Source organism: Prionailurus viverrinus, chromosome B2 (assembly GCF_022837055.1).
Source record: "Prionailurus viverrinus isolate Anna chromosome B2, UM_Priviv_1.0, whole genome shotgun sequence".
In the NCBI taxonomy this organism is placed as follows: domain Eukaryota; kingdom Metazoa; phylum Chordata; class Mammalia; order Carnivora; family Felidae; genus Prionailurus; species Prionailurus viverrinus.
The window spans coordinates 44,601,915-44,824,217 of NC_062565.1; the positions used below are offsets into that span (position 1 = coordinate 44,601,915).

The window sequence follows — 222,303 nt, forward strand, 5'->3', positions numbered from 1 at the left end:
AAAGTCTGTGACAGGGGGAGATGGTAAGAGATGCATTAAAACACAGTGGCTGTGTGAATTAATCAAATCACATAATGTCAACGGATCGCAACATTCTCATCTCTAAATGAATTTTTGAATCACGATTTCTGAAGTCCCTTCCTGATCTAAAAATGGCTTCTATGGAGAAGATACTCAGCGGCAGTCACTTCAGCCAGAAATGCTAGTCCCAGTGCTTGAGCCAGTGTGACCAAAGGTCAATGTCTGGCCCATAGATGTTGCCGGGTGGCCTCTGTGTCCTATCACAATATAAGCAAGTGACCCTTGAGGGTAGATTATTGACATTCACCCCAGATGAAGGCATTCATTCAGTCATAATTTAAAAAAAAATTAAAATTTTGACAGAAATAGCACACAAAGCTTTATAAACATAAGATGAAGATAAATTCTGATCTTGCAACAATATCAATTCTTTGTACACTGCAAGAAGTAGACCCTGCTAATGGAATACTGAATTTGTGTAGTAAATGCTTTCAACATGGTCTGTCTTTTACTTTGGACTCTCAGCTCGAAGAAGAAAGGAACATGAGTCTTGTTTTCCACAGAGGCTAGGACAGTATATAAGGCATTCAGTAAACACATGTGGGAAGAAAGGTAGCAGAGAAATGATAGGAGAAAGAAAAAAAAAAGAATGAAAGAGGGGGGAAGAGAAAGAGAGGGAGGGGGAGAGAGATAAAGGGGGGGAGGAAGAAGAAAGGAAGGAAGGAAAGGAGGGAGGGAGAGAGAGAGAAAAGGGAGACAGGAAGACCAGCATCACCATAAAGATAGGAGATAGAGTAAGGGATCAAAAACGAGGAGGCCATGAGAAATTGACCGAAGGCTTTCTCCTTCCTCCACCCTGTTAGCAGGTGCTTTATCAATTATTTCAGCTATGCATCTTTTGTTGCCGTATGAGAAAAGCATCTTTTGTTGCCGTATGAGAAAAGTGTTAAAACTTCCTTTTATTGGTGAGAATTGAGTTTCAGCAAATTTAAGGGTCTTGTGCAAGATCCCAAGCTGGTTCTGAGAGTGCGGGGTGCACGTCATCTACGCCACCCCGCGGTGGTCACCGGGCAGCGTGTTTCCTTCACAGTGCCCTGTGGACTGGCAATCTGTTTTTCCATTTTCATGCATTTGGATGAAATGCTACTTGAAGAGAAGCTGTCAAGGACCACACTCAGACTACAGAAGCAGGCCAGGACCGCTGACCAGCTTCAGTGGAAGCAAAGGGGCAGTCCCCTTTCCTCCAGCAAGCACCTCCTCCCGGAGGCCTACCTTGATTGACAGGCTTTACTGAGGAAGGAGGGGCCAGTTTCCATGGTGTGAACAAAACAAACCTCTGGCCCCTAAGACGCCTGCCCGTGCTGGGTGCCTCAGATCTCAAGCAAGAGAGTAAGTGTTTTTATATTACTCCTGCCTTCAGCTTTTTACACCTATTATGGATCATTCATATTATTAGAACTTATATTTACTGGCTACTTCTTTACATTTGGGCGCCTGTACCAGAAAGACAGAAATTCAGGTGCACTTCATGAAATTTATGAAGATTCATGTAATGGAAAGTTTGCTAAATTTCAGTAGTCAGTTGCAGGCTAGTGAATTGGACGTTTTCTACAATCTTTTTTTTAAAGAAAGCCTCTAGCAGTATCATTTATTTTTTAATTTATTTTTTAAAAATTTTAATGCTTATTTATTTTGGGGGGGGAGGGGCAGAGAGAGGGCGACACAGAATCGGAAGCAGACTCCAGGCTCTGCGTTGTCAACACAGAGCCGGAGGCGTGGCTCAAACCCACGAACCATGAGATCTTGACCTGAACTGAAGTCGGAGGCTTAACCAACTGAGCCACCCAGGCACCCCTCATTTATTGTTTTTAAACGGCTTTATTGAGCTATAATTCACATGCCATAAAATTCATTTATTTATAGTACATAATTCAGTGGTTTTTAATATATTCAAAGTTATGAAAGCGTCACTTGCCCCTGCCTAATTTTAGAACGTTTCATCACCCCCCCCCCCAAAGAAATCCTATCCCCATTAGTAGTCACTTCCTACCCCCGCCTCCTCCCAGTTCAGGCAATCAATAATCTACACTCTATCTCTGTGGATTTGCCTATCCTGGACACTTCACATAATTGGAATCTTACAATGTGTGGTCTCTTGCGCCTGGCTTCTTTCATTTAGCATGTTTTCAAGGTCCATTCGTGTCGTATCAGGTGTCTGTACTTTATTCCTTTCCTTTGTCAAATAATGTTACATCGTATGAACTCCCACATTTTATTCATGCATTCACCTACTAAGGGACATTTGAGTTGTTTCCACTCTTGGCTATTATGAATAATGCTGCTGGAAACATGCGTGTAACAAGTTTTTGGGTGGATATATATTTTCATTTCTGTAGGTAAATAGCTAAGTGTGGAGTTACAGGTCATATGATAAGTCTATGTTTAACTTTTTGAAGCATTGCCAAACTGTCTTCCAAAGCAGCTGCCCCATTTTATATCCCTACCACATCTGTGAGGGGTTCAATTTCCCCACATCCTCAGTGACACTTGACATTGTCTGTCTTTTTGATTACAGTTATTCTAGAGGGTGTGAGAGGTGCTTCAGTATGGTTTTCATTTGCATTTCCTTCATGACTAATGATGTTGAGCTAATGATGTTGAGCATTTTTTTCAGGTGCTTATTATTTTGTGCGTATCTTCATGTGCCTATTCTTTTGGAGAAACTTCTGTTTATATTCCTTGACGATTGTTAATGGAGCTTTTTTTTAATTATTATTGTTGAGTTATAAGAGTTCTGTATGTATTCTGGATACAAATCTCTTATCAGATATATAATTTTCAAATATTTTCTCCCATATTTGCTTTTATACTTTTCCTAAGGTATTGTTTGTAGAAAAAAAAGTTTCTAATTTTGGTAAAATTCAATTTATCTGTTTGTTCTCTTTTGTTTCCTGTGCTTTTGCTGTCCTGTCTATGAACCGTTCCATTGTCTAACCCAAAGTAATGAAGATTTGCTCCCATGTTTTCTTCTAAATGTTTTAGTTTTAGGTCTTCTATAAGTCTGCAATTCATTTTAAGTTCAGTTTTGTGTGTGGCATGAGGGGAAGGATTAACTTAATTCTTGAGTATGTGAATACTCAAGCATTCGCTGTGTCAGTGTCTCTGTGTCACCGTGACTCAGCTGTGTCAGCACCATTTGGAAAGACTACGATTTTCCTGGCACCTTTGCTGAAAACCAAATGACCATAATGTAAGCGTTTATTTCTGGACTCCCAATTCTGTCCCTTTTCTCTCTCTGTATCTATTTCTATGCCACACAGTGTACTTTGTATCACACTTTTTTGGCTACTGTATCTTTACAGTAAGTTTAGAAATCGGGAAGTTTGAGTCCTCCGACTGTGGCCTTTTGCAAGATTGTTTGGCCTATTCTGAGCCCTTTGTATTTCCACATGAAGTTTTAGGATCACTTCATCAATTTCTCTGCAAATAAATGTAGCTACTCATTGGAAACTTCTACTTGAATTGCAGCTTCTCTGTGGGAAGTTGTGGAATCTCCTTGGTGTGAACACAAACGTGACACCAATGGAGTTGATTTAAGCCCAAACCTGGTTAAAGGTTGGCGTGAAATGTAAGCAGAGGCTTCCAGACAACTGATTCTAAAAATGGTTTGGTTTTTGTGACACCTGCAGGTCGGAAAGCCTCCAGCACTTGTTCACTATTTGATTTATCATCGATCAAATCCTCCGGTGTAAGGGTTTTCTTACTAAAACAAGCCAAAAAGAGGAAACACATCCCATGCCATCTTCTCTTACCTAACATATACTGAGCGCTCACTTCATGCAAAAAGGCACGTCCTTGTCTGACACATCTAGTGACTCTGAAGCACTTCAGGCCGAGGCCCAGGCATCTATTTTTTAAAAGTCACCAGTAATTTTCACGCAGTCCTTCAGTGAGGAACAACAGCCGCATCCTTACTGCTTCTCCCTTACTTCAGGTCTCTCCCCTGCCTTGTAGCCAGAGACATTGCTACTCAGTGCGGTCTATGAACTGGTAGTTGTCGTGTTGACTTGTTACAAATGCAGGCTCTCAGGTCTCCTCCTAGACCTACTGAATCAGAATCTGCATTTTAACAAGATCCCAGATGCTTTATATGGACCAGAGGTTGGTAAACTACCAACCAAGTGTGGCTCGCTCCATTTTTTTAGGCGTGCGGTCACCACTTATGATGGTGGCTCTCGGGGGGCAAGCACGGTGAGCTTTGGAGAGCTAACTGCTCTCTAGTCTGCTCTTAGCACTTGTCCGCTGAGCTCATGTCTGTGCCTTATCCCTGCCCAGGGCCCTGCTGGTCAGCGCCTACACTTTGGGGACTCTGCTGTCGGCAGTGGGCGATAGGAATGGTCCAGCCAAGTTACCTTGCCTCCCACCAGCTGTCAACTTGAACTGATTGGGCTGTTGGAGAGGAGAGAGGGCATCCTGGGATCTGGGCATCACTGGAGTAAAGGGCAAGTGACCATCCTTTCAGCCAGACCCCTCCTCCCTGGACTGGTTGCTCTTGGCCCTGAGAATGTCTCCAGCTGAGCGTGACTGGGCACAAAGGACGCTCACCCACCACCACCGATCCTTCCCCTCCCAGGATGGCCCGCCTCTGGCAAGAGGTTTTCTGTTGTTGCATAATAGTTAGTTACGTTAAATAATAGCCTTGAGGGGCGCCTGGGTGGCGCAGTCGGTTAAGCGTCCGACTTCAGCCAGGTCACGATCTCGCGGTCCGTGAGTTCGAGCCCCGCGTCAGGCTCTGGGCTGATGGCTCAGAGCCTGGAGCCTGTTTCCAATTCTGTGTCTCCCTCTCTCTCTGCCCCTCCCCCGTTCATGCTCTGTGTCTCTCTGTCCCAAAAATAAATAAACGTTGAAAAAAAAAATTAAAAAAAAAAATAATAGCCTTGAGTTTTGCCTCTTGGCCTATAAAGGCTAAGAAGTTTCATATCCAGCCCTTTATAGGAAACATTTGTGGATCCTTTGTCTGTACGTCAAAGTTAGAGCCACTTGCTTTTTGCAGAATGTGCCGCCCTCCCCACTCCCGATGCGCTGTTGCCTGGGCTGGATCTTCCACTATGGCCATGCCCGAGAAGACTCTTACTCATCCTTTTGGGACTCGGCTTAGGTCACTTTTGGAAAAAAGTCCCTTTCACTTCCTAGTCCTGGGGAAATGTCCTTTCCTTCTGTCCCCAGAAAAATCACTGCCATTATAACACTTAGGACATTGCATGTTAATTATGTTACGCACTTCTCTCCCCCTCTAGGGCTGTCCTCATATTTCCGTCTACATCAGGAGATCTGATATGAGGCTCAATAATTCACATTTCTAATAAATTCCTAGGCGCTGCTGCTGCTGCTGGGCCACAATGTGTCTGGCTGACTCCAAATTCTTCTTGAGATCTCAACTGAAATGTTGAGATCAAAGAGACATTCTCACTGGCCCCACCGCAAGTGGCTCTCTCCTCATTCTTTAATTCTATTCCAACCCCTGGGGTGCCTGGGTGGCCCAGTTGGCTAAGCGTCCGACTTCGGTTCAGGTTGTGATCTCACAGTTCGTGGGTTCGAGCCCCGTGTCAGGCTCTGTGCTGACAGCTCAGAGCCTGGAGCCTGCTTCGGATTCTGTGTCTCCCTCTCTCTCCGCCCCTTCCCCACTTGCAGTCTGCCTCTCTCTCTCTCTCAAAAATAAGTAAACATTTAAAAAATTTCTATCCCAATCCCTTATTTTGTTTATATCTGTAGTTCCCAAACTTGTTGGTCTCAGGACTCCTTTACCTTATTGTTTACCTTATTAGAAATTAAAACTGAGAAAAAATTTAAATGTTTATTAAGTCACTTACAAAACTCATAACAAGCCTAATATACAATAACATAAAAATATTTTTATGAAAAATAATTACATTTTCTAAGGCAAAAGAAATGAGAAGAGTAACATTGTTTATGTATGTATGTATGTATGTATGTATGTGTTTATGTAGTTGAATCCCTATAATATGTGGCTTAATAGAAGATAGGTGGGTTCTTAGATCTTCTGTATTCAGTTTGTTGTTTTGGCTGAAATATTGAAAGAAAATCTGGTTCCACATATATTGGAAAAGGGAAGAGTATTTTGTAGCCTTTTCAGATAACTGCGGATATTCTCTGATACTATGCCCAAACTGACACATGGCTGTGCTTTTTAGTGACTTGGAATCTGAAACAACCTCAGTGTATTTTTTGTCCTCTGTCTCACTAAAATCCACAGGTCTATCTTGAATGGGTCTCTTTACCCATGCATGATTTTGTAGCATCATCCACTTGTCATTTGGAAGACATCAGTTCAGGGAGTTATGCAGACTTCCCAAATGTTGACACATTTCGTTACAGAATCTTTTAAAATAACTTTTGTGAAGGCATGCAATTAAGGGTCAACATGCATAGTTCTTATTACTTTAGTTTCTTGGTTGAAACTACCTTTTCGTTTTTTTTGTTTGTTTGTTTGTTTTTAATATTTATTTATTTTTGAGACAGAGACAGAGCATGAACAGGGGAAGGGCAGAGAAAGAGGGAGACACAGAATCTGAAGCAGCTCCAGGCTCCGAGCTGTCAGCACAGTGCCGACGCGGGGCTCGAACTCACGAACTGTGAGATCATGACCTGAGCTGAAGTCGGACGCTTAACCGACTGAGCCACTCAGGTGATCCCCTTTTCGTTTGTTTTTGACTCTACATGTGTGATGCCACTGCCTTGCTTCATGCTGAGGCAACAGCAGCTTTGTACCTCATTGCTTTTCAACCCTCAGGGCAAATGTCGGCACAGTGAACAAGGCCAATGGCATTTTCATATTATAATGAAAATAGTTTTGGGGCGCCTGGGTGGCACAGTCGGTTGGGCGTCCGACTTCAGCCAGGTCACGATCTCGCGCTCCGTGAGTTCGAGCCCCGCATCGGGCTCTGGGCTGATGGCTCGGAGCCTGGAGCCTGTTTCCGATTCTGTGTCTCCCTCTCTCTCTGCCCCTCCCCCGTTCATGCTCTGTCTCTCTCTGTCCCAAAAATAAAAAACGTTGAAAAAAAAAAAATTAAAAAAAAAAAAAAAAAAGAAAATAGTTTTGACTTCATGCATCCCCTGAAAGAGTCCTAGAGATTCCTAAGCATCTGTAGACTATAGCTTGAGAACTGTCGGTTTCTGCATTAATGTTGTAGATAACTTGTAGCTGTGTTGTTTGCATGTTTACATCTACTCCATCTGAATTGGTGTGCCAATAGTATTAACTTTCTCTGGAGTCCCTTCTCTGCATTCAGTCAGTAAACTTTTCACATAGATTGTCATTGTACCCTCACAACAACTCCGGCAAGTTGTCTCCAGGTTATAGATGAGAAAGCCAAGGCGCAGAATCACACAACTAATTCAGAATCGCACTACCAGCCCTTTGGAACGGGAACTGGAGATAGCACTGGAAAGTGGTTTGAGGCCAAATAGAAAATGCCAGCCCATGAGTTCAGCCTGTATGCCTGGAGGCAGAGGGGAGCGTGGATAGATTTTAGGTAAGGGACTGGCATGTACTAACCATGGTGGCTGAGATCCAAATACACCCTCAGCAGTGCACACACATGCAAATTTGTGAGCTGAGAAAGAAAGTAAATGGTAAAGAATCCCGTGGAATCACTTACTGAGAAGAAAGAGCTGTAGAGCACTTCCTAAGGGGCATGTTTCCCTCCCCCCCCCCCCATTATTTCAGTCATGGAATCGACCAAAATGTCAGACATGACAAAGCTCCACCAAGCTGTGGCTGTTGGGGATTACAGTTTAGTGAAAAAGATTTTGAAGAAAGGTCTCTGTGACCCAAACTACAAGGATGTGGACTGGAATGACCGAACTCCACTTCACTGGGCTGCAATCAAAGGTGAGTGGGCAGTGCCTGGGTAGAATCCATCTTTTTGTGAGGTGACCAGTCTGTGTGGGGTAGTAGAAAGAACATTTCTTGAGAGCCAAATGGAACATTTCAACCCTGGCACCACCACTTACTGGTTGTAGCACCTTCAGCAAATTATTTAATGTCTCTGGGCCTTAAGTGAGTTATCTACATAATGGAAACTGATGCTACTTTGGAATCTTGTGGTGAGGGTTCACTAAGATAATGGATGTACAGTGCCCAGCCCATAATTTGCTCTCAATTGATATTAGTCTTCTGCCCTCTTGACCTCCAACAAGAAAGGGAACATCATTGCCGAGGTCGGACGGGGACTCTGCCTTGTTCATTGCTATAACCCCCATGCCTCACATGGCTCGGTTACAGAATTCAAGGAGGATAGTAGCAAAAGCAGCCAATGGGCCTATCAAGGCCTTCAGCAATGGAACACCATGGAAGGATGCCAAGTAAGAGAGTGTTCCTTTTGCTTTTTAAAATTTTGTTTTGACTTCTATATGGAGAATGGATTGGCGGGAAGCAAGACTGGATGCAGAGAAATCAGTTGGTAGAATTTTGCAGAAACTTAAGTACAAGGTGATGGTAGCTATAATGAAGCACCTTTTAGTGAACATTTGCTTTATGCTGGGCACTGTGCTGTATACATTATGTCTGTGATTTCATTTGTACTTCACAAGAACTCGCTGAGGGAGGTGATAATATTTTTAATTTCCAAACGAGGAAACTGAGCCTCACACCTTCGTTTCTCGTCTGGGATGCCGTAGTTAGCAGCTGTTATTTACTGGCAGGTATGAGCCCGCATCCGTCGTCCCCCAAAAGCCTGGGCTCTTAACTGGTGCTAACTATAAAGTCGGTGGGACTTAAAATATTTTTTATTGAGGTGTAATTAATATACAGCATTATATCAGTTTCAGATGTTCAACAACACAATGACTAAATATTTTTTATGTGTTGCTAAATGAGCACCACAGTAACTGAAGTTAAAATCTGTCACCATTCGTAGTTACCAAAAAGCTTTCTTCGGGTAAGTTTTAGGATCTGCTCTCTTGGCAGCTTTCAAATCTGCAACACAGCCTCATTAACTATAGTCACCCTGTGGTACGTTGCATCGTCGGGACTTACTTATTTGATAACTGATGTTTGTGCCTTTTGCCGGTCTTTACTCGTTTCTCTGACCCCTTACCCCCCACCTCTGGCAACCACCAGTTTGTTCACTGAACCAGGGATATTGGTGTGTTTGTGTGTGTGTGTGAGGTGTCTGTTGTTGTTGCTGTTGTTGTAGATCCCAGGTACAAGTGAGATCCTAAGGTATTTCTTTTTCTCTGGCTTATTTCCACTCGGCGTAATGCCCTCAAGGCCCATCCCTGTTGTTGCAAAATGTTTGTTTTTCAATCACCCTTGACACTGCCAAAAGCTGAGTGAGCCTGACCAGTGCCCTACAGGCATGAATACAGCCCCTTAGGAGGGAAAGCAAGATTCCTAGGAAGGGATTGGGGGGAAGGGAATGCCCTGGAGGGAGGGAGTAGAGGGAATAGTTGGAGGGCCCGGGCCTCTGGTAGGAGCAAGGTTCATGGGGTGAACGTGGGGCACTGAGTCCCTGGTAAGAAGGGGCGGGCGGAAGGAGAGGGAGGGTGAGAAGGGGCTTCCCAGCAAATGTCTTCCCTTCTTTTGGACAACCTAGGCTAGTTCTGGCCTCCGCGGGGGCAGAGACATTTTAATCTTAACCTCCTCCCGTTTCTTCCCGTTACATCTAAGGGCATGTGGAGGTGATGCAGCTCCTTATAGAATACGGAGCCAGGCCCTGCCTGGTGACTGATGTGGGCTGGACCCCAGCTCACTTTGCAGCTGAGTCAGGCCATGTGAGTGTGCTCAAAGTTCTCCATGCATTGCATGCAGCCATCGACGCCCCCGACTTCTTTGGAGACACGCCGAAGAGGATCGCACAGATCTATGGGCAGACCGCCTGTGTGGCGTTTCTGGAGAAGTAAGTTTCCTTTATTTCCAGCTAGAGAAGTGGCAGAGAAACAGGAGCCTGTGATCAGGATATTTGCCAACTCAGTGGTCTCGGCTCCGTCCAAGGGAATGAGCAAATTCAGCTAACAGTTGTCTGAGTTGTTTTTATTAACTTTTCACAGAAATGACTAGTTTGGGGGGAAGCGACATTGCTGCAGATTATGTGAAATCTATTGTTTTTGTATTATACCAAAATTATAGTTATTTTAATGACACATATTTATAATAATGTTAACAACATCTCATTGTTATAATTACTATTTTAGATTGTACAAAAATTATCTCAGATAAGAGAGGTGAGACACCAAGTTTGCCAATGGGACGTGGGACAAGATTCATGCAGCCCCTGCAGATTCCTGAAAGGTATTCATACTAGCTCTGTGACCTTGGGCAAGTTAAGCCACCTTGCTGGCTCAGTTTTCGTATTAAAAATGAACCCGGTGAATGAGGCTATCAGCTGTAAGGTCCCCTCTACCTTTTAAAATTGCTGTTCGCCTATGAATCTTCTATTCTCACACTCACCAAACATAAGGACTCTTCTAGCACTTGTTAATCTTTTCTCTCACCCACACATTCAAATGGAATTAAGTGTCAGTTATGCACGTGACAGTTACAGCTTCGGGAGGCATGGAAATAACATTTAGGAATTTATGATCCGGTTGGGTTAATCAGTAGTTCCGTACACGAGGCAGTCAAGTAACAGAATGAGGGTGGTGTTGCCTGAAAACCAAAATGAGATGCGTAGCAAATCTGACTCCAGGGCAGGGCAGTTCATGGTGGGGAGGGGGGATGACCGTGAAATCACCTTCTAAGAACTTGAAGATAAAGTTATCTTCTGTAAAGTAAAATAGTAGCTTACAATGAGGTTAGATATCTGTAGACGGAACCAAAGAGACCTTCCCTTAAGAAGGTGTTCCACAGTAAAAAATACTCAAGCAGTGCCTGGGCGGTTCAGTCTGTGAAACCCCTGGCTCTTGATTTTGGCTCAGGTCATGATCCCAGGGTGGTGGGGTCAAGCCCCGTGTTGGGCTCCGTGCTGAGCACAGAGCCTGCTTGGGATGCTCTCTCTCCTTTTCTCTCTGCCCTCTGCCACGTGTACACATGCACGTGCTCTGTCTCTCTTTCTCTATCTCAAAAATACATAAATAAATATCACGATTGAGGTGATTTGGAGGTTAAAGAGACAGAACCTTGAGTCCTGACTCGAAGACTCTTCTCCCCAATCCTGCATCATCCCCTACATTCAGTGAGCGTCATCCATTGTGGACCTCAGCATCTGCAGCATTGTTCTCTGAACTTTTAAAAACTCTTAACATATCACTATGTGAGCGTGGTGCCCTCTCTTCGTTTTGCCAGTTCCTGGATCACCACACGGGGATTTGAATGCATCAAGACCTCTCCTCATTCAGCTTCTCCTTTCCCTCCCGATCCGTCGTCTGCCGGAAGGTTCCACGATCTTCCGTCTGTCTGCCATCTGGACGCCATGATACACTGCTTCTTCCACTCTGTTCCCATGATTCTTAAGTTTCCGACCGTTTGTCCTTCTGTACCATATGACCCAGCATTCCCACCCTTGAGTCAGCGTCTGTCTTCTCCACTCCTGTGCCTGTTCTGGTGGAGAAAAGCCCACAACGACGTACACAGGCACCATCAGACATTCCGGGATTCCTGTCTTCAGCTGAGCCCTCAGAGCAGTTGGACAATTCCTTCTTGTCCTGCTCCTTCACTGACGACTCACGTCCCCATCGTACCTCCACCTGTTCCTCAGACAGTAGGCTTTCCCCTTCATAGAGAAGATTGAAGCCAAGAGCATATGTATTTCAACCTCCTACACCTACATGTGGTATATACACCACATCTGTTGCTTCTTACCTTCCTGTCTGTCCTTCTGGGAGGAGTGTTATCTCTCCATATAGGCCATGACCCAAATCTTTGTACCTCCTACAAGGCCATCGTTCCCAGACTCTCTGTTGCATCTTTTATCCTCTCTTCTGTGTTGTTGGCTTTTTTCCTACTCCTTCCCTTCAGTCCTCATTGGCCTTTGAACCTGTTCAAATAGATCTTACGGAACAAACACACAGACGATTAGAGGTCCTTCCACTGTCTGCTGTTTCTTTTCTCTTCCTGCATTTCTGTGCTACTTGAATGTTAATCTGTGTAATCGTCTCTCCTTCCTCACCCACCTTTGCGCTTCTTCCCCACTGTTGTATGAATCAGTGCTCATCCGGGGAGGTCCTTGTTGCTAAATGAGTGACCTCTTATCACTTCTCATCTCCCTTAATTTGGCATTTGACTGCCCTTCTCTTTTGGCATGTCTCCTTGGATAACTTTTTATCCTCTCTGATGCTACTCTCTTCTATTTCTCCTTGTACCTATCTGATCATTTCTTCTCATGATTCTCTTGGGCTCTGATTCTCGCTTGCCTTTTAGATGCTGAAATTCCTCAGCATCTTATCCTTGGCTGTCCTCTGCTGAAGCTCTCTGCATAATCTCATCCCCTTCCTAGTGACCCGCGGGTGGATAAGCATGATACATGAGCCCAGCATAACTGAAGTGGAAGATGGGTGGTTCCTCCAAATAGCGGGGGTGGGGGTGGGGTGCTATTACCAGGAAAAGTGGGCCTGCAGGGCTGAGCCGACAAAAACAACAACGATCAGCCACATCACGTGTCGGTCATGTTTAGGTATCATCATCTTCCATGTGGAACTTCCCTTTTGACAGTTGAAAGGGGTTAGAGAGAAGGAATCCTGGGGAAGAGGAAATCAATCTGGACCTTGAAGGATAGCTAAGGCCTGACTAATGCAGGAGGGAGAAAGATTCTTGATTTGGAGAGAAGGGCACCAAGTCAGAAGTGTGCAGAGGTTGTGCAAACGTGGGAGGGAGTGGAGGGGGAGTGAAAGGATGAGTGGCCTGGCTAAGTACACCACTCATGCTAGAGAGAAGTGGAGAATAAGGTTGGGTGGGTGGGTGACCATTATGGGATGGGCGAGCAGATAGATGAGTGTGAACTCATGCAGGCATTGAGGAGAGGAAACAGATGCTCTAGCAAAGTCCCTTCTGTAGGGGAAGAGACAGCAGGGGTGGTATGCAGCTAGGATTGGAGGTGCTCAGACCATAAGTAGGGAGGTCACTGAGGAATTTCTTAACGCCTCATGTTGCAAGTAGGTGCTCTCCTGGGCTACGATGACGAAAAGAAAGGATATAAGAGAATTTCAGAAAAAGCCTGGACAGTATTTGACAACTTGCTGAATATCCCAGGGGTCCTAGTGAAATAATTCAACTTTTGATTCGGCTTCCTCTAAGCCGTGCATTCAACAAATATTTTGGAGCCCTACCTACCATGCCCATTGCTTTGAACTCGATACCACAAAGGATTTAAAGATAAATCAGATACAGTGTTGGATGTCAAGTTCCCTGTGTGAGAGGAGAGATACTTGTTTACATAAATAGTGCTACTATGGGATAGAAGGTGGCAAAGCCCAAAAAGAGCAGGGCAGAGGAAGGATGTTATGGGGTCTAAATACGGAGCGGTCACTTCTTGCTGTTAAGGGGACAAGCAGGTTTGCTATCTCCTTATTGAACTGTGCTTTTTATAAAACTTTGTACTTGAACTACTTCAAATGATACTGTTGTCTGCTTTCCTTTGTCCATGTGTGTATGATGATCTATTTACCCATTCCTCTCTTACCTCTTCTATTGTTCCATATCTATCACCTGTCTGTATCTCGTGTAAGTATTCTTTTCACAAATCTTTCTATATACAAATAATGCATATGTGATTATGAGTACTTTTCTTTCTTTTTTAAGTGTTTCCATAATTTCAATTCTTATACAACAAGGGTGCCTGAGCGGCTCAGATGGTTAAGCACCAGCTTTGGCTCAGGTCATGATCTCTCAGTTCGTGGGTTCAAGCCCTGCGTGGGGCTCTGTGCTGACAGCTGAGCCCGGAGCCTGCTGCGGATTCTGCGTTTCCCTCTCCATCTGTCCCTCTCCCATTTGCACTCTCACTCTTTCAAAAATAAGTAAACATTAAAACATTTTTTTAATAAAAAAATAAAATCTTATGCAACAAATGTACATGGTTTTATAATTAAGGAAAAAATACAAGGGAAAAAGAAACGAAGGAAAACAGCATCCTAGTAATATGCTGGTGGCTCTGTGAATGTGAGTCCTTCAGCATTAGCAGTGTCGTCTTCGCGCTAAGCGCCCATCCTTCTATGAACTTCCCACTCTGGGCATGCCATTTTTCTCCACCTCAGTAGCTTCTTTAGTGTCTGAGGTCCCGAAGCGTACACTCGGAGATGCTGGAGCTTGGCCCCCTTCTTTCCCTCCCGGACTCCTGAGGTGGCCAGGCTGTGTGCAGAGGGCTGGAAGAGACGCCCACGTCGATGCCAGCCCAGGGTCTCCTATCCGGGTACTGAGAGCCGCCATCTTGCCCACACAGGCTGTCCCATCCGGGTACTGAGAGCCGCCATCTTGCCCACACAGGCTCTCCCATCCGGGTACTGAGAGCCGCCATCTTGCCCCTCTCCAGGGCCGAGCCCGAGTGCCAGGACCATCGCCGCACTGCCAGGCAGAAGGGGCTGCCTCTGGACCAGAGGGACGAAGACTGGGATGCCAAGAAAAGGGAGCTGGAGCTGTCTCTTCCCTCCTCGAATCAAAAAACTAATAAGAAAAAGATTAAAAAAATCCGAGGCCCAACCAGGCTGAGCCATCCCAAGGAGAGGAGAATGTGAGGACAGTGTTGGTGGCTCTGGCACCCATGTTTTCTGCGGAAATAGCTTTCCCTGGCACCAGACTAGGAGTGGTTAGATCTGTGCTGTCTTTACATGATTCTAGAGACCATTCTGTAAGACCATTCTGTAGACCGGCCTTCCACCGGCAGCTCATGACCTGTCATTCAACCCAAAGCCTTGCTGGGTGTTCCCTACAGGAGCTGCTGCCTCCTTGCTGATCCAAGCTGTCCACAAGTATTGCCAGAAAGGGACAAGTGTTAGCTGCTTGTGTTTGGCCACGAGTCCTTTGCACTGTCAGCACCCCATGACCCACTATATGCAATTATTGAATTACAGGGGGCAAAGAAAGAGCTCTCCCTAAGGAAACTGGATTGTTTCAATGAAAAAAAAAGTAACAATACAATTCCAATAATTTCCAGCCTACTCAGTTCAGTTAATCTATGAAAAAAAAAAAAAAAAAAAAAGGTATTTGTTATCACGTAAACCAAGCAAGGAGGTGAACAAATGTAGCTCCCAGTTTCCAGCTTTTTTTTTTTTCTTTGCAGAGTAGGGGCTCACAATCTCAGCATGGTCATTTGATCCATGATCACTTTCACATAAGAAAAACGGTGTGGGTGATGGACCAACTCAGTGAGCGATAACCGGAAACCCCGACAAAAATTCATTTCATCCCACATAAGAAATGAGAGGTAGCAAGCATAGCGGACCATGTGAATACAGCTCTACTTGTGCAATGTGTATTTCAGGGAATCTGAACACAGATCAGGTATTTCTAATGAAAATATTGCATCCAAACTGAGATCTGCTCTAACTGCAAAATATATACCAGTATTTGAATACTTAGAAAAAATGTAAAACAGCTCATTAATGTTATTGATTACATGTTGAAATGATAATATGTTAGATATTGAGTTAAATAAAACGTCTTACTAACATGAATTTTATCTTTTTCTATCCGCTTTTTGAAACACGTGGCTGCCAGTGGGGTGCCTGGGTGATTCAGTCCGTTAAGCGTCTGATTCTTGATTTTGTATCGGGCCTCAGGTCACGATCTCATGGCATGTGAGTTCAGTTGGAGCCCTGCATCCGGCTCCGTGCTGACAGCACACAGCCTGCTTGGGATCCTCTGCCATCCCCCCCCCCCCCCCTTCCTTCTCTCCCCACCCCGTGCGTGTTCTCTTTCTCTCTCAAAAATAAATAAAAGCTGAAAAGAAAAAAAGAAAATATGCGACTGCTAGAATGTTTAAAATTCTGTAGGTGGCTTGCCCTTTTTTTTTTTTTTTCCTCCTGACAGCACTGCAGGAGAAACCAGAAAATATTTACAGCCTCCACCGGGCAGATGGCCTGAGGCGCTCCAATTGGCTACTCTACGTTCTAGATTTACTAGCTTCTCTACCTAACTCAGTGTCTTTAAGCATCTAACGTCTTCATTACGCCTTCCTCAATTCATGTTTGTGTTAATACAGGCCGTGCTCGGTTTGAATTACCTGAAATGAACAAATGCTTGAACGTCTTATAGGAAAGTAGCATAGCTGTGGAGGGTACGCTTTCCAGTGTCTATATCCGTCCTGAGCATCAGTCCCCTTTCTCCTTGCTCAGCAATGCACCAGGGTGGCTCCCGCTCCCCTTGATCCTCTTGGTCCTCAACCTGTATGAACTTCGGAAGGCACCTGACTCAAGCTGGTCCAATAGGATTCTTCTCCCGGGAGCGTCAAAATGGAGGCTCTGAGGCAGCTGGTTCTGGGGTATGAGACTAAGCTCTGGGTGGAGCAGTGTCTCTGACTCTGTCCTGACACCACCCCACCCGCCCCCCCTCCCCCCCCCCACTGCCCTTGATGTCTGCACAGAGCCCATCTTCTCTCTCTCTCTCTCTCTCTCTCTCTCATTCACACTTCCCTCCACTTCAAGACACAACACACACAGAGGATTGTAGGTGGAGGTCGTGGGGGTAGGATGGAAAAAGGCCCAGGCTGCAGCACAGAGCCCCCTCCCCCACCCCCACTCCCCCAAGTTGGGGGGGAAAATGCCTGTAGTTTTCTGTCATCGCTCATCCCGAGACCCAGTCTTCTCACCAGTCAGCCCCATCCCACCACTGATGGACCCTTCACGAATGAACCCCCTCCCTCATTGAACCCTCATTCCTCTCACTAAACCCCCTCCATCTCAAAGCCCTCACCCCCCTCAAAGAACCCCCTGTCCACAATTTCCCCTCCACCCACAGCACTGGCTAGGCCCTCAGAAAGACCGCCATCAGAGCCTGTGACTGAGCTGGGCCATGGTCGGGGTCGGGCTCTGTGCCTCCCCTCTTGACTGGGCCTTTCTGGGGTCCCTGCTTCCCTGTGAATCCTCAGGAGCAGAGGAGTCCCCATTACCACCCCATGCCTCAACATTGCCTCTGCCCCTGAGCAACCCACAATGGGTCTTCCTCTGGAGCAATATGTCCCCCTCAGCACCAGCCACCGTGTGCTGGGCTGAAAACCAGTAGGGAAATCTTGCCCAGAGGTTGGAGCTGGAGGGTGGTAGTCTCACCTGTTTCAGAGGAACACTGATGACCGGAGCTTGTGGCCCAGGGGCTGGGGTGGGACGAACCATGGGGCTGAGGCCCCCTCCCAGGCCTGCCCCTCAGCCTTGGTAGGCCCCATGAAGGAGACTTAATAGAGGTAAGAACAGTGTAAAGGAGGATATTTTAACAGCCAGGACGCCCACAATTAAACTGGCTGTCCTGGAGGTGTCCACACTGAGACAGGTGAGCACACTGTGGGGGTATACAAGACTCCCATATACGAGTGGGCTGGACTCAAGAATTTCTGTGGCCCAGCTCAGATTTCACACCCCTCAGATTTCACACCTGGGTCATACATACATACATACATACATAAATATGTAAATAAATAAAAGATTCTTCTCCTGCTAACTGGAAAAGAAATCTTCATGAGAGGATGGGCCAATAGCTTATAACCTCAGAACTGTGGAGTGGCTAATTCTACACAGGGCTGAGGAAGTGTTGGGAGGTGCTCCACGGAGAAAAAGAAAAGACTGAGGGAAAAGATGGCGGGTGAGGGGTGTGGGGGGGATGAGGGTGGGGACGGGGTTCAGTGAGAACACGCAAGCACATGCACAGCTTTCTAGTTTCCAGTTCTGGTTCCTTACTCAGGAAATGTGTGAAAAACTACTTACATAATAATATTTCCTCTTTTGCTTACAGCATATTGAATTGATCCCTCCCCCTCTTTTTTTTTTTTTTTCTAAAAAATCTTTTCTAAAAAGGACACTATTTTAAGATCATAGGCTTAGGAGTCAAGTTGATTTAGGTTTATGTCCTCCTCTATGAAATAGGCAAAATAATCCTTACTTCTTGGGGTTGTGCAGTGAGGATGAGATGAGATGTGCAGCCTAATGCTGGCATTGGCACTCTAACAGGTCGGTGTGATGGCTATTATGTTTCTATAGGAGTGAGCTCAGTTGTCTCCTGAGAATCCCAAAGGGGTCCAGGAACAATGCTCTGTAGGGGTCAATTGAGGGTCTCCCATTGTTCAGTCCATAAACACGCCCGGTCTAGTTTCCGTCTTCCATCAGCTTCACAGACCCGGACCAAACTGATAAGTGTTCTCAGGGTCCTTTACTGCAGCTACAGCCTCCCAGTGTCCTTGCCAAGTCCCTCGTTCATGGTTAGTCTCATTGAGACACTAGAAAGAAGAGATTGTGTATAGTAAATGAAAGCAATAGGAAGAAGACACTGAGGGCTCTGTTGGAATGTGGATTCTGTACTAAGCATGTATTATATCTAATCTCCATGACCCACCTGCAGAGTAGGTCTTACTGTCCCCCTGTGACACCACAAACTGAAATTCTGAGAGGTTGTGTGACTTGCCCTAAGCCCCTGGCTAACACTCCTATAGCCTTGAAATTCTGCCCGCATTGGAAGGCGTTCTAACCCTTCAAGCTCTGGGATCTCAGTCAGATTGCTTAACTTCTCTAGAGTCCTCACCTGTTAACTGAATTTTAGCTGAGTTCGCAACAATTCTGAGAATTTGAGACAGAAGACACGCACTTCCTCAACCCCCTCCATTTTAAATGATGCTCTCAGCAATGCTCTCAGCGATGTTTACCCTCATTTCTCCTCTGTATTCCAAGAATCGAGACCAGCTGAGGAAATACACACTGGGGAGTGCAAGTGGTTAGTAATAAACACCAGCTATGACCATGTGATCAATTTCAGAGATAAGGACTGTGATTCTCATAAGTATCCCTCCTCATTTTGTTATGAACATGTTTGGTGTGTGTGTGCATGTGTGTGTGTGTATGCGTGTGTGTGAATGCAAAATGGTACAGCCACTTTGGAAAGCAATTTGGCAGTTTCTTATGTGGTTAAATATACACTTACCATATGACCCAGCACCCCCAATCCTGGATTTCACTCAGGTGAAACAAAACTTACATTCATATACAATCTGTAAGTATTTATAGCAGCTTTACTCATAATTGCCAGAAACTATGGGGACTGTCCAAACGTCCTTAACTGGTGAATGGATAAACAAACTTGGTGCATCAATATCAGAAATAAGTATTACTTAGAAATAGAAGGGAATGAACTACTTTTGCACAAACACCATGCATGAACCCCAAGTCCATTATGATAAATATAAGAAGGGCAGATCAAAGCCTGTATGAATCATTTGTAGGACAATCTGGAAAGGACACAACTAGGACAGAAAGCACATCAGTTGTTGGCAGGGACTGTCTACCAGAGGGAAGAGAGAGGGAAGGACTATCTACGAATTTTAGGGTGATATAACTGTTCCATATCTTGATAGCTGTTGTGGATGTATGATTATCCGACACACAAAAAAGTATGAATGTTACTGTATGCAAATTATATCTTAAATACTTTTTTTTATAGGAGGAAGGAATTAATGACTACTTAACTCATACACTGAGATAAATCTTTCAAACTACCGGGTCCACGAAAGTTGAGAGTGGAAAAGGGAATATATATCAGAAATTCTTGGAGAAATTCCTTGGAAATACTAAGAGTTCAATGAATTCCTTGATTGCCTGTGCAACAGAATCACCTTTGGGATTTATAGAAAATGTACGTGGCTTTGGCTTCAGAGATTCTAATTCAACAAGTCACGGCTAGGTCCCAGGAATTTCTATTTCTTCAATATTCACTAAATTGTTGTGAAACCCATCTTGGTTTAGAACCCCTGAGACATAATTGCTAACGTCCTTTCCAAACTAAGCATTCCCATGACTGCATAGAAATTAGAATTTATGTCAACTTCTCTGGTGGAAAAAAAAAAACAACAACAAAACAATCTTTACTTTTACTAATACTGATATTTAGCATTTCTTTCAATTACGAGTTGGGTAATGAAACTCAAATATTAGGAGTGCTTGGGTGGCTCAGTCGGTTGGGCGTCTGACTTCGGCTCAGGTCATGATCTTGCTGTCCGTGAGACTGAGCCCTGCATCGGGCTCTGGGCTGACATCTCAGAGCCTGGAGCCTGTTTCAGATTCTGTGTCTCCCTCTCTCTCTGCTCCTCCCCTGCTCATGCTCTGTCTCTCTCTGTCTCAAAAATAAATAAATGTTAAAAAAAAAATTAAAAACAAAACAAAACTCAAATATTAGCAGTTTCTATGACTTTGCTGCACACAGACACCTCATGTATTTTCATTACATATTGACATAATATAAATCATGGTATTTCAGATTATTAAATATCTGGATATGTTAGATCTCTTGAAATAACATTAACACTCATCATTAGTTGGAAATTATGATAACTATTAGAATTATCTTTGTGTCTAGTTAAACAATACATTAATAAACATACATATTATATCACAAGCTATTATTTCAACATTTTGATAATTGCATTTTAATAAAATTAGTTTCCTTTATACTCTTTTACATTTTATTTTATTAAAAACATTTTTTTTAATGTTTTTATTTATTTTTGAGACACAGAGCAACAGAGCATGAGCAGGGGAGGGGCAGAGAGAGAGGGAGACACAGAATCGGAAGCAGGCTCCAGGCTCTGAGCTGTCTGTCAGCACAGAGCCCGATGCGGGGCTCAAACTCATGGACCTGAGCTGAAGTCAGACGCTCAACCGACTGAGCCACCCAGGCGCCCCTACATTTTATTTTATTCATTTATAAACATTTATTCTAGGGTTGGCTCAGTTGGTTGAACTTCTGACTTCAGCTCAGGTCATGATCTCACAGTTAGTGAGTTCCAACCCTTCTTCGGGCTCGAGGCTTTCAGCACAGAGCCCACTTTGGACCTTCCGTCCCCCTCTCTTTGCCCCTGCCCCACTAGTGCTCTCTCTCTGTTACAAAGAAATTAAAAAACATAAAAAAATAATTTAAAAACACTTTCTCTAGAAGACGTCCAGTGCTTTCCCAGATGACCAAAGGGGCTCACAGCACAACAGACTTAAGCACTTTCATGGTAAGTCTTCTGGATTTGAAGTGTGATAACTTCCATAAATGAGACACACCCATATTTAAATAAAAGCAGAGGGGAAGACTGGTCTAAAATACAAATAGCCACCGGGTTTTGGGTCACCTAAAGTATTTCCGGTGAACAACGCCCTTCTGCTCAATCAGGTTGGCAAGGGAATTTGTTTACGTGTTTGACCCAAGTTGACAGGTTGAGGGTAACAAGCCTGGGGCTTGAGAGCCATGCTGAGCTAAATCTGAGCAATCCCCTATCACACACGCCGATACTTCCACATATGCACCTGATGAGACCTCTTCTTCACCTACGCTTTCAAGAGCATGACAAAACAAAGCAAAGCAATCAAGCCCAGCCAAGGTTCTGAACTGGGCGCAAAGGCGTAGATTTGTAAAAGCAACAGATATCATGGAATACACACAAGTACACAAACACACACAAACGCATGCATAGAATCAAACAGTAAATGTTAAGCTCTATTGAAGAAGGGCCACCTAATTTATATATCCTCTTTTAAGATACTATACTTAATTATTTATTTTTATTATTTCAGTGTTCGGTTTTGAGAGGAGGGGGAGCATGAGTGGGCATGGGGGGCGGGGGTGCCAGAGAGAGAGAGAGGGAGACAGAATCTGAAGCAGGCTTCAGGCTCCGAGCTCTCAGCATAGAGTCTGACGCAGTGCTCGAACCCATGAGCCACGAGATCATGACCTGGGCTGAAGTCGGTCGCTTCACTGACTGAGCCGCCCACGTGCCCCTAAGGTACTATATTTAAAGCTCTGATCATAGCACAGTGAATAAACCATGAGGTGTTTTGATCGTTGCTATTGTTTCATTTGTCTGTAAAAGATATTAATTGCCTATGGAAAAAAATCCCTAGTGGAAATGAGCAAATATTATCAAAGTGAAGGCATAATGACTACTTTTGGAAAAGTACCGTGTCAGAGGGCATAAGAACATGAGGGTACGAGTCTAGCCTTTAGCCCAAGAGACATATAGACTCTATTGCTTCCTAGCTAAGCGATACTGAGTGAGCTGCTTACCTTCATGACCTCATCCTTTATCCATAAGGCGGGATTGTACCTGCTACCTTGGCTCTTGTGATGATTGAATGGTATGTGGACAGGGAGAAAAGATTGAGAAAATGTGATGGGAGAAGCCTTTCTCCAAAGATCAAAATCAAGGGATTCCGTAAAAAATAAGATGGATGGAGGAAGAGAGGGACGCATAGGTAGTTGGCTTGATGTGTGGCGAAGTGAGCAGTGAGAACTAGTAGGAAATCAGTGTAAGGGTGTTTACTGTAAAATTCTTTCAATGGTTCTGTAGGCTTAAAAGTTCTCTAAATACAATGTTGGGGAAAATAATCAAGAGGCTTTTCTGTAGCAGTGAGTGGCCTTTGGAAATGTCGATGGTGCCAGGAAATGAGGAACGACTCCCTCACGTTCCACTGTGTGGTTGGGTTTAGGGCCCAGTGTAGAGTAGACAGATTTGGGCAGGTCCAAGTAATTTTGTTTCCAAGCACTTTGAACTTGAGCAATTTTTGTAGCCTGACTTGTCCTCATTTTCATCCATGACAAACAATGAGGACCATGCCTGCCTCTTAGGACGGAATGCAAATGTTCCCGGCACTTATGATTAGGAAAATGGTTAGGGAATGAAAATTATTATTATTATTTTTATCAGAGTCAAGAACACCTTAAAATTCATCTAATCCCAAACCCTCATTTTCCAGATGGACAAGCAGATGCTCAGAGGGGAAAAGTGATTTCTCCTAAGTCACACAGCTGATTAGTTGTAGAACCAGAATTTGAATTCACATCTTCTGTGTTCCAGTCCTGTAATCTGTCTCTTGAATCGCTCTTTCTCCCAAGACCGGTTTCTTAAATCTTATAGAATTACATGAACCAACTCCATGGCAATCAAGTATCGTCAATCAATCCCAATGCAAAAGAGCAAATGCCTAGTAAGAGACAGCCCAAGGCTGGAATGGTGGAGTTCTCTCCCCTGCTGGTTTTGCTGATCTACCCTCAGGCAGTCCCAGATTCACAGGCATCAAGAGATTTTGGAGCTGCCCGCTTGGAGCCCTCCAGGGATCTTGGGCCTGAGAAGCACCGTGGTTCTCCCACTGGGGCACAGGGCATGTGGTAACTTCACAGGTGTAGCTGCAGCCCCTTACCAAAACATTCCTTGTCCGGTCTCATTTGACAAGATCAGGGCAAAGAAGCAGTCCTACTGGAATATGACTGGGGTCCCAAGGCCTGCCTGTTCCCACATATGCTCCCCACGTTGGGCCAGACAGCTCCAAATTCTTGCTGAACTTGCAGAAGGGAAATCAGAGAACTTCTACCCCTTGGGAACCACATGACTATTTAGCAACATTCCACCGAGAATTCAGCAATTGGAGAAAACAGCTTCTACTGTCTGAGTCATTCTCCAATCTCTGGCCGGCTCACACGGGGACATTTCTTCAGCCTTATCTAACCGGGACACACGCCGTGCTAGTCTTAGAGAAAATTAATCTACAAACATTTCTTCTTTAATGTTCGGTACAGGAATTCTCATGGCAATATGATTCTGGGCTTCCTTATCAGTTGCCATGAAACTTGATGATTGTAGACCCTGAAGAATCTAAAGTAGCAAAATACTTTCCACAGAGAAGTTCAAGTTGTGTATGAAACAATGAAATGCGAGGTCTGGATATCATTGTTTTTATAAAAATGTTAAGCTACATCAGATTTTCGGATCGCTTTCCTGCCGTCAGAAAAAACATCTCTGGAACTGGCTGGCAATGAGCGAGCAGACACTGGATGCGTTCTTTTTTTTTTTTTTAAGTTTATTTATTTTGAGGGGGGTAGGGGCAGAGATAGGAAAAGAGAGCATCCTAATCACACTCTGCACTGTCAGCACAGAGCCCTACATGGGGCTCAAACTCAAGAACTGTAGGATCATGACCTGAGTCGAAACCAAGAGCCTGATGCTTAACCGACTGAGCCACCCAAGTGCCCCTAGATGCATTCTTTAAATTTGTTTTTTATTGCGGTGTAACTTACATGCCATTGTCATGGCTCTCATTTTAAGGGTACCTACTGTTCAATGATTTTTAGTTAATCGAAAGAGTTGCACAACTATCACCCCAGTCCAGTTTGAGAACATATCCATCACACCAAGGAGATGCCTCCTGCTAGTTAGGCAGGCACTCTCCATTTCCACTCCCAGCCCTTGGCAACTGCCAATCGATTTTCTTTCTCTATAGATTTACCTTTTCTAGAAATCATACAAATGGGTAGATGGCTTCTTAAGAGCTGAGAATCATAAATATATTACTCACAGATTCAATCAACCACTTACCAATGTATATTATGCATACCAGTTGCTTGCGAGTGAAACAGACTAGTTCCTGTCCAGCGAAGAAGGCAAGAAGTTAAAACAACTAAAACCAAGAAAAGCTGATGGTCTATGAAAGGGGAGGTCCAGGGCTCTCTGGGAATGCTTATCTGGAGTTCATAAAGTAGCCTGGAAAAGTCAGAGGAGTCCTCTTGGAGGAAGTGGCATATGAGTGAAAGACTCAAGAGTAGGCTGGAGGTAAGCAGGAGAATTGGGAGATAACTCTGCAGCCCAGACATAGAGGATGTGTGTTGAATCTGAGGGACCCAAGCAGGTTTGGCAAGGCTGAAAATATAATCTGTGTGAAGGAGCAGGGAAGGCCAGGGGACATGGTGACCACGGTGGTTGGCCTTGGAGGGTACATAAAGCCAGGTCACAGTCGGCCATGGTGTGATGCTCGGATGGTGTCCTGAAGGCAAGAAGAAGCCTCGAGGAGGTTCAGGCAAGGTTGCATGTGACATCACAAACAGACTGGAGCAGGCAAGAATGCAGACAGGAAGACCAGCTAGGAAAATGCTGGAATAATCTAGGCGAGAGATGCCACTGGGAGGCAGCATAGCCATGTGGTTAAAAGCTTTGGATTTTTCCAGAGAAGACATACAGATGGGGATGTGGAGAAAAAAGGAATAAGGAGCTGGCTTACACAATGACAGAGGCTGGCAAATCCAAATCCTGCAGAGCTGATGTTCAAATTCAAGTTCAGTAGTTGGCAGTTGTCGTAGTACCAGGAAGAGTGGATATCTCAGTTAAAAGGCTGTCAGTTAAAAAGAGTGGATATCTCAGTTAAAAGGATATCTCAGTTAAAAGGCTCAGTTAAAAGGATATCTCAGTTAAAAGGTAGCTCAGGTAGGAGAATTCTCTCTTACTTGGGGGGAGTGTCAGCCACTTCTTCTATTCAGGCCTTCAACTGATTGGAGGAGGCCCACCCACATTAAAGAAGGCTATCTATCAATTGCTTAATCTATCAATTTAAATGTTAATTCCGTTCAAGAAGACCCTCACAGAAAGACCCAGAATAATGTTGAACCAAATACCTGGACACCCTATGGCCCAGTCAAAATTAACTATCATCTAGGTTAAGAGTAAAGGTAGTAGCTAGGGGTACTGTTTTATAAAGAGGAGTCAGGGAAGGTATCTCCAAGGAGAAGCCATTTGAACAGTGACCTAAGTGAAGTAAAAGCAAGATGCTATGGAGGAGGGTCACTCTGGGTGGAGGGAACAATAAGTACCTAGGGCAAATCCAGAACATCTGAGCTACAGTAAGAAGCCACCATGGCTGGAGCAGGAAGCTGGTGGGGGACGCCTCAGGGAAGGAGCTGAGGTTGAAGAGGCGGTCAGCAGCAGGCTCATGTCAACCTTGTGAGCCACGGCGAAAATCGGGCATCTCGTTTTAAGGGCCGTGGAAAACTACTGCAGAATTTTAACCACATTTCTGACTCCTGTGCTGAGACTAGGTTGCAGAGGGGCAAGAGAGGGAGCAGGGACACCAGTAATGGAATTTATTGTGATCAGGCTAGAGATGATGGTGGCTTGGGCTGTAGTGAAGGCTGTAAGAAGCAGCCGGATTACAGGCATACTTTGGAGGGAGAGCAGAGGACCTGATGGTAGGGTAAACAGACACATTAATAGACAAGAGACAAATCCTCAGGATGTGCCCCATCAACCCTTTTCACAGACCTCAATTATGCTCAATGACAATTCAGCTTTCACACGGGGAAACCCTTTGCTGGGGTGGCCTCTGTCAGCTGATGCTTTTTCTGAATGGCTGTGGATGTGCTCACTCTTCTGGAAAGTTGCTCTTGCTCTATTCATCACTATATGCTTCTGTCTGTTTGCCAGGAAAGCTATCTGTGCACGTGCTGCCTTCACTAGATCTTGGTAGCTCAGCTTTGCTTTGTGAGAGCTTCTTGGCTAAATATCAGGGACTTGTTTGTTTGCTTTTGTCTTATTTTTCTGAAGAACTACACTGTTATTGAGGTCTAATATACATATGTCAAAGGCACAAAGCTTACGTGAACTGTTTAATGTGTATATTTGTGAAATCTACACTCTAAACAGGATTAGAACATTCTCATTGCCCAAGAAAGTTTTCGCATGCACACTTCCCGTCCAACTGCACCACCCTTGTCTCTGTTCCCCAATCCTCTGTTCTGATATCTGTCACCATAAATTAGTTTGGCATATTCAACGTGATATAAGGAACTCATTAGTATGCCTTATCTGCGTCTGGCTTTTTGCATTCAACATGATGTATTTGGACCATTCATCTATGGTATCGATTGTGTCAGTGGTTCATTCCCTAGATGAAGAGAGCATAATTTACTTATTAATTTACTACTTGGCGGACATATGAGTCGTTTAAAGTTTGAGGTCATTATGCTTAAACTTCAGTGAAGCATTGTTCACAACAGCCAAGAGGCGGACATAACCTGGATGTCCACTGATAGACGTATGGATAAAAAAGATGTGGGGTATACACATAATGGAATAGTATTAAGCCTTAAAAAGGAAGGAAATCCTGCAATATGTGACAGCATGGGTGAACCTCGTGGACACTATGATAAATGCAATAAGCCATCACGAAAGGACAAATACTGTATGATTCCACTTCTACGAGGTCTCTAAACTGGCCAGAGTCATAGAAGCAGAGCGTAGAATGGTGATTGCCAGGGGCTGGGGAGAGGGAGAAATTGGGAGTTGCTATTCAACGGGGAAAAAGTTTCAGTTACGTAGGATGAATAAGTTCCAGATATCTGCTCTACAACATGGTGCCTACGTTAACAGTATTTTACACTTAAAATTTTGCGAAATGCATAGATCTAATGTTGAATGCTTTTACTACAATAAAAAATTGCAATGAACACTGGGTACATGACTTTTTATTTCCACATATTTTCATTTCTCTTTGGTAAATACCTGGGAGGGGAACCGCTTGGTCACAGGGAAGGTGTATGTTAAGTTTTAACAGAGTTTTGTTTTCAATTTAGTTTTCACGCGTGGGAAGGCACATAGGACACCCCCTTAAAGGCTTTCGTCAATAGGCCTTAGAAGGGAAACAATACGTGGGGATAATGATAAACGTAAAAATTATGGGGTGCCTGGGTGGCTCAGTGAGTTGAGTGCCCAACTCTTGATTTGAGCTCAGGTAATCATCCCATGGTCATGGGATGGAGCTCAGCATGGAGCCTGCTTGAGATTCTCTCTCTCTCTCCCCCTCTGTCCCTCCCCCACTCCCTCTCTTTCTGTCTCTGTGTCTCTCTCTCTTATTAAAAAAAAAAAAACAACACGATAATGGGGCTCCTGGGTGGCTCAGTTGGTTGGGCGTCCGACTTTGACTCAGGTCATGATCTCACAGTTTGTGAGTTCAAGCCCCGCGTCGGGCGCTGCGCTGACAGCTCGGAGCCTGGAGCCTGCTTCGGATTCTGTGTCTCCCTCTCTCTCTGCCCCTCCCACACTTACACTCTGTCTCTCTCAAAAATAAACACTAAAAAAAATTTTTTTTAAAAGATAAAAATGATGATAAAGAGAAAGAGAGGATCATGATGGTGGTGATGTTTTTGTAGTACCTACCATGTATAGCTTCATATTTGTTAATTTATTACATCCTTACAACAACACTGAGAGGTAGGTATTAACTCTAGTCGTTTTACAGTTGAAGAGACTGAGGCTTGGAGATGTGAACCAATGTTCTCCAGGTCATTCAAACCCATATTGAAGAAGCCCATATTTTTCAACGAATTGTACCACGTCCTATAACACGTCCTATGGCCATCATCTCTCGCATCTTCTCCCAATGCCCTGACCATCTTTCTGGGTGGCTGCTTTGCTTTTTGGTGGACCTTTTGGAACCCTGTTGTGTCCAGTTTGCTGGCGGCTGCTCTCTCGTGTCTGAAGTGCTAACAACGTTTGCCGGCCTAGAGGGTCCCTTTGACCAGTTTGTTTGCCTTCCTCCGACCCCCTCCCGTTGGTCTCCACACCCCTCTCTCTTCCCCTTCCTTATCCCTACCCGCTTCGCCCAATCCTCCGTCTTTACTGCACCCCCACCGCCAGACCCCATTATCATTTACCTAAAGCCCATAAACATGCATCCTGGAATCAACTTCTCTCAATGGTCAGAAGAATCTTCCCTCCAAACGGCTTATTTGCTCTCCAAAGTATTTTGTTGTTTTTGTGAAGAATTGTGTCCAGAATCGTTTTTATAATGAAAGTATTTGACTCAATGTCCTTATTTTGGTTAAACCACCTTGTAGCATCAAAACTATGATGCTGCTGAACACAGACGTGCTGTTTATGTGGGTACCTTTCTTCTATCTGATGGGGATTTCAAATGAATGGATTTCAAGGGAAAAAAAAACCCACTGGATTTGTTATGATTTCATTTCACTTTTTTCTTCTAGATATGTCTAATTATAGTTAAAACAATTAACACACATCCCAAGTCTTGGTTTTTCAGCAATAAACTCCTGCCTAATAACAACATACTTGAGTAGCCATTTTCATATCCTTTAAATTAATCTCCATGAAACCCTCCAAGGTAGATCCAGCAGAAGTAAGTGGGAAACACAGACATTAAGTAGGAACGTGGCTAAAGAATGGAGATTGTCTTGAGTTTGGAATAGAACCTCCAGTTCAACTTCATGCAAATTTCATATATTTCGTAACTCCAATATCAGGGGGAAAATAACAAATTCGACCCGTTGTGGAGACGCTCTTTTTAAAACATTGAAATCAGTTTGTACTAACAATTATCTTAAGTTGTTTATAATGCTGTGCTCGCTGAAATGTCCCTGAAATGTAGGAGATGATTTCTGTGAAGCCAAGGCGCTGATGTCCGATTTGCTAGAAAGTCGGCGCCCCCTGGTGGACTGTAGAAGAACAAAGGGATTTCTGTCAGGAAGTTCCAGGCTAAACAGGACAGATAGCCTTCACCCAAGTACACACTGAATCCCTAGCATTGGATTATAACAGTAAATAAAATTTTGAAAGCGGGCGGTTAAGTTTATTCAAGACATCATAGAACCTTTGAATTTGAGGTGCTAGATCATCAAGGTATAACATCATTTTACAGATAAGGAAACCAAAGCTCAAAGAAGTCAAACCATAAAGCATCAAGCCCTAATGTCCTGACAAGATATGAAGACCTTTCATGAAAACAGAGTTAACATGCTCAGTAACCACACAGGCATACATATCAAGAGAAATACCTATAGAAGGTATGGCAAATGTGAAAATGTTTATTAATACCCTACTGTTCTGCATTCCTTAAACATTCTTGATGTTTCCCACCCCACATAGAGTGAATTGGTGGAGAGGCAGGTTAGGAGGCTGATGCGGTCATGCAAGGGAGTGGTTATACTCATCTGAGACGGGGTGGAGGCTCTCCAGAAGGGTGGCAAGCAGATGGTTTTGAGAGTTGGTTATGAAGGCGAATCCACACCCCTACTGCCATTAATTTCTGGGAGAAGGAAAAGGCAAGGATTGTTCCTAACGTTCTTGTTTGGGGCCATTGGGTGGATGGTAACAGACGGGGAATAGAAGATCAAGACCAAAGGAGAAGACTTTGGAACATTGGACCAAGATTGTTTAATAGTGGATTTTCAGGAACTGAGACATCTGATAAAGAACATGTCTTGGGGCCCAGAAGGGCTGAATATAGTGTCTCAAATCACACTTGAACTAGTCCCCATTTCCCCCTCCTAGGGTGAAGGGGATAAAGCAGATAGAACATGGACTGTGGCATCAGACACAGGTGAATTTAAAAGCTGGATTGGGGTACCTGGGTGGCTCAGTCAGTTGAGCGCCCGACTTTGGCTCAGATCATGATCTCATGGTTCATGGGTTCAAGCCCCGCATTGGGATCTGTGCTGGCAGCTTGGAGCCTGGAGCCTGCTTCACATTCTGTGTCTCCCTCTCTCTCTGTTCCTCCCCTGCTCCGCTCTGTCTCTCTCTCTCTCTCTCTCTCTCTCTCTCTCAAAAATAAATAAATATTTTTTTAAAATTTAAAGTAATTATTGATAGGTATGTACTTACTGCTATTTTGTTAATTGTTTCTTGGCTGTTCTTTTTCTCTTGTTATTTTCCCTTGTGATTTGATGATTTCTTTAGTGTTAGGCTTAGATCCTTTCTCAACGTTTGTGTATCTCCTATAGGTTTTTGTTTTCTGGTTACCATGAGGCTCACCCCCTATAATATATGCAGTCTATTCTAAGTTGATAGTGATATAAGTTTTTTTTTTTAATATATTTTTTTCAATGTTTATTTATTTTTGGGACAGAGAGAGACAGAGCATGAACGGGGGAGGGGCAGAGAGAGAGGGAGACACAGAATCGGAAACAGGCTCCAGGCTCTGAGCCATCAGCCCAGAGCCTGACACGGGGCTCGAACTCACGGACCTCGAGATCGTGACCTGGCTGAAGTCGGACGCTTAACCGACTGTGCCACCCAGGCGCCCCGATAGTGATAGAAGTTTAAATGCACTCTAAAACTCTTCATTTTTACCCCCCACCATTTTATGTTTCTGAAGTCACATTTTACATCTTTATATTTTTTTGTATCCCTTAGCTGTTTATTGTGGTTATAGTTATTTTTACTACTTTTGTCTTTTAACCTTCATTCTAGCTTTATAAGTGATTAATCCACTACCTTTACTGTATATTTACTTTTGCTGATGGGATTTATACTTTCACATGTTTTTGTCTTATTAATTAATGCCCTTTCTTTTCAGCTTAAAGAAGTCCCTTTAACATTTCTTGTAAGGCTAGTTTAATGGTAATAAACTCCGTTAGCTTTTTTTTTTTTTTTTTTTTTTTTTAAACCTGGAAAGCTCTATCTCTCCTTCAATTCTGAATGATAACCTTGCCGGGTAAAGTATTCTCAGCTGGAAGTTTTTCCCTTCCAGCACTTTGAGGACACCGTGCCACTCTCTCTAGCTTGCAAAGTTTCTGCAAAAACACACTACTGACAGTCCCATGGGCTGCTTTGTACGTAGCAAGCTTTTTTCTCTTGCTGCTTTTATGATTTTCTCTTTAACTTTTAAGTTTAATTTTAGTGTGTTCTGGTGTGAATTATTTGGGGTTCATCTTTGGAACTTTCTGACATTCTTGCATCTGATGTCTGTTTCCTTCCCCACCTGGGTGAGGCACGTTTTCAGGCATTATTTCTTCAAATAAGCTTTCTATCCCTTTCTTTCTCTTCTCCTTCTCCTTCTCCTTCTCCTTCTCCTTCTCCTTCTCTGTCTCCTCCTCCTCCTCCTCCTTCTCTTCCTCCTTCTTCTTCGAACCCTATAATGCAAATGTTATTCCTCTTGATGTTTTCCTATCAGTCTCTTAAGCTATCTTCACTGTTTTAAATTCTTTTTTTCTTTCTGGGGCTCTGTTTGGGTGAGTTCCACTGCCTTGTATTCTAGGTAACTGATCCTTTCTTCTGCTTCATCAGTCTGCTATTGAATATTTCTAGTGTAGTTTTTGGTTTAGTTATTGTCTTCTTCAGCTTTGTGACTTGTTCGGTATTTTCTTACGTTTTGTGTCTCTGTTGAAGTTCTCACTGTGTTCATCCATTCTGTCAAGTTCGGTAAACATTTTTATGACTATTACTTTAACTCTTTTTTTTTTTTTAACATTTTATTTATTTTTGAGACAGAGAGAGAGAGAGAGCATGAACAGGGGAGGGTCAGAGAGAGGGAGACACAGAATCTGAAACAGGCTCCAGGCTCTGAGCTGTCAGCACAGAGCCCGACACGGGGCTCGAACCCACGGACCGCGAGATCATGACCTGAGCCGAAGTCAGACGCTTAACTGACTGAACCACCCAGGCGCCCCTACTTTAAACTCTTTATCAGGTAACTTACTTCTCTCTGCTTCATTATTATTATTTTTTCCTGAGGTTTCATCTTATTCTTTCATTTGGAACATATCCCTCTGTTTCCTCATTTTGTTTTTCTCTCCGTGTTTATTTCTATGTATTAGGCGAAACAGCTACCTCTTTCAGTCTTCAAGGAACGGCCTTGTATAGGAGATGAGCTTTATCTTTCAACTTTGCCCTAGCTCTTGGTTGTCTTTTAAGCCTTTGTGATTGCCTATGCAGGTTGATTTATTCTTAATAGGTCCCAGTTGTTGAGGGTGTGCCAAGACCTATCAAGTTTTCAAAGGGACGGGCAAGATATATCTCAGTCAGCACCTCGTTTCAGGTTGATTGGAAGCCAGACCTTAGCAGAAGCTTTTAAAGTATGCAAATATAGACAATTCTGCAAATATATACAGTGCATACAATTGCAAATGCAGATATTTACTGTAGGATTGACCATGATAAGACCCACAGTCACCCCTGGTGGCCTCCAGATCAGGAGAGCTGGAGATGTTCCTTGGGTAAAAAGCTCCTTTCTGGAAGATAGCAGGAGATGTAGCACGGCCAAGAGAGATCACAAACCTGGCACTTCCCAGCCTATATTCCCCGAGATCTCCTCCATAGCCTCTAGATACCTGGAAAACCTGAATCTGCCTTTTAGACTGAAGCTCCAAGAAAAGAAAGTAGGTCTTTTTCGCAGAAAAGGGGGCATAGTTTTTGTCTGCTGCTTATGTAGCACCGTGGGGATGTTAGCCTGACAAAAACTATCTCTCCATTTATAGTTACAGTCTTCTGGGGCCCAGGAATACAAGCCCCTTGACCCAGAGCCAGTCAATCAAGGAGCATCCCCTGTGTGGGCTGCACATGCCCACCACCTTTAGCAGGGCAGGGTTGTGGGAGAGCACAGGGCTGGGGCACGCCCACTGACACTATCAAGATAGAGAGAGAGCACAAAAATTATTCCTGCCATTGCCTCCATCCCTGGAGAGAGCCTCAACAGGCCTCTGCTCCTCTGGCAGATGCTTTAAGATCAACAAATGAATTTCCTTCATGTATAATCTGGGTACTTTTTAAAGTGCTGCTTTTGCACTGGTCTCTGGGGTGAGTGAGTCTGTGCACAAGCGCTTTAAGAAATGTATCTCCTGGACAGGAGCCCCATTGGTTTTCAAAGCCAGACATTTTGGGGGTTCCTCCTTTCACTGCAGGTTCCAAGGGCTGGAGTGCCTGATGTGGGACACAAACCCCTCAGATCTCAGGGAGAAGTTCCGGATTCATGAGACACTTCCTGATTGTGCATTGCCACACCGTGGGTGGCGTGTGGGGCGAGACTATGTCTCTGTCACTCCTATGCATCTGGATGTAGACTTCTTATTCTTTGTTGTGAAAGAGTTGTTCAGCTAGTTTTTATGTCTTTTCCAGAGGGAATTGATCCATATGTAGTTGTAGATTCAGTGTGTCTGTGGGAGAAGGTGAGTTCAGAATCTTTCTATGATGCCTTGAAAAGTCCTGTCCTGTTTCCCTCCTAAAGGGTTAATTCTGCATTCTTTGGGTCTTTGGCTAACGGACTTTGAATGACCTTCACCTTTCTGGGACATGGTTTCAGAGGGTGAGGAAATTAGAGATTCTCTTAAAATTACCTTCCTCAAAAATAAATAAATAAATAAATAAATAAATAAATAAATAAAACAACTCAATACATCAACTCAGCAATTCCACTTATTGGAATTTGTTCTAAGGCAATAACATGAAGTACATACAATTGCAAACGCAGATATGTACTGTAGTATTGACCATGATAAGCAAAATCAACTGAAAATAACCACTCTATCCACAACACAGGCTTCATTAGTTAAAGCCAGTATATATATTCAATGGAACTATATGTAGCCCCGGAAAGGCATTTTGTTAAAGAATATCTATTGACATGGGGAAACATTTATAAGCCAAGCTACGAATGTAATATAACTAGCATTTGTACAAAAAAAAAAAAAAAAAAAAAGCATGGAGAAAATTCTAGGACATATACTAAGATGCTAACTGATTATTTTGGGTAGTGGGATTACAGTTAGCATTTTCCTACAGTGTTTTCCAGTCTTTCACACTGAATAACTACTAATTAAGTTTATAAAAGAAACTAGTAAGTTTGTAACTATAAATTAATTTTATAACAAAACTGAATAAATACTATTTTTCAAAAGCTGAGGTATCTGAAGATGCCACAGTTTTTTGTTGTTGTTATTGTTGTTGTTTTGGGTGGGGCTGTTCATTGGTGAGAGCCAGTTGAGGGAAAACTGAGCGCTGATATATGCTCTCAAGAAGGATAATTTAGCAAAAATAGATGAAATTCTAACTCAATATTTCCTTTAAAGACTTGATGACCAAAAACTAAGTGAATAAAAATTTGTATCACTATTATATATATATATTTATATACATATATACATATATACTATATATACATATATAATATGTATATACACTATATATACATATATAATATATATACAAAATTTTTTAATTTTTTTATTTTATTTATCATTTAAAAAAATTTTTTTTTTTTTTTTCAACATTTTTAATTTATTTTTGGGACAGAGAGAGACAGAGCATGAACGGGGGAGGGGCAGAGAGAGAGGGAGACACAGAATCGGAAACAGGCTCCAGGCTCTGAGCCATCAGCCCAGAGCCTGACGCGGGGCTCGAACTCACAGACCGTGAGATCGTGACCTGGCTGAAGTCGGACGCTTAACCGACTGCGCCACCCAGGCGCCCCTAAAAAAATTTTTTTTAACGTTTGTTTATTTTTTTGAGACAGAGAGAGACAGAGCATGAACGGGGGAGGGTCAGAGAGAGGGAGACACAGAATCTGAAACGGGCTCTAGGCTCTGAGCTGTCAGCACAGAGCCCGACACGGGGCTCAAACTCACGGACCACGAGATCATGACCTGAGCCGAAGTTGGCCGCTTAACCGACTGAGCCACCCAGGCGCCCCTATACAAAATTTTTTTAAATGAAAGATAACTGACTATGTCAAAAGTGAGACTTATGGTGACTTTTCTCTTCTTTTTAATATATTTTTAAACTTTAAATATTATATACTTCATAATGTATGCGTTACCACGCTATAAATATATATTTTTTCCTGATCCAGTAAATGAAAAGGCTGAACTCTCAGGAAAAGCTAAGTTTAAGGGCCTTGGGGACAAAAATGTGCAAGGTTCTTCTTGGTTTCTCCTTAGCATCCACCATGGACCTAAGTGCATTTTGGTAACTGGATCAAATACCAGCTGGATGGTTACTGTGTCAGGGTGGATTCATGTTCCTTCTGTGTGAGCAACTGCAAACTCAGTGACATGTTAAACTAAATAAATACATTAAATAAAGATGAATAGCATAAGAATTGCTTTCAGAATTGAGAATAGAGCAGTTCTGTTTCTTCGGGAAAATAGTTGGCGGTAAAGCGATAGATCCCGGGATGAGAATCAAGAGCTTTTCTAAACATACAGCCAACCATCAATTGCTCTTTTGGTTTTGTGGCCAGAATCTGGGGATCCACCCTCAGCATTTGTCTCTTATCCAGACAGACTTGTCTGGATACGGACTTGTTAACTACGTAGGGATGTGTGGTGATTGGGAAAAAGCATCAGAACAACGTTGTTTCCATTCGCTCAGTAACTTGATGGTCCAAATCCAAAGCAGATGGTTGAGTCTTCTCTAAAACATGTGGACTCAGGACTATGAAACCCTGCCTGAGGCTCAGAGGCTGTTAAGAAACCTATCAAATTAAATTCATTCTAGGCCTCTGGGAATGGAGATGGCATTCCTCCATGGAGATAGTCCTCAGTGCGGAAACAATAACAGTTAAATTACGTATTGATAAAGCATTTGATACATGGTAAAACATTTCTCCACATTTAAAATTCCCTTGACCTAGTAGTAAAAGAGGGAGAACACGTCTCATTAGCCCCATATTTTTGAAGAATAAATCCAAACATAGACTATTCTGCCCAATATCATCTGGTGCATTAGTGGAGGAGATAGGATGTGAACACCAGGGTTCCTGATTTTTTTTTTTATTAAAATTTTTTTTTTTCAACGTTTATTTATTTTTGGGACAGAGAGAGACAGAGCATGAACGGGGGAGGGGCAGAGAGAGAGGGAGACACAGAATCGGAAACAGGCTCCAGGCCCTGAGCCATCAGCCCAGAGCCTGATGCGGGGCTCGAACTCACGGACCGCGAGATCGTGACCTGGCTGAAGTCGGACGCTTAACCGACTGCGCCACCCAGGCCCCCCCCTGATTTTTTTTTTAAAGTCAGTCTTATTGACATATAATTTACATACAACAAAATCTGCCAATTTTAAGTGTACACGCCTTGATTTTTGACAAACTCATACGGTTACATAACCACCAACATAGTCAGGATATAGAATATTTTCATTATTCCCACAAATTTCTTTCTGTCCTTGGTAGTCCGTCTCCTTCTACTGCCATCCTTTGGTCCCTGGCAACTGCTGATTTGGATTCTACTACTATAGTTTTGCTTTTTCTGGTGTTTTATATAAGTGGAGTCACACAACATATGGTCTTGTATCTGACTTTGAAAGCTCAGCATCACGCTTTTGAGGTTTATCCATGTTCTTGTGTGTGCCAATAGTCCAATTGTTTTTTTATTGTTTAGGAGTACTCAATGGTGACAGTGTTTTATTGTGCATTCTATTTTATTTTAGTAGAAGTCTGCTGTGATCTATGTAATCAGTGAATACATCATGATTTTTTCATCTATTTCCCTTTGGCCCATCTTTACCTTGGGACCTACTAGTAACGCTGAGAGATGCTTGCCTCCCCATGATGTTCACCTCTATCTAAGCTCCGTGAGGGCAAGGACAGTGTCTGTCTGGTTCACGGGTGTTTTCCTAATGCCTAAGACAATGCCTGGCACAGAGGACGTGCTCAATAAAGGAATTGTGGACAAATGCATGGATGAACAAAGGAATGAATGAACCCAATATGATGGTCTAGCTAATCAGCTAAGAAGGAAACTGCCCTGGAAAGAGAATCACATTACTAAGCTCATTTCTCTGTTTTGATATTTTTCAGGTTCTGGGTACTATATACAACCTCTCTGAGCTCAGGCTTATAAAATGAGGACAATAGTTTTTACCTTATGGGATTGCTATGAGAATTGAATGAATTGGCTTATGTAAAGCATCTTACACAGTGCCAGGTCATAAGTGCCTAATAAGTCATCTGGTTAGTATCATCATAATTGCTCTTATTTGGATAAGAAGAAATGGCGCTCAAGGTAAGAAATTTTGTAGGCAGTTAGCAAAGTGCTCTTCCCAGAAATTCTATTAAAAAACCTAAGGGACGGCTAGTTGTCTTCCTTTCCTGTTATGTAGCATCACTCAGCCAATCCATTCACAGGACGTCAGTGACTGGCATCCTTGCTTGCATGTTTGTGCAGAGCTGTCCTCATGTGTGTTTTGCAAAGTGGCTGCCACAGTAGTCTTCCTGCTCTCGCCATTGGTAATTAGAAGATGAATTTATGTTTAAAAATTTGATTCGGGGGCGCCTGGATGGCGCAGTCGGTTGAGCGTCCGACTTCAGCCAGGTCACGATCTCGCGGTCCGTGAGTTCGAGCCCCGCGTCGGGCTCTGGGCTGATGGCTCAGAGCCTGGAGCCTGTTTCCGATCCTGTGTCTCCCTCTCTCTCTGCCCCTCCCCCGTTCATGCTCTGTCTCTCTCTGTCCCAAAAATAAATAAACGTTGAAAAAAAAATTTAAAAAAAAAAAAAATAAAAATTTGATTCGGCATACAAATGTGAGCAGACCGGACAGATGAATGTCAGGAAGACCTCTTAGCTCATCTATTTACTGTGACTAATTACTCTCAGAATTTCCAGTAATGCCCCCACATAGGTCCTCCTGATACCTTCCCCCTGTGCTAACTCAGATTCCTATTAAGGTGTCAGATATTGCAACTGGCCCTGAAAATAGGGGATGGCCACTTGCATAAGAGAATCTGCTGTCCCCAAAAAAATTTTGTGGTTTTCAAGGGGAAATGGGATTGTAATTCCCATTTGTCTTCTAAAACGATTGACCTTCTTGTTCTCTGGATTGAGTTACATGTGTGACTTACCATCATCTTGCTTCCATTAAATACCTCTGAAACTGAATGACCTCTCCCAGGACAAAGAAAAATCCTCAAGCCAAGCCTCACCCATTCTTTCTCCGACAGCATCTCTTTCTGAAGAATTTCATCTGTCCACGCGTGACTCACCCTACCCTGTAGCTTTGGTGTTATTCTCAATGACTAACACTGTCTCCCTCCTTAAAACACTTTAGAGCCCCAAAATCCTCAGATGGCCAGGAAGGTCTTTGTATCTAATAATTAAGCATCCCTTTTGCAATTTAAGCTTGTTTCTTTGTACCCTAACTTCAAGGACAGCAGTGTCGAAATAAATTTCCAAGCCCAGATGGAGCCACTCTTGCCCAGTAAACGGAACTTCTGTGATCCTGTAAATGCTCTGTGTGACCAGAAATGCAATGTATCCAGTCAACCAGTCCCCAGCCACCAAGCCGACCTCAGGCTTTATGGTTATTTCTTGTTCCTCCATCTAAATAAGGTCAGATATGCGACCCCTGTCGATCACGCCCTGTTTCTGTGTTGCCACTTCCAATGCTTTGTGGAACATGCTCTTGCCCAAAATCCCTCGAGAGGAGCATGCCACTGTTCGTGAGCCACAGTGCCCCATCCCCATCTGTGGATTATTTCCCTTGGATAAGGGACATCAAACTTATTGCTCAGTTGTTTTACGTTTGTCATTTGACACTAGAAACCCGAACTCTTCCACTTTAGAACCACGTTTCCTTTTAAAGGAAAGCCCATCCCAATGGTGTTCCCTTTACTCAGTAATTCCCATGTGTTTGGTCTTCCTCCTAGATGCCATGGTCTAACCTGGCCTCTTGGGCAGTAATGATCTTTGTAATTAGCAGAGGTTATAGATTTTTCCTAAAATCAGGGGCAATGTTGTATCTTTCCGCTGAGTCTGTTTCAACTTCAATACGTAGGAAGGGAATCGGCAAACAGAAAAGTAAGTCTCTTGTCTGATTCTTCCCCACAGCATGAAAGATGGGTGACTGTATGCTCTTTCGATCCTACAAAGAAAGAAAAGCTGAAACCAAACCCACTGAATGCCGACCTGGATACGGAGAGTAGCTTATCAGGGGTCTCAGTGCCCAGGATAGTAGGATGTCTCTACTTGGCTCTCCAATGGAGGCCACTGGGATTGGTCTTGGTTACAGGGCAACGTGGAATTGCCTGCACAGATCAGTGGGTCTCATATTTTCCATATAGGATTCACTGTCATGCTTGTTAAAAATGCAAAATGTCAAGCTGCACCCCAGAGAGGCTGTTCCTGGACGTGTTCTGAAGTGGATTTCTGCACCAAAGATCTTTCTAATTCTTTTTTTAATTTTTTTTTCAATGTTTATTTATTTTTGGGACAGAGAGACACAGAGCATGAATGGGGGAGGGGCAGAGAGAGAGGGAGACACAGAATCGGAAACAGGCTCCAGGTTCTGAGCCATCAGCCCAGAGCCTGACGCGGGGCTCGAACTCCGGGACCGCGAGATCGTGACCTGGCTGAAGTCGGACGCTCAACCGACTGCGCCACCCAGGCGCCCCCTAATTCTTAATATTGTATATGTCCCTGCTAGGAAAAACTGGAGGCTGCTATGATCTTTTGATTTATTTTTTATTTTTATTTTTTTATAAAAAAGGAACCGAGTGTAAGCTAACTACTAACCACAATCAGAATGGAAGCATCTGGTTATTGTCAATTCCCCAGGGTCCTGTTTATCAAAGTGTCTTCCATAGACTACCTGGCTGTCACCCTCAGGTAGATTCCTGGCTCTTACCCCTGACCTGAATTAGAATTTCCAAGTCCCAGGCCCAGCTATGTTTATTTATTTATTTTGAGAGAGACAGCGCAAGTGGGGGAGGGGCAGAGGGAGAGAGAGAGAGGGGAGAGAGAGAGAATCCCAAGCAGGCTCCACACCTGTCAGCACAGAGCCCGATGCGGGGCTTGAACTCACGAACCTCGAGATCATGACCTGAGCCGAAAACCAAGAGCCGGAGGCTTGCCTGCCTGAGCCATCCAGGTGCCCCAGGAATCTGTACTTTAAACGACTTTCCAGGGTGCTTTTGAAAGATACTATAGCTGTTTTCCTAGCGGCTAAGTCTTCTTAGTAAAAGGTTGGAGACGGACGCTATTGGAATGGGGGCCCTACATGCTGCGGCCTGATGGCCGAGCCTCTCGCCTGGGCTGTAGCTGTAGGTAGAAACAGCTGACTCACAGGTGGTATTTTAGGAACATTGCCAGGAGCCCTGTGGGTTTGGTCAGGTCTCTTCATCTTTCTGTGTCAGTGTTTTAGTCTTTACCATGGGCATGAGAGGAGTGCCTGGTTCACGGAATTGTTGTGGGGATTCAAGGAATAGCTATACTTTAGATCCGCGGAACAGCGTCTGGCCCACAGTAAAAGCCGTGGACACGACAGTTGCTGCTGCCGCTCACTTCGACAGTTTGCCAGTTCTGGCTCTGAGCACCTTTGAGCCCCGGTTACACGTCGATCGCCTGGAGCAGCAGCAAAGGCAGTTGTGTCAGAGGTTAACCGATGGACTGATAGTCTGTTGAGGGCAAGCTCGGTGAGTGAAGCAGAAAGGGGCATGTGGAGGAGGCAGAGGGCAGGGAGCATCCCTGAGAAGGGCCTGGGGGGATAGGACTTTGCTGGTCTGGAGGGGGGTCCTGGCCTCCGCTTGGACGAGGCGAGAAGGTGTGTGACAACAGGGGAGGGCTTCCCTGGCCCCACATGCCACTGGCTTTTCTCTTCCAATCGTCACAGCACTTTCTCAATCAGTCAGTTTATGAAACGTCCTCCCTGAGATCAAAGCAAACCGCTGCACCCAATAGCTTCAGAGAAAATTCCATCTTACTGTATTTCATCCCACATGATTACAAAGTGCCTACTGTGCGCTAGACACCGGAGCAGGTACGGAAAGTAAAATGTGACCCTTGCCCCGTGGAGCGCCTGATCTAGCTTTGAACTGCAAAGCCATAAACTCTTTAAACCTGGGACTTAAGACTCCAGCCTTGCTCACTTGACACTCCGGGACATGAAGTGCCTAGGACTGCAAACAGCTGGTAACTGATTAACGTCGGCAGTCAAGATCATGAAAAGAAAGTCGTTAGAGACAGGTTGTGTCTGCCGAAGACCTATGATCCCATCGGTGGATGTTCGGCTGAGCAAGGAGTGTGCTGGGCTTTCGTGTTCTTATGGCCTGTCTTTTGCCAGAAGGCAGTGTGTACGGTGGGAAAGAGCTATAGCTTACTGAGCGCTTCCTAGGTTTCTGGTGCCTGTGGTTTCCGTAGGTTATCTTTCAATCCTTACAGTAGCTTCATTAACTAGGCACTGCTGTCCATGTCACACACGGAAAGCAGGTGCTCAAAATGACACAGCTAGTCAACGGCAGAAGTGGGATTTGAGTTCCTGTCCATCCGATTCCCAGAGCCGTTGTTAGAGTATATCGTTTAGATAAGGATAAGAAGGAAGGGAACGATAAATGCACATCGGGAGGCAGGGAAAGGTGGGGAGAATTCAACAGCCCCGCAAGTGCCTGTTTGAAAAGCTAACAGGAGAGATTTTAGCAGGAGGGGGACCAAGGCAAGAGTGTTGCCCTTTTCTTTAGAAAACAAATAGCAAAGTCCTAAACCCCTGCTTCCTGGCTTCGGAACGAACAAATATTCATTCTTTTAATTGCTTCAAAATTTGAGAAAAATTAAACCATACATTTAAGAAATTAAAGCCTCCTGTGTTTTCCTCTCTTATACTCAGAGCCAATTATTCTCACAAAGTTTATGTTTCTCATGAAGTCTCCTGTTTATCTAGTCCCTCCCCACCCCCCTTTTTTAATCATCAAGATTGTATTTGTTGACCTAAGCCATCTTTAGCCGTTGGGCAAGTTCGGGTCCTTTTTGAGAACACTGGTGGCTTCCCGTGGTTCGAGAGTGTGGGCAATGGCTCTCTACCCGCCCTTACGACCTCACACTCGATGGCTGCAGTGACAAGGAAGTCCGTCGCAGATCTCTGCCCATCCAAGGCTGACTCCGGGCTGTCATGCCTCCTGTTTTATTGTTCCGGAAGCCCACTCTCTGCCTGAGGAAATGCTTTTCTGACAGGAAGTGCTCTTCTGACCACAGGACTGGCCCACCTGCCCACAAAGTAGGTCTGAGATGGAGACAGGCAGGCCCTGGACCTTGAAGATTGCTGATATCAGAGACTGTCATACGTCCTGCATGCAAGAGTCGGAGGGCATGTAAATATACACAGTCCTGTGCTGGGGCAGGTACAGCCCATACTGAACATCTCTTCCCCACACTGCATTCGGTGGCATAGTGTTGGTAGCTTGAAATTAACCATGGTAGGGATATTTACAGCCAGGAAATCAACAAACACTACACGTAAAAGCTTGTTCCCTCTGAGATCTGGTTGTTGAACATTTATCCGTGCATGACTGATACTTTCTTTCTCCCAGTATAAATACATTTTTCCAGTTCTTTACTATTACAAAAAAAAAAAAACAACAAAAACAACCCACAATGATATGGTACTTCGTTATATGGTACTTTGTATACACGTCTGTGAATCTCTATTTAGAGTATATAACTGGAAGTGGAGTTTTTAGCTTGTAAACTATGCACATTTCAACTTACTAGATAGCATCGATTGCTGGTCTGCCAGCAATGTGTAAGATTTCCTATTTTCTCACTTTCTTATTGGCATTTGGTATGGCCAGCCTTCTTCATTTATGCCAATCTGAGCTTGAGGTAGCATTCATTGTTATTTAAACTGGTATTTTTTGGGGCGCCTGGGTGGCTCAGTCGGTCAAGCGTCCGACTTCAGCTCAGGTCACGATCTCGCGGTCTGTGAGTTCGAGTCCTGCGTCGGGCTCTGTGCTGATGGCTCAGAGCCTGGAGCCTGCTTCCGATTCTGTGTCTCCCTCTCTCTCTGCCCCTCCCCCGTTCATGCTCTGTCTCTCTCTGTTTCAAAAATAAATAAACATTAAAAAAAACTGATATTTTTCTGATTACTTGGGAGGTTGAAAATCTTTTTACATGTTTATTGGACATTTGGGAGGTTTGTGGTGAATTTTGTGTTCACACTTTGCCCATTTTTCTCTCGGATCATCTCTCTCTCTATTTCATATTTATTTGTAGGTATTCCTTTATATACCCTGGATAACTTACTCTCACTCAATTATAGGCAGTATCAATGTCTTCTTCCATCTGTGGCTGATCTTTTAACTATACTGTTGTGTCTTTTGTCACAAAAATTTTAAATCCTGATATAGTCAAACTTACTATGCTTTATATGGTTTTTTTTTATTGTTTAAGCAATATTTTCTGACCTCAAGGTTAAAAGCATTTTTTCCTATATTTTTTCAAAGTTTAGATTTTTGTATATACATCTTTAATCTACTCAGTTTGTGTGTGTGTGTGTGTGTGTGTGTGTGTGTGTGTGTATGAATGGTGTATGAATTTAATTTTTTCCTCATATGGAAATGCTGTTGTCCCCACATTACTGTTGAAAGACTAAAGTTTCCCTATGGACTTTTTGGCTCCTGTCATGTGAAATTCCCATATAGTCTTGCATCTGTTTTGATAGTCTATTCCATTCTGTAGACTGATTTTTTTGTCTTTTTTGGCAATAACACACTCTCTACTATAACTTCAAAAAATTCTTGATATTCCATTAGGGCAGTTCTTTCTCCTTGTTCTTTCTTTTCAGTTTTCTGATCTACTTTTGGAAGTTTACTTTTTCATGTAAATTTCAGAAAGGGTTTGTCAGTTCATCAAGTTTCACAAGAAACTTGGCAAGATTTTTATTGGAAAATCACTTAATTTATAGACAAATATCAAAATAATGACCATCTTTATTACATGAAGTCTTTCCATTCATGAATATTTTATAGATATAAATGTGTGTGTGTGTGTATGAATAGATCTATGTCCTCTGATAATTGCTCAAAACATTTCCATAAAATTTTAATATTTTTACTGGATTTAAGTACTTTATAGATATTTTATAGATTGTTTTGATTTATACTGTGGAATGGGTTTTTTTTATCTGTTATATTACATGAACAGGTTTTGCTGCTATATAGGAATGTTATTGCTGGTGTATAGAAATGTTACAGGTTTTTATATATTCATCTCAATATTATCCTTTTCAAACCTTTCCCTGGTCTGGGGAGCTGGAGATTTTATGTTAAACTTGGTATCTGTTCTTAAAAGGATCAATGACATTTCCTTTGGCTATTTTTTTTTTTAATGCCACAGTACATATGTGAGGGTCAAAGTTTCTAAAATGACGGCCAGGGCAAGGTCCGAAAAGTATTTATCACAAGGTGTATTTGCTAAATGTGTTCACTTGCAACAATGATTTGGATTAGATCCACTTGTGTTCTGTCTTTCATCTTGTTTTGTGCCCACATAGCAGCTGTATCTGTAAGTAGACTTCTTCTGTTATGAGTGTTCAGAAATATTAATTCTGGTATATGTTATCCATTTTCTGTACATTTATTTCTTTCAGATTAAACATCTCTCTAAAGGAAATGGTAAGAATCCATTGAAATGCATAGAGAGTGTTTCTGAACTTTCTTTTGTTCAGCAAGATTAATAAGAATTTTCCCCTACTTTTAACAGTGCATGATGAAGATTTTGATGAACAGAGGGATATTTCAGAAATCAATTTTGGTGGGTATAATTTCTGCATTATTAATGCCTTGAAATAATTTTAAATCTTATGATACAATTGCTGAACAGCTCTTATCTCCATGATAGAGTATTGGGTAACTTTAGGGGAGAGATGTCTATTGGTGTTTCATTGGAATATGCTAAGTTTCTGAAAAATGGAAATGATAGACCACATTTTCTAGAGAAACTAGTGAGTGCTCCAAGGATTTAGAAACATATAACATGATTTTTGTTTACAAAAATTTCAGTGTTCCTGTCTTTATTTTGAAAAAAGGAAAGAAAAGTAGATGATTATTCTGTTTGATATATATATATATATATATATATATATATATATGTATGTACATGTAATCTATGCCTAGGGCTATATTTAGTGGGGGAGGGGGGAACCCAGCCCCTCTACTGGTGTGTCATATTCATTAATACCTGTTTGCTTAGGATTTAGAGAGTGTAAAGGTATTCCATTTCAACATCTTGGCTGCAAACATTTTTATTGAAGAACTCCAGCAATCTGGTCCATTACCAAGAGGAGAGAGAAGCTTTTCTCTCTCTTGTTCTGTTTCTAAAATGAAGGAGAAGCCTTTACATTCTGGGTATGTTTGGTTAGGATCGGTGGGAAACAGATATTCACGATCCTAAATACCTTATCAAGAGCTTTCCTATCCAATTGCCAAATCCTGTAATAGAGTAAGTGCTAATTTTCATTTTGCAAGAAGGGACAGGAAGCTCCTTGTGGTGGAGGTGATCTGCCCAGATCACAGATGGCAATGATGGGGCTCACTTCAGTTCTTCTAACTCAACCCAGTGCTATTTGCAGACTACAAAACTGGAAAAACCCAGAGCTAAAGGTCAAATTTCCGTGGCTTTGTCCCATTTACAGGAAAGGGAGGCTAGTTGACATATAATTGGAAAAGCTTGAAATAGTTTTAAAGAAATAGTTTGGTAAGGTAAATGGGTGAACAGGTCCCAAGACTTCAGAGCTAGGCGTGAAATAATCTCTCTTTAGTCAGACGATCAAGGTGTAAGTACCTGAGAGGATCGGCTGTATTTTAAAACAGGGCTGGCACTAGAGTTAGAGTTTTTTCCTTATCACATCCTTATTTTTCTAGACAAGATCATTCTTTTATATTAGAGCCATTGTTTTCATCTCCACCACCCGCTCTGAGCTGTGTGACTCCAATGAAGAACTTTTACCATGTGGGTTTTTTCTCTCTTTAGGTCATAAGCTGCTAGGATTGTTAGGGTTAGCTACCTAACAATGTAGCCGGATTCTACATCACAAAAACTGTTCGGGAGAAACCACACACCGGAAATTGTTACCTTTTTACCTATCTTGTCTCCATGCCTCACAATTTAACCTTTCTAGCCCAAGATTTGCTTTTTTTCAGACTTTTCATTTCACTTAAAGAAATTCCCCCCGTCTGGATCCGTAGGCTCAGATCCTCAGAGCTGCCCCAACTCTTATCTGTCTCCCAACATGCACACCATCTATCAGCAAATGCTATTAGATCTACCATCAAATTATATCACGAGTTGTGACTTTTGAGCACTTTCCCTTTTCCTGTCTTGGTCTAAGACATCTGGGTCTGGCCAGGTTCTTGCGGTGGCCTCATAACTGTTCTTGCCTTCCTGCCCTCACCCTGCACAAGGCTCTTCCTCCCAAAGTAGACAGAGCTCTCCTTCTGATATGATTCGGGCCATATCACTTCTCTTATCCAATCTTCCAATCTTCCAACACTGACCAGTGCTGGTTGACATCTTGTCCAACACAGAATAAAGCCCCTGGAACCTTGATTCCCCAAATGTGTCTTGCAGGTCAGTATCACTTGAACCACCAAGAGCTTTCCTAGAAATGCGGCATCTTGGGTCTCACCCCCACCTCCCTTTTTACAGACCCCAGCTGATTCCCTGCACATTAGAGTCTGAGATGAGCTGAACTTAGCCAGCCGTCTGATCTCTCTTTTTTTTTTTTTTTTTCTACTTTTTCCCTTAATTACTTGGATTTTCCAGCCACCCTGACCTCATAGCTATTCCTCTGCAAAGGTGGTTCTCAGTGTGTGGTCCCCCAGCCAGAAGCATTAACATCGCCAGAGAACTTATTAGAAAATTCTCGGGCCAGAAGCATTAGCATCTCCAGAGAACTTATTAGAAATGAAAATTCTCAAAATTCTCGGGCCCTGCCCCAGACTTGCCCACTGAGAAGCCCTGAGGGTAGGCTCCACCATCTGTGTTTAAGAAGCCCTCAGGGGATTCTCAGGCTAAAGTTTGGAAAGCTGCTCTGAGACATCAAGGCTTTCCTCATTTCTATTTGCTGTTGCCTTTGCCCTCAATACTCTTCCTTTATTCCCCATTCCATCAGATTTCTGCTTAAATGCCACCTTCTCAGGGAAGCCTCCCCTGACCACCCTTTATAAAATGTCAACCCTCCCCTGCCTCAACACTTTCCCCCTGTTGTTCTTTTTTTCTTTTATTGCTCTTTTCCCCATCTGCTACTCAAGTTCATTTATTTGTGTGTCTCTCCTCCCTCCCCAGTCAAGAATATCACCTCCTTGAGGGCTTTGTTTTATTCCGTTACATCCCCAGCAGGTAGAACAAAGTCTGGGACACATTAGGCGCTTAATAAATATATGCTGCACGAGCAACTTGGGTAGTGAATCTCCTGAGGCTTCTTTTTAAGGGATATGTGCTTCTTTGAGAATTCCTCCCCCCAGCTGCTCTACTCTCTCACACCTCCATGACCTCATCTATGCTGACCAGCCTGGGCGCCAAGGTCTGAATGGGCTTGTTCATATCACTCTGGAAGAGTCCAGCTCTCACCTGCATCCCTAATCCAAACCAGGTGTCAGGAAATGTATGCTTTTGTTCATGACATGCCTAAGGCAGAGAGGGGATAGACCAGCACATACTACCCCTATCAAAAAGGCAATTCTACGCCGATGAGGCAGTCGTGTCATTGCTATTTGTTTTTGTTTAATTGTGCTGTGATTGTATACATAGGTTAGGCTTATGCAGGTTAGGAAATGTGTGCATGGAGAGGCACCTGGGTGGCTCAGTTGGTTGAGTGTCTGACTCTTGACTTCAGCTCAGGTCGCGATCGTGCAGGTCATGGGTTCAAGCCCTGCACTGGTCTCTGTGCTGATGGTGTGGTCCTGCTTGGAATTTTCTCTCTCCCTCTCTTTCTGTCCCTCACACACTCTCTCTCTCAAGATAAATAAATAAACTAAAAAAAAAAAAAGAGATGTGTGCATGGGGAAAGGGATGATACAAGGGTAGCCTTAGTCATTAGGAAGTGAAACCACAGCTTCTCCTAATACCTACAACCCCAAGGGTGTCCTTTATCATGAATGAGCCATCAGCTTTGCCAAATGGGACCTCTGTTACCATGTGAGGCTGTGGTGATAATTCTCTAGCTTGGTTTCCCAGCTGTAAATCAGGAACTGTTCTCACAATGATATAATCTACCGACCCTGTTTGAAGTCCTTTGTGTTTTACAGGGGAGGCTGCTTATCAAATAGGGTTATGATAAGAAGAGACATTCTTTTACATGCCCATAATTTTCCCCACAAGGGTCTTCCCTTTTAAGAATCCTATTTTCAGAAACACAATGAGGCCAGACTCAAAGAATACCATCAGAGAGAAATTTTATCGTGCTAAGTTCCTGATAGATATTTGGAGATACGGTTTGAGTGGATTTATCCATATTTGCCTGGTCTTTATTGCAAGGGCATTATCTTGAGTTTGGCTTTGGAGAGTATCATTGTTTATTCATGGGGCAGAGAAAAATCAACCCATTTACCTACAGTCATGAAGAAGGATGGAACAATAGCAGAGAGTGCCCTGAAAAGGAAGTCAGGAGTTCTCAAGCTCCCTCAACTGTTGACCACCTAGTGCCTTACTTCCTGTCTCAAGATTCCCTTGTGCCCTCCTCAAGTATGAGAGATTTGGAGTCAATGATCAAAAAGATGCCTTCTAATTCATTGCTTACTTTTAAGATTCTTGGACCAGGTTTCTTGTTGCAAAATGAGACCAACGATGTGATAAGACATGATATTTATGGGTTGTTTACATTTACTCAATTAGAGGAAATTTTGCCTATTTCAAAGTGACTTTTATCACATGAAGATGAACACTAAAGATTTACAATGGAAAAGATTAATTTTATTATGAGAAATGCCTTTTAGTAATGCTCACTCAAATATATATATTTTTTAAATCTGCATCTAGCTGAAGGCTTGGATCTCTTTCAAGGGGACATCCTCCTAAGGGTGAGTACCTGTTAATGACATAATGACGATCCTCAGTACTGGCTGTTTGTTTGTTTTTTTTTTTAATTTTTATTTCAACGTTTATTTATTTTTGGGACAGAGAGAGACAGAGCATGAACGGGGGAGGGGCAGAGAGAGAGGGAGACACAGAATCGGAAACAGGCTCCAGGCTCTGAGCCATCAGCCCAGAGCCCGACGCGGGGCTTGAACTCCCGGGCCACGAGATCCTGACCTGGCTGAAGTCGGACGCTCAACCGACTGCGCCACCCAGGCGCCCCAGTACTGGCTGTTTTTTATGACTGGGAGCCTCTGCTGTGTCCAGCCCTGGCATGGGCACTGTGGAGGACATGAAAGAATCTAATATATCATCTGTACCCACAGGGGCTTCAACTGTGGTCGATGATGACAAAAACAGATGAAAAATAAGTAAACAGTACAAAGAGTCTATAATTACCATATTACATGTTCACTTATTTTTCCCAGTAAGTGAATGAGAGAAGGAAATGCACCAATATATGTATCTATTTTTGAGAGACAGAGACATAACACAAGCAGGGGAGGGGCAGAGAGAGAGAAAGAGACACAGAATCCGAAGCAGGCTCAGGCTCTGAGCTGTCAGTACAGAGCCCAACACGGGGCTTGAACTCACAAGCCGTGAGATCATGACCTGAGCCAAAGTTGTATGCTTAACCGACTGAGCCACCCAGGTGCCCCAATGCACCAATATGCTTAAAGTGACTATCTCAACTTTTAGAAATTGTAGGTATTTTAAATTTTGTCCTTAATAATTTCTCTGAAGTTTCCAAATTGTCTGTAATGAACTTCAATCACTTTGGTCATCAGAAGACAAATGTGATTGAGTTGTTTGAATTGTATGACAGGTTGTTTGTGGTGTGAAAATTTAGTGAAAGAGGAGGCCAGGGGGGCCTCAAGGATTGCCTTCCTGGTTATCTTTGCCTTGTTTCCACAGAACTCCAGAAATGGCCTGAGAGACCCTAACACCAGATGGAAGTTCCCCATCCCTTACATTCTGGCTGACAATTTGGGTAATATTAATTGGTTTAATTAGACACTTTGGGTTTTACTCTTCTCCCTCCCCACTCCTCCTGTTCATCAGCTTCAGATTGGGAGTAACACCATTGCATATGAGGGGTTCCAAGTCCTGATGGTTCTTTATCCCATGGAATTGAATGTATGACATTACACTGACACCAGGGCAGCTTAACTGGTTGGAGATACAAGAGGTAATTTTAAAAATTACAGAATATCAAATAACAATTTAAAAATGCATAACACATTACATGTTAATAAAACCAAGGGCACCGTAAAGAACAAAAATACAATGAAATATAATTTGGCTTCACCACGGTGAAAAACTTACACTTTATTTTTTTTAATTAATTTACTTTTTTTATGTTCATGTCAGTATTTTCTTTTTCTTTCTTTTTTTTGTTTAAATATGAAATTTATTGTCAAATTGGTTTCCATACAACACCCAGTGCTCATCCCAACAGGTGCCCTCCTCAATAGCCATCACCTACCCTCCCCTCCCTCCCACCTCCCATCAACCCTCAGTTTGTTCTCAGTTTTTAAGAGTCTCTTATGGTTTGCCTCCCTCTCTCTCTAACCTCTTTTTTTTTTCTCCTTCCCCTCCCCCATGGTCTTCTGTTAAGTTTCTCAGGATCCACATAAGAGTGAAAACATATGGTGTCTTTCTCTGTATGACTTATTTCACTTAGCATAACACTGTCCAGTTCCATCCACGTTGCTACAAAAGGCCAGATTTCATTCTTTCTCATTGTCAAGTAGTACTCCATTGTGTATATAAACCACAACTTCTTTATCCATTCATCAGTTGATGGACATTTAGGCTCTTTCCATAATTTGGTTATTGTTGAAAGTGCTGCTGTAAACATTGGGGTACAATTGTCCCTATGCATCAGTACTCCTGTATCCCTTGGGTAAATTCCTAGCAGTGCTACTGCTGGGTCATAGGGTAGGTCTATTTTTAATTTTTTGAGGAACCTGCACACTGTTTTCCAGAGTGGCTGCACCAGTTTGCATTCCCACCAACAGTGCAAGAGGGTTCCCGTTTCTCCACATCCTCGCCAGCGTCTATAGTCTCCTGATTTGTTCATTTTAGCCACTCCGACTGGTGTGAGGTGGTATCTGAGTGTGGTTTTGATTTGTATTTCTCTGATGAGGAGCAACGTTGAGCATCTTTTCGTGTGCCTCTTGGCCATCTGGATGTCTTCTTTAGAGAAGTGTCTATTCATGTTTTCTGCCCATTTCTTCACTGGGTTATTTGTTTTTCGGGTGTGGAGTTTGGTGAGCTCTTTATAGATTTTGGATACTAGCCCTTTGTCCGATAGGTCATTTGCAAATATCTTTTCCCATTCTGTCGGTTGCCTTTTAGTTTTGTTGATTGTTTCCTTTGCAGAAGCTTTTTATCTTCATGAGGTTTGCCTTTGGGGATGTGTCAAGTAAGAAATTGCTTCAGCTGAGGTCAGAGAGGTTTTTTCCTGCTTTCTCCTCTAGGGTTTTGATGGTTCCCTGTGTCACATTCAGGTCCTTCATCCATTTTGAGTTTATTTTTGTGAATGGTGTAAGAAAATGGTCTAATTTCATTTTTCTGCATGTTGCTGTCCAGTTCTCCCAGCACCATTTGTTAAAGAGACTGTCTTTTTTCCATTGGATATTCTTTCCTGCTTTGTGAAAGATGAGTTGGCCATACATTTGTGGGTCCAATTCTGGAGTCTCTATTCTATTCCATTGGTCTATGTGTCTGTTTTTGTGCCAATACCATGCTGTCTTGATGATGACAGCTTTGTAGTAGAGGCTAAAGTCTGGGATTGTGATGCTTCCCGCTTTGGTCTTCTTCTTCAATATTACTTTGGCTATTCACGGTCTTTTGTGGTTCCACACAAATTTTAGGATTGCTTGTTCTAGCTTGAGAAGAATGCTGGTGCAATTTTGATTGGGATTGCATTGAATGTATAGATTGCTTTGGGTAGTATTGACATTTTAACAATATTTATTCTTGCAATCCATGAGCATGGAATGTTTTTCCATTTCTTTGTATCTTCTTCAATTTCCTTCATAAGGTTTCTATAGTTTTCAGCAAACAGATCTTTTACATCTTTGGTTAGGTTTATTCCTAGGTATTTTATGCTTCTTGGTGCAATTGTGAATGGGATCAGTTTTTTTATTTGTCTTTCTGTTGCTTCATTATTAGTGTATAAGAATGCAACTGATTTCTGTACATTGATTTTGTATCCTGCGACTTTGCTGAATTCATGTATCAGTTCTAGCAGACTTTTGGTGGAGTCTATCGGGTTTTCCATGTGTAGTATCATGTCATTTGCAAAAAGTGAAAGCTTGACTTCATCTTTGCCAATTTCGATGCCTTTGATTTCATTTTGTTTTCTGATTGCTGATGCTAGAACTTCCAACACTATGTTAAACAACAGCGGTGAGAGTGGACATCCCTCTCGTGTTCCTCATCTCAGGGGGAAAGCTCTCAGTTTTTCCCCATTGAGGATGATATCAGCTGTGGGCTTTTCATAAATGGCTTTTATGATATTTAAGTATGTTCCTTCTATCCCGACTTTCTCAAGGGTTTTTATTAAGAAAGAATGCTGAATTTTGTCAAATGCTTTTTCTGCATCGATTGACAGGATCATATGGTTCTTATCTTTTCTTTTATTAATGTGATGTATCACATTGATTGATTTGCGATGTTGAACCAGCCCTACAGCCCAGGAATGAATCCCACTTGATCATGGTGAATAATTCTTTTTATATGCTGTTGAATTCGATTTGCTAGTATCTCATTGAGAATTTTTGCATCCGTATTCATCAGGGATATTGGCCTGTAGTTCTCTTTTTTTTTTGATACAAGAGGTAATTTTAAAAATTACAGAATATCAAATAACAATTTTAAAAATGCCCGACACATTATCATGTTAATAAAACCAAGAGCACCATAAAGAACAAAAATACAATAAAATATAATTTGGCTTCACCACAGCGAATAATTTACACTTTAAATAATAATAGAGGTAAATCTAAATATATTGTCAGCATACTGATGTCTTCCCCTGTTGTTGCAAAACAAACACTCCATCCTTTTGAGAAATAGAAAAGTCTATATTTCACATTCTCAGAGCCCTTCCTCCTCAGAAGTAATAATTTCAATTCTTTTCTCTCTTAAGATAAAGGACTGGATAAGTTATAGTTGGCTCATTGTTAGAAATAACACTTGGGGGAAATAAATAAATATTTGAAGCCACGTGTGGACACTGCCTGACCTCAAGCAGGTAACTGACAGCTGAACAGCCACGATGATGCAATGCCTGTGAGGCCCATCTCATGGATGCGGGAAGGTCAGAGGAGAGGGGAGGCTGGGACAGGCTTGCGCTATCTTAATGGGCTGCCAGGCTACTCCCACTCTCAGGAGACATAGCTTATGTTTCAATATTTTCCACCGCTGTTATTAGTGCTGATCCCTTTTCTGGAGAAGAGCTAGATATAAACAAATGCTGTTGTCCTCAGTTATTTATTTATTTATTTATTTATTTATGGAAATTTGAGTTCTTATTCCCCCAGTGTTTGCCAGCACGTTTGCAAATTCATGGAGCACCCATATTTATTGACATGTGATTGAAGAAACATCAACTTTTGAGAGGGGTATTTTCCCCATTACACTTTTTCTTCCTGTCTGTCGCACCTGCTCTGTCCCCCTTCCATCAAGACATGGACATGATTTTTGAATCACTATTATGTGCTGGCCACTGTGCCTTCACCTAATATTGTATTTAAGCTTCGCCATGCCTCGGTGAGGCAAAAGTCAGTGCCTCACAGACTTTAATGTGCGTAAGGCCCCCCTGAGGATCTTGTGAAATTGCAGAGTGGGTCAGGGGTGAGGTCTGAGATGCTGCGCAGTCCCCCAGCTGATGCTAATGTTTTTGGTCTGCCGGCCACGGCTTGAGTAGCAAGGTCTCTTTAGCAGTAATGTAGGTCACAGATTAAAAGAGCAAGCTGGAAGACAGGTGGCCTGAAATAAGGTAGCAGCAGTAAAGATACAACAGTGGTTCTTAAGTAGCATCACAGGAGAATCACCTTTAGGGTTAAAAAAAGTTCAGATGCCTGGGGCCAAACCATTGGAAAGAGCCAACTTACTAGTTTCATTTTCGTTTATAATTCTTTTATCAAAGTTAAATTTACATGGATTGAAATTCACAAATCAGTGTAAAAGTCAGTGGCTTTTGATAAACACGTAAACTTATGTAACCCATGCTCCCATCACTCCAGAAATTTCCTGTGTGCATTGCCAGCCAATCTCTACCCCACGCTCCAAAAGACACGACCATTCTTTTACCTTATACATTAGTTTTACTAATGTATACCGATTTACCGATTTACTAATGTATACTGGTTTACCGATAAATGGAATCACACAGTATGTACTGTTTTGTATCCAGCTTCTTTTGCTCAACATGTTTTTGAAGATTTTCCATATTGTTGTGGACCAGTACTTAATTCTTGTTTTACTACTCAGAAATATTCCTCAGTATTATGGCAGCTGTTTATCCCTTTTTCAGTTGATGGACATTGGGTTGTTTCACATTTGTGAAAGTCTTGTGTACAAGACTCTGATCATTGTGTACAAGTCTTTGTGGAAATGTATTTTTTAATTTATCTTGGGCCAATGTCTAGAAACAGAGTTGCTTGATCATATGGCAAATATATGTTTAACTTCAATAAAAATGCCAAGCAGGTTTCCGAAGTGGCTGTACCATTTTTCATTCTCACTAACAATGTAGCAGTGTTCCATTTGTTCCACATTTTCAGTAACATTGGCAATGTTTACCTTTTTAATTGTAGCCATTCTGGTGGTTGTAAAATGGACTCTCATTGTGATTTTAATTTGCACTTTCCTAATGACCAATGATATTTCCCACATTGTCATGTGCTATTGGTCATTTGTGTATCTTTTTTTATGAAATGTCTGTTCAACTCTTACCATGATTTTTTAAAAAGTTTTATTATAGTGAATATTTTCTCCCAGTCTATGACTTGCTTTTTTTTGTTTGTTTTTTAAGCAGTGTATTGATTTATTAATCTTTTCAAAGAAGCAACTTTTGACTTGTTAATTTTCTCTTGTTTGTCTGCTTTCTATTTTGTTGCTTTTTGCTTGTCTTTATTATTTCCTTTCTTCTACTTCCTTCCAGTTTAATTTGCTCTTCTTTTTTTATTTTTATTTTTTATTATTTATTTATTTTTTTAATGTTTTATTTATTTTTGAGACAGGGAGAGACAGAGCATGAACAGGGGAGGGTCAGAGAGAGGGAGACACAGAATATGAAACAGGCTCCAGGCTCTGAGCTGTCAGCACAGAGCCCGACGCGGGGCTGGAACCCACGGACCGCGAGATCATGACCTGAGCTGAAGTCGGCGGCTTAACCGACTGAGCCACCCAGGCGCCCCTGCTCTTCTTTTTTTTAAAGTGAAGGTGGAAATTTATATCATTGATTTTAAAACTTCATTTTTAGAATATAATATCTAAATCTGTACATTTTATTTGAAACTATGCTTTTACTGTTTTTCACAAATTTTGCTATGGTTGTGTCTTTATTAAAATTTAGTTTAGATATGCTCTAATTTCCTTTGCAATTTTTTTAAATCAATGGGTCAATTAGAAGTGTGCTTTTCAATTTACAAATGTCTGTAGCTCTTCTAGATATTCTATTATTAATTTCTAGTTTAATTTTGTTGAGGTCAGAGAACATATTGTATAAGATTTCAATCTTTTGAAATTTACTGAGACATGTTTCATGGTCTACCTTTGTAACTATTCCATGTGCACTGGAAAAGAACTTGTATTTGGCTGGTTTGGAGCATGTTATTTTATCAACGTCAAATAAGTCAAGGTGACTGTGTTGTTCAAATACTTATATCTGCATAGAGTTTTGGACTTATTGTTTTATCTGTTACTGAGAGAGAGGTGTTAAACTCTTTGACTATAATTGCGCGTTTGTTTATTTCTTCTTTTTGCACTTGCGTGAAACTGCTCTTCTGTGCAAGCACATTGTCATATCATCTTGCTAAATTGACTCTTCTCATTTAGAGAAGTATCTCTTTATGTCTGGCAATCTTCTCTGTTTTGAAGTCTACTTTGTCTAATTTAAATCTAGCTACACCAACTTTATAAAACTTACTGTTTGCACTGTGCATCTTGTGCAACTTTTTACTTCCAACCTATCAATTTTTTTATATTTGAAGTGTCTCTTTTTCAGACAGTATATATTTGGGTCTTACTTTTTTATACTAGTCTATCAACCTCTGAATTTTAACTACAGTATTTGGTGTATTTATATTTAATGTAATTATTGATATAGTTTGATTTAGAACTAACAGTTATTATTTGTCTTTTATTTTTGCTTTTATTTCTTCTTGCCTTCTTTTGGTTAAATCCAAGAATTTAAAATTTCACTTGGGGCCTGTAGTGGCTTTTCAGCTCAATCCCTTCGTATTGTTTTGTGAGACTTTGCAATAGGGATTACAATTTGTAGACCTAATATGTGACAGTATCCTTAGACTTAATATTGTGCTGTTTTGCATAAAATGTAAGCATTTTAGAACAGTATAGTTTCATTTATAACCCTTTCTTTTGTGCTATTGTGGCTTATACTTTTCAACTGTATACTTTATAAACCTCATAATACAGTGTTATCATTTTTGCTTTAATCAGTTGTCTCTTAAAGTAATGAATGAAAAAAATTATCTATATTTACTTTTATACTTGATATTTCTGGTTCTGTTCATTCCCCCTGGAGATCTGGGTTCTTAGCTGGTGTCATCTCTCTTTAGCCTAATGAACTTTCTTTAGCATTTTTTGTAGAGCAAAACTGTTGGTGACAAATTCTCTTCTTTCTTCAAAATCACCTCTTTTTTGTCTTCATTTTGAAGGACTTTTTTTTTTTTACTGGAAATAGAATGTAAGCTGATAGGATTTTTCTTTCTTTCTTTAAAGTTGTAATTATTATCCTTTTCCACATTTTATTATGAAAAAACTTAAACATACAAAAAGCTAAAGCCATTGTACAGTGAACACTCATATACTTATCACCTACATTATACAAACAACATTCTGCTATATTTGCTTTATCTCATCTATCCATCCTGTCCACCTTTCTAAACTTCCGTCAATACATTCTATTTTTGATACATTTCAGAGTAATTTGCAGGGACCAGTATGCTTTACCCCAAACACCTGAGCATGCATATCTTTAACTGAAATTTAATATTTATTTATAGTTCTTTTTAATGTAAGATGTACAGAGAGTAAAATGCATGAGTCTTAACTGAACAGTTCAGTGGGTTTTATATATTACACTTCTACAATGTAAACATATTCATACAACTCCTATTAAGAGCACTTTTATCGGGTGCCTGGGTGGCTCAGTGGGTTAAGCCTCTGACTATTGGCTTTGGCTCAGGTCATGACCTCCTGGTTCATAGGATTGAACCCTGTGTCAGGCTCTGCACTGGCAGCATGAAGTCTACTTGGGATTCTCTCTGTCCCTCTCTCTCTGCTCCTCCCTCCCTCTCTTTCTCTTTCTCTCTCTCAAAACAAATAAATAAACTTAAAAAAAAAAAGAGCATTTTTATTATCCCAGAAAGTTCTCTCATGCTTTTTATAGTTCTTCTCACCCTCCAGAAACAACTCCTTTTTTGTTGTTGTTGTTTTTGCCTGTTCTAGAATTTCATAGGAATGGAATCGTATTTTATGGGGTTTTTTTTTGATTACCCAGTAAAATGTCTTTGAGATTCACCAATGTTGTTGTGTTTATCAATAGTTTGTTCCTTTTTATTACTGAGTGGCATTCCATTGCGTGAATACAGTATATCACAGCTTATTTAACTAATCTCCTGTTTATAGACAACGGGCATTGATTCTATGTTTGAGCTATGATGACTAAAGCTACTCTGAACATTCTTGTACATGCCTGTTTGGAATATATGCGTTCATATTCATGTCTCTGGTGTAAGTATCAAAAGTGAGGGATGCCTGGGTGACTCAGTCGGTTAAGCATCCGACTTGGCCCAGGTCATGATCTCATGGTTTGTGGGTTCGAGCCCTGCGATGCGCTCTGTGCTGAGACCTCGGAGCCTGGAGCTTGCTTTGGATTCTGTGTCCCCCTCTCTCTCTCTGTCCCTCTCTGCTCGCACTCTGTCTCTCTCTCAAAACTAAATAAACCTTAAAAAAATTTTTTTAAGTGAAATTGTTGGGTTATAATACAGACATAGGTTTAGTGTTGGATCTCTTTCAAAGTGCTCGTACATTTTTACAAATTTCTACAAATGAGGAATGAAAGTTCATTTACACCACTTTCCAACATTCGTTGCTGTTATTTTTTTAAATTTTAGCCATACTGGTGGACATGTAGTGGTATGTAATTGTGGTTTTAGTTTACTTACTGTCATTTTACGTTCCTTTTTATTTACTTCTTGTTCATTTGTATGTCTTCCTGTGTAAAATACCTGTTTAAATAGTTTGCCCATTTAAAAGATTAGTTATTTGTCTTTCTTCTTTGAGTTGTAGGAGAGTTTTACATATTCTGGATGCAAGTCTTTTGTCAGATATGTATTTTGCAAACATTGTGTCCCAGTTTGTGACAACTTTCGTGACAACTAAGCTGTCTTGAGTACAAATATTCATATTACAGATGTCACAGAGGATAGGTAAAACTTCATGAAAATCTGTCATGTTGTCGTTGTTACCTGTGTTGCTTCCACAAGTAATTTACTGATTATTCCATTGATTATTTATTTAATGACCTTGATCTAATCTTACGACATCTGAACTGTGAATCTCTAATTTGGTAGTTTATTAAATGACATAGGGTCAGGAAACCATAAAGTAAGTACGGAGTAAACTGCCAAGAACTATAAACTCTTTGAGAGAATGCACAAAAGCAAATGTACAATAAATATAATGTAACTTTATATAACATAGCTTAATTTTTAACTTAGAGCCCTACCTTCAATGAGTTGATGGGAGAAAAAAGGACACACACTAAGTAAAACATAATCTCTGTTCCTCCAGAGTATCTTTCCTCCCCACCCCATGCTTATCTTTTGCAATGTCAGCATGTGTGCTTGTTAGGGGACAGGAAAGACATTTGATCTTTGGTCATTGGTCCTAACCTACAGTTTACCAGTAAGCATCTATTGTGCTGGCCTCTTCAGGTCCATTAGGCTTCTGCTGCTTTGACTCCAAGTTTGGGTTATAGAAATCTTTTCCAGGGGCACCTGCGTGGCTCAGTTGGTTAAACGTCCGACTTCGGCTCAGGTCATGATCCCGCGGTTCGAGTCCGGCATCAGGCTCTGTGCTGACAGCTTGGAGCCTGGAACCTGCTTCGGATTCTGTGTCTCCCTCTCTCTCTTCTCCTCCCCCACTTGCACTCTGTCTTTCTCTCTCTCTCTCTCCCAAAAATAAATATTAAAAATTTTTTTCTTAAAAAAAAGAAAAAAGGAAATCTTTCCCAAGGTTGTTTCCAGCGCTGTTTAGTCTTGTCATCTCTCCAGAAGCCTTGCCGGGAAGCAAAGTAAAATACCAGATGCGCTTCTCATGCTCTTAGAGCCCATAAACTTCTCAAAACTCTGCTGTCTTCCTCCAGCAAGAAGGTTATTTTTTTAGACTGCAGTGAGCACCATTCTCACTGCTTCTCTACAAGGTACTTTATTCACACAGAAGACAAATGGCTTGCAGTCTTCTGCTCTGCAGTGGGACTCTCCTGAGGCAATTGCACTCAGGATCTCTGCTTGAATGGGGAAAGGGGAAGGGAGGAAATAAGGAAGTCAGTTTATAATTTTGTTCAGCTACACATAGGAGTGTATTCTTATTTAGTAGTTATATTTACATTATATATTTAAAGTTTGCACTTAATGTTTTTAAAATAATTTTTTTAATGCTTATTTATTTTTGAGACAGAGAGACAGAGCGCAAGTGGGGGAGGGTCAGAGAGGGAGACATAGAATCCTTAGCAGGCTCTAGGCTCTGAACTATCAGCACAGAGCTGGATGCGGGGCTCGAACCCACAAACCGCGAAACCATGACCTGAGCTGAAGTTGGATGCTTAACTGACTGAGCCACCCATGCGCCCCAACACTTAATGTTTATATACAGGACTAGTTTTATAGTTGTAGTTTCCAAAGAATCTACTAACTACCAAAAAATATACCCATAAACCTCTGTGGATTTCATGTGGTGGCAAGATTTTCTCTGAACCATGTTATATATATTATCTAAGGTTTAAGTAACGCTCATGGATACTTTTACTGATTTCTGCAGGGCTGAACGCCAAAGGAGCCATTCTTTACGCCTTTGAAATGTTCCGCCTCAGGTCCTGTGTGGATTTCAAGCCCTATGAAGGAGAGAGCTCATACATCATATTTCAGAAGTTTTCTGGGTAAGTATGAAATTTTACAAAGTGTGAAGCGACACATGTCTTTCAAAAGAAGAAACCGGAAAGAAACGGAAAGCAGAATCAAGTCTTGCTCTGTGAATTTTGAAACTATCGTATTTTTAATGTTCTAGATGAAGAATGAGTCGTTTGGCTATGTCTGGGCAACAGAGAGATTTATCTCAATTCTTTTCCTGGGTTTAGGTCATGTTTTAACTTGCGGAGTGTTTTGTTTTTTTTTTTAGGTCAGGTGTATTAAAGTATAAATTACACTCTTTTTATGGTACTGTTTAAAATTTTTTTTAACGTTTATTTATTTTTGAGACAGGGAGAGACAGAGCATGAACGGGGGAGGGTCAGAGAGAGAGGGAGACACAGAATCTGAAACAGGCTCCAGGCTCTGAGCAGTCAGCACAGAGCCCGACGCAGGGCTCGAACTCACAGACCGTGAAATCATGACCTGAGCCGAAGTCGGACGCTTAACCGACCAAGCCACCCAGGCACCCCTTTATGGTACTGTTTTAAATTATAGTACTCTATTGGGTGGACCTATACATAGAAAAGTTCTATGTACAGTTTTTACTTTGTATTTCTCCTAGGAAATAAATGATATATCAAGAAAGAAGCTCTTCTTTCCCAGTGGTATTTATGTCAACCAACCTGGGCTAGATGCAGTGGGGAAGCCAAGCTGTCATCTGCTGTGACGGCCCCTCTGTGTCTTTCAGCACACATTTCCTCATGCTGCAGTTCCCCAAACTGCCTCTAGGTGTTGCCTGGATTTGGTTGTCTCCTTCTGATGGTGGTTTTGTTAATCATGGATGGATAGGAGATGGGGAAGGAAGTTAGCATATGATTTAGCCTCTCAAGAAAAAAAAATATGCAAAAAAAAAGCAGTGAAAAAAGTAAAAGTTGTGGCAACCACTTAGACACAAGTTCCTTACTTACCTGAATGGTTTTTCCTTAGCTCGGACTTTTATTAAAACTGCAATGTATGCACACCTACTCTGTGCCAGGAAGTGTGTTAGTCTCTAGACACAAAGAAGCATGCTGCAGGGTCTTAGATCCCACAAGGTTTACAGCTGGCAGCTGGGGGTGGTGGAGAAAAACAACAGTTATATATGCTAAGGGGAGTGCCGTGGGCCATAAGAGGGCAGAAGCAGGAACTCTCATTTAGCATGTAGTGAAGCATCAGGGAAAGCCACACTGCTTGTTAAATGAAGACGGGAGAAGGACATAGAGGCAGAAGAGAGGGAGGTACAAAATGGGGGATGGGAAGAGTTGGGGGGAGAAGAAAGAAGAGGAAGAGGAAGAGAAGAGAGACAAAAAAAAAGCAAACATAAACACGAATGTGTCTTACTAGGAGAACTCATATAAGGAGCATGTAAGGGGCAGTGAGATGAGCCGTGGAGCCAAGCGATAAAACGGAAGCCTGGTAATAGACAAACCACGCGCGCAGGAGTGCCCTCTTCTGTGCATGATTCATTATATATTCAGTTTTCCATTTTGGAAAGATTACTCTAGCAACCGTGGATAAAGAATCGAAGTAGGGGCAAGACTGGTGGCGGGAGACCAATGAAAGAATGTCCCAATCGTCCAGGACAGAAATGAAATGGACACATACTAAAGAAGAGGCAGTTGGAATAGAAAAAAGGGAATGAATTTCAAAACAATGAACACAGGGGGACTTCTCGAAAGCTGGTGGCTAGTTGATGGGAAGGGTTAAGAAGAACGAGGAATGTAAGATTTTTGATTCAGTGACTGCCGGGTGGTTACTTCATTCACTGAGCTTGGGAATATTGCCAGAAGAACCGCTTTCAGGGTAAGAGACTGAATGTGTCCCTGGACATGCACTGAGGTTCTTGTGGGTCATGTAAGTGGAGATAACCAATAGTGTTCCCACAGTTCCTCTTTTTGTGAAGGAAAAACATGTAAAGTACACCTCGGACCTCGCCAAGAACACGGATTTTAGAGTTTCTCTGCTTTTGACATGTTCATTTTGTCCCTTGGTGACCTTTGCACTTCAAGAAAGTACGGAAGCCGGGGTGCTGGGTGGCTCAGTTGGTTAAGTATCTGACTTCGGCTCAGGTCATGATCTCATGGGTTCGTGAGGTTGGGCTCTTGTGCTGACAGCTCAGAGCCTGGAGCTTGCTTCAGATTCTGTGTCTCCCTCTCTCTCTGTCCCTCCCCCACTCACACTCTGTCTCTTTCTTTCTCTCAAAAATAAATAAACATTAAAAAAAAAATTTTTTTTTAAAGTACCAAAACCTTTAATTATTTATTGAAGGTTTCAGGGAAAAAAGTTCATTTTCTTAACACTTTTATTTCCATTTGTAGCTACCACGGTTTCTCTTTTTTTTTTCTCTTAAAAATAAAATGAAGCTAATGCAATCACTTTCCAAAAGTTCTCTTTCCCCTAGTAAAATTCTCTGGACTTCTTCTCAGTTTGTAACTCAATCCCCAAGTACTTGATGAAGGGGAAGTTCAGTTTTAAGGGATGTTCTTTCTTGTGAAATCTGAGTCTAGGAGATTCTTACTGCCTGTGGCTTAAGTTAGGGGAACGGAAAAAGGAGGAAGAATGGTGAAAAAACTGGACCAAAGGGCCCAAAAACCTTCAAGGCCCTGGTCCCCTGAAGGGGGTGGGGGAGTTAACTGGGCTCTTTCTAGAAAGACAAGGTAAAAGAGTCAGACAGGCAGAGTTGTGGCATTTTTGCAACTTACACATTACTGTTGGGAGAGGGATGTTTAAAAACAAGATAAATAAGTACTTCCTCTGGATTGTGGGTATTTTGCAGAGTCAACTCTAGTTTGGAATAAAATGCCACCGTCAGAGATGCAAAATGATCATGGTGATGCTTGCATAACTCAATACATTTACAAAACAGCATTGATTGTATTCTTAAAATTGGTGGATTTCATGGTATGTAAATTATACCTTAAAAAGTTGTTGGAAGATAATTAAGATCTATCTTTGAGTAGAAACCAAAGTCATTAGCATTTAAAGGTATATGATGTTAGCAATCTTGGTGACAACAATGGTGGGTAAGACATTGTGATTGTCATCAAAGAACTTCTAATCCATTGGTCACACTTAAAAGATGGGCGGGGCACCTGGGTGGCTCAGTTGGTTGAACTTCAGACTTCAGCTCAGCTCTTGATCTCACAGGTTCGTGAGTTCAAGCCCCCATGTAGGGCTCTGCGCTGACAGCTCAGAGCCTGGAGCCTGCTTCAGATTCTGTGTTTTCCTCCCTCTGCCCCTCCCCTGCTCACACTCTGTCTCTCTCTCAGAAATGGATGAACATTAAGAAAAAATTTAAAGTATGAGCAGATCTCTTATTCTGTTGAGCACTGGTTAGAGTATAGATCCTGTTCCACAACTTAAAGCAGAGGAGACAATTCGTGGAAAGCTTCAGATTTGCTACTAGAGGCGGAAAGTTGGATTTATGAGAAAAGACAAAAAATAATTGGGAAAAAAAGGGGCAAGAGACTGTACCGTGATGAATTTAGAGAATCGGCCAGCAGTTGCTGAGTCTATTGCTTTCTGTGAGAAGTTATGGGTCCTTCTTGCCCTGAGTCTGTAGAACTAGAAGGCAGCCAGCCCTGTGCTTTCGTAGTGCTGCAGATTGGCCGACAGCCAAAGAAGTAGACTCGTCTGATACCTGCTCATTATAGGAAATTTGGAAATTTCATTAAAGTACAAAGGAGAAAAATTTAAATCAACCACAGCCACTACCCAGAGACAACTTAATACTGTGGTACAAAGGCAATAGTGTTATACTGTGGAATGTCCTTTGAGTTTGTGGAGGTGAGAAAGAATGCCAACTTTTACTTTTTTCTACCTGGTGCATTATTAGGATTGATTTGCCTCTCAGTAGGTATCACACTGATCATCGACCATCACTTTTATTTTATTTTTTTAATTTTATTGATTTATTTTGAGAGAGAGAGAGAGAGAGAGAGAGAGAACAAGCATGACCATTGTGGAGGGGCAGTTGGGGGTGGGGGTAAGCAGAGAGAGAACCTCAAGCAGGCTCTGCATTGTCAACATGGAGCCCAATGCAGGGCTCGAACTCAGAAACCATGAGATCATGACCTGAGCTGAAATCAGGAGTTGGAAGCTTAACTGACTGAGCCACCCAGGGGCCACTGGACCACCACTTTCAAAGACTGTATGTTATTCCCTGTAGGGAATGTTGCTCAGTTAACTAGTCCCCTATTTTGAACTATTAGCTTATGAGAATGCCGGTAACAGTTCCTTTTTTAAAATCAAACCTAACTTCCTTCAAATTTGTGTTCTGGAACCCCATGAATTACAGCCACTTGAGAGTTCTTTAGGAGAAAATCTCCCTCTCCTCTTCTTTAAAGGTGCTGGTCTGAGGTTGGCGATCAACACGTGGGACAGAACCTTTCCATTGGCCAGGGGTGTGACTATAAGGCCATCATTGAACATGAGATTCTCCACGCTTTGGGATTTTACCATGAGCAGTCAAGAACTGACCGGGATGACTATGTGAACATCTGGTGGGATGAAATTCTTCCAGGTGTGTACAGACCCAAGGGAGTTGGGTGGGATTTACCTTTATCGCTTGTTGGGACCAACCTTGGGACGTCTAAGCCACACCGGTGTTCAGACAGAAGCTTCAGCTAGAGCACAGCGGAGGAAAAGTGTATTATTTGTTGGCCTATTCTGTGGGTGTTGCTCATCTGATCCTAACTGACCCCAGAGAAGGGCCTTAGGGAGTGATGTGTGTTGGCTAGCTCAATGCCAACTGAAAGTTCATCAGAAGCTTTTGCTTTGTTTCGGTGTTTTTATTGAAAATCCATCTAGAATGCTATTGTCCTGTCATTGTAAATTGAATTAGGCTTCTGAGGATGTCATGGCCATTTTTCTGGGTATGAAATCTCATGTAGGTCTAGGAGTCTGCATGAAGTTTAGCTGAACAAAAGACGACTCTTATATACACTCAAGAACTTCGCTGGTGCTTTGCCAAATCAATGATAGGTGTTTAAAAACAGACCAAAACAGGGGCGCCTGGGTGGCTCAGTCGGTTAAGCGGCCGACTTTGGCACAGGTCATGATCTCGCGGTCCGTGAGTTCGAGCCCCACGTCGGGCTCTGTGCTGACAGCTCGGAGCCTGGAGCCTGTTTCAGATTCTGTGTCTCCCTCTCTCTCTGACCCTCCCCTGTTCATGCTCTGTCTCTCCCTGTCTCAAAAATAAGTAAAACATTTAAAAAAATTAAAAAAAAAAACCAAAACAACAACAAAAATGAATTCTTTCATCTGAAATTGTCTCCCCAATTGTGTTAACTCTGGCTGATGATCTGAGTTCTAGTTAGTCAAAATTTACTGGCCTTTCTTCCTCCTGTACCCCTCCTCCCCTTCCTTCTCCTCCTTCTTTCTTCCTAAATACCTCTCTCCTCCTGCCCCCAGCCACATTGTACAAGGGATAACACAGTCTTATTTCACTTATTGTTATGCAGGTATGTTATTCTAACAATTTCTGTGTTCTGTAGTTTCTTTAGACTTCCTCAGCATTACCTTTCCTGGTTGTTTGAGACAACTAAATGGTGCTCTTAGGTATATGAAAAACACTCTTTTATTGAACAGCTTCCCGATGTGCTGGGAAGAAAGCCAATACTGTGTTTCTGAAAACATCTAGTTTTTAATTAGGACTTAGTTCAGGAAGTGGGAAAACATCTTTTTTGGCAGCAATAGATTAATAAAACTTTCATGTATTAAAATGCCTTTACCATTACCAGTCGTGGTTTTCACAAAGCAAGTAATTGTCTTATAATTATCTGTTTTATTTAGATACCAGTTTCACATATGGGTTCATATACGGCAGTGCGTCTATAATGATTCGACTCTGAGGGACTTGTCAGAACCACGATTAACCCCCCACACACACTTCCACCGATCCTACCACCCAACCACTGAGCTAAAGTAATATTTTTCTTCACCCTTCAGTCCAATCTGGAGATATATTAGCAAGTATTCACCCGGACATGAAATAACATCAAATTTAATGCATTTGTCTCCTAGATGCAAGTGTGTTAGAACTGGGTCTGTGTAGGAAGGAAAGGAGAGTGGGGGTCATTGGTCCAGGGCACTGGTAGACTGCCTGTATTTGCCTCTAGGCTTGACTTTCTTACCTCCCAGTACATATACTTGGTTCTGCTGAACATTCAATAAGGATGCAGAGAACGTTCACATTTTTTCAGTCTTGGAGAACACAACGGTTAGTGTTTTAATACCATTTTAGGCCAAATGATTTCTCTTTCTCAGAGGGAGCCAATGCATTTGACAGGGTAATTTTCAGACTGGCTCAGCTCTTGGCTGAACATGAATTACTCAACACATGTTGTTTATCTCCTCCTCCCTATATTTTCATATTCCATATATCTAAATTGCTCACCGTCTCTGGAGAACTGTTCTCAAATGAGACATCGAATTAATAAGACAGTAAGGGAGGGCACTATTATTGCTCAGGGTAATTTATAACTTTCGTTGCGTCTCATCTTTCGTAGATGACAATCTAATTGTTCAACCTAAGAAGATAGTATACTGGCAACATAGTTCTCTCCCCAAATCCGTCTCTGTCTCCGTCTCCGTCTCTTAAGCCAGGAGTGTGTTTTCTGGATCATTTCTCTCCCACCAAGGAAAGACCTCAATTTCTGAGGTCAAGCAGGATTCCGCAAACCACAGCTTGTAGGTCATATCCACTTGCTCTTGTAAATAAAGTTTTATGGCAACACAGCCATGCCCATTTATTCACCTATTTCCTATGGCTGCTTTTGTGCTACAATGACAGAGTTGAGTAGCTGTGACAGAGACCATATGGCTCCCAAAGTCAAAAATATTTTCAGCCCGACCCTTTACACAAGAGATTTGCTGACTGGCCTCTCTGGGGTACAAGATGGCTCCCTCTTCGAGGCTGTCAGCTGCGAGTTCCCTGAAGGCAGGACCTGGCCCATCCTACTCACTGCCAGGGGCCACCACCACTTAGCATAGCTCCTCAGATATAGATAGTAGGTACAGCAAAAATGTGTTGAATAAAATTTAAAAAATTACTCAAAACATTTATGTCGTGAAGCATTGTGAAAAGAATCCTTGAGTAGTAAAGAATGAAATGATCTATTCTAACCCGGTGATTTTAGTTAAAGTTAAGGAAAACCTATCCGGTGAATTTGAGAGTGCTTTTCTTAAGGTTTCATCACAAGTCACCAGGAGATCCCAGACCAAGCCTCAGTCCTCACACTGGCTGGATGTTCTTTCTAGTTCTATCCCTTAGGGTAGGACAACCTAGGGCCAAGTGCTCTGGAAGGAGTTACTTTCCCCTTCTGTTTGGCTCATTTGTTTCTTACGGTCCTGTGTCACCTTCGAAAATGCTTTGGGGCGCCTGGGTGGCGCAGTCGGTTATGCGTCCGACTTCAGCCAGGTCACGATCTCGCGGTCCGTGAGTTCAAGCCCCGCGTCAGGCTCTGGGCTGATGGCTCAGAGCCTGGAGCCTGTTTCCGATTCTGTGTCTCCCTCTCTCTCTGCCCCTCCCCCGTTCATGCTCTGTCTCTTTCTGTCCCAAAAATAAATAAACGTTGAAAAAAAAAATTTTTTTTAAATAAAAACAGAAAATGCTTTGATCCCTTTCAGGTTAAGTCTCCATGAAATCCCATGAATTGGGAGGATGAAGCGTTGGTATTCTCATTTACAGTTAAAATCAAGTTTTGATCAGCAGGGTTCATGGCTTTTCCAAAAGCATTTAGAGACTCCCTCCAGCACTCGCTAGACCACTTCACGTTGTGCCACTCTTCTTCAATCCTAAATGCACCCACGTTGATGTCTTCGTAAGGTAGTTAAAAACAACTGGATGGGAAACTAGAAAAGGAGAAATACATGAAGACGGGAAGTCACGATTGGGGGAGTTATGAGTCTTCTCATTCAGTTTTCCTGCCACTCCCTAAGAAGGAAATTAAAAATCTGTGAACTTCTCATGATTGCTGCTGAAACAGTAAATTCCTGATGGCTAGATGGTCCAAAGATGGTCCAAAGGAACATCTGATTGGTTTTCTGATTCCAGCATTTCACTCTGCAATATATATTATCTTACTTGTGTTAATCTCATAAAAATATTTTCCTTTTCTATTTTGGACGGAAAGTCAATTTTGTGCTTCCTATTTTATTTTTCTGTCCATGAGGCCATTTCTGGAAAAGGATGTGAGCCTTGATTGACAGGATGCCCCTTTCTTGGCATCTACTGGCCTTTCCTTCTGCCCCTTGAATTGACTTTCTAACCTATGGAATTGCTGACCAGGTACAGCTTTTGGTGGATGAGGTACTTGCTTATTAGCAAGATGTATCAATCCTGAATATTTTTCTGAATTCACAAATTTCCTTTTCCTGCCGTTTGGAACACCTGCCTCTACTTTAATGTTTTATCTTCTCTTTCTTAAAAGCTTATACGTATACACATACACACACACACACACACACACATTTATTTATTCATTTATTTGTGAAATGAATCTTTGATGTAAATGTATACAAATATTTAATAAATTGTATGCAAATTTATAAATTAATTATAACATGTGTTTTTATATTTATTTTTAAATACACTTTTAATTTTTATAAGTGGACATACTATTATATCATATATTAATGTAATTAAAATATGATTTGTTAGGGGCACCTGGGTGGCTCAGTCAGTTAAGTGTCTGACTTTTTTTTTTTAACATTTATTTATTTTTGAGAGACAGAGTGAGACAGAGCACGAGTGGGGGGGGCGCAGAGAAAGAAGAAGAGAGAAGCAAGATCTCAACTCAGGTCTTGATCCTAGGGTCGTGATATTCAGGGCTGTGTTGGGCTCCACTCTGGGCATGAAGCCTACTTAAAAAAAATTATTTGTTGCTATTAATTAATAATATGTATTGCGGGGCGCCTGGGTGGCGCCGTCGGTTAAGCGTCCGACTTCAGCCAGGTCACGATCTCGCGGTCCGGGAGTTCGAGCCCCGCGTCGGGCTCTGGGCTGATGGCTCAGAGCCTGGAGCCTGTTTCCGATTCTGTGTCTCCCTCTCTCTCTGCCCCTCCCCCGTTCATGCTCTGTCTCTCTCTGTCCCAAAAATAGATAAACGTTGAAAAAAAAATTAAAAAAAAAATAATATGTATTGATATTGTGTACATTATGCTAGTATAAAATATGTTAAGTATGTATATATATTTAAATCAAATGTTCATTTTTTCTTTGTGGTCTCTGCTTAAGTATCTAGTCAAAGGGGGCACAACAGGGGAAACCATATAACTAAAAAGGACCCATCGATGCTCTCTCTGATAGGTTTTGAGCACAACTTTAACACCTATGATGACAGCTTCATCACAGACCTCAACACGCCCTATGACTACGAGTCTTTGATGCACTACGAGCCTTTCTCATTTAACAAGAATGAAAGCGCTCCTACCATCACGGCCAAGATCCCTGAGTTTAACACCATCATTGGGCAGCGCCTGGACTTCAGTGCCACTGATTTGGAGAGGCTGAACCGAATGTATAATTGCAGTGAGTACTGCTCGGTCTGAGAAGTAGGTAATCGAACCTCAACAGGGTTTCCTCTGCTCCCCCAGTTTCCCCTATATTTCCCTTCACTATTCTTTCCTGTTCTAGTGAAGGACAGTGGACAAGCCACATAACCTTAACTTATCGCTAGATTAGAAAAAATGGTAACACCTGCCTCACAGGATGGTTATGAACATCAATTACGTGGTTGTGTTTTGCAAAGTAAAAGTATTGGACCAATGATGTAAGAAGCTGTAATTGTCCAGCTTCTTTAGCATCCTTTTGAATGGTGCATCATTCTGTAAATCTCAAGATAGGGGACAAGCTTGGAAGTATTTTTTATCCTGCAAAATTCTTTACCCAGAGTAGTTGTTCTAGAGCAATCTACTGCTCAGAGATGGGATGTTTTTTAAAATGACTCTACTAGTCTTGAGAGACACATTCTTTAATTCTGTCCAATATGTATGTACAGAAGACTTACTACATACAAAGATCTACTAGGTACCTCCTTCTTGATCTAAAGGAGTTCTTGGTTGGCATTTATAGCAAAGCATGATGACAGGTCTTTTTATCATTTGACTCTGTGAGGTGGGTAGGGCTGCATCTATGTTGGATGTCCTAAGATGTAATAGAGGACAGCAGAATTTGCATTTGAGAAAAGTCAAGAAAGTGTGCTGTATCTGAACAATGAGGTCTTTTTAGCACAAGACATCAGGTATTTGAAATAAGAGGACTTTAAACCAGGTGACAAAAATATCATTTGCAGCCACAACTCACACCCTTTTGGACCACTGTGCTTTTGAGAAGGCAAACATCTGTGGGATGATTCAGGGGACCAGAGATGATGCTGACTGGGTCCATGAGGACAGTTCGCAGCCTGGACAAGTGGACCACACCTTGGTGGGACAATGCACGGGTGAGTGAGGGCAGAAAGTAGGAACTCTGCAGTGGTTCACCAGGTTCAGTCAGGGAATGGCAGCTTACATGTTTTGTCTCAATTGCAATGTTAGTTATCCAACATGGAAATCTGAACAAGCACAAAGAACATTTCTCGTATCTTATTAGCTCAACAAAAAGCATGCAGGTTCTGGGTATGCAACAGAAAGATGCATTTAGGTCATGACAAAACTAATACAGACATGTGGTTGCTAATACATGATTTTGTAAATAAAGGTCATGTCTCTAGAACAGTGCCCTCCAATTGAACTATAATACAAGTCACATACATAATGTGAAATTTTCTAGTAGCTACATAAAAAATAAACAAGAGAAATTGTCTCTAGCTACACATTTTATTGAACCCGATATATTCAAAATATTGGCATTTTGACATGCTATCAATATTAAAGTTATTAATAAGCTACTCCACACTTTTGTACTAGGTATTTAAAATCTGGTGTGTATTTTACCCTTGTAGCACATCTCAGTCCGGATTGGTCACAATTCAAGTGCTCAATTTACCACGTTTGGTAGCCGCCATATTGGATGGCACAGCTTCAGATCGTTCTTAGGTGTGTTTTGTACAGTGAAAAATTCATAAAGTCAGATGGGCCCGGACAGGAAATCTGGCCCCACCACTTGCTAATTGTAACCACAGAAAGTTGTTTTTGTGGGTGCCTTTTTTTTTTTAAGTCTTCGCTTTTGTCATACTCTCCGAGCATTCCAGGATTTTGACACTTAAACATGAAGATGGAAGGAAATAATGCATACAAATCCTCTGGCTGCAGACCAGCAGCTGCCCTCTCTATTTTTTTTCTATCTTCCCTTTCTGTCCAGAGGTTCCATTCATTTTTTTTATTTCTACTTTAGCAGCTTTTTATTTAGTGCCTGTCTTAGAAAAACATCTCAACCCTATAGATTATAGTCAGTTTCTAAAGACTAGACTGTTACTGCCTGTGGGAGTTGGTTATATTTCCTTCACAGAAGGGACCCGACTTGTCACCCAGTTGCCAGGCCACTGGGCTCAGAGGTTGTAAACAATTGTCACTCTCCCTCCAGCCTCGGCAAAGGGTGAAAGTCTCTGTCACACATCATATTACTAAACACATAATCTCAAGTGTCCAAAGGGTGATCTAAGTCTGAAGTTCCCTCTAAATTCCCATCAGAGCTTCCCACCCACTCTCTCCCGTGGGCTGGCTGACAGGCCAATGTACAGTTTCAGGCTAAACAGAAGGGTGACCTTCATGTGAGAGGTCCCAGTACCCTAACAGGAACAACGTCCCAGCACCTTAATAGGAAAGGAAAGAAGAAATATCTAAAAAGTTTTATCAGGTTAGCTTGACAAGCCATTATGCAACTTCCACGGGGGACATTTAATGGGTGTGTATTCCCTCTGCTAGAGGGCAATGGTGGTGGTAAGGTAGATGTATAGACTCAAAGAGCACAAAGGATCCCTTGGGATAGAAGCCACCTCCCATCTGAAACCAGGAGAGATGAATGGGCACCTTCTAGTTAGTGGCAGAGCATGGGCAAGAATTCAGGTGCCCCGATTCTCAAGTCTGAGTTATTGGACTTTCATTTCCTACCCCTCAGTGCACCTGGGTGAAATTCCTCAGCAAGGACCACCTGGAGACCCTCTTAGCCATGTGACCTCTTGTATTTGACCCAAGCACTCAGTAATTCACAACGCAGACAATTCAGGCTAGTAAGTTCAGGTACTCAGAAGAACATGCAAGAAAATATCATGTTTCCCGATATAACATTAAAGCCATTATGATATCGTTAAGCTTTGTATATTTAACCACTGATGCTTGCTGCCATTGGGGAAGGTACAGTGCCCCATGTATGACGCTGGATGAAGCGGAGAGTCATATTGCCAAAGTACCTAGAACTGTACTAGAAGCTCACTTCGTTTGTACTTTGTGAGATATTTTGAGTGGGATGTTTGGTAAGAAGTTGAACGCTGTGGTACAGCTTGAAGGACTTCTTTATATGCAAGAATTGTTCTTTGTGGTTGACTTTGATGTGCTGATTTTCCATATGACATATTCCTTGAGCTGCCTGCTTCTTTTGGGGGAGAGAGTTCTGAGGTTTAGGAGTTGGACAAATCCCAGCCTGGTTACAAATACAGACATTTTGCACCCTCCTTTTCAGTGTTCTTTCGAAGCTTTCCTTACAGGCAGGAGAAATCTTCAACTAGTCCCCTTAATATGCCTCGAATGCCCCTTCTTAAGGCACAGTAAGTGTGATTCTTTACCATCAATAATACATCCAATTGCAGGCTAGAAACAGGTGAGACTGAATCTTTATTATCATAAATATTTAAATTCCAGTTTCCAAATATGGGGAGCGCACAGTTTGTTATACAACCAGGAAGTCAGCTTTTTTCCTTGGAATGAATCTCTAATTCAAACAAGAAAGCCAATGGGGAGGATAGAATTCATCTCAGAGATGAATTTGCTTGAAGCCCATGTCTCCTTAAGTCAGAAGTATACATTTCACAAGCCTGGGGACAAAGGCATCAGAAGAGGCACTGGGGCGCTGGGGCTTTAGCTGGGGAGTCAGTTCATGGAGACACAAAGGAGACTTACTGACAAGCCATCTTTGTTCATTTTCCCCAGTAGAGTTCTCGCTTGTGTTGCCTGGATAATGGCCGTTGTTCACTATTTCACTTGGCTGGCATCCATGGCCCCCTGGGCTGTGGGCAGCTGGAGATGGGTCATTGGGGTGCTCTCGCCACAGGTGCCGGCTACTTCATGCACTTCAGCACCAGACTGGGGGTGGCAGAAGAGGCAGCCCTGCTGGAGTCACGGATTCTTTACCCAAAGAGGAAGCAGCAGTGCCTGCAATTTTTCTATAAAATGACAGGAAGCCCTTCAGATCGGCTGGTCATCTGGGTCAAGAGGGATGACAGCACGGGCAATGTTCGCAAGCTGGTCAAGGTGCAGACCTTCCAAGGTACCTAGAGACATTCATGCAGGGGCTGATTTGGCTTAAATCTGGGATCCTGCTCCTTCTTCCCCTTTCCCTTCCCCTTCTGTTGCTCCCTCCCCCCCCCCTTTGTTCCTTCTCCTCTTCTTTCTCCTCTCCTTCTTCCTCCCTTTTCCTGCATCCCCCCCCACCCCCACTCCTGCTCTTCTAAGAGCCCAGCATAATGTCTGGTATGTTTTAACCCCTCGGTGAATATTTTAACCACTCAGAAGTCAGAAATAGCATCAAAAATTTAAGTGAGGCTGAAATACACTTTTGCAAGAGGTCCTAGACCCTCAAGATCCTTTCTGGTTTCTTACGCTGTCCAGCCCAGGACCCCATGTTCTAGAATGACCTCACTTCTTACTCAGTTCTTTATTCAGAATTATTACTTCCCATTCAGTCTCAGGAAAAAAGCAAATAGACCTAGTTTTCACTAGAATGTGAATATCTGGATAGTAGCAACCCTGATTGTATTATTTGCTTCCTGAAAGAGGATGGATCCCCTAGTTGGTGGAATTTCAGATAATATGGAAAACAGAAACAATTAGGTGTTAGTGGGTGAGTCGGTTCTGCATAGGGGAGATCCAGCTTGTCCTGTATGTGAACATTTAATGTAGAGTCTGTCATATATCTCTCTAGCATCAAGTCATAGGTTGGACCATATGAAGTTGCCATTATTTGACTTTGAGTTTACAAAATGATTGTTTTATATGGTTCAGACTAATATTTAGGTATTCAGTGCAAACATTAGGGGCTGGGGTGCATTTATGCCATGAAACCCATGGGGGAACACAGAACCTATGGAATTTAATAATAATGGAAAACAAATTCTGGTTAAGATTTGAATATGAGGGGTGTCTGGGTGGCTCAGTTGGTTAAGCATCTGACTTTGGCTCAGGTCATGATCTCGCCATTTGTGGGTTCAAGCCCTGCGTCGGGCTCTGTGCTGACAGTGTGGAGCCTGCCTGGAATTCTCTCTCTCTCCCTCTCTCTCTGCCTTTGCACTCTCTCTCTCTCTTTCTCTCAAAAATAAATAAACTTAAAAAAAGATTTGAATATGCATGTGAAAATAAATTATAGTGTATCTTTTTACAGTTATTTTCCTTCAGTAGGTATGTGACTTTGGAGAAGTTCCTTAACCAGTTTATAACAGTATCTACCTCATAGGGATACTATGAGGATTACATTAGATAATTCATATAAATCTCTTGGCCTGGTACCAGATTCATAGTCCGTGCTCAATAAATGTTGGCCACAGTTGTCACCAACCTTATTCTCTGTCCTTAGGAGATTTGGACCAAAATTGGAAAATTGCCCATGTGACACTTAGAGAAGAAACGAAGTTTCGCTACCTTTTCCAGGGCTCCAAAGGTGACCCCCAGAACTCAAATGGGGGAATTTACCTAGATGATATCACCCTGACGGAAACCCCATGCCCCACAGGCGTTTGGACAGTACGGAATTTCTCGCAGGTCCTTCAGAGCACAGTTAAAGGGGACAAGCTCCTGAGTCCTCGATTCTACAATTCAGAGGGATATGGTTTTGGGTTGACTTTGTACCCTCATGGCAGAGCAAGCTACAGTCCATCTGGCTACTTAGGAGTTGCTTTTCACCTGTGCAGTGGGGAGAATGATGCTATCCTGGAGTGGCCAGTGGAAAACAGACAGGTGATAATGACAATACTCGACCAGGAACCCGATGCCAGGAATAGAATGTCCTCAAGCATGGTGTTCACTACCTCTAAGTCCCATACATCTTCAGGTAGGTGCTCTAAGATCTGCCACTCGACCCAAAAGGGCCAACAGATGTGGTTCCCATCTGTGTACAAGAGATTAACACCTCCTCTCACATTTCCTCTTCGGGTGTATCAACAGCATAGTCAGGTGGGAATAGTCAGCTGAAAATTTTCAATGTCGTTGCATCTCCCTTCTCTTTTCAGAATTTACTCTTCAAGCATTTATTAAGGACTTGCACTGGGCCAAACTCAGTGCCCTGTACCCAGCATAGAAGCAAATCAGGCAGTTCCTGCTTCGTCTAACTCAGTCTAAATGAGAGGACAGAAACTGCTAATCATTTATCAAATACTCAGAATTTCCTAGCCTCTGTGCCGAACTAATGCACTGACTCCTAAAATATTAGTGATCGTCAACATGTCAATGAAACAAGCTTGTATCAATAAAGAAATGCACAGACTTTTTAATTTTCAAATGAAGAACCTTAAGCCTTAAAAGGAAGAGGCTATCGCCATCCTGTCTTTCCCTCTTCACTGAGGAAGTGACCTAGTAATAGACAAATGACCATTCAGAGCTCTGGTTCTCTACCCCTCCCCCTTCCCAATTCTGAGTTTTGATTCTCCTGGAAAGCATAAATAATCTGGTTTTTTCCAACTTGTTTTTTTTTTCCTAAGAAAGCTCTATATACTCATTAAAGACAAGTTGGAGAGTGAAGTATAAAGAGGTAATGTGATGTTATGTTACCTATAACTTTGCAGCCATAAATGACTCCGTCATCTGGGACAGGCCGTCGATTGTGGGATCCTATCATAAGGACTGTGATTGTTTTAGAAGCATCGACTGGGGCTGGAGTAATTTTCTCTCCCACGAAATGCTAAAAAGGAAGAGTTTCCTTAAAAATGACGACCTTATACTTTTTGTGGACTTTGAAGGTACTTTTCCTGATTTTCCTGAATAACTAAACCTATGTTCTGGGGCTTCTACTGATTTTACAGCGATTTTTAAGCATCTCATGGGCGATAGGGATTGTTTTGAGGACCAGGTTAAGAAAAAAAAAAAAGATGTGCTCTAGGAGAGCTATTGCTCAAGGACTCTCATCTTTATTTTGACAGTCCTTGGGAGAAACTAAAACTTCAGTGTCATCTTTTTTTGATAATTTATCAAATATGACAGCTTGTTGACTTCAATTTAGTTTGGGTCGGTGTATCTATGCTAGCTTGGTGCTTCTTTTTCAAGCTGGATAAATAAAAATGTGATTGCATTAGTTTGAAAAGAAAAACAGCTAGCATGCGAATCAGCCGGATTCAAAGCCACCTCTCCATGGCACTGAAGGTGATGTCCACGAGGGATAGGGGTGGCCCAGGGAACTTTCTCCAGAAGTGGAAGTTAATTGTAGTCAGATATTAAGTATAGATGTTCCTCACCACCCTTTGTCTAATTCCTCAAGATATAACACACCTTCTCCAGACTGAAGTTCAAATTGAAGACACAAGGCTGATTCCCCAAGGCCTCGTTCTCCAGGGCCGGGAGCAGCAGACCTCAGAAGAAGGCACAGGAAGGGGCTTGTTAGAGAAAGCCCTACCCAGCAACCTGGACCAGGGGCAGCCCAGCCGACCGAAGCGGTCAGTGGAGAACACAGGCCCCTTGGAAGACCACAATTGGCCCCAGTACTTCAGAGACCCATGTGACCCAAACCCTTGCCAAAATGAAGGCATCTGTGTGAACGTGAAGGGGATGGCGAGCTGCAGGTAGGCTCCCTGGCCATGTTGGGGGGGGGGGGGAGGCAGGCAGGCAGTGGGTCAGCAGAGGTGAGCCCAACATTTGCTTCCCCCTGGTAAAACGTTAGGACAATGACTACATCAGATGGTCAACTGGACGTGTCAGTCCCTGACTCCACAAAGCTGTGCTCTGAATCAGTGGGCCTGTGCTGTTGGGGCACAGAAGGGGTCCTGCCAGGGCAAAGGGGTCCCACATCTCCTATCTCTTGACGTTTATCCCTTCCCCTGCTCTGGGATGTGATCAACAGGGTCTTGAATGTTGTGATTTTGAACTCCACTGCAGCGCTCACAAAAGTTCCAGGGACTTTCTACTCCATGACCTGCCTCAGTGGGACTTAGGGCCAAGCTTATGTTTACTGACTGCCAATGTTGTTAATTATGATTTCTGTTGTCTGTTCTGTTGTACTATTTTTATAGCTATGTTTTTAATAATAGTAATAAGGACATCTGATATTTTTTGACTGCTTGCTCTGGGTCTTGGGGTCTCCTGAGTAGTGAACATGCCTGCTCTAAATTATTTGTCACATCCACCCTGGGACATAAGGACCCCCCTTATCCCCATTTGGTGCTTAAGGGAGCTGAAGTTTAGAGAGGTTAAATAATTTGTCTAAAATTACCCAGACATCAAATACTGAAGCTGAGACTTGCATCCAGGTCTGTCTCTAGGCACAGTTCGCTGTATTTAATTGTTCTTTTTATAATGTTTGTTGTTTGCATAAAATACTTCATGAGAGGATATACGTGAGGACAGAAGCATCGATTTCATCTGGCGGGATAGTAGCAGAGGTAGCGACCAGTCTGCTCGGCTCAAAATACCTACGTTTCTTCGGAGTTCTTTTCAATCTCCACTTTGTTTCTTCTTCTGTAAACTCTTAGTTTGAAATAATTTTAGATTTACAGGTACATTGCGAAAATACCGCAGAGCTCCCCATTCCCTAATGTTCACATCTTACCTAACCACAGTACAATCAACAAAGCCAAGAAATGAACATTAATGCAACAAAATAGTGTTAACAATAGCATTACACCAAACTACAGACCTTATTCAGATCTCTCCAGTCTTTTCACCAATGTCCTTTTTTGTTCCAGGATCCGGCGTAGGGCCCCACGACATATTTCGTTTCCCGTGTCCTTAAGCCTCCTTCAATCTAGGACAATCCCCCAGTCTTTCCTTCCCTTTCACTACTTTGACAACTTGGAAGAGTACTGGTCAACTATTTTGTAAATTGTTCCTCAATTTGCATGTATCTAATGTTTTGTCATGAGTAGGTTGAGGTTGTACATTTTTGGCAAGAGTCGGGACACCTGATGCCAATGGGCGTTATGACTGGTGCTTCTAACCTTGATCATGTGGCCAAGGGGTGTCCGTTCCTTACTCTGTTGCTAATATATGTCTTGGGAGAGACATTCAGAGATCATGCAGCATCCTGCTTTCCTAAATTCCTCATCCACTGATGTCAGTGCCCATCGGTGAAACCGCAGCAACAATACCTCTGCAATATTCCAACGGTGATTTCCCATTCCCCCCAATCCCTCCGCATGCATTAAGTGACATTCTTCTGTAAAGAATAACTGTCCACTCCTCACCATTCATTTATTCGTGCCATTACTTATTTCTATCGCTAGGGACACACAAATGTTGATTTTATCCTATGGGCTATAGTTCCATAATGCCAGTATTTCTTATATTGCTCACATTGTCCCAGCCTTGGCCTTTGGGAGTCCTTCCAGACTGGCTCCTGTGTCCTTTTTGCACACACTCATTTTTCCATGAACACAATTTTACCTTCTGGCACCACAGGATACTCCAGGCTTATCTTTTATTTTCCCTGTCCCAGCCCTGGAACGAACCGCTTTTCCAAAGAGCCCTGGTTCCTTTTATTGGAGAATGTCCTCCTTGTAGAGTGCTCCACAGCCATGGGTCTGCACTGCTTAGCTGATAGGTCCTTGGATGCCAGATTTCCATATTTCCCAACTGGCTTCCTCCTCAGAGCAAGGACAGCCAGTGGTTTCCACTTGTGTGTCACCCTCTGCTAAACCCAATGATTCCTTTTCCACAAACTTACAGCTTGCGATATAAGCTCCTCTAAGGTAATGCGAGGGAATTAATTAAACTGTATTTGGAGGGGACTGGGCCAGAAAAAAGATTGAATGAACTTGCTGTTATGCACTGATTTGTAAGAAGCCAACGTCTAGTTTGGAGGAAGATAAAATAGTTCCGGCGTTAGTAAGAGCAGTCTGTGACTTCTGATTGTCACATTCCACTCTGTGATTAGACTTTGTGGTGAGGAGATTGTTTGAAACAAAGGCTAGAATGGCTGCCATGGAAAGGATGAAACATCCCCCTCAATGCCCTGCTTCTGAGGTTAGTTGATCTCTGTACCAAATGACATTAAAAAACAAACCAGCAAACCCACGGGGTGGCCATTGTGTGCCTACTGCGTACCAAACATGACAATAAGCACAGCGTGCTCACAATCTGGCATATTTCAGGGCAGCCTGGGATACAGGTGACAGGATGCTCATGTTACAGCAAAATTCAAATTGACATTGTTGGAAGATCTTGGGCTCCCACCAAAGCACTGAGCCAGACTCTTTCTGGAGAATTTCCCCTGTAGCTTATAGTCCGAGCCAGCGTGGACAGCGTATTCTTCAAGTACCCCAAACCTTCCTCCTAAGCCTTGCACGTGGTGGCCAAGAGTCCCAGGTCTGGAGACGGACCTCCGGAAATTAGGCTTTTAAGTGTGAAACACTAACCGTGTGACCTTGAGCAAGTGACTTAACCTTTCCTGCAAGGACAGGATAATAAGAATAAGGATAATAAGATAATAAGGATAATAATAAGGATAATAAGAAGGACCTGGGAATAACTACCACCTCCTAGGGCTGTTACAAGGTTGTATCGACTCATGCAAAGCCTGGAACGGGGCCAGGCACGCGGAGCCGCTCCGCCGGAGGCTCGGGTGGCTCCCACACTCCTCCTGTGTCCTGTTCCCCTAGGTGCGTCTCCAGCCAAGCCTTCTTCTACACGGGGGACCGCTGTCAGGCCATGCAGGTGCACGGCAGCCTCCTGGGCCTGATGATTGGAGGCACAGCCGGCGTACTCTTCTTGACCTTCACCATCATCAACATCCTGTCTCAGAAGCCAAGGCAGTGACACGCCTGCTGACAGCAGCCAGATCACAGAAGCACCTTTGCTACTTCAGACCTTCCTTTCTGGGCCTCAGCACAGTTTGGGGCAATTTTTAGCAGACTTGCTTTGAATAGGCCTCCAGCCTCCGGTGTGGCCATAATGGTTCTTCTGCCCCTGATTCCCACATGGTTCTGTGACCCTACTGTGTGCTCCAAAAGGATCTAGCGTGTCCTGGGACAGCATCCACGACACTTCAGTGCGAATCACTTATTTAACTGGCTGTCTTTCCCATAGACTGTAAGCTCCATGTGGGCAGGCCCTCATTTATCACGTTAGCTCCAATGCCTGGGGGCACACCTGGCTGGCACATCATGAGGACTCAATAAATACGAATGAATGAAATACTAATGAATGAAGAGCTAAGTTATAGAAACTCTCACTCCTACTGCAGATAAAATAGATACAGTGATACTTGTATGTCATTTATATTAAAATCAAATACTTATTTTTCATCAGACACCATAGTACTCAATACACAATAGTACATCAGACACAATAGTGTCGTGGGTGAGAGGAGCATTCCTCCTTGCAGCAGACTTAATGGCATTTGCTTTCTTCCTCCTCTGATTCTAAAAAGAGGCCTTTAATAAATTCAATAAATATTGAGTCGGTACCTTCTGTGTGTCCAACATTGCATGTAAATTTGTGTGTGTGTGTGTGCACGTGTGTGTGTGGGGGGGGGTGGGTGTGTGTGTGGAGAGGGAGGGTTGTCCAAAGCTCCCTCAGATCTGTCTAAGTTTAAAGTATATTTTATCTACTGTTCATGTATAAAATTACTATATTAATAAACAGAAAGCATCTGGTAGAAGAAAGTTAAAATTTTTTTAATGTTGATTTATTTTAGAGACCGAGAGGGAGAGAGAGAGGCTGAGTGAACAGGGAGGGGCAGAGAGAGAGAGGGAGACACAGAATCCAAAGCAGGCTCCAGGCTCCAAGCTGTCAGCACAGAGCCTGACGTGGGGCTCGAACTCACAAACCACAAGATCATAACTTGAGCCGATCTTGGACGCTTAACTGAGTGGGCCACCTAGGCACCCCAAGAAAGTTTTAAAGAAGTATTTTTTGACGCCCTTTCTTTCTGCAGTTCCTAAGGAGATAAAACTGTCTGGTGCAAGAAAGTTCCAAGATAGGTCAAGCTGAGATTCCCATCCCCAGTTGGCACAGACACCACAGAGGCTGGCTCTGGATGTTTAATAAAGGAAAATACATCAAGGAGCCTGAGTGGTCCAGGAGTTAGGGTACCAACTTCCTAAGTACACACTTTATCCATTCTGTAAACAAACATGATGGGTTAAGAAGAATCCCTTGAATAGAAAGGTGTGGGGAGAGTACGTAGCAGGTGCAAACATCACCTCTTGGGAACTGACTCTCCAGTCTGAGTGCGTCGGTGTCCCCCGGGACCTGGTCAAAGCACAGATCGAGGGCACCACCCAGAGTTTCTGACTCAGTAAGTCAAAGGTGGGTCTAAGAATCTGCACTTCTAGCACATTCCCAGGTGACATTACTGTTACTGGTCCCTGGACGGCACTCGGAACCGCGGCTCTGATGGAAAACGGGTCTGGACGTCAGATACCTTAGACACATCTAACCAGCCGTGCAATTTTAGTAAAGTCACGTAAGCTCTGGGTCTTAGTTTCCTCATTTGTCAAACGGAAGTAATAGTGGACCACCTCCTCTCACCCCACTTTAACACATCCCGGGGTGCAGAGTAATAAAGTGGGATCATGGGTCAGAACGTATTTTAGAGTTGAATGTGTGCAGATGTTACCTTTTAGTTTTCAGACCAGATGGGACCCTATCCAGCCACCAGCCTAGACTTCTATCTCCAAAAACCAAATTGAAAATAAACAGCTTCCCTATGGGCTTTGCAGCCTACGAACCCACACTGCCTTTCCAGCTAGGCCTGGAGGTCGTTCCCTCCACAACCTTCCAGTGTCTTACCTCAGAAGGGAGCTCCGCGGGGCACCTGGGTGGCGCAGGAGGTTAAGCGTCCTACTCTTTATTTTATTTTAGCTCAGGTCACGATCTCACCTTTGGTGGGTTTGAGCCCTACACTGGGCTCTGTGTTGACAGAGGGGAGCCTGCTTGGGATCCTGCCTCCCTCTCTCTCTCCCCTTACCCACTCACACTCTCTCTATGGCTGTCTCTCAAAAATAAATAAATAAACATTTAAAAATAACCTCGTCAAAATGACGGTAAGAAGATACCAGGGTGAGGGTCAAATATTTTGATATTTCTCTGTGGGTTCTCACAACCAGTAGCACACCTACTATATAGGTACATCTCCGTTGATGATTGATGGTCATTTCTATCGGTTAAGAATTGAGTACCTCATGGACTGGACACGGCATTTAGTTTTTCTTTGAGCCTGAAGTTTTCAATCATTCCAGGAGGGTTGGAAGATATCTTATTCTTCTGAGGTGTTGGGGTGGTGATGGAAAAAATAGGCATTCGTGACAGGCGAGAGAAATGCACATTTCATCACCTCTGGGCAGGATGGGATTTAGACGGGCAAGGTGAGAAGGCAGGAAATTCTCTGTATCTGGGTGCTTGGTTCCTTGGTCTTAGTGGGAAGGAGGCAGAGTAGTTTCAACATCTGAAAATGTCTCGTGCTTCCCCCCCACTTCTCCCATCCCTGGTCCTTTCCCCTTCCCCCAACCGGCTCATTTCCTTCTGTGAAGTGGCCTGGGCCGATCTGGCCATCCACCAATGTCAAGTTCTTCGGTTATATCTGGAGCATGTGGGTGGGAGAAGTGCTCGGGACCTACATGCCTTGACTTCAAATGTTACAATGAAACAAGATTCTAAATTCTGTCACACATTAGCATATTTGTCATCCATCAAGCCCCACAAAGGTCATCTAACTTGTTTTGTAAATGTAGTGAAGTGTCTGCTCTGTGAAGTTGCTCTCCAACGAGCATCTTAGATTAAAGGTTCATTCTAGGAACGTGCAAGCAAATAATTTGAAGGCCAGGAACAGAATCGTCCAGCTCACGATCTCTCACCTGGGCACTACTGACATTTTAAACTAGATATTCTTTGCTGGGGGCTGTTCCGTGCATTGTAGGATGTCAGCCGTGTCCTAGCCTCTGCTCACTAGACATCGATGCACCACCTTCCCGGTTACAAAGACTGAAAATGTGTCTAGATGTTGCCCAATGTCCCATGGGGGCTAAAATCATCCTGGTGGAGAACCACGGATCTAACTGGATCAGCCAATGGAATATTCCCTCAAGTGAGGAAAATCAGAACCAAATATAGTTGTAATCCGAGATTCTACTCCACATTTAGTTCACTGGGCCTGCCAGAGTTTTGCACCTATAAGTGTTTGATAATTCCATTTTACTGATGCAAAGACAAGTTCATCCTTTATACTAAGGAAAACCTTCTGGTGTGGTTTGAGATAGCAATATTCAAGTTTTTGACATAGAGGGGCGCCTGGGTGGCTCAGTCGGTTGAGCATCCGACTTTGGCTCAGGTCATGATCTCGCAGTTTTTGTGTTTGAGCCCCACGTCGGGCTCTGTGCTGATGGCTCAGAGCCTGGAGTCTGCTTCCGATTCTGTGTCTCCCTCTCTCTGTGCCCCTCCCCTGCTCGTGCTCTCTCTCTCTCTCTCTCTCAAAACTAAATAAACATTCAAAAATTTAAAAGGAGAAAAGGTTTTACCATATGTATTTCTGCAGTACAGTCTTTTGGTTAGGGCCCTTCAAGGCTAACTACCATGGTAACGTTGCAAAGTACTTTGACAAGCGTCTCACCCCCTCCAGCTGGGGATCACAGGTGACCTGAATACTGTATCCTGTGTAATATGATATCGATGCAGCCCTGCATGCAGGCAAATTACAATCTAACACCTCTTCTCCAGGTCCTCCTTTCTGATGAATTATGTCATCCACTTTACGGCTTGGGGGAAACCTAGGGATCCTGAGGTTCCATTCAGATATGTGAGTAAAGTGGGCCGATTCTAGAGAGAATGAGTGCTTTCGTCGGGTCAAAGATCCCTTTAATCTATTGTCCCCTTTGGGCTACCAGGGAAACTTAATAAGACCAGTAGTTTGGGGAGGGGTGATGTGTGTGTGTGTGTGTGTGTGTGTGTGTGTACATGCATATTAGAATCTATAAGAGATACAGCTAAAAGTCAGATGGGAGAAGACAGTGAAGACAAAACCCATCTTTCTCCACCTTTCACAATTTGGCCAAGGGCTGGTTCTGCAGTCCCAGAATGGATTGAGACACGGCCTTGTGTTGGGCACAGATTCCCCTGGGCCTAGACAAATTTAGGACAGTTATAACCAAGTGTGACTCAACAGCTCAGTGGAAATCATCAGGAACATTTAAAGATTTCTGCCTGGTCAAGAGAGTAAAATGTCCCTAAACTGGCTGTCAATCAGCGCTGAAGACAGCCCAGGGCTCTCACAAATGAATCGGAGAATCCAAATAATTCACTTAGCAAATCAGCAGCTGCTTCAGTCTGCATATCACAGGGGAAATCACGATGTAGCCAAGTTTATTCGGACAAATGTCTCAATTCTTCACTTGTGTTTAAACGCCACCTTGAAGTACCTGGGTGGCTCAGTCGGTTAGGCGTCAGACTTCAGCTCAGGTCAAGATCGCGCGGTTCGTGAGTTCAAGCCCCGCGTCAGGCTCTGTGCTGACAGCTCAGAGCCTGGAGCCTGCTTCAGATTCTGTGTCTCCCTCTCCCTGTGCCCCCCTCTCAAAAATAAATAAACATTAAAAAAATTTAAACACCACCTTAGAAACATACTTCATTTCTGAGAAATCCTTTTCTTCTATGTGTTTAAATGGCACCCAACACTCCGAAAGTACTCGATGGATCTCTGGCAAGAGTAAAACAGCATCGCTGGTGACAGAAACCTCATGGAAGTTCGTCTGAATGAAGCCCAAGATTGAAATGGCTGCTCCATTTGGGAAGTCAACTAGGTGGCTAATGTGAGATCTGCTTTCAAGAAAGCAACACGGTGGGAATCCTTTTATGCTCCATCAGAGACCAAAGAAGGAAGTGGACCAACTCCCAAGTTTGCCAGAACACTGGTCATTGTGTCCTGGGCTGGCTCTGTGTGAAATCATAAGGGAAGATTAAGGTTGGAGACGCCTTCCCTTCTCCAAGCTTTCCATCACTACTGCTCTCTCTCTCTCTCCCATCTTGTGTACCCGGAACTCTCCCTGCTATTGGACTGTACATGCATCGGGTTACATGAAGAAGCAACAGAGAGAGGTGGCGATGTGCACATATTCCAGGTCAGACCCTCTGCATTTGGTACCTGGCTCCACCATTCTTGAGCTGTGTGACCTTGGGCGTTATTAACTTCCCTGTACTTAGTTCATTCATCTGCAGAATAAAAAGAACGTCTACTCAACCCAGGGTTGCTGTAAGGCTTAAATGAGATTATATGCATTAAAAGCTCAGGACGGGCACCAAACATGTGCTGAGAACTCAATAAATATTGGCATAGATACTTATCAGCCATCTGCATTGGAGGGTAAATTTTATTTCATTTGCTGTGTACTTCTCTCCCAGAGGTTTTTGCACGGTAAGCCTCATCTCTCCTTGAGATTTGGTTTTCGGTTAGAAGGATATCCCATAAGGGAGAAGGTGGCAGAGTTATTCTGGAAGGGGGGTGGGGTGGGGGCTGTGTAAGCAACATCCCAAAGCATATGACATTGTCCCATGTTCAGAAGTTGTCTGCTCCCTTACACAAGGCCGGGTCAGCATGTTCCTTTGTGCCAAGGATTAGACTTCGTAGCAATTGGTACTGTTTACTTCTTCTGGGTTTTCTTGGATCACACTCTGGTTGGCCAAGCCAGCAGCCTCCTCTTGAATGAATGTCCAGAAACTAGACCAAAACTCACCAGCTGGCCTCAGCAGTGGGCTGCGTGTCAGAGAGCCCTGGGACAGCTGTGGGTCCAGCGTGGGTGGAAAATGAAAACCCAGCTTGGCAGTAATTTCCCATGGGTGGAGTAGAACAGGGAATCAGGTCTACCCTAGTTCATCCTTTTGAAGGTGTATTTGTGGGAACAGCGTGAAGGCCCTGTAAAAAACGGAAGGCATCCGTCTGGCTTCCTCAAACTACCTTCCAGACAGACTGCTGTCTGAAAGGGGAAACCAGGTGATTTCTGGGCTTGCCTTTTGGCTTTGGCTTTGCCTTTGCTTGGGTGCAGAAGATTCGGTCAGTAAGGCGGCGCCCCCTCCGAGGACCACAAGGTGGCGATCGAGCCTCAGCAGAAGCCTGTGGGCCCCGCGAGGAAACCCCCGAGCAGGAGGCCAGCTGTCTGTCAACTGCGGAGCCCAGCTGGAGATTCCTGTCGGTTCCGCTTTGACTCGGACAGACAGCTGCGGGAGAGCGCCTCCGGGCCTGGGCCTGGGAACCGCTCACTGTTCCAGAAAAACATTCCTCCTCGGGAAAGCAAAATCGAACACCTCCTTCCACCGCAACCGGGGGGTGTGGAGGCTGGTTGGCAGGATGGAGGAGGAGGACACGGGATGGCACAAAATGGAAATTGCTTCCCAGAAGGCGGGGCCCGCGACACTCTTGGAGGTGCTGTTCAACGGAGGAAGTGAGCTGCGAGGACCGTCTTCCCGTGACTTGCCCCTTCAGTTCCTGTTGCTTTTCGTGCTGAGAAAAAGCCTCTTTTTTTTTTTTTTTTTTTTTTTTTTCCTGGGCTCCTGGGTGTGTTATGTGTGGTTTGTAATAGTCTGCGGCCTGCCTTCCTGGGACTTGGCTCTGCATTAAAGAATGAAACCCTGGGGCATGATCCGTCTCACCTCTCCCCTACCCCACCGCCCATTTGTGCAGAGGGGGCCCTGGTGACCTTGCAACTCTCTCTCTCTCTCTCTCTCTTTTTTTTTTTTAATTTTTTTTATTTTGGGGACAGAGAGAGACAGAACATGAACGGGTGAGGGGCAGCGAGAGAGGGAGACACAGAATCGGAAACAGGCTTCAGGCTCTGAGCCGTCAGCCCAGAGCCCGACGCGGGGCTCGAACTCACGGACCACGAGATCGTGACCTGGCTGAAGTCGGACGCTTAACCGACTGCGCCACCCAGGCGCCCCGCTCTCTCTTTTTTTTAATATAAAGTTTATTTACTTATTTTAATTTTTTTAAATGTTTGTTCATTTTGAGAGAGAGAGAGAGAGGGAGAAAGAGGGGCAGAGAGAGAGGGAGACACAGAATCCCAAGCAGGCTCCAGGCTCTGAGCTGAGCACAGAGCCTGAAGTCAGGCTCCAGCCCACCAACTGTAAGATCGTGACCCGAGCTGGGGTCGGATGCTTTAACCCACTGAGCCACCCAGGTGCCCCATAAAATTTATTTATTTATTTTTGAGAGACAGAAAGAGAGCGAACGGCGAAGGAGCAGGGAGACAGAGAGAGAGAGAACCCCAGGCGGGTTCCACACTGGCAGCGCTCCACGTGCGGGGCTGGAATTCACAAACCGGGACATCATGACCTGAGCGGAAATCAACGGTCGGTCGGACCCTTAACCCCCACAACCGACTGAGACAGCCAGGAGCCCCGCCCTTGCAAGTCTTCATCCCAGAGTTTAAAGGTCAAAGGTTAAGAACGGGTAGCTAGAAAATCACTTAGAAAGCAGCAAAGATGATGGTAGCTACGTTGTGGGGGACCCCCCCCCCCCACCACGGGAAATTGGTGTCTGGAGATAAATGACAGGGGCCTGCCGCGGGGTAGGCTTCAGGGATTGTGCCTTCTCGTTCTGTGTGCTCCACAGTCACTGAGCATAGAAAACTTGTGAAGATGGTTTCCTCTCTAGAAGGTGCTAGAAGATAAACTTAGGTATCTGTCTGTACCGGACATAAGGAGAGATGGGTGGGGCTGCGGGGGAGGCGGCGGGTGAGTGGATAGAACCCTAACCCTTGAGGTTGGTAAATGGGAAGCAATCAGGTGCTTTCTCGCTGCCCCACTCCTTCAGAATCGCTGAGGGGGACCAGAGAGAAGGGGCGGATACATCACAGGCGTGGCCCAGGGGGCCAGTTCCACTCTCTCAAAGTCCACACTGCTGGGCATCTGCAGCCCCGAGGGGTCATTTGATAGGAGCCTCCCCCCGGGGGTCAGGCTGTATTTGGATTTTGCTGCTGCTGCTGGCTGGCCTGGAGGAAAGAGGCACCTGGAGGTCTGCCGCGTGGACCCATTTGATGCTGGAAAGCGTTACTCAAAGCAGGCCTTCCCTGGGAACCCACTAATCACACTTAAAAAGCTTTCCTGCTTCCCCAAACTTTCATCCTCCTGGACCATCCGGTCTCCAGGCCCCGGCTTAAGGGCCCAGAAGGAGTTGCAGGGGAAAGTTGATCCACAGGGGAGCCCGGTCCTCAGAGTTCTGAAGGCCCCTGGGGTGGTGGGACAGGCCTGGGCCTCCGGCGATCTTCCCTGTACCCTGGGCGACTTCTGGGCTGTGTGTGCTGGGGACTGAGTCCTGACCTGTGACCCAGATTCTGAGGCAAGGAAGAAGGCCGGACTCTTCCGGGAAGTGTGGACGGTCTATGTGGAGGTACGTCCGCATATGTGCTTTGGGGCCTCGTAGGAAAAGTCATCTTGTTACGTACAGGATTAGCTTGCAGGAGATCTTTGGAGCCAGTAATTTGTTCAGGACTCATTTCCTCATAGGTACCTCACGAACTGTGACCTAACCTTCCTGATCCAGGGTCCTCCTGATAACCCCCTAGATGCCCAGGGCTTAGAATGCCCCTGGAACCCCATTGGAATCACCAGAACTTAATGCCCCTCCTTACAGCTGTCTGTGGGCAGCCTCTATCTGCCTTTCAAAGAGATATTGGGAGTAATCTTTTGTTTGAATGCTTGACAGGCTTACGAAATCTGTTTTTATGTAAACGGTGCTTTGTAAGCCTGACCACAGCCTTGGGAGGTAATTAGAATGATCTCCAGGTTTTAGGTGAGCGAACCAAAGACCAGAGAGGTTTAGGGGAGGCTCGGGTGAGCGAGGAATCGTGTGTTTCTGTTCTAGGAGCTGTGTTCTTTCTGCTACACCATACTGACGAGACGGCAAGCTCCTTCCCCAAGAAAGAAGGCTGATGGAGGTTCCAGACACTTCCTCCTTCCTAAGGAAGAGGTGTAACTGTGATTTGTTTTTTTTTTGTTTGTTTATTTATTTATTTATTTATTTGGAGAGACAGGAGTGGAGAAGGGCAGAGAGAGAGAGGGAGAGAGAGAGAGAATCCCAAGCAGCCTCCAAGCTGTCAGTGTGGAGCCTGATCCAGGGCTTGAACTCATGAACCATGAGATCATGACCGGAGCGGAAATCAGGAGTCGGGCACTTAACCGCCTGAGCCGCCCAGGCACCCCAGAGCTGTGATTTTCGGAGGCAAATGCCCCATGCTTGTCACAAGTCTCGGAGGAGAGTTTTGAATGGTGTGGCTTTCAGGACAACTTGGAGGGGCAGGGGTGATAGGGAAGAGAGGTGTTTGGGGACTTATGGAGCTCTGCCCCCTCCCCTCTGCCCCAATGTGTGCAGGGTCTCTGCACAGACCAGCACGGGTGGTGTGGTACAGGTTTTCTTTAAATTCATTCTGCTGCCTTCCTGTCGGCATACACAAGGCAGAATAGCAGAAAGCCTTTGTCTCTGGTTTATGCTCTAAAGCTGCGTTGTCCAATGCAGTAGCCTCTAGAGACGGGTGGCTGTTGAACACTTGAAATATGGTTGAGCCATTTGGTTAGTGTGAGATGCACACTGGCATTTCAACACTTAGTACAAAAAAGAGAGAAAGGAATGTAAAATGTCTCATTAACACATTTACATCAATGGCATCTGGAAACGACAGCGTTTGGAATATACTCAGCAACATAAAAGCATTATCGCAGTTAATTTTACCTACTCCCCTTTTTGTAACTGGGCCGCTAAAAGTTCAAAATTCTCACTTTCTAGTTCCTCGAGACAACACAGCTTACAAGGTGTTACCGAATAGTTCAAAGGAAGCTGCGTTCATGTTCACATAAAGTGTTCATAGGAAGCCTGCTTTTCTTCCTGTTTATATGAAGAAAGTATAAACGTTGTAAAGCTGGGGTGGGGGGAATCTTCAAAACACAAAAATAAACAATCTTCCTTCTGAAAGATGTATACGTTTTCGTACAAAGGAAAAAACTCGGTGCAAAAGAGCAGGAAACTCCAGACAAGTTGCTGTGACCCGTAAGAGCATATGAGAGATCTGTGGGTTTATGGAGGATGAGATGTTCCCAGTCCTGGGTGTGAACGACAGGCTCCCAGTGTCATCACTGCACGGGGAGCCTTGAAGGACAAGAAAGTGCCCAGCACAGGAGGAGCACTTCGGCTTTATTTTAATTTTTAAAAAATTTTTATGTTGATTTTTGAGAGAGAGAGAATGAGTAGGGGAGGGGCAGAGAGAGAGGGAGACACAGAATCTGAAGCAGGCTCCAGGCTCTGAGCTGGCAGCACAGAGTCCGACGCGGGGCTCGAACCCACGAACTGTGAGACCGTGACCTGAGCCGAAGTCAGATGCTCAATTGACTGAGCCACCCAGGTGCCCCGGCATTGAAATACTTGAGTCACAAGAGCCTTATTACTGACACTGCCTGAGAGACCCTTTAAAGTGTGATTACTGGTATGGATAAAGAAACATTTTCAGGTCACATATCCACAGCTAATGCGTCAGAGAGAATCTACAGAGTAGTGTTGGGTCCTTAATGTTGTTTGCTTGTTTAAACAATCTGATGAAACATCTTGTGTGATACTCCCCCATTAACTGTGAGCAGGACCTGTAAATATGATATAACTCCCACGAGTAGATTCCATTATGTGGCAAAGGTGAAGGGATTTTGCAGAGGTAATCAAGGCCCCTAATCACCCGACTTTGAATTAATCACAAGGGTGATTATTGCGGGTGGGCCTGACCTAATCAGGTGAGTCCTTTAAAAGAGGGTCTAGGATCAGAAACTGAAGGAGGCAGGGAGATTCGAAGCAGTACAGAAGTCCTCCTGCTGACTTTACAGAAGCAAACGACCATGTTGTGGAGAAGGCCATATGGCAGGGAATGGCAGGACACCTCTAGATGCCGAAGGCCTCAAGCCTATAACTGTAAAGAACGAATTTCACCGAACAACCGATGAGCTTGGAGGAGAAGCCCAACGTTCCGATGAATCCACAGCCCCGGCTGACAGCTTGAGGTCAGCCTGGGAAGACCCTGAACAGAGGACCTGGTTAAGCCGTGCGCAGACTTCTGACCCACAGAAACCATGCGATAACAAGGCGAGTGATGTTTTAAAGCCTCTAAGTTTACGGTAACATGTTACACCCCAATAGAATATTAATACAGGGCATATGGGCCCATGTTGCAGAAATACCTGTTGTTAACAGAACTCATGGGACGCTGTTTTCAGCTGTCGGTGAAAATTCCAACCAAGCCACACACAACTGTTAGAATAGATATTTGTTTAGTTGGGTGCTGAGAGCTTTACCTCAAGGTCCCGTGTTTAAGCCCTCCATAAGCCTCCAGGATTCACACGCTGCATCGGGGTATGGCTGGTGTGATGGGAGACGTCAGTGCTGTCAGCCAATGGAGCTCTGCTGGGAGCTTCTGGGAGCCCCCCACCCCAAGCCTGGAGAATGGAGTTAAATTCTGGTTGGATTTCCGGTGGGGGAGCCTGAGACCACAGCACTGACCTACTGCGAAAGAGCAGACAATCTGTATAAAGAGAGTTCCAGGAGACCTCGCTGGGTATTTTCCTGTTACAAGCATGGAAAGCCCACATAGAGTTTGCCGACACACTATTGTGACCCGATTTAATACCCCCAGTCATAATATTAGAAACCTATAGCATCTCGTTTCAGAGCTAACGGTTTTCAAATGATGAGACACGATTTCCATGGCCTTTTAAACAATAACACAAGGAAGATAAATCTCCAACCGTAAGCCCCTCCTTTATTTTGGACACTCAGGGAATCAGCCTTCCCCTGGCCTATGTCACCGATGCTCTTTGGGATGCAGAGTGCCCTTTGACATCAACTTCCCACGCCAAAAATAAAATGCATTTCGCCTACACGGGATTTCTGTGACTAGACTTGTTTCCTTTTGGTCTCCTCAAAATCGGTTGTGACTTTCCTTTCCTCTCACCTCAGAATAACTCCCTCCCCTGCATCTGCACTTACTGGTCACTGTCGGCTTCCTCCTCTCCACGTCACTTTTTTTTTTTTTTAGCCTTCCAACCCTGATCTCTCTGCCGTTCTCTACACAAACCACAAAACGCTATCACTTGCCAGTGTTTCTTTTTTTAAAATTCATTCACTCATTATTTATTTAGAAAGAGAAAGCAGGCATGCACAGGGGAGAGGGAGGGAGAGAATCCCAAGCAGACTCCGCACTGTCAGCACAGAGCCCGACATGGGGCTCGATCTCACAAACTGTGAGATCACGACCTGAGCCCAAAATCAAGAGTCAGGCACTTAACCGACCGGGCCACCCAGGTGTCCCACTTCGCAGCGTTTCTCAGTTTCTTAGCAACTTCTATCCTGAAAACCCCATGGATGTTTATTTACCTCTTTCTCCATATATAAGAGATGGGCGGGGAGGGGGAGAGGAGAGTAGCCACATGGGTCATTCAAGACATGATGTGTTACCAATATTCCCAGAGAATATTTCCATAGTTTATTTTAATTTCTCATTTGCCTTTTTTTTTAAGTTTATTTATTTATTTTGAGAGGGAGGAAGAGAGAGAGAGGCAAAGAGAGAAGGGGAGAGAGAATCCCAAGCAGGCTTTGCACTGTCAGCAGGGCTCGATCTCACACATTGTGAGATCATGACCTGCGTTAGACGCTTAACCAACTGAGCCACCCAGGTGCCCGAATTATTCACAAATAATTGCTATTTGTGACTGCTCTGACCTCACGACCTCTGAAGTATTAGCACAGATCCCTTTGCAAGAAACTGACTTACCAGAAGGCCCTTAATGCAAGCAAGTCCTGGCCCATGGAACTTTACCCACTGAGGGAGGTCAGGAACACACACACATCCCACTTTGCCCCATCAGAGCCAACATTCCTTCTCCCTCGTCCTCAGAAATCTGCTGCCAAACCCTTGCAATCCTTGCTGACTGAAAACTAGTGAACGCAGGGCCTGGCGGGGCTCCCGCTTCCATAGGCCTTCCAGATTCATGGGCTGCTCTCTCTCACAATTTTGAATTCTATTGTTTATTTTAGGATAATCTTGGCAAACCGCAGCGGTTGAACTATGTATCTTGCAGTTGGGCAGAAAACCAGCAAGTATCGCTCTAATTTTTTTTTTTTTTTCATAGGCTTTCTGGAATTTGGATCTGGTATTGTGGCTTGAAAGGTGGAAAGTGCACGCACACACACGTGTGTGTGTTGGGGGTAAGGGAACGTGCTCCAGTGAATGCACGTGGGCAAAGGGCCAAAGCCACATCCTATGGAACTCTGCAAAGGTTCCTGCCATTATGGAGGATCCCCCCCATGAACACAATGATTCCCAAGGTTATATCTGCTGACGTGGGGGGAAGTTCTATGTTTCTTGTCCCGTTGTGTTTTTGAACGCCCCCTGAGTGCTACGCTTTCCTTGGCTGATCATGTCACGATGGTCATGCTCACATGTTGTGCTATATAACCAAGCCTCCATCATCCCTGCCATTACTACAGGAACCAGCCCCGGCAAAGCCATTACGATCTCTAATTCTCCTTCCGTCCATCCTGGAGCCTAGCCTCCGGCTCTGTCTCCTCAGGACTGAGCTCTGCCCAAAGGTGACCATTCCTGGAGAATTGTATAGCTGAATCATTTCCTTTGTGACCATTTCCAGGCAAGCATGGGAGTAGAGGTCTACACCATTTGGGAACACGTAGAAATGAAGAGCTCATTTACTTGAAACGTGATTGGGACTTCTATCTGTCCCACCTCCTTCTCCCCATGAAGAACAGAGAGGCAGAAGTAAGAGTTTTAAACTACAAATAAAAAGAAGGGATGTCAAAGAGTTAGAATATTAAAAAGAAACCCTGGCAACCCTTGAGTTCCTTTCAGAACTCAATAAATAAACGGTTTCTGTGTCACAGCCTCTTGGTTCCTACCTTCCTGATGGTGAGGCCTGTTTTGGTTCTCAGCCCTTACGAAGACCACGCAGCCCACATTTCCCTAGGAGCCTCACGTTTTTATCGTGTTTTGCTCTGTCTCTGTGATCAGACTTCACTTTGGAACGTATGGTTGCTGTGGCTACAGCCGACTTTAATATGGAGGCGATTTTAATAATAGTTGTATTTTTATGAAATGCACACAGCACGAGAAACACACACACCTGCACCTAATTCATAAACAGTCACCTCCTTGGGAAAAGCTCCACCATCTGCTCATTGAGGTAAAGGGTCCTTAGGAGCGTAGACTGAGCCAGCTGTAAAATTTCTTTCCAGAAGATTGCCAAGTGGTCGGAATAAACACAAGTTAGACAATGCAAAACTCTTAACGTATATTGGTCTCGGAACTCAAGCACTTAGAGAGCTAATGCATAGGGAGCTACACAACACACCAAGGGCCACGAAATCCACGGTAGCAACAACAGGAACAATAAACCGTGCCATACGATTATTAAAATCTACTCTATTGTGCCCAGAGAAGTACCTGGTTAAAGCTGTTAAATACAGTATATGACAGGTGGGATCTGTTTTCAGTGCAATATATCACACTTATATCACATTATATCACATTTGGCAAGTGATGGATATAAAAAAATATATTTGTGGCCTTCAAAAAAGTGGAATAAACCAACACGTAAGGCTTTTCCCGATAAACTTTAGAAGATGCAATTAGCCGTTGGGTCTGCTGGGATCTAATAAAGAGCCTCAATCACGCTTCCTCTGCCTACTCGGTCCACTGAGCTCAAACCTTAGCACGAACTAATAGCATCTGTGTGTGTGTTTAGCATCAGGAGAATTACATCTCCTTCCATGAATTTCTTATAAATATTATTATCCACTTGAAAGCATCTTCATGTTACAATTTCCTCCCTGTCTTTTCCCACTGTCCTTTTTTTTTTCTCTCTCTCTTTCTGTCCCTCTCTCGTAGCTAAGAAAATACAAGGAAGATACCAGACTTTCCCCCTGGCTTATTTCAGTTTCCGTTTTGAGCCATTTTTGTATTCTCCATGTGGCAGTGTCTGAATAATTACATTAACATGGAAGTAATGTAGTTTTTAATGTTTTTCTCTATCTTTTTTCTTTTTTCCTGTTTCCTTCCTTCCTTCCTTCCTTCCTTCCTTCCTTCCTTCCTTCCTTCCCTCCTTCCTTCCTTCTTAGAATTCACTGAAGTAGTTCCTAGGTATTAGCCTTGTACCTAGGAAAGCTTATTTTTGTGTCCAACGTGTGAAAAGGAACAATGCCTCTTTGAAATTCTATTTTACAATACAGATAGGGAAATTGGGCCTCTGGGGACTTGAGTTTCACTTAAATACTATACACATTTAGTATCACACAAGAGGTGGGGGTGGGGCAGCAAATAAACTTAACAATGACTTTGAGTCCGTCCTGATGAAAGAAAGCTTCTTCCCCTAATGAAACAGTCTCTTCAGCATCCGCTCCAGGAAGCCTGTGGAGAAAACAGTTCACCCGTGGCTTTGGAAGGACTTTTTTCAGAGTGCATCCACTGTCCTTTAAGAAGTCGTATGGGTGGATTTTCCTGTTGTTAGTTGAGCAACGAGTAAGCACTGGATGTATTTTCCAGGGATGAGCTGGTTGTTTCTGGGGTGGAGACATTGTACGTGCCTGAAAAACAGAGCAGCAGCTCGGCCTTAAGGACAAGACTTCCTGATCACTGCTGTGTGAGCCTCTCCTAATGGCCCAAGGGGAGCTCTAGCCCGAGAGCCAGGGAAGCTCGGCCATGCTTGGAAACACACCCATGCCTGCCCTCCTCCCAGGACCCAGAAGTGCCAGAGAACAAAGCTGTTGTTCTCAAGCATGCGCGGCAGCCCACGAGACAAGCGCTAACTGCTTCACATCAAACCAGCAGCCAGGTTTCTACAAAGGCCAGGGACATACGAACTCTGGGCAGCCCTCCACATGCCACCACATGCACGGGCCTGGGGACATCTGTGTGAGGGAACCTCCCTGGCCCCCTGGGGTTGGAGTGACTTGGGAAGGTCTTGGGGGGGGGAGCCAGAGGCTGAGCTGAAAGGTGAGGGCGGCGGTTGGGGGAGGAGGGAAGGGGAACAAGAAGCGAAAGGAGAAAATTACAAGGGAAGGAAAGACAGGACTGGGAAAGAAGCAGAAGTCAGGGGATGCTAATGAAAGTGCAGCTGAGGGGGCAGCCACGGAGCAACCACAGGGGCTGGTGTCAGCGGGAGGCGGGGACTGAGCACAGGGCGAGTGAGGGTGGGGTTGGGCAAGGAGGGGACACGGTGCCCACCCTACCATCAGACTGGTGAGCTGCCACTGCTAACAAGGTTTCCATCACTGCCTGGGGGGCCCTGCGGGGCTGCCGACAACATAAACCAAAGTTACAGTGATTACGGGACCCTCAGGTAGGCCAGTAGGGCGCTGCGTTAATGACCTTCAAGGGGTCATTGAATGGCAGTGACTGGAAATCTCAGGCCCTGGGACCTCAGGAGCAGAGCCCCAACTCCACCTTTGAGCGGACTGGTTCAAAATCAAAGAGCACATTTTATCGGCCTTGCATATTGTGTCATTCTGATTCGGTAGAATCATTTTGCAGAGTTTTAACCCGAGCGCGAATGGTCAACACATTCCAGCGACAGTGACGGCCAAGTGCAGTGGTTGTACTACACCCTGAAGATTTGATAATTTCACACCAGCTGCCATCGGTGACTTGCCAAATCGCAAGTGAAGGTCCTCCGGTTTCATGAGTAACGCATCAGGTCGAAGCAAAAAAACACCAAGTCCTCCGGAGTTTTAACAAACGGTAGGCATTCTCAATTGATTTTATAGGAAGAGCCTTAGTCTGGAATAATGACGCTTTTCTAGATTCGGCATTTGTGAGATCTGTTCAGTTTCAAGAAGCTGGAGGGAGTTTTGGTGCTTATTTTCCTGGGGGTGGGGGCATAGCGGGCAGAGGTTTCAACTTGCCCGACTAGCTGAGACCCATTGCTTAAAGTCATTCACATTATTGATTTTATACCTCCAAGGTAGCAATTTAACTGTGCATGTTCCTAACAGAACAGCTAACTTGGGTGATTCTTCCTCTATGCATGCACGGTTTTATACATGCCCATATATAAAACAAGCACGCTCCCCTCCACCCAAAAGAAAGAAAAAAAGAAAGGGAAAAGAAATCCACTGCATGTGATCCTGTAGTAGTTTTCTAAATATATTTTTTTGCCGTACCTTAACCCATAAACATGACCTGCCTATTCTTATTTAACGCGAATAGCAATGAACTCCGCATTTGACAAGGCTAGCAATTTACAGTTCCCACTTTTGTGGTGGATACGGTTTTGACAGCTCTCCACAGGCTTGTCTAGATTCTCCAAATCTTATCCTTTTTAAGTTATTATCAGTTGCCCGCTGCAGGCAGTTGCTCTCTCTACAACCTGCTTGTGGTTTGGGACATGGAAGCGAGTTCCTGTATTTAACCTCTGGCCCAAATGAGGCTGTTCATGGTAAACGCCACAAAGTGGGAAGGTAGGGGTGTGAGAGTCTGCATCAGGGCAAGTTTGCTCAAGTCGACCCAAACTAAGTACCCCAGGGAGTGAGCTAGAGGTCACCACGTACCTGTTTTACCAAACAAATTGTTAAATCTTCTTGATATCGGAGAACTCATAGAAAATACTGGTGTAGATGAACCGAGGGATGTTGACTGAAAAAGAAAAAAAAGACAATTAGCAAGCCAATGTTAAACCAAAGCCCTGTTTTGATTCCTCTTTTTAAAATTTTTTTTTTTAACGTTTATTTATTCCTGAGAGAGAAAGAGGCAGAGCATGAGTTGGGGAGAGTGAGGGAGGCACAGACTTGGAAGCAGGCTCCAGGCTCCGCGCTGTCAGCACGGAGCCGGACGCGGGGCTCGAACTCACAAACTGTGAGATCATGACCTGAGCCAAAGCCGGCCGCTCAACTGACTGGGCCACCCAGGTGCTCCACCAAAGCCCTCTTTTGATCTCTCTGATGGTTTGTTTGCTGCCCTCTAGTGGTCACTGCCTGCATCTCTCATTCCGCTTGAAAGTGAGCCTGAAAGAGCATGAATTTCAAGTTCAAACAAATCAAGCAGGAGGGCCACCTTGAAACATCGGACTCTCACCAGAATTAGGAAAATAACTTTCGAATATGTGTTTTACTGTTCTATAGGGTTTAGTGTCTTCTGATGTGTGAAAACAGTCAACTCTGTTTGAGCGCAATCGTTATTTTCCAAAAAGAACTACCAACAATCTCTGCGTTATTCCTCACATTCTGTTCTCTATTGTCTTCAATGTCCCCAGAAAACTTCTTGTTTCTCACTGAACTTGGATTTTTGACCTCCAGCTGGTATTGTCTGTGCTACCTGATCCCTACTTAAAGATGTGGGACAGCATCTTAGTGAAAGCTCCGTGGCTGACTTTAATAGGCAGAATCAGGTGAGACGCACAAGCAGTGGAATAATCTATGGTGAATCAGGCTGTGGAGAGGGAAGGGTTTGCCAAAGTCCCTGCAAAGGAAGGACTTGCCTTTGAGTGCTGTGAAGACCATCTTGACAGTGAAAACTTCTTCAGCAAGGCTTCCTGCACCTGCAGTTGTTTAAAGGAAGCCCTCGTAAGTTCAACATGCCACAAACACTGGACTTTTCTGGGAGCACGAAACTGTGATTGTTCTTACCTTCTGATCCCAGAGGCACCCAAAGAGTAAAATGAATAGCCCCTGAAAAAAGAATTGGCAGGAAGTACATTTTAATCTTATGATTTTATGGTTTAAAATTATGATCATAATTCAATACGATTTTAATCATGTTCTATTGTCCGGCAACATAGGAAGTATTGTTACCCCGGCAATGAATTCGTACTATGTCTTCCCACTTCTGTGTTTATGGAATGGGTCTGGTAGATAATAATGTTCAAAGGGATTCAGTAGGTCCACACCAAGAGACCTTAAATGTTATAATGTTATAAGGATATCATTCTATTTCCTTATCCCCGCCCCTTTGTGAACTGGAGGTCCTATTGGCTATGCTGTTAAGTACATCTCTTACGTCTCCGTAGGGTTCACATAATTGTGATGAGGACCTGGGGCATGGGGTGACGTTACCAGTCCCTTGTAGTCAAGCCATACTATAAACTTCATTAGATATGAGCCATATAGTTTGAGGCCACGGGCCTAGCAGAAGTTAGGATCTGGCATGAGCATCGGGGCAGTGTCTCAACTTCACCTCCAGACCCACTGCCCCCTCACCAGCTCGTGAGGACCTGTGCTTACCACCCACCTACTGGTTGAATCAGAATTAAGCATTCCCTTCCCTGTGCTCCAAACGCTTGTTGTCTGTACCTCTGCTAAAGTTCTTCTAACAATTGGACTTATTTTATAGTTATTTATGTGCTATGTGCTATGTGCTATGGGAGAGCAAAGAGTGTGTCTTTTTTTTTTTTAAAGTGTATTTATTTTGGGAGAGACAGAGACAGCACGAGTGGGGGGAGGGGCAGAGAGAGAGGGAGACAGAGAATCCCAAGCGGGCTCTGCTCTCAATGTGGGGCTCAAACTTACGAAACTGTGAGATCGTGACCTGAGCTGAAACCAAGAGTTGGACGTCTAACCGACTGAGCCACCCAGGCACCCCAAGAGTGTGTCTTTTTCATTTTAGTATAATACAGCAGAATGTCTACCTTACATATGACATTCATTCTTCCTTCTTCAGCAAATGTTTCTAGGGAACTTACTATGTGGTACATAGCACTCATTTTATTTAGCAGATGGTTATCGAGTACCTAGTCTGGGTCAAGTTCTTTTTTAGGTACTACTAGGGATACAGCGATAAGTGAGATAGATGTTATCCCTGACCCCACAAAGATAGAGTTCATTTAATGCTTGTAGAAATTTAACTGGAGAGATTACTTGGTTTTATAGTGGTATTTTCAATTAGGAGATAATAGGTGGCATCCTGATAATGTTGGATAAATAGCAAAATCCTGTGTAGGGAAGGGACTTTCCTCTTACGTGTAGTATCAGGGCTTTTCAAAGAGAGTCATGCATGCAACTAAGTTATAATACCAGTGATAAGAGGTATGAGGTTCCATGGGAGCTGAGGAATGTGTCCATTCTATATCACCGAGTGCTTGTAATTACTTCTCTTTAGGGCTCTGAACTAAAATCCTTCCCCATTCCTACCCTTGTTTGTGTTGCTATCATTAATTTGTCCCACCAGTACAGATACTTCCTGAGAGCCCTGTAGAGTGGAACTTACCTGAAAGGCATTGAGGAGAGTGAATATGATATGGAACACAGCATTGCTTCCTTGGAACACAGTGGCAAGACCAAATCCCCAGGTGAGCCCCAAGAGCGGCGTGAGGACCCCAATGCTCTTGCTGATCTGAAACAGACTACTCTTCTCCTGCTTGCTTGGCTTGTCCCCGATGGAAGGTCTCAGGATCTTGGAGATGACCACAATCATGATGGTCATGTTCACCACCACGATGATCAGTGCTGGGATGACGAAGGCCAGCAGGGCCTTGGTATCCTCCCAGTTGAGCCAGCAGGCATTCTTCCTCGTGTAGACTTCTTGGGGCTGGGTGGCCCCCACTGTGATGACTGAGATGACCAGGGGGCAGCCATAGCCAAGAGAAAAGGCAATAGTCTTCTGAATGGACTTGCTTGCGTCATGCAGGATGAAAACCAGGCGGTAAAAGAGCATGAGGCCCAGAGTCAGCATCCAGAAAAAGACACTGAGGTAGAAGAAATGGATAAAGAAGGTGGCGGCCACACAGGCTGTCTTGTTGAGTGGGTGATAATGGTTATGAATGGCAGCGGCTACAATGAACCAGCTGTCAGCCACCAGAAGGGAGGCGGCGATGTTCACTATGCAGATGTGGCGCATATAGGAAGTCCGGTTCTTGGTCACTGATTTCCACACCACGGCTTCCACGACTAGACAGGCTGCCAAGCTCAAGATGGAAAAGCACAACCCAATGTAGGAAATGATGTCCAGCAGTATTTCCAGGAGAGAACCAGGGTACGGAGAGTCAGGGGACATGAGGATGGAGAACGACGTTAGGTGGTCACAGATGCAGGAGACGCTGTCCTCATCGACTTTGTTCACGTAACACCCACTGCTGTCCCACCCCCCTGTGTGGTTGGCGAGGTCGAAATTCCAGAAGACACATCGAGGTACCGCACCTGAAGGGTTGATGTTCTTAAAAGTCATTGAGACACTGAATGGCAAGGTTATATTGTGGCTGACGGTGGTTGTCATCACTAAGCTGTTGGCAAAATTCTTTCCTGGGACATCTTGGGCGAGGATGGTTTTGAGAGTTGGAAAAGCCACGGTGACAATAGATGAATCTCGCTGCAGGTTTCCCAGCTGGCAGTTTTCAATGGCCACATTACCCCACAGGTCTGAGTCTGAGAAAACAAAGCTCTGTTTGTAGGCTTTTGGATGGCCAGGTTTTATCACCATGCTCCTCATCTGCACATTAGTTTGGTTGATGGACAGAACAGTGCTATCTTCTGGCCGTAATGCTCGGGAAAATCTTTCCACTGAATCCAGTAGCTGTGAGCTCTGGTTGGTCTGTTGCTGTTGTACCACCTTCCATGTACTCAAGACGGGCTTGCTGAGAATGGTGTTAACCGTAGACAGAACGTGCTGTAATTGACATGGCATGGGGTCAGACCAATCAAATTCTTTCAATCATAAAAGGGAGAAAAAAGAACATCTCCCTGGAAACTGGTTGCATGGGTACAGGTAAGAGGAAAAGAGAAGAGAAAAATGAGGCCTCGCAGGCTGTAGGGACCTGTGTCCCGCCTTCTTACGGCAGGGAGTTAGCAGAGGATGTGTCCCCAAGGCTATGAGACTTTGTTAAATTTTTACCAAGAGTCACCCCCGACACACACCCACTGAGACCAATTTAGCAGGCTGGGGGAGATTTATTAGTGGTTTTATTTTCCTTTAAATCCCAAGCCTGTAAAGGGTGATAGTTTACCGGCAAGGGCAAAGTAGTTTCAAAAAACCCTCTCCAATGCTGAGCACCAAATTGTTGGCAAAGGCATCATTCTTTTTTTTTTTTTTTTTTTTTCCTGAACATTTTGATGTTCTCTCCTATGAACTCGGGCTTGTCATTTTCCATTTGTGCTTTCTCTCAATATAATTTCTTTGCCCTTCTTTGCCTCATTCCGTTCAGTCTGAAACTATGAGCCTTGTAGTTCGTCGAATGGTGGCCCCCCGAATAATCTGTCCCAATACCCAGACCCTGTGAATGTGACTTTCTTTGGGGGAAGGGTCTTTGCAGATGTAATTAAAGATCTCGAGAGGAAATCATCCCAGAGTAGCTAGGTGGGCCCTAACTCCAATGTCAAGTATCCTTTTGAGAGACAGAAGAGGAGAAGACAAATGGGGAAGAGGAGAAGGCCATGTGAAGACAAACTCGGAGGGTGTAATGAGGCAGCTGGCAGCTGCAAGCCAAAGAATGCTGGAACTACTCGGAGCTGGAGGAGGAAGGAACCCCCCCCACCCCCCCCCCCCACCCCCCCACCCCCCCCCGGAGACTTCAGAAAGAACGTGGTCTGGCAGACAACTTGATTTCGGACTGCTAGCTTTGAGATCTGTGAGAGAATAAGTTCCTGTCATGGTGAGCCACCCAGTTTGTGTCAACTCCTGGGGCTCCTTGTAGCCCCAGGAGGTCCACATAACCTCCTTGGACCCTTGTTACCCAAGCTGCTTTCCAGATGCCTCCGGCTGGGTTGCACATCACGGAGCACTGGCAGGAGATGGGATGGTGGGAGAAGAAAGAGGCGGAAATATATTTTCCCACTACCCACCGCAGCCACGCCCTCGCCCCTACACACATGCTGTCCTCAACGCATCTGTGGTGCCCCAAATGAATACTAGAAACACTCCCTGTGACCCTAACAGCCACGGCTGGCAGAGCATGCTACCTGACCCTAATATCCAGTGTATTTCTCTGCACATTAGTGTGCAGAGAAATCCTAATATCCAGTGTATTTCTCCGGAGAAGACAAAGAAGAGGCTGCAGTGGGGGAGGGGTAGTTATGTTTCTTGACTACACGTCCCAAGGGGTGAAAAGATGAGACCCAAAGCTCCTGTAAGGCCCCAGACAAACTCACCGTCATCATTTCTGAATTCACTTGGGTTGGAACCGTTGAGAGCAAATCAAGGATGTTAATGATGGCTCCCAGGCTCCCAGGAAACGAGCTGACTTCGTGTTTCACCTTGCCTGTGCTAACAGAAAGATCCTTTAGGTACGTCGGGAGTTTCGCATCCTGATAGGGGCTCTTGATCAAAGCCTAGTAAAACAAAAGCCAACACAGACAAAGGGAAAACTTGCCGGTTGGTCTGGTCATCAAATCCTGCTGATCCATCATCCATGATGAAAATCTCTTACATCCGTGGTTTCCTTTTCTCCATTCCTAGAAGTACATCCTATAAGGTAATTTACTTATCTCTTAATTTAATCTGTGTGCCATTCAGACTAGAATATTATGTAAGTCCTCACACATAGAAAGGGAACAGTAAAACGCATGTTAACCTGATGACTAGTTTTGTGTTTTTTTTTTTTAAAGGAGAGTAGATGTGATTGCTAGACAACTAGATTAAAATTGAGTAAATCGTCACTTGGTGGTCTGTATGGAAGCCACGTTGCCACTCTGCTTTTTCTCATCGCTTACCTTGCTGGCCATTGGAGGGGTGACTGTCCATCCCAATTTTCCTGGGACAGTTCTGTTTTATATCTGCTGTCCCGGTGTAATGATTACTAGTGCCCTCTTTTGTTTTCAAAATGCATCCTGGTTTGGATGATAAATTATATGGTCACCCTATCTATAATGATCACACTTCTGTTTTCTAATTAGCTAACTACCTATATTATAATGACACAATTAATTAAACTACTTATAATTAAAGATTTCAAATTCTATCTCCTCCATAAAGAACTTTGATGAGTATTCCAACGTAAGGGAGTTTCTTCCTCTGAATGCAAAGTGTTTGTTATTTTATATACTTTACATTTGTGACATTTCTGTTTGTGACAACATCATCTTGTGTTTTAATTTCAATATCTCTCCAATTAAATTATAAGCTCCTTAATATTATGAAATGTGTTATATTCCTTCTGATATCCTATAATGCCTCACAGAGCATAAGCCATATAGGTTGGCGCATAGTAGGTATTCCATAAATATATATGGAATGGATAAATCAAATAAAGCATGATAGACCAACATGCCCCTTTTCCATTGAAAATGTATCTAGGTATCTAGAATTGGGACCAGGGCCCAACAGGGAGTTCAAGTTATAACATTTCTATCTTTCTTGATTAGGAAAATTTATATCACTGATGTATCCTTCATCAAGGCCCAAATCAGATGCCAAGTTTTTCAAGCAGACCTTTCCCGATTATCCTAAGCAAAATTAGTGTGTATATAACTACTCAACTGGATTATGTTCTCTAGAAAATCAGAGACCAAGTTCTGATTTGGTCTCTTTACCCTGATAGCACCTACAATAATGCTTTGCGCCTAGTAGGTATTTTAATGAATTTAGTGTCAGGCAAGAAAAGAGACAGAAGATGATCAGAGGAGACACAAATCAATATTACCCCTTTTCCTTAATTCTTCTTCCAATGGTGAGAGCATTTGGAACCACTTGGCTAATGATATCATTAATTATAACCACTAAGTATAACTACTAGTTGCCTCATCAATGTTGACTTATTGTAATTCATTAGGATTTGCATTTTAGGAGTCTCTACTCTAAGCAACTTCAGTATGAGGTCACATTTATTTTGATGAAAAGAAATTTTTCCCTACCATATGGCAGTAACCTCTCTTCTAGGTAAGAGAGGCAGGCTAGTTACATCTCCCATTACTATAGGGTTACCTCTAAGATTGAGGAAATCTCAGACCTGTAAAAGCATAAAGCCCAAGTATATATATTTTTTGCACCAATGAACCTTATTTTGTAAGTTTCTCCTTTTTCTGAAAAGATTAGAGCTACTTGCTTGATATCAAGATTATTCAAAGGGGATCGATAAGAGAGGATAATTCTACCTGCACCTTCAAGGTAATAGAAACAAGGCACTGAGAAGTCAAGGTAAAAAGGTATACAGCTGGTCCTAGGGCAGAATGCATATTTTGTTGTCTCCATATTTGTATGTAAGAAAAATGTAAAGCATTTCTAGGTTTGCATCTTCTTTGGAAATAAACAAGTAAAAGTCGCTTTGGGAGCAACACAAACCAGCCCAAGGCCCATTTGCTGAGAAATAAGATAAGCTAGAGATATCTCCCCAACAAGAGCTCGGAGTCAAATATTTAAGGATCACCTTGGCCAGCTGGAGAAGACTATTTATTGGGGCAGAGATGCAGTCATTCTTCTTCACCTTCCACTGGGAGCCTACACATTTGTACGTTATGATCCCACCAGTGGGACTTCCAGGGCTGCTGGGAACACTTGAGAACTGGCACAGTTTCTGGATGACTTTCCCAGGCTCCCCAACACCTATTATGGGATCTTGGCACATGATGTTCTCTCCTGCATTAGGAACATGGAAATAAAAGGGACTGTTTGAAAAGGAGGAGAAAAGATAGTCGAAGTAGGGTCAGGCCTAGGTAGAATATTGATGTTTGAATTCATTTTTTTCTTTGCTTTCAATGACCTTTCCAGAGTTACCCACTTTTTTTATTTTGCACCTGACTTTTCAAAACCCCTCTTTGTGCTTTCAACACAAATCTGACTTTCATCTGCACTTGCTTTTCCTAACAGAACTTATTTCCTCTATGCCTCATCACCATCTCCAGTCCACAGGAATCTTCTCTCCGCTGCCTGTAAAATCTAAAGCATGGAAAAATGAGAGCTTAATGTGTGCTCATCTAGATAAGAGATAATCAAGGTACTAGGAATCTTCAGGAACATAATGCCTAATCCAAGGGATTCTCAACTTTGGCATATTAGAATCACCTGGGGATCTTGGAAAATACCAATGTCCAGTCTCACTCCTGCTCAAATATAGGAACCTCTTGGGCTGGGATTTAGACATTGGCAGTTTTTTAACTTTCCCCGGTGATTCCAGTGTGCAGTCAAGGTTGAGAGGCACTGCCTTCATTCAAATATGTAATTAATGGTCGGAATTCCAGGCACCCATGACCTGAATATTCTAATCAATATTTGTAAACATTTGTTCCTTCTGGCTTCCCTTAGTGGTGACTCCATTTCACGTCTACTCAAGACCAGACTTGCATGGGAAAATGACATTTGTTGAAGAACCTCTAATCTCGAGGGGACCTTGATTCTCTGATGAGCAGATCCCTTTCTCACCAACTTACAAATTTAGCATTAAGTTCTCAGTCATTGTATAAAGTCTTGAAATACTAAGTAGTTTCTACTAGGAAAAGGAAGTGGAATCACACCTGGGATGAGGAAAGAGGAGAAGAACAAGGATAAGTCAATAAAACATGTCAATGCCTGGGTGAAGATACGGCATGGGGGACAGTGAAGAAGTGGCCTTGGTTACCCCCCCAAGAAGAGGTGTGCTTAGTAGGGTCAAGGGACAGTGACTCAGAGAGATGGGGAATTCTAAATTCCTACTTTGATGTCCAGGGCTCAGTCGCCAATACACGTGAAAATGACCACAAATCACTAAGTAAACCCAAACATGATTCGTGATAGAGCTATGAGTCCCTTGGATATCAGAGGTGCTATTACAGAGAAGGGTTCTGGGGGAGGGGATTGCTTCTTGCAGAAGCCCAGGACCATCCTTTATTCACTTGCCTCTCTGCTGCTCCTGAGGAGAGCTCTTGGTCATGGGCCATTACAGAAATGGCCACAAACCATGACCTTCAACCTTGAAAATACGTGGGGTGATATTGGCCCAGTGATGACAAAGGATGACAAAGATGGTTGCCTATTTTTTAGATTGATTCTTTTCATGTAGCCCTGTCTAGTAGGGACACTTTTCCTTTGCTGAAAGTTCAAAGATACTGTGCACTTCCCAGTACAGTGCTTAGCCTCCCAGACTCCACTGAAATAGGGCTTCGTCCACAAGGTTTTCTTGATTGTTTGCTCCCTACCTCACTAGGAGAGTTAAACCTGGAAGCCTCTTTGGACTGCCCACAGCATCTCGAGTTCAGCCCTTACTGCGTTAGATGTAATAACATTTTTTATCACATCCATCTTTTCCTTATGCCTGAGACCAGTCAACATGGCTTAGTTCTTTTCAAATCCCCCACCCTTAGCCCAAGGCCTGCCCCATGAAGGTGCTTAATACATATTTATTGAATGGATGAATGAAGGAATGAATGACTAAATGAATACCTTGCTCATGACTATAATATTTTAAAATAATTTAAAATGCTCTTACCAGGAACCAGGTTAAGCTTCATAGAGGGGCTCTGGACTGAATTATTAGCAGCATTGGTAAAGTGACAAAATATGTTGAGCTTTTTTGGACACCAGGAAACTGAGCTTGCCATGAAATTATATTTGTAGCACACTTGCTTTCCTTTAACTTCTTTTTCTGAGATAGAATTATAGAAAGAATTAAGTCACAAGATGAGTCTCCAAAGCACACATTTTTTTTTTCAGATAATCCAATATGGATATGTGTGTCCAGACTTTTCCAAGGAATGTGCCACATTGATTTTTTGATATGGGTTTAAAAATGGCCCTAGTGTAGAAGTAAGTCAGCCCACATTTACACTGTACTCACCTCACCGTTACCTCTACCATTCATGACTCCAAATCTGTGCCCGTACAGTTTGGACAATCAGAATGCCTTTCAGCTTCTCTCTCCTCCTTCTGCCTGTCGAAATCCCAGCATGTCCTGTGCATTTATTCTGTCTTGCCTTCACCACATTGGTTTAGAGTCACCTCTTTATGGACCTGTCTCCTCCATTAGACCATAAAGTCTTGGAGAGAAGGTGTCTGGTCTTACTTATTGCATCTCCCAATGTCTAGCTGAGTATTTGGCACACAGAGAGCCTTGAATGCACGCATGTTAAACATAGAATGTTGAAATGTTTAAATACTTCAGTATCCAGATTGATTCTAGACCCTCCTACCATACAACCTTCTCTAAATTCTCATCTTAATTGGGTCCTGCTTTTCTGAACTTCCAGTGTTCTTTTGATCTGAGTTGCTCATTTTAGAAATGCATTGCTATACCCATTGTCTTTTTTGACATGAACACTTTCAGCTAGATATTAATATATGTGCCCCACCTTCTTTTGTCTTCTTTTAATTGACTACTATAGTGTTTTGCATTGGGCATGTCTCTATGAATAGTTGTTCAATGAATGAATGAATGAGCTTGTAAATCCTTCAAGAAGGTGTCTGTGTTTTGAGATTTGGGGTTGTGAGCTCATATTTGGTTGACCTTAATCTGTAGGAATCCTGAGGTCCATGGATTGAGGGTGCATCCTACCTTAGAGGATTTGCATTTTTTTGGCAGGTACCATTGGGTGCTACCAGTAGGCCACTTTGAATTAGTCACTCTTCAGTGTGGAGTTCCGGGACCCCATAGGTAGTATAAATTCAAACCCCAAACCTGAGTGGGGGCAAGACAGTTATAATTCTTAGGGGAAATTTTTGCCCACCCAGAAATGAGGCTAAGCTCTTAACTCTGGCAGACAAATTTTGTTTTTCTGCTTATCCTCTTACTGAGTGAGCATCTCACCCTTTGAGGGTTCTGACTTTGTGCTGGTGATGTAGGGTGCCTTAAGTTACTGCCTAGAGAGGCCTCTTCCGGAATGTCCTTCAGAGCCTTAAAACCCAAGGTGCTGCATTTCTGACACTGGCAGATGCCTTCAGAGAAGGCCCAGCAGTACTAAAACATTTCTATTTTTTTTTTCTTTATGCTCTTGGCCTCTTACTTTCTTGAATGCTCAACTGTGCGTAGTTAAAAGGATTTTTGAGGTACTTTTGAAGCATGCTGATTCATAGCGTGGGGGGAGGGACTACCAGAATTTCTAGTCTGATGTACTGAGGAAGTAGAAGGCCTGTGAAAGTATTCTAGCACTGTCCTCGACAGCTCCCAGTAAAACCAATGGGCTTCCTTCACCCTCACAGACCCTCCAGATTTTGCCACAAACCAACAAGCCATGGGTCACACAACAAAACAGAAGGTATTAAAGTTTTGCGGGGTTCTCTCTGTTACGTTCTGTCTCTGATGCAGTCTTCATATCTCTTTACCTCTCTTTTAAGATGAGATGTTTAGACTCCACATGAAGGAGGTATGCCTCACAATGCAGCAATTACTGTCTTACCTGCAAGAAAGGATAGGGAGTCCATTTGGAAAGTGACTTTGTAGTCTTCATTCTCCTCAATGCAACACTTGAAGTGATGGGAACCATTACACGGAATTGTAGCTTCCAAGGGATCAACCATGATGTTTGGCTCCAGAGGCAGCGGGTAAACAGTCACATCTTTTGTAGCGACACTGTATGAATTCTTATATCTAAATATGCAATGATAGGTTCCTGAGTAGAAGGAAACAAAAATGAGATGGAGTGTAGTCACTGCTCCAAAATAGCGTTTGCTGGGAAGGTTAAGAAGAGGATTAAATTTCCCTGTCAAGCACGGGCAAGGGCACATCATACCTTCCTCTGGATATTGGACAAGGGAATGTTTGATCACCTCTCCTCCTGGGTTCTCTATGTATTTGAAGGACCAACCAATAGCTTACATAAAACTCCAAATAAAATTAAGTGGCTTATCCAAAGTTATACAGCCTGTTGGCTGTGGAATTGCATTTGAAGCCAGGTTCTTTCCCAATACCTACTCCCAAAGTTCTTTTATTAACCCAGGGGGAAAGATGGGAGTTTTGGTGTGTGCTGAGATGGGGTGTTCTTTGAGGGGAGTCGTCAGCCAGATGGAGCACTGAGGTGTTGTGATGTCTCCTCTCCCCATCTCTGAGTGAGTGGTTTCCTCAGGTTCCAGGGCACCATGACGCCACTAAAGAGTGTGGGAGGGGCAGGGGTAGGCTAAAATTCTTGAGAGAGCTTCATCTGTAGGCTCTGGAGTTAGATGTATGATGCCTGACTCCTATCTAGAAAAGTCTAACGATGAGAGGCTGGCTGGCTTTGCCAGAGTACAGAAGGAAGGCTACAGCAGGAGTAGCCTGTGACCCTGTGCTTGGTGAGGCAGAATAGACTGTGCACAGTACTTGGGTTGAGCTTCTGGAGAGGATCTTTTCCCAGTGGACTTTATGGCAGAGCCCATCAGAGGATGAACCACCACCTGAACAGGTGCCATGAGGACAGTGCAGGAAGATTATAACAGCACCTATAGTTCAGTAAGACCCTTTGATTTTCTTTACTTTCTTTAAGAAAGACCCTTAAAGAAAGGGTCTTTCTTTAAGACCCTTTGATTCTCTTTTCCCCAACTCTGGGGTGGCCAGAGCAGCAACTAGCCAGAGGAAAAACAGCTAGAACAAAGACCGAGAACAAACCCCTTTCAATTTCTGTTGGGAGGAAGGGAAGCTTAAATTCAACATAAAATAAAAGTGTAGTCAGTTCAGAGGACAATAGATTTTTTTTTTTTTTTAGTACCTGAGTATAGGACTGCTAAATAGTTTATGTGACTGGAAAAGCTATAGCTTCTTCTCAGTTACGGCTTCTCAGTAAGAACGAGCATTTGGACAGAGTAGATGTAAGTCCAGCGTGAGAGAAAAATACTCCCATTTCCTGACTGCATTCTACCAAGGCCAGCCAAACAATGACTAGCTCTTTCTACGATGTTGCCCAGGCCTTATATGGACAAATAGAGATGACCTGGGACTTGGAGGACCTGGACTGATTAACTTTATGGTTAAGGAAAGGCTTCAGAGTAGAGCGGTCAATCAAGAGTTGGCCACTGGAGCCAGTCAGTCTCAGTTTCACCCTGGATCTGCCATTTATCAAAGGTATAACCTTGGGTATTTTACTTATACTCACTGGGCCTCAGTTCCTTCATCTTTAAAGTGGGGACACTAATACCACTATCCTCTAGGTTTATTGTTTTAATTGAACTAACCCACTTAAATACTTAGCACTGTGCCTATCACATACTAAGGACTCATTAAATGTCAGCTATTATTACAACCATTCTATCAAATTCTCTTTTTTCCCCTCCAAATATTTGCATTTCTTTCCAACATGAATAATGTGTAGCAATAAATAGGAAATAAAAACGCTCCCTTCTTTGGAACCAGGCATATAAATCCTTTACCTAGATTTTTTTTTTTTTACATCACGATTGGGTGAAAAACTCTAAAAGTCTGGTGAAACTACTTTTAAAAGCAGTCCTCTTAACTTCATGGCAAGAGCACAGGCTCTTGAATTGGAGACGAGTTCCAATCCTGTCTCTGCAACTTAAGATGTAGAAGCCTAGGTGTATTTGTTAATCTCTCTGAGCCTCAGTTTCCACATCTGTAAAATGGAGATAGTGACATCTTCCCCTAAAGGGCTCTTGCATGAAATGTGATGACATAGGCCCTCCAGGGGCCTCTCATAGGGTGTTTCCGGGGGTCCCGGCAGCAGAGTGGGGTCCGGGGTCTTTCACTCACCATTCCACTCCCGGGTCACGGTGTTCACTGTGAGTACTGACTCTGCTCCATCAGCATACCTCTTCGTGGTGTAAAACTTTGGGTATATTTTAATTCCAGCAGAAGTGTTCCAGTATACCTCATCATAGTTACTCACATCGCTGATGCACTTTATGGAAAAGTTTTGCCCCTCAGAAACAGAAATTGGGTCCCGGGTTATTGTTAGGTTGGCTGAAAGAATGCAAACAAAACAGACAAAAGAAAAACCAACAACAGGCACAATGTTTAGTCTTGCTGGTGACATTGACACGCGAGTGAAATTTCAGACAGAGACAGAAAGTGTGGGCCGTCCTCACTCTACTTGTGTCAATGCGGGACTGGTACCTTGCTGTTCCTGGGCTTTACTGGTTTCTAGGCTGTTCCCGGTGGTGCTCTGAACTGTACTCATTTCCATCACATGCCTTAGGAGCTCGTGCACTTTCCCATTGTGGCTGGAATTATTTCCTGATGATCAGCAGGGCAAAAGGTTGCAAACTTAGGGGTGTTGACTTAACCCGTGTGTTCATGAGGAATTCTTCAACAAAAACGTTAACCGGACCCTTAACAAATGTAAGAGCTTACATGAACATTCCACTGTGTTTGCCCCTGCTTCTCTCTTTCCATTCCTCTTTGAGCGTGTCATTGACATTTCAAAATGCCATTCACTTTGATCTTCTATAAGCGAACAGTTTCATGCCTTGAGCCCACTGATGCCAGCTTGCTTTTTCAATCGGTGTAAAATTTTACTCTTGGTCACAATCAAAAGAAATCAGGGCTCCCCATTGTGCCCTTTAGAAGCTGGGATCCCAACGTTCAGATATAGTCCCTCAGTTCCATAAGCATGGATTGCTGTGTCCCTCCCCCTGCCCTCATTGGCTGTAGGGATCTCGGGTAGAGATGCCTTTCTACAGTCTGGCGGTTTCTGAGAGTGGAAAGGTAGGAACCATGGATCCACGGAACCATGAATCTGTTCCTCTTGATTCTCAGGTGAGCTCCAAACTACCGGACCAGTGGTTTTCCGTGAAGTCTAAATACGTTTCTAAGACAGCCTGAACCCCACATAATCAATACAACTCAGAGTCAGAACTGGAAGTGTATAACTGCACCCACTATAGACAATTGCAAATCATTGCTCAAAAGACCCCCGAACTCATCCATGGCAGTAATGTTTTCAGATAAACATAGTCTTGATCTTTGTAAAAATGCTAAGTCATAAGAGCAGAAAATGTGAATGAGACTAATAAGTATTGTTCATATGAACCTTTGTCCAAATTGTTCAAAGGGGTCTGATGATTGACCTAAGTAGTTTTTCAGGGTTTTTTTGTGTGTGTGGTTTTTTTTGTTTTTGTGAGATGGGTGGAAAAACAAGTTTGACCACCCCTTTTTTTTGCAGATAGGGGTGAAGTTATCATGTTTTATTGTACGGGGAGAAGAAATGACACTTTTAAGAGGCCTAACTCAGTCAAAAGGCTAAAAACGACTCACGACAACTGTAAAATAACCACAAAGTATCAGATTTTTAAAGCTTTCTGCAGCATCCTCTCTAGAACAGGTGGAGTGGGAGAGAAGGATGCCAGAGCAGGTGAAGGGTGGTAGGCAGTGAGCCAGGCTACTGGAAGGGAGGGAGGATAGGATTATGGGGGGAAAGGGGAAAATTAGGGGCGCTACCCTCATTAGAAATTCAGGGATTAAACAGAACTAATCCAAGCCTGAAACTGTATTTCCCAGTTCACTTTCTGCTTTATCAGCACGATGCAGGCCTTGGCCTTCCCTGCAGCCATGTCTTCACAGCCCCATCCTCCTTTCTTTTAAAGACTCCATCTGAATTTAGTTTTTATTTTTTTTAAATATAACTTATTGTCAAGTTAGCTAACATACGGTGTATACAGTGTGCTCTTGGTTTCGGGAGGAGATTCCCATGACTCATCGCTTACATATGACACCCAGTGCTCATCCCAACAAGGTGCCCTCTCCAACGCGCATCACCCATTTTCCCTTCTCCCCATACCCGCCCCCCATCAACCCTCAGTTTGTTCTCTGTATTTAAGAATCTCTTATGGTTTGCCTCCCTCCCTCTCTGTTTGAAACTGTTTTTTCCCCTTCCCTTCCCTTCCCCCATGGTCTTTGTTAAGTTTCGCAAGTTTCAAGTAAGAGTGAAAACATGACTTCATCTGCATTTAAATGGTAGACAGGGAAATCCTCTTCTGTCTCCCGTTAGTGATTTACCCCAACACACCCCCACTACCAGGGGAGGCCCTGCTTGATTGCTCCTCGAGATATTCCCCTGGGATTCATGGCCCTTGGCTTGAGGGGCAAAGCCAAAGATCCCAGTGAAGGAGTCCTTACCCACAGAGGTGAACGTCACTTCTATGCTCTTACTGCCTCTGGCTCCGTGCTCGCTGATGAACTCACACACATAGGTGACCCTCACGCCACCCAGGCTGCTTGGACACTGTCTCCCGTCGGCCTTGAGGGTGTATCTGCTGCAGCCAGAATCTGTGTCTGTTTCAGGGTTTCCTGCAGCGACACAAGCATTTTGTTTGTTTGTTTGTTTTGCTACCATCGCTGGGTGACTATTTGATTTAGGAGCAAAGAGGCCAAATCAGTGCCGAGGAGTTATTATTTAAGTCAGCTTTCTTCTTTTTGGAGAAGGAGGATTGTTACGGTGGTGACCACTTACAAGCAGGGTAGTGTTGAGAAAGTCACTAGACTGCTCTGGGCAGAGAGAGAGAAGCAAGGTGTTTGGATATGATTTCAACGGCAAGGAAAAAAGATGTCAGATTATTTAGACTATTATCATTGAAAGGAGAAAGAAGCCTGGAGCCTGTGATATTTGTCTCATTGGAGAAATGTTTCATCATGACGTGTACCCTCTTACGAGTCTGTATGTTTCCGTGGAAGTTGCGACTTCATGCTTTCTCAGGTTACCAGCTGTTTCCCCTTCAAAATACCTCCTCTGCCTGAGGCACCTGGGTGGCTCAGTTGGTTAAGCGTCTGACTTCAGCTCAGGTCACGAACTCATGGTTTGTGGGTTCGAGCCCTGTGTCCAGCTGACAGGTCGGAACCTGCTTCGGATTCCGTGTCTCCTCTCTCTGTCCCTCCCTGGTTTGCACACTCTCTCTCTCTCTCTCTCTCAAACATAAATAAGCATTAAAAAAAATACCTCCTCTTTCACATTTTCCTTTCCGTTCCCAAGTTGCCATCCCCGCCATCTTTACTTCCTGTTAACGACTCTCTAACTCCCTCCCTCCTTCCATCCAACCCTGCCTACCACCACCTCCTCATCAGGCGTCTTCAAATACTGTCCAATCTTCCAACAACCAAGGAAAACGATAAGCTTTCTGATAAGCTCCAGCATAAATGCATCTTTTCCAGCCTTGGTTGGATGACCACTGATGTTCGAAATACTCTGATTAATACATAACCAGCTTTCATCCCCAGTCCCCCAAATGTTCCGAACTCCAAACTGATCTCCATCTTCCCCCACTTGATTGGATGGGCTCCAAGCTCAGAGGCACAAGCGTCAGCTCTAAGGCTCACCTCTCCACTTGGCCCTTGAAAACCCACTTCTCCCAACTCTCCCAGGACCTCATTCTATCCTTTATCTTTTTCCCCCTCCCTTGTGACTTGAATTTTCCCTCCTGTTCTTTCACATCAGCCATCAGATCTATGCAAGCCCACGATTCCTATTTTAGATTCTATATGTGGATGGCTCCCAACTCTGTAAGAGAAACACTCTTGTTGGAAATTCTAGAAACAGATTCCCAAGCATTGATTTCACCTCTTAGGTACCTCCAACTCAACATGTTCAGTTAAGAGCTGACCTTTCTTCTCCTGGACAAAACCTGCACATTTTCTGTTTCTTCTCTTGCCTTGGCAGCTCCTAGAATTAAAGGTCTTAAAAGCATTTCCTCACATTCTACTCCCACTCACTTGTAAACATCTTCTGGCTTATTCCTCTGAAACATTTCAGAACTGTCTTACATACTCCAAACATCCACAAGGTTTTGTAAAAATGGGTAGCGTCATCACTATTTAACAGTTGAAAGTGTGATCAGTGAGGTGACCCGACTTGCCCGGCGTCAGGAAGAGGGCACGCGGCAGAGACGGGATTGCAGCTTTCTGGGAGTAGGTTATAATCGTCCTGGAGAGCACGGGTCATAAGGAGGATTTTTTCAGGACAGACGACTTGGCTCAAGTTCTCCCTTTTTCTTGTACTCAATTCTGTGGGCGTTCCCACAAGCAGAGGAATCACTATTGAAAATCGGATTTGAGGGGCTCAGTCGGTTAAGCGTCCGACTTCGGCTCAGGTCGTGATCTCACGGTTTGTGAGTTCGAGCCCCACGTCGGGCTCTGTGCGGACAGCTCGGAGCCCGGAGCCTGCTTTGGACTCTGTGTCTCCCTCTCTCTCTCTGCCCCTCTCCTGCTCACGCTCTGTCTCTCTCTGTCTCAAAAATAAATTTAAAAAACATGAAAAAAATAAAAAATAAAATAAAATCGGATTTGTCTATGGCATCTGTAGGAACACATAGAGAAACACAGAGGGGGAGAAAGAGTAGTTGCTGAGATGGGGCATCCCTTGCTACTCTTGGGGAGACACGGGGCAGCACACAGAAAGCCTCCGTTTCCCGTGTGCAAAATGAGGAACTAGGCTAAAGACACGGTCCTCACTCCCCTATGCCCAACAAAAGTTCCTGCAAAATTCAAGAAAATATGCCACTGCCTGGATCCCAAACCCAGAGATCCTGACACGATTGCTCTAGGGTAGAGCCCTGACAGCTGGTCTTTTTCATAGACACCTGGGGTGACCCCACGTGCAGAGGAACGGAGAACACAGCCACCCATGATGCTATCTGCTACTTCCAGCTGCTTCTCTACATAGGTCTTGCCTCAGACCCTGAAGCCAGCCTACCTCCAGTGGCACGTCATGAAGGGACGCCAAAGCCACAAGACTGATTTCTACTCAGTAAAGAAAAACAACCAGTCTCCCTTCTTTCTCTCTCACTGATGCCCTGTTTGGGTGCGAAAACAAAACAACACAAACAAAACACACAACCCCAAATAAAATCCATTTGGGGCAGCACACAAGCGCACAGAATAATACATGCTTAAACATCTCAGCAGAGAAATCAGAAGAAAAGACACAACAAAGGGGACTGTGGAGTTTAAAGCTGTTCCCTCTAACGTCATCCAATGTCTGTCAGCCAAGAGGGAGCTGGCACCCTCTTATAAAGATTCAGTTTTTTGGGGCGCCTGTGTGGCGCAGTCGGTTGAGCGTCCGACTTCAGCCAGGTCACGATCTCGCGGTCTGTGAGTTCGAGCCCCGCGTCGGGCTCTGGGCTGATGGCTCGGAGCCTGGAGCCTGTTTCCGATTCTGTGTCTCCCTCTCTCTGTGCCCCTACCCCGTTCATGCTCTGTCTCTCTCTGTCCCAAAAATAAATAAAAACGTTAAAAAAAAATTTAAAAAAAAATAAATAAAGATTCAGTTTTTTTCTGAATACTCCATATGGTGATGGGCCACTGGATGTGGTAGGCAGGGCCACGAAGAAGTTTATGAACTCACTTGGGAACAGCTGTAACTTGTGAGCCAGGAGGGAATTAAGGCTCCCATTTTTTTTTTAATGTTCATTTATTTTTGCGAGACGGAGAGACAGAGTGCGAGCAGGGGAGGGGCAGAGACAGAGGAAGACACAGAATCGGAAGGGGGGCTCCAGGCTCCGAGCTGTCAGCACAGAGTCCGACGCGGGGCTCGAACTCACAAGCGGCGAGATCATGAATGAGCCGAGGTTGGACGCTCAACCGACTGAGCCACCCACGCGCCCCATGGCTCCATTATTTTTTATCATCACACCACATAAGAGCCACAGGGAGGCTACCAAGTCTGTTGCTCGTCACTTCCCCCAGCCTGTCAATCCGTTTCCATGTAGGCCATACAGGCCGACTAGACGCTGCACTAATAACAATAACTGTGAGTACCTTTACTATTACCAGCGGCAGGAGCAGTATTGATGCTCTTACCTCTGTACCGTTACCATTTATATCATCAGTTGCTGCCTGATGAGTTGAAAAGCTCCAAAAAGCCCTCCGCGTTGTATGAAGACCACCTTCTTAACACTAGAAATTCTATCAGGCTGATCACTGTCTTGCTGTCTTATCCCTTGGGTTTTGAAAATGGAATGCACCTGTTTCTGACGTGAGGCAGTACTTTCAGTCCCACCTACGTTCCAGTGAATTATTTTGCTTGACTGTTTCCTACTGACCTTGACAGATGGGTGCTGACGACCTCGTGGAATTTGGAGAGAGAGAGAGAGAGAGAGAGAACTTCAGGAGCGGGGCACGGGGAGGAAGGCAAGGTGCTGAAGGCAGAGGCTAAGTTCATCAGAGAACAGACGGTACAGGTCCCCAGGTGGCCAGCCCCGTGGCAGGAAAGCCATTGTTCTGCAGTTGGACCGGCACTGGGTATTAGGAATGTCTGAAGCAGTGGCGGCCACAGAGAGGTCCCTGTGCATCTGTACTACAGGCTTCCTGGTTCCTCTGCCAGAGGGCAAGGTTTTTCACCTCTCAGAGTTGAAAGTCAGTACCAAGGGAACTTTGCAAGGTCTTTCTCCCATCTGGCAATTCCTCCAGGGTGCCTGCCTACACCTCCTCTTCCTGAAAAATCAAGGAAGTGACTAAACGTATCATGTGTCAACATTTTCAGCAGTTACCAGATGCCTTTCCCATTCTTGGGAGTATTTAAAGTGAAATACAAATGGGGCAGGTGAAATGTGCTTTGCAAATAGATGTGCTCAGGAAAAGGTGCATGGAAATTCATCATCGTTTTGTCTTTTTTTTTTTATAACTTAATATCGTCTGGTAGCAAAGGCTTTGTAAAATAGAGCCTTGCCACGCTGATGGGTAAAACCACATTTTACTTTAATGATTTTTTTTAGTTTAAAAAGGAACACATAAAACTGTCATTTCTTAAGGGAAGGACTGGATCTTGTTACATGAAGTTTCTAGACAAAAAGCAATCTTCTGCTTCAGAACAAACTCTGCCAGATCAGTGCCGACTCCAGCACTGGCTCATCAGGCATGGGAAAAATAGTTTTGCCAAGGTAAACACTGGTCTTGTGAAATCAGACCTGAGGTGAATCTTTTCCTTCTTTCTTTCTTTCTTTCTTTCTTTCTCTTTCTTTCCTTCCTTCCTTCTTTCTTCTTTCTTTCTTTCTTTCTTTCCTTTTTCTTTCTTTCTTTCTTTCTTTCTTTCTTCCTTTTCTTTCTTTCTTTCTTTCTTTTTTCTTTCTTTCTTTTCTTTCTTTCTTTTCTTTCTTTCCTTTTTCTTTCTTTCTTCCTTTTCTTTCTTTTCTTTCTTTCTTTCTTTCTTTCTTTCTTTCTTTCTTTCCTATTGTGACAAACTTGAATAAGTCATTGTAGACCTCAATTTCCTTATTTGCAAAGTGGAGGCAAAAAAAGCCAGCGTCAAGTGTGTGATCAAGGTTAAATACGATTAAAAGTGATAACAGATTTTCAAAACTGGTTAATCATAAAGTGTTATACAAAACAGGGTCTGTGTAGGGGATCAGAAATTGACGTGGAACAATTGAGAGACACACAGGTCTACACAGAGAGATTTTAAAAAGAGAGAGAGAGAGAGAGAATTAGGTAATACTGAAGGATCTGAATACAGAGGTGGAGGCATGAGAAGGACAGACACCAGGAGAAGAGACACAGAAAAGAGAAATTCCAAGTCAGGCTCCAAAGCAAAGCCAGTGACCTCATCCTTAGGTCTTTGCTGAAGATGAAGAGGAGAAAAAGGTGGGGCAAACTTTTGTACAAGTGGGAGATACTATGGTCCAAAGTCATCAGGTCTTCTCTGCCAGGATCTTGTCTACAACCCAAGCATGACAGTTATATGCATATATTTTTGGAACGTTCTAGAATAGCGAAGCTGGAGCTGGCATCAAGCCTAGTACTTTTTCACAGTGTGAAGTTTGGGAAAAAACAGCCGTCTGACATTTCCTCTTCTACCCAGTGCCTCTCCCATTTTTACTTGGCCAAGAGGCAAAAATGTATATGCACAAGGGCATCTAACATCCTTACCTGGAATGTTTATTTTCCCCTGCTGCTTCCATTCTACCGTGCTCCAATTAACGTTAATCTCGCTGCAGCAGTTCAAAGATACAGGATTGTTATCACACGTCACCTTCATCTCTTCAGTTGCCAAAATTCGGATGGGTGTAACATCCATTTTCTTTCTGGACTCATATTCAAAAATATCTAATGTCAGCTTGCAAATATATTCACCTGCATAGAATATACAAATGCATTTTTTATGGCCATGTATATGTATTTCCTTAGAAGAATGATAGCCTCGTCTCTTGTGTCATGACAGTATTTCGCCAAACATCGTTTGCAAAAGCATCCAAGGCTTGCTCTAAACAACCCTGAAGACACATTCAGGAAGTGCAGAAAGTCAATGCAGATCATTTCTGATGCCGCAAGTTAAATGAGTAGAGAGATGTTCTAAGGAAGGAGCAGAAATCTCAGTCTTTGCTGGTAAGAAAAAAAATGTGTGGGGATGGAAGAGGTAGCAAGGAGAGTTAGAAGACTGTGGATGATTTGGGCGTTCTATTTAACTCTGCGGCAAAATCAGAATCAATAAAGATGAACAGGACCCGTGGGTCTGCAACCCAACTTCTCAGTCAGAGAAAAAGAGGTGCCCGCCCCCACTGCCCCATTCACATCTGGGTTCCAACGGGGTTATTAAATTCTAGAATGTCAGGTTTCAGACTTCTGCTTCTGTTGTTTTGGGGGACGGAGAGATTACAACAGAATGCAAGAAAACTGGGCAGGGGGTGATGGAGGACGATGGTCCTGACGAGGGTGGTAGTTTCACAGGTCTATACATATGTCAAAACTTGTTAAACTGTTAAACTGTACAAGTTTTGAGTATGTACAGCTTATTGTATGTCTCAACAAAGCTCTTTAAAAGTTTTTGAAAATTAAAAACAAAAGTCAGCTTTTCCTCTCACTTTCTAACTCATAAGCCCTTGGTAAATGTGGAAACCGGTTTTTGTCTCCAATGCTATCTATATTCGCTTACGCATGTGCCATGGGATTCATTTTCAATTTTGAAAAGTTGAGCCTGGTGACTTCTTTCCAGAGAGGAAAACACCATATACACATTCCACGGCTTGTTTCTTTATGAGTTTTTTGTTCCTTTCCCTGCACCAGTTATTGGATGAAATCCCACCTGCATCCCCCTGAGTGATGTTGTAAATAGTGAGGCGCGATATCGAGGTCATGTTGTTGAGCACGAAGGTGTAAACCGAGAATCTGCTGTTGTTCTGGAGGTCGGAGTGCCTTTCGACATGGTGCCAGGACACGTTCGAGGACAAAACTTCAGTTTCACACATCAGAGTGACCGTGTCCCCTTCAAAAATGATTTCTGGCACGATGGTGAACTTAGTTTCATCTGGAAACCCAAAGAAAAGGTAGTAAGATGCCAAGGCCAATGAATGTAATTCACGCTACCCACCGGACGCCCCCACCACATGGGTCCGTGGTGCTGTCTGGAATGAGGCAACACATCCTCCTCATTCCATGCCCGGATAGCTGGTGTCTGAGGCCCAGAGGCTTACCAGCTGCCAGATACCGGGGACACGGCTTCCAGTTTGGAATCTTTGCACAATGGTAGTAATGGAAATGCTAGTAAGAACCCTCAATGGTAGTAACGGGAATTTCAAAGCTCTTTTCAATATTTCAAAGAGTCTGGTGGAAAATTGCTCGTTTGCTGCTAAAAAAGCCACCCCAGCTAATTTAAACATCGAGCTTCTTTGCTACTGACGCAATAATATCAACAGCTTCCTGCTGATAACAAATACCCCACACCACTGAATGCTCTGCCCTATGTCTTTGATGAATTATAAACAGGGAAAAAATAATTTCTTGCAATAGTCTGTTAAGATTTTTTTTTTTTTAAAGACTCAATACCCACAGGCCCCTAAGAAGGAAAGCTTGTTAGACATACAGGTCCAGATTTGAATTTTGGTTCTGTGCCACACATAGCTGTGTGGCCCTAGGGAATTTACTAAGCCTCTCTGAGCCGCAGCTCCCTTGTCTGGGAAACAGTAGCAGCAAAAGCTATCATGGGAGGTGATCTGGGGGAATGGTACCTATTACTGTTTTCACAGTAAAATTCTGGAGAACGATGGCATGAAGTCATTTTACGGGTAGAAATAAAACACAACATTTACTATTTTTGTGCGTGTGTTTTATGGCTGTCCTTTGCTCACACAACATGCAGTTTATGCCTTGTAAGCCGTGTTTCTTATTCTATGTCCTTCATGAATTCCACGTGTTGAGGGAATCAGAGGGGCTGGATTAAGAAGCTGTATGAGGCCTCTTTTACACGGGCGTCAGGCTCAGGCCAGACCCTTTCCATATTGTAAACATGGGACCAAAACACCGTAAAATTAATTTGGGGAGCTATGATGTTCCAGTCAAAATATCAAGGTATCTAAATATTTCTTATCTCTTTTTTTAGGCTCCTGAATTAAATAAGATTTTAAAATATCACATTTAACTGTTAAGAAGCCAGGCCTTCTGTGAATATTTAATGTAGTTGACAGATTCTGAAGTCATACAAACTTATGTTACTTACTATGTGTTCTTGAGCACATTCTTTACCCTCTCTCAGCTTCCATTTCCTCACCTATTAAAATGGAGATAATAGTACCTATCTCACAGGATATATGAAGACAAAATATGTGTAACCCTCTGGGCTTAACGCAGGAAAGACACAATAACAATGTCTCTCTTCATTATCATTGTCGCCAATAATAATGATTAGTAAGACTGCCATTAGAATGTGGTTATGTGGAATTGACCATAAATCTATCGGCAGTGATTAAAGGAGCATTCTGGTTAAGTGACCCTGCTAATTAACCAAACATTAATTATATTGAGGATTAATATACCACCAAATAAATGGAAATGTTCTGAACATTGCCCTGTGCCCTGCAAAGTTCATAAAGGTTTAAAATAAGTTCCTGATGCTCATTCGGTCGGCTCTTTTTCTTTCTGGTTCTGTTGGTCTCCTCTGCCTCCAAATATAACTATGAGTTAAACACAAACACCCAGTCACTTGACCTTCTGGATATTTATATTCTAGGTAAATCCCACCAACACTATGGAAAGCAGGATGATGTCTGAGCTCTCCCGTGGAATTGCACATGACATAAGTTCGTGTTTCTTGGTCTGAGTCCGTGCACATCCCAGGATCACCCTGGATGTAAACCCTCTGTAGAAGCAGGGTCAAGTGCCGTTCACAATGGCTTCATTGCTCTTTGGAAGAATAAGGCACAAACTCCAAAGTGCCTTTGTGAACTGCATTGTCAACACCATGTTTCTGGACCGGCAGTCAGCCACTAACCAGTAAAACTCGTTTAAGCGGCTGACTAACCTCAACGCAACTGAAATTTGGAGGAGAGAGTAATCATCACCAAAGCTTACCTCTGCGAGAGGCCGATATTGTCCTCGGCCCTCAGAACCATAAATACAGGGACTTGTTCAAGGCAAAAACCTGTGTGCGTTGGGGGGGTGGTGTTGGGGGTCAGGCAGGGGTGGCATGGCTGGCTGCCTTCCATGGGAATCTGAATTTTAGGCCACTCACTCCTCTTCCTTCAGTTTTCCAGTTTCCACCCGTGTCGTTGCCGCCTTATTTATTCCAATTGTTATTTTTCTTTTCTCCTTGCTTCGGTTGTAGCACTTTCTTACCACTGTGCATATCTCTTTTAACAGTTTGTTTTTGAAAATGACCTGGCATCTAAAACTACCGGAGAATGTAAAGACGAGCAGTGTAAATCTGTTGTGGGGACGGCCTAACCCCTGTGCCCTGTCTCCCAGAGGCGCCCGCAACTGACCTTTCAGAGTCCTCCCCGAATGGACGCAGCGTGGTTCTGAAGAGGCATAGACTTTATGCTGGAACCACGTACCAGAATTATCTAGAACGTCTGCCTCCAAATTCTCGCCTGCCGAATCTCTGCCCAGCTGGCTCTCTCCTTTCTATTTCCCAAGTGACAATAGGTCCACCCACCTGGTAACACACCAGAACACAACTCTGTATCCATCTGTAAATTGGGGGAAAGCATCTGAAAATCCCAGGATTTTCACCACTGCTCTATGGGATCCAAAGCAGAGGTTCTCAAACTTTCCCACACATTAGAATCACTTGAAGGGCTGGTGGAAACACAGATCGCTCTGATTGGTTGCGGTGGCCCTAGGAATTTGTATTTCTAACAAGTTCCAGGGGATGCTGACTGATGCTGCTGGTTTGGCGGGGGGGTGGGGGGGGGGTGGGGGGGGGGTGGGGGGGGCATACTTTAAGAACTACTTCTCTAAAATAACAGTAGCAATTGTTTAATATCAATGCATTTCATGAATGTCCCAACCCCACTCTAATGTTAGTTTTTGGATGTTTTGGGACTTTTTTTTTTTTTTTTTTTGAGAGCAAGAGAGAGAGTGGGGGAGGAGCAGAGAGAGAGAAAAAGAGAGAGAGAGAGAGAGAGAGAGAGAGAGAGAGAGAATCCCAAGCAGGCTCCATGCTTTCAGGGCTCTGTCCTGATCACATGAACCACGAGATCATAACCTGAGCCTAAATCAAGAGTTGGCTGCTTAACTGACTGAGCCACGCAGGCGCCCAGATGATGTGGGACTTCCGATTATGTGTTTATTTTTTTATTTTTAATTTTTTTTAACATTTATTTAATTTTGAGAGACAGAGCATGAGTAGGGGAGGGGCAGAGAGAGAGAGGGAGAGACAGCATCTCAAGCAGGCTCTGGGCTCCGAGCTGTCAGCACAGAGCCTGACGCGGGGCTGGAACTCACAGACCGTGAGATCATGACCTGAGCTGAAGTGGGACGCCCAACCGACTGAGCCACCCAGGCGCCCCCAGACTTCTGACTAAAAACGAAACGAAACAAAACAAAGCCCTCCATCGACCCAGATGGCTCTGGGACCCTCTTGCAAAATCTCTCCCCCCTGCAACCCCTTTCCCAACTGCAGTGACATTAGCCTGGTTGGCAGGATCTGTAACGGTGCCTCAGACGGGAAGCCTCTGTGCCAGGAACCAGACAGCCTGTCCCCATGGAGGACACTGTAATGTAATTTCCTGGTTTTAAGCATAATGATAAATACCATTGCTATAGCTAAATAGAATCCATGTATAGGAAAAACGTGGAGATGTCCTACTTACTGCTAGTAACTACTTGAAAGGAATTGTAGTCCATTTTGTAGGTCTGATTAAGGTTCCGCATTACTTGATCATTTGCTTTACGCATCAATTCAGGTGATGGTGTTGTAGTCTTGACCTCGTATGTCACAACCACACTTCCGGGCCTGGATGGAGACCACTCAGTTCAGTAAGGCAGTAAGTGACCTGGAAGAGTCTAGATCCTTATGGTTTATTTACATGGGAAAACAAAATGGCAAGCACAGCCTGGGTACTTTTTATCTTCAAAGGTTCACTCAAATCAACCCGGTTTCAGGCTCTAGCTGAAAGCCTGAGACAAAGGCTTGCACACTCAAATGTCTGCAGACAGGTAACATAAGTGAGCAAAACGGCTGGACGGGAATGAGTGAAGTGAATCACACAAGTTGGTCATAGGGTCACAGCCACAGTGCAGAGACTGTTGTCACACAGCCATGCTGGCCTGAGGTTACCAGATATGCTGAATGTCAACGGAAGCAGAATCCCGAATGTTTCTGTGAACATTCTTCATTGTTAAAATTGGCATCCAACTTTTTGAAACACTGTGCGTACCTCCTTAGGGCTGCCGTGGAGCCCAACTCCAGGCGGAGCCATTTACACAGCAGCGTGCAACTCTGTGCCCGTGGCTGGCTGGACAACTTTTCTTGAATAAAGGCATCATGCATGACATTCTTTCACTTTTGTATTTTGGAACTCCCTAGTCTGTGGACTTATCCCTTATCTGTTTGCAAAACCCCTGCAGGCACAGAATAAACACACGTCTTGGGCTCATTTTCCATTTAAGCAGGTGTATCTGTGAGGAGCGAGTTATTGCCTCCCTCTTTGCATTGTCTCCACCTCTACCAAACTGCTCTAGATGATGCCCCTATAACGGGTTGTTTCTTCTTCACTAACGTAGTGGTCTCTGCCGTTGGGCAGGAATGACCCGATTACAGCTTCTTACCTGAACCCTGTCACAGTCACCAATTTGAAGCCTGGTAAAATACTGTAACCTTTCCAGAACTGGAAAACAAAGAAAGACAAGTGTCATGTATCAAGGTCCAGTGAGAGATAAGTCAAAAGGTTGAAAGCAGAGTAAAAGGCACATATTTTTTCTTATCATCCCAGGTAAAACTTTCTCCTGTATATTTTGTTAAGGCTAACGCCGACAGAACTTTGAAGAAGTAATTCCTCTTGACCTATGTCAGCCTGGGTCTCCAAGAAGCAAACAAACACCAGATTTAATGTGCCAAAAATTTCGCTCAGGGAAATGCCTGGCAGAGAAAATGGGGAGGTTTCTCTGAACACCCATCCCAGGGAATTCATTTTGATTCAAGTCACATTTACGAGTAGATGCAACATGCAAAGCACTGTGGGTGCAGAGCACCGTGCCAGGAAGCTGGGTTGGTAGGATCCAAAGATGAATATGCAACTCTCTCTTCCCTCAAAAGCATATAATTGAGGGAGCAGCGTGTGTGGAAGGTTCTCACGCTGTGTAGCGCTATCACATGCCAGATATGCACATAGGATGTTCAAGAGCCCTTCGGCGCTTCAGCATGGCACCCACAGAAAACGAAACCTCATTCATGTGGTTTCCAAGGGTAAGCTGAGGCTGCTCCTGGCCTGAGGCAGGGGCTTGGCTGCCCAGAGAGTTAAGGGAAGTCATTATCTCAGCCCCCCTGTAATAATTTGTACCACACCAACTGGGACGCTCTATCGCAAATGAGTTCACTCAAGCAAAGCCTTTAGGTTCAGATGAATTAATCCAGTGTAAATCACTTAGAGTAATGTCTGGCACTCAGTTAATACCCCGGGAATATTCTCTATTTTTATATGAGTAAATCGAAATCTGTCTTAAGTGAGAATGCCTCATGACCTTTAATGCGGAATGATTTGAAACCACGGTGCCAGCCTTGGGCTGATCTGCCCAAAAGACGTTAGGGCTTCATCCGTGAAGTGTGGGAAGACAAATAGAAATGCGCCACCAGGTGCTTCTAGACCTGAATTGGATTCAGTGGGCTGATGACACCAAGTCTTCTCTGAATCAATTCTACCCTGGGAGGAAGTTCCACCTATAGGTCGAGATGACGTAAAATCATCCCCTGCGCACTGTTGGATTTGAACACTCCGTAATTCATCATCCCACATATCTAGGAATATTTTTGATGCCCATATTCATAAACTCTGACAGAATTTATCCTTGGTGAATGCAACAGATTCAGTCCAGCCCAAAGAACTTGTTGGCTAAGACGTTCTTGGGGTCAAAACCTACCGCTGTTTCCAAGTCAGTCTTGTAGGACCTATAGAGAGCAGAGGAAGAGTTCTTGAGGTCTTGTTGAAAGCCCACATTGAGTCGGACTGACATTCTTAGGGTAACATCTGCTGAAAGAATCACAGGGCAGTATTTCAAAATCTCATGTTAGCGTTTGAATACACACAGGGCCGAGAAACATTTGCCTGAGTTGATATCGGTCAGTCAACAAACAAACAAACAAACAAACACTTAATCAACAGTTACTTACCTCCCTGGAGCTGGCAAAAAGGTCCCTTGGGAGGTAGTCCTTTAAGGCAACTGCAACGATGCCCTGCAGGGAAGCCATCATGCTCTTGACAAGTGATATTGTGGAGACACCTTTCTTGAGGCCACCTATAGCCTGTCTCACACGAGCACCAGATTTCATTTCCGGTAGGTCTGCAGACTATCAACAACCAGAACAGTGAGGAGAGAGAAGGTGCTCGCCCCCTTTACATGCATAGACTGTAAGTATTTATACTCTGTAGAAAATTCTAACTTGACCCCACATCGCCCTTTGGGAAGTTCAACAGTACTACGTGAGATTCCTGTGATTTCCGTACACATCACCATGCTATTAGGTATGGCCGTCTGAAGGATGACTGCTCTGACTGTTACAGCGGATGCCTACAATAATAAGGTGATAGACAGATTTCTGGGCACAAAGTGTATGGTAGCCAGCTTCCAAGGCAGCCCCTGACCACCCCTGTTTCTGACTATTAACACCGTTTTGTCACTCACTCTCATGTTGCCCTAGACTTAGTCTGTGTGACCAACAGAATATGGCAGAAGTGATGATATATCACTCGTGAGATTAGGATATAAGACGCTGTGGCTTCCTTCGGTGATGTCTGTCTCTCACCACTTGCTCCAGGGGGGAAGCCAGCTGCCATTGCATGAGGACATGTCATGGAGAGGCCAACATGGTGAGAAGCAAGTCTCCAGTCAACAGCTAGTGAGGAGCTGAGTCCTGCCAACAACCATGTGAGTGGGCTTCAGAGAGGATTTTCTAGCTGCAGTGGAGCCTTCGGAGAACTGCTACTCTGCCCGAAGCTTGACTGCACCCTCATAAGAGACCCTGAGCCAGAGTCACCCAGCTAAGCTCCTTCTGAATTCTTAGTCCTCAGAAGCTCTATGGTACGATAAATGTTTGTTGTTTTAGGATGCTAAGTTTTGGTGTAATTTGTTAAACAGCAAATACAGAGTATAAATAAAATTGTGCCTGTTACATTTCTAGTCACACATAAACAAACCAAATACTTTCTAATCCCCCTGGGGACATTGGAAAATGCTCTGAAAACAGTGGGCTTTGAATTTATTTCTAAAACTCGATCGAAGTCATGTCATGGGGAGCTGTCTATTCTAAGAGTGACTACCCAAAGGAAAGTCATCAGATCACTGCTCCTGAAATAGGAGAGGCACCCAAGCTCTAGTGAATCTGTGGACACTGATGCAGTCCTTTACTACAGCATAGGTGGGAAGGCATCCAGAGGGATCTAGGAAGCAGCCATTTCGGGTTCAGCTAGCATATATTAAGAATAAAAAATTGGATTGGGGTGTTTGGTGGCTCAGTTGGTGACCTGGGTGGCTCCACCGAGTGTGGAGCCTGCTTAAGACTCTCTCTCTCTCCCTCTCTGCCTCTCTCTCCCATTCACATTCTCTCTCTCTCTCTCTCAAAATCAAAGGAATAAACATTGGAATGCATAGACTAATGCTGATGAACTAGTTGAAATATAATTCAAAAAATTCTTGAAAGACAAGAATTTTATTCTTGCCTCCATTTTAGAATCATGAAACCCCAAATCTGTTAGTGTTTGCAAGGCAATACCTTTGTTTGGGACAAGGGGGACTCCCATATCATAGCTTCCCAGGTGATGGTGCCTGAGAAATAGGACAGCTCGCATAACCTCAAAAGGGAGGCAGCGACCAGAAAATCCCGTTGCACGGCCTTAGAGTTTCTGTATTATGTCTTGCTTCCAAATCCAGGTGTGTACCTGGTTCCCATTTCCTGACCTATGCTGCCAAAATGAAGGGAACTTGCTCCTTATTAATACCTGAACCAGTCCTTGCCGGACCCACTGACTACCCAGATGGATGGGACCAAGCAGCCTGTTGTGAAGGACCTGGAAGTATCTTGGGACCATTTTGTGACAACCAATACACAAACTACCAAGCAAACATTTGGCTCCCATTTGAGATAAGGCACTGGCTATGGAGTCTGCCAAGAGGGGCTGCATTCTGGAAGGCCATGAAGTCATAAAATCACACATCAGGCCTTTTTGAGTCACGTCACTTGCCTACGAATTGCAATTTGCTGTGACAGTAAGGAGCTCGGACAGCTTCTCTCCTGATATTCCCAACCCTCCATTCTATAGCCACGGGCCTTTGACTCACCTGTGGTCACCTCAATGCTTAAAATGGTGGTGGTGGCTTGGTCAGTGCTGTTCCCTTGAATTGGGAAACTGAGGCTGTTCAAGTAAGTTTTGATAGGCTCCAGGAAGGAGGCGTTTTCAAAACTGATCTCAACATCAACAGTGTACTCTTCAGCCGCAACTCTGCTTGAGGCAACTGAAAGGAAAGCATAGGAACCTGTGACAATTCACCACGGCGAGGGGGGGGGGGGGGGGGTTGGCGGGCAGAGAGGGAGCATGGCGGACAGTTCCACATTTAAAGGCAATAACAGGACTATGTGGATGCTGGCACATCAGCCTTGCCCCCTTCATGGTGCTCCCTGTCTATGACTTTACCATTTAAAGAAGGAAGGCAACTGATCTTTCTGGTCTAAGTGTAGTGGCCTCTGGCCATTTGAGAGATTCACAGGCTAAGCTCAGGACCTGTCTAGAACAGAAGCAGGGAGATCTAGCAGGGGGCCTTGGCAACATCCAGACAATAAAGCCACGGTCCTGACTCAGAGAAATGAGTCAGGGTGTTTCCAACACCATTCAACCGACATGTGTATATTTTGAGATCTGAACTACGCATGGCTTGAAGGCCTCCAGGAAGAGTCATCCTGTTAATTCCCTTTGCCCTTAGCCTACGCACATAGCATGGGCTCTTAGTTCTCGCTGTGTACCTCTGGTGTCCTGAACATGATGGGTACTCAACAAAAGTAAAATTTGCCCAGGAGAACATAAAATCAGAGATATCTCCAGCTCTTCATCGCCCTTCCAAATGGCCTCCAGGCTGTTTCTGTGTCTGGCATCCTAGATACATTTGGTCCAACACATACCCACCCACCAGCAAGCCAGACAATATATAAACTGGAATGTCCTTTCATAATTTCCTGTATTACAGCATGTTTGGTTCACTAGTTGTAAGCTTCTCAAGGGCAGGAACTATTTCTTTCACTTCGCATGGCTTGACTCCATCTGGCACGGAGCTCACCCCATAATAAACATGTGCCCAATTAGCTCTTATTAAAATTGTGACCCTCTAAGAGAGCCACACATTCACCTCCCCATCACTGCCCGAATCTTTGGCTCATTCTTGGCTGAAATACATAAGAGGAGCAGAAGCCAAGGGCGAGTTTCATAGCTAATGATGAACCTTCAAAGATTAGGAGAAATTTTTACACAGATGCGTTGAGAAGACAAATTGTGGCTTATTTGATCTTGTCAGTCAAAGAAGGAAAAGGTTAGAGAATACTTGCAAAAGTATTACTTGAAAATTTAAGTCAAATCTGATGTATATTTTGCATGATGTATATTTTGCCAAAAAAATCAATTCTATGTTTTCTAAAAGGGCAAAAATTTTTCCCATAATATTGCCAGATTTGTTTAAAACTTTCCAAGGAATATTGATGTGAAGGACTAAAAATGAGTTAAGTTCATTGTGGGAAACTCCAGTAAATACGTTTTTATTACAGAAAGCTGTAATATTTGTAAACTGATAGTTATAAACTATGCCTTGGAAGGTTGATTTTAGAATCACTCACTAAATTCTACTCCTAAAACCAATGCTACACTACATGTAACTAATTTGAATTTACACAAAATCTTGGAAGAAAATAGGCAAACAAACAAACAAACAAATAAGAAGAAGTTGGGTTTTACTCATCAGCCTTGTTGAGAAGTATTTCATTTTGGCATCCGTCCTGCAACTTGCTGTAATTAACTCAAACTGTGAAAAAAGTCTTTGTCTATCTCTCAAAATTAAGACTGCATCTTAAGGTATATTTCCTCCTTATAAAAATGTATTTACAAGCAGAGCAAAAAGGCTTTAAAAACCCGACGCAGAGTCACAGGCTGTCATGATACCACAGCGATGCCTAAAATTTCCTGTTTTCTTTCTGATTCTCTGATGGTCCTGTGATGAAAACAGGCTTCCCGGAAGAATTGCTAACCTTAATCTGTGTGAGCCTAACTCTAGACACGGTGGGTTGCCCACAGGGAACATTTGAGAGGAGGGCGGCTGCATAATATTTATAAAGTCTGCCTTGGAGCATATTCTTTTTCCTGAAAAGTAATGCAATGTTTATACCCTCCAGCGCATTCCTAGCTCCAGGATTCTCTTTGTCCGTAGGCAGTCTATCTCCTCCCTTGAATGTAAACAGGATATCCTAGACGGTAGGGTTTTTTAGCAGAGTGAAGTCAATAACAATCCCACATCCCCCACTTCCTCATCTGCGTCGTTGCACACCAGGGTCTGACCCCCACCAGAGCTTCAATGCCTGCCGGCTCACCATTCCTCCCGCTCATCCCTGAGCCCACCTCTCTGTGCCCTTTCCAGACACAGTTGCGGAACAAGCGAATGCCTGGAAAGCACATGGTGATTCATCAATGGCATCATTCCCCACTGAAACCAAGGTGGTCCTTCCAGTGAGATCTTGCAGGGAACTGAGCCACAAGCTTAAAATACGAAGAGGAAAGTTCCTATGGTTTTAGCAAATTCTCTTCCATGGGATTCGTGCAACTGTAATTAAAGCACTAGCCTCTAAGTTCCTCTCCGCTCATCTGCTTTTTATGTTCTTCAACAACTTCTAAAGGAGTTTCAGAACTCCTGAGTGCCACTTCTCCCTAGAGGCTGATAAAGATGGGGACCTCTACTAGAGAAGGAAATGCCGTCAGCATGGAAATAGTTCTTTAAAACAAGCTCAACAACCCAATAGTAACTCAAAAAGCTAGGGGCTTGCCCTTGGAAGTCGTCTATTCCAGTGGTCTGCACTTGACTGATGATTATGTACATCTAGGGAATTCAACACACATGAATACTTTGGAGTCTCAACCCAGGTGAGTCAAAGTAAAATCTTCATGGATTAGGTCCAGAAATGTGTGTGTGTGTGTGTGTGTGTGTGTGTGTGTGTGTGTGTGTTTCAATTCCCACTGGTGATTCTGGATCAGGCAGGTTTAGGATTTAATGTTCTAATCCAAGTGAGGAAACCAAGAAGGTAATCCTGGAGAGCCAATATTAGCGCCTAAACTTGTTTTTTTTTACGTGTGTGTGTTTTGTTGTTTGTTTGTCTTTGTTTTGTTTTTGCTTTTGCTTTGTTTGTTGTTGTTGTTGCTGTTTTCAGACACCCCCTGCTTCTGGTCCTATGGAGACAGTCAGGTGGCCTCCAAGTGCATTTATGCACGTCTTTCTTCAGTCATACCAGATGGATCAAAAGTGATCATAACAAAAGTAACAATAATAATAGCAGCTGCCATTTATTCATTGGCCAGCAGGGTCTGAGGTCATGAGGAAAGTATGCATATACCCATTTTGCAGATGATAAAACTGAGGCTTGATGGGTTAAAGCCACATAAATAGCAAATGTTAAAGCTGGGGTTTGACACCATATTTTCTTAACTCCAAAGTTCATTTTATTTTTTTTCCCTTAAATGCTTTATTTAATTTTGAGAGAGAGAGAGAGAGAGAGAGAGAGCGCGCGAACATGAGTGGGGGAGGGGCAGGGAGAGAGAGAGACAGAGGATCTGAAGCGGGCCAAGCACTGACAGCAGAGAGCCTGTTGTGGGGCTGAAACTCACAAACTGTGAGATCATGACCTGAGCTGAAGTCAGACGCTCAACCCACTGAGTCATCCAGGCGCCCCAAAGTCTATTTTTTCTTTTTAAAAATTTTTTTTATGTTTATTTATTTTTGAGAGGGAGAGAGACAGAGTGCAAGGAGGGGAGGGTCAGAGACAGAGGGAGACACAGAATCTGCAGCAGGCTCCAGTCTCCAAGCTGTCAGCACAGAGCCCGATGCACGGTTGAACTCATGGACCACGAGCTGAAGTCCGATAGTTAACTGACTGAGCCACCCAGGCACCCCAAGTCCATTTTCTTTTAACCACTCCTTGTCACAACTCTAATGGAAGAAGATAATGAAAGTGACCACTTTGTAAACCCTAATGTACTCTAAAAGACAAAGCAGGCATTATTATGAAATGTGTCTTTAGAACTAGTGTGCAATTCTCAAAGTCAATTTCAAAATAAAAAGCATATCCAAGAGCAAGATTATTAATAATAAATGGAAGAATTATCTAAAACATTGTTCTATTTGTTTCAGCATCATAAATGTCTTAGAAATCCACACTGAGGAAAAACACACTGTGACCCCTCATTGACACTCATGGATTTTGATCTTAAGTCTAGCTAGGTTTATTCATTTGTGCCCTAGTTTCTTGACTTATCGATTCATAAGTAACTTTACTGTTGGCTGAGTGCCTACTTCCCAGGCACGACGCTAGGTGCTGGGGACCTGGCGTAAATAAGAGAGGCAGAGCTCTACCTACTTCCATGGATCTCCTGCACCCGTGCGGGAGGTAAAAGTAGGCTGAAACTTCAGTGTCAGGCAGTTCTGGAGGGCATGGAGATACTAAAGCAGGGTCAAAAAACAGCGGCAGGCAGAGTGAGGGCAGAGTGAGGGCAGAGTGGCATTTTAACCATCTAGAATGGTTAGAAAAGACCTTTCTAAAGCCATAAACGTTGAGCAAAGATGCAAATGAGAGGAGGAGATTGCCATGTGCATATTCGGGGCCTCTTACTCCAGGAAGAGAAAATCAGGACCAAAGCCCTGAGAGTGATTTCCATGGCCTGCCTGAGGAACAGAAGATACCCTCGGGATCTGGGTCATTCCTGTCCCTGTATGGCCCTGGGGGAGTGTCTGATTTGATGTGCAGGTGTCATTGTGACCCACAGGTGGGTGGGACCAGAGGCACACTGTACTCACAGCCCTCAGGCAGACCCACAGTTTGGGATGGAAATGCCAACTCCTGCTTGCCTCGCCTCTCCCAAATCTGAGGACTTTGGAGCTGGGGAGAGTGATGTTCCTTGATCTGCCCCAGGCTACAAGGGGGCTCAGGAGGAACAGGGGATGGTTTTCCCACCTCTGTGTCATTGTGTGTCCTTTTAGAGCCCCTTAAGTTCTTCTCTGCTGCCTCTGGACCATCTGATTCCAGAGTTTAATGTGTTTGCTTTTTCTTGGGCTCCTGTGGCCTCCTGCCTTTTGCCTGAACTTTTCTGACTCAACCGATGCCCCAAGTGGAAGGTAGCACATTCCAGGTGTCATCAGTGTCACAGATGGAGGTCTATCGACCCCACCAGGATTTCCCTTCTCCTTTCTCATAAATCGCTGCCCAACACGCAGCACTTATCTTAAAGAGACATTTCTGGAAAGTTGGCCACAAAGTGCGACAAGTAGTTCTGGGTCTTAATCTCAGCTGTTTAAGCAAACAATATTATTTTTGCCCGGCAACTCTAATGGGAATTGTGGCTTCTCAGAAGGTGGAGACTGAGTATGCCTAAATCAATCTCCCAAGAGAAAGGAGGTTGGTGTAATCTTTCTCTTGACCAAAAAGGGACGATGCTTCGTGATCACTGAAGGCTTGGCTCCCTTGTTTCTCACCCTGGAGCAGGTAAATATTAACAGCTGCCTGCCTTTCTGCTTGTTTCTTGCTATGTTCTAGTAGGTAGCAGTTTGGCTACACATCTGTCTCTGATTGCACCATTGTCAACAGATAGACCAAGGATCCTGTTCTCCATTTGGATTTTAGAAAGGTTTGTTCACGCAGGGGAAAACCACCAGAGCCCCAGGCTATGGCTCACCGGCAGGTGTGGATGGGAGAGAGGGTGAGCATCACGGCATATCATAGAACGCTGGGCTGTAAAGTCTGGAGAAATGAATCGTTTCTACTAGTTTGTCACATACCCAGGTCAGACCCGTAGAAAGCTCTTTTCCCGCTAAGTTGAAGACGGTGCTCTGTACTCCTTACCCTGTGAAGCTGCTCTAATAACCGTGGAATGGAATCTAATGGGCAGGAGCCAGAAACACATGTTGAAAATTATTAACTCTGCACTATGAGCATGGACTGTGGAGCCAGTGAGAGGGGCAGCGGAATACCTTCCAAAAAAATTTTTTTTAATGTTTTATTTATTTCTGAGACAGAGAGAGACAGAGCGTGAGCAGGGGAGGGGCAGAGAGAGAGGGAGACACAGAATCCAAAGCAGGCTCCGGGCTCCGAGCTGTCAGCACAGAGCCCGACGTGGGGCTCGAACTCACGAACCGCGAGATCGTGACCTGAGCCAAAGTCGGACACTTAACCGACTGACCCACTCAGGCGCCCCCGGAATACCTTCTTACCTGGACAGGCCATTTAGCCTCTGTGAGCCACACTTTGCCATGTGTGAAAAAAGGAGTGATATCTTCTCTGCAGAATTGCTGCTAAGGAGTTGGTATGAAGGTCCCTAGCAAATTGTCTGGCCTATAGTAGCCCTTTTGAAACAGCAGGTAGAAAGAATAATATTAATGATAGTAAGTCTGATGATGATATTACAGGCAGATGCCCCCTGGTAGGTCAAGAAAAGCTAATGCTACTCCAATGGTCTCACCTTTGTCGTTACACAAACAAACGACACTAATCAGAAATTAAAAGGGGGGTGCCTGGGTGGCTCAGTCAGTTAAGCGTCTGACTCTTGATTTTGGTTCAGGTTATGAGGAGATCGAGCCGTGCATCGGGCTCCATGCTGAGTGTAGTGTGGAGCCTGTTCAAGATTCTCTCTCCCTCTCTCTTTGCTCTTCTCCCCCGCTCATGCTCTTTCTCTCTCTCTCTCTCAAAAAAATTGTTTTAATTAAAAGAAAAAAAAGAAATTGGGGCACCTGGATGGCTCAGTCGGTTGAGCGTCCGACTTCGGGTCAGGTCATGATCTCGCGGTTCGTGGGTTCGAGCCCCGTGTCGGGCTCTGTGCTGACAGCTCGGAGCCTAGAGCCTGCTTCAGATTCTGTGTCTCCTTCTCTCTGCCCCCACTCCCCCTGCTCACGCTTTGTCTCACTCCGTTTCTCAAAAATAAATAAATGTAAAATAAAAAGAAAAGAAATTAAAAGGAAAAAGCATTCCCAACACATGGAACAATCAACCCTAAAACCGACCCCAGACCTTGGGCCGAGAGCGCCTCATTCTTGCCATCTCACTCTGCCACCACCTCCACTTGCTCAGGGCACTAAATGCCGTGTGTTATCCTAAGAAAGACAAAAACATAACCCCCGCTCCCCGAAATACGTTCCTCAACCTAGACAATGCACAGCATTTCCTGGACCCAGATGAAGGGCGAGCACACACTGGGGCCGCCAGGTCTGCAGAAAGATTGAGATTCCCACACCAGCAGCCAACAGCCCAATTTCCTCACTAGGTAGGTACGTACACGTGAGCCCTTCCTGCACGGGGCTAGGACACCCTGGGTCTCCCTTTCTCGAAAAGGTGTCCATTCTCAGTCATTCCTTCCGAAACCAAAGAAGAACCCACGAGGACTTTGCAGCCCAGGACCCAAGAATATTCCCCAATCGGGCTCAGAAACCTGGCAGAGAGCACTTCCACACTGACACGGAGAACACATGCGTGTTACTTCTAACCAATAAAGACACGTCCACTCGCACTCTCCTGAGAAGACTGCCCTTAAGAGTAACTTTGGAGCTTCCTGGCAAACCTCCGAGACAAGATTCCCATTCCAGCTGTGGTTCTCCCTGTGGCCTCCACATCCCTCAGACACCCAGGTCTGTGTGCTCCTACCGTATCATGTGGATCACCGCTACCCTTCACCCTATGTCAAGTCTGTCTCCACGTCTTCTTGACCCGCTCCTTGTAAGGTCTTTCACAAATGTTCCCCTTTCTCCTTCCCTGTTTCACTCGAGGAACCAGGACCAGTGATGATCCATGCTGCTGAGCCTCCTCGCTGGTCTCCCGAGCACTGACTTCTTCCTCTAATTCGTTCAGCCATAACCATCTGGCTAATTTTCACTTCAGGTGGCTTCCATAGGTCCCTTCTGTGTGCCAGCCTCTCAGCCGATCTAGAATCCACTTCCTGGTTTCATCGGGACATAACTCTGGATGCTCTGTCCTATTCTGATTTTCCCCCTGCCCCCCAGTAGCCTCTCTGCTCTAACTGGCAGATCCACCCTTCTTCTGATCCTCTGGCCTCTAAGTGTTTGTGCAGACTCCTCTTCCCCAACAGGGCTCTGAATTCGTCTTCCTAAAACACTACTGGTATGCCATGGCTTCCCTTCTCCTGCCTTCAGTGGCTATACGGGAACTTCTTTGCACCAGGGATTTCAGGCTCTTTCAAATGCAATATTATTTCTATAAATAAATCTTTGTTTTTAATGAAAAAAACACACAAATAAATCCCTAGATAACCCTAGTAACATTTAAATAAAATGTACATAATATTATTTAATCGTCTCAACAACTCTGAAATGTAATAACTCATATAGATACTTGCATGCAATTATATGTCTGTGTTTGTATGATGTATGTAATATACATACACATACACATATATGTACATGTGTGTGCATATCAGGGCCCAGTGAAGATACATAACTGACCAGAGTAACTTAGGAAGAAGCCCAGAGTGCTCTGAGCATAAAAGTGAGTGCTGGTCCTACTTTTAAAGATGATTCTATCTATCCCAAACCCTAAAGCTTTGATCCAGTGCCTCAAAAGGAAATGCCTGTCGACAATTCTCTTTTCTCGGAAACTTTGTTTGCCTCCTGTTGGTTTCTTCCATTGTTTTCCTCGAGAATGGTGCTCTCCATCGCAATTTATATTTCAGCTCTCTGAGGTCTAGCCCCTGAGTCTTTCCATAGCCACTCCTTACTTTGGTGATTTTGTAGAAGCCCCAAGGTCAAACCGTCTTCTGCAGATGATGGGTTGAGTCCTTATCACCTTCCAAAACGACTCTAAAAGCCTAAGCGCACAGAGGATCATGTATAATAAACGGAAAATATATTTTTATGGTAATTTATTATCATCATGACTGTTTTCAATGAAAGCACATCTGGAAAATTTTGGAATGTCAAATCCTTAGACGCAGACGTGGCTTCCTTCCAAAAGGCTAACCTCTCACGATGTCACCACGGGTCACAGACAGCCAGGCCCGGAAGCGCAGGAAGACGCTACTTTTACAGCTGTATGGTCACCAACTGTCCCCGAGGAGGCTGGCAGCCTGGGCCTTACAGGAGCCTGGGAGAAACCTGGAGCTGGAACTCACCTGCAAGTACTTTGGTTCTTAAAAAGAAAATCGTTCAAAGTACCGAATGGGGACATCTCCAGCTCCGCTCCTGTCACAGGGCGCCAGGGGGCTCAGGGGATGGGAGTGCCTGCACTGATGCTTTGTTTAAACGCACAGGGGCGCCTGGGTGGCGCAGTCGGTTAAGCGTCCGACTTCAGCCAGGTCACGATCTCGCGGTCCGTGAGTTCGAGCCCCGCGTCGGGCTCCGGGCTGATGGCTCGGAGCCTGGAGCCTGTTTCCGATTCTGTGTCTCCCTCTCTCTCTGCCCCTCCCCCGTTCATGCTCTGTCTCTCTCTGTCCCAAAAATAAATAAAAAACGTTGAAAAAAAAATTAAAAAAAAAAATAAAATAAACGCACAGAAAGTGCCACCTGTGTGCTTCGGACCGCTTCAGGGAAGGAGGGGAGTGGGAGAGTGAGGGTCTATAAGGATATAAAACAAAGCCGAAACAGAAAAGGAAGGAAAGAAAGGCAAAGGAAGAAAAAATGAAGGTATGACCTTCCAGCGAACATTTTGAGTCCTTAATAAAATATGATCGAATTGTCATTTCAAGCACTGGGCAGAGGTCGATCTGGTTGGTGCTCTGAGAAGCTCCAACAGACACCTTTATCCTGGCCCCCGGGAAAGCCCACCCTCTTTGGCGGCTTTATGACTCCTGCAGATGACAAGGCCAAACAGACCAAACCACGGCATGTCTGGGCGTGATTCAGTCATAATCCTGAAGGTTAAGAAGTTCTACCTTCTCCAAAATTGGTACAGACACTGGGCCAGCAGCTTTGGCGGTAGGAACCCACCCTCGACTCACAAAGGGGCAGCTGCGACAGGGACATACGCTCTCTATTTGTTCACTCATTTACTGAGAAACTGGGCTCAGTGCCAGGCTACACAGATGAGGAGGGTTCAAGGGAACTCATGTCTACTGGGGATGACAAACGGGAAGTAAAATTATTACAAAGCATTGGGACGCGTCTTGTGCTATGGGAATGTGACAAGAGCAGTGGGAACCCAGGAAAACGGCCCCTCCCTGTCTGGGGAATCAATGGAAAGCCTTACGTGGCAGGAGCCCATGTGAATGGAGTCTCTCCGACAAACAAAGGAGGGTGGTGGGTGGGCAGCGACCATGTGAAAGGAAACAGAAGGAGAATGAGTGGGAAAATCACGTGGGGTCTGCTAAGAATCCAGCAGGTGATTGGATTTGAGAAAATCCTTGGAGAGATCCAAGGCATTTGGGAGCCCATGAAAGATTTTATATGGGGAATCAGATTGGTGTTTTTGAAAGGCTAGGAAGTGGGAGTTGAGGAGAGAGCCACTGGGGACAGACTCTTCAGGATCTCGGGAGCAGAGAGGGGGGAGGTGAGGGGCTTGTAACGTGCTGCTAAAATCCATTTAATATCATTAGGTAGAGGAGGGAATGGAGTTCCCTTGTAATTGCTTCTAGAAATTGAACCCTGATACACTCGGAGACTGCATTATAGGGATCACAGGGTTTGAAAAGTTACAGCAAATGTCATTTGATCGGGCTTACTAGAAGAGGCTGCCAAGCAAAGGCCTTACGTACCTGCTCGTTTTTGCCTTAGTGGCTCCTTCCCCGCTAGTTCATGTTCACGGAGAATCTGAAAGAACATTTTAGGAGACTGTCAGTGAGGGTTAGAGATGTCTTATCTCCTTGGCTTCCTGCTCATGTGCTCTGAAACGTAGGAGCTGAGCGTAGGGCTGCGGATTCCGGGTGAGCATCTTGTACCCCGAGGATGGTGGGAACTCTATGAATGTGAGCTGGCGTTCACTTTTCATAGATCAGTCTCTAGGCCCAGGAACGGAACCAATCACCACATCTGAGTTTCTCCGAGTCCCCGTAGTTTGAGTCGGGTCAAGAAATACAAATTATGGTGTTTTTAACTTGTGCTCTCTGCCTAAGACTTGAACCCTGAGTCATTCCGGTGACGAGTCTTAGACAAGTCTGAGACATGACCTCTCCTCAGCACTCAGCCTGTCCCCACCCCAATCTTTCTGCTGCGTTAGGGCTGTTTACGTTATGCATGCTTAGAAATCATCTTCTCCTCCTTTGTTCCTTTTTCTCCTGGATGGTTCTATTGTTGCTTTCTGTGGCAGGGGCTGTGAGAGCTAGCTCTGGAGTCAGACTGCCCGGGCACAAGGTTGTGCTGCTTACTAGTTATGTGACCTGGGGGAACTTACTTACCCTCTCTGAGCCTCAGTCTTCTTTTCTGTAAAATGGAATAATAATATTTCCGACCTCATAGAACTGTTATAAGAATTACATCAACTGCATGTGACACATAGTAAGCCCTTAATAAAGTTGAATTATACCATAGACTATAATAGTTAAGAGCAAAGACCCTACGGACATTGAGTTCAAATCCTAGCTCTGCTGTTAAGTGGCTGCGTGAACTTGGGCAAGTTATTTAACCTCTCTGTGCCTCCGTACTCATCTATAATATAGGAATAAAAATAGTCTGCCTCGGGAGGTTGTCATTAGGATCAAATGATTAACAAATGTAAGGCACCGAGAATAGTTTGGTGACGTTGTAAGAGCTATTCTGGGACAAAGCGTCACGCTCTTCTAGAAGCACCATTGCCATGGACCCTTTCATCCACACATTGACACTCACTTCGTCTCTATAAAGCTCTTCTCCTGTCATCACGCAGCTTTCTTTAAGAGTTGACTTTGATTGGCTTTGTTGGGATCACTGCCAATTCTGCGGCTGGTAACCACACCTTGACCTGACCTGGGTTTCCTAGTTCATCCCTGCTAGGCTGTGCGTCCCAATCCAGACTCCCTTCAAGGCTCAACAGGAGAGCCATATGGCCCCTACCCTCTGTGGTGTGTCCTTTCCCATGAGCTCAACACATCCATGAACGCCACCCCAGGCAAAGCTCATTCTACCATCTGTGGTATCTCTCATTATTTTCTAGTTATCTCCCGTCATAACAATTATAAAAATATGAATGCCTAAGATATATCCAACACTCCTGTGTCGGGCACTGTTGAGTACTTGATGTGCGCTTAGGTATTTAATCCCCACGACAATCTAAAGCATAGGTACTATGATTATTCACATTTCCCTGATGAGAAAGCACAGGTGCAGAGAGGTCAAATGACTTGCCTAAGGTCACACAGCCTTTAAAGGGCAGAACCAGGACTCCAACCGGGCTAGCCTGGCTCCAGAGTCTGCACGTGTCCGCACGGGCATTGAATGATTTTATCAGGAGATACCCCGGGAAACTGTGGGTCTGTCTCCGTGACCTCAGCTCTCTTACCTAGCACCCTTTCTTTCTCTGTCACCTCCTCCTATCCCCTCCTTCTTTTCGATGACAGTGTTAAGAGCCATGAGGATCTGTACAGGAGTGGTGTGCCTGACAGTTCATAAATGTTCTTGAAGAAACACGTAGAGGAACGATGCATGACGATTGGAATGTCAGAAGCCCAAATGCTCTTTTGTTTGCAGTGGGCTTATCTTAGCTGTACCTAAATGCGCAGCAACCAAGAGGGAGCAAAGTCAGTGCATAGGGCTGGTTCCTGTCCAGCTTCTCCCGGAGACTGCTTTGGCTCTGTGCCCAGGCAGAAGGGAAGGGGCTTCTGCTGTATTCCTGCCTGCATCCTCTCTGGGGGGCTAGGGGTAGGGAGTGGGGAGCCACCAGGAAGGCTTCTCCGTCCACTCTTCATGGGCTGTGGTTGGGGGACTCGGCCCAGGAGAAGGTGATCCCTGGCAATCACCTTCGGGAAGCTCTCCAAGGTCTCGATTTCATTTGCTCCATTTTCTGGAGGGGCTAAAGGCTTGAGGTTAAAACAATTCAGGTGCAGTCAATTCCCTCGTAGATAGCATTTCAATCTGTGACCGTAAGGATCACTTCCCTTGGCTCCCCCCCAGTCCAGGTTAGCAGGTCTGGGATGCGGTGACAAAAACTGTCTTTTTAATGGGCACATCTCTGGACATGAGGCCATCTTTTGAGAAACACTACTTTTGAACTATTTCCTGCATTCTTATGGTGAGCATCGGGAACTGTCAGGGGACATCTCTGCAAAGCACCGCCTCTGTAGCTCTGTCACCTACTGCCTCTGTCGTCCTTCCAGCGAGGATGCACAGCCTCTTGTGAGAATAACCCATTTTTTGTTTTAAGTCCTGCAATCGTTGGGGCAAATGCGGCAAAAATACTGAAAGCAATAAAGTCTTTGAGGAGTCCCCTGCGGGGGTGGTGGTGAATACCCTTGGCTCTCCCAGATTTGAGAAGGTACAAAGAGATGGGTTGCAAGGTCAGGAAAGGGTTGCAAGAGATGGGTTGCAAGGTCAGGGGGGCCTGGATTTCAACAAGGCAAACGTTAGAATCGCACCAAGCACCGAATCCCACCACCTCCCCCTCTTCCTGGTTGGAAAAGTCACTCGCTCATTCTGAGGCTCAGTTTCTCACGTCGTGGAAAGCAATGTTCTCAGGCACACCAGCTGCTCGTACGGTTTCTGGCAGTGGAATGTGTCTGTGCATCAGGCTGGCTTGGGACTCACCAGAGGCCATCCTTGCCCTCCTGAGTCCTCGTGTCACCCCCATTCAGTCACTCCGGCACTTGCCTTTTCTCTTAAACATTGGGTACTGAGGAGAACTCTTAGGGGAGCATAGATCTTCTCAGATGAGTCTTTACTTCGCAGAAGAAAACAGAACCTCCAGGGAACTTCCTCCTGCTTGTCCATGTAGAGGTACCCAGATGAGTCTCTGAGGACAATGGCCATCCCCATCCAAAGGGGATTTCCTGATGGCCAAGTCTCAGCCAGAAGACACAAGGTCACCAAATCCAGGAAATGCCCCACCTCTTGGACATGATGACTTTAAAATAATTGTGTATGGGTTTGGGTGGGGGAAGGGATGGCCTGGAGTGATCATGGGCGATCAGTCAGGAATGAGAGGTGGCATTTTATGTGGAAAAAAAAAAAAAAATCCCAGGGAACAGGATGACAAATAAGGTGGTGACTAAAGGCTCCAGGGTCGTCAGATCTCTCTCCTCCTCGCCAAGGCCCTGTCCCTCACTCCTCTTTTTCTTGAGCTGGACTCCCCAGCTTGACATCTTTGCCTCCAGTTAGATAATTATCACCTCGCAAAGGCATCCTAGCACGGGTTTACGTGTGCTAGCAAAGTAAAAGTAAACAACTCTGTACCAAATCTTAAGTGTTGGCCCTGTGCTGGTATGAGAGCGTCTGACCCTCACAACAAAGCAATGGAGGAGATGCTGTTTATTCTCATGCTATGTAGAGGAAACAGGTTCAGGGAGACGGAGAAAAGACGAAATTTCCCAGGCTGACCAGAGCTGGGTTTCACACTCAGCGACGATGCGGGGGCTGTGTGTCTACAGTCTTGCGGCTCAAAGCACAGCCACCGGAGCAGGCACGACGTCAACTTGTCAGAAATGCAACATCCGGGCCCCACCCCAGACTTCCTGAGTTGAGATCTGCACTTTGATCAGGTGCGCCGGTGGGTTCATACGCACGTTGAAGTTTGAGGGGCTCCGTTGCCACACTTTGAGAGCCCACCACCCCACCTTTGCACACGCAGGCTCGCTGCGGCATTACTCAGAATAGCCTAGACATCAAAGCAGCCCAAGTGTCCATGAATGGGTAGACGGATAAACAAAATGTGGGATATACGTCCAACGGATCATTATTCAGACTTAAGCAAGGAAGGAAATTCTGACGCATGTCACAACGTAGGTAAATTTTGAGAACATTATGCTAAGTGAAATAAGTCACGAAAAGGCAAATACTGGATGACTCCACTTACGTGAGGTACCTAAAGTAGCGGAAATCATAAAAAGAGAGTAATAATAGTGATTGCCAGGAGCTGGACGAAAGGGGGGAATGGGAAGTTCTTGTTTAACGGGGTTAGGTCTTCAGTTTTGCAAGGTGAAAAAGTTCTGCACACTTATTGCATGGCAATGTGGATCTATTTAACGCCACTGAGCTTAAAAATGGTTAAGGTAGGGCGCCTGGGTGGCTCAGTTGGTTGGGCGTCCGACTTCGGCTCAGGTCATGATCTCACGGTCCGTGGGTTCAAGCCCCGTGTGGGGCTCTGTGCTGACAGCTCAGAGCCTGGAGCCTGCTTCGGATTCTGTGTCTCCCTCTCTCTGCCCCTCCCCCGCTCAAGCTCTGTCTCTGTCTCTCTCAAAAATACATAAACATTAAAAAAAATTAAAAAAAATAAACATTAGATTTTTTTAAATGGTTAAGATGGTAAATGGTATGTATGTTACCACAATATTTTTTTAAAACCCATCAGCACAGGGCTGCATTTGAAATGGTAGAAGGTCAGCCTTGGGAACGGATGGGCATCTTAGGGCAGTACAGGCTGATGAGGCAGGTTCAGGTGTATCTCTCCAATGAAGATGGTCTTTGGCCTTTGGGTTGTATGAAGATATTATATCTCAAAGGCAGATCTAGAGAGGAAAAGTGGAGACCTCTGGGATAGAGGTGGGAGTTTCTAGAAAGATGGAATTTGAACACAACCAGAAGCCTTGGGAAGTCACTGGCTTATCCTCTGACCAGCCAATGCCCCCAGATGGATGGAGGGGCATTGTTGGGGCCACAGCAACGGGGGCCATCCTGGCCAAGGGCGGAGGGCATAGCTGAAGCCAGGAGGCCAGGAGTGGTAGGAAATTCTGGAATAAAGGTCAAGCTGACTGTATTGCTGAGATCACCTCAGCCTCGGGCTTTCTGCCCACATGTCTGAGTAACTAGAACTCCGCGCTGACCCCGTGAAGTCATAGGAGGTGTGAATGTTTCTCTCCCATTTACCTGGGCAAACTGCTGCCTATGATCACACAAGGGGAACCTCACACTGGAGTTTGGGAGAAGAGACACATAATGCACACCTCCCAAGTCATTAAAGAAATAATGAAAAAGACAAAGCAAACCTAGGCCAAATGAAAGACATAAAAACAGAAGAGGAATTAAGTGCATCAAGTTCTAAAACACAACCCTGAAAGTAAGATCAAGCATCTTCTATATGATATTAAATGTGAATAAACTATGCTCCCCCAAGCAAAGTCAGATTTACTCAGATTTTGTTGAAAAGAAAAAAACAAGACGAAACTTCAAACACATGTTGTTTATAAGAGGACTTCCAACACAAAGTGGTCCGTTAAAGGCTAAACAAAAAACAAAGAACAAAGATTGGGCAAACACGAATATAAAAACAAATTTGATAACGGAAACAGGGGACAAAGAATTAAAATTAAAAAGTACCCAGCAGAGGGGCGCCTGGGTGTCTCAACTGGTTGAGTGCCTGACTCTCAATCTCGGCTCAGGTCATGATCTCACGGTTCGTGGGGTCAAGCCCCGTGTCAGGCTTGTGCTGACAGCACGGAGCCTGCTTGGGACTCTTTCTCTCCCTCTCTCTCTGTCCCTTCCCTGCTTACGCTGTCTCTGTCTCTCTCAAAAATAAATACATAATTTTTTTTAAGTACTAAGAAGACCGAAAGAGACAGTCTATAATGCCACAAAGTACCAGTGAAACTCTAACAATAGTGACAGACTGAATACAACAGTGCTAAAATACCTTTTAAAAAATCAGCAGCAAAAAATGCCATTACAGTAGAGAAATAGCAGCAGAAACAACACCACAGCTTTTATTATGTGCCAGGCACTGTTCTAAGGCATCTCACACATATTAACTGACCTAATTCTCGTAGCAAGCAGGAAATTGGTACTACTCTCATTATGAGACAGGTGAAGAAATTGAACCACAGCGAGAATTACATCGGTTTCCCAAGATTTCAAAACCAGTAACATGCCCTGTCTCTGGTGCACGAAGTGGCTTAAGGAAGGAATAACTAATAATTTCCATAAGGAAGGAGGGAGTATTTATTATCCTCTGTCTTGTCTTCCCAAAGACAAGACAAAACCACCTGGATAATTTGTCAGCAAAGAGTTTAAATGACATCGACGGCCCCTTCAGCTATATCAATCTGTGATTCTCTCTCTCTCACACACACACACACACACACACACACACACACACATTTTGAAATATGTTCTAGTCTGATGCTCACGTTAAAATAAATGCTTTGAGAATGTGTCCTGCCCCCAGTCCTCAAAATCTGCCTTCTGGTCATTGTTGTCAGTTTCAGAGTAGAGTTTCAGGCCTCAAAGTGGCCATTTACTTAAGGAGGGAAGCCTGAGGGATGTTCCCTTGACCACCACTAATGGCAGAGTATGGTAAGTTGTAGCCAGGTAGACAAACGAACATCCATGTATGTCTACCACCCCCTCCTCGCATTTGCAACATTTTCTCAAAGGCCTCAAGAAACGTTTTTTAAAGCAATTTCCATCTGCAACAGTCCCAGGAAGTCAGAAAAATTTGACAGGGAAAAATATAGCACACATGGATGTACTCACCAAGGGATGAACAATAGACTCTAAATTCAAGTTCGGTGTAGCTTGGGAAAAATAAATCACAATAATCATACAGCACAGCGTGGTTCTCTTTGGGGATTTCATTTCTTTACGTTTGAGGTGCTTTGCCTGAAATGTAAATATGATGGTTTAGAGATGGAAGAATTTGTTTATTACACATAGAAAGAAGTAGCAAACCCTGTTTCGAGCGTCACACTACCAAAGGACCTTTGCAAACAGAGGAGAACAGAAGGGGCATGAAAATATCAACTATAGAGGACAGTCCTTGCTTCAGACCCAGGGATGAGGATATGATCATGTCAGGATGGGTGAGGGTTGGGGCGGGTTGTGGAGGGACCTGTACATAGGACAGGTAGCGGATGTTTGGGTACCCGTCCTATATACACAGAGAAGGAGACAGAGAATGAAGGAGAAAGGAGAAAGGGGGGAGGGAGGGAACAAAGCAAGAAAAAAGGAAAGACTTCTCAGCAAGAAATACTTTAAACATCGTGATCCAGTATACCTAACATACGAACAAAAGGATTCAGAGAACATTACTTGCCTTTGCTACATACAACACACTGTGATATTTCCAATTGTATTCTATCCTACCTTACCCTATTTTTCCTTTTAATTCTGGTAGCAACCCATTAAACTGACTTCATGATGCATAATAATGGGCGAGGGACTCATTAGTATGAAAAATCTTGGATTTAGCCATAAAAATATAACCTGTAATTTATAGTCTTTTATGGTATTACAGTAAATAACACAGAATATTAATACAATATGTCCCATCTTATGCATTGATTTTTGATATCAACCTCTTTATAATACTGGTGATTAAGATGAAGTTTTTGTGACCAGATTAATCATCTATGCATTTAAAAGGTAGAATACACAGGGGCACCTGGGTGGCTCAGTCGGTTAAGCATCTGGCTTCAGCTTGGGTCACTATCTCGCAGTCTGTGAGTTCGAGCCCCCCGTCGGGCTCTGTGCCGACAGCTCAGAGCCTGGAACCTGCTTCAGATTCTGTGTCTCCCTCTCTCTCTGCCCCTCTCTCATTTGTGCGCTCTCTCTGTCTCTCAAAAATAAATAAACATTAAAAAATATTTTTTTAATTTTTTTTAACGTTTATTTATTTTTGAGACAGAGAGAGACAGAGCATGAACGGGGGAGGGGCAGAGAGAGAGGGAGACACAGAATCGGAAGCAGGCTCCAGGCTCTGAGCCATCAGCCCAGAGCCTGATGTGGGGCTCGAACTCACGGACCGTGAGATTGTGACCTGAGCTGAAGTCGGACGCTTAACCGACTGAGCCACCCAGGCCCCCCTAAAAAAATTTTTTTAAAGAAGAATATCGCATTGCATAATCCCAATCCAATGAAGTGGACCCAGACAAACCACTTCGTACAGATTCCTTTCCTTACCAACTTTTTTACAGCCATGTATTTTCATGAAAAGAACACTAGACCAAGAGACAGAAGATATGGGTTAAGATGCAGAATCACCATAAACTGTATCCTTGAGTAAAGTCACTCACTTTCACTGAGCCCAATATTCCCCATCTATGAAATGGGGATAATTATACCTCCTCTAATTTTCTCACAGACTTTCCTGAGGTTCAGATGATTAAAAACCATGGGGGGTCTCGGTGGCTCAGTCAGTTAAGCATCTGATTCTTGGTTTCAGTTCAGGTCATGAACTCACGGTTCATAGGAGCGAGCCTCGAGCCAGGCTAGGTGTTAGTGCCCAGCCTGCTTGGGATTCTCTCCCTCCCTCTCTCTGCCCCTCTCCCATTCTCCCTCCCTCTAAAAATAAATAAGCTAAATAAAAGTTTTGGGGCGCCTGGGTGGCTCTGTCAGTTAAGCATCTGACTTTGGCTCAGGTCACAGTCTCATGGTTGAGCCCCATGTCGGGCTCTGTGCTGAACCTGTCTGGGATTTTCTCTTTCCCTCTGCTTCTCTGCTTCTCTGTCTCTTCTGTCTCTCAAAAACAAATAAACTTTTTTTTTTTAAGTTAATCTGTTAAAAGCCATGAAGACCAGCAGGGGTGCAGGCTGCTGTGGTTTCACCCTGATTGTTAGTGGAATCCAGAGGGCAGTCATCAGGAAGGGCAGGCCTTGGCCCAGGCATTCGAGGGAGTGCCAGGGGATCGTGGCCAGGATAACACACAGACGGTAGCCAAGACCTACGTGCCAGGGAGAATTGTGTTTCAATCACCAGCTGCTGACTGCCTCCTTTTCCTTTTCCCCCGTGGAAAAGGGGGAAGCAGAAGGCCCTGGAAAAGTGACCCAATTTGCAGATCTGGCAATCAAATACGTTTCTAAAATTCTGCAACTCAATGGCTTTTGGAAAATGCTTTGCAATTTAGGTTGCGAGAATAGATATCTAAACCAGATGCATCTGCTGTAGGGCAATTGTAGCAACTGATTCTTTGTTCAAAGGGAACAGGCTTTTGTGGGTATTGAGCAGACTGAGCGGGGTGATAACAACCGCTCCCGGGATGAATTGGGTATTCAGGAGGTGAGGTAACCTTTTCGTGCCTCACCTTCGTGCACTATGCTAGCTGGTTCTGGATTGAGACACTTAATCAAAAGGATGAGATTTAGTCACTGAATGGTTAATGAGCCTCCCTTGACTCATGACGGCCAGGGAGGGACCCAGGTGTTAGAGGGACTGGAGCTGACTCTATATCCTTTTTACCATTCCCCAGAGGTGGCTTTTCTGTCAGAATTAGCAAGAATTATAATGTCTCCAAGTGGTCATATGTGGTCCTTTTGTATAAGCCATTGGCCAATACTGTCCATTGTCCCCATCTTCTCCCAGCTCCCTAGAGACAGGTATTGATTAAATTAACACTCTCTATTGACCTAGTTGGTGACAACAAAATCACAAGTCAATAGAGATGTCGAAAGGACCCCACTGTGGGGAAGGGAATGTTCCCTGGATTCAGGGGCATGAGAACAGGTACATAGCCATTGCTTACCCAGTAAGGGTGAGAGGTGGGTTCTCCACTTGAGAGAAGAATGCCACCACTTTGAAGGAGAGGTAACGTTAAAAGTATTTGACAACCAGTTGTGTATGGGCCTGGCCAATCAGAACAGTGATACCAGCTGAAGATCAGTTCAGCTTTTGGGGTTCCTACATTTTGGGAGATATCTGAAGACAAACTTCCTTTACCTATATCAATAATTTTTCAGTAACTCTCCAGCTCACAGCTGGTTTTCATCTGTGAGGAGGCCAGTGGAGACTGTGGGGGCTACTTAGCATGGCTAATGGGCAGAAAAATCCAAATTCACCCAATCAAAAACATGAAGTAGAACCCCAGATTCAAGGCAATATATCTTCACCAGAATCTCTTTAATTGTAAATCCCCTAGAGGTTCTTATGCATTCTATATTCCTGGATTAAATGGCGGACAACAACCAAGAAACACAGACAAACGGAGGCAGAGAAGAAAGAAAATTATCTGATGTTCTCAATTTCATTCTCTTTTTAAATTATAAATCTGGGATACTGTCTACTAAAACTCACCAACCTGAATGAGCTGGCTGTGTCTCAGAACCAACTGGGAACTATGATCTCATACTCAGTACAAACCCTGGGGTGATGAGCAACTTCCAGATCTTCTCTGGCCCTATTTTCCTGTCTGTGAAGTTAAGGAACAGGGAGAGGGAAATCAAGCACCCTGACATCATTTGCCAGGAATAGGTCCTCAGGATTCCCAGAAGCCCTGCACTTGCAGGATGAGGGTCTGGCTTCCTTGAAGCAGTCTATAATGACATTCTCTTGCAGAGTGATTATGCATCAGGAACTGCCACTGTGAGACTGGCCTGAAACACATTAGGGAATTATTCTCCCAAATCTTAAAATCACCCACTTTCCTGGAAACCCTTCATCAGCCCTGACTGGCCCATACTTTATCGGAGGAGTGGGAGGAGAAGAAAATGGCCTTGCATGCCTTTGCAAGGTTAGAAGCATGTTCACGAAATGGCCACATCTGTGAGGCTCGATGCCCCAATGTCACCAAGTTGTGTTTCCACACTCCGTCTAAGTAGGGCAAGAGTGAGATTCATTCTGGAAATGATTTATTTCCTAAGCCCTACACAGCTCTGCCTTTTCAGGCTCTCTGGTATCCTCAACCCCTGTCCTCTGGGGACCCTAGCCCAGATACTCTCCTGGTTCCTTCTGGAGAGGAGGAAGGTAAGATGACAATGTGAGCCCACACTTGCTCAGCCTCTGTGACCAGGGCTCTGCTCCCCACTCTAGTCCCACACACATTGCCTCCCTTAGCATTGCCTAGGGGAAAAAGTTCCCTGGAGTATTTGTACATCATCTGCTTCAGTGGTTCTTTGCCCTGGCTGTGCATCGGAAGCATCACCTGGGGAGTTTCTTATTTTCCTTTTTCCATTTGTTTGTTTGTTATTTTAAAATCACCCTAGACCACTTGAGTTGGAATGTCTAAGGGGTGGAATCTGAAATTCTCCACCTACCAGAGCTGTTTCTGATGCAAGGGAGGTTTGAGGTCTACAGATCCATATTTTCGGCCACCTATTGTCCTTTCTACATTTCCTTGCACGTTGGTACCTTCTATCACCAGCCTATAGCGCTCTCTACTAAAGAACTTACATAGAAACAGAAGTTTGAGGGGATGCATTTAGGAAGCAGTCAATTATGAATGAATGAATGAATGAATGAATGAATGAAAGTGTGGGCTCCAACGTGATCTTCCCACCAGTTTTTGATACAATCCAATAGCCAAGGCCGTTAATTGAGATTGTGTTCAACGTCTCATACAATTATCAAATGTGTTGCACACTTGTGCACTGGCAAATTCAGAGTGTTTTCTGCAGTCCCCAAATTGTGCTCTGCCTGCATAAATTGAAGTGAGCCATGGTCCTTGCCTCCGGGAAGCTCCCAGTCTCATTGGGAAGGCACGCAACATAGACTGAAAAAATATCAATGTAAAAACCACTATGTACTGATGGTCTACTACGTTCCAGGCACTCTGCTAAGTGCAGTAAATAGGTTAGCGCACTTAGTTTCCCTGTCACGATGACCCTGTGAGGTAGGTACTTTTATCCTAATTCATAGATGAGAAAATGAAGGCCCAGAGAGGCTGCAGAATTCACCCAGGCCACCCAGCTAGTTGAGTAACAGAGCCAGATCCGCCCCCACGAGGGTCTATCTCCCAAGTGAGCTGCACTGTGCGAGTGTTAAGCATGCCTGGAACTGAAGATGGGGGAAAGCTGGGTGAGTTTGGGAGTGATTAGGGTCAGTGGCCAGACTTTGAAGGATGGGTGATGCTTTCATGTGTAACAAGGAAAGAAAAGAGAGTCTCAGGTGAAGGAGAACAGCATACGCAGGGGAACCAAGAGCCCAAAGGGGGAGATTTAGTAGTCCCTTGAGCCCCTCCTGGAGGTTCCCTTGAGCAGCTTGCCCGGCCGCTGTGCAGTAGGCTCAGCCACGGTCCTTAGGAGGGCTTTGTTCTCCTGAACAATTACTGGCACCAAAGAAGGCAGATCTATTTTTGCTCTGACTTGGAAGGAGAATTTGGTGGCATTACAGTTCAGGCGATTCCCTTTTTCCTGTAGTAGACTACAGTGGAAAGAGCACCAGTTTGGAAGCGAAACAGGGTTGTATTCTGACTCAAGCTCCGCCGCTCGGTAACCATGGTGAGACACTCACCCCCACCGAGCCTCAGTTTGCTGATATGAATGGCAAGGATCCCAGGGCTCGCCTTGCGGCACCGCTGTGGAGATTAGAGATCATGCCCACAAAGCACAAAAGGGCCTGGTCTTCGTTGCAACTTGTTCTGGGCTGCGTTGTATCCCTCCAAAATTAGTATGTTGAAGTCTAACCCCCAGTCCCTCGGAATGTGACCTTTAATTGAAGATAGGGTCTTTAAAAAGGTAACTTAGTTAAAACGAGGTCATTAGAGTGGGTCCTCATCCAGTACAGCCAGTGGCTTTATGAGAAGAGGAGATTAGGACACAAACAGACACAGAGGAAAGACCACGTGAAGACCCCGAAAGATGATGACCATCTACCAGCCCAGGAGAGAGGCCTCTGAAGAAATCAACCCTGCTGACATGTTGATCTCCAATTCTAAGCTCCAGAACTGTGAGAAAAGAGATTTCTGTTGTGTAAACCACCCCGTCTGTGGGACTTTGTTATGGCAGCCCTGGAAAATTAATTCGAATTCAGTAAAAATGATACCATTCTTTTTTTATTTAAAAAGGGTAAGTGTGGCCCTCTGGTCTGTTGCTTAATATTTATTGAGTGTTTATTTTGAGTATGTTTTTGATGAACATTGAAAAATGGATTATCGGTGTGTCTGAACAGAGGAAAAGAACACACACAATCTGAATTAGAAGACAAATTAAAATTTATCTCTAGTTCCAGCACTGCCTCCATGGAAATGTGGGCTCCCCTTAGTTTTTCAGATGAGAAAACTAAGGCCTAGAAAGGACTATGTGCCTCAGGAGACCCCACCAAGCATTCTTACATTCTAGATGACAATATCGTCCTACAGTCGGGCAAACCATTTGTGATAGAATTGTGGATAGTGACTGTCATCAAAGATGATGATGAGAAGTATAGATCTCTGTAATTTATTAGGTGCTCACTGAAGTTTGCCTCTGAAGTCCCATTACTATTCAAAGAGTCTAAAATTTCTCACATTTATTTCAAATCCAAGGTAAACCTCACGTAGGCTTCTGAGCCTAACCGTGATTATCTCTTGTATTTATCCAACCCACCTCTGACTTACTAGGCAGTTCAGGCCTTCACCGCCTCTCTCGTGCACCATTGGACGAGAATGGCTTGCATTCTTTCCCTCTCCGCCCCATTGTCTACATGGACGCAAGATTAACCTTCCAGAAGTGCCCTTCTCACATGTTATTCCCTGTTCAGCTCCCCATTGCTTTTTGAGTAAAGGCAGTTGCTTTCATTGATACTCAAGGCCTTCCATGACCTAGATTGTATATTCCAGAGCAAGTATATGTAATAAGCATCTATTAGATTTTCACCACTGAAGGTGGCTGATTTTTCATAATTGAAAATAGAGTGAGAGGTTTTCTGGTATTCACGCCAAAGTAAAAATGCAAAAGCTAATCAGGACTGAGAATCAATCCTGGCGGTGGAGAGGAGCAGTTATTATTGTCAAACTATTTTTGAATGTTTGGTAAAAGCAAACGAATCCTACCATTTACTTGGTTTGTTAATCTCCATCTTTCCCCGCCCTTTGGCCTCGGGATAATCACTGCATACTCCAGTTCAATCCATCCTTCAATGACAATGCAAAAGGCTGCCTCCTGGCTGGAGGTTCCTTGATCTGCCTAGCTATAAATAGTCTCTACTTCCTCTTAATCTAGGTCCTTAACCTTCCTCCTTGTATTATATTTGTTGTCGTAAGCATAGCATGAAGCAAATCTATTTATTCCCTTACTCATGTATCCATTTCTGTATTCATTCACTGGAGAAACATTTATTAAGTCCTGCTAAGTGCCAGGCGCTCTGCTAGGTGCAGAGAAAGGAGCAGAAAACAAGCAAATGATCCCTGTCTCCATGGAGCTTAGAGTCTAATGGAGTAGATGAGCATCATTAAAGGATCAGTCACTGAATTCACTGTTTGACCATGACCATGAAAGTGTGACCAAGGAAAATAATCATGACACTAATATGTTGTTGAGCACTTACTATGTGCCAGGCGCAGAGCTGAGCATTGACTGTATTAAATCTTTTAATCCTCATTGCAATTCCAGTATAGGGATTTTAGTATAGTATCTACTTAACAGTATGATATCAAATGAACTGAGCCACAGAATGGTTAAGTAATTTTCCCCAAATTACACAAGATGGTAAGTGGCAGAGCCAGAATGTGAACCGAAAAAGCCTAATGCCAGAGCCCATATTTTTCACCACTGTGCTGAATTTTCTAATAAAGTCTATTAACAGAGGGACATGACCTAGTCCTGGGGATCTGTGGAAGGTGTCGTGAAGGAAGTATTTAGTTGAGCTGAAATCTGAAGTGTGAGTTGGAATTAGCTAAAAATAAAAGGGAGCTCAGAGGGGGAGGAGGTTGAGAGTTCCAGGTAGAACAAAGATCATGTGCAAAGGCCCTGAGGCAGAAAAATGCACAGTACATTCAAGGAGCTGCAAATGGGCCAGAGTGGCTGGAACACCAAAAGGAGCAAGGGATGTATACTGGAGGGCTTGTGAGGTGAGCAGGAGCCAGGACAGGCAGGGTAATTGCAACCACAGGAGTGTTAAGATTGATTAGGAAGACAGTAGAGAGAGTAGAGATGACAGCCAAGAACTGAGGCCCAGAGAATTCCAGCAACCAGAGGTCCTGTCAAGGAAGATGATGGAGCGAAGATGTTTGCGAATGAGAGACCAGAGAGGCAGGAAGGAAACAAGGTTAGAAGAGAGTATGGAACCAGGGAAAACCAGGTTTCAAGAAGCAGACTGTCACAACTGTGTCCAGTGGTGCTGAAAGGCCCACACGGAGGGGGCTGATTTTGCCCATGGGATTTGGAGACATGATATGTTCTCAGCAAGGGCAATGTACTCGTGATATGTGCTCAGCTCTCCTTGGGGCGAGTAGGGAGGAAATCACATTGGGGGTAGCTGTAGACTATGTGCAAGATGAGTGAGTGTATACAACTTAGGAGATTTGCAAGGTGGAAGAGAGAGTGGAGATGCCTCCCATTTGTAACCTGCTTGGCTCTCATGTCGCATGGAGTAGTGATATTATATGTGTGACTTTCTTTTTTTTTTATTATTAATTTTTTAAATGTCTATTTACTTTTGAGAGAGAGAGAGAAAGAATGCCAGTGGGGGAGAGGAAGAGAAAGAGGGAGACACAGAACCCAAGGCAGGCTCCAGGCTCTGAGCTGCCAGCACAGAGCCCCACATGGGGCTCGAACTCATGAACGGTGAGATCATGACCTGAGCTGAAGTTGGACACCCAACCAACTGAGCCACCCAGGAGCCCCAAGTGACTTTCTTTTTAAGAAAAGAACTCAATGTATTGCACGCGAGGACTGTATCAAGGGAAGCCATGCCTCTTACTCAACCTTGGCCTGTGGCTGGCCAACTAGACAAGTTACTGTCCTCTTTGAGAGAGGCCACATGCATATCTCCCCGTGTCCTGCTTTGCACGTTCTGGGGAACAGCCTAGATGTTCAGGTAGTTATTTTTTAAACACGTACTTCTGATCAACATAGTAGGTGAGAGACTGAACATAGATCGTCACATACATCATTCTACTCCTGGAGAATAATTCAGAGCAGATTCCTTTTGATGACAGGTGCTAAATTATAACACCAAATTCCAGGAGGGCTTCAACTGCAAATTCTGCTGTGATTATTACTCATCTCCATGAGGCACAGGGTATCAGCCATAACCTCCCTCCTGAACTTGAGGATTAAAAATCCTCATGTATAACCTTAAGAGCCTGCCTTCATAGATCTGTATTTTCCACGGCAGAGGTGACAAGACTTATCTTTGCCGACATTATTTAATTAGATGATTCATCCCTCACACATGCAGAAGTATAAGCTAAATATTTATGTAACACAAACACGAAACACAATACCAATTAAAGGACTGCCTTGAACATTTTTTTTTTTCTATTTAATTTTCCCTTGCCTTGAAATAAGGTCCCGCAACAGCATTGTGTCAGGGCGGCTCGGTACCATCAGATTACAGAAGAACATTTGTTTGTACACAATGGGGTCAAGTTTTCCAAAACACACTGCCCGTGTGTGCAGCATTGATAACCTTTTACACTTCTTTCCCTGTTGTAAATCCCTGGAGAATTTGAACCTTTAAGCAAGAGATTGCCATCTTTATGAAAACATTAAGTTCCTCACTCTGCTCTTATCTCTTCGATCTTCCTACTTTCATTTACTGTGTGGAAGGGGTTCCCTAAGTCCCAGCAAAACAATGCCGGGGCTGTGCTCCAGCTATGATGGAGGGTAGCCCTGTGGTTGGCTGTAGGGATGCACTGAGCAGCAGAGGGCTTGGGTGTGGGGCCAAGCCTTACAGATCTGTGGTCCTACCCTCCATCAGGTATTCAAAAGAATACTGGAGTGTTAATCATAAAAGTAATGGACCATTTGGAGCAGTCTCTGGTCACTATGCAGGAGCAGGGGCCAGGGGCCCTCATTCTGGATGGTACGGAGGTCTGCGGGAGGGTCCGAAGGCTGGGTGGCTGAGGCAGAGGGGGTGGAGGGCATTTGGACACTCCAGGGGCTTGAGGGGCAGCAGTTATTTACAACATGGTTTAAAATATTCCAACATTTTAGGGGTGCCTGGGTGGCTCGTTCGGTTGAGCGGCCGGCTCTTAGTTTTTGCTCAGGTCATGATCTCGTGGTTCGTCAGTTGGAGCCCTGTGTCGGGATTGGCGCACTGTGGAGCCTGCTTGGGATTCTCTCTCTCCCTCTCTTTCTCTGCCCTTCCCATGCTCTCTTTCTCAAAACAAACAAACAAACATTTAAAAAATTATTCCAACGTTTTAATGATTGTCAGGGCCACTTTAGCCCTCTGTGTCTCCTGCTTTCAGAGACCTCATCGTCTCTGTCTCCTGAGACCATGCATGGCTGTCCTTGGCCCATGACTTCTTTTTTCTGAAATTTTCATTTTCCCTTCTAGGGATTTTGTTAAACTTTAAGAATAAGGTGTGTGTACTACTCGAAATACAGTTCCCTGAGAAGTCATGGATATTCCAAGATTTCTTTAATCTGGAGCATCTGATATTAGCCAGTGCCATTCTTCACTAGTCCTCGTCCTCCCTGGTTTCTTGGTTTCTGATGCCCTTAGTGCCTCCTCGTTCACGGGGCCCCCTTTCCTCTTCCATCACTCTCCCCTTCCTCTCCCATCACTCCAGCTTTTGCTCCTTTCCCTCCTCCTCCCAACTGCCCCACTGTGGACCTGGGTCCTTGGCTCATCCCCCCGACACCCTTTCTCTTAGAGAGCTTGTCCACTTCCATAGTTTTCATTATCAAGTTACATGAGAACTCCAAAACTTTATTTCCACCCTGATCTCTCTGCTCCGTATTAGGCGCATCTCCCCAACCACACTCTTTCCCTCTGGGTGGAAAATTCAGTTCCCCAAAGACTGAATGTCATTCTTCTTTCCCACTGCTACCTCATAACCCATCCCTTTCAAGATTTCCCAACAGCTGGCTTCATCGTCCAGTTCCCCAGGCTCACCACCGCACGGGTATTCCTCACACAAGAATCCAGGGCAGGAGAGGGAGCCGCAATGGGACCAGCCACCAAGTCCTGTCACTGCCTCCGCTGCTGTTTTCTTTCCCTCGGCTGCCACCCTGGTTTGGACACGATCACCTCGCACCTGGATGATTGCAGCAATCTCCTGGATGGGCTTCCTCCCCACCCCACCCCCACCGCCCTGCTCAATAACCCAACGCACCATCGGCAGATTCATTTGCCTAGAACGCGATTTCTCATAGATTGCTGTCTACCGCATTCAAATTCTTCAAACGTTCTCAAGTGACCAGGCAATATTTGGGCTACTTCACCTGGCACACACAACCTAAATATAAACCCAGCTCTGCCATGTTTTTCTTCCACAAAACTTGCCTGCAAAATAGGCTGACCACTCACAAGTTTTCACCGTACTTTCTTTGGCAAAATGTGTCATAAATACTAAGAGCAAGTCTTGGTTGAATGAATGGCTGCCTCTCGGTTTCTTCTCAAACCATTCCTGGCCGCTGAAATGTCCCATTCCTCCTTCCTGAGCTGTCTTTTGGGGTCTCGCTATTCACTTAGTAATGGCAATAATTGCTATCATTTATCAAGACTCGGCTACATTCCAGGAATTAGACTAAACACCCTGCATGAACTAGGCTCATCTAATCCTTAGGTCCTACCTTGGTAGAACTATCATCGTCCCCATTTTATAGATGAAGGAACCGAGGCATGGGGAAATTAAATAACACACCCTGGTCACACGGTAAAGTAGTCGAGTCTGTTGCCAAGGCTGGAGCTCTTAATCTTTACAGCATCCTGCCTCTTTTCTTATCGCCTCCAGAGATGCATCTTTCTCCTGACTACACTGCATGTATCTGCCGTGTGGACCTTTCTGCAGTGCCCTGTGAGGTTTGCAGCATCGCATAGTATTTAGGCATGACTCATAAGTCAGACAGCCTGGGCTGGAGTCCCGACTTCATCCATTGCTGGCTTTGTGTGCCTCGGGCAACTTACTTAAAACTGTGTGTTTCTTCATCAGTAAAACGGCTACTATAAAAGCACCAGACGTATAAGATTATTGGAATAACTACATGAGCTAACAATCTTTGGAAAACCCTGAGCCGAGTGGCACATAATAAACACTCAGTAAATATTGTCAGGTACTATTAAAACCCTCAATGCCTGTGTTTGGTCCTCTATTAAGAATCTAAGGTAATTAAAGGAAAGGATTCTCTGCCTGGGTAACCCCATAGCACTTAGCAAGTCTATGCAGCACAGACGCTTTCACCACACTGTGACTTCAAAGGTTTCACTTTGGGGATTATTTTTAGGAAATAGGCAAGATTTCAGTTATTGAACCTTTATGACTAGAATCACACCATGTGGGCTGAAATGCTGTGTTGGTAAATTACTTGTGAATTCATAGTGTACCCACAGCCAATGCAGACATTTCAGTCAACAAGCCGCCCGGTGGTACTTACTATGTGCCGAAACCCAGGGGCACCCTGGACTCTGACGTAAAGCTGGCAGAGCCCCTCCTAACGCTCTCCATTCACACACACACATGACAGCCACGAGCGATTCTAGCTTGAACTGTATTGAGAGATCTTGGAGGGGATAGTTCTAGGAGCACATTTTATGATTAAAAAATAACCCCGATTTATTGTCTATCCATACCTAGCTCAATCCACAAAGCGGCAGATCACGCAAAGGATAATTAGTATTTCTTTCTTCCCTTTTTTCTGGACGTGGGGACACACACGTCAACGTGCCGTGGGATAAGATATATGACCCCCATAATCATTTGGCACCAGAAGAGCACATCCTGTTTACCTCGAACATTTAATCTGGGTTCGTAAAATTCGCAAGGAACAAGGGAGCCAGTCTATCTGCAGTGAAGTCAGGGGTGTGGCCGGGCCCTTGGTGGGGGAACTGGAAATCTCTGCATTCTCACACGTGGGTGTGAGATGGGTCCGTTTCTCTCACGGGCAGACAGCAGCAGCCAGAATCCTAATGCACATTGCTCACGTGCTCACAGCTGCTGGCCCTTCCGGCCCCAAATGCTTGGCCACATGAACAGGTGTTGGTTCTGCTTCTCCATCTGTCAACTTTCTCTCTTACAGTTGGGACTCCATGGTTCCCAACCCTAGCTATATAAAAGAATCGTTTCGGAGAGAAAAAGAAAGAAAGAAAGAAAGAAAGAAAGAAAGAAAGAAAAGAAGAAGGAAGGAAGGAAGAAAGAAAGAAAAGAAGAAGGAAGGAAGGAAGGAAAGAAGAAGGAAGGAAGGAAAGAAAGAAGGAAGAGAGAAAGAAAGAAGGAAGGAAGGAAGGAAGGAAGGAAAGAAAAAGGAAGGAAGAAAAGAAAGAAAGAAAGAAAGAAAGAAAGAAAGAAAGAAAGAAAAGAAAGAAGGAAGGAAGGAAGGAAAGAAGAAAGAAGGAAAGAAAGAAAGAAAGAAAGAAAGAGAGAAAAGAAAAAACGGCCCTGCCCAGATCTCTTTCCCAGAGATTCTGATCTAGCTGTTCCAGGGAAGTACCTGGGCATTGTTTTCTTTTTGTTAAGTTTCGACGGTGATGCTAATGGACAAGTGTTGGGATCTGCTAAAATCTGGCCCAGGCAATAGCTTGGTCTGTCTGTAGATTCCCAGCAAAACTGGGAACCCATGTTGCTAGGAAGCTGACAGAATCCAGCCACACACGTTAATTCTCTCCTCTGCATGACTTTTATTCTCACCTTACTGACCCCAAGAGGGGCTGGGAAGCCGGAGACCTCGGTTTTTTTCTTATCTTGGTGCCCCAAAAAGATCCATTGTGTGATGCTGGGCAAACCGCTTAATCTCCGAACCTTTCATTTTTGTATTCCATAAAATGAGATAGGGTATGTGTTTCCCCTGAGGTGGGGTGGAAGAAGCAGCAGTCCCTGCATGGGGACACGGTGACGTGATTACTCTGATTAGCCCAGGAGAAGGGATCCAGGCTGAAGAAGCACGACAGAATGTCCAAAATCAGCAGGGCCAAATGGCCTTCTAGTTTTGGATAGGGAAACTTTGGAAAGGCCAAGAAAATACCAAATAGCAACTGAAAGTATTTTGTAATTATTCTCGGGTTTGACATTGTAACTTCTTTCCAAACGGTCTCTCCATGACCCATATCGACTGGTTCATAGGGAATTTTTCTTATTCACTTGTCTCATGACATCGTGCAGGGGGGGAAAAATAGATGGTTACCTTTTCACAGAGGGCCAAAAGAGGTAGAAACTGAATTTACCTGTTTTTTTAAAAATCTATTATCCATTAAATAAAAAGGGAATCTCTCCTACCCTCATCCTATCTTCCCTGAACCAACCACTCAATCTAACTAGCTTCTAGCTAGTTAGCTAGCTAGCTAATCATTCATCTACCTATCCAAGTTCATTTTCCTTTCCTTTCCTTTGTTTTCCTTTCCTTTCCTTTCCTTTCCTTTCCTTTCCTTTCCTTTCCTTTCCTTTCCTCTTTTTTCTTTCCTTTTCTTCCCCCTTTCATTTCTAAAACAAGGCTGCCTTTGATGGCCTTCAAAGAAAGAAGGCCAAGACTCCAGAAAATCCAGAGTTTAATCTGTGGGATGCTCTTATTTTTAAAAAATTATTTATTTATTTATTTTGAGAGAGAGCATTGCACACATGAGCAGGGGAAAGGGACAGAGAGAGAGGGAGAGAGAATCTTAAGCAGGCTCCACAATCAGTGTGAAGCCCAGTGTGGGGGTCAATCCCACGACCGTGACATCAAGATCTGAGCTGAAATCAAGGGTTGGACACTTAACCAACTGAGCCACCCAGCCGCCTATGGGAAGCCATTATTAATAGTGATTGCCAAAGCCAAAATCAACGCAAAAGTAATAATGACAAAAATGAACAAAACTCTTTTGGACTTTTCTAAGAGTCAAAAGAGCCGTCGACACCTCCAGGTATCATTTTATCTTTCAGTGAGAAAAGGTGTTGTTAAAGATCGATAAATGAATCTGACAATGAGGATTTATTGTGCTCTGTGCCTTGGCTTGTCCTGAGAGCAGAGAAGACAGAAAACAACGGACAAGATACACAGCAAATTGTTGATGGGATAATTTGGGGGAGGAGAAAGACATAGTGGGTACTGGAGGGTGTTAGAAATATTCTATTACAGGAGGAATATATTCATGTGCTACTTATATAATTCAGAAATGAATGACCAAAAACATCAGCCCTTTATGGAAGGAAAAACGGAGTGGCGGTGAAATGGCAGGGCCTGGCTCTCTGCAAAGTGTAAGAAAACATGGTTTAAGCAAGCCACACATCAAAGAGCTTTTCCTCCTTCTAGAATGCTCAAGGCCAAGTCTGCCCAGCTCTTAAACTCAGCACTTTTCTTGACTTCCTTCCCAGCGCTGACTGTAAACGCTTTCCTCTCCCTCATGGGCGGGAGGTGACAGTTTAACATTTTGGAGATCACCCGTTACCCCAGGGACTGCCTGGGAGCTGAGAGATTAGCTGGTGCTCCCCCTCCTATACACAGTACAGCCTCTTGGCAGCACAACGACACATCGATGCCCGGCCATGGAAATACTCATGGCGGCCTTCATGCATGCTCTGGTCTTTATGGTATTTTCTGGCTCAGGGATGGGAAAATTCATTTTAAAAAGAAAGAAGAAAAAAGAAAAAGAAAAGGAAAACTCTCTTCATTATAGAGGAAACCCTTAAAAGATGCCATCTAATTGCCGACACTCTGTCTTCCTAAGCACAGCCTCGTCAACTTGGCCAACAGCCTGAACAATGCTCTTGAGCAGATACCCTTTATGCTGGCAACATACATGTGACAGCTATACAAAAGGAAGCCAGGCAAAGAGGATCATAACTGGACCGAGGCGCCCCCAGGGTCTTGCTACAAAGGGAGATGAACCACAGTAGAATGCCTGTTACCTGTTCAGCACCGCAGTCCCCAGGCTGGCTTCTGCTCTGATCAGATGTCTAAAATCATCCAGGTTTCCACTATGAGGCCATTGGCCCCATGCTCTCCAAGGAAATCTACACCCGATGAAGGGAAAGCCAAGCAGGATTCATTGTGAGGGCTCCGTGCCGAGCTCTGCCTCACCCCTCTCCCGTGCCTCCCCTGCAGAGATCCTCCAAGCCTCACAGAGCCATCCGTTGAGAGGCTCGCTTCTGTTTGAAAAACAAGCGATTTCCTGGTCCTCTTCCCCGGATGGCGTGCGCGATTTCCCTTACGCCCATGGGAAGTCCTTCAGATCCTTCTTATCTAGAAACCTCTCCGCTGAGTGGCCAGACTTGTTTCGCCAATGCCCCTAGTTCTTGCTTTTCTTTCACCAAAGGAAAAAAATCAGAAAAATGAAACCAAAGCAAACTCCAAAGGGGTTCGAGCTAAGGAGTGGTGTAGGATGCACTGTTTCAACCTTTGAAAGATGTTCACTAAATCAGACTGTGTTTTCAGAGTGGAAGGAAAGTAGAATTATTGATGAGTTCTTATTTCTGGTAGCATCAAGAAGTCAGAGAATTTTTTAAAAAATCCCCAGAATATGAAAAGACCTAAAGATACTCTTAGCCCCAGCACTGAGAGAGCTGCACTTCAAATCTGCCACATTAAGGGGACAACTGTGGGCACCTGGCTGGCTCAGTCGGCTAAGCGTCCGACTCTTGATCTCGGCGCAGGTCGTGATGTCACAGTTCCTGAGTTCAAGTCCCACATCATCAGGCCCCGTGCTGATGGCGTGGCGTCTGCTTGGGTTTCTGTCTCTCCTTCTCTCTTCCCCTCCCCTCCTTGTGTTCTCCCTCTCTCTCAAAGTAAATACATTAATTTAAAAAAAAAAGATTTAAAAAAAGGGGACAACTAGTTCTCTCGGATTTCCAGGAACACTCTGGATGCTTATGCATCCAATGCTGCGATGCTTCAAATATCATCTTGATAACAGCACTAATCTTTAAAGATCAGGAGATACATGGAAAAGGGCCAGTTGGCAGGCTGTATTCAGGTTGTCGTGTTTGAAGACGACTTATAATCAGAGTTTTGAGCTGGAAGTGACCTACCCACCCTCATTTTACAAGTCAGGCACCTGCGAGCCGGGGAGAAACAGCGGCTTGCCCGCGGTCAGAACACAGATGAGACGTGATAGATTATCACTCTTGTTCTCATGCTTTCGTGTGGGGAGTGTTGTTCAGGTAGCCCTCCTCTGGACCCCCTCCCGTGGAAAGGCTGAGGCACAAGGCCTGGGCTGGGCTCGGCCAGTGTCAGACTGTAGGGATTCAGACTGTATTCCCATGGGTTTCTATTTATGTGGCCTCGTACACATGACAGCACGTCTCTGAGACTTGGTTTTATTGTGTGTGAAAGTGGCTAACACGACCGCTGAACGTACAGGCTCCCGTGAGAGCCTGGTACAGAGGAGGAGACCTGTTACAATCTGGGGCCCCAGGCTCTAATCCTACAAGCTCATACTCTTTTCCTATCCCACACCATCTCTCTGTCCTTCTCGCCCACCTTCCCATCTGGTCAAAGCTATCCCTGGGGGGCCCGCGTGGCTCAGTCTGTCGGGCATCCGACTCTTGGTCTCGGCTGAGGTCATGACTTCATGGTGTGTGAGTCTGAGCCCCGCATCAGTCTCTGTGCTGACAGCGCGGAGCCTGCTTGGGATTCTCTTTCTCCCTCTCTCTCTCTCTCTCTCTCTGCCCCTCCCCTGCTTACTCTCTCTGTCTCTCTCAAAAAATAAGTAAATACGCTTAGAAAAAGCTATCACCCATAGGCATGTTGACAACTACCAGTAGTAATCAGCCCTGAGACAAAAGTGAACAATTGTGACCAAAAAAGAGGATAGACTTGCTATGATGAGCACTGGGGCTTGTATGGAAGTGCTGAATCACTGAATCATGCCCCCTGAAACTAATATCACACTGTCTATTAACTAACTGGAATTTCAACAAAACCTTAAAAAAAAAAACAAACAAACAAGGAAATACCGGACATCCCAATACAGTTGTGACTCTCCCTTGCAAAAACAAAAGATGAACCGTCACAATATTACTCTACCTCTCGGTAGTGATTCTCAGTTGTATTCTCCAGTTAGCTTCACGTCGTCGTGGGCGGACTTGGAGTTTGCTGGCCACAGTCAACCCTCCACTTCCTCCTTGCTGCCAGCCCACAGTGGCTGGGGAACTCAGGGAAGGCAACCTGGCTGTCTTGGGCCAGGTGGGCATCGTGATTGGTCTAAAGCATGCGGATCTCATTCTCCTTGCCGGACATTGGGGCATGCTTGGACACGAAGCCAAGTGAGGATGCACATTACCTCTGGATTCACCCTTAGTGGGGCAATAAAAGCCCTTATTATTTAATCCGGTTCCAGCTGGGTTTTCCGTTATTTGTAGCTAAAAGCTAAAAATCGTAACCTGGTGAATCACGATGAAGAAAAGATCTTTTGGGCCTATCTGTAATACTACTCTTGGCTTAAAAAAATATTAGGAAGAGTATTAAAACACATACACATGGAGTCAAAGGGCTTCAAATCATATCCTAAAATATTCCAAATTAATTTCCTATGCTAAATATACGAAGTATTGACTTTTTCTGTAAGGAATGGATAGAGATACTCTAGATTCTTTATTGCACTAAAAATCCAGAATACTAAATGTACGTAGGGGAAAAGCGCCCAGGTCTTGAAAGCCCAGAGTAGGATGGCGGTGAGAGTGCCGACCCCAGATCTGCTAATAGCTCTGGGCAACCTCAACAGGTTATTAGTCCTTCTGCACCTCAGTTTCCTCATTTATAGAATTGGAGTAATAATAATACCTACCTAAGGGTTGCCGTGAAGATTAAAATGCTTGCAAGAGTGCCTGGCGCATAGAGAGATGGTATAAGTGTTGGCTACTGTTATCTTTACTGAAAAGAAATTTTTGTTGTAATAATAGTTGCGCATGTGGATTTGGTATTCTCCTTTGCTTTCTGCTAGCGTTGATTTCTTTCTTCCTTCCTTCCTTCCTTCCTTTTCTTTCTTTCTCTTTCTTTCTTTCTTTCTTTCTTTCTTTCTTTCTTTTTCTTTCTTTCTTTCTTTCTTTCTTTCTTTCTTTCTTTCTTTCTTTCTCCTTTCTTTCTAGAGCACAAGCAGGGGAGAGAGGCAGAAGGAGAGGGAGAAAGAATCTTAAGCAAGCTCTACACTCAGCACGGAGCCCGACGTGATGTTCGATCTTACGACCCTGGGATCATGACCTGAGCAGAAATCAAGAGTCAGAGACTCAACTGACTGAGCCACCCAAGGCGCCCAGAGACTGGCACTTTGAAGAGGACTTTGGTATACATCTTGTTTTCATCATGATATTTGGTTCCTTTGGGGGTGACTTGAATGTAGATTAGGATAAATGTAGGTGTGTTGGAGAAGAATGAAGAAACAATAGGAGGAAACTGGACGTGGATGTGGTAGTTATAAAGGATGCTGAAAGAATTTTACTGGCTGGCCGCTTTGGAAAAGGATTGCAGGCTAGAAGCAAATGTCGGGTGGCCCGTTAGCCCACTCCAGGTGAAAGGGAAGTTTGCAGACCTCAGACTTACAAAACAAGTAATGATACCAGGGAGCTTGACTTGCATCCGTCTTACCTTAAGAAACACCCTGCTGTTGGGGCACCTGGGTGGTTCAGTCGGTTAAACATCCTACTCTTGACTTCGGCTCAGGTCCTGACCTCATGGCTCATGAGTTCGAGCCCTGTATTCAGCTTCAGGCTGGCAGTGTGGACCCTGCTTGGGACTCTTTCTCCCTCCCTGCCCCTCTATGATTGCTTGTGCATACACACACACACTCTCTCTCTCTCTCTTTCTCTCTCTCTCTCTCAAAATAAATAAACTAAAAACAACACACAAATTTAAAAAACACCCGCTGTCAGAGTGAGCTCCCAGTAAATGCTTCTTTTAAAATGCTCCAAGACTTCCTGCTTTGGGTGGGTTGGGAGCGGGCTGTGGGCACAGTTGGCTCTCTGACATGGAACGGGGCGTTGTCAAGGTGGCTGTTCCTTTGCTTCCCTGAGGAGCAATTCCTCTCTCACCCACAGTCCCGTTTGTTGCTAGGAACACTCTGTGCTTGTCCCCACTCACTTTACAATGAAAACAAAGACAAATAAAAAATGGAACCACCATATGGTCTCGGCTGCAACCCAGAATCAGCTGCCGACGGGGAGACTTTGCCCTGTCACAGCTAAGGATTCAAGTGGCTGTGGCAGAAGCCCTTCTCCTGAATTCTAAGATGTTGGAGTTGGCGCAAAGATGAACCCAAGCTTCTTCAACCATCCTTCAGTGGTGCAGCCAGAGTAACTAACTCACCAGTCATGTTATATATGTTTGTTGGCATGACATGTCTCTTAGGACTTGAGGGTATAACCTCATTCCGTACAGAGCTGTTTTCTCAGGCAGAAATGTCAGCCCCAAATTAATGCACATTCCCAGCAGGCTCCAGGCTGTTTCACTGCTCTGCCCTTCCCTCTTGCTCACCTGGGTAACTTTTAGTCTCCTTTTAAGTTAGAGGTGTTCTTTATTCCAAGGACCCTCCTTGCCCTCCCAGCCTGGGACACATGTTCCTTCTCCCTGGACCCATAATACCAGGTACATGTCTTTTTGCAATTACCTCACTGCATCCAAATGATTATTTTGATGGATTGACTTTAAGCAGAGTGAGGGCAGAGACTAGTATTATTTATTGTATGCCTAGCAACCAGTCTAGTGCTGGCATATAGTAGATGATCAATAAAAGCAAAAGGAAAATGAAACTTCCCCACCTCAGTTTCCATTGCTCGTTGCCCCTGTTAACACTGGCGTGTTCCATGACCCTGTCTTTGCAACTCTTCTGTGTTGACACTTATTCCCCACGTGATCTCCAGCAGTTTTATGGTTTAAATCTTTGTGCTGATGACTTTCAAATGCATATCTCTATCACAGACTTCTCTCCTGATTTCCGGACCCATATATCCAACTGCCTACTTTGTATCTGGATATCCAGTAGGAGCTCAAACTGAACATGGCCAAACTAAAGTCCTGATCTGCCCTCCCAAACTAGCATTTCCAACAGTTTCTCCCATCTTAGTAAAGGACATGGCCATCCTTCCAGGTTGTCCAGACCACAACTCTAAGAGTCATCCTTAAGCTCCCCCTCGTACACTCTATATAAATTTGTCATCAAATCCTATCATCTCTACCTTCCAAATATCCACATCACTGGGCACTTCTTACCTTTTGCATTACTATCATTCTCATCGAGCCATCATTGTCTCTTGACCACATTATTATCACTGCCTTTAATTGGTGTCTGTGCAAGAATGCAGTTAGAATGGCCCTCACAAAAAGTACGTTATATGATGCCCAGCGACACTCAGCAATCCTGTGCTCCCATCTCTCGCGGTCAAACTGAAAGTTCCTTCAGTGGCCTGCCATGCCTACACCCCCCACATCTGTGGGCCTCCCACTGTTTCTTCCTTTAATTCCTCTCCTACTTCTCTCCCCTTGGTCACATTGCTCCGGCCATGCTGGCCTCCTTGCGAGCCAGGCACAATTCCGTCTCAGAGTCTTGGCACTGGCTGTACTCTTTGCCTGGAATGCTCTTTGCCTAGATATCCTCACATCTCCCTCCTCGACCTCATTCCCACCTTTGTCCAAACAGAGCTTTCGTAGTGGGGCCTCTGCCAATTGTCATAGTTCATAGTTCAGCCTTTCCGATCCTCCCACCCCGATCAACTTTTTCCCGCATCACATATCACCTCTCGCGCATTCTAACGTAGTTATTTGTTGTGTTTATTGTCTGTTTCCATCTTTCATCCCCCTCTCTAGCATGGAAGCTCCTTGAGGGCAGGGATGCTTATTTTGTTCATTAAAAAAGAGTACTTGAAAGGGTCACACACAAAGTCATGAATGCCACAGCATTACTATATACACAGCAGAAGTACGTCCAAAAGTACATAATGGTTCAACTTGCAAAACACTCCCACCTTCATGTCTTGGCAGGGTAAGCCCTGGTTTTTTAATCTACAACCAGATGTTGGTAACCCTTTTGACCCCGTGCGGCCCGGGGTCAGCTCTCTTTTGGTGTTTCTATATCAAGGCCAGGAAAATTCCCCTCTGGCACTGACCTGTCCTTATGCAAGGAAGGAACCAACAAATAATCGGTCAGTTTTATAGTATACAAATGGTCTTATTCTTATCTTTTGTGTGTGTATCTTGGCAGAGTCTCTGCTAATTGGAGTTGGTCAGATTTACAGTCAGCTGAGGACTCTCAGGTTTAATCTGCACGTGCGGTTACTGGGTCCATTCCACCAATAGAGTTATTACACCTTCTTTGTGTTCGTGTCTTTCAGATACTTAGATTAGTTTGCTATGGAAGATCCCAAAGCTTCCATCTTTTGAACCAATTAGATACGGTTGACAGCTCCAGTGGACCCACCTTCTTATGCTTCCAGTGATGGTTCTGGCTTCTGTCAGAAATGCAAAGCACAAAGGCACACTCCAGATGGAACCCTGTTTTGCACTCCACACCCATCATTACTTTCCCTACATTTTCCCAGAAGAGGGAAGGGTAGCATATGGGGGACGTGGAGGCAGATTTAGGACATGGCTCCATAGAGATGTCATCAACAGCCCTCCTTTGACCTTTATTGACCATTGCTTGGAGAGGGTTGACCATCAATGGAGAGGATGAGCCATCCCCAGCCTTCAGATTCCACCTTCAGTCCCCATAGGTGACATGTGATTCATAGAGCAGAAAGTCCTTGCAGATGCCCACAGCATGACATATGTCACCCACATGCTGCAGCTGTGATACACATGACATCAGTTATTGATTGACCAAATTTGTCATTGACTCCTCTCCCTTCAGTCCTTCCCTCAAAGCTTCTGTCAGCATCACGGCAATGAACAGGTTATTTGAGGACACGGGGATTCTTTCTTCCATTGGTCTTAGAAGGAATCTATTTAGAAAGCAGCTGCATTTACTAGAAAGTGCACATGTTCTGTCCATGCTCACTCCTGTTCTAACCTCTGCTTCTTCACTGTGTACCTGGGGAGCACATGCCCTGCTCTGCATCAGCAGGCACCTCGACCTCAGGTAACAGAGAGGGCCACCTGCAAACAGGTGGAAGGCCCGAGTTTGGGCCTGCAAAATCTTGTCCCCATGAGGGCAACTCCTATCCAGATTCCATTGCTCTCTACTGTTTTCAGGGTCTCAGCACTCCTGACCCCGAAAGAAAATTTCCCTCATTTTTGCCTCTGATTGCAGACGTAATTTCCTCAGATTTTATCAAGTTGATTAGCAGACAGCTATGATGCCAAAACCACTAGATAAATATGAGTTGAAGAGTTATCCAGGTGAGGATAAAAGTAAGAATCAAAGAATGTCATAGTAAAAGGAGTCCAGTGATCATTATTCCAGCTGTCTGATGTCAGAGGGACATTGAGGGGCGACCAAGGTCATAACACCCAGGAGTGTCAGAGCCGGAACTGGAGTTTAGGCCTTCTGTCTTCCCATACAGGACTCTCAACATTGTGCCCTGGTGCCTGCCCCTCCCCTGACCCCGCTAGATACTATACAGATAGCTTTCCTCTTACGCCTAAATTGGGACAATTGCACAATACAGGATGGAGTAATGATTCCTGAGTAGAGAGAGAGACGATATTAAACTTGTGTTAAACTTGCAGACTTTTCTTTAAGATGTTTGGTTCACGTCATAATGAGTGCCTGACATGGTGCCTGAAATAAGTCAGCCCAATTTTTCCAGCGCCTATATTCTTTCATGGGAGAAAGTTCAATGTTGAAAGTTGAATGTTCTTTTTAACAAACTGGAATGTAGCTGCACTGAGAGTGTAGTGAATGGCACCGTAGTGGTCTGGAATATATGGGGCCAGGTGACATCAGTAGTATAGGCTGTCATGACTGTGGCAGGATTTGGGAAGCAACAGAAAAATCTCCAGTGAGTTGTATAGAAGCTTGATAATTAGTGTAGGTCATCGAGGAAACGTTCATATGGAAGAGACTCAAGATACCAGAGGGGGATGAAGCTAGAGAGAAGTGGGGAACACAGAGGTTGTATTTCAGACAGCGGTTCTTATCTGCATCTGGGGGCAGACCTATAACATCAGGACAACCTTCTGCTAATTGTTGGTGGAATTGCTACAATCACATAGCCTGACAATCCCCAAAATGGCCGTTTCATTCCTTCTCTTCTCTCCTCACTCTTTGCAGGAGCCTTGCCTCATACTTCATTGAGAAAACAGAATCAATCAAATGGGAATGTTCATTCCCCCCCCACACAAACTTTCAACCCTCTCGCACCTGCACCGCCCTCTCTGGCCCTCCCTCCGGGTTGAGAGGATGTGTCCCTGCTCCTCCTGATGGCTTGCCTCTTCCTCCACTTGGCTCTGGGTCCCATTTCCTCTTCCTCAGCACTGGATCAGTCCCAACAGCACACAAACATGCTCCAGAATCTCTCTTCATATGTCTCTCTCTCTCTCTCTGTCGCCATTGACTGCAACGTTTTCCTGCTACCATTATAGCAAATTTTGAGCAGAGAGCTGAGTACATAGATTTTGTCTCCACATTCTCACTCTTCTTCTCTGGCCCCAAATTCAATCAAATCAATCTTCCTCCACTGGCACAGCTGACCTTTTACAATGTAGAGGTTTAGGGGCACTGACCCCCTGCTCAGCTGAAAATCTGCAAATAACTTCTGACCCCCCCAGAATTTAACTACTAATAGCCTACTCTTGACTGGAAGCCTCCCTGTAACAGAAACAGTTGGTTAACACATATTCTGTATGCTATATGTAGTATTTATTGTGTTCTTACAATAAAGTAAACCAGAGAAAAGAAAACGTTCTTTAAAAAGTCATGTGGAGGGGCGCCTGGGTGGCGCAGTCGGTTAAGCGTCCGACTTCAGCCAGGTCACGATCTCGCGGTCCGTGAGTTCGAGCCCCGTGTAAGGCTCTGGGCTGATGGCTCGGAGCCTGGAGCCTGTTTCCGATTCTGTGTCTCCCTCTCTCTCTGCCCCTCCCCGTTCATGCTCTGTCTCTCTCTGTCCCAAAAATAAATAAACGTTGAAAAAAAAATTAAAAAAAAAAAAGTCATGTGGAGAAGAAAATATAGTAATGTACTGTATTTCTCAAAAAAAAAATCCATGTATAAATGGACTTGTGCAGTTCAAATCCCTGTTGTTCAAGGGTCAACTGTACTGCACAAAGTGGCTTTCACGGTGTTCACCATGGCTTCCACGTCACCATAGTCAATGGTCCATTGGCTGGTCTCACCTTCCTTGACCTGCAACACCATTTGACAAAGTTGGCCAGTCCCTCCTTGAAACCCAGTATTCTGGCTTCTGTGACACCCACCCTTCTGGCGTTCCTCCTACTTCATTGGTTCCTCCTCTCAATCTCCTTCGTGGCCTTTCTTCCTCTATCTGATGTTTAAAAGTTGGTGTGCCCCAGATTTGGTCCAGGGTCCCACTGTCTCTTCTCACCTGTGCTTTCTTCCAGGCAACCTCATCTGGCTCCATACTGGGAAGAACATTCACACACAAGAGCAAAATAAAGATCTTTTTAGACATATAAAGACTGAAAAAGTTTGCATCTCACTGACTCTGGCTGAAAGTACTACAAAAATAGGGTGAAAATATTTTTTGCGCCATGGACTCCTTTGGGCATCTGGTCAGGACTATTGATCCTTCTTGGGATTATGTTTTTAAATGCGTTAAAACAACAACTACAAAAATAAAAAATAAATGCATAAAACAAAATACATAGGGTTACAAAGGAAAATAATTACCTTGCAATGTGCTTATCAAGATATTAAAACATAATGTGACTTAGTAATACACTGACTTCTTTGTTAATATATTCAATTAAAAGATTTCATGGTGCAAGTTTAATAACTACACAATTTTAAGTGGTAATGAAAATAAACTGGAGTTTAAGGATCTGCAACCTAGTGATGTGATGTAAAATTATCTGGAATTTTTATTGGTGACAAAGTCGTACGTACAGCAAATACTACAGTGATTTGCTGTCTACGTTTCTAATTAAAGGAAGTCCTAGATTTCAATCAGGGGTTAGTGAAAATAAAGGTACTTTCTCATTCAAGTTCACAGACTCCCTCAATCTTACTCATATGGGATCCATGTACCTAGGTTAAGGATGTATTTAAGAAAGAGGGAAATTGAACACTCAAGAACTGAAAGTTTAAGAACTATCTTTAAACTATTAGTTTTAAAAATTATTAGTTAAAAATGACTAACTTACAGATGGGATTATAAAAGAAAATATGAACTAAAATACTAGGTAACTGTGAAAAGGAACATGGTAGGTGTTCAATTAATATTTGCTTAATGAACAAACCGACCAAGAGGAGATTGGTTTTATCATCCTGTCTTTTTCAGCTGGCCAGATACACACCATCAGGGGATTCAGTACTTCCAAAGGCAAGGTCACAGCATGGTTTTGCTAATACACTGTGCACACTAATGCCCCCTGCATGACTCCCTGCTTGTTAATAGGGTTACAGGAGCCCATCTACACGAAAGGGAAGGTACTCCATCATCTTAGCCAAACAGTGGAAGTAATTTCTGAGGTAGGGCTAGAAATCCCTGGCACATAACAGATGCTCAATAAGATGTCCAAGACCCGCAATATGAAGGTAACACTAATAGGCCAATAGCAGCTCTGGTCAACCAGAGAAGGCCACTCTGTGGCAAAAGTTGCCACCCCTCCCCCCAAGTATACATCTCACCTCCTCCAGAGTCACTGCTCTCAGCTTCTGCTTCACATCTAACAGTTATGGCTCTGAACTAACACTTCTCTCAATTCTTCAAAAGAATAACGCATCCTTTTTAAATGCCCTTTCAAGAATATATAATACGTCAGGCACAATGACAGTGTTTGCTTGAGAAAGAAATCGGAAAGAGACTGGTTGACGCCTGTGTCTGTGGAGAACAACAAAGACTCTGAAACTCAGCCCCGTTGAGGAGAAGCATAAAATTGGGGGCAGCAGTGTTGAGAATGGAAAATGAATCACAAATGAAAATTAATCAGAGCTTCTTAAGTTAAACTCCCTGGGGAAAGGAAGAATGTGCCTTTTAAAAGCATAGAGATGCAGAACGCTGAAAAATGACAGAGCTCCGGGAAACCCAAATATTCCATAGTTAGCAAGATCTTGTTAGACCAAGGACACCACGTTTTATGTCACCTGTAGTGAATTACTTTTAACGAAAATGGTAAGGACACATAATTTCCAGATATCACCCCTACTACTCAGTCAAATGGCTCCTGTTCAAAACAACTTGTTTGTTTTAATGTTGGGAAAACCATCAGTTGTTCACTTCGAGTGGCTTAATAGTAGATTTATTAAATTCCCCATGTCCCCGAATCTAAGCCACGGATATGGCATCGCTTTGGCACCCTGTTTACTCACCGATCTGTTCCCATTTCATACCATTATGGCAAACCGAGAGTCTGTCTGACCTTCTAGTTGGCCCGGTAGTTGAGTTGCTCTGGGTTCCAGCCTGCACTTTTTGAGTTTTTTCAGAAATAGATGGGTAAGACATTAGGGGAAACGTGCTCATGGAGGCTGCTACTGCCCTTTGAAGTGGCCTACCATCGGGCACATTGTCACCCTAATTCATGGAAGCTGCCCATCTCTCCACAGCTCCATGGTCCATCCCAGGACAACGCGGGGTCTAGGTTTCCAAGTTCAAGACATCTCCTAAATACCTTACTTCTGTAAATCAGAATAAGCCTCTAGGCACCACAAAACTATTTTTAGACCTCATACATAGCACACAAAACACAGCTACATATCAACAAGGACATGATTATTCCAGGTCCTCACCCCTTATGTTTGCTTCATTTGACTTGGAACGTTAAGAGAGGGAAAACCACATATTATTTTTAGTCTTTTCCTGAATTCCTCTAATGTTCAATTTTCCATTTTTAGGGCCATTGAGATCTGAGCTTTGTGCTTTACGTGACAGCGTGTATACACAGTTAGGGTGCACTTCTGCCTGGGACTCTCTATTTGAACCTGCTGGGCTCTCACCAAATATGGGCCCTCTTATGAATGACCTCTGGTCTTTGGATCACTTACTAGTAAGTTAGAAATGCTCCCGCACTGTCCTTTCTTAAGTGCCAGAACCACCTTATACATCAGGTGCCTGTCCCGGGATTATTTGTGTGCACTACCGAGAATAATATTTGAGTATATTTCTATGTTTAAATCAACATTTTCCAGGAACCAAGAAATGACCAAGAGAGAATTGGTTCCCTAAACCCACTAATACACAAACACACACGCACACACACGTACACCCATGCCACACTCCTCCTTCTCCGCATTGCGAAACCAGAGAGAAGAGGTAGTAGCCAGCTCAGGGCATTCTGGACCCTGGGCACATCCAGCATGTTTGATTTCCGGACCAGATCTTTCACTGGCCCCTCCCTCTTTTAGAGGAGAACATTATTTTCAGTAATAATCCGTACTTTCTTGATTAAGTTATTCAGATTTAAAACAACTAAGAAAAGAAAACGTTTCGCTTGAAAATATTAAAGTTCAATACAACATTTCAAGGGGAACTAAAATTTGTATCTGCCAGATGAAAAGAGTGCAATCTGCAGTCTGCACTCGGCTTCACTGTTTTAAGTTTTAAACACGAATAAAAACTCAGTGTGGTCCCGTAGAGTAACAGAATTGAAGCGACTCCCATTCAGTTTCTTTGTCTATACAACCACCCCGTTAACCTTGTTCATTTTTTTAAGGCTTGTTTATTTTTGAGAGAGAGAGTGAACGCAGTGGAGGAGGCAGAGAGAGACGGGGACAGAGGATCCAAAGCAGGCTCTGTGCTGACAGCAGAAAGCCCGATGTGGGGCTCGAACTCAAGAACCGTGAAATCATGAGCTGAGCTAAAGTTGGAAGCTCAACCGACTGAGCCACCCAGGCGCCCCAACCTTGTTCACTTTTAATCTCTGTTCAAAGACAAGGACGTGTCATGTCCAGGGGCCAGAGACACTTCAAACAAGCTCAGACAGTTACAAGGAAGTTATTTTGGAAGAAGCACATGTAGCTGAGTCCCTTTGTGTCAGGAGTCACTCTCTTACAGAGTTTTCTAAAGTAGGTTCTATGTAGAATACAATCTTTATTGAAAAATAAGGAATGAAAATATAATTAGGAGCTTACATTGCTGAAATTCACCAGGGACGGTGGCCATTGTTCAGAACTTAGACCAACAGAAGACCTTTTAGGAAGAGTCTTTCGTCACTGTCATCGTTTGAAATCGCTGGTATGTGTCGGTAGCTTTTTAAAGGCTTTTCGTTGGTTTCGTTAATGATTTTAAATTCTCTACAGATAGTGTGCCACCTTGCTGCCTACAGCCCGGGGGGCCTGTCACCACGTCCCGCCCTCGGGGGCTACCCATTCCAGAGGGTTTCTTGTAAGTTCGTCACGCAAGCCCCGGGAGACCCGGCGTCAGAGGATCGCCCGTTCTCTCTTCGTTCACCAGCCTCATCTGTTTGAACTTGAAGCAGCCCTGTCGGGGATACAGACCCACAGGGGGTGGAGGAAGCCACGAGCGAACGGAAGTGGAGGAGAGCTGGAGAGGGAAGGCCATGTGAATCCCAGGATGCCTGTCCCAAGGCCTCAACCTGCTCCTCACTTCAGCTCCATCTGGAAACCTCTCCCTGAGCAGAGGAAGGAAGAGCTGCACCCTCCTCTTTCTCAATACAGTTCTAAGGCCCCCAGGCCACCTGAAAAAAAAAAAAAAAAGGTAGTGTGTGGCTCTGATCAGGGGTCAGAGGGAAACCAGCTTCAGCTTCACTTGACTTAAAGGAAGGAAGCAGGAAGCCCTGCTTGAGGACAGGGGTGAAGCCGTCCTCTGGGACCGGCTGTCCTATTACCTCCTGACCCCCTGTCTCTAATCGAGAACACGCACAGAGAGCAGAGCGTCTGCAGCACTTTCCACACCTCTCTCAAGATTAGAGACCACGTCTTGCACAAGAATCGATCCTTCTGGTTACTACTAAGTGTTTACACCCTGTCAGGCAGTGGGTCGAGCCCCGAGGGAGCCTCACAACTGCCTAAGGGAGGAGCCACTGTTGTCCTATTTTAGAGGCAAGAAACTCAGTCTCCGAGCTGAGTTGGAGAGGATGGAATGCACAGTGGCCTCATGGCCGAGGCCCCGTGTCCTGCCTTGGGTGGGGTTGAGCCCTCCCGGGACTCTAGCATTTGCGGGGCCTGGAGCACGACCCTCAGAACATCGTGGTTGTGCTGCTGGATGGAGAGCGCTGGGGCCCATCTGTTGTTAGTCAAACCTAGCTGCCCGTAGAGCAAGATTCAGAAACGCATAAAGTGAACTTCGGGATAACTTACTACTATGATACGTGTGGGATCAGATGCCAGGTATCCTTCTCATTCTGTTCTTCTGGGTCTGCTGCCTGTGGCACCTGCCCCTCAGAATATCCCTTCCCACGGAAGCATTACATGCAAGGACGGATTTAAATATGGTAATAGCGGCGTTGTGTGGATTCGCATCACGCACTCTACGTCATGGCTGAAACCCTCTTTTCGTATGTCTCTTCTTCTAAGTCATGCGTCGTTCATTCATTCATTCATTCCTTCATTCAGCAAATATGTATGAAAACCAGACACTAACCTAGACCCTGGAGTCAAGCATAGAAAAGATAACTATAACAGCTGTCCCTGAGTTCGCATTCTAGTTGGGGAGGAGTGCTGACAAGCCTCCAGGTCCCCCTCTGCCCTTTGCTGCCCTGCTGTGTGCCCCGGAGGCCGACCCCACACCTCGTGGTGCCTTGTCATCTCAGAAGGGGATGGCAGGCCCGGGAGGGTGGGAAATCCCAGCAGAAGGCTGCAGGATGGAAAGAGAGGGGAGCCAGCTACTTGCTCCCTCCTTTCCTTGCCGGGCTGCAGTTTTGGCAGGAGGCTGTGTTCCCTCACCCTCAGCCCAGTTCTGGGGAGCTCCCTCCGCCCCAGCCACAGATGTCGCCAGTCTCCTCTGACACCCCAACATCAACCTTCTTGCCCCTTCGTGCCCCAGGGGAGGCAACCAAGGTCTTCTTGATGCTGCTGGTGCCCTGTTGACTTAACTGCCTCTACCTCTTTCAAGTAGCCTTTGACGATGTCATTTCTTTTTAATATAGACCAGAAAAAAAATAAGTTATATATCAGAGGAGCAAAAACGCTATGTAGAAACATAGAGCCCAGCGCAATAAAGCGTGTGTGTGGTGGGGGGCGGAGGGGCGCGCCTGGGCGGCTCAGTCGGTTGGGCGGCCGACTACAGCTCAGGTCATGATCTCACGGTTCGTGAGTTCGAGCCCCACGTCGGGCTCTGTCCTGAGCGCTCAGAGCCTGGAGCCTGCTTTCCGATTCTGTGTCTCCCTCTCTCTCTGCCCCTTCCCTGCTTGAGCCTCTCTCTCTCTCTCTCAAAAATAATAAGCAGTAAAAAATTTTGAGAGTGTCTCTCTCTCTCTCAAAAATAATAAGCAGTAAAAAAATTTTTTAAAAAAATGTGCGTGTGTGCACGCAAGTGTATGCACATGCACATGAGCTTGTGTGTTGGTGGGGGTGGCATCACGCCCCTCTTTCTTCCATGTTATTGAAAATCCCTTTTTGGACCCTTATCCCACCCTTACCTAGCCTCAGAGACTCAGACCTCTTGCTTTTGGGTTTCCTGCTGTGTCCTTTTTCCTTATGTGTCTTAAACAGAGCAGTTCAGACCAATCACAGCTTCTACTTCCGAGCGTGTGTCCCAGTCTTCCCAAGCAAAGTGCCTTCCATCGGTTACCATCCTACTTCCAAAGTGATGTTAGGAGGTATTGACAACCGTAGATGTTTTCTAGAACATGTAGTTTCTGAATAAACATGACTTACAGTTTACATGATTTAACACGATTTCTAGTTTTGTGTGTTTGGGAGGCATGTAGGCTCTTTAACCACGGAAAGCCTGCCGGACAAGTTCCAATGTTCTCTCAGCACGTTCTTGCTGGAAGAATGATGATGCTCTGGGCGCCTTCTAAAGCACCGTGCTCTCTTTCCCTGCCTTTCTGGTGGCCTCATCCCACCCCCCACATGCCATTTCATGAGCAGAAAATCAGAGCTGAGCCTGATGGCTTCCCTCCCTCCCACATTCTGAGAGCCCTTGATGAATACTGTTGACTGGCAAATAATTTTTGTGTATTTCTGTAAGTTTTTGTTCTTTCAAACATCTAGGAGGCTGATGATAGTGAGCAACTTGTGGGGTTGCTGCCAAAGTAGATGAGGCCACGGGAGGGGAGTTGTTCTTCGATGGAGTTCAGGACTCAGTACCCTCCAAATATGGCATCTTGGCATATTGAATATTTTAAGCTGAAGGAATGTGAGAAAATGGCAGAAGCAGGAAGATCCCCTTGATTTTCCCCAGCCTTTCTCCCCTGGAACAGATGAGAAGACCCTCATGAAGGAGGTACACCCTACCCTCCATACCCAAGATGGAAGGACACTGAGAAGACTGAGCAAGAAGGCCCTGCTGAGTCTCCGCCTTTAACTACACTTGGCTCATACTCTGTCCTACTACATCTTTCCATGGTTCTCCATCCACCACCATACCTGGCTCAAAGGCCCTCAGTTCTGTTTCTTCAGGCCCTCATTTCTTTAGAAAGGCTTCCATATCATCTAAAACTTATGTTAAAGAAATGTATATGCTTTATCCTGTTGTCTTTGTCAGTGCAATTTTCACACTCAGCCAGGGACCCATTTTTCTCCCCTACATTCCCAAGCCATGGATGAAACCTTGGAGCATACCTGCTCTTCTCACCATAAGAGGGAGCATCTTGGTGGATGTGAACCAGCACCTGAGACTAGGTCCTGGTGATTCTCATGGGGAGAGTGCTTGATAAGCTCTTGGGGGTCTACTGACCAGGGCTTCCAGACCCTGCATGTGACCTTCTCCAGTGTCTCAGGATAGAGTCCAGAATCTTCATCATTAACAAGCTCTCTAGGTGGCTCTCGTATACGATCAACTCTGAACACTTCTGTTCTAGGGACAACCAGCTATGTTCAACCACAAAGAGCTCCACAGTAAGCCCTCTCCTCTCCCCAAAGTTCACCTTATTTTTCTCCATTTTTCAGATCACATCAAAGCAGAAGTCTCAGGGACTCATTGCTCCCTCCTTTAATTAGGGGATCTTTTCTGCCTGTAGGTGTGGGAGTCTTGCTTGAACAGGGCAGTTGAGTGGTCAAGCTCTAGGTATCTGGATGGAGTCTAGGCAGGGATTATAACTCAGGCAGCTCAAAGGTGTGGTGACGACATCGAGCAATGGGAGAGCACTGGCTGTCCCGTGAGTTTGTGGAGGCTCAGGGCAACTATCTGAGCAGACAACCAAATCGATATATTTGGGAGACTTTGACTAAAATCCTTATGTGAAAATTAAATAAATGAGGGGATAGAGCAGTCTGGTGCAAGCGTATCGTTTCTTGGGCTCAATGAAAGCCATTTTCTGCTTATTTCCCTTTTATATAGTTACTGTTAATTTCAATTGTTTTTAGTAACTTCCCTTTGAGCTCATTGTTTATAACTCAAAAGTGATTTTCAGTGAATGCTGACTTTTGTTGTGAGGATATAGAATGCACAGCTCTGGTAACTAATTTCACTGGTAAACAAAGGGGCAAAATGGGGTAGTATAAAAAAAAAATCTTAAAATGGGTATTTAGCCCATTTCTTCCATTTGCAACCGAGATTGTCAATGGAATTGAATCTACTTTGGATGGATGAGGATGTCCAGATGCTTCCAAATATTCAGAATGGTAATTGCATTTTAATATTATAGATAGAGGAATTTAAGCTACTGGGCTGGTAATAAAACCCTCACAGAAACTTGGTTTTCTGTGATTTGTCTTTATTTCTGCTCTTGGGAACCTCGCTTTGATTCATCACTCATTTATGTTAATGATTGTTCATTTGGCCACTGGCTATTGTTCCCATCAACCTTTTTCTTCTAGATCTTTGGTGTAAAAATTTAGTTTGTGACCATGACAGTAAAAAATGTACCTTTTTTTTTTTTATTGTAAGTAAAAGGAAACATTAAACTTCCAGGATCCTTTCCTCTCCATCCACCCTTTCACCCCTCCTTTGTTTGGGGGTGATTCTGGGTTTCCCAGCCTCTTCCTGTCATATCTTTCGAGGAGGAAATAACAACCTTTGGGACCTATGTTGGCCTTAGCCAGCTGGCCATACTCAAAGACACCAATCGCCTATTTCCACTGTTCACAGGCCATCCCGTAAAGACTCAGGTTCAAACTGTTTTCAAAGGTAGAGAAACTTGCTTAAAAGCTGAGGCTGTAAAGCCCTCCAAAGGGACAAACCCTTGACTTAAGTGTTTGCTTGGGGCAACAAGTGACTTCCTGCTTTGCAAACAGAAGTCTCAAAGGGTTGATTGTTGAAATTCCAAAGAAACCTACAAGTCACTGTATTTTGAACCATTTACAGAGCAAAATGAGCCTGAATATGGGGAATATTTGGATTGAATTTTCTTCAACTACAGAAATATTTAGAAGTTAAAGGAGCATTATAGCAAAGAAAGTAAGAGACTTAGTCATGCATCCTGGCAGGAATTTTCAAATTTTAATGCGGCTTAAGAATGACCCAAATAGGGGCGCCTGGGTGGCTCAGTCGGTTGAGCGTCCGACTTCGGCTCAGGTCATGATCTCACGGTCCGTGAGTTCGAGCCCCGCGTCGGGCTCTGTGCTGACAGCTCAGAGCCTGGAGCCTGTTTCAGATTCTGTGTCTCCCTCTCCCTGACCCTCCCCCGTTCATGCTCTGTCTCTCTCTGTCTCAAAAATAAAGGTTAAAAAAAAAATTTTTTTTTTAAAAATAATTAAAAAAAAAAAAAAGAATGACCCAAATAATTTTGTGTAAGTTCTTGGCTATATTATCAGAGATTCTTCCCAGTAGCAGCACGAACACCACCTGGGACTTTGTTAGAAATGCCAATTCTTGAGACTACTCAGACCTTCAGATTCTAAAATTCTGGGGGATAGACCCAGTGATTGGTGTTTAAACAAGCTCCCCAGAGGTGATTTTCAGGCACACAAAAGTTTAATAACCACTGAGATACAGCATGATCTCTCTCTCTCTCTCTCTCTCTTTTTATCATAGTGGTTCTCACTTTGAGAAAAATACTGTTGCCTGGTTCCCAGGCCTAGGCCTGTCATATCAAAACATTCAGAGAAACACTGGGGTACAGGTGTCACTTGCCTGACGCCCCCACGTGGTCCTTGAAGGCCCAAGTCAAGGTCATTCCCTCCAAGAACCTGCCTCTGACTCCCCCTGGTTGCATGTATACCTCTGCCCCTCACTACTCTGTCAAAGCACTTCCTGAACTGCACTGTAATGGTCTATTTGTGGGTTCTTCCTCTGTCCTGTGATTCCCCTTTCCCCGACTCTCACCCCGAAGGCCGGACCTTGTCTGTCTCCTGTTGTGCGCCTGGGACCCAGCACAGTGTTGCACATAGAGTAGGCTGGTGCTCAATCAGCGTTTGTTATGAATGAATTCTCCAGGCGGCACATGATTAGAGGTGCTTATAAGAGGTTAAGAGCAGGGGCTCTGGCACCAGAGTACCTAGGCTCAAGTCCCAGCTCTACCATTGACTAGCTATGTAAGTTTAATCTCCCTGTTCCTCAGGGGTTGGCATTGATGATATTTTGTTGTTATTATTAATCACCGCTCTGGCAGAGAAGCAGCTCCACCACAGGGTATGTGCTGAGTGCCTTTCAAAAAATTGTTCCTGCACAATGTCACTTAATTGTCACCACAATTTGTGAACTACTTGGCGATTCCCATTTGAGAGAGGGAGGCTTAGAAAAGGTAATCGATTTGCCAAGCCTCCTTGAAAAACTCTATAGATTGGAGGGGTGCCTGGGTGGCTCAGTCGGTTAAGTGTCCACCTCTTGATTTCAGCTCAGGATCATGATTCTGGGGTCGTGGGATGGAGCCCTCCATCAGGCTCTGCACTGAGCGTGGAGCCTGCTGAAGATTCTCTCCCTCTGGGGGCCTAGGTGGCTCAGTCGGCTGAGCGTCCGACTGTGGCTCAGGTCACGATCTCACAGTTCGTGAGTTCGAGCCCCCACGTCGGGCTCTGTGCTGACAGCTCAGAGCCTGGAGCCTGTTTCAGATTCTGTGTCTCCCTCTCTCTGCCCCTCCCCCACTCGTGCTTTGTCTCTCTCTGTCTCAAAAAATAAATAAAAACATTAAAAAAAAATAAAGATTCTTTCCCTCTGCCCCCTCCCCCGCTTGCATGTGTGCTCTCAATCAAATATAATACATAAATAAATAAATAAATAAATAAATAAATAAATAAAATGGGTTCTGGAGGACAAGTAGTTTACTTGACAGAGAAGGGAAAAAAGAGGACTCTAGACAGAGGAATGGAGTGCAGCAGGGAGGTGGTATAGATGGAGGGGAGAAGGTGGTCCAGATCATGGCCATCAGGAAGGTGTAGGGAGAGCAGACTGAAAGGAACCTACAAAGAAGACTGGGAAGGCCCAGCGAGGGAAGGAAGAGTGAGACTGTAGTGTCCTAGCAGGCAGGGACCAGACTGAGGGAGGTGGTCGTCAACAAGTGCTGTGGGCAACAAAGTGAGATGTGTCCGGGGACACTGAGGTCAGAGAGAATCCTGGCAAGAGCATTCCTCAAGGTGCACGGGGGAGGGCACATGGGAAGACAGAACAGAGCAGTTTTCAAGGTGCGTGGTTGGTGACGACTTGAAGACAGGCACATCAAAAATTCTTCAAAAATTTATTTGGTGAGAGAAATGGAAGATGAACGAGGAGTGTGGGGTGGGGAAGATCTGCTGTTCCTGTAGTTTTGAATTAAGAAGGACCTGAGTAGGGACATCTGGGTGGCTCAGTCGGTGGCTCAGTCTATGAGTTTGAGCCCCGCATCAGGCTCTGTGCTGACGGCTCAGAGCCCGGAGCCCGCTTCGGATTCTGTGTCTCCCTCTCTCTCCCTGCTCTTCCCCCACTCGTGCTCTGTCTCTCTCTCCTTCAAAAATAAATTAAAAAAGTAGGACCTGAGTAGAACTCAATAATAATGGGAAAGAGCCAATCACAGAGGAGAGTACCGAGGCCACTGGAGGTGCCTGGGAGGGAGAGGAGAGCTGGCTTCTGGACGCAGGGAAAGGTCATCTCTTCTCTTGAGACAGGAAAGGAGGAGGAAGTGTTGAGTGTTGAAAACGATCCTTTCATGGAATTAGTGGTGAGAAAGCAAGGGAGTTATTTCCTTTGGGAAGGCAGAGCTCTCCCCTGGCAGTAATGTGGGTGTGTATGTAGGCACCCATTTGTGTCTACCTGCACTCACCCACTTGGCTTGGAGATTTGTGGACAGAGGAGTCACCGTGAAAATAGTGATAATTAGAGGCTCCAGCTGGGTGAGGGTTCATGTATCTCTTTTGATTGCCCTGGACTTAGACTATACAGTTACCTGGATTCTTTGCATCCTCACTTATAACATATGAGTGCGTGTATGTGTGTGTGCGTGTGTGCATGTGTGTGTGTATGTGTAACTGTCATATATTCTTGAAGTTTCTTGCCGGCAGAACTTCTGCTTTCCCTGGGTGCCTAGTAGGGTTTAGGTATGTAGTAAATGCTCAATAAATAACTTAGTTGATTGGACGATTCCAACTCATGGTGCCCTGCATGAGCCAGTAAGCAGACTCCAAACAAGAACAGCAGCTGTCATGCTAGGCGGGTCCTACCCTGGGGGCAGGGAACTGAAATCGGGTCAGCATTTTTCTGTAAGGCATATATGGTAAAGAAAGCAAACATTTCCCCGGGTCTGAACAACGACTGCGTGCATGCTGTGATACTGAATGAAAGCTTTTCAGATAAGATGTTTTGTGCTTTATCACCCATTTCCTCCACCCCCACACATGCACACTGACGCGCGCGCACACACACACACACACACACACACACACCTGCAGGTGCACACACACACCCCAAGTATGAAATCTTTCTTCTTCTTCGAAGGCTGGAAACGTGACTCTTCTGTGATGCGGGGACACAGGAGTGGTGGGCAGGAGAAAGGGTTAAGTTAGGATCTCTAGTAATGCTTCCACTTGTTCTCTGAGGATTAACAAAGAGAGGAAGCACAGCCTTTGTAGAAGGAAATTCCCAGGCCCCACTTCGGACATTCGCAACCTGCCCTGTGAACCCCTGAGGGGGTGTCTGATAATAAACATTCGCAAACAAAACAATCCATAAAGGCGTTTTTGACAACATTCTTGCATTTTCACCAAAGAGTTAGAACACCTTTTCCTGCCTCTGCGGGCCTGGAGGGGGCCTGGACATCCACCTACTGGCTGAGCCCAAGGATCCCTGCCCAGGACTACTATTCGTACGTGCGGGTCTCCTTGCCCCTCGGGCCTGATTGTACAGGGGCCTCGTCCCCACATGGGCTGCTAGCCTGCAGGTCACAGACCCCACACAGAGTGGCCATGGACCGCCCTGCACAGACCTGAGAGCTACTCCTTCATCGTCCCTAGTGACCCCCAGACACAACTTTTGAGTGTTGCAACCTTGAGTACTAATGCAGTGACCTTCTCCGGTTGTAGAGACAGCCTGACAAGAGATAAAAACTCGACTAGCAAAATGTGTCAATGAGGTAAGAAACCTAATGGCTTCTCTCTCTGTAGTGGCAAAAAAGATAATAAAGGATAAAACAAAAACTAAACCAGTGACCTCCAAAACAGCCACAACGAAAAGCCCTCCAGACTTGATGGTCAATAGTTTCAGTCATTTCTTGTCAGAAGCTCAAAGCATATTAGGCCCCGAATGCAAAACCTTGAGCCAGAGTCTACTTTGAGTCAGTTTATTTGTGATATTGCACCTTATTCCTCCCCAAACTAATAGGATGTGAGGTTTGTTGCATCCATTTTGTAGATGAATAAATCAAGGAACAGAAACTGGCCCTAGGATAATAGCAAAGATCCCGGTGATTCAGATAGATTTCTGATCACCTGCTCTCTGTACGTGTGTGTGTATGTAGCTGTATGTATGTACATGGATGCTTTTTTTCAAAATATCTTCTTTTTTTAATTTTTTTAATGTTTATTTATTTTAGAGACAGAGAGAGAGAGAGAGAGAGAGAGAGAGAGAGACGGAGACAGAGTGTGAGATGGAGCTGAGGAGAGAGAAGGAGATGCAGAATCCAAAGCAGGTTCCAGGCTCTGAGCTGTCAGCACAGAGCCTGACGCGGGGCTTGAACTCACAAAGTGTGAGATCATGACCTGAGCCGAAGTCGGACACTTAACCGGCTGAGCCACCCAGGTGCCCCAACTTTTTTTTTACTATAATATGCTTGACAACCCCTTTACTAAATGCAGTCAAATGCAGGATCTTTGAAGGACATCCCTGTTTCTGGGCTAGACCAGAATCCACCTCATGGCACGGGTGAGGATTAGATCCTCAGCTGCCAATAGAAAGCTGAGTCTTTATTTCTGAAATGCCATCACTGATCTCTGGGGTATTTTTAGATGAAATAATCATACATGTCTATTCATTTGCATCTGCCCAGAGCTGGCGGGCGACCTCCATGTTGACCCCGGCATTCAGGACCATGTAGACGAAGGGAATGACAGGTTCCAGATCTCTCTCTGGGCGGGGTTACCATGAGCCTTCCACTCAGGCCTCCTGCCCTTTGTACTGTAACAATGCACGGAAACACAGCCTTGTTAGAGGAAATTCCCAGGGCCATAGCTTGGACATTAGACAGTTGCTTTGCTATGCTGGCCAGGCTGATGTGCATCTAAAAATAAACACACTGGTCTGCATGGGCTTCTATGATTTTGCCATGCACAGTTGATTATATTTCAAAGAGTTCTATTTTTCACTTGGCTTTTAAGAAAGCAAGCCTTTAGGTAAACCTGGAGAATAAAATATATCACGGTTTCATCTTGATTTGACAAAACGTTAGCATTTTCTGACACCCATTTCTGTTGGAAGGACCACTGTCCTTTTGTTCTGTGACTCCACGACAAGACGGAAGAAGCATAGCATACTGAGTTGCTGCATAAGTGACTGCAGAAGATGTGAGGGTTCAAAACCACATGTCAGCCAGTTCTTCTGAGTGCAGGAAGGATAAAGTATTAGCAAAGAAGCCTAGGGCCACCCAGCCATAGATGATGCAAACACACAGGACCCACCTAAGCGAAATTCTCCCTGCCCTAAGTCTCGGGGTCCTTCACTGGCAGAGAGGCTGTTACCAGCTGTGGCTCGTTTAGCAAAGGAAAGATGGGTGGAAAGATGGGCTAAAGACCTCAACTCAGAGCAGGCAGACAGCCCCAGTTCTCCTCTCTTCCTAAGAGTCGAGTATTCTGCTTGTGGTCCCCGCAATTTAGAGGAGAGTAGAAGCACTTAGTTTGCACTTAAAATTAGATTTCTGGGGGCGCCTGGGTGGCGCAGTCGGTTAAGCGTCCGACTTCAGCCAGGTCACGATCTCGCGGTCCGTGAGTTCGAGCCCCGCGTCAGGCTCTGGGCTGATGGCTCGGAGCCTGGAGCCTGCTTCCGATTCTGTGTCTCCCTCTCTCTCTGCCCCTCCCCCGTTCATGCTCTGTCTCTCTCTGTCCCAAAAATAAATAAATGTTGAAAAAAAAGATTTAAAAAAAAAATAAATAAATAAATAAAAAAAATAAAATAAAATTAGATTTCTGAATAGCTAAGAATACATATTCATAGAGTAGAGTTTCTATTTTACAGATAAAGCAGAGATCGGAGACAAAGCCCTGAGTCTTGCTGTTACTTGCCTGACCCTAGTTTGGCAGGAAAAGTACCAGAATGTGGCAATTTTCCATCAAATAAGAATGTGTTTGCAGCCCAAGAAGTAACCCACAATCTAGTTACCGAGTAACCCAAGAAGAGCGGTTTGAGGTGAACTTTTCCCACCTCATTGTTCTCATTTCTTTTTTTGTTTTTTTCCTGGACGTCCACCGTAGCTCTATTGTTGTGGCAAAGGCCCTATTTAGAAACGATCGCTGCAGATGTGTAGAGCTAACTAATGAAAATGCAGCTAAGATCACTCTCCAGCCTGATGATTTTTTTTTTTTTTTGCAACCCTCCTTTGGTGGTTTGGGCTGGGGCCCTGACATCACAAGACTCCTGGTGGCTTTGAGCAGGAAGGACCGAGAGGTCATCACCCGGACTCCACCCAGTGCGGGCATCCCTTTGGGAACACCCCGGCCGGGGGCCTCCAGGGTGCTGGCATACTGCCTGGGACAGGGCGTTCACCACACCGCAAGACAGACAGTCCACCCTGTTTCAGAAAGTCCTGATGGTGGGTAAGTCCTTCCACACGTGGAACTAAAACTCGTGGACCTATAATTTCCACTCATCAGTCTTCCGTTGACTTCTTTTCGCACATAGAGCGATCTTTAAGCATTTGAAGGCAACCTTCACATGCTGCAAGGGCAACTTTGTACTTCGAATATCTCCTGGTTCCTTCAACCAATCTGCAAATGACAATTTTCTCATTTTCACCATCTTGGCCAGCCTCCTCTTTCAAGATCTGATGTATTTCTCGAGGCAACATATTCGATACTGAAGCCGATGAATCTCTACAACCTTGTGTGCCAAAGATTATCTGCATTTTCAGAAACAAAACTAAGCCTTGACAAGATACAGCCACTTATTTTAAAAAGTGGCAGAAGGGGGACCCAAAACCAGGGCCGCCTCTTTCTAGCCCGCCACATGCCTCTGATTAAACAAGAAACGTTGACCAGGTATTGATCTCAGGCCAGGGTTGATCTTAGGTACGTTGTAAGACTGCTGACAGGTCATTAGGAATCTTGTATGTAGGTTGATATCCCTTTTGTTGCAAGTAAGTAACTTGTGTTTACTACTAGAGAGTCAAGTTCCCTGGAGAGGTTAGGAAATGACCAGCAGAAAACACTCTGGCTCCTGAAAGGCAACTGCAGACAAGGTGCGTGTGCGTGTGTGTGTGTGTGTGTGTGTGTGCAGGGAGTATGGAAGCAAAGAGGTGCATGAGTGACAAGAAGCAAGAAGGAATTCAGAAAGTCTGGGCGGCATTTCCTTTGGAAGCTCCAGATGATGATGGAGCAAGACAAGAAGGCTTGAAGAAGGAAAGAGTCATTACCCGAGATTACCCAAGCGGTTTGCTTCAGATGGTGGTTGTGTCTGCGGCACAAAGAGGAGGTATTTCTTTCCTCCCAGCTGTCCACGCATCCCATGGAAGCGCAAACTATGGGGACAAAGGCTACGATGTCCTGCACAACATCTGATTCTAGGTGAAATATGGTTAAGACATACATCTTTGGGTGGAAAAAAAGAAAAAGGGAATCCTTGTAGCTGTGCCACAGTGGGGGTCAGGGATGGGCTATCTGTCTTTAAGCTTTTAGATTTTTCCTTCACTGCTTGATAGAGCTACAGTCTTCCCTTCTTCTGGCTGCTTTCCAAAAAGAGAGATTGCCTGAGGACGATATGGCCCCCTTCCTCAGCTGCCCTACTTCAAGCAGCTCTATACCCAGCAACTAATGCCAAATGGGTTTCTTTAAGCTGCAGGGCACTGCTCCCTAGGAACTATTGCCACACTGTGCCTGATGGCCGAGCACATGGCACAGTAATGCAATGACTCCCTTAAGATCTCTTCTTTGTCAGCGTTGCCCTTCAAATAACCATGCAGCATGAGAGAAAGTGAGTGCATAGGCTCCCTGGAGCCTCTCATGAAAGCAAGAGCTTCTCCTCCTTAGAGCTCTGTGCCCTGCTCACCGTTTGAGAAAATCAAGTTTCAGGGAATGGATGTGGCCCCACCCGAGTTCATATGGTAAGTGAGTTACAGGTGCAGGACTAAATCAGGACTAACTAAAGGCCAGCCCAGCTTTCTTTCTGCTAAATCACACTGCCTTCTGGTGCCCAATGCCTTCACCTGCATATGCCAATATTTATTACAGATCGGACTTTCACTTTTTCTTAATCCCTTTCAGGAAGAAGTGGGATAGAGAATAATAAAGAACGTGTCCTCTGTACGGGGAGCTTCATGGTGGCAGTATTCGCATCTGTGTCGTTTGCCATCGTATCTTTACCACATAGCGCAGTGCCTGATATGTGGAAGGTGCTCAGCACATAGTTGCTGAAAACCGAGTAAGTCTCTGACTTGGAGTGGTGGAGGAGGAGGGGCACAGGTAGAGAAACACCTAATGGGAGAGCCTGCCCACAGAGACGTAAAGAAATAGATTCCGAAAGGTATGGCACATAGTAGGTACTCAAAATCCTTGGTGGAAAAAACGAATTCAGCAAAATCTCGTAAAAGATAGCAGGGCAAAATGTTGCGGGGCTTGGCAATCTCCTTGGAAAACCGTACACTTTAGACCTCAGTCTGGTTACCAATTTGGGTTCTTCAAACAATATATCCATTTATTTGTTCATTCATTTGTTCGTGAATTCAGTAAACATTGATTGAACACACGGTATACACCTGGCATGGTTTCAAGGGCTATAGCTTCAGAAATAAAAGACCAATAACCCCTCATGGATGCAAATAAGCACACAACCAAAATTTAGTGTGCTAAGGGCTATGACAGAAGCATTTCACCAAGTGCCATAAAGGCATAGACTTGAGAGACGCTCGGTCTGCGGAGGACTGGATGAGGGGTAGGAAGAGGTAACTAATCAGGCCGCAATGGCAGCTGGGTAGAGGGGATTAATGGCAGCCTCCTGGACACACAGCACACAGAAATGTAAGTAGGCTTTAGAGCTCTCACATATTGGGGAAACAGAAGGTGTTCAGTACAACCAGAAAGACTAATGGACGGGATGAAAAGCAACAAACTTTGAAGGTCTTTCTGCCTTCCTTAGGTCGGGGCTTCTCAGACTGTAATGTGCCTGTGAATCACCCAGGGACCTGGTTACAATAGAGATTCACTAAGTCTGGGGAGGGAATGGAGAATTTGCATCTCTAACGAGCTCCCAGGTGATGTGTGATGCAGCTGGTCCCAGAATGGACTACCCCTTAGGTAGCAATGGGGTGCAAAGGAAACATTTCACTGAGGAGAGTGACATTGTCAGAACTGCATTTCCCAAAGACCTCTGTGGCAAGATATGCAGGATGGAATGGAGGGAGACTGTGCTGAGGTAGAATTCCTAAGTGCAAGAAATTACGAGCATCTGAACTAAAGAAGCTTTGGGAAGAACAGTTAACGTTGGCTGATATTCTGTGAAGTCACCATAATTTATTTCTCCCAGAGGAAGGGCTGGTTGTGATGACAAAAATGAAACACTAAAAACATAAAAAGCAAAAAAAAAAAAAAATCCAGAGAAATATGTAGTGTTATTTGAATAAAACCTGACCCTTCTCCAAGTCTCAGTTCACACATCATCTGGACTCTCAGTAGTGACCAGCAAAAGCAACCAGTTAAGGGGTGAGCACCATCCTTGCAGACAATTATCACAACGGAGTCAGTAAAATCAGCCTCTCGGCCATCACTTGACAGACATTGTCACTGCTTGCATCTAATTTCAGGAGACCACAGAGAGAGCAATTGTTTCATAGCAAAATCTGGAAAATAACAGGGAAGTCCACCAGATCCTGAACAAAATGCTTATTCATTTACTTATGACTTACAGATACCCTAAATTAGAAACATCTATTTCTATTTCTGTCAGAAAATCCTCTGTAAACTCTGGTACATTTTTAACACCCCCCCCCCACCAATAAAACCCCCAAAACTCAGAAAGAAGTAAAAACAACAACAACAACAACAAAACATGGTAGGGGTCTATGATTTGAAAAGAAAAGGCAGGTGGTAAGCTTTTCCCCTTTATGCGGAAGCCAAAACAATGCAACTTCTAATGAGATGTGCCCTCCAAAGAAAATAAGAATCAGCTTCATGTTTTCTGTCTCGTGCTAGTTGGCATTCTTTATCCAAATATGTTCACATTCAAAACAAAAACCAAAAAACCAAGAAACCCAAATGTCATCTCCCCACTCACAATTTTTTCTCACGGTCCACTCATCAGGCAGTCTCAGCAAGACCCACATGTTGAAAACACACAGCCAGCTAGAGAAGCAATATGGACATACATATCTACTTCAGAGCACCTTGATTCACGTCAAGACAGAGCAAAATAATGCAGGGACCTACCTTTCTCTTCTGTGGCTTGCAGGCTCCTGAAATTTGACCCTGTACTGGAGATCTTCCTGGGAACCTCTTAAGTGAGGTGTAACTCAAGGGTGAGTTCGCACAACCACAGGAGGGTGGGGTTTCACAAGACCAGACTTCAGATCCTCGGGACTCACACAGACCTTAGGGAGCAGAGGTGAACTGCCTTCTGTCCTCCTGCTGCAGGAAAAAGCTGGAAGACTGAGTATGGCTGGAGGTGGGGGCGGAGGCTGGGGGAGGGGAATTAATATGGGAACCATAATAAATAAGAGATCCTCTCCACATGATTTCCTGTATTTGGTGCCTGCTGCCTTTCTCCAGGCTCTCTAGAGGAAATAAGAAATTTAAACTTGTCCTTTGGCCACTGGGAAGAGGAGAATAAACATGCTAAGACCCAAGAAAAGTGTGAATGAGCAGAGCAACAGGCAGGGAGCTGAGGGGCCAGCTAGCTTTACCTTTTACCAAGTGCTTTCTTCCTGAAGTTTCTCCAAGTGTTTAACTCTGAAAAAGTCAAGAATGCCCTCATCCTCTCCCACTGAGCCGAAGCATTTTCTGGCCACGGTCCAGATGTGTTACAGAGCCATTGAAGGAGGACAGTTCAGAGCAGGCCTGGAAGACTCTGTTTGCCAGCATAGGGGAAGACGCTCTCCTTTCTGTCTTTGGAAATGCTGGTGACATTCTGTGTCTAATCATGGGACAACTCCGAAAGTCCCAGGCCGTTTTGCTTCAGGGTTTAAAGAATTACCTGAAGGCTGCCATCCCCAGACTGCTGGAAGCAGAACACCCTCTATAATTTGAGGGGCTCAATGCAAAAATGAAACCGCGAGGCCATTTATCCAAAAATTAAGGATTTCAAGACAGTGGGGCATCTGGGTGGCTCAGTTCGTTAAGTATCTGACTCTTGACTTTGGCTCAGGTTGTGATCTCATGGTTCATGATTCGAGAGCCCATGTCGGGCTCTCTCTCCCCTGACAGCGCAGAGGCTGCTTGGGATTCTCTCTCTCCCTCTCTGTCTCTCTCTGACCCTCCCCTGCTTGTACCCCACCCCCCCCAAAAAAAAAAATAAATAAATAAACAGGCTCTGGGCTGATGGCTCAGAGCCTGGAGCCTGTTTCTGATTCTGTGTCTCCCTCTCTCTCTGCCCCTCCCCCTTCATGCTCTGTCTCTCTCTGTCCCAAAAATAAATAAACGTTGAAAAAAAAAATTAAAAAAAAAAAAAATGAGGCGCCTGGGTGGCGCAGTCGGTTAAGCGTCCGACTTCAGCCAGGTCACGATCTCGCAGTCTGTGAGTTCGAGTCCCGCGTCAGGCTCTGGGCTGATGGCTCAGAGCCTGGAGCCTGTTTCAGATTCTGTGTCTCCCTCTCTCTCTGCCCCTCCCCCGTTCATGCTCTGTCTCTCTCTGTCCCAAAAATAAATAAACGTTGAAAAAAAAATTTTTTTTAAATAAATAAATAAATAAACTTTAAAAAAAAAAGATTTCAAGATAGTGACAGCAGAACATAGAGCCAAATACAAGGACCCTTTTGATAGGGACTCTATGCAACTCTACAGCTTGTATGCCCACGAAGCCAGTCCTGGCTACGGAAAGAAGGTTGAAACTGCGCGTGTTGGTTTTAACCAGCTGAGTTATCAAGAGGCCTGGGCTGTAGGCATGTTTTCCCGAGGGGTGACAGTCAGCCTCGAATGCCGTGCACCCGGAGACTGGTACCGGGGGTGACGGAGAATGCATCACTGAGTTAAAACCACATCAGCGGTCTACTTGCAGACCTTTGACTCCCCTCCAATCTGTTCTCCACCTCGCAGTCAGACAAATTTCCCTCAAGTGCAGTCATCAGGATAGGATTCACATGCTTAAAATTTCTCTGTAGCCTAGGACCTAAGGCCAAACACTTCGGCCTAGCTTCCGGCCCCTTCCGCACTAACCTCTCCTACCTCACCTCAGCGCTCACCGCCACCACACTCGCCCCCTTCTCCTTCCCTCCTGCCCTACCTTTCCTCACTGCTGGGAAACCTATGAAGAATGTCCTCCCTGGACCCCCAACCCTTCAAATCTCACGTCCTCCAGGTAACATTTTTCTGCTTCCTGGGCCCCCTTGGTTTTCTCCCTCAGTAAACCATGCTTCTCGCAAAGTGCCAAAGACCCGCCCGGTGTCCACCCGGCCCCCACCCCTCACAGCTACACTAGGAACTGCAAGGTTGTAGACTATGTCTGTTTTATCCTGGACCCGGGGCCCAGGAGGGGGGAATTTCTGTATGTTGAGTATGAACAGGAGCATTATTCATTATGGTTGTCCCCCTTTAGGGAGAGGGAAAAACATAGACTCAGAAGAAAACGTAAGGTTGTCATTAATGCTTTATTTACGGTTTAAACTCCTGCAGAGCAGAGCAATTTCACATGTGCTGTGGTGCAACGTTCATTAAGATGCCTGTTTGTCATGTGCTGGCCATCCCCGTTCTCACAGGGACTATGTTATGGGTTGGAAATGACCTCTGTTGAGAAAATGAAGCTTTGGACAGGCCAGCCATGAGGATCAAAGTTGGTAAGGGTGAAGGAAAATGGGAAGATGCTGGATAGAGGTGAGCAAAGAGGTAGTGAAGGCCACGCAGGTGGGAAAAAGGAGAGGACAGGGGACAGGAGGGGAATGCGGGAGGAAGAGAGAGGGAGGCAGGGAAAGATGGATGAGGTGGCAAGAAGCACAAGGATCCAGCAAAGGCTGGAAACCAGAGGGGTGGAGGGGACGACAGGAAAATGACTGGCCAGGCCAGCGTTTCATCCAGAAACAGAGCACCCAAGGCAGGCTCCATGGTCCCTTCCTGATGCCCATGACTTTCTTAGCTCCCTAACAAATCAAACCATGTTTTCTAAACATCAGAAGACATCCAGCTGACCTGTACCTCCCTTTTCTGAGACCCAACCTCCCATCCACAGAGATGGACGCCTCCATCCATGCATGTGCCCGTGACCCTGTTCTACCCCTTCACGCTGCCCTGCTGTGGCCACACGGATTGGAGCAGGGGGGACACTGATCCCGCGGAGGCAGTTACACTACCTCCTATAAGAATCTGAACTTAGGGTTGAGCCTGGGTGGCTCCATCAGCTAAGCGTTCAACTTCTTCCCAGGTCATGATCTCACAGTTTGTAGGTTCAAGCCCCGTGTCAGGCTGTGTGCTGACAGCTCAGGGCCTGGAGCCTGCTTCGGATTCTGTGTCTCCCTCTCTCTACCCTTTCCCTGCTCACACGCTGTCTTGCTCTCTCTCTGTCTCTCTCTCTCAAGAATGAATGCAACATTAAAAAAATTTTTAAGAGAATCTGAATTTAGGTCAAACAGGTACAAGTCAGTCTTTGTTGGTCACTTGAAACAAGGAAGTAAAATTTCCACGCACTTTGCACGGGATCTTTGCTTCACAACCCCCAAATCTTCATGGATCTGGGGGGACTGAGGGGAGAAGAGAACAACAGCAAGAGAGAGGAGAGTGGAGAGAGACAGAGAGTGAGGGGAGCTCACCCATGAGAGGACATGAAGTCCCTGCGGGGGAGGGACGGGCCTGGGGCCCAAACTCCATCCCAGGAGCCAGGGTTCCATGAGGTCCATCCTCTTACAGCCCAAATAAAATTGGACTTTTTTGGCTCCTGTTTTATTACGAGGACACACTGAAAAAGACAAAACTCACATATCTAAACACCAAAAGGCCCAAAGGTGAACCATAGCTCCCGACTGAAATCTTCTTGAGGATTAGGGGGACGAGGAGGCTGTGCCTAACAGTACCAGCAACATTGCTAAACACATTTTTACTGATTTCTCTTCTGAGTCCCCGACCTCAAGGTTGCTGCTCAGACCTCTCCGCCCCTCCCTCCTTCTCCCTCTACCAATGCTTCCAGGAAACATCTTGTGAACCATCATGCCCTCGTTCTTGTGAAAGCCACCAGCTGTCTCTCCCGTCCCTGCCAAACACGCATGTGCAAAACAGTGACTCATCCATGGTCCCACGCACAGTGAGCGACCGTCGCCTGTAGGACCTGCTCGCGGGCAAGACACAGGCAAGGCACGTTACCATCTAAGAAGACTTGTAACTTAACACTTGGGTCCCTGTCATACATAGCTATGACCAAGTCCCCACTTTTTACAGAACCGAGGTAAGTGATCTTCTGTTACAATCAACCCAAAGGGCCTTGCTCAAAAAAAAAAAAAAAAAAAAAAAAATCCCTGAAAGCTGGCCACGCCTTAGCCTTTGCTGCACCCGTGGGAAACAGCATGAGATTTGGGGCCAAACAGACATGAGGGCACATGTCAACTTCTTTAAAAAAAAAAAAAAAAAAAAGCGAAACGACGAAGGTCACATTTCTCCATTCAGCAGGATGCTGCTGTGGGTTTGGGGTAAGCAGCCTTTCCAGAGTGAGCAAGTTCCCCTTCATTACTAATTCCCTGAGAAATTTATTATATTGGTGATGGTTGTTATGAGTGAGTATTGAATTTCATTGCTTTTATTATTATCCTTATAAATAGGTACTGAACTTCAAGAAAAGCCTTTTTGCAAAATAAATAAATAAATAAATAAATATCAAAGCAAAAGGTAGAGGGGGTCAAGGAACTTGCCACAGTGATGCTGTTACAACACAAATTAAGTTCTGAGGTTTGTTTGGGTTTGGAAACATTCATTGTCATGGTTTTGAACACTTCCATGACAATATGATTTTTTTAAATATTTATTTATTTTTGAGAGAGAGAGAGAGAGAGAGAGAGAGACAGAGTGCAAGAGAGAGAGGGAGACACAGAATCTGAAACAGGCTCCAGGCTCTGAGCTGTCAGCACAGAGCCTGAGGCAGGGCTCGAACTCATGGACCGCGAGACCATGAGCTGAGCCAGAGTCAGACGCTTAACCGACTGAGCCACCCAGGCTCCCTACCCATGACGATGTTACTACTAGAATTGCTAAGCGTGTAATCTGGCTGCTTCTCGTGGTTCCTCTGAACCAACAGGTTACCTCATGCATGTAAAAGGGTTGCATTTGTCTGAGAAGCCCCTGTTGAGGTTGTCTGATTAAAATATAAACTATAGTAACAGAGCCATAATCTAGCAGCTATAAAAACAGTCTAGGTATGCGTGATTCTGAATATCTTGCTTGGGGCAATTAATTATAATTTAATATACACATGTATCTATAATAAAGCAAAGATTTACTAAACCAATAGTTTGAATTTTCTTCATAGCATCTCAATTTTGTTTCTAATTAATGGGTATTACTTCCATTTAAAATAGAAATGTCAATGGGCACCTGAGTGGCTCAGTCAGTTAAGCGTTTGACTTCAGCTCAGGTCATGATCTAGGGGCTCATGAGTTTGAGCCCCACTTCAGGCTCTGTGCTGACAGTTCCCAAACGAGGGATGGACAGAGAGAGAGGGAGACACAGAATCTAAAGTAGGCTCCAGGCTCTGAGCTGTCAGCACAGAGCCTGATACAGGGTTCCAACTCTGGAGCTGCAAGATCATGACCTGAGCCACTCAGATGCTTAGCTGACTGTGCAACCTGGGTGTTCCCATCCATAATATTTTTAAATAGAAATGTCAAGGGGCACCTGAGTGGCTCAGTCAGTTGAGCTACTGACTCTTGATTTCGGCACAAGTCATGATCCCGGGGTCATCGAGCCCCAAATCAGGCTCCTCACTGAATGTGGAGCCTTCTTAGGATTCTCTCTCTCTCTCCCTCTGCCCCTTTCCTGCATTCTCTCATTCTTCCAAAAAAAAAAAAAAAAAAAAACACGGGGGGGGGTGGTAATTGCAATGGCAGAATTCTGTTTTCTTCAATATTTTGCTTAATTGTATATGTTCCCTGAATATGTAAAATATAAACAGGGAGTAAGTGAAGCATGTTGACTATCAGAGTAAATAACAGAACTGTCTCAGCAGAACAATTGGGAGAGGATAGGCTCCAGGTTGGCTCAAGCGTCCAACTCTTGGTTTCGGCTCAAGTCGTGATCTCGCCGTTCTTGAATTTGACCCCCTGTCGGGCTCTGTGCTGACAGTCCGGAGTCTGCTTGAGATTCCCTCTCCCCTCTCTCTCTCTGCCCCTCCCCTGATCACTCTCTCCCTTTCTCAAAATATATAAACTTTAAAAAGAAATGGGGCGCCTGGGTGGCGCAGTCAGTTAAGCGTCCGACTTCAGCCAGGTCACGATCTCGCGGTCTGGGAGTTCGAGCCCCGCGTCAGGCTCTGGGCTGATGCCTCAGAGCCTGGAGCCAGTTTCCGATTCTGTGTCTCCCTCTCTCTCTGCCCCTCCCCCGTTCATGCTCTGTCTCTCTCTGTCCCAAAAATAAATAAACGTTGAAAAAAAAAAATTAAAAAAAAAAAAAAAAAAGAATTAAAAATTTTTTTTTTTCATGTTTATTTATTTCTGAGACAGAGAGAGACAGAGCATGAGCGGGGGAGGGGCTGAGAGAGAGGGAGACATAGAATCCGAAACAGGAACCAGGCTCCAAGCTGTCAGCACAGAGCCTGTCGCGGGGCTCGAACTCACGACTGTGAGATCATGACCTGAGCTGAAGTCAGTCACTCAACTGACTGAGCCACCCAGGAGCCCCAGAAAGAATTTTTTTTAAAAGAACAATTAGGAGGATACAGCATCTCAATTGGGGAAGAAGTATAGGCAAAGTCCAAAATGAGACTGTACAGGGTCGCAACTGGACCCGGGTTTACCAGGCAGAATAAAAGTGCCAAGGTTTGGGCTCATTTGAAACTCATACCTTCTCACCTTGGCGGTGAGAAGACCTTCATGAGCAAAGGACACATATCTCAGGTATTTGATCGTTTTTTAAAACCGTATTTTCAGTAACTCCAGCTGCCTAGACAGCCATCCAGAAATACCTTACTGTCAATCAGCTATAGCAAAGCCTTCAACAAAGGGGTCAGTGGCACTTTGCCAGGAAGAGACCAGAAAATATTAATATATCTGTGTGATTTCGTTTCTCTTTAATTTTGATATTTGTTGCATTTTTAGTGGATGTAACCTGCAATATGTACTTGTAATATCAAAGGCAGACAATAACTTCTCTTTAAGGAGTGATCTGGTCAATCAGTTCAGTCTGCTCCCTAAAGTCCTACTTTCAGGTATGCAAGTAAACATAAAAGTGTCTTGTTTTGTTCTTTAGTTTCGAAATGAATTCGTTATTTGTTCTATTATTTGGAGGGGAAATAAATAACACCCGTAGCAGCCCAACGTGGAAGTTCGGATGTTTTCCTGAGAAGAGTGATTCTTGATTTGGAAGGAATCATGAGAGGTATACACACAGTCGTGGCAAGTAATAAATAGGACACGTGTGATCTGTTGGATGCTCAGACATCACTTACTGCACTCACGTAGCTCTTTCTTCAAGAGCTCTAAGCGCCTCTGGGAGGGAGAGTCCATCCTGTCCTGACAGCTTTGGCTCCGCCAAAAGGTGGAGGCTAGTCTTGTTTCGTTGGCTGTTTTTCTCTTCGCCAACTACCAACATCACATCGGTCTTTGAGGATGGAACGCTATAGTCAGGAGTTCTGTGACCTTCAGTATTTCATGGAGAGATAAAAAGGAAATGTGTATTCCCTAATACCAAACTTGTCAAAGAGGGAGCACGTGCAAGAGACATCCGTGGGATTGTTCTTTGAAAAAAAGAAAGTTTGCCTCAAGTAAGACCAACATCAGAATCCTCCCCGGAAAATAAAAATGTTGGAAGAAAGAAAGGAAGAAAGACGTAAATCCAAGTATTCGGGAGAACTAGGAATTCTCATACACTGATTGTTTTGTGGGGAATTAGGAACTCTCACAATGCTGAGGTTATTTGGTAAATCACTTTGGAAAGCAGCTTGGCAGATCTGCGGAAGTTTAAAATTCTGATCACTATATGCATTCTAGAAAAGTCTTTGTCCATATATGCAAAGCAGAAAACACAAACATATTCAAATGTATTGCTCTTTATTGTTAATAGTTAGACTCGAAAGAAACACATATACATAATCAGTTAGGAAATGGATAAAAAAAATTAGCATTACTATAAGAATAGTGCTCTAAATCAACATGGATGGATAATATTTTAAAAAGTGGGGGGTGGGGGGAAGCCAGAGTGAAAAAAGTCAGTTGCAGGAATGTATGTACAAAATGATACATAATGAAAAATTACCCAATGGTATCCAGGAGAAGGAAGGTATGGAATAGGACTAAAGCAGGGAATAAACAAGATTTTTCATGTTATTCTACGTCTTTGGTATAAAAACAAAAACAAAAATGGCAAAATATCTGTCCTTTAACTCTATATGGTACACAGTACAGTTGATTCTTTTTCTCCATAGCTTGTCTTTCAAAAAGAGACGAAAGCAAAGTCACTAAAATATTATTTTAAAAAAGAGACATTTGAGTCATAGATTAAACACATTCTTTTCACATCCTCCACCTGCAATTGTGGTAGAAAAAAAAAGTTACTAGGAAAAGAACTCTAGGGAACATCGTAATTGTGTTTAATCTTGATGAATGGCATCGTTATCTTTGGCTGGAGGTCAGATTCCCTCACTTCCTCTATGTGAAATGAAACCTGGTCTCCTCAGGGACCCCTCCAGGTGCCATATTTTCCAGGGTCCTGCACGTTGACTGACATCTCAGCATCCTTGACTGCACACGATCCTCCACACGAGAGAACCTGTGGAAACTCAGTGAATAGATCTAAAAACTTTCCCCACACAAGTGGCTTTAAAAATGTATGTATCTTAGAAAGTTTGAAAAAGGAGTGATTTTATGTGGATGATGTAAAGAAGAATTTGTCTTAAAAGTTAAACTTAGGCATTCTACATCTGATTATAAATCCTGTTTTGTGTGGTTGGAGGAATTTTATTTATTATTTATTTTTAATGTTTATTTATGTTTGGGGGGGGGGGAGGGCAGAGAGAGAGGGAGAGAGAAGAAGACCGGGGATCCAAAGTGGGCTCCATGCTGACAGGAGAGAGCCAGATGTGGAGCTTGAACTCACAAACCATGAGATCATGACCTGAGCCAAAGTCGGTCGCTTAACCCACTGAGCCACTTGGGCACCCTGGTTGGCAGAATTTTAGCGACAGACCGATGTGAGTTGAGAATACACCAAGAAATTTGTTCCTAGTTCCAGAGGTAGAGGAGACAACTATGGCTTTGTGGAAAAGTCCTAAATTTCTCTAACCTCTGGCTTTCCCATTAGTTAAGGGATGGTCCTTGTTTCAGACTCACTTCCAGCCTTGCCATTCCACATCTCAGAAGGAACAGAGAACAAACAGAGACCATGTCTCTTTAAAGATGGGAAGAAGGGAAGTCACCTGGTGGTCCAGGTGACCTGACTGTGATGACATCACAGCCCCTGGCAAGGCACGTCTTCCTGGATCTCCACCCCCTTATCTTCAAGGAAAATGTGAGGGAGAGTTGAGTTCTTCTGAGACATCCTTGCTACCCTGGAACCAACACTGAGTGTTTTACCGCCAAGCCATTACTCTTGGTTCCTGCCTTTGAACCCCACATCCTTCATTTCCCAAAAGCCCCATTAGCATAAGGCTTTTGGGTCCAGCGGGTTTTTTGAAGGTCTGAGAAAACGGAGAGGGTAATTACATCAAAGTCCAGAAAACAGCTTACACTGATTACTGGAGCCATGGCCTTCAAGTCCATGAAAAAGAGTCCCTCTGCCACGGCTCCGCAGGGGATTTTTCTAGCCAATGTTCTCCTGAGGCCTCCGTCTATATCATGTGCTTGGACTCTCCTTCCTTTCCAGGACCTCCTGGCAGCTGCCTCTTCCCTTTCCCCTGGGTCCCATCCTCTCACTGCTGTGGAAATTTCTAATGCGTCTCAATCCATTAATCAGAGCAGTGTATCTCTCCTAGTTTTGCACCCACTCATCCAGAAGCGCCCTCCCCCAGGGGGAGGGTTCAGTTTTCACCTCCAAACTGACCCAAGGGAGTTATCTTCTAAAATAAGCATCCATCTTTATGCTACCCCCTTCGAAGGCTATAGTTCTTATATCAATTTAAATAACAACATTTTCTTTTTCTTCTTCACCCGTGCCTAGCTGATCTTCCTGGATATGCATGGCTTAGCTTTTATACTATATTTTAAGCATCTCGATTGTATCTTTTATCAGCTCTGTATCCCTCTTTGTGCCACCTATTTACTGAATAAATAAATAAGACAACGAATGATAGAAGGCGTGAGATCAGAGGGTCTTTACAGAAGGATATAGAGAAGGGAAGATTGATTTCTATTAATGATGAGAAAAACGTAAAGGCCTCTTTTTCATGGTTGCAGATGACCCAAAGCTGGGAAATAGAAAAGTGCACAGAAGTGAAATTCAGCAAGCTCTTGAAAATTCTATACGATTTCCAGAATGCGCTGCCTCTTTATTTGGCCTAGATTATGAAATGTGTTCTGTAAATACTGAATGTGTTAGGAAATGACGTGAGGTATTCCCCCTCGGCCTCCCTTTTATTTCTGGAATGAGAAAGGAAGAAAAATAAGCTTCTGCCACGGTCCCTCTGGACTGAACCGTCACACCAGGGTGTGTGGGCAGCACTTGGTTGAAACCACTTCCTTTGGTTTATCATTGTTGACATGGCCCCAAAGCTAACGTCTCAGTTCATTCCCGAAGGATGACTCCCATTCTCTCTGCCTCAACAAGCTGTCATATCTTCTCACAGAAACAATGATTTTCCCAGCTATCAGTTCTTTAAATCAACCAGAATTTATAAAAACATGTTCTTTATTCCTCTCTGAGAGTCACAAAGAATTTTCACTTAACATGGTTTGTTCCTCATCATCCCCAGCTACCTTAGAGGGAAAAATCTGTCAACACCACCAAAGATTTGACCGTCTTATCACAGTTTGCATGTCAGGTTTTATCCCCAGCACTAGAGACTCAAGCAGCTCACAGTCTTAGTCGTTAAATAATTTCATAACTCTTTAAGTTTAGAAACACCTAAACTTCAGAACATTGACCACGTTGAGAGTTTGAATACAACTTTAACGTAATTTGGAAAGAATTACTGTCTACTATTACCTCAACTGGCTTGCCCGTATTCCCATGTCTGATGAAAATAGGATAGAAATGTGGGTACAATGGTTTAGAAGTCACAACAATGTTTTATTCCAAAACCTAGTCATTTATTTGTATATGCAGAATGTTTTTTTTTAAACAAAAAACATCATGTCTAAAATAACAACAACAATAATTGCTATCATGTCTTGAGTACTTATCATGTACCAGAGGTGATGCTAGGTTGAATGATACCTCGCTTAATTCTGATAACCACTCTGAAAGGTGGGGATGAGGACTTCCATCTTTGATAGGAAACTAAAGCTCAGAGAGGTGATGTAACTTACTCATAGTCACTTAGCTGTGCTTTAAAAATGTAGTTATTTTTTGGCTTTCATAGAAAATATTGAATAAATAATTGAAAGAAAGAATTACTAAATATATGAACCAATGGCTTCCTGAAATGTCCCACACTGCCATTGTTATTGTTCTTATGCAAAGAAAAATAAGCACAAAAAGTTACAATATTAATAATAAAATGATCCAGAAAATCAGTGAGGTAGGATGAAACAGATTTTTACATTGAAGTATGATATTTGGGAGGAGCTGGTCCAAATAGAGGGGAGAGATGAACACTTTAGGGAGATAATTCTAGTCCTTTTAACTTTTACTTGAAAAGTTTGGCTTCGCTTTTCCTTGATACTAGTATTTCTCTTTACTACTATTATCTTGACCATCACGACAAGTTTCCTTTTAGTTGTCATATGGAAGAAAATGAAACATCCCTAATTACAGGTGGCAGAAATTCCAGGGCAGTTACTCTCCACATTTTATATCTTAACATCTCTTGTCATTATTAGAGATTCTGGATCAAAATCTGACTGGAACAAAATTCTCAGCCATCCCCTTTCCCCTCGCCCTCTATATCTACTAAGGACAGCGATATGTCCATAAATACTGATGTTTATTAATCTTTCATTTTAAGTGTATACAATTTCAAAAATATTATATTAAACCTATTAATACAAATATTATATAAAAATAAAAATATCATATTAAACATTGCTATTAAACATTAAACAGAGCACCAAAAATCATAGACATAGAAAAATAAATTCATTAGTAGCTGAAATAATAATTCTATTATTTAAAAAGGATAATAGTGCTATTTTTAAAAATGTATATTATTCTGACTGAAACACAAGCAAACTTTCCTTTAAGTTATCAAAAATAGGACTGATGATGTTCCAGGTATATGTGGAGTTTGAGGAAATATTAATTTATTAATGTTACTGAACATGCTTATCTGACCTAGTCTTTCTGCAGTCCCTTCACCACGTCTCAAAAGGAGCCCATGAAGAATCAAGACTTGGAAGCTGGAGGCATGGCGCTGGGTAGGGCAGGTGCAGACTGAAGGCCCGATAAAAAACAGAAACTAATGAGGGCCTAGGTCTGGAGAACAGACCCAAGGCCCATTAGGCATTCAAAAATGATGAGGTAGGTTAGTGGTCAAAGGTCTGCCAAAAACCCAGTTCCGAGAGAGTTCGCCCGAATTAAGGGAACATGTTGGTAAGACAATGAACAGGCCCCCAGCATCAACCACAGAGTCCTGCGTACCTGGGGGAGGTGGGCCCTTTGAGTTTTAGCAGCCTTTATTGCCTCCCCCAGCTCCATATGGAAGTGGTCTGAAGGTGCCCAGCTCGAGGCTGCTACACCAAAGAAAGGAAAAGGACCAATTCTTCGAATGTCATTGGAAAAGAATTGGTAGAAAGGAACACAAAATAGTATTCGAAGCTGAATGGTTATGGATGAACAGGAAGAGCTTAACTGTTCGTCTCTAGTATACAAGTGAGAAATGAAATTAGTTTGTGAGATGATTGGCTGCACCCCCCACCCCCCACCCCATCATTCATCTCTGAGGAGCATTTGTTCTGGACTATTGGCCGCTGGGCTCACTCGAGTACTGGGTAGAGCTGAACGGTGTTGGAGGTCAGAGGAAGAGCTTGAGATATGTAGAATACCAATGGAATGGTCAAAATCCTGCTGCTGGGCAAAAAAAGACCAGATACAGCAAAGAGAAGATAAGGAAAAGAAAAAGTAGCTATTGCAATTCTGCAATTCAAATTTGGAGAAGACATTTTGAGAAGGGCCAAGCTTTCAGGCCTTGGGCCTGCTCTCCAGACCTAGGCTCTCATAGTTTTTGTTTTTTATCAGGCCATCAGTCTGCACCTGCCCTACCCAGCGCCGTGCTTCAAGGCCTGTGTTTACGCTTGTAGGACTGAACAAGAGTACACTTAGAGAGCCACATCCTCTATGTTCCTATATCAAAAGATTATAAATGAAGGTAACTCTATCAATCAGGGCTCCACCAGCAAAACAGAGCTAGATGGAGATATGTATTAAGAGCTTTATTGCAAAAATTGGTTTATGCATTTGTGGGAGCTGGCTAGGCAAGTCTGAGATCTGTAGGGCAGGTGGTCAGGAAGAATAGGCTGAACTCCGGGGCACGCTCCGATGCTGCAGTCCACAGGCAGAATTTCTTCTTCCTCAGGAAACCTCAGTTCTGTTCTAAAGGCCTTTCAAGTCATATAATCAGGTCCACCCAGATTATCAAGGATAATCTCCTTAAGATCGGTGGATGATTGGGGTACCTGGGTGGCTCAATCCGTTAAGTGCCCGACTTCGGCTCAGGTCATGATCTCACAGTTCGAGAGTTCAAGCCCCTCGCAGGGCTCTGTGCTGACAGTTCAGAGCCTGGAGCCTGCTTCAGATTCTGTGTCCCTCCCCTGCTCATGCTCTGTCTCTGTCTCAAAAAAATAAATAAATAAATGAACATTAAAAAAAAAAAAAAGATCAGCTGATGATAGATATAAATCGTATCTATAAGATACCTTCAGGGCAACACTTAGATTACTATTAAATTGAACAACGCTTTTGCTCTGTGGGGAAGATAATGCTGGAATTATTTAAAAATGTCTTAAATAAATATTTAGATTGAGAAATAACCATGAACTTTACATTCCTTTTTCAAATATTATTATATAATCACATATAATAAATTAGCATTATCATAGGAAATACTATAAAATATTTTAATTTTAGTATATAAATTTAATCATATCACATATTGTGATTTTAACCATCTCACAAACCAAAATTTAGATATATATGATATCTAGATAGATAGATACAGATATAGATATATCATATTGATCTATCTATATATATCATATAGATCTATATATTTATATATCTATATAATATAGATCTAATTAATGTGAGTATAAGATATATATATCAACATATATATATAAAGCAATATATACATATATATATCGATATATATAATTAACATATAGTGTAGTCTTGGTTTCAGGAGTGAAACCCAGGGATTCATCTGTTACATATGACACCCAGTGCTCATCCCAAAAAGTGCCCTCCTTAATGCCTGTCATCCCATTTAACCCACCTTTCCCTCTCCAGCAACCCTCAGTTTGTTCTCTGTATTCAAGAATCTCTTATGGTTTGCTTCCCTCTCTGTGTTTATCTTATTTTTCCTTCCCTTCCCCTATGTTCATCTATTGAGTTTCTCAAACTCTACATATGAGTGAAATCATATGATATTCGTCTTTCTCTGACTGACTTATTTCGCTTCGCATAATACGCTCTAGTTCCGTCCATGTTGCTGCAAATGGCAACATTTCATTCTTTTTGATCACCGAGTAATATTCCATCGTATGTGTATACACATCTTCTTTACCCATTTGTCAGTCGATGGACATTTGGACTCTTTCCATAATTTGGCTGTTGTTGCTAGTGCTGCTATAAACATATGATATTTTTACATTTCGTTTTCTTTCAAGTTTTTCAAAGCTGAGGTAGTGCAGAGAAAACTAAAAGTAGCATTATGTTGCTTCATTTGTTCAAATCTCTCTTCAGAAGAGAGCACACCTTGATCCACAATGGCAAGAAAATCATCCTTACGGAAATTTCTTTGGGGATTATTTGTACATGAATCTTCTTTATATTCGTGTACACATTTGTGTATCCTTGTTTAATTAACTTAAATTTTATTGGAATGTCCCTTTGCTGTACAGGTCACATGCAGTTTCTTTTGATTCACAAAAACACTTTTCCTTTAAAAATTAAAAACAAAAACAAAAACATTTTTACCTCTTTTGTAAGTGAAGTAGCCAAATTCTCATCTTCTCTTTTCATAAGATTTTGCCTAAGTATTTATACCAAATAAACAAAGTTCACTCCCAATAACAAAGTAAGGGGGCAGCTAATGTTCAAAATTAATTGCATTTTCTGTGGAAGACCACAGTTTGCTATTTATTTGAAGCTCTTTTGTTGTGTCACTTAACTCCCCTAATCATCTGATATTTGGTCTAAATTAAATCTTATTGCCTAACAACATTCAGTCAGCCTTGCCCTGACGTGTCTGTTGATGGTTGCATGGTCAAATTTGATATTGATTTCTTCCATTTTCCATCTTTTGGACATGGACACAGACAATAACATATAATTTTTCAATTGTTCCATAGAATGCCAATTGTTATCCACAAGTTGATGCTTTGTGTCCCGGTAACAAACTCAAACCACGTTGAATACTCTGGCTGATGTGTTTTTTCTTCACCTGAATACAATTCTCAACAAATGTTTCAGTCAATGCCTAAAATTGAAAGTTGTCTTTTCAGCTTTTCATAAAAGCCAGAACTTATTACACCAGATGTAAAAACCAAGAAGGCACTTGTAAATTTTGACTTCTTTACTTCTTCATCTACTGTTTTTTTGTCATTTGTCTGATAAATGTAGGTGTACAAGACTTTTATCATCATATAATCTAGTTGACCTGAGATATGCATACTTTAAAATTTTATGTGTTAAATATTCTTATTTTATTATTCATGATTTGCAATCCCTTTAACAATTTTCCATTCCAGATAGTGGTCATTTAATTTTTTTTTATCTGTGGTTTTATCTGTGTGTCCAGTTTAGCCTCAAATTTCAAAATCACTTCTGCTTAACCGAAAAATTTTCCAGTGTTTTCTGTAAATATTGTTCTATTATGGCCACAAAACATCAATGTGCTTGGATGAATATTGGACACAACATTATTCTTTTAATAATCTCACCCAATTCCTCATGGTCTATTTCAGTGATTAAATACTAGTAATTGTTTTCCATTTATTCAGCCTTTTTTTTTTTTTTTAGTTCTGATAATTGCCATTTACTTAGGGAGGGGGGGTTACATTGTTTATGTTCTGTTTTTTTGAAAACCTAAGAACTTCCAGTCACTAATATCTTCATTGGCCAAAGCTGACCTTGAAAATGGATTGTGCAACATGCATTAGTAGTCTCAAAACACTGGCTTTGAACTTGCATTATAAAAACCAATTAGATTGTTAGAAGGCAGAGGTTTTATCGGTTTTGTTAAAGTATCCAGAAACTTTCATGCAAGGAAACCTTTAAATTAAAAATTTAAAGGACATCCTTAATTGCGTACATTAGCATCTGTTCCGGTATTTGTATCTATAAATAAATATGTTTGGGAGACAACAGCCATTTTATCATACCACTCAAATTATCAGGAAGGACTAAGGCAAAAGTTAGAAGCTTCTGCAATGGTAGTTCTATTTATTTGCAGACCAAATGTCCTCCTTTAAAATTATTCTGCCTGCAATGCTGAAGTTTCGGCCTATTCCAAATGTGTTAATGAAACCAACTCCTCTGAGGTTAGCCCTTCCTAATAGCACGGCTATGCCTCCAGTCCTTCGGATGTACAGTTAGGGCTGTCTTTAACTCATTCCTCTCCTTCACCTCATGGTGGATGTCAATTACCAAATCCTGGCAGTCGTTACCTCAGCAATGTCTCTCTTGTCTCCTGCCTTTTGGCGTCTGCTAACACTTTCCTAGTTTGGGCCATCATTATCTCAGGCCCAGACTTCTAAATAGATTCTCAAGTCCTCTCCTAGGCTCTTTCCTGCTCAAGTTGAACCGCACACTGGTGCCACATTCGTTCTTCAAAATCTCAGCCTGATTTTCGCTTGTAGATATCCTCCTCGTACCTTGTTCAAAATCAAGCTCATTTGCCTCTTCTTTCACGAAGCTTTAGCTGATCCTTTCAACCAGAGGATACCTCCTTCTTGAATCTCCTAGTGTCCTCTGGGAAGGACATTCTTCTTGCTTTGGTGTTGTCTGATTACTTCTCTTATTCCCCTTATTAAACTATGAGTTTCTTGTGGTCAAAGTCCTGGTATTTCTTTCTTTCTTTTTTTTTTTTAAGCTTATTTATTTATTTAGAGAGTGGCAGAAACAGAGTGAGCAGGGCAGGGTAAGAAAGAGAGGAAGAAGAGAGAGAATCTCGATCAGGCTCTGCGCTGTCAGCACAGAGCCCGACGCAGGGCTCAAACCCACAAAGCCGGAGATTGTGACCTGAGCCGAAACTGAAAGTTGGACGCTTAACCAACTGAGCCACCCAGGCACCCCAAAGTCTTGGTCTTTCTATTCTTTGTCTCCCCTGTATCCTTCACATGATACTATACATACAAATATTATCACTAAAAATTTGCTGAATTAAATTAAATGGAGATTTATAGAAGCTTCCTTTTCTAAATGAGCCAGTTTTAATATCTACTCAGATTAAATTTTTTATGAAGACATTTTCTTTTTCTTGAATAACCAGAAATTTATGGCTCTAATTTCCTTCTTCTGAGGAATTAAAGGTAATAATCTCTTTTCACAGCTCCCCATTGTATGAGTAATGTTTCCAATTCTAGATCTGTGGACAAACTCATTTCAGCCTAATGTTTTGGGCTAGTTGTAAGTTTTAAGCAGAAATGACTTGGAGTTGTCTTTCCTTCAGCATTACAAAAAGTGGAAAAGAAGTGGAAATGAAATCCTACCGATTTCCCCTAACAGGGTTCCTCAGTCCTCCAAATCTGAGGGCAAGCTAACAGTAATACCTTATAATTCTATCTCATTCAAGAGATCCCAGGATTGGCAAATGACATAGCCAATAAAGAATAAGCGTCCAAAATCTATAAAGAACTGATAAGTCTCAATACCTCAAAAACAAATAGTCCATTTCAAAAATGGGTGGAGGACATGAACAGACACTTTTCCAAAGAAGACATCCCAATGACCAACAGATCCATGAAAAGGTATTCATAATCACTAACCATCAGGGAAATGCAAATCAAAACCACAGTGAGATACCACCTCACACCTGTCAGAATGGCTAAAATTAATGACTCAGGCTAAAATTAATGACTCATACATCTCAGGATGTGGAGAAAAAGGAACCCTCTTGCCCTGTTGGTGGAGACGCAAGCTGGTGCGGCCACTGTGGAAAACTGTATGGAGGTTCCTCAAAAAGTTAAAAATAGAACTGCCCTATGGTCCAGCAATCACACTACGGAGTATATATCCAAAGAATACAATTCAACACTATAATTGAATACACTATTCAAAATAATTTAAACACTCATTCAAAGGGATACATGCTTCCCTGTGTTTATAGCAGCACTTTTTACAATAACCAAGATGTGGAAGCAGCCCAAGTGTCCATTGAGAGATAAATGGATAAGGAAAATATGGTATAGATACACATGGAATATTATTCAGTCATAAAAAAAGAAATCTTGCCATTTGCAACGACATGAATGGAGCTAGAGAGTATAATGCTAAGCGAAATAAGTCAGAGAATGACAAATACTGTACAATTTTACTCATATGTGGAATTTAAGAAACAAAACAAACTCTACAGCAGCAGCTGCCCATAGCATTTAACTGAGAAGGACTGTAATACAAAGTCAAGGCTAAGTGGCAATGATTAGTGATGGGCTGGCTGTACCTGCCAAGGATAGAGGAGAAGGGACAGCATGCGTGCAGTACATTCGATGAGCCTAACCTGGTTCAACTCTTTGGTTTTATAGGTGGAGAGATTGGACCTCAGAAAGTTGGAATGACTGGTGTTAAGCCACATTGCTCCCTAAGGCCAGAAACTGGGCTAGATCGCAGAATTTTGAATGTCAGCGAAGTTTCACGTCTATTCCTGCCCCCTGTCCATATTTGTGTAAACAGTTATGCCAGATGTCACTGACTGCTAGCATCACCAATTTAGGGAGACAATGACCAATGACTCCTAAAAACACATACAGGGATAACAATCTAATTGCTGCTCCGGGAAAAGATCTCAGTTTTTATGGGCATGAAAACACCTGCAGAGAAAGGAATGACTACTGCTTTACAGGGGTGGGAGATTGTGGAGTCGATTTGTTTTCATAACTTCTGTTTGAAAAATCTCAACGGGAACTCCAACATCAAACAAGAGAAAACCTTTCTAAGGATGTTTGTTCCTGTTTGTTTAAATGAGAATATTCTAAGATATTTTGGCTACCTGGTCTGCTCGTTTCCATGCTGAGGGACATTCTGTCCTCTAGAAAGAGAAAAGAAAGCATAAAGCCTGAGCCTGGGAAAAGTGGAAGTAATATTTTTCCCTAAAGATAATTGTCTTGCAAAGCCATAAATATGACATGTTGTTAATGGAGGATAATTAATTCAATCCTCATAAATATCATTCTTATTTCACCTATGTGGGTATTTTCTCCAATGTTCTTATTTTCCTCAAAAGTACAGACACCTCCTGATAAGACGTGGATCATCTGACAAAACTGAGAAGTCCCTGCATTAAGAAAGCAAACATTTTGAGATTTACTAGGGCAATTCACATAGAAGGCAAGAGATACATTTATTTCAACACTTTACTCCTACCCCTCTGAAACATTAAGACAAATATTTACCCAAGCCGTCAGGATATATGGCTGTGACCAACACAAAATTGATTTTTCACATACATATCAGTCTCAGAAAAGTAAGTTATAAAAGAGCAGGTTCACAAATACTTTGGAGACCTCCTAAAAATGTCAAAAGGAAAGCTGTTTTTTTCTTACACAACATTCTTAGTTTGAGGGAAGAGGGCTTTGAGACAACATGACATGTAATTTTAAAACCTTGAATTTTAAAACCTTATATAAAATGAAAAACCTTGAATGTCTGCAGTCCATTATTATTTTGTGTGCGTTACGCATGATTCCATCACACAGAGTTCTGACATAATACAAAATATTTGCAGAATCAACAGTATAATACACCTGTAAAGGACCATGGAACAAAGCAAGAACATTACAACCTTGAACTGTTCTCCAATCCTTGGCCACTTTGGAGGCTGCTAGTAAGGCCCAGACCTCACAGTGAAGACGTGGGGCTTAACCCATGCCCTGCTTTGTACCTTCAGCTCCCGGGCCCTTCTCTGAACTGGTGGGTGCAGTGCAGATAAAAAGGAGGGGGCAGATGGTGAGAAATATTTAGGAGACAAGAAGGCTTTGCTAGTAGACCATGGTGAGGAAGAGGAAGGGACTGAAGACCAGGCCCAAGGTGGCCAGAGGGACTAAGGAGACCAATGATGGAGACATTTCCTGAGAAGGGGAAGATGAGAGAAGGATCTTGTTTGGTGTCTGAGATAAGGAAAGAATCACAGATGCCTGGACTCACGACCAGTTTTCCCACATAGGATGTGATGGTAGAAGTCATTCCCCTAGAGTCTGGAAGTAAAGAGAGACCTCATCCCTCCCAGTCAGAAGATGGAAGCTTCCCTATACCTCAGACTCCACCTGCACCACTACCTGTGCCCTCAGCCCAATCAGGTGGGTCTCCAGAGCACATCTAACTATTAAAGTTATACTGAATTAACTACACGCTGTCAGTAGAGGAATAAAAAAAATAAAGACAGAACTAATCAAATAGTTGAGGGGATTCGAACTGCCACCCCTCTCAATCAACAGAGGCCTCCTAGCAAGTCAGAGGGGCATGGGGCCCCCAGATCTGAGCAGGAATGGCCTCCCCCGACCTAACCCTCCTGGCCCCCTCATGCTCCACAAGGTGTCTCACACATAATAGGTATGAACATCCGGGTTAGCACAGCGCCACTGTAACCTCACACTCTTGGTTATCCTGTGGGGTTAGAGACGTGCACACCAATGGTACAATCCATCTGGGGGGGTGGGGAGCTTACAAGAAAACAAGATTGAGGTCTTTGGCAGGGAGTTCCAGGATCCTGGGTTGCTGTAGTGAAGTCTAGAGACTATAGGGTCATGGGCTCTGGATGCGCTTGTCCCTTTGGCCCTACGAGGAGACGTGTGGCTGGAGGATGGCCTGTCTCTGCATTGCCACAACCTGGCACAAAATTCTAAGGAGTCTGAAAAATTCCCAGTTTGCACTTGTCCATCCAGTCTGACCTGTCACTACAGGCATTTACATCGAGATCTATGTCTAATGAAAGTATTTTTTGAAGTTACTGTTGTCTATATTTCAATTTAACTATATTCACATGTACATGCTGATTGAATGACTACCAGGCTTTCTGGTGAATGGAGCCCTTAGGCCAGATTGGAGTGTGAAGGGGAAAAAGGTAAGTGAGATGAATGAGGAATGGCTTCAACCGGAAGAAAAAGAAAAGATGTAGGATAATTTAGGTGTTTTATTCTTTTGCCAGCCCAAAGACAAACGAGAATGGCCAAGTCAACCAACATCAACCCTCTGACTTACCTACTTCGAAACTGATGAATTGATGGAGGAGTCAAGCAAGTCCTTTGTCGATAGGATAGATAATTCTATTCATAAAGATGGGGAAGAAAATACAATAAAAGTTCACGTTCTAAAATCCCACTATGAGGGTTGGTATCCTCTGCTCTTTGATAAAAGTTCACAAGATAACCTTCCCACTCAGCCTTAAGCCCACCACTATAGCCCCTGTGCCTTGAATTCATCAAGAGAAGGCCATGCCACCGTCGGATGAAACTGGTTCCTCCTGAAGCTTTGAAACAAGTCTCCTGGGAACAAGCTGTTGGAGAGAAAGATAGTGTTACTGAATCTGTAAGGCCTAATTTTCAAGGACTGGAAAAAGCAACATTGCTTGAAAAAGGACAACGCTGCCAGTAATTGAGTTCTTCTGAAGGAGGTTTGAAAAGATAGGATGGTAAACGCTCAAAGGGAACTAGGCCTTCAAAGAACTAGGTGCCCATGGCTGAAAACATCAGGGTTGTTTTTTTCTGTCTGGAAGATGGTTCGGATGCTTTTATTGTAGAGGAAATGTCAGTTATTATCTGAGAGCTGTTTATGATCTGGTTCAATGGGCTTAGAGAATCCAAAGTTAGCAGGAAATGAGACCACAAAAAAATTTAAAGAGCGGAATGTGCATCACAATGGTGAACAAAATTCCGAGGTGGAATCAACTATAATCATAATTAGAGTGGGATTGTGAGAAATATACGGACCGAGCGTGGAGGAAAAGCTTACAGATTCCCAAGCTTAGGTTTGATAATTGTTTATTAAGGCTACTAAACATATTTCTTTAAAAACCAGATTTTTCTCCTAAATTAAAATCTGAATATAACATCAAGATAGAGTCAATTATTCAAGAACAGATATTGTGTACAACACCTTCAATTTTGTAAGAGGTAAGAGGCGTGTAAAGAACAGGTCCTGATTTCCGAAAGGTTTTTCTACCGGGGAGGAATGCAAAGCCAAGACCACGGACTGAATTGCGTTGACAGAAACGAAGAGGGCTGCCCATTGAGTGAACCTACCTGCGCCGTTGACTGTGCGTGTGACCCTGGGGAAGTTTCTCGGCCTCTGTGCATCCTCGTTCATAAACTGAAGATAAGCACTGTATACCTCTCTATGGAACCGCTGGGAAGATTAAGTGAGTTAATGTACGTAAAAGTGCTTAGACCAGCTTCTAGCACACAGTATGTGCTCACTATCTTTGACTATAATTATCGTTATATTTATCATATACTTTTTAAATAGACTTAGAGACATAATACTTAGTTTTTGTGAAACAGGTTTCCCGCAGTGTGGAATAGCACATTTGGCGATATAAAAATGAAGAATCAGGCTCTATGCATTTTTGATATAAGTTATTACAGTTATAGTATTTATAATATATATATACATATATATATATACATATATATATATACGTATATATATATATATATATATATATATATAATATGAACCAGACACCGATAAGCACTTCATGTATGCCATTTTTTCTCACTTAATGCTTGTTACCACTTTAAAAGATGGGCGTGGGTGTGTACATTTTAATTGAGGTTCTAAAAAGTTAACTACTCGCCCAAGGTCAGTCTCACAGTTAGTAAAGTGGTGCAGCTGATATTTGGATCATGCCGTCACCCCTAAACAAATTGGGAACCTCACGGCTGTATCACTGTCTTACACAAAGCAGTTGTGCTCTGCGTGCAGCCCCCATACAGCCATCACTTCTGAAATCCTCTGAAATATATTCAAAAAGAAGAAAGAAATGAGCATGAAAGCAGGAGAGACAGAGCCTTCTGTTGAGACTGAAATCTAGGGTGAAGGCACTCCCTCGCCTGAGAAGAGAATTTTCTCCCTGGTTACTTAGGCGCACAAAGTAGGAGCACTTTAAATTTGACCTGGGCTCCAAATGTGGTTCGGTCTGTCTCTTCCTGGTTGTCAGGGCTGCACCTTGCAGGAAGAGGACAGTTGGCTGATGACATTTTTATTCTCTAGCCCATCAAGCGAGGAAGTATCTAGTAAGTCACTCCTCTGGAAAGCTCAATTGAATGAGCTTTTCCCCTTTGTAATGCTAACAGTGAAAAAAAAAAAAGTTCTATCATTCTAAATGAAGCAATGTACTAAAATGCATTTTCTCCCAGCAAGTTTTGCTGGAAACATTTCTTTTGTTGAAACCAGTGCTTCAATTGCTTGTCTCAGGAACTCTAGACATTAAAAATTAAAAGCTTTTTTGCATTTTTGTATTCTCGTGCTCTAAATGTTTACCAATAGTGACCATATTAGGAATGAAATCAGAAATGTAAAAAATGTACATGGCAATTCATCTTGTTTTATTTTATTTTTATATTTTATTTTTTTAATTCCAGTGTAATTATCATGCAGTAAAAAAAATGCACTCTTTTTTAATTTTGGGTGTACAATGTAGTGATTCAACGGTTCTATACAGTACTCAGTGCTCATCATGATAAGAGTGCTCTTAATCCCCTTCAGCTATTTCACCCATCCCCCCCCACTCACCTTCCCTCTAGGAACCACCAGTTTGTTCTCTGTATTTAAGAGTCTGTTTTTTTTGTCTCCTTTTTTCTTTGTTCACTCGTTTTGCTTGCTTCTTAAATTCTACATAGAAGTGAAATCATATGGCATTTATCTTTCTCTGATTGACTTATTTTTTATCACTTATCACTTATACCCTCTAGACCCATTCATGTTGCAAATAGCAAGATTACATTCTCTTCTATGACTAATATTCCACTGCATACACATATGCAACATTTCTTTATCCATTCATATATCGATAGGCACTTCAGCTGCTTCCATAATTTAGCTATTGTAAATAATGTTCCAATAAACAGAAAGGTGCATGTATCTTTTTGAATTAGCCCTTTTGTATGTTTTGAGTAAATACCCAGTAGTGGAATTATTGGATCATATGGCATTCTATTTTTAATTTTTTGAGGAACTTCCATGCCATTTTTCACAATAGCTTGGCTAGTATGTATAAGGGTCCTTACCTCTGCATCCTTGTCAGCATCAGTTTTTGGATTTTTGATTTTAGACATTCTGACAAGTGTGAGGTGACATCTCATTGTCGTTTTGATTTGCATTTCTCTGATGATGAGTGATGTTGAGCATCTTTTCATGCGTCTGTTGTTCATCTGTATGTATTCTTTGGAGAAATGTCTGTTCATGTTTTCTGCCCACTTTAACTGGATTATTTGTTTTTGTTTTTGTTTTTTTGGTACTAAGTTATTTATGTTCTTTATAGAAGTTATTTATGTTCTTTTTGTAAGAGGACACTAACCTCTTATCAGATATGTCATTTGCAAATATCTTCTTCCATTCAATAGGTTGTCTTTTTGTTTTGCTGATTGTCTTCTTTGCCGTGCAGCTTTTTATCTTGACATCGTCCCAATAGTTTATTTTTGCTTTTGTTTCCCTTGCCTGAGGAGACATGTCCAGCAAAAAGTTGTTATGTCCAATGTCAGAGAAATTACTGCCTGTGCTCTCTGCTAGGATTTTTATGGTTTCAGGTAGTACATTTAGGTCTTTAATCTATTTTGAGTTTATTTTTGTGTGTGGTGTAAGAAAGTCGTCCAGTTTCATTCTTTTGCATGTATCTGTCCAGTTTGCCCAGCATCATTTGTTGAAGAGACTGTCTTTTTCCCATTGCATATTCTTGCTTCCTTTGTTGTAGATGAGTTGACCATCAACTGTTTTTGATTACTACAGCTTTGCTATATATCTTGAACTTTTTCAAGTTTCATGCCCAGGAATTTTACCTCATTAATCCTACTTTTATGAATCTAACGAAAGGAAATGGTGGAAGATACAGATGTGTGTGCTATATATTACTATATTATTTACATTATAAAAAATTGAAGCAATTTACCTTATTTTCCTAATTCTAAGAGCTGTACTTTAACGCATCTCACTTCTCTAATGCATGTTACAGATGGTGTATATCTAAGGTAATTTTTCTTTCATTCTATGAAATGTATTTTAAAACTATGTTTCATTTAAAAATCATTGACAACTTAAAGGGAAATATTAATGCTCCTGTGAAATTAGGGAGTACAGTCCACAAAATCACCCAGATGCCAACTGCAGAGTTTGGGGATTCTTTCTTTTTTTTAAGTTTATTTATTTATTTTGAGAGAGAGGAACAGAGCAGGCATGACGGTACATGAGTGGGGAAGGCGCAGAGAGAGAGAGAGACAGGGAATCCTAGCCAGGCTCTGCACTGTCAGCACAGAGTCCGATGTGGGGGCTCAAACTCAAACTCATGAGTCATGAGATCATGACCTGAGCCCCAGTCAGATGCGTAACTGACTGAATTTGGGGATTCTTAAGGCCACCCTCAGGTTTGATAATTCAGTAGAAGGATTCACAGAATTCACCGAAAACTGTTATACTTACAGTAATGGTTTGTTAGAGTGAAAGAATTTAAAATCAGTCAAGGGAAGATACGCATAGGGCAGGGTTCCAGAAAATTCCAAATGTGTAGCTTCCATTTGTCACCTTCCAGGAGAATCATGGGCCACATGAAATCCCCTGGCAACAATGTGTGACAATATGACAAAGTATTGCCAACCAAAGAAGGCCACCTGATTCTCGGATGTCCAGAGTTTTTATTGGGACTCAATCACATATACATGACTGACTGCCCTATGACAGTGCGGCATATCCTACCTAAGTCTCCAGCCCCTCTAGAGGTAGAGCAAAAGCCACATGGCCTAAAGCCTGTGTCATAAATCGCATTGTTAGACTGCAGTACGGCACAAGATCCTAAGGTAAACAAAGACACTCTTATCAGGCAGGACATTCCAAAGGCCCAGAGAATACCTTCCAGTAGCCAAAGCCAAATGCCAAACCTCTCTTTGGGTAAGAATAATTCTTCAGCACAGAGCCCTGCAAATGGGGAATTGGTTAAATTATTAAATATAATTCAACAACATAACGGAACAGTGTGCAGCTCATTAAAATTGTTTTGAAACTTACTTATGACAGGGGGAAATTTGGAGAGCATAGTCTTGTGTATATCCTCTAAATTGTGCGTGTGCATGTGAGTGTGTAAGGTCTTTGTGCTATATCCGCATTCTTCTGCATTAATGATTTTTTTCAGTTGCTCACATTTAGTTTTCATGGAATGAATTTTTTATTCTCCCATTCAGGTTCTGTGTTTCCTTACAGGATAACAGAGGCTTCTCCTTCCTTCCTATTGCCTTTGTCCCCAGACCAGGCCTTGTGTCAATGTTTAAAGTCAAAGAATGGAAATTTACCTTGGAAAGTCAGTCGTAGAGAGAAGAGTTTCTCAGCAAGAATTCTCTGTTTCTCTGTCTATTAAACACAATCTTTCCTTTCTTCATTCAGTGAACAAACCTTACAGAATTAGTGTTAGGAACAGGGCCATCCAGATGAGTAGGCTCTACAGTCTTCTGTCCGAAGGGCTGGGAACCTGGGGACACAAAGAAACATACAAAGGGTAAGCTACCACATATGACAAAGGTGTCTTCTTACCCCACAAAACCCCAAGTGTTCCAGCATGTTCCAATCTAGAAACTTAGAAAGTCAGTGGGAGGTTATTCTACCTGAGCTATAGACGTAGGGCATTTACAGTAGAACTGTCCTTCCTCCATGGGTCTATAGTTTTCAGGCCAGGACCAAATCCCAGGATGTACTATTAAGCTGGGGACGAAAGCATCTGCGACCTATGGACGCAGAATCTGAACTATTTACTTTGGCATTTAGTCACTCACTCCCCTTTCAATTCCCATGCCCAAAAGGCACATTACATTGTTATTCAAGGCATTAGAATGGGGGCACCTGGGTGGCGCAGTCGGTTAAGCATCCGACTTCAGCCAGGTCACGATCTCGCGGTCCGTGAGTTTGAGCCCCGCGTCGGGCTCTGGGCTGATGGCTCAGAGCCTGGAGCCTGTTTCCGATTCTGTGTCTCCCTCTCTCTCTGCCCCTCCCCCGTTCATGCTCTGTCTCTCTCTGTCCCCAAAATAAATAAACGTTGAAAAAAAAATTTAAAAAAAAAAAAAAAAAGACATTAGAATGACAGGACAGACATCTGAAGGAGACACCGCAAGTGACACTGAGGTTTCCACACTTAATCGTTAGTGATTTCACAGTAATTTAACTGACACCATTCCTGGCTTTGCCATTTGTTTTAGGGCAAGATAAGCAAAACAAAACAATGGCAAAATAGAACAAAATAAAAACACACGTTTCTTTTCCATCAAAATAAATAATTAATTGAATGAAAGAATAAATTTTAAATATTCTTTAATAGATACAAGTATAAGCACATAGACACAAAGTGGAAAATACCATAACATCAGAAAAACAAACAAAAAGATTGTAGAAATACCCAAACAAAATCAGCATGTCTCACTTGGGGAAAAAAAATATTCCTCTCTTACCCCTCATATGCAGAATCCGCCTCAACCCCCAGTATTATTTGGTTGTAAGAACCATAAAAATTGTCTTCGGCGCCATTTCTAATGACCGTCACAGCTGCTGTGTGTAACATCTACGTCAGCTCTTTTGATGCAGTGTTGGGTGTTTTCTTAAGCACTCAGCATTGTTATTACTAAGTTAAAAAACAAGCTCCACTTTTCTGCCCCATTCAAAGCCCAGGGGTGTGGGGGAAATCTCTACCTACAATCCAGGCAGGGCGCACAAAGCACACGCACGCACAGGTCCACAGGCCAAACAACCACCAAGAAGGGAAATACTTCTCATTTTGGCTTGTCCAGAAAGGCTTGGCAAACAATGGAGAAAATTGAGATGGGAAAATACCAAAAAGCTGCTCGAAGCATTCATTTGTGTGTTTCAAAGAAAACCAGGGAGGTGTGAGTGGCTCTGGATTATGGTGCGTTGAGGTGGGAATATAGTCATATTAAATGAAAGGGCCTCACTCTCCCGGTCTCTGTGACCATATTTTTTTCTGCCACACCCAGAACTACTACTTTTCTACAGCAGATTTACAACTAAATAATAAATAAAGCAATATGATTTTGACCACAGTGGTGACAATTTTCCAAATTGCACAAAGAGGGAAATATCTTACCCATTTTATCCC

At 43.9% G+C, this 222,303-nt stretch overlaps 3 protein-coding genes and 1 long non-coding RNA gene across 9 annotated transcripts; 3 read left to right on the forward strand and 1 right to left on the reverse strand.

The window, feature by feature from the left end:
- The first annotated feature begins 7,770 nt into the window (after positions 1 to 7,770).
- Positions 7,771 to 14,820, forward strand: ANKRD66 (ankyrin repeat domain 66). The gene is made up of 3 exons (XM_047857889.1): positions 7,771 to 7,933; positions 9,713 to 9,941; positions 14,505 to 14,820. Exons 1-3 carry the CDS (start codon positions 7,771 to 7,773, stop codon positions 14,704 to 14,706), a joined length of 594 nt encoding a protein of 197 aa, XP_047713845.1. The 3' UTR covers positions 14,707 to 14,820.
- Positions 14,821 to 44,889: 30,069 nt separating this feature from the next.
- Positions 44,890 to 81,068, forward strand: MEP1A (meprin A subunit alpha). The gene is made up of 14 exons (XM_047860204.1): positions 44,890 to 44,958; positions 45,044 to 45,068; positions 45,157 to 45,207; positions 49,432 to 49,472; positions 50,443 to 50,518; positions 60,832 to 60,949; positions 65,306 to 65,481; positions 70,270 to 70,491; positions 71,255 to 71,404; positions 74,170 to 74,385; positions 75,688 to 76,161; positions 76,892 to 77,065; positions 77,581 to 77,881; positions 80,912 to 81,068. Exons 1-14 carry the CDS (start codon positions 44,890 to 44,892, stop codon positions 81,066 to 81,068), a joined length of 2,250 nt encoding a protein of 749 aa, XP_047716160.1.
- A 7,875-nt stretch (positions 81,069 to 88,943) lies between these two features.
- Positions 88,944 to 91,211, forward strand: LOC125166068 (uncharacterized). The gene is made up of 3 exons (XR_007152335.1): positions 88,944 to 89,625; positions 90,100 to 90,204; positions 91,018 to 91,211. It is a non-coding gene; the product is annotated as an uncharacterized LOC125166068 (long non-coding RNA).
- A 4,337-nt stretch (positions 91,212 to 95,548) lies between these two features.
- Positions 95,549 to 193,951, reverse strand: ADGRF5 (adhesion G protein-coupled receptor F5). Of its 6 annotated transcripts, XM_047858929.1 has the most exons (23): positions 193,566 to 193,951; positions 148,197 to 148,322; positions 141,362 to 141,416; positions 130,713 to 130,886; positions 128,548 to 128,724; positions 128,298 to 128,407; positions 126,990 to 127,048; positions 126,032 to 126,174; positions 122,029 to 122,250; positions 120,876 to 121,079; positions 115,140 to 115,310; positions 113,139 to 113,258; positions 112,776 to 112,985; positions 110,497 to 110,709; positions 108,594 to 108,749; positions 106,560 to 106,768; positions 104,347 to 104,526; positions 101,474 to 102,868; positions 99,898 to 99,939; positions 99,750 to 99,809; positions 98,824 to 98,908; positions 97,507 to 97,570; positions 95,549 to 96,861 (listed from the first exon to the last, which is right to left on the reverse strand). In XM_047858929.1, the coding sequence occupies exons 2-22, from the start codon at positions 148,296 to 148,298 to the stop codon at positions 97,509 to 97,511; spliced, it is 4,149 nt and encodes a 1,382-aa protein (XP_047714885.1). In that variant the 5' UTR covers positions 148,299 to 148,322; positions 193,566 to 193,951; the 3' UTR covers positions 95,549 to 96,861; positions 97,507 to 97,508. The 6 variants fall into 6 exon arrangements, with proteins under 6 accessions (XP_047714885.1, XP_047714884.1, XP_047714882.1 ...); XM_047858928.1 differs by lacking the exon at positions 97,507 to 97,570 and having other exon boundaries at positions 128,298 to 128,404; positions 193,566 to 193,950; XM_047858926.1 differs by lacking the exon at positions 97,507 to 97,570 and having other exon boundaries at positions 193,566 to 193,950.
- Between the last annotated feature and the right edge of the window lie 28,352 nt (positions 193,952 to 222,303).

Bases quoted from the DNA above. Each gene is read 5' to 3' on its own strand.
- ANKRD66 (XM_047857889.1), top strand. From the start codon at position 7,771: ATGGAATCGACCAAAATGTCAGACATGACAAAGCTCCACCAAGCTGTG. The intron at 7,934-9,712 runs GTGAGTGGGCAG...GTTACATCTAAG, and splicing joins TCACTGGGCTGCAATCAAAG to GGCATGTGGAGGTGATGCAG. The intron at 9,942-14,504 runs GTAAGTTTCCTT...GCCCCTCTCCAG, and splicing joins TGTGTGGCGTTTCTGGAGAA to GGCCGAGCCCGAGTGCCAGG.
- MEP1A (XM_047860204.1), top strand. From the start codon at position 44,890: ATGATTTGGATTAGATCCACTTGTGTTCTGTCTTTCATCTTGTTTTGT. The intron at 45,208-49,431 runs GTGGGTATAATT...ATCTGCATCTAG, and splicing joins TATTTCAGAAATCAATTTTG to CTGAAGGCTTGGATCTCTTT. The intron at 70,492-71,254 runs GTGAGTACTGCT...TATCATTTGCAG, and splicing joins GAACCGAATGTATAATTGCA to CCACAACTCACACCCTTTTG.
- ADGRF5 (XM_047858926.1), bottom strand. From the start codon at position 148,298: ATGAAATCCCCAAAGAGAACCACGCTGTGCTGTATGATTATTGTGATT. The intron at 128,408-128,547 runs GTAAGTAACTGT...TGATTCTTTCAG, and splicing joins TTTTTGCCAGCTCCAGGGAG to CAGATGTTACCCTAAGAATG. The intron at 106,769-108,593 runs GTAAGAGCATTT...TTCCTAATGCAG, and splicing joins GAAGCTTAACCTGGTTCCTG to GAGAGAACATCATGTGCCAA.